Consider the following 243,726-nt stretch of genomic DNA (forward strand, 5'->3'; position numbering starts at 1 on the left):
GAGGATGCTCTGTGATGAGGGACTGTGTTGCACCAGGACACTGCTGGGAGCCTGTCCCCAGGGAGCCGGAGGAATTCTCCCCGTGGGTTTGTGCAGGAGGTGCTGGTTCCCCCTCCACTCTCCTCCCAGTTTAGGTTCAGCTCCCATGCGGTGCCAACGGGATCTGCGAGGCTTGGCAGTGCAGGGCCAGTGAGTGATAACTTAGTAAGTGGTAACTTAGAAGTTAGTGGCTGAGATGACAGTGGTTTTAATTACAAAACTAGTGGGGAAGGGAAACACACAGTGACTCGTGGAGAACGGTTGATGCAAGGTCTGCTCACAACGGTTAGCACGAAGTGTATATGGTCCTGTAACCACCTAAAAATTGTCCACAAAGAATTGTTCTCACAAGGCCAAGATGAATGCAAAAGATGCTGTTGTGATCTTTTATTGAATCAATGAAACTTAGATTAAGCAGTCACTAAATTCCTATTTACACAACAGACCTTAATGGCTCCAAAGGAAGCACTCAAATGCAGTCGACAAATAATCCCTATTTATGAAAGCCCCGTAATATGCATTTACATAATCCCCACTTTAAAAAGCTGTATCAGCTCTAAAGTTCCTCAGCTCAGAGATATGCCCCGGGGGATTAGAAGCACCAACCAAAACAAAGGCAAGCAGAACGCAGGATGCACACAGCCACACGAGCACCGAGAGCCCCGTGCCCAGCGGGGCACCGGGACAGCATCCCGGCCCCGTGCACACACCCAGGAGCGCACGCACGGCTCTGCGGGGGGCTCAGCATGATTTTGGGCACACACGATGAGTCCCTTTTGGCTTCTTGAGCTGTTATTTCCCCCCTAAATATCCCCTCGCTTAATCACGTGTGCCCGCTGCCCTAAAGAAACAGCTCGGCTGCATGAATGGCCTGGGAGGGCCGCGGCAGCTTTCGGAAGCGGTCGGCTTGGCGTGGAGCCAGCGGGCCCTGGGTTTTATTCATCCTCGAGAGGACCGGACGCTTGCTAATATTCCCACGTGATGGATGGGGCATTTTGCTGTCGGAGGTGCTGTCCTTGAGATAAGAAGTATGACAGGGCAGGGATCCGCACCGAGCATGTTAATGCCGCTGGAGGGTTTGAATAAAGAAGAGCCGTGCCTCGCTGTGGCAAACAAGCCGGCCCTGAAATGCTGATTGTCCAAAAGCAGTGCGGGTTTGGGATATTGATTTGTTACCTTCTTTAATTTTAGTCTGATGAGCAGCCGTCCGTTGTGTAGGAGTGAAATGCCACGGGGGTCGTTTGGTGACACGGGAACGTCACAGTCCTGGTGGCTGGTGAGGTACAGACCGGGTTCAGTCGGGCTAAAAAAGGGAAAAACACAGAGCAGAATTCATTCCCAGCTTCAGAGAGATGCGAGCACTGCCAGTACGTTAACCATGTGTGCGTGCCTTTTGTTTCAAACTCTGCCATTAGCATTTATAATACAAATAAAACTCAGGGAAATATTGGGATTTACCTGCAGCGAACGCCAGCGTGCCAGCAATGGGGTTTTATCTGCAAAAAACTCCCCCCTTCCCGAAGCTCCCAGCTTGTCAGCCAGCTCCTAAGGTGCTGCAAGCCCCGTGCCCAGAGCAATTGCCCAGGTCGCCCTCACCCATGCCCGGTCCTTCTCCAGTAGCCAAATGAGCTTCTCTGGGTTTGCCAGGGCAGGGCAGGTCCCGAGCTCCCCTTTCTCATTCAGCAGGGGTCGTTCCTGCCCTCCTGGCCCCGAAGCTGCCTGCACTCAGCCCTCGGGGAGCCTCCTGCAGGTAGTGGGGGTAACGGGAGGGCTCGGCACTGGACTGCAGGGCACCAAGCATTTCTCCTCTAAATAACACAAAATGCTTGCGGATTCTGCTCGGCGGGTCCCGAGCGCCGTTCCACCTTAATAATGGAGCTCGTGAGCGAAGGTTTCCATTTAATGAGGCTCTTTGCAGTTTACATAAAACAACCACATGAATAAATACTCAGTTTAGAAAAGATAAGACCTGGGGATGAGTTTGGCGGGGGTTCAGCGTGGAGGATTATGCATACAGCAGATAAAGGTGCCTACAGTCGTGCCGTCACTTGATCTTGTCAATCTGAAACCACCTCCAACTCGGAGCAGCAGCTCGTGCTTGCCGGTGTGCGACGGGTAACGGGAGCTGGGGAATGCCCACGCCTGGACCCCGCCAACCCCAGGAGCTCTCGTGTCCCCCTGCCTCCCCGGCAGCTGTGAGCACAGCCCCTGCAGCAACCTGCACACAGCCTGCCGAGGGAGGAGAATCGTACAGGGACCCCTCACTTGCCACCTTCCAGACAGATTCAGCGTCGGACTCGTGTCCCTTTTGTCTTCCCACCCTGTGCTGATTACCCCAACGCTGTGTGTTTCCACAGCTGGCCTTCCCGGGCTGGCTACCCAAACCGTGGTGTTTTTTAAAAACGCTCAGATGTTTTGAGAAATGCTCAGCTGCAGAGGAACGGGGAGGCAGATATTTTCTTTGTGGCGAGGCTGAGGTGTGAGGGTTGGGAGCTGAAGTGATGAAACCCTGCAATTTTGTTGTTACTACAAATTATGCCTTGTTTAAACCCTCCTCCTCAGGTTTTGATCTGTTGTACCGGTACTAATCCATATATTTATGCTGTGCCAGTCTGGATTCGAAGTGGTAGAAATTCAGCTCATTGCCAAGACCGCGAGCCCTCCCTCGCTGCTGCCGGCACCGCCACTCCGCCACCGTGTTGGTGCTCTCCGTGACCCATCGCTGGCCCTGTTTTGGTAACTGAGGAGGGGGACAAGGGTTCAGCAGGAAGGAAAGCATCCATTTTTAATGAAACTCAGTTCATGTGCCCCTGGAGAACAGCAGCCAGCCCTCAGACCACGCTTCCCCTGCCCAGCTCCTCGCTGGGCTCTCCCTCTCCAGAGGGAGGGAAATGGTGAGTGACTGAGGCAGGGGATCACACCCAGGGCAGCGTGGTGCTGAGCACAGGCTGTTTGGTAAGCAGGATGCCAGCACCAAATTTCATCGCTCCATGCTTCTTTTTGAGCCAAGCTCAACGGTGAAAGCACCAAAATCGGTCAGTTCCAAGGCTCATCCTCCAGTAACTCACCCAGACAACCTGCTTCAGTCCTCCCTTTGGCCTTTTCCTTACCCGTTTAAATTATTCTGTTAACCTCTATCTTCTTCACTCCTGTAGAGAGCCCTAATGAGATTACCAGGGGTTGCACCACGGGACCAACATAACACAGCCAGACATGCAAGGTCTCACCTGGCAAACAATGCAAGGAGGTTTCTTAAGCAAGCAGAGTATCGAACTGAGTGGGAAGAGCAGGTGCTGCAAGAGACAAACCTTCCTAGCCATGATGCTGGACCAATTCACACTATTATGTTTGGAGAGGAGGATCTGAGGATGAGGAGCTCGCTGGGTGCTTTGGCAGGATGCTCTATCGGTGAGTCACTGCTCTGCTGGAGCCGCACCAGCCCCTTGGCCAGACAAGCTCTGCTTTCATTAACTCTTTCCTGCAGGAGAAGCAGAAGCCAATTAATTACAACATAGACTTTATTCCATTAAACTCCTCCAAGCTCCAGGGGAAGAGCCTTAAGACTCCACTCTGATCCTGTTGCCACTGACGCCAGTAAAAAGCTCTCCACAGACGTGGATGGGAGGAGGCGTTAATTCCATGTCTGCGTTCAGCCTGGAGCACGGCCACACTCGGTGCTGGTGCCGGGGGGGAGCCCTCCAAACACGATCCCCCCGCCCCCAGCCCCGGGGCGATGTGCTGCCTGCGGAGCCACCGCTGCTGCTCCCAGTGACAAGGGGCCAAGCAGCCGTCCTCCCCACGGCCGTCACCAGCAAAACCCCGCTCCCGGATCTTATCGTAAGTGTTCCTCCTTCCCCATAAAGACAGAAATCAAAGCTCTCCACCTTCCAGTTTGAATGGGCTCTAATTAATTGGATTTTGAAAGAGGGATTACCAGATCCGCAATGACAGATCCCTGCTCGGTCCTGGCGCTCGCTGCTGTGTTCCCAGAAATCTCCCCGAGCAGGGACTGTCCCAGCTCCACAAGGCTGCCTGTAAGCGGGCAGATCTGAGGCAAGAACTGTTCCTCAACCTCCCCTTAAGGAACTATTTGCTTCAAAGAAGTCGGAGGACCGAAAGCAGGCTGGCCGTGTCGTGCGGGACTCCACAGCTGACAGGGCAGGAGCAGATCCTGCTTGTTTCCAGAACAAGTGAGATGCCATTAAATGGCATCAAATGAGGTCTGATGCCACAATGCCATGCACCCTACAGTGCACACACACCTGTTTTCTTAATTCACAGGTAGATAACCCAGGTATTTGGTGGGGAATAGGCACAGTGATACCAGCAGTGCATTATTTGTACAGCACACAAAAAAACGCAACAGTTCTCCTGGATATAGGACAGCCCAGTTCAAAGTCAAATTTCTCTTTGTTCCTCGTGTGTTGCAAGTAGCTCGCTGGCGAGGGCCCAGCACTCCTCAGACTGGTTACAGGACCGTCTCATCTGAGCTCCGATCTGTGCCACAGCTCGTATTTCTTGTATTTTGTTGAGCTGCACCGTGGGCCAACAAACTCCCACTGCAGTCAACAGGCCCTCGGGACCTGGCCTTTCTCCTGAGTCACGGCGCGGTGATGTGTCACCTCCTCACTCCGACTCCTGCTCCCAACACTTCTCGTCCCGTTCCTACTTATTAGGGTCACCGCTTCCCAGCGCCCTGCTGAAGCTGTTCCCAGCCACGTCGGTGCTTCCCAGCTGAAGGGCAGCAGGGTGGGAAGGGGGAGAGCCCGCAGCAGACGGTGCTCTGGTCACTTAGGGACACAAAACCAGAGAAGAGTTCTCATTAAGGGGCTGGTTAAAGAGCTCAGGATACGTGATGGGTATGGAAGTGAAGAAAAATAGGTTAGGCAGACATCACATTTCATCTCTACTCCTTTCTCTTTCAATCCCTTTCCTATTGTCTAGTAAATTCTCTTTCAGGGGATGGTGGTTTGGCGATTCAGAATTGGTTAAATCCCCTAGATGAATACGACCTCACACGGGGCTTGTTTAATATTCAGGGTCAGATTTTCAATGGCTTCAGTGCCTCAGCTCAGCTTCAGTTGTTTCTGCAAAGTTACAAGCTCACAGGAAAAAAAATATGCAAAAAAAAGCCCCATATCTATGCTCAATTCGTAGTTTTGCCATTTGTAGGTGCTTGAAGAAGAGCAGGCCATTTTTGCACGTGGCTTTTTGTGAGCAGATTTCTACATGAACAAAGGGAACCCACACTTTGCCAACGTGTCTCAGTGGAGCAGATTCTTACAGAACGGAGCTGAAGCCTGCATGAACTCAGATGGCCCCTGCGCTCCCCACCTTCCCAGGCTGAAGTCTCCCACCTTCTTTGATGGAGTCTTGCAGCATATCACAAGCTGTTTGTTCACAACTACACGATCACAAGCGCTGTTTCTTCCCTTGAGCTGTTACCAACAGCTCCATGCTTCTGAAGAAACAAATGTGAGTGAAGGCTGCCCATTTCTTCTAGATGTCCGTGGCACCTCACACCTGTACACAGCAAACACATCGACTTATTTAGATTGGACAGAGTATAAGGTTAAGATGCATTGAAACTAATCAAGAAAATACACACATTTAAATAACTGAAGGAGATCTTCAGCTAAAGAGCATTTTCTCTCTGTCCTCGTTTAGTCCACGTGATCATAAGTTATTATTTTAAATTCTCAATGCATCAGAATGGCAGAAGGTAACCTCGTAGGTAGCAGCATTAATGACAAGCTGGCAAGGTTGCAGCTGGCTGGTAAAACCAAAACCTTTGGGATCTTTCTGGACAGAGGGCCCAGAGGCAAGTACAGCAGCCAGGGCCAGCGTTCCCTCCTGACTGCCCCATGGCTGCGTGTGGCTCCAGGGGCGCACTGTGATGGCAGAGCCAGAAATGCAGAGTGAGGCTGGTCCCCAGCTGGGCTGCTGTTGGTGTGATGCACACAAAGACTCCAGGAAGGAATCAAGAGGAGACCCTCACCCCTGGGAAGTGTTATAAAGGTTGGTGGGCACCTGTGGATGATGTAAGTCCAGGGCTCTGCCCATCAGCGAGGACGCGGTGTGTACCCTTCCTGCAAGCCAGCGCTTCCCAGCCGCTGCCAACCACACACGTACAGGGCCATCGGCAGGCTGCAGGCACCTGCTAGGGGTTTTACCTGGGTAAACCAAGCCTAACAAAATGGTAACAGAGCTATCAACCACCTGAGACACAAGGCAGCTGCTTGCTCCTAGGGCAGCACTGCAGGTAGGAGAAGTGCTGATGACATTTACCAAAGAATTTTCTTTTCACACCAGGCAGTGAAACAAACTTTTGCTAGCACATGTTCTTTTCACTAGCTTTTTTTTTTTGTTGTTGTTGTTGTTTCAAATTCCTACCTGGAGATCTTGCTAAAGCTGTGTACAGAAATGAGGCAGGAGAGCTGTAGAAGCGCTGCCAGTTGGGAAGCTCGTGCCCCCCCTCTGCCTCCGCGTTCAGTAGTATTTTCATTAGATACCCGACCTCTGATTCTGATTAAATAACTTGTATAATTAGATTGAGACATCTGCCCATCCCTGGGGGAAGAAATCCTTTTCAGCACTGGACCAAGTCTGATTTGGTTAATTACCTTAGCAGTTCTGTATTAATACACGGTTTCTTGATGGCAAGAAGCTATGGTATTAGGTTTATTCCTCCTGGCTTTCACAATGCTGGAGTAAGACAGTTCAGGGATTAGGAACCAGGCACTGAGCCCAGGATTTCCCTCCTCTCTTCACTCGTCTCAGCATTCTTCCCCTCTGTTTTTGCTGATTAAAATATTCAGCTTTACTCGCCTGTTGAATGCAGCTTCCAGGCTCTTTGTTTGACGTGCGAGGGGAACGTACTCCCAGGGACTGCCGCACAGCAACGCGTCCTGGGATGCTTTGGAGCCATTATACTTTTCGGGGTTCTTTGGAGATGCGAACCTGTACCAATGGACAAATGAATTATTTTGGGGTCTGTGGGCTCCTCGGCTCATCCTCCGGAGGCAGAGCACCCACACACAGCCTGGGAAGTGGAACAGGCACCAAAGGAGAGCAAGGCAGCGGCGCGCTCTGCGCACCCCAAGTTGGAGCTGCTGCCACCAGCTGCAGCACAGAGCTCCGGCTGCAAGACAGACAGACAGACACCGGCCTTTGGGCGAGCACGGCCAGAACTGCACCAACTGGCATGTGCTCAACCAGGAGCGATGGAGATTTGCATCCAAGCCTGGAAAAAAAAAAACCCTGGGAGAAATGGGTGGCAGCAAGCCCAGTGGGCGCTGAGCCCCGAGGTGGGTGCTGAGCCCCGAGGTGGGTGCTGTCGGCTGACGCTGCCCCTGGGGCGCAGGCGGCTCCTCCACAGCCCTGGGTGCTGCCCCCCCAGCTCGCCCACGGGACCGAGCACCCCCGTGTGCCACCAGCACCGAGCCGGGGGCTGCAGAGCGCTGCTGGCAACGGTGAGAACTCGATCAGAGCAAAAGGAACATTGCGCAACGGAGCATTTTTCTATCAGCAGATGGAAACACCTAATAAGATGTAAATCATCCGTTTGATAGCCGAGCCGTTACAGAACTAGAGATTCAGGCTTCCCAGGGAAACTTCAACTCTCAGAGCCACGTATTTACTATTTATGTGACTTGCCAGCCTATCTGAGGGCTGTCTGAGGAACTCTTCCTTTCCAGAGCGCTGCGCGGGCAGCCAGAAGGCGCTTTCACATAGAATTGTCCGGACTCTTCTCAAAGCAAAAATATATTCAGTGCGGGACTTAATTGTAACGCGAAAGCTGTGAGTTTTAGATAAAAGTGATAGGGAGTGGAGATCACGGGGGAGGAGAGGCACAGGAGCAGAACAGCAAATGCCTATAGGAGGTCGGACCGGAGAGATCCTGTCCAGCCCAGGAAGACAGGGAGGGCAGCACAGCGCTGGCAGCGATGCCTCTGCACAGCACTCTGACAGCTTACAGAGATTTCCCATGGCAGAAGTGATGTTTGTTATTCAATAGCTGTTAGGGTGTTTTTTGTTTTCCTTCCACTGCTTCGTCCGGTTTATTTTTATTTTTCTAAATTCATGTAAACATCCGACACCCACAACGCTCTGCAGCAAAGGCTTCTGCAGATAAATGACACGTTGTGCAAAGAGCCACCTCTTTTGTTTGATGAACCAGAGCCAATGAGCAAATCACCTCTGGGTGACTTCCTCGTGCTACTCACAATTTCGGAGACTGCTGTCCTGCACCTCGTTCCTTCTCAGGAACCACCATCTATCGAGCTGTCCCTTGTATGGATGCTCTGCTACAGCCTAGACCAGCTTTGTTGTCCTTTCTGGATGTTTTCCAGGTATATAGGTTCTTCAACAGTGAGAACAAAGAGAGAATTAAACAATTTCACCTCATTTCTGACAGACGTTGCGCCCAAGAACACCGGATCAGCCATGGCAGTGAAGCGCCTTGCATGAGCCAGGACAGCTGTATGGCAAAAAAGAAACAGTTCAGAAAGATTTAAGGGCAGCAAAACTCAGGAATGGTTTGCGTTAATATCTAAAGCAGCCCTTTGCTGGGCAACCAGTGTAAAGAAGCTTTCTCACGTTCCTCCTCAAAACGCAGGGTTTCTTACAGCACCCCTCAGCACAGCGCTCCCCAGCACCTCGCCACCAACCGGTCCCAGTTTTAGCCCAGCAAAACTTCCCCTCTGCTCCATTTTTTTTTTTTTAGGTCAGAAGGTGACTAAAGATTGGCTTTTACCCTGGCTACTTTTCTTTCCTTGCAACTTTCACGCAGAAGCATGAAATACAACTGGAGACGTTTCGAGCACGACAATGGATCACCTCGCGCTGACGTGCTGGCCCAAGGTGTCTGTTATTTATAGCTCTCATTTTCTTGTAGCAAATCTGCATGGACCAAACTCCTGGTGGCTGACAGGCCCACAGCTGTGTGGCTCTCAAGTCAGCGTGGATTTGGGTGAGCAGGGAGAGAGGCAGCAGCCAGATTTCACCCCGTGTTACATCGCACCATATCTCACTGCGCTGTGCCACCCTGGCTGCAGACTGAACAGAGCAGGGGAGAGGAGGATGGTGCTAGAAAACAGAGCCTGCTTGGTGCTGGGAGTATTTTGTCAGTCCTCAGGGACCGATGCTGCTGAGCAGGTGCAAGGGGAGCAGTTGGAGCCATGAAGCAGCAGCACTCAGGGGAACGCAGCCCCTGGTGTCGGGGACCTGGCGGTGCTCACGCACGGGTGGTGTCTGGGAGCAGCTCCAAGCACGCCGTGTCGCTCAGCAGGAGAGAAAGCAGAGTGCTTTGGGACAAGCTAACTGCTCCTGAGCCTGATTTGAAACAGAGCTGCTGCCTGGTGTCAGCAGATGAACTGAAATATCGACCTGGCAGGAGCCACCATGTGCACTTACCGGGGACCCATCGTCTCCTTCACTGCTGACATCCAACAGTGGTCCTCGGGGCAGGAAGGTTCCTGGTGCACATGGCAGTAGAAGGGTACAGCGGCTCCCAGGCCTCAGCTCAGCCTCAAGAGCCAAATTTCCAGGTGCCACAACCTGAGACAAAAGGCAAGGTGCAACATACCCTTGGCAGAAGGTGCCACAGAAGCCACGCGAAGCTGGCAGCTCATCGGAAGCGGCTGGTGGTTTATCTTCAGGGAGCTTCTGTCAAGAGAAATGCTGAGTTACAAGAAGAAGCCAGCAGGAGGGACGGGACAAGATGCACCATGCTGTGTCTCCCAGGCATGCTGCAGCCCCCCGAGCCCCCGCAGCCCAGGAGCTGCTCCGCTCCCGAGCCCTCCCGCAGGGCTCCTCCGATCGCAGCCCACCCGCCAAGAGGGGCCCAAGCAAAGCGAGATCCAATTGCAGAAAGCTGGATCATGTATCATAAAGACAGCTTTGCTTAGTTAATCCTCTGATTGATTTTAAGGCCTCGCAGAGACTGAAAGACTATTAAGAGATTTGTGCTGGCAGCGCTCCCCAGCGCAGGCACCGTCTGCTGCGGCTCACCTGATGCTCACCCAGTCACGGCCTCAGCCCCTTCCGAGGACAGGGCAACCCTTGAACCCCCCACTTAAATTCTATCCCCTTTCACCACCTATTTGTTGAAACTCCCTCTGAAGGGCTAGAATTCCTACACAAAGCCCTGGGGGGTGCAGACCCCAGCACCACGTCCGGACACCCCACGGGACACCCCATGGCGCAGGGTGCTGCTCCGCAGACTCGGGGCCACCTTGGCTGCACCCCTGCTGCCACGCTCCTGGGACTCCCAGCACTTGGTTTGGGATTTTCTCCACGGTGCAGGAGGGGCTGTGCCTCCAGGCTCACCATCCCCACTCCCTCCCTGCGTCTCAGGGCAGTGTCCTTGCCTCGCTCCTGCCGCTCGGTTTGGCAGGAGCCCCGCAGCGCATCCCCAGTCGCTCCCAGCCTCGCTCCTTCCCCATCCCCAGCTCTGCCTGGCCGGGATGTAATGTGCTGAGTGTGCAGAGCTGGAACGCTCGCTCTCGCCTTTGACTGCAACTGCTCATGTGCCTGCCTGTTTGCTCCAGCACCTGCCTCCTCATGTCCAGATTCCAACTGCAGATAATGCAACCCCGCTAGCCTCCTGGGCAGGGTTGTGTATGCTGGGAGAAATGCTGGCCTCGAAAACTGGGCGTGAGTCTGTGGGATTCTTCAGAAAGTTTCTGCTGCTGGCTCGTCTGGCAGAGGCTGAAGCCTGACCCTCAGCTCCAGTTAGCTCCAGTCTCTGCCAGCAGCTCGTGCCCAGGTAACTGGCGGGCAGGCTCGGCTGCTTCTCCTCTTTCCACTGTCCTGGACCCTTTTTGTCAAACCAAAACCCAAGCAATGCTGTGTTCTCCTGATTAGGTAGGTGCCTCTGTTGTTGCAGCAGAAAGAAGCTCTCCAAGGAGCAGTTCTTGAAGCAGCAGCCCAAATTGTTCTTCCCCTTTTCAGACTTGGGCCAGGGCACTGGCACCCTGCTGAGCTGAGCCCTGCGGACACCCCCAGGCAGGGAGAGGTGCTCAGCACACACCACGGGCAGCACAGAGCCATGCAGGCCACAGATGCCACCGGGAAGGGTCTGGCCACGTTCAGCCACGGCAGCCTCATCCCATGGCACACAGAACAGGCTGCAGCCTGCTCCCTGGTGCTGGCACACCGCTGCGCTGCGGCTCGGGCCCTAGGCTGGCATCGAGAGCAGGCTGTGAGTGGTGCTGTTGTTCAGGGAGCTGCAGCCTCCTGGATTTCCTCCCTGGGTTACGTTATAACTACAGAGGTGAAAGTCTTGGGCTGTGCCCAGTCCAAGTTCGAGCAATACAAGACGTGCTCCCCAGCTCTCCTGCCCTGTCTGCTTCTCTGGAGAGCGATGCCAGGTGCTGCAGCTCCAACAGAGGCGGGCAGGGCAGGCTGCAGAGGTGGCACAAAGCTTTCCTCTTCCTCCTTGGGCCACTGCTGCCAGCTCTGCAGTGCCACGGGGCCGGCAGCTCCCCTGAGGCACACATTTGGTGATGCTCGGTCTGGGTCTCGGGGCGTGCACGGCGCAGGAGACCCACCACAGACAGCACCAGCGGAGCCAACTGCAAGAGAGGTTTATTGCAGCAGCTTGAAAGAGGATGAAAAACTCCGGGGAGGGCTCTTAATGTGCCAGGAGCCTTCAAATGGAAAGATCCCAAACCAACAAGGCCTGGTTTGTAAGCACCCAAATCCTTCCCCTGGCTCTGCCGCAGCTGCCTGGCTCTGCTCTGGGGCCGAGCAGGGGCACGGAGCTGGGGGCTCAAGGAGCAGCCCCTGTGCCAGAAAGGAGGGCACTGGGTGGGAATCAGCACGGGGTGTTGATTCCAGAGTGAGTTCTGGAGGGTCTGCAGGGAGCATACGAAGCGACTTTGCTGCTTGTCAGCATGACCAAGAAATGGAAAAGCCAGAAACTGGGAACTACCCGAGCTGATACACAGCACAGGGGAGCAACGGGGGCGAAACAGCTGAGAATGAGGCCCTACAACCACCATGGAATGGGGGCTTCTTCAAAGAGGTTGTGCCAAACACGTCCAAAAGATGTCTCAACTTGAGACACCAACATAACACTTGACACAATGCCACCAAAGAACTTCAAGAGAGAAGATGGAAGCAAACAAGGGAGCTTCCGTGGGTCTGGACTCGTGGGTGCTGGTGCCATGCCCTGCGTGTCCCCAGGGCTGGCTCTGCCGAGCCAGTGGCAGGGCATGAGCTGAGCCCACGGAGGATCCAGCTCCTGGATCTGCTCCTCTTAGGGAGCAGAGAGGGCAGCAGGACTTCACGAGCTGCTCACTTCAAAAGCTCAGCAGCCATGCCAGGGCGAGGAGCTGCCGGAGCTGCCTGGTTCCTGCCTTTTTTTAATAGGATGAGAATTTTGAAGCTGCAAGACAGGAATGCGGGCAGAGCCCTGGCGGCTCCATGTTGCTCAGCTGAGCAAAGCTCTGTTAATAACCCGCAACCCCCAGAGGGAGGGAGGGAGGGCCGGTTCTGTTTTTGCTTAACCAGGGTCTCCTGCCATTCCCCCATTATAATATCAAAGACCTGGGTGCTGAGAACTAGATACAAAAGCAAGAGCAGCCCCAAATGGACATGTGCCAAACCCGTGGATCTCAGTGGGGTTTGCTGCGGGAGGGCAGGATTTTAAGCCGTAGTCTGGAGAAGCAGAGGCTCAGGGGACAGGATCAGTCTCTAATTATCGTGCAGTTAATGTGAACGAGCAGCAGAGTGAGGAGAGGGAGGGGCAGCAGACACCAGCATGAGAAGCACTGACCTGGAGCTAAGGAAGGAAAAGTTTAGGCTAGACACAGAAGAAAAAATATATATTATAAAAAAACGACTGGCACAAACCAGACTCCTGCAGGGAGAAGCTGAAACGCTCGGCTGCAGGAAGTGCTTACAAGGAAACCAGAGGCAGCGTTAGCAGGAACGGTGCAAGAACGAGGGCAGCAAAAGCCGGGCAGGACCAAAGGGGCTCTGCCAGCCCTTCTGCTGTCAGCCATCAGCTGGCGACTTCAAAGGGACCCTGAGTGCTCAGCACCTCTACCTGGGACACGAGGGGATGCTGGAGATGTAACGGAGGCACCACTTTCGGCAAGAGCTGTTTGGACATCCAACGTGACAGTCTATTAAAACTGACCAGGATGCGTTCATTAGAAAACCCTCTAAGGGGGCACGAGGGCTGCTCCTAACAACCTCTTCTTCCAGGAAAACCAATCTGCAGCAAGCACCAGGTGCTGTCGCATTTTAATCTAAGTTAAGTGACTCCAGTTCCTACCCCAGTACTGAACACCCGATTACTCACCATAAATCATGCCCAGCCCCGCAGCCCCCCCATCCCATTAAGGCTCCCCCCGCAGTGCTCGCGGTTCGGCTGCCACCCCATCGATCCCACTCACACCAGTACTGCCAGCCCACCGCACACTGCCTGGTTCCCACTGCCCATGGAACACCCCAATTCCCAACCCCAACAGCCCCAAACCTCAAACAGAAGGCGGTTTCTGGATGGGAAGGCTTCTTCCACAGGAGGTTTTTCCAAGCGGGGCTTCCTACCTCCAACATTTTTCTCTTTTTGGGGCCAATTTCCTTCATCCACAAGGTGCTTGGTGTCCCCAGAGCGCAGGGTGATCGCGTGTGACCACCCCAATTTGGGGTCAGACAGTGTGGGGGCAGACCTGCGGAGAAGGAGCTGCTCTACCACGTTTCTGTGGCCCCGTGGCTCTACCCGAGCACATTTCAGGGTCTCCCCCCTTTCCAGGGGTCCCCCCTTCAATGCCTTTGGGCTGCTTTGGGTGCCAGCACCCTGCACAGCACCCAGAGGGACAAACCTGCACATCCCTGCTGTCCTCAACTGCCACCACGGCCAACAGCCCACGACTGGATGGGAACGCTGGAAATGGGCATTTTCTGGCAGAGCCTGCTGAGGGAAAAGAATGGTTTTGTCATTTTTTATTTATTTTTTTTTTCAGATTGTCATTCCGAGGGCTCAGAATTTCACTACAAATATTTTGACACTTCCAACCAAAAGAATATCAGCTCTTTGGCGTATGAATCGGCTGTACAGTAATTTTAATATTTTATATTTAGACATTCTGACAACATGAATGCAATCGTGTAGCGAAACAATCCACGCGACCTAAACCCCAACTAACGCAAAACGTGCTGGAATACAAATGTTAATCTGGGTCCTTGTGCGTAATTAGCAGGAACCTTGCTAACACTTTGAATATTGTCCAATGAATTGTCTGGCAGATCCCTCGTGGACTGAGCGAATACCTCCAAACAGCTGAGGATCAGAACTTGGCTGCACTCACTATGGATGGAGCCAGGCAGCAAAAACAAGTAAACCAAATGGTAACGGGAACTTCGACGAAAACATAATTCCACTGTTAGTTGACTAATGATTTTGGCTGGAAATGTACATTTACCAAACTGCCCCTTTGTATTGCAATGAGTCAAATCCAATTTCCTATCAAACTTGGAGGCGGCAGCCAAGAAAATCACGTTTAATGGAGTTGATAATGACTCCCACTTTGGACCTTGCTGGATGGGGACCATCTCACTGCCCAGGTTTCTCACCCAGCCCAACATTTCACTGCTGCCTTTCGGGAACGTGGTGCAAGGCAAATCCAGCAAACACGTTCCTTCCAGTGAGCCTAACCCGTAATCCCTAAACGAACTGGGACCTAGCATAAAATCTTCATGAGATTGGAGCCCGTTGGTCCTGGCAGGACCCCGGAGGCAGCGCTTCCACATTTATTTAAGTGAGAATACATCGGTTTGTCCAAAACCATGGGCGCCCGATTAATCCCCGGGTTACAGCACAGCTGTGGCAGACCGCTCAGCACCACCTCTCCCAGGAGATGAGCTGGTGGTTACAGCCACAGCAGCCCCACAACAGTTCCCACTAGCAATAACCATCTTATCTCCCACCTGACCTCCTACTTGGCCATTCCCTATCTTGGGTCAGGAGAATTCCTGCCCTGGACGCGCAGCTCGACCTTGGAGTTTCAGGAACGGGCCCGTCCACAGCCCAGGAGAGACTTTTGGTTTCTTCCCACCGAGAGCTTGTTTGTTGTAGCCTCAGATGAATCCTTCCTATAGCTGTGGTTAACCTCTTCCTATGGTTAGGCTCCTTATGATTCACCTATGCTAAGCATTTTGCAATTAAACTCCCCCATAGAGCAAAACAAGCCTTTATTATAGCTGCAGAAGGCCTCTGTCTCTGGCTGAACCGGGTCTTCTGCTTTTGTTCCCATGGCTTTTTCGTAACAGCTCTGCTAGTTCTCATCCTTGGCTTGTAAAGCAGTGTGACCATAGGCTTTCATGAGACGGTTTTAAAACATAGGCAGAAAAGGTGGTGGGGCTGGTGGGGTCTTTCAGCCGACTTCATAGAGGCCTCCATTCTTTGAGGCGAATCCTTTGTTCTTTCGTGGAAAAAAAATACATTTTTATGAGACAGGTGAATCAGCCGTTCCCCTCCAGCAAAGTGAGTCCCCAAAAGAGAGCGAGGCACATATCTTCGGATGCTCCTAAAATCACAAATATAAGCAACAGGCAAAAAAAGGGCATTGTCACACAGAAAAGAAAATCTGCATCAAGCAAACAGCTCCAAAAAATGCAAGAAAATAAGATCTATAACCTTACATCACAGTGAAAGCCGCTTTAGAATTAATAATAACACTGGCAATACCGAATTATTGGTGAAATCTGCTAGGAAAATCTCTTAGGTTCTGAAAGACTACGCTCAGGTCAATGCCAACCCTCCAGGATTTCTGTATGAGGATTTAGAAGTTTTTCAATAAATTCAGGGGGAGAAAAGAGAGCTTTAGTTCCAAGTCTGAGCCAAAGTTTGCTGTTAGTCAGAAAGAGCAAATGAACTTGTGGGTTTGACTCCTCTGTGTTCCCTTCTCACAGTGTCTTCTGCACTTGAACAACAGAGCACACAGCCTGAACACGAAGGCTTCATGTTTTATTAATGGTGTCCAATTCATTTCCTGTTTTCATGCTGATAACCTACCGAGGGAGAGGAAGGAATTCAGGTGGCAAGACCTCCGATCCGTTTTTCTTACACCCCTGAACAGTTCCCAAGTGGGTATTTCACCAGCAGCAGCTCCTCCTGCATGCATTACGCACCCTTCCCGCGATGGCTGGCTTCACGGCTGCTGGCGTGCACCTCGGAAAGCCTCCGTGTTTTGTGTTTTCAGGGCGAGTTCTCACCAAGGTGAGAGCTTTTAGAGATTTTGACTCAATCGAGTCTCAGCAGCTGTTCTCACTGCTGCCCCTTCTACAGGACTGGCCTCAGAATACATCCAACTACCACCCTGGCAAAAATCTCCTTGTTGAACAAAACCTGTGTTAGCACTACCATCCCCACCCGTAGAGCTCCCAGCTAATTCCCCGTTACAGACCACCCCACGTAGTGGTCAGCCCAGCAGCGATTCAGAGATCTTATTTTTTGACTGAAAGAAAGCTCCCAGCCCAAGGAAATGGGGCAGATTTTTGAAACCCCTAATGCTCTGTGCAGCCCCTTCCAGACAGTACCCTCTTGTCCTCTTTCCAGTGAGTTACCTGTACTTAGGGTATTCTACACAAGATCTACAGCACGGTGGCTCCTACTAGGAGGGGTCTGCCCCTGTGGGAGGTAAAATGTGTTAGGCAACAGAGGGAAGTTGCATCCTGGCACCTGGGGAAGCTTCAGGTGGTTCAGTAGCTGCCAAACCTTGTCTGTCATATGTGTATGGGTGTTTGAAACACAAACCTTGTGGGGCCACCTCTTGGAAAAGCAGACTGAGCCTTTGGTTGGGGCCAGCAGCAGCTTGGAGCAGCTCACTGGCTGCTTTCTTCTGGAGATATCAGAGAAGGTGAATACGCTGAGAACTGACATCCCAGAGCAGCAAGCTCTCAGTGAGATCACTGGGGCTGGAGCTGCTGGTGGGTTCTGGCAGACCCTATTATCATTTGGCCCCGTCTGTCCTGTGCTTGTTCACATCAGTGCTCAGAGAATCCCCATTTTCCTATTCCCTAGCTGGAGATACAATAAAGACCCGGGTCTCACGAAGCACTCCTGCAAACAACATAAAACAACTCCTGTAAAGATTTAAAAAAATGAAATTCCCCCCATGACTCCTGTAGTGGCCAGAGATGCCCCGGTCTGTCTCTCTGCTTCGCGTTCCCTTGAAGCAGCGAACACGTTAGCAGCAATTTCTTGCCTCCAGCTGCTTCTTCCTACAAAACCCACTGGGCACCTTCCCAACAAGCAAAGAGCGATTCCTTCTCCAGCCTGCACGCAGCTCGGTGTGGCCGTGCTCCGTGGCAGGGGTGAGGTTGTGCCACTGAGCTCTCGGGGTTTCTTTTAGGCCGTTTTCCTTTGAAAGATAACCAGAACTGCGATGAGATCGGTAACTCCTCTGTGTTGGCAGGCAGACATGCACGCCTGGGGGTGCAAGTGCGAGTGTGTGGTCTTGGGTGTGGGGAAGAAAGGAGAAGGGTGGTGACCTGAATGTTGGAACAGAGTTCAGAGTAGGCTCTTTTTTTTGTTGTTTTGTTTTGCCTTCCCTTGCATTGGGAACCCCAAGCACTAAAAAGCAGGAGTTCCCTGCCCCACCTGTGATATAATGGAAGCCCATCGGAGCTGTGTCGGCTGCAGCTTGCTGAGCCTCCCGGGTCACAGAATCACCGCCTGGATGGGGCTGGAAGGCACCTCTGGGTCCATCTGGTCCAATAAATATCCTGGCTCCAGCAGGGCCACCTGGACCATGCCTTCTGCTTCCTGAGCCTCTTGGTTGTGGACAGCCACGCTTTCAATGCCTTCCCCTGCAAGCAGGAGGATAAGAGACACTGTTATTGCTGCAAGTGAGAGTGGGGATTGTCAGGTAAGGCAGGACCTGTACAGATAGGACACGCAGGAACATCCCAAAGCCACAACAACAGTCATTAAATGCAGGACCCGGCCACCTCACTCCCTCACAATATATTTTGCACAAACATTGAGCTTGGACCTGAGACACACAGGCCCACATGTGCCGTCTGAGACTTAGTGCCTGGCTCCCTTCTGTCTCAATTATTTAGCCCCAGACTAGCAGGGAGACAGGACCGAGGTGCTCTTAAACTCATCCCTTACAGACAATATTTGTTTGACTTGTTGTTAATCTGCGGTGACAGAGCCTCCACAGCCCCCCAGCAATCTGCTCCAACTGTGACCTACCTCCGCCATCAGAAGGATTTCCTATTTTTTCCCCTGACTCTCTGGAGTCCAGTTTAAGCCATTATAAGAAACATAGGGGAGAGCAGAACGCTCCCTCCTCCTTGCCGCACCGCTGTAGGTATACGATGGCCGCTCTGCTGCAGCCTATTTGTCTTCTCTGGACTGAACACAAGGTGCTTTTGCCGGTCCCTCTTTGCACATCGTGTTTCCTAACTTTCTGTTTAGCCCTGCTTATTGTTCCCTTCCAGACGTGCATCAGCTGGATGAAGTCTCTGGTGAATTCCTCTTCAGGCCTTACCGCCGTTCGGCAGCGTGGAAGAATGGCTGCACATCCCCAAACGACACTCCCATGTCTCCTAGTTGGTATTTGACTATTTGACTTTTTTTTTTTTTTTTACAAAAAAAAAAAATAATGAGATCTTGGATTGTATTTTCAAGGACTGAAGTGTGATGCATTAAGGCAGCATGAGAAGAAGCCACGCTCCCACCCCTAGCACCCAGTGAAATAAATATTGCTGGTACCTCTGAGAACCATTTGATCCCGTTGCCCAGCTGGCATCGCTGACAGATCCCAGACTCTGCTTGCCTTTTTAAAAATAACTTTTATCTGATGATCACCGCCCCACAGGGGTGTACGGCACCTTACTGAAACATGCTGCAGATCTGCAGCCAGCAGCTCTCAGCAAATGCTGCAAATATTATCAGGGTATTTTTCTGCCCTTTGCTTTATCACCAAAAAAATGCAAAGTCCCGCTCGGACAATTTTTTTTCCTCTTTTATTGTCAATGCAATAATCAGCCCAAGAAGTTTTCCAACTGCAGGGGAAAATGAATTGATTTGAAATCACCGACTTTTTGTCTTTTTTTATGGTCTTTGGCCACTCCGAACGCCGGCTGTTCTGCGCTGGGCAGTGAGGGGAGGGACACTTCCCACGGAAAGGCGAACGGCTGCCGAGTGCCAAGGCATCGCCAAGCTCTGCAGACAGGTACTGTCACAGGGTGGCACGTTATGTAAGCGCTCCTCACATGCGAGTTACTCTGCATTCTTGGCAGCAGACCACATGAAATTTCCCTTCAGATGTTGACGGGATAAAAAAAAAAATTATATATATGAAAATCACCTTATCATTTACAATGCAAATCTTGGAAGGAAAGTTAGTAAATTAAGTTAGAGAATCGCCTAAATTAAGCTGGCATTCTCTTCCAGTGCTTCAAACTCTGAAAACATTGCTGGCTGACAAAACAAGCCCTGGAATGATTAGCAAAAACCCTCCTTCAGAGGCAGCAGACGAGCAATCCCTTTGAACCTTCGCAGCACATCATAAACGCTCAGCAGCCTTACAGTGTGGCAGTCCCAGTGCTATCAATTATTTACCCTTTTTCTGTTTACCTTCAGGCAGCAAGTAATTATTTTTAAATATTAATTTAGTTGTGTCATGTACAGTTTGTGGTTTAGCTCTGAGATCTGAGATACAGAAAAGCAAACTGCATCTCAAATCACATTTAGCTAGTGACGCATTGATAGTCGGATCCCCACTCCAGCTACTCAGCAGCTACAATCAACTGCTTCCATCATTAGAAACAAAACTCTGTTCATTGCAGGAATGTGAAAGCAATTTTCTTAATAGGAAAAGACACTTTTTTTTTTTAGCCTAGCAGTCCCAGAAATTGGAAAATCTAAATAGGAGAATATTATTTGGCTCCAAAAAGTTTCCTTTTTTTTTTTTTTCAGCTGAATACCTTTCCCCCTTTTTGTTTCCCTCAGAATTTTTCCCAGCGTGTTTTATTCTCTTCATCCTCAGCTAATTTAGGCTAAGAAGACGTTGGCTGTTGTTCCTGCAGCCCTGAGAGAAAGAGATCCTAGGGGACAAGGAGTGCCTTCCTGCACTGAGAACACCGCTTCTTAGAACCTCAAAAGAAAGGATGGCTCTTGTCAGCTCACATGAATGTCTTTCCACTAGAGACCAGCTCTTTCTTTTTAAAGGTTTATACCAGAAAAACAAACGCTCATTCTGATTTACTTGTACTAAGACACAATACCAAGTTCAGGGCAAACTGCTGGTTGCAGGGATGGCAGCAACACCGGCACCTTCCTGAACAGGATTTGGGATTTTGGAGAAGACTGCTGAGGTTCTCTTTGTGCACTGGGGATCTTCCAATTTTTTCTTACCATGAGCTCTGGGAATAAACCTTTGTTGTAGCTGTTTCTGAGACAGGATCAAGGAGAAACAGAACTCAGACGACAAAACTTGGGCAACTTTTTGGGTTGTTGCTGGTATCCCGGTGGCACTTAGGGACCCCAGCCATTGGTTTCCCACCCTGATAGGGCTGCACAGAACCCAGCAGCACCATGAGTGCATCCTCCTGACAAAGAGCATGCAGCCACAGTTTGAACTGAGTACAGCACGGGAAAACAAGTATGAGAAAGCACAAAAGCAGTACCAAATAACCAAAGGGTCAAGCCAAGGCACAACACCACTCCAGTGAAGGGATGTTTGCAAAATGACCCAGTGAACATCAGTGTTTCCTAACAAGAAAAAGCAATGGTGGCAATCAGTCAAATCCCATTCTTTCTGCTCCCTTCCACATCTTTGCCTCCTGAAATCTTGTTTGCTCCCACCCCATTGATCCTGCCCCATTACTGCTGCAACCTGGCTCATGTGCATCCATGATTTCTGACAGAGCGGCCATGTCATGCACCTTGTGTTAATCTAAGTGGCCCACAGCAGCCTCTGATTCCCCTCCTGCTCACCTCCTGCCCCCCAGTGTAAATCCAGACTGCAATTACAGCCCAGGACGTGGGCTGTGGGATGGCAGACCCGCTACAGCATGGGAACGTGACTTTTTGTAGCCCAGAAGAGCTCTGCTCTAACAGAACAGGTCCTTGGGAAAGCCAGCAGCTTTGCCTGAATTCCCACCAGTAATGTTATCCGTCATGATTTAGCGTAGAGCTTTAATATTAGCTGTAGGTGGCTGGGCGTTTTTGTTTGTTTTCACAAAAATTCCATTACAGAAACTTTTCTGGAACCGAGCAATCGAAGCCTCTCTCCCGCTTCCCATTCTGAACTGCCGCTTGACTCCAGGGTCAGACGCTGGCAGGCAAATTTCCAGATTCTGCATTACGAAGCCATAAAGCCTCCTTGCTCTGCAAATCTCACGGCACATGCTTACCTCTGACCCTAACACGGGAAGAAAGCACAAGGCCACCTGTCCAGCAAAGCAGTGAGACAATCAGAAAAACATTCCAGCAGCAAAGGAACAGCAGCAAAGGAGGAGCAGCACAAAAGCAAAGCTTTGTGAGGGCTCCAATCCTCTACCTCACTGTGACAGGAATAAAGCATCCACTCTCCTAAAGCAGGGAGGAAGGGAGAAGCCTGGTTCCAGGATGGAGGAACGTCTGAGGAGCAGGTACCTGAGCTGGACTTTTCATGGCTATCAGAGGCCCCATCAAAACAGAAGGGTCAAGAAAGAGGTCATGAAACCTGCAGCAAAAATTGGGAAAACAGAACCAGGGCTTCAGTGCCAGCCACTAAGGAAAACACAGTTGAAACTGTGAGATCAACTGCAGAGCTCAACCCTTCTGACCCAAGCGGCCTAACGGTGTGGGCTTGTTTCCACCCGCACTTTATCCTGCCTCTGTAGATGCCTCCCCAACAACATGACATAAAGCAAAGCAACCGAGTGGGCTTCTTGGCTTGTTATCAACACCAGCAAACTCCTGAAACTCCTGTCTGATCCACAGGCACTTTGTCAGGTGTTAGCAAGCAACTCTGGGCCTGGAAATAACCTCAGTTCTGCTGGCTTGGCTCCCATTTACCTTGGTAGCAACATTGACCAAATGCTGCCTGGGCATGTGCCAAGTTTCTCTTAACCTTGGCGAGCAGATTTAGATCACGTCGTTTCTCGAAGTCGTTTTGTCCAAGGTGAACGAGGATAACGGCTGAAGAACCACAAGAGTTGAGGATGAGGAGGGTGACTCCACGCTTCCCACCAGGAGCCGGGCCACACACCACAAGCAAGGAGGCAGAAAGCCCCAGGCCCCAGAGGTCACTCAGTTCTTTTTTCATGATTTGTTTTTTCAGGTTAAATCTGTCTCACCTTCTGATGCAGACTTCTACAGCCAACTGATTTCAAAACGGAGCCATGAGGTCCTGTTGTTGGCTTGCTTTTGCTCAGTAGATGCCTGATGATGGTTTCAGGCTGAACGTGGAGGCAGGGGAGCAGAATGAATCATAAGATGACAGAGAAGAAAGACCTCGGTCTTGAAGGAGATGGGAAGATAAAGGTTTCTCTTTCTTACAAATCCACATTAATTCACTGCATTAATGAGCAACACACTAGTATGACACAGCCTTTTCTTCACGGCCTCTGGTTCTTGCAAAGAAAAATTATTACCAGAGCCACAGAACTAACCAGTAGGGCACAAGTAACTGGAACTTCACATTCATTAGCTTTGGTCAGTACGAGTTAGAAACCAACCAAAAGTCTACCTTATCTACCACAGCACTGAGAAGCAGGTCCCTGTCTGAACAGAGACCAGAGATGATTTCAAGGGTAATAATTCCACTGCCTCACAGCTGAGCATCTCTACCATACGTGGCTAGGATTTGCTTTTTGAACACATCAAACAAATGAAGTTGAAACCTGTGGTATTGTCCAGGAGCTGAATGTGGGGAGAGGTGGGGTGGGAGCAAAGAGGGGCAAAAGAGCTGAGCGGAATAGTTTTTTAATGCCATTTCTGGCAATCCACACATACCTCTTGATAAAAGAAACTGATTCTGTTTGGTACACACAGCACAGAGACCCACATACCCACGAGCACCCTGTCTAACTGTTAGTCATGACTGAGTGAAAGAAGGAAGAGAAGACTTCGAGCAACTGGCCACGGAGGTGACTCACTGATACAAACTGGTTTTGTCAATTACATTGCTTTAAGAGAACAGGCAGTACTACTGAATCGCACGCTGTGGGTGTCACAACAGCAGGTTTTTCAGACAGAATTTAAATGAGAAAAAAAAGTATAATGCAAGGGGCCAGAAGGAAGTCTACCCCTCAAAGTAAAGTGGCACTGAATAACTTAATAGCGTGGAAAGCATAGAGGAGAGAAGACAACCTTGCCATGTTTGCAGCACTCCCAGCTGCTGCAGTGTGTGTCACTACAAGCTTCCAGGAGTTTGGTTGCTTCATGCAGTACCTAACCCTGCTGCTGGCCAGCCAGAAGATGAAAACTGCGTGGGTTTCTAATCCCAAGACAACACTTGCTGCACCAAGGCAATCTCCCTATCGGTCACAGCAGATGAAGAACGTTGTTGTCAACCTGTCGTCTAAGAAAGCACTATGGACCAGGGCTGGAACTGGCACAAAAAATGAAGTGCCACCTGTGTGTTGTTCCCGGGTGTAACACGGCACACCATGCTTCTGGGAACAGGGGGGCTACAGGCAAATTTCTGTGATGCCAGGAGGGAAACGGCTGCCTGTTATTGACCCCAGTCCTACAACAGCTCGTCCTACAGCCCAGGCTCCACCAGCACCCAGCTCCAGACTCCAGCCTTGCTCCTTGAACTCTCCACAGACACAAATCCCACCATCAGTGATGTTACTGTGAAGGGAACAGGAAGGTGTGATGTCTTATAACCTTTATAGGGATATTATTTTGGGGACAACGTTATTTTCAAGGACAACACAAGCGCATATTTCATCGAACCAGAACACAGTTTGGGCTGGAAGGGACCTCAAACCCCAAAATTCCAGCCCTGGCATTGCCGGGACCCCTCAAGCAGCCCAGGGGCCTCAGGCCTTGGGGTCTCCTCGGGGCCATGTCTGGCATTATCCCAACAAGCCCCGAGTGCTCCCAAAGAGGTCTTGAGCTCCGAGCGTTTCTGAGTGTCCCCGAGCCGTGCCCGGGCGCTGTCCGTGGTGCTGAAGCAGCCGCCCAGCGGCGGGCACAGGCTGCGGGGAGCAGCCCCGAGCCGCCCCCGTCCCCTCCCCACCTTTCTCAGGGACAATCCGGGCAGCCAAGAAAACAGTGACACGCCGAAACGGCTGATAAAACTGCAATGAAACGTCTGTTGACATTGATTTCGAGCCCGCGGCCAGAGATGAATGATTGAAACGCCAGGCTTGTTAAAGCTAGAATGCTTTTGATTTCTCTGCGCTGCGCCGAACAAGATTTAGCTGGAGGGAAGTTAACAATCAGCTAATTGACATTGAATTAACCATGAAATGCAGTATAACTACTTTTCTTCTGAAGTACTCTTCAGCAATGCTTTAACAAGGCTTTTAATTATTGATTATTGCTTATAACACACACCAGGTCTCCTTTTATTTGTTTTAAAACCTGGTGTCCTTCAAAAGGTGTCAACCCCCGTGCTTTCTGCCTTCACCTATCTGCTAATGGAAACCAAATAAAGGATCAAAATCAAAGCAGCACCTTCTCCCTCTTGCAAAGCATCCTAGCACAACGCATCAGTTTTTCTAGTCTGAACCAGGTTAAGAAAGAATAAGGGTCTAAAACCCATCACATCCTTAGGCAAAGGTGAGGAAATTGAGGGAGAAGGATGGCATGTTTTCAGCTAATCCACTGAATTTACAATTGCCTTTGGGACAATAATAGCAGTTGAAGAACTGTCACTTGCACGAGCAAAAAAAAAAAAAAAAAAAAAAGGAAAACGCTTGTTTGGTGCACATCTGAGAAGCTGGCACGGCACAGACAGCAGTGGGCACAATTACCATCAGTGCAGCTGCATATGCTGCATGTCAACTCCAACAGGGTCGCTGCGCCGCGCGCGCTGGGGAGATGGCGAAATCTGTGTGCTAATGGCTGCAGCAAGCAGAGAATAACGTGTGTGCATCGGAAAAACAACCAGAAAATATCGGTAAAAAAATCAAATACCAGACAGACCTCTGTGTGTTTAGAAGAGGTTATTATTACTGCAGTGGACATCACTCCTTAAGGTGACTGCTCCCACCTATGAGACCTTTTCTTACAGAGCTATAGGGACCTGGGGGAACAGCAGCTCATTCCCCACATCTGAGACCTCTGCCCTGGAAACAATTTTAACACAGTGTTCCTTCCATCCTGGTCTTGTTTTCTCCCCAAATCCTGTCCTGACCCTGAGAAATCATCCAAAGCAAAGGTGCATCACCACCAAAACTTTTTGCAAAAGGAACCGACCCTGAGAGCTGCCGGGATGGCAGCGAGGGAAGCACAAGCTGTCTGCAGAGGGGCCAGCACTGCAGGATAAAGCTGTTACACCCAGCACAGAGCATCAGGCAGGAAGCTGGTGAGAATTCCTCTCCCAGTTCACTACCAACTGGGCAATGAAAACTGCTCCAGTGGCTCACAACACCTCTGGCAGATGACACTGCCCCCAGATTTTAACCCTTCAGGTGGAAGTTTAGTGACTATGTTCCCCTTCTGTTCTCCAGTACCGCAGTGCTTTCCTTCTGCCCTCATCAACAGCCAGGAAACGAACTAAGTTTTTAGGGCTTTTTTTTTTTTTTTTTTTAAACGAAGTTGTACAGCACAATTTATCAAGCAAGCAACACTGCCTAGAGGGAGTGGAGTGCTGAAAAAGGGAGAGATACAGTATCACTTAGAGCTCTGAGTTCACACAAAGCATTCCCATTCAGCAGGTGTAGACATCAAAATAAATAGCCCTCTGGCAATCTTCCAGCCGGCCTAAATCTCCAGGCATATTCAGCCTGATTACCTTAGATTTTTTTTTATTTTTTTTTTCAGGCTTGCTGTCTCTGCATTTACTTGTTCTCCATCCCTTGCCAGCTACAGAGGAACAGCTGTGTCTGGCCTAGGGTGTGAACATCTGGTTCTGTCATATCCAGCTGTGAGTCTTCTGCAACACAGCCCCATTACATACTAGTAGAGACAAGTGCGAATAACCAACACGGGAAGAAAATTTCAAACTACTCACTCACAGGAGAGGGGGGTCGAAATAAGTTGGTGCTTCTCAGAAAAAGGGCTGAGGACAAACACACACGGCAGTGAGAATATCCAGCAGGTACTCCACGCTGCAGAGGCCAGAACAGCTGTCTGTGCTTAGGGTGCTTTATTCCTTTGTTAATTAACTGTTTTAATCTGTGAGCTGCTTCAGCCCACACTGCTCGGTGTCACCTGGGTGTACGTCCCAGCTTACAGTCACTGCTGTCACTAACACACCGCGGCACGCTGCCTCCCTGCATCCTGAGAGCAGGTTGAGGCTCCTGAATGCAAAAGCGAGTCTCCAGAAGGCTGCGAATGGAAGGAGGGGAGAGCTGGGGGATTGACTTCACCTCCTGTAGGTGCCAGCAAGGCTGGAGGAGGCAGAGGCTGAGCAGGTGAGAAGTGCTGCAACCCCCTGGGCCCTAAGGGATGCCCCTGGGTCCCGCTCGAGAGCGGTGCTTTTTGCCAGCCCCTGCTCAGCCCTTCCCAGTGAGGACAGGCAGGAATTTGGAAGGGAGAAGAGGCAAGAGAGACAAGGACTGTTAAGGCTTTCCTGTACCCCTCTGGCTCCAGGAAGGATGGGGCAGGCCTCAAGCACCCCCCATCAAACCATAGTATACTGTGGGCACGTGCAGCCCATGTTCGGCCACAGAACCTGCAAAATTTCCCTCTGAAAACACAAAACCAGAGCATTCGGTGCTCTCAGGATTAGCCTGCAAGCCTTGCAGAGCTCTGAGAAATAAAAGGAGCCAACGTTTACCAAAGCAGCAGCGTCAAGAAAAGGGACTGCGTGTGCCTCCTCTACCAGTACAGCACTAACCACTCAGCAGGACAGAGATAAAACTTCCATCAACATGCGCAACTTCATTACAGGAGCTTCATTTTATGCTAGACCTTCATTTTAGCTACTGGTCCTGTGCAGCTAGCAGCCTGTCTCCCCCCAGGGCACACCCCGATCCCTGTGAGCTGTGCTGTCTGGTGCTCCCCACCCACTGCTCAGGTGAACGCAGTCACCACGCACGTCGGGGGATGCTCAGCCCACGTTCCCATGCAAGGTGCAGATTTGCAGCGTGCTCAGACGGAGCTGGAGGCAGTGCTGCTTTCACCCCGTCCTGCCAGCTGCAGCACTACTTCCCTCCTGGGGGAAAATTACAGGTTCTTCTCCAAGAGGCTAAGTTCCCTGTTTCCCATACATTTCTTGGCTAGTCATCCAGGCTGCTGGGCTCCTGGAGAAAGCGTTCCCAATACTGCACTCCTCGGTGTTAGGCTTGGCTGGAGGAGCTCTGGGTTCCGCAGATTCCTCCATCCCCCATCCCATCCTGGATGCATTTACTTGTCAAGACCAGGGAGTGTAATTAGAGGGAACAGGTCCCAGGATGCCTCTCCCACTCTTGGCAGCTGACAGAAGGTGTGAGCTCAGCACTGCTGAATTCCACACCTCGGTCACACCCTTTGGAAAGGCTGCAGTGCATCAATCACACCAGATCACAACGCCAGCCGTGGTGACCACCTACAGCACCGGGGCACGGAGCAGAAAAGGCAGCAGCTCTTTTCGATCGTCCCCAAAGACGACCTCCATCACTCCGGTGCTGACACTTCCACCGCTCCCTGCCTATTGCTCCACTTCTGCTTTGCCCATGAGGATTCCCCCTCCTATTCCCCCCTGCCTTTTCTTTTGGATGAGTGCACTCTCTAACATTTGGCTGGCTGAAGGCTGCCACAAGCTTGGTTTGTTGGCTGCTTCTTTTATTTCTGAGAGCAGCTCCCAGGACCATGCTGAAATGGCCTCCCCTTCCCTAACCACTCTTGATAGCCCAACACAATCCCATTACGCTGGCTAATCTCCATATTAATAGTCGAAGACTTTTACATTTAATCCACAGAAATACGATTACGGACAGATTTCAGAGCCTACTACACCTTTCAGCAGGTTACCATGTTCCGAGTTGCTTTTGCTTTCATTCGTTTTCTGCCAATTGGGAATTTTCCCCCCAAGGAAGTTCCAAAAACCTTCTCAGCCTCTCGAAAACTATTTGTTTGGCACAGCTAACTTAGGATCTCTTCAAATTTTGTCAAACACATCAAACCAAATGGCCCCTAGGCAAAGATCTTGCACAGCAAGTTTCAACCCACACAAACTTCTAGCACTAGCTTGCGAACCCCTGGAAGCAGAGGCTTACAAAGGCCACTTTGTGTACAGAGGGGGACCTTCCACAGCTTTCATCCTCCACAGTAAAATGAGCATGAGCAGTTTCATTAATTTCACCAAATCTGGTGCATTGGTTGCATGGTACCCAGTGCATTCCTCTTTGTCCTATTTAACTGTAAGGTTTGGGTTGGCAGTCCAGCGTATAAAGCCCCTCGTGAAAGAGGAACCCACCCTGGCTGGAAGCAGCTGGAATACAATTAATCACCATAACGAGCCTCAAGGCCTAGCAGTCTGTCCTCTCCCCCTACTTCACAAAGAGGTGAGCTGTATTTCCCACGCCCCTTTCCAGAGCTGTGCCTCGTTGCGCGGCGTTTGCATGACAATCCCGTACGCCGCTCCCAACAGCGCCGTGTGGGAAGCTCCACGCAGACAACGGCCAATGCAAATGGCAAGGCAGACGGTGTTCAAAGGCTGCTGCTGGTTTCCTTTCCTTTCAAAGGCTCCTCGTGCACCTGGCCTCTGTACCACACCACATCAACCCCAACTAGCATACCGTGATCAGACCCGATAAAATGAATTTCTACGGATACTACCTACGATCCGAGCAGAGTGCCCACTTTTTATTGCATAGCAAAGCAACGCAAACGATAAATTATTCAAATAACAAATTTCTCCTTCTGTAGAACAGTGCTTTGCACGCTTACAGCTCTGTTTATCTTATTTATAATACAGCGTGAGTCCAGGTAAGCTGAAGGACAAGAATCGTGCGGAGATGCAGAGCACCATGTCGCAGCCTCTCCGATGTTCACATTTGTCTGTTCTGACTGTACTTAATAAAGCTGGAATGACAAAAGGTGACATACTGTATGTGTTTTATCTCATTAATAATTAAGCATATTTATCTCTTAAATCAGATGTGACTTGCACCACAACATCAGTAATTAAATTAAATATTGATGGGTGATGGTTGTGTGCCGGGGCTGCATGGGTAAGTGGAATTGCCATATCTAATTAACATCTTGCAGAAGTAGCCCCATTAGGGTTGTTAGTTAAACCTCCAAATGGTAATACTAGGAAAAGTGTAACTAGCATTTAACAACCCTAATTAATAGCAACCCCATCAGATTTGATGAATATCTTCACCTGTTTTGGGGTCTGTTGATGAGACTTTTGTTGTATCATTGCGAAATCACGAGACATTCAGAACTGAGAACACCACCACGCTGCAAGACGAGGCTGCTTATTTCTCTTTCGAACAAACCTAGCGGTTAAAGATCACAAAAGCACTCCAGATGACCCTTCCTGCCATTATTCCAGTGAGGGTTTGGATCTCCTTCTCTCACAAGCAGCACACTGCGCCTGCAGAGCTGACTCACCCTCTGCGACCACCACGTCTGGCTGGTGCCCTTGCTTTTGAACGTCACCTTCTGCCTTGCTAGATGCAGCGTTTTCTCCTTGGAGAAGCCTACGAGGATGTGTTTTTTTCCTGAAATGCTCATTACATTCTAGTGTCTTATAAGCAGCTCAGCGATGCTACGGCGGTTCTGATTCCTGCTCTGCTGTATGCTGAGCCGAGAATACAAAATTACTTCACTTGGGATTAGAAACAGATTCCAGCCAGGATTTCAGGATGAACTGCAACTGTACTGCTCCTCACAAAATATAATTCAGATAGTAGCTGTTACATGGTCTGGGCATGTTACATCATTTGAAGTGATTAATGCTCATGTTCATTTAACTACTACACGCTCTTCTCAGCTGCCGCTGAGCGAACAAAAATCAAGCGCATTACAGAGCTATTCCCCAATTTGTGCTTCAGAAACTGTTTCAAAGCTCGCCACCCTTCCCAAGAGCCAGGGAAATAATTCGCCACTGCAAAGACTCCTTCTGCTACCCTTAAAAGTAAATGATAACAGAGGGAATTGTGCCTGACCGACTGCCTCCGGGCTGCTGCAATTCCTCCTGGAGGTGCTGGCCATAAGAAGAGGGTCCAGTACCAATTTCCTTCCCATCTTTCTCATTACAGCTGATCTGGGCTGGGTTTAGGTTATTTATTGTTCTCTGCAATGAAAGGGTACAAACAGTATTTCTTATTCCGTTTTCACCATGTCTTGCTGCCCCCATGTTCTTTACTTTCCCCCTCACTCACGGAGTAAGTTCCTGTTCGGAATTTAAAATGCTGCAGCAGTTTGATTAGGAAAGGACTGGGTATTTTCACGTAACCAGGCTATTCCAACAGCACAAGTGGCAGCCGGATCACAGCCCAGATAGATTTTGTTTGCTAGGTGGAAAAGCACAAAAAAGAAGCAACACACACCTGCGTGTAGGCAGACTGACCATTTAAAAATGAGCAAATATTACCGGTAATAAGCTACGTCACATTCTGTCTTGAGCCTTATATCTTCAAAAAATGAGTAGGATCAGGTGGTTAAGCAACTCCTGAGCTCTGTAAGGAGCTGGTTAAGGCACCTGCATCTTGTGGGTCCCCAGGGAGAAGAGCTCAGTGCTCCGCCTCGAGCCTGCCCAGCACCCTGACCTGTCACCCAGTCCAGCAGACAGAAAGACACGGATCTTGTGTCACTGTGACACCACCAAAGAGCACCAGGGCAGAGGTGCCAGCACTGCACAAGGCTCTTTTCCTCCCCCAGGTACCAGCTGCCAGCGTGGCTCGGCAGTAATTGCTCAGTTAATCAAGGCAGGGCTGCTTCAGCCCTGAAAATAGCAGGGCTGCGTACAAAGGGCTTTGGTCCTTCCTAGAGCCTAGTTAGCAAGAAGAGTTTGAAGGGAAAGAGAAAATGCTAGAGCTCGTTTCAGCAGATACTGCTGTGCATGGAGCAGAGTATCTAGCCAGGGGGGAGAGACTTCTTTTGGTCAGACACGAACGCTACCTGTGCCTGTTCGGCAGGTAGAAGCAGGCTCCCGGGTTCTCACCACGCAGATACTACATGCAAATGGCAACTGCGACAAGTGCAAACACATTGCTCATGGTTTAGTGAAGCAGCAGAACGAGCTCCCTTCTTTTTTCTACAAAGCAAAATCATACCCGCTTACGGGACGAATCTCCCTGAGCGTTTTGGGAGGCAACGTGGGTAGCTCTTCTCCTACCCCACTGAGGGCCAAGCGCATTATCCCCCGTGCTACCCGACCAGACTGCCTGTCAGATTTACTGATACTCCAAGCAATGCATCAAATGCATTTTTAGAAGCATGTGCAGCAGCCGAGTGTTTAGCAAACTTTACCATCCTTTGGGTGTCAGTTTACATTGCTTGAGGAACTTGACGGTATCATTTTGCATTTAGCATTTTTTTCCTTCTTTTCTACTGAGCGGTCACATTCCTGGTTGAATAGGCAGTATTAAGACACTACAACATTTGAAAGCTACTGACAGTTTTGTGGCTACTTCTTCTTGAGGGACGTAATTTCCTTTATTAAGACCATGACAAATTACGAAATAGACAGATAAAGGTGCATCCATTTGAAATAGCCTGTTCCAAGCCAAATCCTCAAACACACAAAATGAAGGAACTTTCACTGTGCGTTTATGAAATCTCATTGTTGTTCACTGCTTCTCTCTCATCTGTCACCCAGGTTATATTTTTATAAACAAGATGTTAGATGTTTAGTTGTATTTTAAAGGTATGTTCTTTAATGTGTTCTGAGTTAATGCTGTTACCCTGCTCACAAATCTTTGCTTTCTGAGAAAAATAACAATCCTAACTCAACGAAGCTTGCTCCATGTGCAAACAGACATCTCCCATTTACCAAAGCTGCCTGTAAAGGGCTCTCATTTCACAACTGCTTTTGGCCAGCCACAAGACAGGATTGCCCTGTGCTGGTGGACAATCCTCTTTCTGGACCTGCTGTAGCACTGTCCCTGCTCACATTTGGTTTCTTTGACCCATGGCCAGGTGCTCAGGTTAACTGTGCCGTACATGAGGAGAAAGGTCCCACGTGGGCACACCCTCGTTCAACTATTCTGCATACCGTGCAAGGACCTGGCGTGGAATATGGATTTCTTTTGCAATGCCCCTGGTTGCAGTTGATGGTGTCTCTATTAGAGAAGGCACAACTAAAGAGCAGAGGTGCTGGAGACTACACGTGGTCTAGAGAGGAGGGGATTTCCAGGCCAAGGACCAGCAAGGATGAGAAAAATGATGTTGCTTGAAAAATCACTTGCCTTTCAGACTGGTTTTGGGACCCTGGCTTGTTGCTCATCACACAGCCTGCTCCCAAACACCACGCACTGCCTATACCTGCACCAGCATCAGCTTGGGCTGGCCAGGTGCTCCTCAGGCTCCTTTCTTTCCGTGCACATCGCCGCTCATTCCAGTAATGCTGAGCTCCCGCTTCCCTCTCCAAGCCCCACGAACTTTGATGGCAGTGGAACTATCCAGATTTCATGCTTTTAAATAGCACATGCTGTATTCAATGAATTTCAAAGACACGCTAAACCCAAATTACTGCTATCCATGGATCTTGAGAAGCTTTTATAAATGGCTGCATTACAGTGTAGTACAAAGCAGTGATTTCCATAATGCTTGTCTAATGTATAGAGCATTTTACATAGAACAGGCCCCGTTTCATCTTGAAATGCTTTTTAATTAATTCAATTCATTAATACTGCTTGTCATGGCTAAACTCTTGAGACTTAACAAAAACTTTACTTCAGCAGTTGTCAACACATTTCATTAAAACATATGTTTTTGAATGCTTTCTGATAACATCACTATCCTTCATATGCAGAGTGCAGTACTTAAATGTATTAAATAGAGAAGGAGAGGGCTAGCAAAAACCTTCACTCTATATTGACAATGCTGCATTTAGAGATTAGAAATGGGTGTGCCAGCCTGGGTGTCATTCTTCTCATGCCCCCTAAATTAACCAAAGCTAAACCTCACCTACTGGTTAGTATGGACGTCCCGTTCTCCCAGCACCTTGGGGCTTTTCAAGAGCTCCTCGCTTCTTCTGTCCCCATCACTTTCATGAAAGAAGGCAGAGACAGGGCGTAGGAAAGCTTGCAGTTGGAGAGGCCTTCCAGGTTTGGCAGATGACTATATATAAGACTATATATATAATAAATAAATAATACATATACGTTGTCGGGATGGAATTTGTACCCTTTTCTGACAAGAGAAAAGCCACAAAATCACCAAGGAACCTCAAATCTAGCAGCAACATCTGCAAATCTGCACAAGCTCAAGAAGGAGGGAGGACGGGTGGCCTAAAGATGATGGCTGCATTCCTTCATCACCACTTGGGTGACAAAGAGCTTCTCAGAGCATCCAGTGAAGAACACAAGCACATAATGCTTTTAGAGCAAATTATGCAGAAAGGTTCTTGAACTGCCACCGATGAGTCCCACCTGGACTTCTCGGATTTGCAGCGATCTCTAACAGCGCAGCCGAAGTCTTCCAACTCTTGCAACAAATTACAGAAGAGAAAATTGTCCAAGACGGGTGACATACACATTAATATGGAAGAGTTCAAAACATTTGACCTTTAAATTGAGTACCTGGTCAGAACGATGCCTCACTGCTCTGCTCACCATTAACCAGCACGTGGTGCTGAGCCACGGACCCAGAACACTCTGCCCTGCCTACGGCACTGAGGAAAAAGATCCTGCTGAACACTTGCACCTCCTGGGCTACCACAACGCATCCTTCAAATGCATCAAAGTAGAGGGGGAAGAGGAAAAAAACCAAACCTGCTTTCTGTCACCTCCCAGAGTCCCCCCTCCGGGGCTGCCCCGCATCAAGCAGGATGGGAACGACGATGAGGCAAGGCACCTTTTCCACACATACGGCTCACCACCAGCACGTTTGTCTTAAACAAAAGGAATGAAACATTTGTCTGGCTACCGGTGAATGGTTTTTTAAAAAGGCAAAATGCCATCCCAGGAGAGATTTGTTAAATGACTGAAGAATGTAAAATATTGAAAACGCTTTCTGTAATGTTTCCACTGATTATTTAGTGTGTCCTGCCCACATCCCAGGCCACGCTGTCAATCTGTATTTTAAGTCACCTTTCTGTCTTGCTGGCTATGGGCTCTAATGTTTTTTAATGTTGTCTCCTGTGTGTGTTTTGTGTAGTGGAATACTTTACAAATCAAAATGTTATTGGGGAATAAGCCCATGATCTCCAGTGTAACATTTCCTGGCTCTACTGCACACACATCTATTGTTCAAGATTGAATTGGTCCCAAGAAGCATCAGAGCATGTGAAAGCCGCTATGAATTTTGCAAAGTGGCTTCAGGGCAGTAAAGCACGTCAGAAGAATAAGGTGCAAAATCTGAAAGTCCAAATTTAGGAATCTCAGTCAATATTAAAGACTGAAAAAAATAAGTCAATGCCCTTGGTTATAGCTTATGCACTTTTATCTTGTGACATTCCTAATATAGTTGAAAACAGCACGCGTAGCCAGGGAACAAAATAAATCCAGTTATTAATAGGTTTATGTGCAATTAAACTGTTAGCCTTTATTAGTACTAACATGTGATTCACAAGGCTGATTTCACTAGTACTTTTTTATTATTATTTTGTAAATGTTACATTTCTCTTTTATTTAGTATATTTAACCTCTTGCAAAATGCCTTCTGTTTAGTCCTCATTAAATTAGGGTCTTCTACTTGAGCTAGCCAAGTTGAAATCACCCAAAATTCAACCTTGTGCAGCTTTCCTTCATACGGATAGCAACATAAGACCTGCCAAGAAAAGGCACATTCCTCTGAAAGGAGATTGAGAACATGCCTGTATCACAACTAAGCTTCAAGATTTCCCTTCCAAATTCCAGCAGAGCTCTCAATAAACCCCACATAGGTGCTTTGCCAGAGACTCTTCTGGTCATTAGGGTCCCCTGGGCAATCACTGCTCAGCACACGCACAGGGACGCGCGTGCCATTGTTCCTGCTGCTAACTACCTTTGTTACAAATGGGATTCACTTCATACCATCGCCAGCACTAGTATCCTTTCCTGCTTATTTTCCTTGTTTTCTTTTCCCTAAGATGCAGCTTACAATGAGATTAAACCGAAGGTTTGATTAAAGCGAATTGTACAGTTACAATAATTATTAAATATTTTAAAAATCAGAAAATTGTACTCTGGTGTATCTGTTTTGCTCAAGCCCTTTTGTGTGAGCAAATCACCTGTGTCATCCCAATTTGCTTGTTTAAGGTCTGTGCAAAACAGTAGCATATGAAACCAAAAAGTAACCAAAAAAATCTTTATTTAAAATTCCCTGAAATGAACTGAAGTTTCCATGTTTACTGAGACTGAATTCCTCAAGGACATGGTTCAGAGAATTACCCTGATAAAATAGATATGAATTATAGAGAGAAGCATATGTGAGGGGAAAAAGGAATATTTTATGTATAACTAAGCACAAGAAATGGTAAAAAATAAAAACTAGTAACAAGGAACTATTTCCAAATTTGCTATGCATACGACACACAGCCTAATGCAAAGTTATATGTTGCAGTTATTTAATATCTTTCTTCAAAGGTTTTGCTAATAAGTCAATGACTGAACATCTAAAGGGAAAAAATATTTCTTTATAGTTTTAGATAATTGTCCCTGAAAAAAATAACAAACCTTTAATTACAACTCAGATGAAGAAAGCTTGATTTGTGTGCTGTGCCCAAATGCTGAGGAGTCGGATGTAAAATATTTGTAATATTTAGGGAACCCTGAGTTTTACATAAAAGTAAACAGCATTGCCTGAAGGCACAATTTCCAGCAACACAATAAAATGTGCAGTGAATTTATGGCGGCCATCCATTAGCTCTTACCAAGGCAACGTCGCCCATATCTGTCGTCCATCATTATAATAGAGGGTTAATGCACCGAATTTACATAAAAAAGTCATATTGTCTGCATGAATTATTTACACTCTCAGCTGTTTTTACAGCTTGGTTTCAAGCTGGATTCTGGGAGAGATTCTGCCAGTAAATTACTCTGTGGAGACCTGACTGTATAACTACAAACAGAGCTCGCAATGAAAAGAAAGGAAAATGGGAAGGCACAAGCCAGTAGTTGGAAGGGGAGCACAAGCTGGGGGCTTCTCCTCTGCATGCAGGAGGACGAGGCAGGGCAGGCGAGTGGCAAGGAAGCTCACCGAGAAGTTCTGTACCTACAGTTCCTTTACGTTAATGGTACAATCGAAAACCAGCAGGAAAAATGTCTTGTCCTGCACAAAATACGGGCATGCACTCAACACGTGGAGTCCTCCTCCACCCCAGTACAAACACGGCATCTTCAGAGATTTCCGTGCCATTTTGTACCTTCACGGCCAGCTTGGCCTGAAAACCTCAAATCCCTTACTCTTCCCAGGTGTGCTGAGAAGCTGGGTCCCTGATGCAAGCCCTAGATCTGTGCCTGGAGTGGTGACAGCTCAGTGAAGGCTCTCTAGATGAGAAGAGGTTCTCCTCAGTTTTATCAGATGGTACAAATACGCACCTAGGAAAAAGAAGAAAATCCAAACCTAAAAGCCAAAAACCAATCCCCAAACTCTTTGAAAGCCCTTGGGAAATGCACATCACTTGAGGAAGAGTCCTCTTGGCCACGCAGTGACCAAGTCAAGAGACTGGTAGAGTTCTTGAAGACAATTCCATGGTGCTACAGACCTGGCTAAGAGCAGGAGTCTCCCATATACACATATAAACGTATATAATATGTTATATATATATATATAGGGATATACGTATTAAGCTCTCCTACTGAATTTATTGGCACAGACAAGTTATTCGTTCACAGCATGGAAGGATAACCAGACATTCCCACAGAAGCACAACCATTTGCTGTTTATTTCCTCAAGATTTTACCACTGAAACCTCTCCTCCCTACCACGCTGGGCACAGCCCATTTCCCATTAAACCCCACCACCTTGCTGAGCACACACATTCTGAGGCAACTGAAAGGTTCCATTGTTTGTAGGTTACATCACCACTTTCCTTCTTTTTTTAAGCAAAACACAGCACTCCCCATTCTCTCTCTGATGGGTGCCTTCCCCGTGGGGTGGTCAGGGCACTGCAGGGTCAGAGGATGGCCAGCAGCCCGCGCTGGGACAGCAGAGGACAAAAATCCTTTGGAGAAGCATGGACTGAAAAGCCCCAGACAGGTATGGGGTCTGAGGATCCACTTTTATTGCACAAAGAAACAAGTAAGGACAGTTCTAACACCAAAAGGCTTCCACGACCACCCAGTTCAGGAGTTTTGGGGTCCTGTCCCTGCCTCTGGGGCTTTCTCATGCTTGACCAACTTTACAGCTTGGACCTTTTTGCCTGCCCATGACAGTCAGCTCACTGTAGCTTTGGGCTGCAACTTGGTGCTTGCCTTGCCCTTCCCATTTGCTGTATCGGTCCCTTCTGTCTTTTTATCTCATAATTAACTTGACAACAGCTCTCTGATAGGGGTGCATTGAGACTCAGGTGTGCCTCCCTGGTCACAGCAGGTCGCCTCCTTGGAAAACAAAAGGATCCCAGGGCTCCGAGACTTCTCCTCGTTTACAGAAGACAGCGGACACACACTGCTAAAAACGAGGAGCATCTGTGCTGCTTTAGGGTATATTTTTGCTGAGCCAAGAGACCCCAGACTTGTGCTCGGGGTGAGAGGCAGCGTGCAGAGCAGAGGGGCAGCCCCAGGACATGGCAAGGCTGCAGGCTCACCGCAGGGCGATTGCTGGGACTCACCGGTTACTCGACAAAGCGCACGGTGGACGCGGCCCCGGCTAAGCAGCGACACCAGCGAGCTCCAGAGCACGGTTATTTTGATGCTGCAGTCAGCAAACGTCATCAGCAACCATTATAGCTACAGGGTCATGGAGTTTTTGTTCCTATCAATCCCTTTCTCCTTGAAAAATAGAACTTCAGATGTTATTTCAGGATTTTTTTTTTGAGCTGCCTTGTTTCCAGCTCATTCTACAGTTGGTCAAAACTGGGATTGTCCAACTCAGGCTTTCTAAGAATTTCCACAAGCTTTACCTGGCTTCTTGCTCTGCTATTCCATAATAATCAAGTCCTGTAGTTACCACGGCAACTGGCATTAACTGATGGAAGTGATTTTAGCCACAATTTTTCTGTTTTTTTCTATGGCATATCACCCATCTTGTACAGGTGTGTGACCTGGGCTCCTGCTGCCCCAGGTTGGGAATCACCCTCTGAACTCCCACAAGGGAGAGTCCAGCACCCCATGAAGAAGAAGGACCTCACACCCCCAGCCACGTCCCATAGGAGCTTCCCTGAGCTCCAAAAAGGGAACCAACACCAAACCCATAGCTCCAAAAGGCATTTTTTTTTCTCTACAGGACATTCAGAGATGGGATCTGTGGCCCAGCTGTGCTATCGAAGAGCTCTGCACAACAACTGCACGTGGCACCACCACGTTATGAGCAGACTGGACCAGTGTTGGGAATTCTTCCTCCTGATTGTTTACACACTTTAAATATTTGCAGACTTATCGCGCACCATCCTCAGCTGCAGGTAAGCCAAGCTATACATATTTATCTCACTTAATCTTCCCTCATAAATCAATCTCTCAAGTCAATCTCTCCACTCCCTAATTATTTTTGTTGCTCTTCTCTGAACTCCCTCCAATGTGTCAATCAATATCTTCCTGGTAATGAAGTGCTCGGTAAGGAGCCCGGTATTCTAGGGGCAGCTGTTCTGAAGCTGCATACAGTGCAGCAATGCAACCAATATGGATTTTCAGTCTGCCCAGGAAGGATGATCTCATGGTAAGGACACCAGCCGTGGGCTTTGGAGACCTGTGCTCAGGTTCCTGCTCTGACAGAGTCTTGGCGTGACCTTGGTCAAGTCACTTAGTTTGTCTGTGCTCCACTTAATCACCTTTAAACACTCCGGTGTTTGGTGCACACAAGCACTGAAATACAACGGGACACGGGCAGGGTGAGGAGCTGGCTGTGTAGGCAGGAGATGCTAGGACAGAACTGAACAGCTTTCTAGCCCAGCTTGTTCACTATCTAAAGATGCTTGCTGTTACTGTACCCATGAGTTATTTGCTTTATTTTGTCCAAAACCTTGTTTTGCGTTTTGCTAGTCTCACGTATTCCACATTCATTCAAACACCAAGACAGGCTTCACCTGCATCTGCCAGAAGGTTGTTGTTTGAAATCCCCAAACTTCTGTTTTCAATCGGAGCTGTACATTTCCTTCCCGTGGAGCAGTGGGATGCAAAATGCTAAGACCACAGCCTTAACCCAGCCATCGGTTCCCCAGCATCAGGTCCAGAGCAGGCTCTGGGGGGTGATCTGCTGCCTGCAGGCAGCACCCCAAGAGAGCAAGATCACACAGGAGTGCACAACTACATGTACCAAAGGCCCTCGGTCCCCACATTTCACACAACTGACTTCTGCAGAGCGGGCACACATCTACCTGATTTGATCACTGGGGTCTTGCAGCAGAATTTTTCTTCCCCAGTACGAGGCTCTATGAAATGGCTCCCACAAACCGCATAAACATTTCCTACCACCCAGTACATACAGGGACACGCAATTAACACTTGGTTAAAACTTCTTTAACTAAATTACTGCAAGTTTGTATTTTAAGGATATCTTGTTCTTTTCCTTTCTCTTTTAAAAGGGAAGGTTAGGAATACCGAAATAACTGAAGAAAGCAAGGAAATCTGAGGATTGCAGTTATTATTCATCAGGCTCCCAGAAATGCATTATAATGTACTATAGGCTGTAAGACTAAAAATTATTCCCCACTGAAATGGTATTCACACAGCTTCTGCTGTACTGAGGCGTACATCGTAATATAATCATAATAACTAAAGTAAGTTTCCCTTGGGGATTATACCTCTGTGTGATTTAATCCTTAAATTTGTTTTGCTTTCATCCCCAGGAGAAGAGAGATTTCAGTTATAAAGTATTCTTCCTCGAAATATCAGACACTGCACATGCATTCATAATCTGCACTTACATTTACAAAGCCCAGGCCAGGGGGTAAGCAGAACTGGAAGCCTAAGCGTTACCATTCTGTTTGAAGAAACAGAGCTTGCTTTTCAAAAAAAATAAAATAAAAATGAAGGGCAAAGCAGTGGGAGGAACCCTCCTCACCTGGGAAAGTTCCCCTGCTCCTCTCTCCTCTGGCAGCAGAGGAAATATTTGCCTTGGAGAGCGACGGCTGAGAGTGGCTGAGCAGGGAAGATCAGAGGGAAAGGGGTTTGCTGGATGACAAGAAGTGGGATGAAATGGAAACTCAGCGTAAAACTTCAAGTGTTTCCGTGTAATTCTGGGTCTTAGCTCCTAGTTTAAAATGGTGTAGGCACTTCAGAGGGTTCATCACCATGACTTTCAACATGACCCAGGTATCTGCGGCCCAGGTTTCCATTGAGTTTTGCAGCCAAAATTTGAGGTGGGCTTCCAGATCTTTAAACCTTAAGCCTCGACTAATTCAGAACAATGAAGCACGAGTTCCTAAATCCCTTAGCCTTTGCAGTACTGACTGGTACAACAGCGAAATATCCAGGAAAAATATCCCAAATTAAGTCTCTTAATGACTTAGGTACTTGGAAAAAGTTATCTTTAGTGATCTCACTTCAACTAATTGACTTCCTTATACCCGGATTACAAAACAAATACCACAATTTACCACTTACACGTACTGTCCCGTGACTACATGGCCCAAGAGCAGGCAGACACTTCCATGCTCCTCCTTGTCCTTGTAATGCACGAGAGACAAGGAGAGAAAAACTCTGTCAGACCAGAGGAACACCATTTTTGCCACTTGTGACGGTGAATGCTGACACAAGCTGCAGGCCTTGGGTTTTGATACATGAGCCATCCACTTCCTGATCTGTGCTTTCATCTGTAAAAGAACTCTGGGCTTTTGCCTTTAAAAAATAAGTTTGCTTTGTTCAAGGCAGTGCCTATGACATGGGATAGGTACCCAAGTGAGGCCCAGCGACATTTCCAGCTCGTATCTGCACATTCCCAGTATTTTCTGGCGTAACTACTCCTGGGCTTCTGGGCTCCACAATAAGCCATTAAAAACAAAGAGCCAAAAGTGACTCCAGCAGGTTTTGCCTTAACGCCTCAGCCATAAAACCCAAAGGCTGAACACCAAAAAAGCTCTAATGCTGCAGAAGCTGCCTATCAAAATCCACGCTACAGAAGCCATTTGGAAATAGCAGCTTAAGACGCACAATGGTCTAATAACAGTTATGTCTGGTGAATGATATCCTAGCCCCATACGTAGTAATTGTTATCACAAAGTAGGGAAAGGAAAGGAGCCAGCGGCATATTGATAAAGCAAGTCAACTATGATCTGTTTGTTCCACTGCTGAGGCTGTTATTAAACACAACAGTTCTTTACTGAGTGATTTTCCCCAATAACAGCGATTCTGTTAACAGATTAACCATTATTCAGTCACCAGCAAGCTTTGCTTTCCTTCTGTACACAAGTTTGTTCACACCACATTTCTGTATCACTGAAAAGGAATGTGCATTCTTCAGCCCAGATATGCTCACCTTTAAATAGTTTCCTCCAGAAGCCAATTGCACCGGGGCTCACAAACCAAAGGGAAACTTGGAACCAGGCATAGAAAAAAAACTCACCTGCATCATTCTGACCCTTAAATATTTAATTATTTTCAAAAAAAGGTGCTCATGAAACACCAACAATTAGATCATAAAATCAAGGCTTGCCTATCAACAGCTTTGGGAACTATAGGAAAAGTTTAGGTTCTGTTAAAGCTTTACGACTTTCTGAAAAAATTACTGGAATAGTTTTCTACCTGCACAAAGTCTTCAAGGAAACTGCTCCAAAAACTAATTTGAAAAATATAATTCTTAATTAGCCACTGCCAGTAGACTCTAAACCGCTACACTCCTTTTCCAAACATCTACTAGGGAACAAAAATGTAGTCATCTCATGGAAGTAATGAACGCCCTGCCATTTGAGCAATTTAAAAATAGCCTGAAAAAAAAAGACAGTTTGAATCATAAAAGTGCTATTAAAGGTGAATTACATGTGCGGCTGGTATGCATAGCTACATACAGTCATCAGTTGTGGCTGATACGAACACTGTTCAATGTAGAATGCGGTATGATGTTGTCTTGGCTGATGCTGGTGGATGGGGCAGCAGCAATATTCAGAGGATAAGCATCCCCTTGATCCTTAAGTGCTCTATTGCTCTTTATTCTACACTTTCAAGACCAATTATCGATTACCAAGATATTCCCAGCTCTACTAAAATGCTGCAGAAGGACAGACGAAACAGCTGGGCTAGCCCAGGCAAAACCACCCTCATAATCTCTGGAATCAGGACATAAAGGGACTTCCCCTTCACTTTCAGCATTTTTTTTTGGGGGGTAAATTAATTTGGCTGCATAACACCAACAGCACAGGCAAGCTCTGCAGTTGTTTTTGCCACACTCAGAAGCACCCCCTGACTCTTCAGGTTGGACCTCAAAGCTGTGCCAGAAGCTTGTGAGGCTCTGGAAGAGGTCACGGCAGGAAAATGGGTCCGAGCCGGTTTCTCCAAGGCAGATAATCAGATTGTACTTGCAGGAACATCAAACCAAGCATGTGCTTCTACTTCCTCATTGCGATGAGCTTGGAGTTAAGGAGACGGGGTGGGAGGGAGACCTTTCGACATGAAAATCACCTGGCAGGAAGTCAGAGCTGTGCACAAAGCTCCCCGGACTTCCCAGACCCCACCTTCGGGGTGCAGGGCTTTGCAGGGGAGCAGGTATCGGTTCAGCAACCTCCCACAGGGTGTCCAGCAGAGCTTAGCAGCTCAGATGTGCTGCTGCAGCTTTACGGGACTGCCTTCTGCAGGGACTCCAAGTAAAGGACAAATAAATGCCTTCCCTTTGCAGGGTTTTAAGCAAATCTCTTGCACAGATCACTCGGCAGCCTTTGCAGAAGGGATGCATATCCCTGCTGTTAGGACATTGCTCGTGGTAAACACTAACAGGACCACACCGATACACTACTAAACCCAGACAGTCTCAGCCATTGTGCAGCATTCAGAGTCATAAGAAACCTAAGAACCCTCTGGAAAATTCATACCAGTCACCTGGACAGCAGCTCTGTGCAATGGCACTGGTGAACCAGAACAGATGCTCCTGCTTTCACATTTGTCCTGCCTGTCCTAGGAGTCACTGCTCAGAAGATGTCATTTTGTGATACCATCTCAAGGTACACACGTACAGTAACACAGATATAACGTCACACTGAGATGGCCTTCGGCAGCTGCAAAAAACAACTTGAGACAAGATGACGTCGTGGTGGAGCTGCGCAGCACCAGCCTGCAACCACAGACCTGCCGTAGTGATGCTTTTAGCAGCCCAACACCTCTCCCAGCTGCTCCTTCTGGTGGCCAAGTGACAGCACAACCCTCACAGTTCTTGGTCATCCTTCTGCCCCACAGCCCACTGAGCTTGCCAGAGCCCACGTGTAACCCCCAGCACCCGCTGGACACACGAATGGCCAGGGCAGGACTCACGTACACTGGGGAAGAACATCACCACACGCACCCTATGTTCTAACACAGCACAGTAAGACTGTCACAAGCAGTTACTATGCTATTCATAGCCGGTTTTCTTCAGACAAGACCTGTGTAGGAAATTTTCCCTTCAATTGCTTTTGTTTTGAAGCTAACGTTGCTAATCACTCCTCATCTGACAGACACCGCAAAAGTCAGAAACGTGAGTCATGATTTCAAAGCGGAAAATTAGAAAGATTTTTAAATAAATTGAGATGCAATCTTGCTGTGATTGGGGGAGAAAGTATCCTCAGTTCTTGCATTCTTAAAGATCAAATCAATTTTGTCAGCACCATGCTCAGCCTGGTGTGTGGCTGGGGCCAGGACTCTGAGGCACTGGAAATCTTCAATGGAAAACTAAACCCCAGGTCTGCTTCCAGTTTTGAAGAAATTACTCTGTTTCTGTAATAGGCTATGGGACTACTCTAAGCTGATGTGCAGCACAAAGTTACTACACCGCGGATGTGTTATTTATTAATAGCACAGCTGTATTGATCCCATAAAGCTTTATTTAAGCACAGGGTGATTTGAATTAATAGCTTTTACCTCGTTGTGCTAGGGGCCACGCAGACACGCTATAAATCAGACAGTCCCTGCCCCAAAGTGCTCCCAAACCAGATTAGAACAAGATGCAGCAGGTGGAGGAGACGAACTGGAGGGGAGGGAGGAGGAGGAAGTGGAAGGCGAGCAGCATTATGCACAGCGAGCAGAACTCTCTGCTCAGCAACAGCCAGGCACTGCCAGCTGGCAGGGACTCGCAGGCATCAAAGATGAGTCTTCAGAGGGCCTTGAAGAAGGTTAAGGAAGTGACTGTTTTCGGGGAGTTTCCCTTATGTATGTATAAGAAATAGCCCGCGGGAGAAGCACATGGTGCTTGTGGGTGAAGCAGACTAGCAGACAGCTCCATCTTCCAGAGGGCTGGGTGCTTCTCGGCCTAATGGGTCAAGAAGAAAATTGCCCTGTGAAGTGTGCCTGATTTTCTTCCATTCACAGGTACTCTCCTGTCTCTGAATTTCTACCCAGAACATTTAGAAGATAGTGAAATAGACTTTAAAGGTGCTAATGATGTAATTATAAAAAACACACACAAAAGACATCTCAGCATTTCAAGACAAATTCAAACCAAGTGCACTGCCAACATGCCACACTCCGTGCTTCCCCTTTGAAAAAAAAAATGGCTTTCTGCACTTCAAAGAGGGCTTTGTTTCACTTGTTTAGCACAAGATGCAAATACATTGTCAGATAGAGCAGAAATAAAAATGCATTTTGCACCACAGGGAGCAAAAATACCCAAGCAGCCACTCAAATGAGAATGAACTCATGAGGCACAGTGGGCAGGGGAGGCATTAGGTTTCTTCTATCTAGTTTATTCCATTTTTAATTAAAACAATTTTTTAAAAATCAAATCTCCTTGCAACAAGAGAAGGAGAGAGATTTTACCAGACCAAAGCCAGGGTAAGAGAACTGAACGGAGAAATGGGAACATGGCCATGACACAATCCTCCCTTTAACTGTACACAAGCATATTTTTTTTTCCAGGGAGGGGAACAACTAACCCTTTTTGACCAGCTCACACATCTGAGGCACAGGGAAAGAATCTTCTAATATCCCCAGAAGCACCACCAGAGGCTTTTTCCCCTCTTTTGGGTGGTGGTGTACCAGGTAAGGGGATGTCTGGAGAAAAGCCAGGTCTGAGCAGGCCTGAGGACGAGCTCACTGCCGTACTGCTGCGGATGCACGGCCCAGGCCCCCATCTCTGGTAGAAATCCTCCTTCCACCCCCTGGCCCTACTCCTCAGCGTAGGATACAACCGAGGTGGATCACCACAAGCAAGTTCATGCCAGAGAGATCATTTTAGATCTCTTTTAGATCACAGGACTGTGCTAGGGCTGAGCAGCGGTGTTCAGCAGAGCCACCACAGTGCCTTAAAGGATGCGACACGCGGAGGCTGCTCTGCCCTGTGCCCACTTCACGGTGGGAGGGAAATGAAAACAGAATCCACCCTTTTATTTGTCCCAGTTCCTAAGCTTGAAATGATTCAGATTGTGGTCCTGTTTCAGCAGAACTCATCTCAGATGGGAATTACAGCAAAATCATAGAGCAGTGTGGAGACCCTTGAGAGGGGGATTTGACTTTCCAGCAGCAGCAGCTGAACCCAGGGCAGGGAAGTTTGGGCACGTTTGAGCAGGCTGCCCACCAACACAAAGAAAGAAGCCTTTCCATTTACTAGCCACTAATGCAGGGCACCCAAGGGCGACCCTGGAGGACCCCACACACACAGCAGTCATGCCGTCCTGCAGTCAGTTCACGATCCACTCCCTGCAGCCTGCTGCTGCCAGGGTCCCTTCACCTTGCAGCAGATATTTGAAAATCATATTAACTTCCCTGAGCAACGCAGAGTAGCTTGCAGGGTTCCGAAAAGTTTCATCTGGGGCTGTCTGAAGAGAGACTGGAAGGGGGTTGAGGCCTTTCATCTTAAATTTAATAAGGCAGCGGCTAGGGTTGGCACTGCCGATCCTCCCTGTGCTCTCCAGGCATTTCACTCCACACCTACAATTTACTGGAGTCTTTCCACAGGCTTTGCCTTTCCCAGGCACACAGGTGGTATAACTGAGAGGGCGAAAGGAAAAGAGCTTGGTATTGTTTTGGAAACGCTCCCAGAGCCAACACCAGTTTCATTCCCCGGCTGCCCTCCACATGAGGTAATGGCCGCCGCGTGCTCATGGCGCCCGCGTCCACAGCCAGCACCGCGCCTGGGCCGCGCTCTCCTCGCATGCCCTCGGCCTCAGGAATGTTTTGTGCCAGCAGGAACTTCCCTCCTTCCCTCCACCTGCTCCCGTTTGGCACCCCTGGCCTCCGGGCCGGAGCGGGACAGGGAAGCTCCCACGTATTTCTTCCCAGACGTGATCTGGCACAGCACGGCGATGACAGAACTGACTAAAGCTTCATTATGAAATATGGAAACATTTCAAACCTCCTGCTCCAGCTTTAATTTGTGCATTATAGCTGCTGCAAGTACTCCGTTTATCATAATAGAGTCCCTTATTTATCGGGCCATCCAAAAATAAAATTATGAAAATGGATTTAAAGAGAAAAATACGTTTAATGAGTCGAACTGCCTCTGCAGTCCTCCCCCTGTGCCCGGAGGAGCGGCCGAGGTTCTGGCACGAGATGGGAAGCTCAATAGCTGCACTTCAGCACAGCTGCCAGAAAGAATACAGTCAGACCAGAACAGAACCTCAGCATTAAACCTGGTTTCTTCCAGTCAGAAGCTTCCTGCGTGTAATTCTGCATGGCAGGTAAATGCTCCAAGTCAAGTTCCTGAAGCCGTATCTGGTGACTTGTGGAGACCCCACGGAAACTCCCATCTCCTCTTCACAATGCCCAGGAACGCGCTCCCAGCCTCAGAGGCTACCCCTGAGCAAAACGGGAGCTGAATCCTCCCCTGGGACAAAGCATCACTTGGCACACGATCTGGATGAAACCGAGCTTTTCCTCTTCGCTTCTTTTTATAAATTTTTAAGTCACTGTAATGGATGCTGAAAGGGGCCTGCCCGACAACCCTGCGTCTAGAAGGGCCTCTGTGCCTGCAGGAGAGGAGCAGCGGGGCAGCCAGCGTGGCCATGTCCTGCCCCAGAGGGCAGGGAGGAGTGATCTTACCCCAGCCTCATCCCTGGGAGGCTCTGCAGAGGCTGCTGGAGGCCAGCCCCATGTGTTGCCCCAAGCAGAGTGCTCCTGCAGTGCTATCTTCCAAGGCAGTGAAGCTACACCTCCACTGGAAATGAAATGCACACTAAATGAGCAAGCAAAAAATTATCCAGCCAAAAACAGAAGGTGTCCGGATGATTCGTCTGTGAGCACTGCTCTACCACTCAATATAATTTCCTTACTCGTTCCATACAGGCTTACAAGCTAAAAGCCCCAATCTCTGTGTCCATTCCTTCCACAGCTCTAGGAATTGCTTACTTGGGAGGAAAACCAAGAATGAAGAACTCTATTTTCTTTCTTCATTTAGGAAGTACCATACCTCATTTGATCTTAGAATACAATAGAATATAATACTCTCAATCTTAGCTTCTGTGAACTATTTCTCACAATTCATACTCTTATTTGCATTTCTACACACTTCCGATTTTGAAATTGTTCTGCAACCTATTCAATCAGCTTAAAGGGGAAAGGCTGAGACCTCAAAGTTCATAAATAAAGTAACAGCAGTTGTGAACCCGGCATGAAAATGGAGAAAGGTTAATGCTACTGCTTGCTTTCCCAAAGCCATCTCAAAAGGGTTTACACAAACAGCTGAAGCCTCTCTCGCTCTGCATTTCCTTTCACCTAGCCCAGAAAGTCAGCGGCATCTGCAAACAGGGGAGAACACAGATCCAGCGACTGCAGGGATCTTATTTACCAGTAGGTAATAGGATCATATTTACTGATAGGTAATTTATGAATGCTTTTGGCTCCCTGATCCACGTTTCCTGAATAAATAAGGCTGTGGCCTGGGTCACTGGGAATAAGAGAGAAAGTTCCTACAGTATGATTTTCTGAAAGACAGCATGACCTTGAGGACAATTTATTTCAATGGGAAAAGCACAGCAAGTCTTCTTACAGAGCGCTCGGAGAAGCAGACCCTGCTCATTCCCCAAATATATTCAGAACAGAGGCAAACACTTCGCTCTGCAATTCAAGGCTGTCTGAGTTTTCACCTGTAGATACGCAGATAAACTTATATCATCGGCTTCCAGGTTTCTGTGGGCTGGTATGTCAGCAACAGCTACAGTGATTTAGTGCAACAGCTCCAAATGGATTAAATCACACAGTCATTTGAATTTTACCCAGGCTTGTCACACAAATCTCAGAAACCACTGTCTTGCATAAAAACTTCCTCCCGATACTCCCGAGAAGTCATGGCAAAAACCAAAAGTTCAGTTGAAAATGAGAAACAAAGACTCCTAGCATTGAACACAGAGGCAGCACAAACAATGTGTCTGAAAAATCTTAATTGCATTAAAGAAGCAACGTCCTCTACTTTATTCAGCACAAATTTCCCATTTTTGACGTATTATCATGTATCTTATGTATTTTTTTAAATGAAGTCAGTTTTCACTTGATTTCCGTGATGTATACTCTTCACAAGGAATAATGCTGTATTTCAGCTTCTAGAATATTTTCATAAGCACAATACCACTAAAACGTTCCCCATGTGGTGTGCTGCACAACCAATGATATTTCCCATTTAACAGCCTCCTCAAAGAGGGGCACAGAAAAAAGAAATTTGCTATGAACTTCACTGAAGGTGGATTTCACTTTCTATCTTCAGTGATAGAAATGATTTGTGATCTCACAATGCCCCGAGTTTAACTACATCCTGTGTTTATTTCAACACTGCCTGCGCGAGGATATTTGAATCAACTCAGTGAAAGGCCAGTTGTCATTTCTTTAAGAATCTACTAAAAGGTCTCCTATCAACAATGCATCTGATGCACGCACCTTCCTTTATCTGTGTTTGTAACATTTATAAAGACACCTACCTCCATGCTGTTTAGTATTTATAGTGATGTTATGACACCCTCTGTGGATTATGTTTACTCTTTGGTCCGCAAGCAAAGTTGCCATTTAGATTACACGAGGTATGTGATGTTATTCCTGATCCCCAGGTCTCTGTATGTAACTATGAATCACAAGCTTCCAGAAGCCACATTTTACCTTCATTTTTGCAACTAAGTACTGAACATGAAATAAAGACTTTTTTCATGTAAGTATTCCCATTCAAAAACATCTTGCAAAAATTATGTAAATGTAAGTTAAATGCATCTAAGACTTTTTTTTTTCTCCACACGTATCTGTGATTCTTACCCTGTAGTATTTACTCAACGTTTTTGTTAACCTCCTAAAAATAATTTTGCTTTGCCAATTCTGCACTTAGCCCAAGGCCGGATTCACACCCAGCCCCTGCCACAGCAGCCACCTTTGAGAAAGGCACACGAGCCTCCAGGGACTCGGCTCCTTTGGCTTCCCCAGCAGGAACAACCAGACGAGAGGACTGCTCGCCACAAGCCCAGACTTTGCCCTTCAAAAGGCAGCACAGCAGCATGGTTCTGATGCCACGGCTCTCACGCATGCAGGAAAAGGACCACCTCTCTCTGACTTTCTGTAGGGACTGGAGAGAGCAGGAGCTGGCAGACCCCAAAACAACAACTATTTAAGTTTAACTGCACAACAAATCTGTTCCTTACTCGTGCTCTCTACATGCAGAGCCTCTTTAGCTCAGGTGTAATAGCACACAGCTCAGGTTATTTGCCCTAACAGGAGACATGGGATAAAACCTGATGGAGTACAATTTGTCAGAGGCTATTACAATTGCTCTACCCTATGCATGCAGACAAGGTCAACTCACGTACCATTGTATTCCAGGAATTCCTTCTGATTCCTATCATGTATCCCAAAAGGATTAGGAGAAGTTAACAGCTCACAGAACAGCTTAACCCATCCAAGGGCAAAGGATAGACTTGCTAAATGGTGCTCCTTTTATTCCAGACCCCAACTGGGGAGCAGAAACTCACATGCAGGCAACTTGACTTAATTTCACTGTGAAGACAAATCCTCAAAGAAATGATGCACAGGTGCAAGTATTTCCCTAATGTCACACCTTTCAGGAGGCCATTCAAAGGCTCTTCACACTTAAACTGAGTTTAGAAGATTAGCAACACACAAGCACACGAGATCAGATATTTGCTGATAGTGCACATACATTGGAATAATCATGTAATCTCTTTTCTTTGGTTTTTGAGGCAGATATGACCGTGCCTGAAGAAGATACCGATCTGTCTACCTAATAATCACAAATCCCTTATAAAATATGCCTGAAATGAATAAATTGTGAAGGTAAGAAGGGAAAACATAAATATCCTCATTAACTCATACATACATACACAAAACTTTACATAACATATGGAGGAGTTGGAAAGACGCCCGCAGACGTAATTGCATTTCTGTGTGAAGAGCATTTACACTCTCTCATCTCTGCTTTCCCCATTCATTTTAGTAATTACATGGAGAGAAGCAGCTAACATGCTTGTAATTAAAACCAGCAGTGAGGATTTCTAGGTGTTTTGATACAAGAGAACTGACACGGAAAGCAAGCAGAGCTGGCAGGAGGGGATTACTGCAGCCATACAAACAACTCAGGCCCGGATAGGGTTGGTGTGAGAGTGCCCACACGGTGCTCTGCAGAGCAGTTGCAGGCAATGGGAATAGCAGTCCCGATCACAAACTCTCTCCACATTCGGTGTGTGCTGAAGGATATTTGATCGCACGACCTAGAGAAGCTTTGTTGCTGCTGGAGACCTCTTGTTTCTGTCTGCTAAACTCAGGGAGCGGAAAACAGCCACTTGGCACCATCCACACGGCTTCATTTTCTATTCCTTTTCCTTGGCGTTTTATTGGCAAAGGCTGTAACAGTTATTTCAGTTCGGTGGGTGGAGCTGCTATGAAAACTCCAGGTCTCCTCATTTTCATGATGAATATTCATGATTTAAGCAATCTGTACTCAGCAGACTTTGTTGCCCTTTCTTTCTCTTCCCTGCTACCCAAGTAGTAGCTGTGCAGAATGTTATATTTCATGTGCGAGTACACTTCTGCTTCATTTTCAAATGAAAACTGGACAATGTCTGGGCTTAAACTGTAAGTCTGTGTGTACTGAACTGAAGTACGGCATGTTTGTGGCCCAAGTATTAAGAAAGCAGAAAGCAGGAATGGTAACTGAGGAGTCAAATCTTTCCCTGGGAGCTTCTGCCCAGAAACACAGCCTAGAAACTGGCTTTTGAAAATGCTCTCTATGGCAATTTACCAAAAAAAAAATAATAAAGTAAAATAAAAATCACAAAACTTTCCTCTAGGCTGTTCCTATGGTCATCCGAGCATCTTTGCAGCTTCCTGACAACTTAACAGTCAGGGAAAGACCCAAATCACATTAACGTTTGGTGTTCTTTTAGCAAGAAAGGAAGCACTAATTCCAGAAGACACACCCCTGGCCAAAACAAGCTGTCAGCAATATTATGCAGATGATAACAGAAATATTATTGTGTGGTAAGCCAAGACCAGAGTTTGAATCTCCTCATAGGTTGTTGAGTATTTTGGGGAAGTCTGTAAAATAACCTGTAAAATACTCAGCTGTATACAAAGCACTGACTAGACAGAGATCCCCATTCTGTGTTCAGATTTGCCAGCACAAAAGACACCCACATCACTTCCTCAAACATATTGCACCATTTTGGGGCTTGATTTTAGAGTTCAGATATATTCTACCTCTAAAGGAAGAAGCACTCGACAGTACAGCATCCCAACCAAATGTGGCATGGCACTTTGCACCCTAGAAAATGTTGGTCCTGCAAAATTAAGTGTTTAATATTCTTGTAGAGGAACCGTGCTCACCTACTAATATCTGTAAATAACCGAGATGTGGATCAGCAGATGCATGCCAGGACAGAGATGCTGGGAAGTTTTGTTTTTTTTAATCAAAACTGTTACTTTAAGAGGGATCTTTTTAAAGCTGAAACTGTAATTAATCGTTACTACTAACTTGATGATCTTTCAGTTACACTGACCTTGATGGCTTTGGGAACTTCAGCTTGGTCAGGTGCTGTGCTGGCTCAGGAGTGTCATCAACTGGCTGCGTGGCACCCAGCCAGGCTGCCGAAGTGCCAGCCACCCAAATCCCACTGCTGTTCGCTGGCACACTGCTCCGAACTCCACACTCCTCCTTTACAGATATGCAAATTTGTTTCTTTTATAATACGCAAAAAAAAAAAAAAAAAGGAAATTACCAACAGCTAATTAGGGTCAAAGGAATGCTTCATACCAATTAGTGAAACCAATACCCTTTTATTTTGAATAGTCATGCTCTCCTGGCTTCTGAGACAGGTCAATAAAGCTGCCTCCACTTCAATACAGCGATAACTCAACGGCATTCAATTGCTCATTTTTTCAGTGAGGTCTGGGTTCAGGCTTCTTGCAAAGTAGGAAGCTGCAGTGAAGCAGATGTCAGGATTGTTGATGCCATGATTTTTTTCAAAGAACATTTGTCAGTAGGGAAATACTGAAGAGCATGACCAAATCCTTACCTCAAGTAATTATTCTGAGACTCAGAAGCTGATAAACACACCCAGTTTACCTGGTCAGCACAGCCCAGGGCAGTGGTCTTGGCTACTATTCTTCCCACACCGCTTTGTCAGAATCCCTCTCCCTCCCTGAACTGTCGAGTACAACACGTTTCGTGCTTTGTACTGCAGAGCAATCAGATATCCTTCAGTGCTGGAAGGTTTTGGGGTGTGTATGGGGTGTGTACGGGTGCGGGGTGGGTTTTCTACAGATTCTTCTGAACAAAGGAAAGCATACCTTGCTACCAGCATCTACAGAGGCCGTCTCTTTTGATCCACAAGTGGTACCAAGACATCTGCAAGTGCACATATAGATTGCATCAGTACGCGGAGGACCAAAACCCATGGCTTGGATTTCAGCTGCCAGAAGTACCTAGCTGACCTGGATGCACTTCACCTGAATCTTCTTGGGGAGTGGGAATAAAAACCCTTTTAAAAGATCTGTTTTAGTTGCTCTCCACAGCCTGGCACTCTTTTCCATCTCAGCATGGCTTGTTGCACCCAGGACGTTCCAGCTGGCTTTGTCTTCTTCTCCCAGCTCTGGGTTGGCTGGGGCATGAGCAAAGCAACAATCACTAAGGAAACACTAAACAACAGGTTTTTCTTTCTATTAAAAGTGACTTTCCATAGCCAGTTTTATGTTGCATTGTTGCTTTGCAAAAAGTTGGAGTAACTGCCAAAGCAGAGCTAGGTAATTAAAACAGCTAATGATCCATTTGCCCATGTTTTTAAACATGAGCTCTCAGAAACAGGATTTCTATGGATACAGGGCCGTATCGCACTGATGAAGGACGAGATTTCGCTTTGCATAAGCTCCAAATTGCAGCAGAAAGGGAAGAGAAGCCCCTGTGGCTGCATCACGCCAAGACTGCTGAGGAGGTGCACCAGGCGCGTGCGCCGTCCCCAAACATCTTGACAATGGGCAGCACGGACCCGAGCGCCTACCTCAGCAGGCAAGCAGTCCACGCACACTGCAGGCAAATGACACAGATGGGTGGTATTTCAGCAGAGCAAGTCGGCTGAAGATGCAGCTCTTACGTGGCATCCAGCGGATTCAGTAAAAGGCCGCTTGGCCACAAAACTCCCACATTTGTTAAGTTGCTCTGTCAGAAAACTGAAGTGACAGCACCCGACCGACAAGCGCCGAGCTGGTTTTGGCACGAGCTTCCTCCAAGTTGTTCAGAGCTGGGGGTCACAAGAAGAGCAAGGTCCCAGCTCTTCTGAACTTCTCCGGGTTCCTTGCTCAGCTCCCTAATCCATTCCTCCCTCACCTCCTCATCTTCTTGGCTCCCCTGTCTGTTTTCTTAGCCCATCTTCTAGAACTAAGTACTGCTGATGGAGACCACAGAGAATACTTTGTGGCCAGAACCACAGCAAGAGCAACAAGGATGCTCTTCTAGCTTTTCTCGCTAGTTCTATAAGGTCAGAATCAATCCTGCTGCCAGCCCTGGCTCTCTGGCTACACAGCAGGGCACTGCTGTGTGCCTGAAGCAGCAGCACTTGGCAATTATTCCTTAGAGAGCAGCTAAAGAGGTGCGTTAGGAGGTCTGGCCAGATGAGAGGAACAAATTGAAGGCAGGGTAAGAACAAGGGAATTCCCACAGCTGCAGTCGGTATAGAAAACCCACAGAAAGGCCTGTGCACACCAGAGAGAGATAACAAAAGGTGAGGTTAATATGTGCTCCAGCAAATGTGGCTTCGCTCACCGTTTTCCTTCACCAGATTTGTGGCTTGTTTACCTCCAGTTCTTTCACTAAAAGATATAATTGGCAGTTCAATTAAAAAGACAAGAAAAGTGTACACTGCGGCACAGCCTCGGGGTACTCTAGCCTGTGCACTAACAAGGTCAGGGAGCATATTTATTGTGCTATTCAGTAGAGAAAAAGAGAGGGAAAGCTCCCCTGCCCCACACAGAGTGCAGCACGCGGCACAGTGCCTCCCCGCACGCACTGCGCAGGCACACGGCCCCAGCAGCAGCCCCAGCCGAGCTGTTCGTTCACCTCTCTGCAAATCCCCACTTTGGAAAGAAGGGGCTCTGGGACACTCACAGAGCACCGACAGCTTTCTAACTTCAGCTTTTTGGAAAGAACTGTGAAAATATTCCCCAAACAAAGGATTTTTATCCTTTGTTGTTCTGCTTAGTGCTCTGCTTAGAACAGGGCAAGTGTCTCTGGTGGTGGGGGTGGGAGAACAAACAGTCCCTGGTCAGCATGACTTTGTGGGATGATGAGAAAGCAGACTCACCGTATCCCAAATAAAGAACACAAATTTCTCCCTGGTATCAGCCAGGGAGATACAGAAGTTCGGTGTTGCTTTGACAGCAGTTTGTTTTGTTGCCTGCTCTGCTCCAAATCGGACACGCACCACGACTCAGGTAAGGGCCAAGCATTACGTTTTCAGTGCTATTTGTAGAAGTAGCTGCAGTGTGTGCCGAGGTCCTTAAGCACATCCTCACTCTCCCTCCGGCGTGGAAAGGAGAGGGTGGAAAAGCAGCGTGCAGCAGCAGCGATGAGCCTGCCTTCAGCAAGCCGAGGCGGCCAGCAGCAGGCACGGCTCCACTTGCTCCTCCAGCAGCTTTTCTCACCTGGAGCTGCAGCAGCATCACCCCTCCTCTGCGCACAGAGGCCAGAAACCCCTGTGGCTGTGCTAGGTCCCTGCAGACCCCCCAGTTTTGCCCCTTCAACTGCCTAGTGCCAGCGCTTCCCTTTGGTGGGGACAACCCCTCCTGCACCTCTCCAGCCTGATTCACCAGCACAGTTTGCACCCAGAGCTCTGAGGAAGAAAGGTCAGAGCATGGCTCACCATATCACCTCGCCTCTGAGATGAAAGAGAACAATTTTTTGTAGCAGAATCCTGCTGCACAGAATTACTGTGCTAATTTCTTTGGCTAATGCTGAAGTCAGGCTGCTACAAGCTTGTTTTGGCCTCTTGCCACCATGGAGTGTGAAGAGCGACTGAAACAAGCAGCACGTAAGTCAAGTGTGGGAAACACGGGGCAGACAGAAACCCTGCTTGTGTCACAGGCCAGTAGATGGACAGTAGGAAACACACAAGTCTTGAAATGAAGTCTTTTATCTGAAAGGAAGGAAGTGCCTTGGGACAATGCAAGTCACTGACCTTCCTGGCACACGCGCCCTGCAGACTCAGCTGAGGTGAGAGCAGTGCAGTCGTTGTGCACGTGAAATGCTGCTCCTGGTACTGAGAAAGCTGAAGGTACCGGGGGGAGGCTCGTGAGTTATATAATTAGGTGACAGGTAGCCTGCAGAGAACTCGGGGGCTTGGTTTGAAAGAGAACTATGAGAATGGAAGGATGCTCCCTGGGCTGTCTTTGCCAAACAAATTTGAAATCAGAAATTTGGTGTTTTTTTTTTGTTGTTCGTTTTTATTGTCTCCAACAAGGAGGAATAAAGTCTTTTTCATTCATTTTCACTCTCTCCCCAACCATTCTGTACTACAGTCTCCCTGATTATACAGCTGAATTTTTCCATTTTGAGGATTCTCCACGCAAGACTAGTGTTGAGTGTACAGCACATCATTATTTGCCTACTATTTGCCTGAATTTGAAGATCAGTTTCACAATAAGGTCATGTCTGTAGCTTTGGGGGTGTAGTTCCTCTCTGCAGACATCTGAGCCAAGACTTACAAAAGCAGGTTTTCATAGATTTTAAATGGGAATGCATGAGTAAGAGAATTGATTCACGTACTGTCACCCAGTCCTGAGCTGAGTATTTGGCAAGGATTTGGCATTTCCATTTCACATTGCGTTGCTGACTTGCACATCCCCGTCCAGTCATGGAACAGGAATGCTCCGCAAAAGTTAAATAATTAATTAATACAAAGTAAATTTCAAAACTTCACATAAAAAATTTACCACAAAGTATTCACAAACTGTTTTTACGACAGAAATACCGAGTGGGAATCTCATGAATAAATCTAAATAATGAGGGCATTTGAAATCTAACATTTACTTGGCAATATTCTTAAAGAAAAAAAAAAAAAAACGTGAGACAGAGAGAGGGAAAATATGGCAAAAAGTGACGGGCCATGATTACTTGTTTTGGTGCAGCGAAAGCAAGCGCTCCAGGACTGCGACGGGAGCCTTCCACGCAGCACAGCAGATTGGCACCTGCTCCGCACACACGCATTCGTACACGTAGAGGCAAGCATCGACATTTTTCAAAAGCCATTAATTCCCTGGAGTCAGCAGCCAGCTCTCCAGCAGATTCCCCGATAGCACGGTGCAAAACGCACACGCCGAAGCGGAGACTTCGCTGAGGCCTCGGCCTTGGCCTGCGCGAGCCGCCTCGGGCCTGCCCTCACGGCGGGCCCACCGGGCACCCTAGAGACGGTCCAAAACCCTCAAAGGACACGAAGGTGCTCAGAGCTGTTCAAGGCTGGCACTTCCCTGTAATTTCTGACACCTCTCGGGCAGCAGGTGCTGTGCCTGTGCTGCTGCAGCAATGCAGCACTTGGGCCTGAGGCTCCCCACGGCTCCCCGCGCTTCTAAACTTCTGCTGTTCTGTGGCAATGCAGCTGCTGTTAAAGGAGAAATAATGCGAGAGGAGAGGACGGGGAAGAGCTCTGCCCAAGGCAGCATGAAAATAAGCCATAGCAGGTCTCTCTGATGAGTTTCTCCAGTGTGCCCTGCCCCTCTCAGGAGACACATCAAAGGGAGACGGGGAAATCAGTCCACGGCAGCGAGCCTGCTGGAGCCCGCTTGCTCAGCACAGGCAAAATTAATTAAGAGGGAGGGAGAAAAAGAGCCAATATGAGCCTGATTCTGTCAGGGAGCAAAGCACCAACAAACAGCAAATGCTAATTCAGGAGTTTTCCATCTCTATTCACACCTGTCAGCGGGAACAAGGACCGCAATTCAGATTTGAAATGGAATAGATTTGGGTACCTCGGAGGCAGCACGGTGCTGCATCCACCGCTGCTTCCTGGAAGCTTACAGAAACCAAAGCTAGCTCAAGAAAAAAACAGCTCCTGCAACACAGGGCTGCAGGAAAACACATCAATGTGCTGCTTACTGCTGCTACAGAAAACAGAGTGAGGATGAGGCCTCACACACAGCAGGAGAAGCCACAAATAGGGAGCTCTTACCCTGGTACTAGCGAGCATCTTGTCAGAACCAGACCATCAAAACCAACACGTAATTCAGGAGAAATTAGTTCTATTTGACATAATAAGCAGGATCACTTATTAATATCGCTCTTCTGCATAGTAAACTCTAAAACATGAGGCCCACGGTAGCAGGAAGAAACAAAATATCAAATATGAAACTTAAAATGTGGGGTTTCCAGACATTGAGGTGCTGTAGTAGGGAGTCCCCTGGAAATGCTCATAAATTAATTAGATTAAAAATGTAAAGCCATCAGTCCAGGGGCATCATTGCTCTTCTATTTTTCCTTGCTCATAATTCAGAAAGGAGACGAAGCATCTGAGCCCAGTTTGGGACTAATAATTCCTAAATAAAAGATAAATATGTCAAGGCTTCATAAATAGAAAGGAGAGCACAGCACTATAAATAAGCTTTAATATTTGTTTTATTCTAAAGTATATCTGGTTGAGCTCCTGCCTTTTGCACAATGCTATTACTACTATGCATCTGGGTGCCCTAAAAAATTCCATGGGAAAAAGGCCTTGCTTTATGTCCCGAAGAATTCCTGAACCACTGCTTCTGCAGAAAGCTCTGCAGCCCTGCGACACAGCTCCACGGAGCTGACTGCCCAGGAACATTTAGCAAGCAGCCATTGTGCTGCATCTGTCTGAGCAGTTTTTTGGACTACGTGGCAGGTGTGTGATCAGTGCACGTTGCTTTTTTTTTTTTTCCTTTTTTTTTTTTTCCTGTTCATGAATATTACGACCTTAGCCCTCAAATTTATACAACGCAGTTAGTGTGAAGGGCTCCCGCGACACCTTCTAAACTCATGGCCAAAGATGTGTGAGAGGGATATCCTGGCAGTCCGTGACTACCAGGCACACGATGGCAGTGCCCAAGGAACGGGTCCGTTAGCACGACGCTTTCCAGGGGCAGCCCGGTGGCTATCGGGCTGCCATCAGCCCAGCAGTTAACCGAAGTAATGCTTGCTTCATCCAGAGCGTAAAAGGTGCTTTGTTCAAGTCAAATAGGATCCTATATCAGCAGCATACATTAATAACTGATAACACATAAAATATCCAGTGCATTTAATACTATCAGACTAATTAGGTGTTGGTTTGCCAGGAATAAAGGCGAGGTTTAAAAACCCAAGATGACACGATTACCACTGAGTAAGACATTCTTGCTCATCCTTGCACACAGGCTAAAAGCATAGGTGACTGAGACAAGTCACCAGGCTGGAAGCCAAACTTATTTCACACACTAAATTTGCAATGAAAATTCTAATGAAGCCATCCCGACAAGCTAAAACAGCGCTGCTCTGGCCAGAGGTCTCCAGCCAGCTCCCTCTGAGGTAGATGTGGAAGCATTAACTTGCTGGAGGGTCACTCGGTGCACGGAGCACGTTACTGCTAAAGCTAACACTGCAAAAGTGTCACGACTGCCATGAAAACTTGGCAGTCCACATGAAAAAAAAATATCACTTGCCATCCTTACTGTAATTGTGCTGAGGAAAGTGCTTATTAAAGACGTGTACCTGTCCCAGTCAAGCAGAGAAGGACTTGCAAAGCTGTTCTATGAGCCTGAAACCCTGCATGTACTAACCTCTCATCCTGTGTGAGAGAGCTGGTGTTAAATAGGGTCAGAACTACACTTGCTTTGGGGAGAAGAAAGGCTCACTTTGAAGACAAGCTGGTTACCCTGTTTTTCTTCCTACACCACAGCTTTCAGATTGCAGCTAGAACTTGAAGGGAGTTGTTCCCACAAGCTCTCCAGCCCAATGTCTCCACCCGAGAGGCTTGAGTAAATAGCAGAAGCTCTGGATATGAATCAGATGGAAAAGATTCAGCCCTCTCTGCTAGGTCTGAGTTCAAAGGCATCCATGGCTGAACAGCTAAATCAAGATCAGTATCTGCCTGTGAGGGCAGAATGGAGCATTCAGGAATAATGAACTGCTCACCCTTACGTGCTCCTTTCTAGATGGAGTAGAGCAGGTCAAAAGCGGAGTCCGGCTAAAGCAGTTCATGTTCATAACACTGAGGTTGGTGGGGAAGTTGGACTGTTTTCAGACCTTCTTTCCTCTGCTTCTTTTCTGTTCTTCAGCTGCCTCCAGCTGAAGTCCAAACCTCCCCTCTCAGTGTCAGGGCTCAGCCTCGCTGCTGGAGGAAGACCACAGATGCTGCACAACGTGTCACAAGCAGAGCTCAGCGCAGAGCTCTCAGCTCCATGACTGACCTCCTCCTCCTGCTCCAGAGCAACCTCTCATCACGAGCAGCCTGCAGGATTCATTCCCCGTGTGTACACCCCAGCCCTGAGTTTTGCTCCATGACATCGTGCTCCAGGTTACATCTACACATCAGCTGGCACCTAGGCAGGTACACTCATGTTAATATACCCATGTCACGGCACCGTGAGCTTAGGCATAAACGGGCAGAGTCAGGGACCAAGAGGATTTGGGAAGGGAAGGACGTGCCCATGGCCAACAAAGCAGCTTGGTGCCAGCGCTGGGCTGAGGACACCGGTGGCTTTGAAGACCTCATGCTCAGCAAGAAACCTGCTCACCTGTGCCACCTCTGCAGCTCCCCGTAGCCATGTGTGAGCTCCCTGTGCATGCAGACACAGCCCTGACTGCTCACCAGCACGGGTACCCCACTTGGGGTGCTGGAATACAGCCGGAGCCCACAGCTAGGGTGTGCCTGTACCTCCCTCTGTGAAGCTGCCTGGTTTATTATCTGTAGAACAGCACACCTGGGAAGATGAGCCAAATAAGTACTAGATATAATCAGATACTTTCTGTCTTCAGCTGCCACCCATGTGCACACCTTCCCTACAAGCTGTGGAGTGAACCTGCTAACGATTCTATTAATAACGAGCCGTGTAAGTAGGTGAACTGGATGAACTTGTGTGAAAGCAAAACCCCAGAGGTAGATCAGTTGCTCTGTTCAAAGCAAGCAGATAACTATCCCAGGCTGCAGGCAACTCCCCCTTTCCCACCTCCTCCTTTGGGACATCTCCAGGCATGTCCAGGGTGGTGCAGCCTGGCAAACAGACACGGAGTCAGTCATGCACGCATTTAAAAAATAAAGGGATCACAAAGCCACCGGTGACCCTGGGAAACGCTGAGCGCCAGGACGTCCGCTGAGGACTCTCCTTTGTGTTCATCTTCAAGGTTTGTGACGCTGTCAAGGCACAGAGTAAAACTGCTTGCTCCTCAGGGGTTGTGTCCCCCTGCTTGTCACCTGCTACCTGCAGCCCCGCTCTGCCTGCAGGATCACAGCAGCTGGTAGGGCACCGACTGCAGCATCACGCAGAGGGGACTGGCTTCAGCTGAGGACAGGGCAGCAGGGCTGGCGAGCAATGCCTGGGATGCATGTAGCCTACTTGCAGGCAAAGCCAGCCACGAAGCAAGAGAGGAGCAGCAGAGCACACTGCAGCGTATCCACCGTTCCCCAGGGCTCTTTCACTTCCAAGCAGAGCCTGAGTTTTGTTTTGGTGCAGCACAGAGCCAGGGACAGACTCGAGCGTGGGTTTGTTAGTGGAGAGCATGGCAGCTCTCCGGGAGCCCAAACTATTCTGCAGCCAGAAGAGGGCTGATGGCAGCCTCTCAGACAGGCATTTTTGTACCCTTGACAAGGATTAAAACCTGCTGCCTTGGGGGTTATGTTAAAGGACCACAGTCTTAGCATTATGGTGATCAGCAGGGCGATGCCAGAGGCAGAGCTGTGGAACCACGAGGGCTGGGGAAGTCTTGCTCTGCTCAGCAAGACTTCAGGTAGCTTCAGCTCCCGGCATGCTTCTGAGACAAATACGCCTTGCCTGACTCTCCTGCCTTCTTCAGACCTAAGGACAGGACTCAGAGAGCTGAATGGGGGAGAGACGGGGAGTAAAAGATCTCTCTGCAATAGAACAGGCTGAGTTAACACTGATGTTGATTGATGTTGTCCTGAGGGTCCCTCCCCTAGCAGAAAACTGTGGTTGGAGGCCCAGGAACCCACTTCCAGTCTTCATCCTTTCACAGCACAGCCCTGTCCTTACCTCCCCTGTCCTGGTGGGTACCGTGAGCAGTTTACACAGAAACACACACAGCTCTGCAGGCACCGAGGAAGGAAGGGCAGGCAGCAAGCCCCTGCCCACACAGCCTGAAAGCTGCAGGCACGGGCAGGGCTGCCTGAAGGACGTGGCATTAAACGTTCCTCGCAGTACCAGAGGTCACCATGAGGCACCTGGTGTGAAATTCATTTGCACAAAGACCCCGCAAACAGCCCTTTATGCAGGGACAAATCAAAGTGTTTGAAGACTAGAAGAAACAACTTTTTTTTTTTTTTTTTTTGTCCTGTAGTATTTAGAAGGCCTTTTTATGCATCCTTTTGCTTGGCTCCATCACAAGTCCAACCAGAGCAAAGTTCTGTAATATCCTAGAATTCTTTCAAAAGGACCAGGTCATTGGCAGGAGCTGGGCAAACACAATACTTGGGAACTGACAGAACATGAGAAAAGGTTTCAGAGGCAGCTGGCATGTAGTCCTCACTGAACATAAACAAGGATCCTGATTTCTCTTCCCTTTTGCCTAGAACAGGTGAAGATCTCCTTGCAGTTCTTCTTTGAAGTCCCCTTGAAATGCAGAGGCTACATCAGGGGCTCTGACTGAGATTCGTACGTAGAACACGCTAAAAAAGGACAAGCGTTACATATGGTGTGTAGAAGTACTTTAATAACACAGCTCTATTAATAATGTCAGTGACAGTAACCCCTCCAAGCTTCGGAGAATATTTTTCTTCCCAAGCAGGAGACAAAAAGTGCCACAAATGCAGAGGCTGAGGCTGGGGCACCGAAATGGTAAGGACAAATGACGCATCATCAGAGATGCTGTTCTATTAAAAGGTGTTTTCACTCTTCAAATGGAGCTGTGTATTAAAATTCCAGATTCACCTGGTAATAAATTATGTTGTTTAAAGACAAATATTACACCTTTTGCAAACTCTGAAGGGAAAGGAAGTAAAGCTGGACAGGCAGACCCCTGCTGAGTGCTGCTCTGGCTCTCTGCCATCCCCTGACTGACAGCTGATAATTATCTTTGATTTAATGTCACTTAATGTTCTCTCCCCCACCCCAAGCACCTTGGTTACTCTCTTCCTGTACTGACATATGCTAGGAAAAGGAGGGTTTGGGAAGAAAAGGCAAAAAGGAATACACTCCGTCAGTATATTCCAATTTTATTTACCTATGAAAAATGTTAAACGTTCTGCCAGATAAGAAAACTACAATTTAAACTTTAAATTTTAAAGAGTGTAAAGCATGGGTAAATGCCTTAGATATAAGTGGTTGTAGGCAGGGTTTTTTTTTGTTTGGTTGTTTTTTTACTTGATGGTCTACCAGCACTGAGCATTCCCAGCGCTCAGTGCTGGAATCTGGATACCACCACACAATGCAATGCATCCTATTATTGCTGGTTAGGACACAAATATTGGGGTAACCAGAGAGAAGAGAACAGAATTCATAGAAATGTAGCCTAAAAGTAAGTTCCTTTGCTTTGGAAACTCTCAGAGAGAGAGATTTCACCAAGAAAACTAATGTAAAGCCAGAGTTGTGTTTCCTTTGTGAGAAGGGACAGATGAAGGCACCATTCCAGTATTGACGCAGTACTAAATGCACTGGGGAAAAAAGCAGGAGAGACCTGCCCAGAGCCGTGCAGAGGGATCCCTTCATACTGCCATAAACCAAACCAGAATTTGGTTTGTCCCTTGGTGCTCCAATCTCCTTCTCCTTTCCCAGACCCTCAGCCTCAGCTGACAGCAGGCTCACTTGGGGACATGTCTGCTCCTGCAAGGAGGATGCTGAGCTCTCACCTCTTCATATAACCTCTTCAAATTTGTGTTTCTGCTCAGCACAGGGCTTAGCACTCCCCTCTTATCTGTGCGCTAGGACATGAGAGCTTCTGGCTCCTTTGCCAGTGTTCTCCTGATCTCAGCATTACACCACAACTCTGTCTTCTTTTGCCAAAGTCCATGAAGTGCCACGGTGCCGTTCTACGGCCCATTTACCTCTTATGGTATTACAAAAAGTCTCCAGGAAAAAAAAAAAAAAAACAACACAAAACTTTTGTAGCTGGGCATCAAAGAGAAGTGGAAGGCACGCCTGCTTCTTCCTTTGCATGAGGATCTGTGTTCACTGATGGCATCTTTTATAAACACATCATGTATTCCACCTAAAGGTGCTGTGCGCTCAGAAAGAGCCAAATATATTAGCATTCTTCAACCATAACTTTTGAAGTCGGCATTTGACTATTTTTGCATTTCTTCCAGGTTGTAGTTAGACAACTCCTAATTCTGTGGGGAGAGCAAAGACTATAAAATGCCAGAGCTTCACTCTGCTGAAATAACATTAGCGAAATATCAAGTCCTTTATGATGTCATGAGGGATTCCTTAATGTGACTATAGCCTCCTAATGACATCATAAAAAACAACTGCAACATCAGAAAACAGCCAAGGGTCATCAATCAGCCCATCCTCTCTCCTACCCACCAGGGGCAGCAGCCCAACTTGCTCCTATCTGCTTTTTACGATCGGTGCTGTCCGCTGAATAGCACACAGAGAAGAGACTAATAATCATACAAATATCAGGGAGAGCGGTCAATCATCACCTGAAATGTTCAGTGCACCTGAGGGAAATTCGGGTGCCGCAGCCTGAAGAGTCTGCAAGTTTAGCATGTCGAAGCGACGACGTTACTGCCTTAGAGGTGACCCGGAGCTCTCCGGGCAACAGGCAACACCAGTGAGCAATGCAGTCATTTTTAAAATGTGCAGAGAACGGGACTAAAAATGAATTCTTTGGTTGCTCTCCTCGTCCTCTAGCCCTCAGCAAAAGCTTTTTCCGTGCTGCCCAGACACCCATCTGCACATCCTATATTACAAAGAGCGGGCTGAAAGAAGCCTTTGTGCTGCCGAACTGAAATGGGTGACAGTCCCATCGAGATGCAACGGCTGCCAAATCCTCTGGCAAGAATGGAAACAGCCTTCTCCATTCGAAAACGCGATGCCTCAAAGCTAAAGCCTCATTATGCTCTCTTAGGAGTACTTGGAAGTTTTCCAGGGTTGGGGACCTCTTAAGGAGTTCCCCGGACTCTTAGGAAAAAAAAAAGAAGCGACAGATACTGTGGTGTGCTGTGGTCTCTACATGTTTCACAGTCTCTTCTGGAAGGTATTTTAAATGGAGCTTCTGCCAGCAGTGCTGACCACGGCAGAGGGTCCTTTTACTGGATGAAAAGGGAGAGGATCTGGATCCTCACTTTGCTCTTCACCATTTTACAAACGTTCATGCAGCCTGCTCCTGAGCAGTGGGCTACATCCATCCTACCCAGCCATCCAGCCCCCCGCCTTGCTCTGCACCCCCAACCTCTGCTCTGCAGTTGTCCAACAGGAGGCAGGAGGGGAACGAGCCCTCTGTACGTGCACGTGCAGCCAGCCTAGACCACATCTTCCCAGCTTCTTCTGCTGGGGATCAATGGCACACAGAGCTTCCTTCTCTTATATGGGCTCCTGAGGCTTGTTCTATACAAAGCAGAATTGCAACTCCCAGAGAAAAACGGTCAAGAAGTTTCTCATACTCTAAAAATCTGCCCAGACGATAACCTCACCGCATGGAAGCGTTCCTGAAGCATTAAGGAGGAGAACCCATTACTGCAGCGCTCAGTGCACGGCAGGCTTCTCTCCTCTAATCTCCTAGGCGATCTGTGAGATAGAAGCAGATCCTAAGCCACCAGAACAAGGCTGACTTACTTCCCTTTCCAGCACTGCCAAAGACTCAAATGCTTCAAAAAGAGTATGGCATCACGATCCTCCAAGTCATTAACAACTGCGTTAAATTTTCATTTCAGCTAGCTCAGCCCCCTGGGTAACATTGTAGGGTACTATTACTGCCTGCGTAGGGCCACGCTGATCATTTTCAACATCTCTCTGAAGCAATTCTGGATGAATTCCTTTCACGACATTGGTAAATTAGCGATACTTTCATACCGAGAATCTCTTCATGGGAGAGAGAAAGCAATAAACTAGGCAAAGCAGAGAAGTGCCTTCCTGCCATCGCGCGGGGCACAAAAGATGTTACAAACTCCCTTGGTTAAAAGCAGCACGTTATTTCACATTCAGTGCAATCACAACTATATCAAAGACTACTTTATCACTCATGTTCCCAAATAATCAGAATAAGTTAAACATTTTTCTGCATGCCTATGTTAGACAAAGTTATATAGTACAAATTAACCAGCTCGGGGGGCACTCTGCTGGTTGGAGCTGATCTGAGCCCATCTCTGCCGTAAGGGCATTCTGCAGTCCTCTAAAACTTCATGTAAGGAGACAGCCTCGGTGATGGGCTGATGCAGGCTAATGCATGCACAGAACAAGGCTGTTTCAGAACGTGCACTGATCAGTCTGATGCTGTGACGCAAGCCAGACTGACCTTCCTAAATCCAAAGTATAAGCCAGTGAGAAATCAGCTCTTTTCAGACAGTGCCTGACCCCTCCAGGCTCTTGAAGCTGCCCATTTGGGCTTGTGTTTTATTTTCCTACATTCAGCAGTTGGTCATGCTGATACCCAGAATTATTTCTTTCTTTTCTGCACTACGTGGCAGCTATTTCCAGAAAAGGACACGAACAACTTCTGTTTCAGAATAGAAAACCAAAATGTTATGTAGCTGTGTGAAACAGTAAAATACCTTGTCAGTACTCGTAACAGTGAACACCAGCCTCAGAAGTCACAGAACCTCTTCTTCATCAATCCCCACGTTTGGAAGCACTGGGAAGAGGAATTTGCTGCACCTCTGAAATTAGCTGAAGCTGGAGCTCGTCTCGTAGCTCAGCAGCCAGAGTGCCCTCGAGCTCTCTGCGACTGAGCCCTCTCAGAGGCGTGCAGGGCAGAGCCATCACCAGCTCTGTGTTTCACCTGCTCCATTGAGCAGCTGCAGGGAGAAGTCTGTTTTCACAGATGAATTCTTATTACAAGGTTGTGTTCTGACTTTATTTCAAGGTTCCTGCGTCTCAGCCCAGCCTTTGGAGGAGCACACAGCACCCTGCCCCTCTCCTCTGCGCATCCTTCAGTAGCTGCAGAGAGATCTTAGGGGCAAACGAGGCAACAGCCCAAAGACCGGCTCCTGTGGAGGTCAAGTCAATTAAATCAAGCAGAAATGAAAGTCATCCAATTACCGGGGGAGGGAGCAGCTCCTCCACTACCTTTTCCTGGGGCTCAGAAGAGCAGCTTGTATCACCTCCTTGCTCCTCGCAGAGCTCTGCTGCCTGCCACCTGGTGAGCCCTGTCCATGCCGATTCCCCACGGCCAACGCTTGCTGGGCCCGTCGTTTCTGCTCCCCCTTCAGCCAGCAGCGAGCAGAACTCCCTCCCTTTCCACTTGGCTGTTTCTCACCATGAGGTACAACCAATTTGGATGTATTTTAAGCACTGTTCTCAGCAGAAGCTGCATGCAGCAGAGCCAGCTGAACACGGGCTGAGCACTGATCAGCCAAGCCCAAGGGTCTGGCTGATCCCTGGCCGCACACCCTGTCCCTGGATTTCTTTATGCCTTGCCTTTTGCACTCTCTTAGATTCAGTCTTGTAGCACCAGTTGGTGACTGCCAACTCACCAAGCCTGAGGAGGTTGCACACTTCCAGTCCCGAAGCACAAGCTCTCTTCCTCAGGGTTTCTTTCAGCTTCTTTTGTTCCAAGCAGCAGTCCTGTGCTCAACGGTGCTCTCGGTTCCTTAATTTGAGGATACCAGAGCCCATGCAGATCGCTTACAAGTCAGCATGGAGTACAGAGAAAAGGAGGGGCAGTGCTGCTGGCATTCTGGATAAACAAGATATTCAATAATTTTAATCTCTGCTATTTCCAGATTACATAATCCCATTCTTGCAAGAGGGTTATTTGAGCAGACTGTCACATTAAATGAATGCATTTGCTGCATATGTTAATTGCAGTAGAAAGCTGTTAAGCAAATCAGCTTGTTGCACCAAAACGTTATTCTTTTAGCAGGTCTGTTCCTTTCGTAGATCTCCGACTCCCAGGCCATGCTCCTTCAGAATGCACATTTCAGTTTGAGGCACAGGAATGTGCTCACTGAACTGATCAATTTTTTTATCATGTTGACTCTCGGTTAAATTTTAAGGCATGCTGTGCCACAGAAGTCAATTCTTTTTAACAGGTTTATTCTACAGCACGATTTCAATGGAAATTTTTGAAACCATATGATGAGAAGGGCTAACAAAAATGTATTTTCTTAACAGATATAAGTATTAATAAATCGTGCAGCTTTTTGCCTGGCACATCCCACTCTGATGCTAGCCACTAAGATCTTTTTATCATTTACTTCAGAGTCTATTTCTGTGAAAAAGCAGCTGTGTTACAACCTTCACAATCTAAGCACTGCTAATAGGTACTGTTACTATTTATTATTACCCCTAAGCTGCATGCTTTTCTTAAAAAAAAATAAATCTGGGGTTTTGATCACCTATTTTTGATTCAGTTAAGAGTACATAGATACAGGGAAGTACTACTGGTATCGTGGTGCTTCTACAATTACACAGTTAGGTTTCCTTAGGCTAGTGAAGGAGGCTGAAATAAAGGAGCACCCTAAGCACATCTGAGCATACACAATCTTCTGACGCTCAGTCCCCAAGTCTGCTCTTCATTTTGTGAGATCCGGGAACAGCTGGTTCATTTCACATGCAAGATAGGAGCATCAGTGGGAGAAATAGCGAGCAGATTGTAAATGGACTGGTTTTAAAATGGTCATTGGCCTCTCTTCCTCCAGAGAGGTGCAGAATATCAGCTTTTCATGTGCAAAGCTAAACACTGATTAACAATTCCAGTCATGAATGTCCCAGCCAAGAGCCAGTCCAGGGTAGCTGAGGGCACTTTTCAAGGGGAAAAGGAAGTTTCTCTATTAATCTCTGACTTTTTAAAAGGACAAATCTGATCTTTGTAAGCCTGAATTTGCACATTCTAGCTTATGCCCAAAGTTTAAAAATAAAGCAGAAACGTGTCCGAAGGCATATTCCTGAGATTCTTCATGGGATCAGAAAAAAGCCACAGATGTATGTGCACCATGCATCAAGACATAAGAAACGACACGGCGTTCTTACCTGTAATAGCTTCCAAAGCATTCTCCGTCTGTATTGACAAAGTTTTGTTCCATCTGTCATCCCAGCAAAATTATGTTATTGCTGGTTTTGGGAAATTTCTGCATCCAGATCATTTCGCTTGCTTATCAGTATCTCAGTCACACCTGTGCAGTGCTGTCAACCATGTCCTGAAGGCACAGGAGAGCCTGAGGTATTCCTGCAATTAGAACTTGCAAAAAAATAAAAAAAAAAATCTCCTGATAAAATCCCAAACCGGCTTTGTTCCCTCGGGGAGCAGCCAGGAAGACCACTCCACCAGAAACCACCCCACTGACGCCAGCAGACCTGGCTCTCAGGGAGATCAACCAGGTCAAGTTCACGGAATTACCTCTCCGAGCAGAAACACATTGCAGAGAGCATTTGCAAGCAGTTTAATTTCTCCTTTTGACCATCTCTAGATACTGTCCATGTCCATCTGCACTTCGGGTAAAAGTCAAAGTAAACTGAATACAAAGAAATGAACCAAAGCAAGCTCCTTCTACAAGCAACCTGCAGGAAATTGTTTCCTTAAAGTCCCTCTAAACAAACCATGACAAAATTCAGAGCCCCACGATGTGCAGAGCTCTGTGCTTGCTGGCCATGTGCTGCTTAAGTAGTACGTACATGAAAGGGAAGCATAAAGGAAAAAACAGCTACAGGGAGTGCTGGAGCCACGATCTGGGGAATAAAAGTGGGCTAAACTGGCAAGTGAGGAAAACAGAGACTCGGGAAGGCGTATGAGATTCAGAACTCCAGCAAGGCCTCCCAGCAGGGCAGCTCCGTGTAGGCAACTTGTTGGTATCAGCCAAAGCACAAAACGAACCACGACTCAGCTCCATCAAGCGAGTCTCTCTGTAGCTGATCTTATCTCAGCACGAAGTCTTCCTCCTGCAGCAAACCTGGCTCACCAGACAGCTAATCCCACTAAGAGAGGATGAGAAAGACTGGGAGATTCTTATCCACGATGAGCACCATCCACCTCGGGCTACAGAGCTTCGCTGAAGTTCATCTTCTCACAGCTCCAAGCCTGGCCTCTGCACCAAAATCACGGGGCGGCTTCGCTCCCCCTGCTCCCTGCGGCATTACCTCAAGCAACCTGATCAAACTGCAGTTTGCTCTGAGTGGGGCTTAAACCAAACACTTCCAGAGGTCCCTTCCAAGCTGAATTAACCTGGTTTTCCATGGCTCTAAGGTGGCCGAAGAGGTCTCCGTAAAAAGGGTCAGGCCACTTAGTGATGCCATGTCCCTCCTCGAGGGGACGTTTCCTTGTGAGCCAAGCTGTCAGCTTCAATCCAAAGAGATCTGATCATCAATAGATTTTAATAATTTAACTGATGCAATTAGACGTGTGACTGCCGTGTGATCCCTTCAAAACCACTGCTGCTCCGCGAGTATGCTGTCTCCTCCACACAGCCCCACAGCTGTGATCACATTGAGCATCAAGTGAGGCCAGAATTTAACTGCAAAACCTGAGGTCATCCCCTCACATAATGTCCACGTTCCTGGTCAGAAAAAGCATCAAGTACAGGTTGGAATGACTCACTACTGCTCCCTAAATGCAAGGAAATCCAGAAGAACATTTCCACAATTCAAGGAAATAAAATCCCTCTGATATTACTATGGTTTATTGGAGTTCCTAAGACAAAGAGATGCCTGAAAAGACTAAAAGGACACGAACAAGGAGTAAAGCATATCCAGGAGAGAAGAAAAAACAGTGCTAAAATGTGGGAGAGCAACCGGATAGAATTCCTGGTGAGAAATACATTTTTATTTATAGGAATAATATGTTGCAAAATCTTCTTCGTTCTTGAGAGCTTGCTTCCAGAGCAGCACATGGGAAGCTGAGGATCATTAAAAGTTTCTGCCCACAATGGGGCATCTCCTGTTGAGGTGCAAAATATAAATTGGTCTGCGACAGTAGGAGAGGCAGCGGGAAACGAAATACCCACCGCTGGGTGTTTGGTATTCATGTGAATCGTGCCACCCCCATCTGTCCTTGACTTGTACCATCTTTTTAGGGTTTTTCCTCTGACTTCTCATTAGGTTAAACTGTTATTTGCGTTCAGAATCAGAGAAGGAAAACCAAACGATAGGAACAGAAAATATTTTATGTTACTCTGCATATGGAGGACTGCAGAGGGTGCCAAGTCCGAGCAGAATTGAAGCTGGACTGCAAATCCCCTCCGAGATCTTGCTGGCCGCTTCTGCTCTACCTACAAGCAAAAAGCACAATCCTCCACTGCACCAGAGATCAGAGAAACACAGCTGTATGTGGTTAGACAGGATTTAAGGTCTACAAGTATATGTTAGACAAATATGTATTTCAGGGAATTTTTCTCTCTGCTGCCACAAAAGGTTATTGCTGACAGCTGTGTATGAGAAATTATAGTGTGTGTAGCAATCTTAAGGACACCACATGAAATTGCATTACAGCTGTGATGGCAAAAAAAAAAAGTGACTATTTTTTTGATGGAGCCTATTACACAGGACTTCATGTCGTGTTAAAAAATACTGTCAGTCTCGGATTTTCCTATTGCTTCAACCGGCAAAAATCTAGCCAAACTGAGCGAACGAAGATGACAACTGCAGCAATCCTGAAAGCCTGTTCTCAGAGGGAAAGTTGCACGCTCTCCTAATGCCTACTCATATGCCCTAAACCCTTAGTTCAGCTCCTGCAGTAGGCAAAGCAAACGGGACGTGTGATTACTTCTGGTTTCCTTGCCTTTTAGTAAGTGAGCCTCTCGTGTGACTTGTTGACAGAAGTAAATGATACGATCAACAGGTAACACTCCCTCCACCTCAACTGGGAACGTCGTATTGTTTGGGAAATTCATTACATTAGGAAGGAAAGTGTGTTCTGCGGGTCAGGAGATGGATTGTACTCAGATATCTTTGCTTTGTTTCCAAACAAACAGATTCTCTCCATGCTGTTGAACGTCACTTGAGCTTCAGGTGTCTCCGTTTCCCATTCTTTGCTCACTGTCGAGCTCCCACTTCGGGCAAACACAGCACCCACTTGCCTTTGCCTCGAGGCACTACTGTAATATAAAATAAATATTAATAACAATTAAGAGTGCTTGGACACGCAAGGGTAACTGTGGCCTGCCTCTGGCTGTCATGAATATGAACTTTGCAAATTTGTCCACAGAACCTGGAGTTCTGTAAAGCTGCCATACCCAGCACACACTGAGGGAAGACACAGCCCGGGCAGCAGCAACGGCATCGCTCTTCCAGACTTGCATCCACTGTGCCAGCTTCGCAAGGTGATTTCTCTTCACGCACTTTGTTTTTGTTTGCTAAAGAAATGGCAAACCCTATGGTATAAAAGCTACCGGGAATGTCTCTGTCGACGTATCAGTTTCTGTCAAACTAAAAACTCTGAATCTGTGCCAAATACAAAGTCAAATGCCTTAATGGAGATATTCATAATCTGTGAATAAAAGTAAAAGCTAATGCCATTTTGCCTTTTATTGGTGTCAGTAATCAGCATTCTCTATATGCAGATGGCAAAAACCTGATAAGCCTTTATGTGATTATTAGTGAATCTAGATCGGATATGGGCATCTTATTCAAAGGAGTCTATAAAATTGTTGATACTGTCTGCCCTTTTCTCCTTATAAACATTTGTCAATTCACTCCCCATCTGCTGTTCTGTGTATACACATGCCCAGGCTAATGTTAGCTGAGGCTGCAATATAGCTATGTTAAATAATTTTATCTGATTTGTTGGATGATGGTATTTCTAATGGAAAACAACATGGTAATTTCAGAATGTTACTGATTAGATGAAAATGATATTGCATCAAAGTTACTTCCTTAATTTATTCTGAAAAAAACAAGAAGGATTTCTCTATTAAGATGCTTAATTAAAATCTATCTCTCTCCATACAAAATCTATACTTCAGGTCCTGCATGTCATGTCTGAAAAGAACAAAGGCTGATTAGCATCTTTTACACTCTGCTTTTCTTTATGTCACTTATACATTCATTACAGCAATTCCAGCCAGGTTTGGAAGGTCTGAGAGAAAGGGCGCTATTGTATGGACTGGCTGAGCAAAGGCAGAAGAACAAAAGAATGCAGCTGAGCTTTTTAGGCTTCCAGAGAAAATGGGGGGAGTGGTTGGAGTCCAGATGGGCCTGGGGGTGGGGTACGGTGGGGAGATTTTAGGGCAGCGAGCAGTTACTCCTTCCAGGGAATCCGAGAGGAACACAATGCATAAATAACATCACAGGAACTGAGGCTGAACTCCAGCTGCTCCGTCGCTCTCACGGATTTTCAGGATTCCCTCCTAAACTTAAAAGTGAAATAGGAAGGAGGCAGTCTGGGCATCAGCAGAGCGGCACACACAGACGTGCACGCACAGACACGCACATGGGCACACGCTCTCACAAAAGGGTAGGAAGAACTGCAAGAGCAAAAATGAAATTCCAGCTCTTTCAATGAAGGAATGAAATACACGTTGCTGACTTACAAAAAAAAAATAATCCTAGACTTTAGTGCCTCTTTCTTTTACATATTATGTACAGAGAACTTTGAGATGTCTGAGTATGGGAACTTTGCACCTTTCCTGCTCCTGAAAACTGAAGTTTGCATCAGCCCAAATATCTGCTTTATGGGATGTGTTTGCACCTTTCAGCTGCAAACCAAGATGTTGGTGTGAAAAGGCATATATTATAAGATTCTTAAAATATTATTTTATACCATATCCTAAACAAGACAATGAAGTCCTAGCAATTCTGTATGTGTTATTTGCATCAGTGGAAAGGAAATAACGAGGTAGTTAGCTGCATGTCGGGCAGAACATCTGGTGAAAACCCGACATTTGCTCTCATAGAAGACCTGATTCTGTTTTTGCTTATATATGTCTGCAGTGGGAAAAGCCTTCTGCAACCACTGCCATTTTCAGTGCCGCACAACGAGACTCACATCAGCTCCTCTCGGCTGCCTGGCTCTGGGAGCAGCACACACGAAGCCCCACTCCCCGTACTAACCCCTAGCAAATCTTCCAACAGGATGCCTCTCACAAGCCCCAGGGCATCATGAGACGTTAGAGTACCCCCGTCTCCCCACCTGAGAAGCACGTCTGCCAGCTCCCCAGCAGGAAATCTGGGGAGGATCTAGGGGAGAGCTAAAGGATGTGTATTCTGCTTGCCTGCCTGGGGTCCGCTGGCCTTCTCTCCTCAAGGCTGCTTCCAGCATTCCTGGGATCTCATGCAGAAGCCAGGAGAACAGAAGATTTTTACCTTGTGTTGCACGCGAGCAATAAAACACTGTCAAGGCACAGTGGACCCAGGGTTATCATCTTCTTTGGAGCTGGAGGAGACAGACCATTTCGTTTTCCTTTCCTCTCTGCCTGACCAAAAACCCAAGCCAACCCCTTTCCTCTGCTCTCCCCATCAAGAAGAGATAAGAGGAGTGTGAGAAATAGCAACAAAACACTGTGCCCCTTGCAGTGCCCATTCTCTTTAGGTTTACCACCATAAATGTGCCCCCTCAGCTGCCCTGAGACGCAGGGCTCAGCTCAGGCACAGCGCTGGATGCTGTCCCAAAGGCTCTCAGACAGCTGGAGAAGACCCAAAGGCAAAGAGCAGAGTGGGATTAGCTTTTGCTAATTCGTGTCAGTGTCATGTAGCCCCAGAACTGCCATCAGCAGCCAAGCTATTCATAAACACAGCCAATCTCCCTTTAGTAGCTTTCCAAAGGAGCTGAAAACACACTTGGTATCCAAGTCTGGGTGCACCACAGATTGTCCCCAGCCTCCATCAACTCGATTAAGCAACAGCATCAGACAACAGACTTCAATTCCCTTTTTAGATCCAACTAAAATAAACACACGAGACGTTGCGTTTAAAGTGTTACCTTGTGTTCTTCTCACTTAGCACTTGGGAGACGTGTGAAGAACAGGCGAGCAGGCTGCAGAGCTGTGCAGGTCCCAGGCTGTGCAGGGCACGGATCCTGCTCTGCTCCCCACCACACCGAGGGGAGCAGGGCCAGGAGCTGCCGGGGAACAGGCAGGTGAGAAAGTCCAGCACAGGGCCATGAAGCTGTTAAATGGAGGAGGAGAGGGTTTGGGTGCAGACAATTGCAGGGATGAGAACAAAACAGATGGCCGGAGGAGCAGCAGCAGAAGGACACAAAGAGATGGTTTTCGGAGGACCACTCCCCTGGAATGCCAGTTTTGAGACAAAACTGATACGCAGGAGAGCCCCACGTACACCCGAATGTGTAGGACCACCCAGTCTCAGCTCTGGAAAATGTATTCTACCAAGTCTCCTCAAAATACTTGCAAATAGACACTTAAAAAAACAAAACAGAAAGCCAAAGAGTCTGTGGCATGGAGTGCATTTGCTCACGTGTCCTACATTTTTCTGTTATATATAAAATAAAATTTTGCCACAATACAATGAGCTGCCAAGTGCTGATATCTCCCCAGCTACAGGCGTGCTGGACAGAGTTCCCTGCTTCAGAGACTCCAGATTAAGTAGGAAATACACTAATGAGACAGGAAACTTATCAATAGGAGACCATTATACCAAACTATTCAACCTGCTCCTGATGGCTCATTGTCCCACGCCACGCAGATTGTCTGCTTAAAGTGCTCCACATCATGCTGCTCTACGATTTTCTCTGAACACTGCCTGGGAATCCTTCCACAAAGACCCCTTTGTTCGGGAGCACCTACAAAAACAACTTATCATTCTGGATTTTGCTAAACAGTTCGGGTTTGGGAGTTAGAGGTTTTTTGCTTGTTTATTTTTGATCCTAGCCTTTATTAAGCCTCACAGCTCTGATAGGCTCAGCCTTCTCAGGAGAGACTGGCAACCAGCCCTAAATTACGTTAGGCAAGATATTTTTTTCTGAAATAAGCTAGAAATCATTGGTTATTTGGACACCGAGGATAATGCCAGCTCTGTCAAATCATCGGAGAGGTGTGCGGTTGTTTGGGGTTCCTTCTGGATGCATAAAGTGATTAGTGGCTTTGGCAGATATCATTTTGTCTGTCTTTCACCTTCGTCTGATCATCAGCTCTTCCATCTTGCCCTCGCTAATCAGTTTCTCTTTCACGTAGTATCTGTGCTTCTCATCCATCAGCTCACTGCTTGTAGTCCAGCTGAAGTTACCACCGTAGCTTCCAGAGAGGCGCCTTCATTTCAGCCTCACTCCCAAAGTCATTCCATCCCATGCCTAAAAAAAAAACAGGTGCCAAAACCTGCTGACTTTTTATCATTTTGCTCCAAACGAGAAAACGTACAAAAAGACAGGGAATTGCTCACTTTATGTAAGCATCACAGCGTTACAAGCTGGTTTTACGTTTTCTGCACTTACAAAAAGTGTTACAGTCTTGCTGGTAAATTCGTTTCCTCTGCTGAGGAGACTCTTTTAGCTACCTTGTGTGCACGCAGGCTGTTAGGCATTCAAACACGGTATTTGTTCCTGTGCTATCAGCTGGATGTCACGTCTACACCTGCTCTGGGGGCAATCACTGTCATCCAAGCAGCCTCTCTCCTGCTCTTTTGCACTAAAATAATTTCCTACAGCATCCAGCACCATTTGGGTTCCCAGGTCTCACCATAAAGGTGTGAAACAAATGTCTGCAGGGCTGGCTGCATGGCGGTGAGGAGGTATCACTGAACTGGAATTTAAAGTAAGCACCTAGAAAGCTCCAGCATTCAGCACCTCTGCTGTATTTCATTCATGTAGACACACGTCTCTTTTCAAAGAACTCTGGTACTGCTGGAACATGATGATGTCTACTTGCTGAACACTGAGGTTACCGCTTGCTGTGCTGTTCTGAAGCAGCTGATCATTCCTAGAACACCAGGGGCATAAACCCAAGTGCAGCTGCCCATCCCTGACCACGGTAATTAAGTGGTGTGGACTAGGACATTTGTACTACCCATGGTAGTACATTTAATGTACTACATTTAAGGTATCAAATAACTGCAATTATAGCAGCAGTAACATGTATATAACTTGCAGTTGTATTCATACTGCAAATACTACACTTGATAAAATAAAGTCACGAGACACAAAGCTATATACTACAGTCAGAATATTCCAGGTAATGTCTATCACAGGTGCACAGGCCCTATAGATACATCAATATCTAGAACATAACCCCCAGTGACTGTGCTGTGGGCATTCACAAGCAGCCACAAAGGTTCCAACACTTCCCCAGAAACCTCCCACTCCGACACAAACTGACTTTGGTGGGGATTACAGCGATGTTAACGTGGTTGCTATAGGCTAAAGACCTGCAAACTGCGATCTCTAAAGGTGTGACAGATCCAGCAGGTGATGTATCACTCCTGTTCTCTGAAAGTTAAGGTAGCCAACAAGAATAAAACGGTGTCAGCACGAAGACAGGCGAGTCCTTGGTCACATTCATGACCTTCGCAGTGCAACCCCATTACTACGTAACTCAGAACACAAAGCAAGGGAAGGAAAGAAGCCATCAGAGAAGGCAAGGAGGCAGTCACGGTACCGTTAGTGCCACCCTGCCCTTTCTGCTTCTCTAAGACTGGCATCTTCACAAGGAGCCTGACTCTCAGACCTCGCACTTTTCTAATTCGAAATCAGGAAAGTGTGGCCAACAGACACAGTGGAGACAGGCTGTTGAGTATTTTTTTCCTCATCACTGAAGGATTCCCTGCTGGTTGTAATCAAGATCCATAAACTCGCAACGTAAGGCAGTGTGAACACTGAGATCCCAGCCTCATTTATCGCTGCTAAATTCAACCAGATGTACAAACTTGCTTGTGTTCTGATCCGCTGTGCAAGCCTAAGAACGATACCCAAATCACTTGGTTAGCTTTCCAGGAGCACAATGCTATGAAACAAGGCAGGAGCCCGAACCCAACAGACATAAAAATCAGACTGGACAAAGCTCTGCACTGAACATACCGTGAAGAATGATCCTGATCTGGTCTGTGGGGATTAAGTTGAATCACTGAACAGGTCTCTTTTGTTTCAAATTACATGGCAAAACTTTCACTTAGCACTTGAACAAAGAATGACAACAGTCAGAGCCTTCCCCTGACAACCACGTACTCTAAAATTCAAGGAATTCACACAGCAACGTAAATGTCATTTCATTTTCCTTTTAAAAAGGCAGAGTGAAAACAAAAGTAAATGTGGTCAAATTTGAATAAATGTAACACCAAGTTTATCTGAAGGTACATTCCCTCACAGACAATAAATTAGCTTGCCTTACGGATATTAATTAAGTTTAGCCAAGGGACAGCTAATACTGTTGCACTGCTTTTTTTTTTTTTACACAAACACATGTAAAGATCAGAACATCTCCTGTTGTCCAATAACTCACTGCTCAATTAATTGGTTTGTGGTTAGCAAAGTAGCTGTTTCTCAGTGGGGACTAACTGCATACCAGCTACAAACTTGAAGTAAAGCCAATTATCAGCTAGCAGTAAGGAAACAATCTGTAAAACACCTCAAAGAATGCAAATCTTCACTGTCAGCTGCTGAATGGAAATGCTCAAATAGAAAGACCTCCCCTAAAAGCAGCTTATGATACAGGAGCAAGCGAAGTTAAACTCACACACACACCGTGTCTAAAAACAGGGCTGTAAGTCAAACAGACTTCCCTAGCTGCAAGCAGTCCGAACACCCTGCTTTTTACACGCAATACAATTCAGAATATAAAAGAGCAGAAGACATTAAGGCAGCAGGCGAAGTTTTCTCATATAGAGAAGAAAAATATGTAAAAACCTAGCCTTCCCTCCTCCTCCCAGCAGTAACACTACACCGAGGAGACAGACCTCCGAATATTTTCTGTCTCATCACCAACAGGATGCCCTGCTGGGTGCAATCAAGATCCACAAACTCGGGGATTCAGCCAGTGTGAATGCTGCGCTCCCAGGACTGCCGTGTGCAGTGATCCTCATTGCAGAGCCACACTTAGCATTCCACGCCAAGGCACTGCTTGTCACTCTGGGCTATGGATTCCTATTCCTAGTTTCACTTTTTTTGGTTTTATTTAATTCACATTGGTATAAAGTAGTGAAGCCTTCACCTCAGCTTAAGCCATTTATGTAAAGTTTCAGTAAATATGGAGTGGGTGACTTAAAGCTGCAAGGCGAAAGTGTTGCACAACCAAGCACTGAGAAAAGTACTCTCGTACCTCACAGCTTTCATTTGTCCTTATCCTCAGCTGCCAGAAATTAAGCTTGTCTGATAGAATTCCATAGCATCTGAAAATCTTTTTTTTTTTTTGTTATAAGCAATCAAGCTGAAATTTTCATGTTATTTGACAGTATTTTACCTGATAGAGCGCAGTTGCTTTCTTGGAGAATTCAAGTTTCCTTCTTTATGTGCCACATACCCATCACCGTGGTAATTCCTCTTCTGTATATCAATGATTTTCTTTTACACATTTGTTGTTCATACGTTATGTATATCAAAATGTCATTAAATGCCAGGGCAGGAGCAACAAGATAGCTGTATGTACTTACTCTCTGTGATTAATACTGAATGTAATCTTGCTCGTAATATACTTGTGTAATAATTTTACCTGTAAGTTATTACTAATGGTCTGAATATTTTCACTTCAAATTACCCTGAAGATGTCATAGCACTTGCTTACTTCTATTATAAGTCTTTCTATCTGTCATCATTTGTCACTGGTGTCGAGGCCAGAAAATATTTGTCCATATAAAGAAAATTCCACTTAAAATGGTAAATGCTTGTAAGTTGAAATGGTGCACTCAGTATGCTAACAGGAAGACCTGCAAATGTGGGACTCTCTCTGGAATTAGTGCCTACTTCTTGGTGTGGAAGCATCAGACGTGAGTCCAAACAAGAGTAAGAATAACATTTACAGTAAGTGCTGTATGGGAGCAACACCAAGGTGAAACTTGCACACACTTCCACGACAAAGCACTCACCGTACCCAATGCAAGGAGCACTGCAGCCTTTCCACCACGCTGTGACTGCAGAGAGCTCCTCCAGATCCCCTCCTGGCTCATCCCCTCCCATCTTCATACCAGCAGAGCTGCTCTCTTGATGGTTCTCTTTTACATGCACAGAGTAAGCTTGCCGAGGAAGGCACCATGTTTTCTTCTTTGCTTCCACACAATTTAGCATAATCTGGGTTCTGAGGGAATTAAAAGAAATAAAAATTTGCTTGAGTTTACAAGTGACAGTCCTTTCCATAATACAATACCCTACAGCAGTGCTTTTGGGAAATACCCTTAAGTTTTCATCTTTCTGCTTTTGCATTTCTGGCTGCCCGTAGTCAGATACATCCCCTCTTCAGATATATTAAGGCTGGTGACTCCTGCTGCCTTTGTGCTAATTTATGCTTGAGCATTCTGTGATTTATTTGCTCGTTTGAACAACACTGAACAACTGAAAAAAAATAACAATACCTAAAAATAATATTTTTATTTTTTTAAAGCAGAAATTGTACAAATTAATTCTACCTTGCTATTCGGCTGAAATGAAACCAAGAATTGCAGTTATGACACAGAATTTCTATGCCCTCGTAAGTCCTTCTCAATGCTCACATCATTTATGGGAGTTTGTAGTTTGTGAAGATGCGTTTAAAAACAAAACAACACAAAAAAAAACACACCAAACCCCAGAATATATCCACCACTGGGACCTCTTCAACGAGCCCAGCCTGACTCCTCCTGTTCTCTACGATCATAACTCTTAGGCTTTTGATTCCCTTAGTCCTGAAACTATAAAAATCTTCTTTCTATAAGGTCTTTTATTGTTATCCACATAGTCAATAGTGTCATTTTCATTCATATCATTCTGTAGGGAAGTTAGAGGAAATGAACCAGACGGAACAGAGCTATAAATAAGATTCAGCTACGCTGTTCCCAGTGCAGATTCAACAGCATTCTTTTAAAACCACAAAAGTACAGCTTGGGAATGATGGGAAGTTTTCTTCTCACTCGACTTCTCAGATTAGCTTTCATGCGGTGGCCGGTCTTTATTGTTGACTTATGTGAATAAAAGATGCATTTGCTTAAAACTAGCTCTGCAAGCACAAACACCACAGCAGGCACACATTGCGTGTACACATTAGCTCGTGCTTATGAGAAAAATCTCCAGAATCATAGAGTTCTTAAGCATAAAGGATTCCGCTTAGAATTATTTCCTAATGAAAAGAACCTTTAGGGTAAAGAGGCAAATCTCACAGCAAATGGATTACCATTGGTTTTCTTAGGGGCTTGGCGTGCAATACGATGGACTGTTTGCTTCACAGCAAGATCGCAATGTATAATGCTGGTACCTTTTTGTGTGAAATCCTGAAAAAAAGCAAGTGCAAAAATCCACAGGCAGTTCTGCTGTGCTGACAAAACACTGCAAATACCAGCTTTATGTAAATCCTTAGGAACAAAACAGGCCTATTGGTGCTCTGCCAGAGATGCAGGGGCAGTGGCTCTTAAGCCCCTCTCAAGCAGCCCAGCACGAGGGAGCAGGGCTGCCCCCCCTCTGCTGGGTGCCATTCAGCCTTTGCATTGGGGTAACCGGATAGGTCTTTTAAGTTCCAAGGAGCAGGCTGTGCATAAACAAAGCCTTAATGAAAAAGGGAATGTAATGATCTCGAGAGAAACCTGACAGCACAGCTAAAACCACAGGGGAGCAGCAACAGCAACCCCGAGCATCTCACCTGTAATTAAAGTGCCGAGGAGCCCAGGTACCGCTGCTCATTAATATTCACCTGTAGAAATGGAAGACAGAGAGGCAAACATGGAATGCTAATATTGGGTCCATCCTTTCTCCGTACACACTTGCTTCTTCCTTTCCACGTGGGCCAGCAGCGTCTCAGAGCTCAGCCAAACCAAACACGACGCGGCCAGCAGCCACAGGCGAGCCGAAGTAGCCGCGTGCTGTGGAAGTTTAAGGGAGTGGAAATTTCTGCTCTTGTTAATTTATTCTGTGCTAAGAACTTGGCATCCAAGGATGAGCCTTTTGTCATATCATGCAGCACCGAGAGACACTCGGGAGATGAACAATGTAAAACAAGAAAGCGCTGCTTGTTGCCCAAGGCATGTGGTAGTTTGTTGCCAGTTTATGTTTCACGCAGGTTGGCTCTATTAGCTCCAACAACCTACAAAGCTGAGCAGTGAAGCCCACAGTGGATACCTTTGGGAGCCTCACAATGCTTCAGGAAGGGACCTTTTGAAGACTCGAGTCTTAACTCCAGAAGCCAGCAGGAGCAGCCGCCTGGGCCAAGAGCAGAGAGGTTCCCATCACCAAGCTTCCTGCAGGTTAGGAGAAAGGGAAAATCAGGTGAGGAGAAAGGGATCTGAAGGATATGGCTCCGCACATTCATCCGCTTCTGATCAGAGAAGGAAAGCTCACCTCAACACGAAGGATATTCAGCAAAGATTTTGTCACCTTCTGTCTGTATAAACAACTCCCCGGTTGCTTTATTTTTTGACAGAAAAACCGTGAGGGATGATGCTATGACTGGAAATCCAGAACGCCTTTTGAGTTCAAGGATTCTGAATTTTAGTTTTTCTCCTATTACCTCTTTTATGGGAACTATTAACTGTAATTTAAGCCCAAAATGTTAAAAGCAGTATACAGATTTAAGGATTCTTTCATACCAATTAGAAATAATTTCTAGCTGCACTTCAATGAATAGGCTTTTATCTTTTGTTAGAGTGGAAAATCACTTATCCACTGTAGCACAGGGCATCTGCATAGATTTGTTTCTTATTATCTTTAATGGTATTGGCAAATACGGAGTTAACACTTTTCTGCTAAATATATTTGCAGTTGTCGGAATACCAGGCTTCTAAGAAAATTACAAGTTTAAATATTCAGTTAAACCAAAGTTACAACTTAATTAACATACTAGTAGAATATTCAAGGCTGATGTCACCTCGTCGCTCACAACGCACTTGGGGGCATAGAGGAAGATCCTCTGACTCGACTCACAAGCAACCTGGAAATACCATGACTACAATTCCTACCTTGCTGGAAAATGCTAACATATGAAAGGCCAATCCAAGATTTAAAGAGTTTTGTTTCTACTTCTTTTTTTTTTTTTTCCTTTTTTTTTTTAAGCTTTAAGCTCTGTTTGCACCCCCATCCTGAATGCGTAACTGCACAAACATCAAAAATATAAAACATGATTGATAAAAAAGGCTTAATTATGTAATAGCCAAATTTTAACTGCCTGTACAGGATTCATGAAAAACAATGTAAAGTATTCACTATCAGGCTATTTCATTGGTGGTCTCTGTCAAACACCAAGTTTAACCTGAAATGGAGAGTTAAATGATGGATTTTTCCCTGTGATTTCTCCGCGCTGTCTCCCTGAATTGTCTAGGCAAGGCAGTTTGTGTGGGCTGTGACCTCGCAGCTCTCTGCAGGCCACAAGATCACGACCTTATGAAAATTGTTTCTCTTTTCTCTGTCACTCTGAATCATATTCTTAGGTTAACAGAGAAGAGATTTTAAAGAGAGTGATCACCATTTTTCGAAAAACGGTTCAGCTATCGGATCAGAACAGGAAAGGCAATTTGCCTGGCATTAGCTTCAACGTATGTATCGTAAAGATCTTTATCTGCTCTAAATGGCAAACTAAAAAAAAGGCTAAATAGTGGCTTGCTTTTACCAGACATTTCTGTACGGCAGCTCCCACGGCAGCTTTGGATTCCAGCACTCAGAAGAAGACTTCTACTGACAGAGAAGACTAAATCACTGAGAAAAAGTGGTTTTAGCATGTGGGAAACTTGTGGGTTTAAGCTTCTTTGCAAGTGTCAGCCCACTCACCTGCCTGTGGTCACTGCCCTGTGCGTGTTGCTCCTGGCCCAACGCTGCTTCACGTCCATGGATGGCACAAAGGTCTGCAGTGACCAACACCGTGCAGGTTTGGATCCTGGTCTCTTTCATCCCTCTCTTTCTAAATACCAGCAGAAATATGGAAAAAAAGATATTAATAATCACAAAAGCTATCCATAATTGGTGCAGTTCTCAAGGTGTCAAACAACAAAATCAATGTTTTACACGCAACAGCTCTTTGGAAAAATAAAATACAATTTAAAAAAAAAAAAAAGATAAGAAAAACGTTGGGACACTCCATTAATGTTAATGTAGCTATATTAACAGGATTCGCCCCAAAACCTTTGACTGTTTTCTGAAGGGAAAACTTGTATTATCAAGTACTGTTTCTATCTTTATTAGCTTTTTTCTTTATTAGCTCTACTCTTTTTTTTTTTTTTCCAGCTCCACTTCAGTGACTACATATAGTCACAGAAATTTATTTTACATTCAGCCTTTATATTGTTCCCTGGCCATCCCTTTGGGCTGCTTCTAGTATCTCCCTACTTGCTGCTGCAGAATATATTATAGAAGCAATTTTGGCCAACTGCTCCCACAAGAGTGGGCTCTTGTCAATGCGCTGCGTTGATCCAGCCGAGTGAAGGAAGGGGACTCTGTTCGCTTCTCCCTCATGCCTGCTGCACGATGCCACCGCAGAGAAATTACTTTGAAATGCTGCATTTTGACTGTAGCAACATGACTTTTTAGTTTTGTTGCTTTGTTTGCCTTGCAGAATTACAGAGATTTCCTTTGGAAGATTAAAACACGAAGCCTGAAAGAACTGAATCGACTGGAGCTGGCTCTCAAATGATCCGGTAAGGACCGGGAAGGACAACAGATGCACCTGCAAGCTCTGCAATGCTTTTGCAAAACTTGAAGCCAATTAGGCTCATCCACACTACTTACATGCACGAGGAAGCTACCGACTGAACTGGCTTTGCTCGCTGCTACACGCAGACTAACGGGCCGGCAACGCTGCTGCTTCCTAACTGCTCCAACGCGGCAGCATCCCGAGTCTGGCTGCGTGGGCTGGGACTCCTGTTCTGCAGCAGAAACCAGGAAATCGGCAGAAACCAAGAATCTGGTAGGACTGGAAAAAAGGCTGAACTATGTGCAAATGGGCTGGTATCTGATCAAGAGCCTTATGAACCGTGACAGCAGTTTATTAAACGCTAAACCCAGCGGCAGTCATTTGTTTGTTTTTTTCCCCCATTTTTTGTTTCAAGGTGCATCACCGTTTTGTCCAAAACCGGTTTCCTTTCAGCCATACCAACTGTATAGAGTGGGTTAGTCTCAATCTGGCCCACAAACCTGGTCCACAAAATATTTCATCATTTTACCCCTTTTTTGGTGTTTTTCCCCCCATACTTTAATGGGGCTTTAATGCCACTGCCTCCACCTGGCAGAAACCAAGTGACTTCCTCAGATTCCTCGGAGGGCTGTGATAGCAAACTGCACAAAAGGCAGGCTCCTATCAAAACTGGATTGTAAAATATAACGCAGACAGGTTAGAAACATGCAGCTTGCTGTTATAGGTAAAGCAATAAATAACTTACAATGGATACTGCAGAATACACAGGAATCACAGATAATAATCAAGAGATTACCCTCATATGGGAAATCACATTGAATGGGTCTTTCCTTGTCCCCAAAACTATTCTGAGCTGAAAATGTTCTTAATAAGAAATATGGGATGTTGGTTCAGAGTGTTGCAGTACCATGACTGGGTGCAGAAGCCTCCTAGTTTTGTTTCTCGTTTTCATTAAGTGGTTGGTGTTTGTTCTCATTCTGGGTTACTTTCTGCAGCCTTCATTCCAAGCTATGACAAACCTCATCACTGGTGGGCCAAGTGGCTATTGCAGCTGCACAGAAGACAGGAGGCACTTTGTGATGCGCAGCATGCTGCCTTACCTCCCCGCTGCCTCGTCTCCAGGAAGGGCAGAGGTGAGCCCGCAGCGCAGAACTCAGCGAGGACGCTGCCTCTGGCACATTCAACAGGAGGCAGCGAAGCCAAGGCAGGATTAGTCCAGCAGGACAGGCTCATCTGGCTCCCTTCTCCAACAGGACAAGCAAACGGAGAACCTGCATCATGAGTTTGGTGTTACTTTTATAGAGCTATCCTCCAGAGGCCCGCTGAAACTGAGAAGTCTATGGTCAAGATTTTACACGAGATTCCCAAATTCCCTCTTTTGGCATTTGGGAGCAGGAGAGAAGGCAGCAGCAAAGCGGCCTTCAGATGCCAGCAGAAGGATCCTGGGGAGGAGACATAAATACTTGTCCTGGGACAACTCCTCAGAGCTCCATATTTCTTTTCAATAACAACAAGGGAATTTTTTCTTATTGATTGCTTTTTGCAATCGAGCTTACCAAATAGAACTTCCCTCAAATGATTCTTCCAGCTAACCTGATAGAAAACTAACCTTGTTATATTTATTGACAGAACATTGAAATAAATATTATAGGTCTAGAGGGAATGTTTCAGTCCATTGATTTTCTTTATTTTTTTTAAGGAAATAACAAATGCACCATATTCCCCTTGGCATATTATGCTGGGAATAATCTGAAAAAATGCTTACCTTGTTCAAAATATGTCTTAAAAACTCCTTCCGTTTCCAAAGAGCAGGCACAATTGTGAATAAATCTTATCTCGGGCAAACAAGCAATTTGCAATCTTAACTGTTTGCAAAATTCTCCTTCTGTGATTGTTCAGGAAATTAAAAGAAACCAGTTCATACTTTTATCTGAAGCTGTGAGAAGAAGTCAAGTTTTGGGGAATGTAATTTTTTTTCTCCAGGAATAGGTAGGGCTGAGAATCAGCTGCTGATAGTTTAATACACCTCATTGAATCTTTCGGTATCGTTCACTACTTGCTCCTCTTATACTGCTTCTTCCAAGGCTTGTGGCCAGCATCCCCAGTGCTTGTTGTTTCCTCCCTGGAGCATTTTAATGGCAGGATCATTCAATTGGCAGGGTGGGAGCTGGATGGTAAATCGGGTAAGAGAATTTGGGAGATAAGGAGGAGAAGGGTGCAATGGAAAAATGCTGAGATCCACTGAAGACGGGGGAAGAAACTTTAAAAATCTGTGTGAAGAACTATAGGTCTGAAGAAAAACACATGAAGCTAAGCAGAATTTTGCTAAATTTTACTTAACAGTTGTATTTGGTATGAAAAAGCAAATAATGCAACACCCAGATGCTTAGTGAGACTGTCCCTCTTCTACAGCATGAAGCAAGGAGCAACTACACACAAACAGCCACGTGGCTTCTCCTGCAGGATTCACAGGCAGCACGCCGGGCTTCAGTCAAGAAACCTCCTAGGGCAGGTTCTCTGACTTCCTAAAGACAATCATCTGAAATAATCTGAGATGATAAATGCAAATGTATTACAGTGCAATGCCACAGAGCTCCCCAAACACTGTCACTTCCATTAGCCACGCAGCCTGACGGTACCTATTTCACTAAGAGGACCAAAAAAGACACTAATTTTTTTGGAGGTTTTCAAACCTGAAACTAGACCTTGAAACTGGAACAAACCGAAAATAAGGGATTCTGCAGCCAAAGTCGAAACGTGAAGGCACACTACAGAAACGCTACAAGCTGCATCTCAATTTTATTTACCTAGAGGGTCCTTCGCCGAGTCAAAATCATTGCTAAAATTGTGAGGAAGCTTTCTGTGATTAGAAGAGCAATGCCCAGTCTGAGCACAAACAGCATACCATTATCCTGCTCCCACAGGACCACCACGAACCTCGTGTGTACGTGGCTGCCAGCTAAAGATTGCTGCTACTGAGAGTAACTTACATCTTGCCAGGGGTTACATCCAGCCTCTCTTATGTGGACATTCTGCAGAGCTGATTCGTATGCCAGTGAAAGAAAGAGACGTGAAGCCTTCTGGACAGCATCTGCTCATGAAAAAATAAGGGAATCTTCTTGGCTCTGTTCATTGGAGAACGGCAATGTCGCTGCTTCTAAAACCCTTTTTGTCTCCTCCCATAAAGGATTAGAGTCCTTATGGACAGTAGTCACACTTAGTGCATCCAATTTTTGAGCACAAACTACCGGTATATAAGAGTATGAGAAAGTCTTTGTGAAAACAGAAGACCTTCGGCACTTGTGTGTGGTCTTTTAACAGCTCTATTTCCTGGACAACATGATAAGGTGAAGTGGTGTAACCAACACATCCTCCGGACCTTGCACACTGCCACCTCGTGGTAATTCAGACCCACACTGTGGAACCACCCAAGCCCCAAACACGAAACATCCTATTAAAATTTGAATACGAAGAGGCAGCAGTATTTCCTGGCATCACCTCCTGGAAACGTCACTGAGCCAAAATAAACATGTAAGTTATACAAACCCCGGTGTTGGTTTCTCCTTTAAAGGAACTGCTCCTGTTGCGTCACGTAGCAGCTGGCTCGAAAGACCAACTCACAAATTCCAGGCTCTTCCATTCACCGACAGCATCTGTTGCACTGAGGGCCTGTGAATTGCTCCAGCACCACTCACAACAGACTTGTTCTGTACACTGAAAGGTAGGCCGCCAGGTAAAATGCTGTTTTAGTTAAAGCTACATTGAAGCAAGGCAGTCGAATGACTTTTCCAAGCTCCCACCTGTGTAGAAATGGAAATAAGGAACGCAGGAGCTGACTGTGGTAAGGTTTACACCAGACCAAACCTGTATTAACCATGCTGCATCTGAAGTCTTCTCAGTGGAGTACAGGCAAAGCACTTGTAAGAAAAGGAGGGGAAAAATGAGCAGGGGTACCTCTAGGAAAGTGAAAACTGAACATTGCTACATCTCCCTACACACAGTCCTTCCAAGGCTGTGCCAGCACCCGGTGCTTGCTGTGCTTGCAGAGCAGTGGCACTGTGATGCTGGTGATGCTCCTGGAAAAGGGGGGCAGGCAGCACGTTTTATCTGCACGATGCTGTGCCCTGTGTCACGCTAAGCCAGGTACCTCTGGACGTGGATGTCACTCTGCTTGGCTCCTCAGACCATGTTCTGCCCCGCCATATCACATGGACCCATCGATGCAGTCCCTTTGTACGTAAAGAACAGCTGCTGGTGACATTGTGCTGACATCTTAACACCTGTGAAACTGTGAAATACCAGGACTAAAAGTCATGCAGCAGACTGGAGAGCTGTCCCAAAGCGGTCTGTCCCAATACCAGTGCCAGTAGCCACAACAGCAAAATCAGAAAGTATGTGAGAGGGAACTCAGCAAGCCAAGCTGAAGCTGTGTACGCTACATGTCTAACAGTAATAGCACCCACTCAAGAATGACCACAAAACCCACAGAAACATTGTTTTGCCCAGATGTTTCCCCATCTCCAGCAACCAGTGCGAGAACCTCCTACATCAGAGGCAGCGTCTTTTTGCTCAACAGCATTCCGTGGATTTCTCCTACAGGAATGTGTCCACTCATTTCTGAAAACACACGGACTTCGAAGTGAGGCAGATGAGGTCCTCAGCTGGCATCAACTGGCATAATCCCACTGACTCCACCAAAGATTCCCAGCTCTGCAGCTGGTGAGGAGCTGAGCCACTGTGTTAAACAATGAGAATTTGCACTCTGTGTTAAAGAAAGACGAGAGCTGTGTGACAACACCACTTTTGGTATGTATTTAGCTAAGTTTTTCCATAGTGTACTATTCCTCTGCATCTCAAAGGTAATTCACAAAGTTGTTCAAATGATAAAAATAAAAAGATGATCACACTTTTATTTTATATTTTGAAAACGTAGGGCGAGGACGAGTCAAATATTCTTTGCAATACTTTCCTAACAGGAGTTTTGGGGTTATGCAAATTTGGACTTGCACACGGACTTAATCACACTGCCGTACAGCTTGCTGTCCAGAGCCTTGGGTAATTGGCAGCACAAGGCAACCCTGTGCAACACAAAACCTTCTGCTGGGCCACCATACTGTGAGACCACGGAGCTGATAACTCACCTACCCAGGAGCTGACAGACTACACTGAAAATTGGAAAGAAAAAAAAAAAAAGAAAAAAAAAAGGGGGAGGGAGACAGAGAGAGAGAAATACATTTTTAAAGATAACCTGGAGGCAAATATAATATTTATACTTATTTATCCTCACAGCACAATCATAAGCCCCAAAACATGTCTAATGAGGTGGAATTGCAAAATGGCCATGAGTCCTACTTACTTGGCTTCTCAGTGGTCTCTTAGCAGTCACATGGATCCGTATTTTTCAACTATGTGACTGCTGCAGGCAAAACTCCTCTAAGTAAGAGTGAGAGTCACAGCAAGTCCTTAACTCCCAGTGGTATTCATCCACAAAAATGCCAACCTAGGAAAAATGAGAAGACAGGGGAAAAAAAGTTGCAGGGGCAATTAAACAGAGCAGCCTGCTGCACTTGGTTCGCACTGGTGGGGTGCTCTCTGCTCAGATGAACCTTCATTCACAGCCTTCCAGCTGGAATGGCCTCAACCCATCCAGCCTTCAGGACAAACCATGAACGTGGAAGAAGTGAAAACAAGGCAGGACGTGCTCCAGTGTCATTGGAGAGGAGCGAGCCCAGCCAGGTCACTGCTGCGTCTCCCACCTCTCATTTAGCAGGTTCCAACCCTGCTTCAGTCCCTTTTTGATAGTATCTGGGACTTCTTACAAGTTCGATTTTTCCACTGCTGTACTCTAACCTGCACACAAGTCGGTTGCTGAGCCACAACTGCCGGATGTCCTAGGGTGATCAGCTAACCCTCAGGGTTCCCAAAAGATGGTTCCAGCTTCCCAACATGCTCAGAACATTTCCTTTTGTCTAAACATCCTGACACTTTTTTTCAGACACTTAAATATCCATTTGTAGTCTGCTTTTCCAGTACTTTAGAACCCAAATCAAACTACACACGAAGAAATCAGGCTACCTGTAGGTACCATGATCTTTGGCCCCACAGAAGTATGGGGATCTGAGAGCTGAGCACCACCTATGTGACACCAAAATAGTTTGCTGTGGTTCTCAGCAGCTGTGGCTTCTAAGCAAGAGACAAGAACATCGCTGCTGTTCCAGAGCATTTGGAGGTAGTCACTGACAGGTCCAGCTGCCTCGACACAGGCACTGGAACTGGGGAAATATGGCTCAAAGATTAGATGTGTAGATTAAATTAGCTCTGTATGATTAGATCTTCCCTCTCTGAACTAGGAAATTCTCAGAATTCTCACCTATTTTTAAATGAGTTTTCGGGCAGGTTTAGCTCTGCAGTTCTGATGCTCTACGTACAGGCACCACCCAGCTCGCAGGTGATGCACTGTGGGTATGTCCGTGTGTTCCCAAACCAAACTTTCAAACGAGGAACCAGAGTCAGAAAGAAGGGGGATTAACTTTCAGAACCTGGCCACAGCAGTAACTCCCTTACAACCCACACAAGTCCACTTTGCAGGCTGAAAGTAGAAGCACAAAGGAAAAAATCCAAACCTGCAGCTAGCGAAGTTACTGACAGCTTCGGCTGTTATTGTTTGAGGATCTTCAGAAACGACTCTCAAGTCTGATCCTGCCGTGACATCTGGGAAGTCCCCAGGGGCTGCAGTTCTGACAAACTGTCAGTGCGGCGGACACCCCAATTCCAGCTGCAGCACCGCAGGTGCTGAGCGGCGGCGGCAGGGGCTGCGCTGCTCTCGGCATCCCGCACCACGGGCTGCATGTCACGTTCTCTTCTGGTGCTGCAAGCTTTGTTCCGGGTTCACCTATTAAAAAAAAAAAAAAAGAGGGTAAGAGCCTGAGATGATGGAAGGAGATCCCCAGGAGGTTCCATGGCACAGAGCCGGGCACCAAAAAGCTGCAGCCTCATCTCCATTTCCACGCAGCGTCACAATTAGGTTTTGGAATCAGTAAGCTTAATACCTTTTAAACTTTCTCTGATATTGCAGATTTCTGTTTCCTAACCAACTGATGAGCCTTTCTTGTGAGACACCAAGAATAAACATTACCCTTTCTCTTTGGAAAACAACAAAAATGTTCTCCTCTCTGAACATCTTTTACAAATATCTATTTAACTGAACAGTAAAGCTAGCAGAGAACTTGCACCATTCTGATACAAAGCTGATTTGGTGCTGGCTTGGATGCCTGTGAGGTGTGAGATGCCCTCCCACTGCTAACCCATCCAGAAATCAGGTGCAGTTCAGTGATATTTGTAATTAATTAAAGAAATGTTGAACTGTTTTGCGGGCTATGACAAACCAACCTCTTCCATTTATTTGTGATCTCCTGTAGCAAACAGAGTAACTACAAGGCTGGAGCCAATAATTCAGCTTAATCTTCTTGATTCATTCACTGTGTCTTTCACTTCTAAGACATAATTTCAAATCTAGCCCAGACCAAAGTGACAGAAAATCTTTGTGATCTGAGTCACGGGAAAGGTCACGGTTACAAAGAATTTCCTAAGCTTTAGTCTGATTTGAACCACAGCAGCCCATAACGCGGAGTAACAGAGCCACAGCATCGACATCGTGAAGCCTCCCGGTGTCCTTGATCTCCCCGTGCAGCTCAAGGTTACTCCCTGGGATCCCGAGCATCTTGTTGGGAGGAAATCATGCACAGCCCCGCTGCAGACACAAACCCACTTGGTTCTCAGGCACCTCCTCAGCTGGCCTCGTGACAACTGGCTGCTTCGGTGGGGCTGGACGCTGGCTGCACGCACTCGCCTGCTGCTTCCCAGGCACTTTAGAGGCCCTCGTGCACTTAACTTGTGACATTACCACCTGTGTCTGGGGAGCTGACCTTTTCAAGCCAGCGTGGCTGGCAGCTGCGACACAGGTTACATCTCCTCGGTGCAGAGCCCGTGACAGTCACTTGACCCTCCTTAGCGGCAAGCGAACGCATTGTCTGCGGGCAGAAAGGGGAAAATGAAGTCTGCTCTGCGGATTCCTCACCCTCCGCACACCGAGCCATTTATCTTCGCCTCTGTGCCCCACGTACAGTCATATTTATGTACCTGTGGGGGCCGTAAGGAGCTTGTTTATTATTTGTTTTCATTTAATGATCTCTGTCATTCTCCCCCAGGAATACCCATATGCACTATGCAAATCATATTAAGCCCTTGGCAATAGTGAGAATGCCTTGAGCAGTAATATCTCGTACATTAGCTCTTTGAATGGAGGCAACTTGGTTACTGAACCAAGCCCTCGCTGTGCTCCCCCCGGCCAGCTCCATTTGCTGATGGTGTCGTTCCCCCCCACTCAGCCCCTTCCAGCAGCTCACTGGGGCTTGCTCCAGGCTCCTTGCCCCCAGCACTGAGGCTGCTGGGTCCCAAACCGGGGTCTGAGACACCCCGTTGCTGCAGAAGGGAGGCTGCTTTGCTTGCTACCTGCTCTCAGAGTCACCCCAGGAGAAAAACGAACCGAACACTTCTGGCAACCATCTTCAATTTAGGCAAGGACTTTGTTTGGGTGATGTGGATGCTGTACGGTCACGTATCAGGAGCAAGAAGGTAGAAGGAGAGGTCAGCAAACCGTAATTAACCCCTATGATAAAAGAGCATCCACACTATGGGGAGAAGGCGTGAGAATCGACGAGAATTCCTGTTCTCTGACTGCAGCACTGCAGAAACTTAGGGGTTAGGTGATTGACCCCGAGACTAGAAATCCGTGTTTCCTGGTAATGACTCCTCTCTAACCTCTGCCAGTCCACTTAACCTTCCGAGACCACATTTTCATATCTGTGATACGAGGATGAAATTCTTGAGTCACCGCCGTACAAATCTGGGAGGTCTGAATTGCAAACAAAAACATGATCGTAATAAGAATCACGGCTTTTGTTAAGGGAAAAATGCGATGTTTCTCATAACCCCTTGTCACAAGCTTTAGAATCCCCAGAGTCTGAGTGCCTTGCTAGAAGTCAGGTCTAACGAGTCAAACAGAGCTTTCAAATGCATTATTTTGAAAATATATATTACATTTCAACTTATCCTTCATTATCCTTATCCCTCTCTCCTTTTAGCTCGCTGTATTGCTGCTTTGCTATTCTAGTCCACATGATCTGCACTTTGATTAATTAATTTATTCTGATTATTTAACTCCTTTTTCATTTTTCCATATTCTTCTTCCTTGATTTTTCTTTGCTTATCTCCCTGTCAGTCTTTTCTTTGTATCTCTTTCTATTTCTGCTCTCAAGTAATTGTTTTTCTTTTCATCTCCGCTTCTTCCATTTATTATCTTCATATATGGAAAAATATACACTAATACCTCCAGGGAAAATAATCCACAATGCAGACACTCAGTGAGAGAGGGGAGATCCAAAGGAGCTGCAGCGCTGAAAGAGATCTAGCCGAGACAGCAAACCGAAGATTAGATATGGTTTTGCAAGAAGATACGGCTACAGAAAAGGCTAATGAAATCTTGTCAACATATGCAGAGGCATCACCTTGTGTTACAGACCAGAGGGACTTAAATCCGACCTTACAGGGATTTCTTGTTAGCTCATACGGAATGCTGCATTAGTTTGTGTGTAATGCATTGCCTCAGTAATACACCTGTCTGTCCAGGTATTTCTGTAGACCAAGTCGCCAATTCTCACTGCTGCACCGACAGGGAATGCAGAGGATCAGCAGAAAAACGAGCTGAAAGGACAACCACAAAAAAATCATGGGAAATGCAGAACGACACTTTTAGCTTAGCCAGGAAGTGGTTAAAGAGCTGACAAATAAGTGGCAAATAAAGGACGTATCTGATTATCAAGGAGGAGAAATGAATTTTCACACCATGAAAGAAGAGATAAAATGAAACCAGGGTATCCTAGGTTAAATTTAATGAAAAACTTGAGGCTGTGGACTAGGTGCTCTGATGAGGGGGTTGTAAGATGCATCACTTGGGGCTTTAATGGTAAAAAACAGACATACAGTTTCGTGTTTTTGTTTTAATTGTCCCCAGTCAGGTGCTGAGATGCTGTACTTCAACACATCTGCCTGCCCGCACAAATTACAGAAAGGAGCTATGTTCTAAGTGCCATGAAATGAGGGAGAGAGTTTTCCGCATGCTCCTATTAGAAATGTTAATTTTTAGTTTAAAACGCACACAAATATCAGAATCTCTCTCCAAAACAATCACGTCAACAAGTGCCTGATTCCAGAGAGCTTCTTCCAGATTCACTCTCACAGAAAGCAAACAGTGAGACCACGAAAGTATCAGCATTATCTTCTACTCAGCAGCAGTAAGGTTTGGGGAGATGCATGCTTTTGCATGTTCAACACTGGAACATAATGAGCTTGATCTGCTATTTGGCCACGCTGCAAGTCAGTGTTAATAAAAATATACTATAAATAATTAACAATAATTTAAATATTCATATGTTGTTGGGGGCAAGGCTTTTTATCAGGCAGTTGAGGATACATTAGCGAACCGTGATATATTTCACCGAGGTTAACTTTACCCTAAAAATGCTACCCTAGTGCATAGAGCAATAAGGTATCAGAAAGGCCAGCAGACAGTTTGCTAATATATAACTACAATATTCCTACTTGATGAGCTACAGTTTCATAAATGGTTGATGCATATAAGTAAGCTTTGAAACATATTGGAAGCATTAATTTCATTTGACTAATGCTGATACTATGCATGTATACCTTGCTTTTATATAGCATTCTTTTTTTTTTTTTTATCCAGGAAAGCGATTTTTCTTCCACAGTATCTGAAATGTCACCTCAAATTGTCACTCGAAGGTAGAATTGCTCCTGAGCCAAATGATCCTGTATATAACTGCAAACACCGTCTCCCCCAGGTGAGTTTAGGAGCTCTGGTTTCCTTTTCTGTAAGTGCTCAGAGATGTGGCTTTGCCTCTGGAGCTGAACAGAAAGTCAGCTTTGAGTGCATGCTCTCCTATCCATATGCACATGTAACTTGATATTAACATGATCCGTACCCACACGGTGATAAAACTAAGCAAAAAGGCCTTTGTCTAAATATAGAAGTGATGCTGGAAAAGCTCTCCAGCCCTCCCTCCGCACGCAGCCGTGCGACGAGCCTCCTCTCCCCAGGCGAGTTTGCAATGCCGACAACGGGCTGGATTCAGCGCTGCTATTAACCCCCCACTACAGCGGAATAAGAAAATGTTCCTAAGTACTCTGAAAAAAAAAAAAGAAGAAAAAAAAACAACACAGAATGAGGTAACAGTTAAATTGAAAAAGAAAGTACAGTTGTATAAACAGGAAAAGTCCCTGTTCTGATAGCATCAGAGGTTCACCTGCATTTCTCAGCTCAGATACTGACTACTCGAGCTTTTCTTGTTAAACGGACAGGCTGCTGCTCAGTTTATGTGAAGCTTATTGAGTAGAGCACACAGGACAGACTTAGTGCGTAGGGAAAGGAGGCACGGTCAGCGAGGCCACCCCGTGATACCACCCAACAGCTGGCTTCTGAAAAAGCGAAACAACAAAAATTCAGTTCCTGAAATCATTTCTCATACTGAAAAAAAAATAAATCTTTATAGTACTCTTGCAGAAAGGGTGAGCAGCAATAGATGCAATCAGGTTTCCAACAAGGAGATTAATCACAAATGCCCTATTTAATTGATTTGGCAGGAGTGGTCTGGTGCCATTCAGCACCACCACTCAAGCCCCTGACATCTGGCAGCTGCGTGCTCCTGTCCTCATCCTGCAGACGAGACTTACGGCCAAATTAAAAAGTTTGCAGCTCTCGCTTCACTTCAGGAGGGACTTCACTCACCTCTTTAAAGCACATCCTACTTGCTTTAGTATGAAATTAAATACCTGCTCTTCATGCAAATGGTGCCAGTGTCCAAGAGGAGCTAAAATGTGATTGGAATTCGTTCAGCTATTGGATGCCTTCAAACCGAAGGGCTCGAGCTGACCTTTCCAGAACAGCTCGTACCAGGAATACAGATTCAGGGAGACCTGGGTTTCTTTTCCCCTCCCAGTTTATTCCATGGTAAGACCCAAGGGCTTTGACCCCCCGCACAGCACACAAAACATTGTTTTTGCAGTTAAGTTGCAAACGAGCAACATTTAGAAGCAGCATTCAAAGCATCCTTCAGGAACTGGGTCATTTTTCCCCCTTATCCTGTGAGGAAAGCAGCAGAAGAGCTCACACAGAGCAGGCAGAAGGAAGAGCTCGCTGCAGAACAGATGCCTCCACTGCCACGTACCTGGGGTCATCGCGACAACTTGGCACCGCTCCGCAAAACCCGACTGGGGACATCAGCTCCCGTCCAGGATCGGACACAAGTCTTCTCCCCTCTTCATTCCTGCTCACACATTTCCATTGATTTTAGTTGTTCTGAATTAAATCCCAGCTAATCAACAACTGAACAAAGGAGTAGCACACCAGACAGCAGGTTTTGTGCTTCCTTCCTAACCTCATTCTGTGCCCCAGCATGGACAATCAGCGTGTTCCCATTCCATGCCTGGAGCAGGAGAGTGCTCCAAGCTTTGCACAAAGGAGAAAGAAAATCTAGATTTCATTCCTGAGATTGCCACTCTACTGGGGCAAAGCAGTGTCTGCCCCAAACAGACCGTCCTTATAATGGGAATAACTAAACCAGCCTCTGACAATGTCAGTTTGTGTTTTCAGATCGCTGAATGACCAGTGCTACAAAAGAACACAGCACACACTACTGCAAGGTGGCAAATCCCAGCCATGTGGATAGAGAAAAGTCATGTTTGTAGAAGCAAGAAAGGAGGAGCGTGTTGCTTCTCTTGCCTGGCTACCAGATGCTTGTTCCAGGTGCCAGAATGCTCCAGCCAACACCGAGGTGGGTTGCCTTTCACTGAATTCCAAGTTTTTACAAAGTAAGTGGGTTCAGGAATCTTTAAAATCACGTACAGAGCATTTCCAAGTTCATCTCCTGAACCTGGGACACACCCTAGAAGTCACCTTCCTTGTACTAAGAACCTCTGCTCGGTCTGCCCCGTTGTAATTACCGGGCAGTCGCTGCCTCGGGATAAATCTAATAGACTTTTTGGCACTGTCAGATTAAAACTTACCTATCAACTCGCTGCAGTGCTTTAGCTCTCCCTAAATCTGTACTTGGGAGAGAATTTATGACCAGGAATTGCATTTTGCAAAATGATTAAAGTTACCAAACATCCATAAAAAGTTGCAGTAGTAGATATCATTTTTTTGAAAGTCTGCTTAATTTATGAGAGGTGGAAGGTTTATTGTCATTTAGAGTCCACGGTGATACAGCAATTTAGCATTTTGCTGAAGCTGTACACAGTTGCTTTCTCATTTATGATTTTTACATGTTTTTAAATTGCCATGTTTGCATCTGGGGGCGTCAGCAGGCTGGGAAGGGGGCAGGGAGAGCAGACGGTGCTTGGTGTTCCCACCCTGCCCCGACAGGCGAAGCGGTCTCATTCCTCCACCAGGACTGAGAGCTATGCAGGGAGCTTCAGCGCTCGCTGAATGAGCTGCACGGGATGTAAAACCCACATCGTGGGTTCTCTGTGCAGGGGAACTGCAGGTTTCCAAGAGGATGACTGTTTTACGAGCTCTTTACGAGCTCTGGTACAGCATCAGAAACCTTATGCAAGTTGAACTGCGTTCCTCCAGTCATCCCGACAAGCTACCTCATGGCTTAAGACTTCACCCCCTTCGATCCCTTCCCGTGTTCTTGCCCATGATCTCCCATCACAGAACTCTCAGGCCACACCAGGTGCAAACGCTTTGAAGCCTGCCGGGGGGAAGCATCCCACCAGCCCCTCAGAGGTGCCTGGCTGGGGGCACCTCTGGGTCCCTCCAGAAACTTAACTTAGTTCTGCATGGAGAGCGGCTCCTTCTCCACTGTAAGGCAAATCCATCCTGAGCCCTCAGTGAACTCTGACAGAGACTTGGGGAGTTTTGATTAAACACCAATTAAAGCCCCCAGCACGGTGTTAAAAGAAGAAAACAACAACTGGAACAGTCAGAGTGAATGCTAACCTTGAGAACTTGCCTGTGCCTGTTTGGATGATGCTGCTTTGCTCTCTGCTGCTCTCCAGCCTTTACTCCCATTTGCAAACTGAGCCAGCTGCAGACCTGAGATCGGCCACAAGACCTCGACCTCGTTACCACGTGCTCCCAGCTGCTCCCCACACAGTTTGCAGCCTGCTAACAGTCGAGGCTCTGACAAGCACCTGCACCATGTGCTCAGCAACACCGCACCACTGAGATTTCTGAGGTCAACCCAACACGACACACGGATCTCTGTGCTGGGAGGGGTGCACAGAGGACAGGGATGCTTCACGTCTCTCTAGCCTGCTGTTATCAATAATTCCTTTACCTTTTTCTTTGTTGGTGGGTTGTTGGCTTTTTCTTTTAATTTTGTTTTTCATTTTACAAAGCCAGCCTTCTGTTTGTAAGTGAAAACTAATTAAAGACATTTTGATTTATCTTTGTAAGAAAGCCAGTCTCTCCCCCCTTGAGCGTTATAATTTTCCAGCTTAATTGAATTCTACACTGTGTTTATGATGTAATTTTAAGAATCCCTAAAAACAAACTCGAAAGGCTCTTTTCATTAATTTTGAATTTCTTCTGCAACAGGCAGCGTTTTTATCTACGGAGAGGGCTGGAGTTCCTGTCAATTGTAATAAAATCCAAATGCTTCTTAATAACTGGAGTGAAGTCAAAAGGAGCCACAACAATGAGGAATTAGAGATTAGCAGCTGTAATCATGGACTAATTGAAACAATAACCTATTAACTGGTGTCTTGGCGATCCTTGCAGACACAGGAAGCTGTATGTAACCGGAGTTGGCATTACTAAGCACAGAGACTTGTCCTTCTTAATGAAATCCTTGTCTTGCCAGGAAGAGACCTCGCACTTTCCCTTTCGGTGAGAATACTCAGAGTAATGAGGACTTCCTAAGTGCGTATGAAAATATTAAATGCTAATCATTGGCATTTAGTTAAGTTTCACAATTAGCAGCACATTTCGTGCTAAAGAACTACAAATTCAGCTTTTTAATATTATTTAATACAGCTTAGCTCTGCAGCTTTACCATTAACACTCACAGAGATGCGAACTCCTGCTCTGTAAACAAATTATTTTGTTGTCCGAGTTTGTTTCCAAAGTAAGTAGGCATCATATCGTGAAGATGTGGCATGTTTAAATAACTAAATCAATATTAATAGAGTGAATATTAACATGTCAGCTTCAGCACAGGGAGCCCTTGGGAAGGTCACCCCTTTCGAGGGTGCCCAACACCACCAGTCCCTCCCAGGCGGCAGCACGGGGCCGTCGGTGGTGTGAGGGAGCTGCTGCCTTTGTGGAGCATCCGCTGCAATGCAGGGAACGTTTGGCACCTCGCAGAAACCGGGCACATGCCCTCCCTTCGTTCAGCCCAGCAGCGAGGCAGATGTTTGCTGAATATACCTAGTTTTTGTCCTGACCCGTGGCAGCACTCTGCAGCCACACAAGGCACTGCAAAACTTTACCTTGATCTCAAAATTATAAATACTACCTGGGCAAAATTCAGTATTTGTTGGCTAACGCAGCTAGCGCTGCTAGCCTCCAAAAATAAACAACCCTTGGAAACAAAAAGGGGGGAAAACTGTAAACGTTTACCTCGATTATATGAGAAAGGAAGGCAGCAGCAGCACCAGCAGTCCTGCGAGCACCCGTGCCGTAGTTGACAGGCTGGCGGCCTGAAATCTGTAGAGCAGAGCAGTATGTGATGTAAATGTTGTCCATCATAAAAATCAATGGGTCCTTTGCTAAGTGGTCAATATTTATTTAGCTTTAGCATTGTTTAATTCAATGCATCAATTAAAGATAGTGTAATGTCTGATTTGGTCCCAAGCTGCTGTTTCTGTTTGTCGTTACCTCATCTGTTTGATATCACTCATGTCTTTAAGTCCCTGCTCTTTTGTCCCCTTGCATAACTCAAGGACAGGAGTAATTGACGTGAAACTTTTAAAAATTAATTTCACCGCATATGCCACTAACAGAGAGTGCAAGTCCTCAGAATCATTTATAACTTCATGGTGATTGGCCCTGACAAAACAATACCTTAAAAACTCACGAAAGTAAATTATGGTCCGGGCAAATGGCTGAACGCGAGCTGGGCCCAGGGCTTGGAACGCAGCCAGGCAAAAACAAAGTAATGCGCTTTTGATATTAATAACAGAGATGATATTGATCCGCAAGCCAGTGTCACTTCTACGCTCAGGCAAGGAGATTGCTTCAGGCATTTAGACCACTGAAAGCCACTTTCCATATAGGCCATTTAATTCTGGGAGTCTTTAATTATGTGAAATGGAGCCCAGTTAAAGGGCCAGATACCTATTTACTCATCTTAGATATAGGCTGTGATTCAGGAAGCTGTCAAAAAGGTATATAACTCAATTCTTAGATTTCAAAATGCAGTCATCTTTTTAAATGTTTATTTCATCTGTGGATTTCTTTGGCTCGGAGCCTGTTGGGAATTTGTAGGTACATGGACTCAAATTATAGGATGTTATTTTTCAAAAGACCTGAAGCTAATTTTCCTTTTTTTTATTTTTTTTTAAACCCAACAAAAGAAGCAACTCAGTTTGAGAATCAACTTCTCTTACTGAAACATGGGGTGCGATGGGAAAGCAACAGGACAGCCCTGCAGCTTGAAATGCCCTCTGTCACACGTGTGTACACACGACATCGCACTTGCTATCCTCAACTAAAAACGATGGGATTTGCATAAATATCTTTGCTTGCTTTCCAAGAGAGACGCACCATACTCACAAAGGTGGATTTCCCAGGCCAAGGTGCTTGTGCTCCAGGCCCGCTGACCCTTTGCATCGGCCTCCCCCTCTGGAAGGCACTGGGGTGCCCACCTGCCATAGGGGGGCTGCCCTCCAGCAGGCTCCTGGTGCACACTCAAAGTTAACAGAGGAGCTAACAGACCCCCTCGGCCAGCATAAACCTCCAATTCTGAGAACATCTGCAGCCACTGCTGCTGCCAAAATGCCATTTGTGTAGTGCATCAGCCCTAGGTGAAACTGAGGAACGCAGCAGTTGGTGTCATCAGGGGAGAGACTGCTCCAGCCGCTGCTTCAGGAATAGCCAGGTACGTAACAGTAAAAATCAACTAAACTATCACTTAGTACAGGTAATCTGACAGAGCACAGTGCTTTCCAGAAAGCTCTTTAAATCTCTTCTTGCAGCGCCTAACACGTGTCTGCTACAAACCTTGCTGGGGTCAGGGCTCACCAGGCAGCATGGCGGCTGCTCAGCGCCTCCTCAGCCCGGCTTGGCTGGGCCTTTCCCTGCTCGCAGGGCAGAGAGCTGCCCGTGTTCTGCTCCCCTCTCCATTCCCACACTGCTCCCCACCACTGAAACTCACCCGCGCAAAGCCCGGCTTCCTGGGCTTTCATTCAGCAGAAACGAGGAAGTGAAATCCCTCGCCCCAGCCCACGTGCGGCCTGCGCCCAGGCCCTGCTGCTCCAGCGGTGCCTTGCCCTACTGCCACAGCAGAATATTAGCTTTAATTAAAGGCACCATTTACACGGCTAACCTCAGAAGGCTCAAGGTTTGTGCTCCTATTAAGACAGTTATTTCCAGCCTTAAACAGATGCTGAGCTCTGAGCTTGACGGCAGCTCCGATTTGGGTGTTACGGAGCAGGCCGCCGGCAGTGCTCATGCCTGGGCCCCTGGAACCTCTTCCAGGAGGGTGAAAGAGCTCCTGAGCTCGATGCCAAAGCAGCTGAGCAGTTTGTCTGCTTCTGTACAACGTATGTAGCTGCCATATAGCCCTTTGGAAAAAGTTGTTGGGTTTTCTTGTGGATGTGAAGTGAGCTGAGTCCTAAACACAGCCATAGCATGTAACAGCAAGAAGTACCCTCCGCTGTTCTTGTGTTTCTCGCTGCCGATGTTCATACAAGAGGGCTTCAATACACGGGCACTTCATCCTCATCATTTCTGAGTCAGCTTTTAAGTAATCATGAGTCGCAAAGCAGCTTAAAATTAGGGGAAAAAGTAAGTGAGGACATGGGATCCCCAGAAATCACTAATTGCTTTTGTTGGTAATATTAGGGTGGCTGCAAGAACAGGAGAGTCCTGTGTTGTGTGAGGAGTCCCAGTGCTGCCTCCCTCTCATGGGTTTCTTGTTACAGAATGAGCAGAACACCCAAAGACAAAATGTGCCTGAAAACAATGAACAAAACCACCACGTCTCCGGTGCTACCAGCCAGGCAGCCGCACACAGCCTCGCTGCAGTCAACATTCATTCAATTTAATAAGACTAGTTGGGAGGGAGGAAGGTAGAAGGGGCTTGGTGCTATGTCAGCATGCATTTTTCCTCTGTAATCCGTCAGGTTTCGCTTTTAATTTCTGTAAATAAACAAGCCTGGCCATCTGCCGACTTCGGGTGAGGTATTTGTGTCCCCTCTTACATTCTCTTCTGGTTTTTGACTGGAAACCTCCCAAATGAAAGAGTTAACTCACTTCCTGTATTAAATATTTACATAAAAATGTTAAGGAAGGTGTGTGTAAATTATAAATAATGTAAGGCAGGACTGGTCTCGGTTAGAGCTAAGAGACCCAAATTGTATCATCATAATACATTATTCACATATAATGCATCTATTCTCCTCCATTAGTGTTACTAGAAAAAGCCCCTGAGTGCTTAAGTTGAATTTGGAAGAGTGTAATAAATGTGAGATAAACAAATAGCAGTGGGGATGCATCTGTAGTTAAACAAGTGTAAATTAGAGCTCAGCCTAATTCCTCCAAACTACACCTAGGACAAACACGACGCTTTCCAGAAACAAGAGATCAGTTACAAATTGCAAAAAAAGACACAATAAATCCAAATTATCGGATATCGTTCCCCTAAAAAAAAAAAAAAAAAAAAGGAAGGAGAAAAAGGGGGTTTCCATGGAGAACAGCATTCTGCTGAATATTCTCTGGTGGAGTTACACTTAAATAACCTTCATGTTGTGACAGAAAATGACAAATGTAAAAATGCAGAGTTAAAATCATGCCTGCTCCTAATGCCCAGCGTGTGTGCACCTTCCAGTGACACCGAACAGGAACAGGCTCCAACTCCTCTCCTACAAATGCATTTTCAGGTCCATGACTTCCAGATGCTGTTGGCTCTCCTTCTTAATGTGAAGTACAATGAGTGGGTACAGTATTTACTAAGGACTGTGTCTGCTCGTGCCTGCTTAAAAACCTTTTATCTTTGTACCTTTATTTCCTGTGAGCTTTCATGGTTCTTGTAGGCCATTCCTCCTCCCAGCCTGGAGCTGGACAGCAGTTGCACTCCCCTGCACGGGTGGCTCAGTTCCTGCAGTTCCTTCCATTTCACATCTGCAGAATTACCTGCTGTCTGCTCACAACCTTGTCTGGTGTCAGGGAGAGGCGTCCTAAAAGAGCTCTATTGAAATGAAATGGAACTGAGTGCGTGTCCTCTGACAATCAGCTGGCTGCAAGGTCTGAGGCACCAAGTTCGGGGGCTCCTGGCACAAACCAGCCCTGGGCAGAAACCCAAGCCCTAAAACAGGCTCCCTGAGACCTGGTCAAACCCTGACAACCTCCGAACTGGTCCTGAATCACTACAAATACTGGTCAAACCCTTCCCTCCCTGGACCCCAGCAGCAGTGCCAGCAGCAGCGAAGGCAGGACAAGGGACCAGGCTCTTGTGCCAGCCCCAGGGGAAGAGGAACGGCAAATCCTGGCGCAGCTCCTGGCAGCAGGACGTGGCCGTGACAAGCTCTGCAGGCACGCTTCGTCTCCTGCCAGCTCAGGAAAGCTATCCCAGTTGCTGTCCCACATTTTCTTTTCAACTAGAGAGCTTCTTTTCCCCAGGCCCAGAGAAATATCATCAGCTGCTGATTACTGAGAGCTCGAGAAGTGATTTATTAATTTCCCACTCGCTTTCAGGTTGGGAACATGACTGCACTCAAGAGCAGTCACCTGATTCCTTGGGCTACTTCTGCCAGGTGTCTCCCGGTGCCTCGAGCCTCTCTCTTTCTTTTTTTTCCACATGGCTTTACATTACTGCAATACACAGAATTGTTTCAGGATTTCTTGGGGCTATTTTTTTGCTTTTTTAAATATTTTCCTGGAAGTGAAATGCATCAACGTCCCCTTCCCCTCACCAACGCAAATATTTCTGCTTGCTTGGAGTTGTGACTCCTTTCTGCTCGCCAACGCTGACATATCCTATAGGGGAATTAACTCTGAATGGGGAGCCAGGCAGGCACAGGGGAGCACTTGTGGATAAGCTGAGGGCTCCTGTGGCCCGCTGAACAAGCCACAGGCTATCCACAAAGTGAGGATGGCAAGGCACTGCTCCCGATGGTCATTTTCTGACTCCCAGAATACATTTTTTATGTACTCTCCATTTTTAATGTATTCTCCTACAATATCCATCTCCTCCACCGAGCCAATGCAGGACAGCACAATTTAGAGAGACATCATTCCAGGTGTCCTGGTGGCATCCTTGGTTCCTTTCACCATCTTTTACAAATCAAGCACGTCTCTCTTCATCGGAGTAGGCTGGGAGAAAGAAGCAGGGTTCTGATAGACTAAGTAAGATTTTTCTCATACTCTGCAAAATCCCACTGGGCTACCAGCAGGGCAGCTGCCTGGTGGCATGCTCGTGTGTTACAAATGGTGACTGAAGCAGCTAACCTGAAAAATTAGTATGCATAGTGCTGGTGAAAAACAAATGATATGTCACAGCCGGAACAGTCACAGTGCTAGAGGAAAAAAATTGTTGCTTTAGGGCAGCGTCTTGATTTGCTATAGGTTGAAGAGCTGGAAAAAAAAACACCTGTTGCAAGTGCAGCACAAAGAACATGGGGTCAGCAAACACTACTAGGGCAGCAACATTACCCAGCGACTACAAAAGTCTATCCTGGTGTCAGAAACAGTGATTCTGCTTCTGCCACTGCCCCACTGAAGAACCTCAGATTTCCTCTACTGCCCTAGAGCTGTACCACCATTTTCTCAGCTGTGAAGAATGAGAGTTTCCCAGGGCTGCAAAGGGTTTAGAGATCTTCAGGTGAAAGTGCTACTGTAAGCACAAGGAATATTCTCGTTCCTAATTACCAGCACACATTAGAGGAATTACAGTGCAGCATGTTCAGTCCAGCAGGTCCTAGAACACCACACTGTGGTGCACAGATGTAAAGTTAACATTTAGGCTTAAGTGCTTCTCAGAAAGGCTTCATAAATGAATCTCGTTGAAATGAAAATGCCAAGCATATGTGAGTAGTGTTAGTGCTGTTCTGATTTATTTATTTATTTTACTATTTATTCCTGCTAACCATGGATGTTCAAGTTCAAGGACCAAGCACCTTCTCTGAACTGCAACTCAATTACACTTTGAATGACTTCTGTTTGGCAACTCATTTTGCTGCTGTGCAGATGAGACTTACGGCAACAGTGCAGTCCTTTTGCCTCCTTTCTGCAGAGCTCAGAGACCTTTGCTAAAATAATCAAATTTATTATCTGCGCAAGTAAAACAGGAGTAAAATAGTTGTCTGGTTTGTGGAATGCCTGGAACAAATAACATTTCCAGCACATGGGAATTTTCACTTTCTGGAGACCAAGGAAGGGGAATACTTATGTAATAAAGAATCCTTAGTCTAAATTCTTAATGGCATTTATAAGTTGCACTGTGAGCAACACCTTGTGCTGACAAACTGTGCACTGATGAACGTGCAGTTGATAAACAGGAATTTCCCAGGACATCATAGAAGCAGAAAAAGGATGCAAGGAACACTCTGAAATCATACCCTGAATGCAGGAGACCTCTAAGCCTTAAAGTCTGCACCCATACAATTGGGAGGGTTGGACTAACTGATCCACTTTAGCTTACACTTAATAAGTGTAAGCTACACTCGATCAATTCTGTTGATGGGAAGCCCATGAAAACTTCTTCAACCTGTACGAACTTATGCCAAGAAGTTCTGGCTCTAGCATAGCTTGTCCAAGGCACCAGAAAACAATGAGTTACAACAACACAATAGGAAATAATAAAAAACGTGTACAAACATCCATGCCTTTAGGTGAGACAGCACAAGTCACAGTCTGAAGTTACCTCCCAAGGTGGTAATACTGTCTGATTAGCACAACTGTCCAGAGAACTCAGAATCATGTACAAATTCAAGGTCATGGCCCTTGGGACCAGAACAAGTAAGACAACCACCACAGGATACAGCCAAAAAGGACAGAAAAGAATTGCAGTGGAAGAGGAGAATCATGAATGAGCCAACCTCAGGAACACTGCACTCCAGAATGGAAGCCAGAGAAGTTTCTAGTCCCAAACCACACAAGAGCTGACTGTGCAGGCACCTGAGAAGTGATGATTACAAGTGCAAATCTCAAGACAAAGGTCACAAACTTTTAAGGATGCCAAGAAAAGCAAATACTCCAACAAAACTACAAGAGAGTGCCAAGCAATTCTGACTTGTGGTAGAAGGTCAGAGAACAACATGACTGCAATCTGCATCTGGAAATGAGGATTACGATGTAATTTTAGCTAATATTTGAAACCTGCCTCTGTCATTGAAGCATAGGAGGGTAAGCTTTCTGCTATAATATGCAAATACTGTAGGGGTGCAAAGTACCAACCAGGATTCCAATAACAGAACCTGCAGCATTCCTTGGAGATCAAAGGTGAAGACCTAGCTGGTTGCTCACGCCAGGAGGAATGAGCTTCCCAGAAGCTGCAGGATTGTTGCTACCGTCAAACAAGCAAGAAAAGTCTTATGGAGCCCAAATCCTCACCTGGTAAAGTGAACCAGTGATCAAAAAGATTTTTGACTGTGCGTTTGTGACATGCAGCTCTTACTTTCATATTGACCTTCTGCGGTGTCTAGCAGCACACGTTTGGAGGACGGAGAACAGGAGGTAGATGAGGAACTTCTTGTGGGTATACAGGAGATTCCCCGTGCGTCACTGTCTCCTTGCCTTTCTCACCATCTGTTGGATGTTGCATCAAGAGGCTTTACACGACACAGAAAATCCTCAGAGCTAAGAAATGTAACTACAATTCCTCAGCTGAGTTTAAAAATGCTAAGGTCATCCCAACAAATGAGCAATAAAGATAAGGAAAAAATGCTCATAAAGCTTACCACAAAAGTACTGCAGAACTCTAGGAAGGCGTCAGCCTCACCACTTGTTTTTTTAGACACCATTAGGCTGTATGCTCCTTAGGTCAAGGGAGTCAGACACACACACGCCCCTTAGTAAAATGTCCAGCACAACAAGACCCAAATTTCAAGTGGGCAATGTGTATGTTAATGTAAATAATAGGTAACAACTTCAGGGTTTTCTAAAATATACACCAGGAAAAACCTACTGGAATACATCCCAGAATCACAAGGGAGTAGGACACTTTTTTTTTTCCCCTAGTAAGGCATTTGTCCTCCGTTTATTAGCATCCAATTACCTCTTGGGTTCTTTCCCCAATGCTGGGGGTTTCTTTTCAACAAAACAAAACAATATTACAAAACAACAACAAGAACCCTAACTCCAAACGATGCCCTTAGTGTAATTAACTAAGAATCAGATTCAGGGAAAAGCTCGAAGCACAGGAACAGCACCAGAGAAATCCCCGTGCAAGCTGCTGAGACTCACAGGAGCTGCTGCACGCTGAGATCTGCAGCCTCCTAGCACGCCACTGCCCAGAGCAGAGTACTTTATGTGGTGGTGATGGCGATCACACAGATGTATTTGGCAGTACAGAAATCTGGAGGATCCGCTGTCAGTTTCTCCTACTATTCCAGATGATGCCTCCAACATTTTATGTGCTGATTGAAAAGTGTGCATGAAATTAATGCGCGCACGCACGCCAACATTTGAGTGCTGGGGAGGGGAGGGAACTGCAGAAACATCACCAAAACCTCATTTACAAAAATAGTTTAAACAGTGAGCTAACAAATTAGGCAGTATTTTCTCTACCAGCGTGTTTACTTAGCTAGCATTATCACTGCTAAATATGCAGCTCTGTGCCATTTTCTTCAGTCTTTATCTTGAGATGTCAGTCTGTCTAAGAATTCCACAAACAAATAACTGGGAATCACTTATAAATAGCTGGCTTTAATAACAGTAGACACTAGGATGACTATAAAAACACTCCAGTTCCATTAACTCAGTAAAATCAGCTGAATTATACAACAAAGATAATTACGTTGAGCAAATTTATAAAGTTACATAAAATAAAAAGGAGCGGAAGAAGGAGGTAGAGCTGAGGATGTCCTATTTTAAAAGAAATTTCTGCTGGAAAAGACTAGGTCAATTGCATAAAAATGTTCAGATTTGTTTATGTTCTTTAACTTACAATCCTGATCATTAGCAAATATGCTTTTTTGGCTTCTTTCCATAAGCAATTCGCTAGAAATAGAACCGTCTGTTTTAAGCCTGAGCGCTCCCTTAAAATATTTGCATCCCAGCCTCCCACTGGGGCAGCACACAATATTCAGATCCCGAATGCTGACTAAAAACAAACGGTAAAATAACTGACCTGTTTTCCTAGCTTCTGAAAAGCGCTGGGTAAAGAAACAGCCTGAAGTGTGAAAAATGACACGACTTTCACAATTACCGCGTTGCTAGCAGACGAGGGTGTTAACTAACTGAACCGAGGAAAACATTTTTCTTCCAAAATTTCCAGAGGAATGATATTATTTGTAGATATATTTATACAGTTATTTAATGCGATAGTGTCCCTTTAAGTAAACTTGTCACAGAAGATTTATTTTTTTCCCCATTGTCTAAGAGTACAGTGCAGGGAGTACAAAAGGTCCACTGGCCAGGACACAAACCCCAGAGGCTGAGGCTAACAAAGCGGCTGACAAGGAGCGACTGGGTGACACAATGGATGAAGTGTTCACAAGATCCTGCTGTTACAGATAGGAGAAACATAAAAATAAGCAATATTTGATTCAAAGGAATTAGGAATAATGTTAGCATCAGAAATAAAAAAACTGCAGTGTTCAAGAACTGGAAAAGGTTGTGGATATCAACTATTTAATTATTTCCAAATACTTTATCATATATCTAGATGTAATAACTCAATTTTATGCCACTTTCATGGAAATCTGTTTCATTCTTTTCTTACATTTTTTAGCTTTTCCATCATTCTGTTCCATTTAATGAATACACGGATTTTGAATATTAGGTGAATAGTCCTTGCAACTGAACACAAAAGGGAAATGATGCAGATAGCATTATGGTCCCGCTTCTTCTCCTTGCATTAGGTTGGAAATGATATGCAGTAGGGATTATGCTTTGTTTAAAGCTGAGCCTCTGCCTCTAAAAGAATACATTATACAAATCTTCTAATGTTGTTGAAATTCCCCAAAACTTGATTGTGTCAGACATAATGTGGCAATGAGGTTCTTATCCCTACCTTATGCCGAATAAATATCTAATATCAGAGAGTATAACCTTGGAAAAGTATACACCAGGGAACATCCCTCGTGTCAATAATTCATAGGGCTGTTGGTGGGAAGGTACATGCAGCTAGCCCCTAACATTATACGGAATACATTAGTGCCCACGCAGCCACAGCTCCCCGGGAAGGCGGTGGGGGAAGGGGAGAGGCAGGAACAGACGGACGGATGGACGGACAGACTCCCCGCCAGCCTGATTAAAAAAAAAAAAGAAGAAGAATTATTCAAAGTAGCACTTTCTCTGCCAAAACAAACAAGACCCCACCTCAGACTTGTGCGAGGGACGGAGCATGTGGAGCGTGCATTGTGACACACGCACGTGCTCCCGGATTTGCTTTGCGTTTCCTAATTGCCAGCAGCGAGGGTTCCTGCCCCGGCTGCAGGACCGCTGGGAGCCGGAGCACGCACCCACGAGAGAGGCTCCCACGAGCCCACGGATTAATTGGACCGCCGTTAATCCTAAAATCAATACATTTGGGCTCAGTGGTATTTCTATAGGCAGAAATGCAGTTGCCATTCAAATGAGCTGAAATAAATAAGAAAAAATTCAGCTAGCACGTATCTGCCTTAAAGACGATTGAGATTTTAATTAAAGGCAAAAATGAGAGGGGATTTGAATACAGTTTGAGGTCTTCTGCATTCCCATTTGCTCTTTAACAGTTACAGTTTTAATGATTTAGGAACCAGAAGAATAACTAAGAAACCCAACAGTCATTATCTCAAATAATGAGACTTTTTAATGCAAAATCAATGTTTGTTATAATGAAAATAGATTCCTCAGCTCCTGCAGGGTGATATGTACAATTCTTTTTCGCCATTAAATAGAATGTGATTGCTTATTTTCACCAACATGATGAACATTTTTATTCAGGAGTAAAAATAAAATGTCAGAATTTATTTACTGTTATTAAGCACATGTATTTAACCAGAAGCTCCCACCATATGACTGAAGCTGAGGAAATTGGGAATAATTTTCTGTGAACTTTCCAAAGCTTGGGGAATAAATGCAAAATTTCCAGCAAGTAATGAAAAAGCTCGCTCTGGGAAAAAATTGTCAGGTTGCATTCTGGCTCCTGTTCAGATGGTTGGCCAAACTCTTTGTTATGTCAAACGAACCGAACTCAAAAGCTAATGAAAAATATCTAAAGCACATTTAATGATGTAAAAGAAAACACTTCTTCCATAACAAGATATCAAAACTGTTATCAATGCAGAGCAATTTTTTTTTTAATGCTGATGAATGTATTTATAGTGATTTTTCATCTCTGAACATTAGGAAAAGCGTTCGTAATAATACTCCAGAGCTATTTCCTCTTAAGAGTCCAGATCTAAAACAAAGCATAAAAACTCTGGGGCTAAATGCTTCATTGTGAAACACTTTGTATAGTTCTGAATGCTCATATTTGGCTTGTTTATGCATGCAATACCCAAAAGGTATAAAATCAGAACATGAACAAGACGACAGAGTTTGCAGCAGAGCTGCCAATATCCTCTAACATGTTTTCTTGGGTTCTTGTACAGGTATCAGGGGAAGAACAAGTCCTCACTGGAAGAGAACTACAACTGGGAGCAGATCTGCACAGGAATCTCCAGGAAAAACATGGGGCTGGGCAGCTGCAATCTCTGAAAGGTGCCTTCTGCAGGAACGACACCGCTGACAAGTATCATTCACTCACCCGTGTATGGGAGGAATTTCCTGGAGTGATGCAAACATTTAGGAAAAACGTACTCTGTCTTGACTGGGAGCCCCTCGAGAGCATCTACAGCAAATAGAGGCAAAGCAGGGCTAACTATAGCAGGTTGCTGCGGGCTGTGTCCAGTCAGCCAGGGTTACTGGCTGCTTTTGGGTAATGTGTTATAATCTGCTCACGCTGTACAGCACTGTATGAAACACTCTGTGTATATACTAGTAGCTTCCAAAGTTTTCACTGAGGAATTTTAAAGCATTATTGGTGTCAAAAGAGTACAAACACTACTTTTCAGTAATCATAAACATAAAGAAAAGATTAGCACCTCTTTCTAAATAAACCAGGCAATGGAAATCATGGTGTTTACTGAACTGCACTCATCTATTGTGCAGACCTCTGCATGGCTGTCATTTCTCCATGCATATTTATTCCAACTTGTTAGCTGAGGCTACATCCACATGCAGAACAGTGCTTCTGGACTTGCAGAAACTCCTGAAGCAGTAATACTTATTAACCAGTTCAGCTTGGCTCCACAGCAGTTGCTTAATGGGGAAGACTCAGCAACTGGAATTATAGAAAAGTTTCCACAAAGATATTTTATTTTATATAGTGTTTATTTTTATCAATGTTCATTTTTCATGAATACTGGAAAAATGGAACTTTCAGAAGATCATTTATTAATGAAAAGCAAATTACAATCCACACAGAGGCATCTGTGAAAATCAACAGAGGATTTCCATGAGCAAGAAACATTTAAAGGAAACTATTTTGTGCTCATTCAGTAAAGTACAGCAATAACTTTATGACAGATAACTTCAGTCTCAACTAAACTTTACAGGTCAAATTTGATGGTTTATTCTCACGGTTGTTAAAAATGTTATCAAAATAAATTCAAGGAGCATTAGTTATGAAACATTATGAGGAAATCATGATCTGCTCATGACTATGATGCAGGCAGAAGTAAGGCCTAAATTCTTTGAGTAAATTACTCATTGTGACATATTTTTTATCTTCAAACTAACCATGCTTGACACTACATAGAGGACAGTCATTATAGTCTACAGTGTCAGAATTCAGACCATTAAACACGACACAACTAACCAAGAAATGCAGTTTATGTAGGAACTTTCCCTAACGAACATGTGCTTTGTAACAAAACATACAAAGCCTCACATCATGGAATCTGTGTGCATTCATACAGGCTGCTCCACTGTGGTGCCCATGCAGATGTGCCTTTCTGAAACAACTTTCAGAACTAAAAAAATATTTTATTTACAGAGTATCTGTTGCCTGTGTTGCCCTGCATTTAACTTATTTATTACTTATTACTAATACTTAAATACTTCAATGTATCTATGCCATAGAGCTGATTTGTTAGGAAACTACATATAGGAAAGAATTAACACCATTCAAGCTTTTATAACAGCACAAGATGTTCCAGACAGCGTCACAGACTAATGCAGTAACTCTGAAGACTGTTATCTCTGAGATCTTACAGCAACTACACCTAACGGCTAGCTCCTTCCTGGCAGAATATTTAAAATACCTAAGAAAAGTATTTCTAAGAAAGATGAACAGCGTTAAAGTTTCAGGATTGGGCTACTTTCAGTGACGGAATTTTCCTAATGGGATTCATCTTCAATATTGAAATCACATTCTTCAGTAAGAAATGGGACAGACCAAGAGCTATAACCAAGAGTCGTATTTACAAGACATGTTTTTGGTATACGAATACATTCACTTCAGAGGTAATAGTGAGGCAGCTTTCAACAGAGCTTGGAATAAACATATACATGTATATGAAAAACTGAGCGCTGGCCTTTCTTGGAACCTTGACTGTCATGGAACAGCTTTCCTTCTTTTCCTCCTTTCTCCCTTCTCCTTAGCATTTAGGAGTTTGAAAATCTGAAATGCATCTTTTTCAACATGCAGGTGTATTCACTATCAGCTAAACTGAAGGCCCAATCAGCATACATAAACTCTGCCCCTAAGCAGTCTGTACTGGTTTATACAGAGATTAGGATTGCTTTGAATTACACATGCAATCAGGACATTTCATACAGCAAATTGTGGTCATTTTGACAACTATACAGCAAGCTTAATTTCAGGCCCGAGTATATATGATATTCAGAGATACAATGAGGTAATTTAACATTTAAAAAGGGGAATATGTAGTACAAATTAGTAGAAAAATCATGACACTTACAAACCTGTTCTAAAGATGTATTGTTCCTTTTTCTTCAGAAAAAAAAATCAGTTTCTATTAAGAATAAATTAACCACTAAAGAATTCCATTGATGGTCAATTCATACTGGAAATCTATTTTAACCTTGGAAAAGAAAGGAAGGAAAAAGAGGGAAGGAAAGAAGGAGGGAGAGAGGGAAGAATGCAGATACAAAGATGCATGCAGAAACACAGCACTTCTAACATGCAGCCTGCAGAACAGCAGCCCCCGTGACTGCAAACTCCTCATCAGAGGATGTCAGCTGTTCTCACAACAGCTACATTTTCAGAGGAAGCAGTCTTCATCGTAACATATAGAGATATACGTGTATATATAAATATACAGACCTCTGACTGAAGAAACCTGCTTTCTCTTCTGAGGTGCGGGAATCCTAAGCACGGAGGAGATCTCACACGACGGGCTTGCTCCTGCTCTGTAAACCAGGGTATGAAACCTGCAGTGATGAACAGAATATTGACCAGATGTATCTAGAGATCTAGATGCTGCTTACGCCTGTTATCCCCAAGCATCCTGCTTTGTAAAAACAAAGATCTGGCATGCATTTGAACCCTGATCTCTTTGAAACAACTTTGAAACAACTTTTCCTCTCTGTAAACTCTGCTACCTCCTTTATATGCTTTCAGTGCTCTCTTTATATACATTGCCAACTCCTTCAAAATAAAAACACTTCCTGTTCAGTTAGAGTCCATAAAAACTCTTGAAGTTAGTGTGCATGTGTGTACCCAGTCAGGTATCCCGAAGGGAAGTGGCAAAAAGCTGAATTTACATAATCTGAATTCCTTAGATAATACAGGAAAAATTTCAGTTCTAATACATTCCTAAGGTTGAAAGATTTTTTTCGCCATTTTTCTCCTCCAATTAAGTGAAGACCTGTTATAGTTCAAATGTATACTACACAAGTGAAATTTTTAGGCTTGTATGTAAGAACAGGACTGCACGGGTGCAGCAGGTCATCGTGTTCTTACACTTTACAGATCTGCATAGCCCCACTTCAGCTCCCAGTTACATGTACTACAGAAGCTCTTCTTGGTCAAAATATACTTTGGGTTGAAGTTACATGCTACCAGCTGGTGCACTCTGGAGGTACAATTTTTGCCTTCAAAAAGCTGGAAGATCTCAGAGTATTTGCCTAGTACCATAAATACTGCAACAGTGAGAGAGCAAAAGCCAAAAACAGAACATGTAAGGTACCCACCATAGTCTTTAGCAAAGATACCACTGCTAACAACAAGAAAACAAGAAACAAGAAAACTTTCATATTAATAGCATCAGTGTTTTTTTTTCCCTATTTTCTGGTCTGTCAAGCAGTATGCCATCTCTTTTCAATCAAAAGTTAGATTTTGTGCCCTCCAACACAAAACTTGTTTTATAATACATCTGTTACTTGGAATTATGAGGTTTGGTCACATTTTGATTGATAGCAGCATCATAATTTTAGTCCAATTTATCACTCAACGCTTTATACTCCTGCCAAAAAGGGTTAAACGCCCTCCCCCTTTCCAAACATTTCGTACCTGACCTTTACATGGCTAATTTTATTACTCTGACAGAATTTTTAGACTTCTGTTTTCTTTCAAATGCACCATGATAGTAACTGGAATCTTCTAATTTCTTCAAACTGTCTTCCCAATTATTTATTTAAAAGCTGTGAAGATAAGCTCTCCATTCTCACCTAGATCAGTGATAAGAGAAGAAATGGCCTTTTTAAAGTGTCTCTGCTTTTTAAAGCAGATAGAAATAATAAGGTTGACAAAGGAAAAAGGAAAATTGAGCATTATGAGGGTAATAACTTAGAAAGTGTCAGATTCAGAATAATTGAATTCAATGACATTTAATGCTATGGAAAACAATAGCAGCAGCCCAGCCGCCCATCTGATTCATGTCTAGTTCATGTTTAACAAAACAAGGCTAAGGGTCATGCAGTCATGAGTCCCATAAATAACCTGTTAATGGGATTTCCAAACAAGCTGTCCTCAAAATGGTTTTTCGTCTCACAGAAAGAATATTAAAATGCAAATGGATTCGGGCTGTGTCCTCATAAACAACCATGTTCATTTAACCTCTGACCTCAACGTTTAACTGCCCATTCCAGCAATTTGTATGGTATTAGCCACAGCATGCCACTCCAAAGTGCTAACTTTGAGAAGAGAGCACTAAATGAATGGGTTACTATCTGTGATGCTCAGTTAATCATGTCAAAATGATTTTATAGGCAGAAAACTGTCCTTTTAAAACTTCCCTTCATTCAGCTGACATTTTTGCTAAGGGAAGAAAAAGACCAAACAACAAAACCAAAACGAGCGAGTGCCAGGGAAGGCGTTTTGGGAGCAGCCCTGACCAGCACAGCCCAAGGGCTTTGCTCGAGCCCGGCCCTCACTTCCACAGCGCTCAGCCCGGCCTGCCTTGCTCCTTTTCTGTTTTAGGAGATTCCAGGCATTTCCTGAAGCACTTTCAGTCACATATTTTTATTACATTATCACAGAAAGTCCCCCCGACTGCCATGTAAACCTCTCTTTGTCCAAATCCAGCCACATCTCACTGCTCCTCCTCACAAGCAGAGCTCCTCCAAGGGCCTACAGGAGCTCGTTGGCCAGGCCCAACATAAAAGTAAAGCAGCAACAAGCAAGGTATCTGGTAACTGTTCCCAGTTAGAAGCGTCATGAAAATTAAATACTCACTGAAGGCTGCTCTTAACAGCTTGGTTTTAAAGGAATTAAATAAAATAAATGGCTTTTCTGAGAAAGGGCAGGGTAAGAGGCCTTACCAACAAACCAGCAGCCACTGGGATGCCAGAGCAGCATAAAGCAAGCCCTCTCGTCTGACTGCTGCAGAGCTTTTTCATTCAGGAATACTATGCCAAGTTCTTCACAGCATATTAGAGGTGATCAAATATTTTTAACCTCCAGAGAAAGCAGCCACAGCTGGGACTGGATCTCAAAGGTCTTTCAAAGTCTGCTAAGCAAGCCAGTGAGGAGGAAACGAAGGGAACTTGGCATGTTTCGGAAGGACACGTTATTTTCCTGTTTCCAGTGCTGGACCATGCCTGTACTCTCCACTGATTATTCAAGTGGGCTCATTTTTCTTGTCAGTTTTGGATTTATACCTTTCCTCGATAAGTAGATTCCTTCCCGTAACAGCTCTTTAGGGGCACAATTTCAGGCGTTGCTCATTGCACAGAGCTGATTTGTCTAATTTTGCTTACACTGATTGGCAGCAAAGTCTCTGAGTATTTGGTCCCCAGAGTTTCACTTTTCTGGAACGTGTTTACTTTCTTGTCCAAGAAAACTCCAAGTGAAGACTTCCCTCCCAGACGAGGCAGCAACAAGTCTGACTTCTAACAACGGCAGGAGTCAGGAAACAGTTCAATGACTCACTCAAAAATTAAGGAAAATTTACCTTCTCCAGATAAAACAAATATGCAGCCACTGTGCAAGAATTACGGGTATTTCTTACCCGCATATAGAGTAAAATAATACCTGAAGTTGGAATAAATATTTCATTTTGAATCTAAAAGAGTTCAGCTCTACCAAATTCCCTTCTTTGCTCCCCCAAAGGACAAGCAATGCTTTCAGAGCCCTCTCCCTTCCCGCACACACACACCTGATCAGCCGGACAGCTCCTCTCCGGGTGCAGGAGAATGAAGCCATGCCATTCAAAATCATTGCCTTCTTTAGCCTACTGTATTCCAGACCTTTTGACCTAACAAAAATAACCATTTTGTCACAGTCAGTAACACAGAATTCTGGCATTTGGGAATTCCATAGAAAACAGGAAAATCCTGGTATTTTGAAATTGAATGAATCTACATGTATTCCGTTGTGAGATGACAAACTTTTCTCAGTACACACTGCACTAACACAGTAACTCTACACACTAGCTGAAAGATTCAAACTGTGTTAACAAACTCCAGGACACAAAGAGTACTGTACCACGGTAAAAAGAACAGGGAATTTCTTGTCTGATTTTCTGTGACACCCCACATTACAGGTAGAATGGAGTCTACTCCCCTGAGCAGGCTGAAATTACGACAACATACGTTATTCTGATAAACAAGAATCACAATAAGTTACTGCTTGAATTTAGTATTTATCCTATATTATTCTCTATTTTGTGAAAGCTTACTGTAAGTTGTCAGAGGCAAACACCTTCAGAGAGGCTCACAGCACTTTACCTTTCAGCTGACTCGTATTTCAAAAGCTGTTTTCCCACTGTACGTATGCAGCCACCATGAAGTTCTGGTACCTTATTCCGGAGTTCATTTCACAGATGGCTAGAAATTAATTTGGATGACAGATTCAAGAAGGACACAACTGCCCATACCATGGCAGAATTAGGTAAGGTAAAGTAGGACAAAGTGATCATCAGAGACACTGGGCACATTTCTTGTAAGGAGGGACTAAACAGACAAACCTCTTCAGGTTGGAACGGAGGCACCAGAGGAGAAATACATTATTAAAGGTATACAAAGTCATGAATGACGTACAAAGTCAGTAGATAAAGATTATTCAGCAGTTCTTCTGAAACAAGACATAGGAAGTATAGATAAACACATTACAATCCTCACATAGTTAAAAGGTATTTCTGCTGCTCAGACTATCACATTTCTAACAAGGTTTACTACAGCAGGTTCCTTGTGTGTTTTTTTGGTTGGTTGATTGTGTTTTTTTTGTTTTGTTTTTGTCAAGCCGCATTACTCCTATCTCAATGATTCTTTCCACCCCATATTTCTCTGCTTTTAGATCTGCTGTCTTTCACATTCTTATTTCTTCTTCTCTCTCTCCTCTTTAATAAAATTTTATTAATGGGTCTAGAGGTTCCCGCTGACTTGACTGGTTCTGAACCTACCTCTTCAGCTGCCTTTCTGCTTTCTATCTTCTCTCTTATTAACCTGCAATTTCCTTTTTCTGTATTAAGCTCTGAAGGAAAAAGGAAAGAAATGTGAGGGAGGGAGAAAATTTGTAAAAGCAATAAACTGAGGTAACTCCTTCACATACCTCAGAGAAGCACCCGAGTGCATTATATGTCCTACTCTCAGAGCACATTTTGGAGAGATTATTTTAAATTACCAGAGTTTTTACTCTGATCGATCACTTTGCACTTGAAGATGCCTTTCATTGTAAGGGAAAATAATACTGAATTCATTGTTCTGCCAATAGACCTTTGGTTAAATAATTTAAATACTGTGGAAGAACATTCCTGGGAAAATATCTTCAGAAAAAGTTTTTAATCTGTATTTCAGTTGTATTCCATGCTTTAAATACATCCCAATTAGAGAAAAGCAATGTGGTAAAAATGCAAAGATAATGATAGATTAATTACTGTTGTGGCAAAACAAGAACAAATTTTTGAAGTATTAAGTCATGTCATTATTAAAAGGAACATTTTTATATCAAGGAGAATGGAAAAATGAAAAAAATATTTTGATATCAAAACAGGATACATCCATCTGTTTTCCTTTGTCTGTTATTTGTGTCTGTTAGATACACCTTCACTTACAGTTACAGAAGAGTAATTAATGTTCAATTACTGGCAATTTGAAGTTTCAAGAATGGATTTTTTACATCGCCCTTTGATAGGAACAGATCAGAATACATTTTTGCAAGAAACCCAAAGTACTCTTTCCCAACAGAAGTCTCCAGCTTTATTTAGATGTCAAGCCATTCTGGCTCAAACAGAAGGAAACGTATTTTGCACACCATTTTTTCTTGCAATACACTGTATTGCAAGCTTTTAAGTTAAAGGGATGAAAAAATATACTTCATGTAGCTGTGTGTGGTGATTTTTACTTTCTAAATTGAGGGATGGATTTATATTGCTGAGATAGGTGTAACAGTACTTGGCTGCAAGGCGTTTGAGCTGTTACCATCAACACCTGAGCAACTTAGAATGAAACTCAGTGGCTCATGGTGAGGTAGAGCTGAATCCGTATCCTGAAAATGCATATGAATCCTCAAAGCTTAAGTCTAAAACTATTTTTGGTTTGCTCTGTTTTAGAAAAAAAGTGACAAGATTTAGCAGAACGTCCCTCAGCTTCCAGGCTGTCTGAAGGACCTGACCTTTGGCAGAGCTGACAAACTGACGCTGTCTGTCAGGAATCCTGTTTCATCCCCCTCCCCAGCTGCCACGCTCACTGTCACTGATTTCCGACCCTCCTCCTGCCCCCTGAGGTTTCCCTGCAGGTATGACTCTCAACACATTCTCTCCACCACCAAGACCTCACTGTGCACAGCTCAGGTTAGGTCTGCACTCTGCAAAGCCACAGCTGGAAAAGGCAAAACCGAACTCTGTGGAACAAGGCAGTCCTGGAAAAGCAACAGCAATGCCATTGTGGCTATGAGCAACAGCACAGAGCTCATAACTTACAGGTGGTGGAAAGCAGATTTGCCCCACTCGCTCAGTGCTGGGCTTTTGGCAAAAAGAGGTTGCAGAAAATCTGATTCTGGCCATCAGAGTCACTACAGAGGTCCTGGACCACTCAGAGACTCCAGAGACACAGCGTGTGCCAAAACTGGTGTTCAGCTAGGCACAGCACTGGCTTGTCCAAGTCCGTTCCCTAAAGCCGAATCTGAGCCCCCAAAAGTTAGAGCTGGAAACTTTTTTTCCTGTAACGGGCTGAAAGCAGAGTCATTAATGCTGCGATCGGTCTAATCCAGAGCATTTGTCGCTGCTAATTATTACGGACAAGCCTCTTTATTGAACCACATCCTCTTATCGACATTAGGATGCATGAGCCGAGGCTGTTGTTTTAAACGCACTCATTAACCACACAAATCAGCCCTGTTGACAGAGCGCTTTTGAATTAAGCTTCAGACTGTAGTCATTGGACAAGGAGCAATTTATAATGCCATTAGCAACACTTGCGAAGGTTACAGGCATCAAAAATTGTTCAGCCGTAATTATTCTTAATGGATACAAGGAATAAACTGACGCAGGACAGCTTTTTCATTAGCTTTCAATCAAGGCTGATGGCTTTGAGAAATGTACAGTAAGTGCGTTTTGGGGAGAAATAATGATGTTGCAGCACCTTTCATCGGAAAATGCTCTCAGTTCAGAACTTAACTTTTAATAACCTTAATTTGATATAATTAAAAAATCTGATTTGCTTTGAAGATCTTGCAATGAATTGTTTTGGCTGCTGTTTAACCCTTTGCCAAGTATTCATCCCAAAGATGCTAAAAAAAATCTTCAGGTACTTTGAGTTCTAACCGAAAGCATTAAACTTCTGATTTCCTACACCCCTACCAGCTGCTACAGATTTTTACACTGAATTCAGAGCAGTTAGGGAATGAGGGGATTTTTACAAGGCATACCTGCTTCTGAAAAAGTACCTGCACGTGCACAACACTCTCCATAGAATTCAGCTGTGGCTTTGCAGACAGGTGATCTAGCACTGTTCTTCACCTACAAAGCAATAAAGCCTGAAACCCTGTGCTCACTCCTCTTCCAGAGGCACGAGGGCAGCCATATACACACATACCCCGTTCTAACCTTCTCCCCCATTAGACCAGTTTCTGAACCACACAGACCTCTGGCACGATGTGGTGTCTGCTCTTAGGTTTTCTGTCTAGTGTCCCCTTACTATAATGTAAACTTCTAGGAGAGACGATGTCTCTCTGAGTTGTACAACTCAGAATCCTTACACGTCTGGTGAAGAGCATGGCAACAGTGCTGCTCTCTCTGAGAAGCAATACCAGCAAGAACAATCATTTTCCTTTTCTAGTACAGCAGAGTACCTATTGACTAACAGCTTCTGGTGAAAATATTTCTAATGGCATCTAATAAATCAGTTTGGTGCCTTACAGATGAAGAATAACACTTAAATGATAAGGGTTGTGGAACAAGCTCTGGGGCTTCAATGGAGCGTGCCTTCTGTATTGGGACATTTTAATCTCACTGTTCCAGCTGACTTCTTGTCGCTCAGCCCCGTGGCTCTCTGGACACCAACAGGATGAGGACTGAGACTCGGGAGGGCAATAAGCTTTGCTTCGATCAAGAGATGCTACTGCACCGTACAGAGTGATGGAAAGGAGACTTGAAAAAAGCCCAAGACAGTAGGTTGGAGAAAATGTACAGCTGGTGCCTACGCTGCCTTGCTGCTTTAGGGGAGAATGCTGTGAAGAGGCAGAAAATAAAAGGAAGGGTGTGCATCTAGGTACCTTTCAGTCCAGCTCTGCTGTTTCTGAAGACAGCACATAAGGAATAGTGAAGTTCCATCTCTTGAATACGTGCTCTGCCTACCAGAGTCCAATGCAACCAGGCAGTCATCCACTGCATGCCACCGTTAGCCACACTGTCCCATTTAGCTGTTCCCCAGTGACCAGCATTTCAACTTGAAAAGAAGCAGACACACTAATTACTAATGTTACAAAAGTCTACACTGACATTCTGTAAAGAAACCAACTCTGAAATCTTATCAGTGAAAATGTTAGTGAAATTTATTCAATTGTAATTAGTAGAAAGTTAACATGAATAATGTTTGACTTTTCCCAACCAAGGAACTGCTACTTACAGCTAACATTCTGGTGGCAACGCCACACATAAACAAGGATATACAAGAAAATACACAGAAACACTCATCCTCACTCCCTTAAGCACTAGTGAAACGGGAAGCCAAAAGAAAAGAAAACAAACAAAAAAAAACCTCTAGGCTGGAGACTGAATTTGCTACAGTTAAAATCACATTATTTTTGAAAAGCAAACCTATGTAAACTGGTCCTCATTTCATAGAACAGTCATAGAACCATTCAGGTTGGAAAAGGCCTCTAAGATTATCTCATCCAACAGTTATTTCAGTTATCCAGCTGGTGGTGAGAGCCCAGGTCTCTATCAGGAATCCCTTCCGTGTGATCCTGACAGACAGACGGACACATTTGCTTGGCAGCCGAGCTGCCCCATGGCCTGCTAGGCACACCTGGCTCAAGCCCAAAAAGCAACCAGAAGTTTTGGCCCTTAGCCCTACATGTGTGTTTAGCTCCTGTTTCCATATTTACAGTGTAAGAGAGCTCTTCCTATTCTCCCCTTGTACTTACCCAGTTCAAACAAAGAGAGAACTGCCACCAGGAGAACGAGCAAGGAACAACAGGCCTCCAAAGTGACCAGGGGTTGGGTCTTCACAGAATCACAGAATTTCTAGGTTGGAAGAGACCTCAAGATCATCGAGTCCAACCTCTAACCTAACACTAACAGTCCCCCCTAAACCATATCCCTAAGCTCTACAACATGCACTTTGACTGGGAAATATATATATTAAAAAATGTATGTATATTTTATCTGCTTTTTTTTTTTTACCCCAAAATAAGCTAAAATTGACATGTAAGCATGCATGTCAGCTACCAGCTGAAATCCTACAAGTATCAGCCATCAATCCCTCCTTTCTGTTTTAAAACTCTTAATGTTTTGAAGCACAAATGCCATTAAAGTATCTTAAAAAACAGTAAGGTCACTACATAAGTGTGACGAGTTATGCAAGAGTTCTCCCCTGGACTCCAGTGGTAACATTCAGCCCATCCAGGGATGAGGAAAGCTGGAGAGATGTCTCAGTTGGGAAGAACATAAATATCTTTCCTGCTCTTTTGATGATTAAGGTGCCATAGGTCATGCTTCTCTCAAACAAATGAACCAAGAGGTGAGATTTGAGCCATTAATAGTAAATTTGACCAACGCTGCAGACACTTCAAGAGAGCTCAGCAGAGGACAAGCAATGTCAAAAGCAGACAGAATAAGACAAAATTGGTTATTTTAGCATTAAAACAAAGCATATCATGTGGCCTCCATGAAATAAAAGGGTTGAGAATAGAGGTAGCAGCTCTTAGAATTTCTGAGTCACAGAGGTTTCAGCAGAAGGACACAAATTTGAGTAAAAAATACACAATTCCTTTGAGATGCTGTTTTTAGGATGCGGAAAGTCTAAGGACCTGTCCTTTCTAAGACAATAAGCAGTACTTAAAGATATGGAAATTCCCTGGCAAAACAGAGGAAGAGCATTCTCATATGCAAGCAAGGAAGCTGCAGAGAAAGGGTGTAATCTGTAACATTCAAAAGAATTTAGATGACAAAGGCAGAATTTTTAACCTAACCTCGCAGCCTCTGCCAAAGCAGTAGCGAAGTGAGCGGAATCGGGAAGCAGGGTGGTGGTGTCAGGTAGGAAAGCAAGGAAAGCTCTTTCAACTGATCTTGGGAGGGAAGGAGAATTCAAGGCTCACGTAAACACCTCACGGAATTTACAGAACACCACAGACCTCACTCTGATGCTGGTCTGTCTTACCTGCACCAACCCAGCCACCAGTGCAAAACACATGCTGCCTTTCCTCCCTTCTGACCATTTCCATAAAGTAGCTCAGAAATCTTTCATTCCCTGAACACGTACCAATGCACAGACACTTGGTAACTACATTGCAGCAGCCTACGTTGTAGGAAACTAAAGCACATGGTGCAGCAGATGACAAAATCCTACCCCCGAAGAGCCCACCTGAAGACACACAGTCAGACTGTTTACCTCTTCACTGTGAAGACTGTACCGTTTTGCAGCGAGTGGAAGGAATATTTAATAAGCAACCCTGGTCTTGTAGACATTAAAAGCTTATTATGCAGCCCTGTGGCTCACATACCTGTTGACTGGCTTGCATGAATTATAGCTACGTCCCTGGTATAAGGATGCAAAGCTATGTTCAGCAGTTTTAACTTGATGAGATTGCTTTCTGCTCCTCTCAGTCCAGCATGGAATTAATGAAAGCTTTCTTTTGCTTTCCATTTCGAGAACCGTGCTCCTGTACTTATCTTTGAGGTTATTCCCCACAGCCTTCCTTCCAACCTAGATGAAGTCACATCCCTCTGCAGGGCACCAAAAACCTCCCACTGACCTGCACATCACAGGCCTGTGAATTACTCTCCTGTTCTCTGTTAACCTTTGTGGCAGCAGGAATCCTGGTACTTGCATACTCCAGCGAGTCATGCTTCTAACGCCTCGCACAAAAACCACACCTGCCACACCACAGAATGGTTTGCATTCTGCAGCCTACCTGAAGTTCCACAGCACAGATTCCTTCCCGAGTGTATTGGCAAGGAGGCACCACTGAACAGTTCCCTGTTACTGACAACACATTTCATTAATTATAATCGCTATTGACGATTCTATTATTGGCTTGTATATTATTCAAAATCCCTTCTGTGTAGGCTTAAGAGCTTATTAAGACTAGTAACTGTTGTCTTGTCATCATGCCAACCTAGCCAAGGATATCACCCAACCAGAACAGCTTTGTCAAGCTTACTATGCTCAGAGTAACTTTCAATTACCGAGCAATACAAAATTTGTCTAGTATTGAGGCAAAAATGCTTTTAAGATAGCAGCTCCCCTAATATCAGCCCATGCACTAAAGAGGACAAGCCTGGCTGGTTAGTCTACTGCAAAACCGAAGGCCACAAGAGAGGAAAGAAATGCCATCCACTTGCCCTTGGGATATCAGAGGTCCTGTGCTGAAGTCTTAAACACATTGTCAGGCCTTGAACTTTCTGAAGACAACCATGGGTCATTTGGTGGGAGACTCCTCTAGCGTGTTGTCTTTGTTGCTGATTATCAGGCACGAGGAATGTCATTTTCTTAGAAACTTGGTGTGCCTGTAAAATCAGGTGTAGAAAGAGCACTGAGTATAATCTACAGAATCAAGAGCTGTATCTGTCAGCATAACTAGGTCCTACAAAGATGTACCCACATTAAACTCTCAGCTGCATAATCAACTTTTTTTTTTATTAAAAAAGTACATTCCAAAGACAGATTCAAACTTTTTAAACTCATTTTTATACTGATTAAAATGGTCAAGTATACAGAACTCATCCATTTATCATCCTCCCTTCACATTAGCTAGTCTGTTTTCTTTCACCTACCCTTTTCTCCATCCTTTCTTCTGCACATTAATTAAAAGACAAGCATTGAACATGCAGCAACAGGATTGCTACGAATCATTGTCGTGGTTGGGATGATCTGGTAAAGTGAAGATGATCCTCGGTGGAAGAGACAAATAGCGGGGTTTTAATTTAGGGAGCTTTTTTCAGGTTTATGCTATGAGTTTTAAAATATTTCTTGTTTTAACAAAATAAATTCTGAAGTCGAGTTACAATAACAACATCATGTCTGATTCTAATGCTGTACTCAGCTCCCAACAATGGATGGGAGAAAGGTCCTGCTCCAGTCTATTAGAAGAATTTAATGACCATTAAAAGGCAAGCAGAGATTTGTATCACTCAGTTGTTCGGTGTCATTGTTCCAGTCTTCACAGTAGAGAAGCAGCACATTTCTTTTAAGTAAAATATTGCTGGGAACTCATTGCTTCAGCAATTACCTCTGAAACACATTGTTTTCTCAAAGCCATTAACATGTCAGATCATGGCAGTGCTTGACATCCAAACACGCCTTGGAGGGCTGCAATTCAATTTAAGGATCACCTCCTCTGAACAGGCCAACCTGCAAATTTCACAAAATCAGAGAGAAATTCTCAGGGCACACTTTGATCATGCTGCTTCCTAAATTAAAAACAAAACTGTAAGTGTTAAACATCTTTAACAAGACATTAAACCTCAGCCATAATCCAGGAAGGGTCCCTTAATGAGTAATGACATATGTTGTGAAGGCAGTTATCTCCTAATGTTCGCTGCTGAAACACTACGATGGAATGGCACAGTGTTCAAAAGGGATGTATCATCACTAATGAGAGGATAATTTGAAGCTGCTCTTCTGAGGACCCCAGAGGAGACTTTCTAATGCTGCAGGATGGTGAAGGATGCAGTCCTCCACCTTACCACGCACTTGCAAGAGGACTGGGAGGTGACAGAACAAAGCCAGGACAGACACAGAAGAAGGGCAAGGTCATTTGGAGGGTCCCTAAAAGGGCTCCTACCTTGTTGGCTCCCCAAAGCAGGTCTTGACGCAGATCAGCCACCTCTCTGCTGACCACTAATGGTACGGGAGATGCCTCCAGAAGCGCAGCGTTGGCACAGGCCTGCTGTGGAGCATGCAGAAGCCTACAAAAAAGATGGGGTGGAGAAGAGTCACGGAGCTGAGGGCCATGCTCAGCAGAAAAGGGATCTGACTCCTCTTTTACTAAAAAGAACACGAGATCTCTTCCAAACTTCGTTTTTTTAAGTTCTTCCCTTCATTTCCTAGCACTATTTTCTTCCTAATTTGGACTAATATGAGAGTAAATCTCCCCTAAATTATCTTCCAGCTCACCCTATTGAATTTCATCACCAGTTTAAATACCAAGCCGTGGGATTTTATTTAGAACAACAGCTTTCCTTATTTCCATCTGCAGGTAACCTGATAACCAGAGGATGGTGTGTTCCAAACGGGGCCATGGCTTGAGCAACTGAGGGCCATAAAACAAACCTCCAAAACTGGGAGCAAAAACAGGGCATGAACGGAGAATAAACAAGGATAGTGGGCAAAGGTGGTAAGAACACAGAAAGAGAAAACTTCAACTGTTTATTAGGAAAAATAATACAAAATATTCCATGTTCTCCCTTTCAGTTTAAAGTATTGGTGGGGAATAGCATGAGAGCAGATGCTCTTGCACAAGCTCATCTCCTCTCTGCTCCACATCACCAGCTCCAGAATTTAAGCAATACTCCGGTTGTGCCGAAGATGTGCTGCTGTGAAAATGAAAACAAACAGCCCCAGGAACAAAGGACAAAACGTCCAACTCCACACTTCCCAACTGCTGCCAGTTAGGTGCAAGTGGAACAGCACAAGCACGGAGCTGAGCAGGAGGCAGGGAGGTGGTTTCAGAGCCGTATCTTGCAGAGTAAATTAAGCAGCTGGTGAAGACCAAGTAATTATGAAATAATAAGAAATTCTAAGAATTCCATACGAAATAAGCATCTACTGAGATGTCTGAATATGTGCAATAGGTTTGGTTCTGGCTCACACGTGGCTTACATGTTGCACATAACAGGGCTTGCCATGTATGATTTAGAGAGAGTCACTCTTATTGGGCAGAACTAACAAGGAGAAAGACGAGGGGCCAGATAATTTTGCACACATATTTTTCTATGTGAAAAGCTGTTAGTCAAAGTCCACAGAATCAATTAATCCCCACCCATTCTCTTAGGAGAGTTTTTACAGAATTCTAATGAGTTTCTCTGCCGATCGACGGCACCGGCGCTCCCTAACGCTGCTGGCATCCCTTTGGTGACTAATTCCTTGCTCTGCGAGACAGCTCGGCCTGCAGAGGAGAGGTGTCAGAACGGGCTCTCTGCTCTCGCTACCTGATTTAAGGCAGCAGAGCCAGCTGCGCTCCTCTAACAGGGGGAACACCAGGCTGGCAAGGGCTGGGGATCCAGCCACACACAAGGGAAGCGGCGTTCGAAGCTTGCCTGCAATTTTATTGGTACTCACACAAAATTGTCAGTCCCTGTCCGGCACCTTTGTAACTTGTATAGCTATTTTTTTGGGTATTTCTTCAGAGATTTAAAGGGGAAGCCACTAGACAGCAAGCAAAAATGCTTCGTGCTCTAGTGAAAAAGCCCTGATGCAGTGACAGAGTAGTATTTAATCCTCATCGATATGAAACGCGTAACTCAGCCCTCCCCCCTTGACCCTTCCCCTCGTGTAATGACATATGCAAATTAAGTGAATAACAATCAATTAGACAAGTTGCCATATGCTGAAGCAGGCATTACTGCTTTCCACTTGCTCACTCCTGCTTCGAAATGAAGGAACTGCTGCCAGAGACAAGAAGAGGCCACCACGCTGCAGAAGTTACAACAAGCACTGGAGCCAGACAGAGCTGAGCTGCACCTGCCCCATATTTACTAAATCACTTTTGTTCCTTCTGCAGCACCCCTGAGCTCTGCAGAAGCTTTTAGATGAAGACCCAGCCTGCCTAATAGCCTGTCCCTGGCAGTGGTCAATAACTTCTGCCTGAGGCACAGCCTAACAACAGGCAAAGCGTGTAGCAATTTTTTTTCCCCCAAGTTCTTTCCCACCTTCTAGTGTTTTGTAGCTTGGGGATTTCTGGAGCCCCAGGCTGCGTGTCCTGATGCAGGAAGTTCTACAGCCACCTCTTCCAGTTAATTTTGTACGTGGTGAGTAACAGCTTCATCTGATGCCCTCCGGATCATTCACTGAAAGAAACAGCACAGACTAAAAAAAATTTAGAGTATCTGTGCCACTCTATCATGTCTTTCCCCATTTGTCTTTTCCAGGCTCTAAGTCCTAACTTACTCTGTCATTTCTCATGCAGAAGCAGTGCCATGCCTTTATCTATTGCTGGTGTCACTTGCTGGTTCATTTCCAGTTCTTTTACGTCCTTTTCAGGCAGCAGGACTGCACGGTATTTACAGTGCGGGAGGCCGCAGACTTGCACACTGTCATAACAACACTTCTCCACTTTGCTGTCTGTTCCTTTCCCATCACTTTCTAGCATTTGGATTCCTTTTTTTGGCTCCTGTTGTGTGCTGATTTGACATTTTCACAGATGTATCTATGCTAGCTTCAACAACTCATTCCTCAGCAATAGCCAGCAGCTCGGAGCACAGCATTTTGTGTGGCACTAGGATTGTTTTTTTCCTCACATGCATCACTTCATATTTATTTACATTGAATTGCATTTGCTGTTTAAATGCCTACTTCATCTCATAAGGACTGTCTGCAATTCTTCATGGTCATTCACTTCCCTTTGCCATGAGTAACTTGGGAGCTGAGAGGAATGTTTTCCATGAGTGGTTGAGGGGAATCTGGTTGCCAAAGACAAAACCTCCTTCCTCCACCCTTTCAGTCGTCTTTCCTGAATTTTCTGGTCTGCATTCATCTCCTATTCTCTTCAAAATAAAATGAAATCCACACCCAAATTGCCTAATCTAATAAGAACACAGAGATGAACATGTAAGCCATCAGCATCCTTAATTCAGAAGCTACTTCCTCAAAGATCATGCCAGAAGGCCAGGCTGAGCATTTTCCTCTGAGAAGGGACACAAGCACATGGTCAGTGCTATCACTGCCATCTCAGGAACCTCTGATGCAGGATTCACACTTTTCCTATCAAATTCCTGGCTTGTCACGTGCAGATTCCTAACCACCAGGTAACAGCCACAGCTCACTTCCATCTTCAACCCCTGGTGTTCTCTCTCGTATGAGAAGAAAAAGGTCTGTGGTTGTGTGTGGCAAGCCAGTGCCAGCATCTGGAATAGAATCTAGGCCAGCAAATGTCCAGCCCCACTTTCTGATTTCTCCAAACCTGCCAAGACAGGTAAATCGGAGACTGTGTCCATGCCTAGCGCATCGCCTCCACCATCCACCCCGAAACACCTGAGCAGACAGCAGCGATTCCAGCTTACCTTCAAAGATTAGTTGATGAAGGAAGTACTGAGAAAGCAAATACGAAGGACGCCCATTTCCATCCTAGGAGGAATTACAGAAAGCATGTCAGGCTCTCCTTGTGTGACAGGTCAGGCAGGCGGCTGACTGAGAGCCTCATTAATTTGCAGTCTTCCAAAGCTCTGCATGCAAAAAGTGCAAAAGGTGGGATTTTTCAGTATCTTTTGACACGGCTCTCTAAAATTAAACTGGAAGCAAATCTGGGAGATGATCTCCAATTAAACATTTCAGGTGAAACTTGATTTTTGTGTGAGCAGGTGAGAACATTAACCATCATGAAGAACTTACCAGGAAATGCAAAACTGCAGAAAAATAAGTAAGACAAGGTTAGTTTAATTGAACAGGACTTGATTCCCTCCTCCCATTATAGTGTAAGCCCTCATCTAAGTTTTCTTACTGAAGTCTGGCATGGTGCAAAATCCAGACACCTTGTTTACTGTGCATCATCACTCAAATCATTTATTGTGCATTTCTAATTAAAGCTGAGAGAGACCAGAATATAAGCACGAGACTCTACTCGAGCCAGAGGTCCCCCTCTCTCTCCATCAGACTCACGTGCATTCAAGCTTCCCAGGGTTGCGTTAATCTAGCTGGCATTTTTCTAGGATAACATGAGAAGGGCTGGAAGAGGAGTAAATACGAGTGAGTGGAGATGGTAGTATCTAGCATATGGGATGATGATGTGAAATTTGCAAACTCCCAACTCAATTATTGACCTAAAGGTCCCCACCTCTTGTTTAGTTGTTTTTTTTTTCCTGTTGCCTGATTTCCCACTTTCCTAGCTGACTGCCCTACTTTAGGCAGGGGAGAGCAACCTCTTTTTTCTCTGCTTGTGTGCAGCGTTCCCCCCCTCCCTAAGTGGAGTAACAGCAGGGGGGCTTAAACACTCACAGGGGCAGAAAAAAGGACAAGAAAACCGTCTTTGTTCCAGGCAGACAGTACAAGGTCACGTTACTATGGCAGCGTGAACCATTTCCCCTCATTCTAGCTAGTAGTTCAACTTTGCCCATAGTTTATTCCCTGGGAAGCCTAATCCAGAGTTCAGGTTTGTATATGTGGGGGCAGAGGTCAACAGCAATATGACAATGGCCTAGTCAAAAGAAAAGCAAGCTATGATATAGCAGAATCAAAGAGTCGGCTCACCAAGCACCGGGGGCCGGCTCGGCCGGCGGAGCTGGAATTCATCCTCTCACTTCAGCCTCAGGTTCTTGATTCAGCTGTTTTGTTGGCAGCCTTCAGAAAGGCTGAGCGGTGAACAATGAGGATGACACTGGAGCAAACAGGGAAGGATGAGAAGGCAGCGCTGACCGAAAAACCGGGGCTCATGTGCCCAGTGCTGTACTTCCCAGCTCAACGACTAAACCACATTTCAGGCACCTCTGACACAGCTGGTTTTTCCTTTAGAACTGTGAATAATTTAATAGTGGGGTATAAATTCTCTACACAGGCTGCTGGAAGAGAAGACGGTGTCTGAACAAACACGTGTAGGTGTGCGTGCGTAAAGCTTCAACAGCAAGGTACAAGTGGAGACTCTCCAACATCTTTAGGTGAGCAGGAGCTAAAACGTCCATGGGAGTTAAAACGCTCATTTCATGAACCTTGAAGGAAAATACAGAATTGGGATTGATTTCCTTTCACTCAGTAGGCCCCAGCTCTCAGCTTCCATTCAGTTTACAATATTCTTATATAATTTCCCATATAATTTCTCTTCTGTTTTAGAAATCAGAAGTTATCTCATGTCCCACAGGAGAGTTTTCTGGAAAGAAAAAAAAAAAAAAAAGCCCCTAATTAATGTTTCTTCAGGCAGGCAACTGAGAAAAGAAGAAAAATTCCACTGAGCTCAATGGACACCCGACAGGCAGCTGTGTCCTTTTTGTTCCTGTTCCCAAGGTCCTCCCCTGGTAGGGGTGGCAGAAGTCCTCCTCTGCACTTGGGTATCCACGCTGGCAGCCTGTGCACAGCTCCTTGCTCGACTAGAATTGCTTTCTTAAAATGCCCTTTCATAAAACTCAGTATTGGAGGGTTTCTTTATGGATTATTTTCATTTAAATATGAAAATAACTGTTTTGTTCTGAAAAATCACATCTTTTTCAGGAGAGAAGTGGCTTAAATTTAAAAGCCACTTACAAGTAAATTATGCTGCCGCTTTTTAATTGAAAATGTTTTAGTAAACCTACAAGAGCTTCGTGGGGAATTTGCTGAGGCCCTCCCGTGAAAACCAAATGTCATTTTAACAACTGAGATCAACAGAAGAGCTAGGCAGAAGGATTTGAGCTCTTAGGTCTCCACGAGGTTCTACACATCCAGCATCTTTGCTGAGCATTCACATACTACAAGGGGAATACAACACAAAAAAGGGGAACATGAGAACGAGCCCCAAAAGGCTGCTCATTCAGTCCCTGGGATGAATTCTTTTATCTCCCAGAGTTGTTTCACTGTCAGAATGAAAACACAGTCTATGGGAGCTGTCTGCTGCTGTGGTTTATTATTTATATTGTACTTTTTTTTTTTTTTTTTTTTTTTTTTTAGTTTTTTCTGCATCTTCACCCCATTGCCAATGCGTGCCCTCCACTCGCTCCATTCCATTCCTGTTTCCCACCTCCAGGTGGCACTTTGGAAATTCATAGAATCACTGAATGGTTTGGATGGCAAGGGTTGTAATTCTCAACTGGAAGAAATAATTTCCGTTTCTCAAGTAGAAAAATACTTGAAGTTAACTTCTTAAGGCTCTTCTACCAATTTCTGTCGTTACTAAATGCATAACAGAACTTTTAAATGGTTGAAACACTGTCTAATAACTAAGGTTTAAATCTCTCTCTTGTCAAGTCATAAAACAGATAACTGAAGTAGGTCTGGGGCCAAATTCTCTTCAGAAGGCTGGGATTTACTTACTGAACATGCCAGATGCACAGAGGTCAGCAGGAAGCATTTATTGATTAGCCACTGACAGCACTGTGTCACCCACGTGTGCCATATTATTGATTAGGTGTAACGACAGTTTACTTGGTCGTTGTGCTTCTCCGAGCTTTTGTCTCCTACAAGCCAAGAGCACAATGGCTTTTGGGGAGAAGGAGGACTGGAGAATACCAAAGACATAAAAAGTCTCCATGACAAAGAGCCCAGGGCAGCTGTGCTTAATTCCTAGACTGAGGGAAGCAGAGATAATCCACTAATCCTGGACGGAGCGGGATGGAGCATGCGTGCCACCCAAGCTGAGCTCCAGAAAGATCTCTGCACAAATAAAGCAGCACCTTTCCCTTTGACATCAGAGGTCGTGGTGTTGTTTTTTTCTGGCACTGGCTGGGAGTAGATCTTTTTATCAGGACCATTCTTTTCCATTGGAGGATGTATCTGCTGCTTTCAGAGCACTGTCTGAGGAAGATACACCTTCCACTTCTCCCTAATGTTGAGAAATACAGGATTTGGAGGAAATTAAGGAATTTGGTACTTGGAATTTGGTAAGATAAGCAATGCGTGCCCTTTACCTGAAGGTTTGTTAAGTGATTCACTCAACAGAACCTGTTTTAGGTGTTGCTACAAGTCCAACAAACTCCTCAAATTCTCCGCTAGCTGTGACATAATTAAGAAATCTCCTTTATTCTGGTGAGCGCTTCTCACTCCCCTTGTTGTGCTACAGTCCCCCAGAGACAGACTGAGGCACACAACTATTAACAGTCCCACATCAGAAGCTAGCTGCATCACACCTGCATGACTGCTAGGTCTGAAGGTCTGTGATACCACCCTTACCTTACTGGTGTCTGTGGCTCACTGAAGTCCTTCCATTTCTCAAATTCTGAATGAGAATGTGAGGAGTTCCCAAGAAAAAAATTGCCCAGGCAGTCGTCATCTCCATAACAAGTGTCGTCAGGTGGTAAATAAGGCAGCCAAGTTGTCTTTTCCGGCATACCCAATGGCTCTGGCCCCTACTGCAAGCTCCAACTCTACCAGCCCAAAGAAACCATTTGTCCCATTAAGTGAAGCAGGCACAAGTCCAGGTTCTGGCCCCTCAACTCAATTAAATCATTTAGTATTTTCTGAGCTAAATGATGTTCCAAGCCCCTCTGGCTTCTCTGTCCCACAACTTCTACTCATTCCTCCTACCTGGAATGCCCATCACCCTCCAAATTTTTGCAGTCTGAGGCAATTATCTGCATCTCTCAGGTGGCCTGACTCATTAGCCACCTGTAAAAGCTGTGTATCAGGTGTATTCAATTTAAAGAATTAGCACTTAAGCAGGACTGTCAGTGGGGAAGCTCAAAGACCTATAAAAAATTTTATTAGCAGTAAGAACCTTTTCCTAATAAAATAAAAAAGCTTTTTTTTTTTTTTAAACTGTTACCCTGTTATCCATGCTTTCCCCACCTGCAGGTTGTCCTGGCAAGTGACCAAGAGTCTGAGGGCTGTATTTAATTTGCATAAATCAGAGCTGATTACAGTTACTTTCCTCATTAATACACTGAGTACTGATTAATAATTGGTAATACACAGAATGTACTGATGCATTTGTACAGCACCGTATGCATGCCTGATGCCAAAAATGAAAACAAAACTCCTGCTCCAAAGTGCTCATTCTCGACACAAAGGACAACAAATCCCCATCAGAATGCAATCTTTGCTCCAAATAGAGGAGGTGATAGTTTCTGTATTTCATGTAGGACATGTCTTTGAGCAATGAGGGAGGATGGAGAGATGTGAGCCACTTTCCTGTCTGTTTGGATCCCTAATAATGCCCCAGTAAAACTCTTGAGGCCCCTTCCCGCTGTACTCACTCGTCCTGTGACCTGGACCTTCTGCACTGAAAGCTGGGACTAACACGTTGTCAAGCGTAAGAGCAGCAAAGAGTTTTCTTCCGCCTGTACAGGACAGATGCAAAAAGCTTAATCACCGCAGCACATCTCTCATTTCAATATGACAATATATATTATCTACCAGCATATTTATTGCTTACATAGATGTGAGTTATTTACATGGAAAATTGATTTATCTATCAGATAATTAGTAAACTTCAATAATTGCAAAAAACCTCTTAGCAATCAGTTGACATTTAATTAACATACAATAACTGTCTTATTAAATCTGCATTAAATACCTATTGAAGTGAATTAAAACCCATGTATAGGATTCCACAACTCCTGGAGAAACCTCATTATAGTTCAACAACAAAAAGCCCGGAGCTGTGCTGCTTGTTTGTTTTTATGGCACAAAGCTGCCCGGCTTTCAGGGAAGGACAGTGTCCTGTTTCAGACAAACACTTCATGATTAGGTAAAAACGTGACATGAAAAACACGAATGAAAAACAATGAAATGCTCCAAGACTGATACCTGGGCTCCAACCCACCTGATGCCACCCGGATCTGCCTGGGCACGATGAAGACGTGGGCAGTGAGTGAGTCTGTGTTGAAGTCCAGGCACAAGACCTCTCGCTGGGTCTTGCCTGCACCCATGGAAACCAACGCTGCCCGATGCAAAGCTGCTGCTGTCGTGGTCCAGCACAGGAGCATCTTGGATTTTGGTGGCGGATGGAAAACATTGATGATGCTTTCTGTATACATGGGTCCAAAGATACTGAATGCAGGATTAACCCCGGGAGCATCGTGTAATTCTGGAATTAGAACTGGTGGTTTGTTGCTGCTGTTGCTGTGTGAGGAGACAGGTAAGCATATTTGGTTAAGATCTATAAAATAACCCAATCCTCAGATTTCACAGACCACAAAACTGATAGCCCTGGTTGCACAGGAGAGAAGAGAAACTGCATACAAGCAAGACATGCTGCCTTCTGGCCTCAGAAGACTCTTAATACTGCTCTTGACAACTTGCTCGTGTACGTCAAAGAGATCAGAGACCATGCAGTAACTTCTGCAACAAGCCTGTAACATGGTGCTTCTGTTACACCAGATCTTTAAAAACGATCCTCAATTTTCATGTAAGGGAACAAATGGTGAACAGCCCACCAGTGTTTGTGTCACTGCAGTGAGTTTATTTGGAACTTGCAATGGTTTGGTCTCAATTTGTCCCCTTAGTCACCAAGACTTACTTTGCAGTCTCCTGCTAAGTGAGAAGCGTCAACTTCTGTATGATCAGGTAGACACAAGACGGCTACGGAGACCTTCCAAATACTGGGAACAATAAATTATACACAGGGTTTGCTTCTAACCCAGCCTCCTCATCAACAATGCTCATAAAATTAAAATGAAAATAAATATTCAGCCTTCTCCTCTCGCAAAAGGGACAAAATTGCAGACGTTTAACACCACTGTTTCTTCTGCAGTACATGAACAACTCCGAGCAAGAACCGGGTCTGCTAAAATGGAAATCAGCTGGGGAATGATTCATAGATTTGTGCACGCTGCTGCTTACCCTGAAGCAAGTCAAAGTCAGAATAAAGTCAGATCCCAGGAAACGTCCACGGTAAGAATTTGGAAAGCCACCTCCTTGCCGTTGACCTAGCCTTATAGTATTCAGGACTTCTCTTCTACATACAGGAATTTTCTGAACACCTAAGCATATGTATAAAAGCAAAATCAAATGACTGCCTCAGACTTGACAGAACTGCTGAACTAAGAACCGTGCTTCGTCCTCTGCTGAAGGGCATCACCTTGAGAAGATAAAGCTTTGTGGATGTTGCTCTAAAAGTTGGTATTCTCTGCTATTGGCTATTATTTGTATTGAGAGAGGAATTAATAACGATCTGCACAGAATGCTGCTGCCTCACCCCATTTTATGCGAGCTTCACAAAAGCCAGAAATCACGAGTCATTTAGCAGAAACGCGGCTTTAGCCCTATCAAAGTACTAATGTGCAGCTGAAAAGGGACCTTGTTTTTGAAAAAAGCCAAATAGATACTAAAAAGGAAAACAAACCTCTAATCAGACAGCAAATACTGGTCTTAGAGCGAGGGGCGATACTCGCAGTAATTTAGCACCGCTCAGGTTATAATGAGAGCACATGACGCATTATTTGTGACTTAACTTATTTTAGTCTGAGGTCCCTGAATAATTAACCTGCTTTGTTTCAATTCATTTAGATGTCCATATCCTCCTGCTTAGGAAATGCGTTCCACAAAATAAACAGCCCCGCTGCTTCCTGAGCGATTCACAGCGCAGGCTGTGCAGAGACTGGTGTAAAACACGTTTGCATGAGGATTCTTCGGATTCAAGCATTTAGATATTTCATGCTCAAAAATTAACATTGCTTTGTTAAAAATAAACTACTTTTGAGAGCAGGTATTTTATCCTAATTACAAAAGAATATAATTTGATGTTTTTATACCGATGTTATATCCAGTTTATTACGTATAAAATCCCAAATAAAACAGATTAAGTTACTTTATAAAACGATCTCCATTTAGAAACTGAGTAAGTGGCTTACAATGAATAAATTAGTGTGCAATGGCAAACCGCAACTGTAGAAAGATTTGAGCAGAGCTAATAACCCGGTAATTCGCGGTCCCTGATAAGCACAGGACCCTTTTAGTCACACGTTATGTAAGCAGCGACTACAGGAAAGGCTCATGTTTACACAAGCAGCCTCGCTGCTGAAAATTTCTAGCATTTCACTCGACATTACTATCCCATTCCATTTAAAACCATGCCCTTCTAATTCTCCTATTTTTCTTCCTGGCTGCCTCTCTGCAATACCAACCTGTTTCGCTAACTATTAGGAGATATTATTGTTGCTGGAAATTCATCTGTCATTTTACAAGTCTCTTTCAAAGAAAGAAATAACAGGTTGTCTCGGTGAAAGGAAATAGCAGAGAAACAAAAATAGTGTGCTCTTTGCTCCCACAGAGACAAACCAAGTAATATTTACCTCTGACATGATAAACAAAAGATCAAAAAGGATTAGAACTAATGGCTCTGTAAATAGTATATTCATAAGAGAGGGATCCTGCTCGAATCACAAGAAAATTGTATCCACTTTCAGCTGCCAATTTCTGAGGAACATCCTGATTTTTTAACTCTGTATTTATGGAACAGCCTATGATGGTTGCGGCTCTGCTATCACCACCACCCTCATCTTCTTCATACATTATTGCTGGGATTTTTCCCGAAGAATTACAAAGCCTTCTGTGCAGAAGCAACCCTGGCATGTTCCACAGAGGTCACTTTCAATGACAGTTACCTTTCTGAGTAAAAGCACACCCGGCAGAGCAGCCTGCCTGCCCGAGGGGCACCCAAGTGTCTCCAGGCAGTACTCAAGCAAAAGGGACACTGCACAAGGCAGCCTCAGCACCCTGGATTGCCATTTCTCTGTGGTAGAGGCAGGACAGGAAGAGTCAGGGCACAGCACAGCAAGCCGACACTCCCCAGAAGCCCATGAATGCTCGAGAACTGAAGTCACACCCCTGCTGGGTCTGCCCTGCACACCTGAGTATGACATTTTCAAGGGGAACCCACCACAGGCTACTCCAAAGTACCTTCTGTCTGCAAACAGCTCGTCGCTCGCAGAGCTCAGCATCGATGCAGCTTTACCCCGCTGCTTTCCATTGCTAATATATTCATCGACAGCTTGGCTAGCTCATGTCGGTGCAGTGGCTGCAGGAGCGTTGTGGGCAGTCACAGGAGCTGCCTGACACCTTGTTTCTGCCCCATCTCCTTCCATCAGGCAGGCTGCTGGCTCCTGGTGCTGTCCTGGCCTCGTGAACACGCAGCCTGCACACCGTGCACGTCCTGGCGGCTGCCAAGGATTGCTCTTCAAGGCAAACATGCTCGGAAGAAACAAGGCACAACAATATTTGCATATGCACTGGTGTATTTGTACAAATGGCTCGTAATTAGCAGTACTGAGAACAATCAGAGCAATACCAGATTAAGAAGTTAACAGGGAAGTTCTGTGCGCTCAGAGAAAGGACATAAATTGCTGGGGAAAAAACTTTACAGAGCTTGTACAAAGGGACAGGGATGAAACTTCTTATTTCTGTTCTGCTGTTTTAAAAACACTTGGGTATTCCCCTCCATGAACCTCTTACCTGCCACTACCACTTTTTGTTTCATGATGCACAAAGCTGAAGAGTTACAGTGAGATCTACCGAGCATTTGCCTGGACTCCTCCAGCAGCCCATCCCTGATACCGACACGTTCCTGTATCAGTGTGTTAGGCTTCCCTACTTTTTAGCTTATTTAACTTCTGCAATGCAACACCATATTATAGCCAATTTACTCAGCCAAAAAAAATCCAGACAGACTTCAAAATACATCTAAAAACAAAAAGCTAACAAAATTCAGGACAGAAAATATTTGAAGTATAAAAACCCTAAATTAACCTTATAACACAGTAAAAAAATAGTCTGAAGTCTACCTAACTAAGTCTGGGTTGGCTAAAAATAAACCAGGGAGGTCAAGACTAAAATACTTTAAACACTTGCAAATTATATTCAACGAGAAGTGGAACTGAACTTCTCTTTATTTGAAGATAAACTCACAGCAACAAATCCATGAATATTTTGTCCTCAGACAATCTCTCCAGCAGGCATTCCCCACGAACTGTATTACTTTTGTGTTCCAAACATGTACGATTTCTGACAACTGCACTGGTGCTACAAAGGGCACACAAAATGCAGAACTCCCCGTAGTGTGCCCGTGCCCCCCGTACATAATCGGTTCTAGCAGGGAACAACGCGTTGCATTTTTCTCCAGTTAGTGTCTGATAATAAATGTAAGCTGAGAGGAGTCTTCATTTCTTTCTTTCCTGCCCTAGCAGCTGATTAACAAACATGCTCAAAGCCAAATGAAAGCGTGCAGTTGTGGGAAGCCTTGCGACGCAGTTGTGCATCCATCACAGGTGGACACGAGGTCTGCTCGCTGCACTTGCAATATAATTAGAATTCAATACTGAAAAAAAAAGGTCCAGAATAAAGGATGCCAAGATTACCATCTAAATACAACGTTGCTCGTTGAAAGAAATGAATGTAGAGTATTGAATGTTCAAAATTGTGTTGAATTAGATAAGCAAATCCCATGTAGACTTTGTTAATGATTCATAATCAGCTAATAAGCTCATCTCCAGTAGAATAATGATCCATGGACCTGTTAGCTCATTTATCACTATGTTTTACAACACCAGCAAAGAAACTAATTAAATCCCAGCATCATTACACAGAATTCCTTTTAATAGAGATACAATGATGCACTAGAGGCTACAGATTACACTGCAAATTGTACCAAGAGATTCCGGACAGCAAGTTTTAATTAACATGTTAGCGAGAAGCTGCTCACTTAAATAATAACTAACCAGGAAACATCTGCACACTCCAAAACATGGGAGCAAGAAGAACACGGGAAGCAGTGTTACACGAGGTACTGCAGGCTGCTAAGCTCAGCCCGAAGCTGCTGCTGCTCACTCGCTGCCCTCGCTACCTGGCACGGCTCCGATGGTTCAGCTTGGCTCCAGGTCAGCGCTGAGATGCCAGCAGGGCCACAAGCATCAGGTGAAAGGGCTGGGCAGAGCCACTGCTGGGCCACAAACGGTGCCAGGACAAGGCTGGGGCTCGGCAGGCAGAGCTGGAGGCTCACTTTGCTCGTTTCATGCAGGTAACTGCCCCCAGAACTGCTCCCTGGTCTGCAAGCAAGAGGAAAAGGAAGAGAAGAGTTCTTTTCTGCTGAAACAAAGGCAGAATTTGGAGAAAGCACAGGTTGAAGGAACAGCGGAGTGACGGAGCAGTGCACAGATACTGGCATTCAAAAAGATGACTGCCTAGCAGGAAAGCAGCAGAAAGCAATCCCTGGTATTCCCTTTTCATTTGAACATCCCAGCCAGAGCAAGAAGCACAATTTCTGCAATTTATCTGGGACAAGCAATGCTGTTTGCATCCATCTTTCAAAGGCATGTGTAAAGGAACAAACACACAGCCCCCAGCTCACCAGCAGACACTACGACTACAGAGAAAGTAACGGAAAAGGCACAGATCTCTAGCAAAATATCCAAGCCTCTTGCTTTTGTGTCTTTTTTTCTCTGAGAACAGTGATAAACGAGGAGTATGGAGATGTAACTGAGTGTTTAACAGGTCATGTGAAGTCAGCCAACATTGTGAGAGTTTGTAACACGGGACAGCGAGTCCCTGAAAACAGCTCTCTGCCAGAAACAACGATTGGAGAACAACAGCCAGGCACAGCAATCCCATCCCATGGCTGCATCGGCCACTTGACAGGCTGCAGGTGGTGAGTGTGGCTGCCCAGTGCTGCAGAGAGCCCGTACTTTCTTAAAAAAGCTCGAAATAAAAACTGCATCAGCTTCCCAAGGGATAGGAGCACCTTAGGAGTGTGTTGCTGGTGTGTACACACAAACCTCACCTCACCTTTGTTTCTGCAGCTCCTGAGCCCTTCCCCTGCCCTGAAACCCGCCGGTGTCCTGCTGCCTGCCCCGAGCAGCCTGCACCTCCCCGGACAGCATCAGCCCCTTCAGCTCACACATTTATTTATCCTCAGCCTCAGACCCAGACTTGTTAGGGCAAGACAGAGACCAGCAGCCTCATCCTTCCTTACCGTAACGAAGAGGGATTCTGTCAAGGCTCAGTCTCCAGTCCTCCACCCTCCTAAATCGTGCTGTGGTTCAAGCACCTCGTGTGGTCTGCTTCCAGCACCCCCCAAATTCCTTCGGTATCAGCCAACGTAATTTAAAACCACAAGCAAAAGTAATGCGTTTGTCGGTAACTGAGCATAAATTCAACTATTTTGCTATAAAAGTGGTTGTTCTGACTTCAAAACAGGAATAAATTCTTGTTAATTTAACCATAAACTACTCTTCATAGTCAGCAAAAGGAGACTGCTTGGGCAACTACAAAATCCGTGTGGATTTCATCTGCTGCACAGATTATTCTGAGCGTTATAATTCAGAAAACCTTTGAAACAAATTTAGTGAAATCCCTAAAAGAATAATAATAAACTGTTAGGAAATAATCCCAGCTGGCTTCATGGAAAGTGATATACTGCTCGAATTGAGCATGATCTACATAATTCTTACATTTATGACCCAGAGTTTTTCAAAGTAAAAATATATGTGACAGTATACTAGGAACTGAAGGAATAAACATTTTCTCCAGATTAAATCTAGACATTTAGTGGAGTTAAATCAAATGCTTCCTCTTAATTAATTACTATCTTCATTGAAATGAAAATCAGCAGGAAACGTACACTTAGACTTGGGCTGGTGCTCTGCTACAGAAGCCCCAACGACCAGGCTCAGGTTTTGAAGTCACACACTGCTTGTATGGCCACCTCCACGTTTGCTTTTGGTATGGAAGTTTAGGTAATGGGAAACACAGAGCAAATAGGAAAAAGTCTTGAGTTTGAACCAGGTCTGTTTCAAAATCAGTTCTTGGAGGATTCTGACAGCAATCTATTACTTAGGATTGCAGCATCCAAAGGAAGTGTCCCTTAGAGCAACCGGTCACTCCAGCAGGATCATCAGCTTCTCCCCATCGATTCCTCTGAGATTTTTATTGTCTGATGAAATGTAATTAAAGACATTGATGGTGCCAATTAAAGTTTTGAAGGGAATGAAGTTGGTGTTCACATTATCACATGGCGAAATGCAGCGGTGCTGTAAACATCCATTAGCCATTACAGTTCTCATTAGTCCCTGAAAACAACTCATTAGCGTCCTTAGCCATGACAGATCAGTACAATAAATGAGATAAATCTATCAATATATTCATTGTGTGCAAAATCAGGGCTTCTGTCCCCGTACCACACGGTGCCAATCAGAAGGGTAAAGGCATCTTCTGCGAGGAGCAAACCCTGGCTGCAGAGCATCCAGACCAAATGCAGAAAGATGGAACCAGAGGAACCTACAAAGCTGTTTAAATCTCCCGTAATTTCCGAATTGAGGGCTCTGCCAATCTGTGGGATTTGAGGCAGGCTTCTGGTTACCTGCAGGAACCCCCAGGGGATCGGTGAGGAGCCAGCTGTACCCCCAGACATTCACACTGACCCTAGTAATGCTGCACACGGCTGGAGGTGCCAGTGTCAGGCGAAGGACCACGTTCCAAAGCTTGATGTTGAAGCTCTGACCACTTCTAATCCCATTCGGAATACAGACACATCCCTGCTCCTCCGAGTACCTTTCCGTACCAGCTATTTCTCATTCTTCTTTCTCTCAGCCTCGCTGGACCCGTGCTGCCTTTATGAACTCTTTGGACAAAAGCCTGTAATTAGATCCCTTTCTTGCGTATCTTACCACCGGTTTCTGTCTTTTTAGCATTCCACACTCACCTTTTCGTAGCTTCCCTTCTAACTTTAGTGCAACAGCTTTGCACGTCACTGTGGGAAAACTCTACAAAGTCTTCTGCTGAAGTGCAGCACCATCAGAAAAGCAGAGCAATTGCTGGGATGCATACAAAATGAGACAGAAAACAACTCTGCTAATATTAACAGCACTGTTCAATAGTATGGCTTTGCCCAGATACTGGTTTTTGCTTTGGTTTGCTTTATCCCACAGAGAAAATAGCAAAAAGAGAAGGAACTCCAAAGCAGACCAGAAAGATGGTTCCAAGCCAGCAGGAACTAAGCATGAAGAATTTTAAACTTGGTCTCCTTAGCTCAGAAGGGAAAGGCTTTCATGCAGTTCTACAAAACAGCCACACAGAGAGTAAACCAAGAGTTCCCGCTTACTGGTTCTGTGAATACACGAACATGGTAAATCTGGAAAGCAAATTATAGCTTTAGGGCAATTTTTTAAAAAGGTTGGGGGGTGGAACGAATGACAAAATCGCACATAAAATTCAGCAGGGCATTAGACAAAAGATATCCCTACAGGTAAAGGGAACACCTGCAGCAGATGGGTTTCAGGGATGCTGGTAGCACCAGCCACTTTTTCTAGGACCAAGACAGCGATCTCCACAGACCTGGCACATCAGGCTGGTACCAAGGCACGGACAAGTCCTTTCCTCCAGGCTCCTGGGAGTGCAAGAAAGCCAGGTGCTGGGTTCCTGCATCCAGCACAGCTTCTTCTGTGTTCAGGTGGGGAAGCAGAAACTTGGGTTTTGCCATTCTCTGTACAGGAGGATCTATTTTAACTGGATACCATGGCTTATGAGACATTGCAGAAGTGCCACCCGCATTTCAGGACAGCCTTACTTTATGTGTGAGCAGACAATTTCAACAGCTTGTCCACCACTAAGCCACTCACAGAATGTTTCTAGCAAGAGTCAGCTCACCATGCTATGAGAGGTACAGCCTGGTTCCAAAGCGACGATGGAGTCATTCTAACCCATGTTAACACCACGTATTCCATCAGTAATAGAACAAAAAGTGCTCAAGGAATGCTGTGACCTCGCTGCCCCCTATTCTGAAGCTTAGAAAATTACAGCTTTCCATGAAGTGTACGTTCGGAACAGCTGGGGAGACAGAAAGAACTCCTCTGAAGAGGAGATGACAGCGGGGATCTGCCTGCTCTTGGTTCCCCAGGACCTGTCATTCCTGCGAGCGATCTGCACTCCCTGATGTCGATGCTCGTGGGCACTTAATGCAGAAAGCACTGTGGGGAAAGAGCTCATTTGTATCCTGAACAAGTCTTTGTAACTCTTTGGAAAAATAGATGAACATCAACCCAAACCAAGTAAACAGACCCAAGATGCACAGGGCATATCACCCAAACACTGGGCTATTTTTCCTTTTCTCAATGCACAGAACGTATCACACATCCATTCATGCAATAAGGACCTCAGAAGAAGCCCAAGGAGCTACCAGAGGAGAAGCATCTCACTTTTATTAAAGATACCCACTGGGGTTTGCTGGTGGGCTAGGGTTTTTTGGCCCATGTTTCATCAAATAGCTGGGACAAGAAGAATCACCCAGCCTAAAGCAACCAAAAGCATCTGACCCCAGTGTCCACCTCTTGTATTTGTCCATAACAGAGAATGTGGTAAGAGAATCCTCAAGCTCTGAACTGTGAATGTGAACTAAATGAAGGCTTCCACACTGCTCAGCACCAGCTGCACCCGCACCAGGACCAGGGAAATGCAGCTGCTGCTTCTTACAGGTCTTGATGTTGGAAGCAATCAGAATAACCCTGGCTTTACAGGATTATTTGTAAGTGCATTGTGTTCAGAGTAGCACCAAAGGCTGCTACTTGACTCACATTACCGGCTTTAATTCCACTGCAAATTTCCTTGCTTTGCCTTTTCTTCCTCCCTTGGAGGCGTCTCCAACTCCAGCCGGGCAGTTCTTCACCCCTCCTTTTCTTCCTCTTCCTGGCCAAGTCACAGGAGCAGGGACATCAACATTGCTGATTTTACAGCCAGCTCCCTGACACAGCACTTCCCATCGCTCCCAGAGATCACGGTATCAGCACCTGACACTGAATTGTTTCTTGTTTTAAAATAAGAATTACCCTTTGAGTCAAATATGAAGTTCTTTTTACCCTCATTATACACAATAGTCATAAATTTTAAATACAATTCATATCAGACACAATACTAGTGCAGAGACTTAATTCACCATTAAGTGAATTAATGCAAAGTTGATTAGGATGACTGTAAGAACATGTAATTTTGAGGATGAGCAATCATGGATTACTTTCTTCGTTAGATAGTAAATATTAAACTACACTTCCTATAGAAATTTGCCTTGTTTTCTGTTTTATTACATTTTTCCTCCTCACGCCAGTATCCCCTTCCCTGCTCCCAGTCTCACAGCTTGTGCCTACATTCATTACATGCAAAATTTTCTATGCCAGTTATCCCAGGAGGAAGAACTTTCCAAATAAAATAAAGCGTGAACAAATGACTTTTCTTATATCAAAACAGACAGGGCAAACCTCGCAGCCTCTTTGTTGGATTTTGAAGGGGATTCTGGCTGAAGAATGAAGCTTAGGTTTTGAGCAAAGGTAATTTCTGAAGGTGGAATCACAGCTTAAGGAAGTCTCCGGAGAATTTTCCTGATGCAAAGCTAACAAGACTTTGTGATAATTTCTCAGAAACTGGCCTCATTCCAAGTTGGATTTTAAACACAGATTATAAAGCAAACACCATCCCCCACAAGTATTAAGAAAGAAGAAAATAACAGAACGGGGGCTGCAGAAATGGTCTCTATTGTGGGACCAAAACCCGTCAATCATGCGGGTTGACAGGCATCAGAGATTGACAGACAGGCCCTCTCTCTTGACTTCAGTTATCTGGGGGAATGGGAAAAGTGTCTGCAAGAACATGTTAAATTGCCAAAGTCATTACCAGTCACCAATTACCAAAGAAAAGATAACAAGGTGTATTTTAGAAAAATCGATGCAACAACATGCATTTCAATAAAGCGAGTTTTTCAGAACTTTAGAAAACAAAATGAACTATTTAGGGAATACATGATGGTTTTTTCATGGAATACCAAGCACTTCGCTGTGCCAGCAGGCTTTGGAGATTCATCACTATTCTCTCTATATTTTGTACTGGGGCCAGAGGTCAACCAACAAATATTTTCCTTTGTCTCTTCTTAAGCTTAACCTAAAAAAAAGAGCAAGCTCCGTGTCCCAGTGATTGTATTTAGGTTCTATGCCGGGCGAAACAGAGCCCAAAAGCCATTTTGGTTCCCAACTGCATTTAATCTAGGTGCAGGAGCAAATGCTAATATGTAAATAAGTTACCAAAAAAAGACCAAAGAACCTTGGTATTTAGTGCCAGATTTGATTTTTGATTCACCCAGGCTGCCACACTTCCCTCGCCTCACTCGGTTCAGAACTTCTCCTAAGTCAACTGAAACCAAATTTCTTCTGACAACAAAATTAAGAAGCCTACAACTCAGGCTGTGAGGAAATTAAGCCTTTGCTGCCACGGAGAAAGGCGTCCCCCTTGTTTCTGTCACCTTCCTTGTGCCAGCACAGTGGAGAGAAAAGCACGTCAACCCCTTTTCACCACTAACAAAAGTGTTCACTTCAGCTGTATTGCAGTGTACTTGCCTTCAGATTTTCCAAGCTCTCCTAAGAGTAATTAAATATCATCACAAACATGTTGAACATGTAAAATTAATTATTTTTCTTCCTAGATTGCTGCCCACTTATTGTTCACTGAATTATTCTAAGTGCTTTCCTTCTTTTAATTCAGCAGGCATTATGTGGTTCACTTTGGGAAGCTGCCTGCACTTTCAGCAGAAACAAAAAAAAGCTTTTCTATCACCAGTGCTCGAGCTCTGAGCTGCGAGAACATGACCAGTGTACGGAGGATGCACAGACAACGCTGAATTCAAAGTGGATCAGGAATGGTATCTCCTGAAGCTGTGTCCAGCACCACGCCAGGTCCAACATCAGCTTCTGATCCCCCGTGGTGGTCTGTGGTGGTCTCTGGAGGGGAGCGGCTTCTCCAAGCTGTGTGCACCTACCTCCTGGATACCTCTTCAGGCCTGTGGGGGCTTCCACTCATCTCTCTGACTTACGATCCCCCTCACGAACCTTACACTCCATCGTGTTGATTCTTGTAGTTCACAGCTCTCTCAGAATCTTCTGTTGGACAACAAACAATAAGGAACTTAACACTTCAAGTCAGGAGCCACTTGGATCCATGTGTTTAACATACCAGAGCACAGCTCTGTGCTTTCACGGAATCACACAAGTGTAAATTAAGTTAGGTTGGAAGGGAAAGGACCTCTGGAGGTCCCTTCAGACCATCAGGCTGCTCAGGGATCCAGCTGGTCGAGTCTCCTGAACACCTCTCCAAGGACAGAGATTTACTCACAAAATAAAAAAATAAATAAAATTTACTACATCTAAGTGAAACGTCCCCTGTTCCAACTTGCATTTGTTGCCTCTTGTCCTATTGCTGTGCACCTCTGAGAAGAGTCTGGCTCTGCTTTCTTTGTATCTTCTGACCAGCCAGCTGTAGACAACAGCAAGGTTTTCTTTTTGCCTTCTTCTCTTAGAATAGTTCTTTAAATACTTAATAATAAAATAAAATAAAATAAAATAAAATAAAATAAAATAAAATAAAATAAAATAAAATAAAATAAAATAAAATAAAATAAAATAAAGCACTGAAGTTCTCAGCTCTTGACTCACCAGCACCAGGACAAAAATATTCAGAACACTTTTACAGCGAAGGGGAAAAAAATCCAAGTCAACTGCAAATAGCTTGCAAAATTGCTTGTAAAGACCTCTCAGGATCATTCAACTCAAGCTAAAGAAAAATGAATTAACCTGCTGAATTAATCAGCTGAATCACAGACAAGAAACCATACATGCTCCCACATTTCTAGCAGTAACCTCGGGTGGATGCACATTCAGAATAACACGCTATCAGTTCTTCTGTGCACCATGAAAAGGCCTAGATGGGGAGCATCTAAATCCTGCTTAAGTTCTGTTCCGTGGGCTTTTTTTTCATACAGGTTATCTCTAGCAGAAAGATGTCCCCCCAGCTTTACCTCGGAGTTGACAAGCTCCTTTTGACATGCGTGACCCGATGTTTGGCAGGGAAGCCATCCCTGACAGCGAGAATTAAAGCTGAACAAATGCCAGCACCAGCACCCGCTTCATCGCAGCGCGGGAGGAATAAAATAAAAGAACTTCTGAAAACGCTTTCTATGGACATTTTCTTAACTTCCCTGACACCTTTATTTTGGGAGGAATTTCGGTGGAGTAGAGACTGACTTCGCCACGTGCCATTTCCAGCATTCAGCAGCAGGCACCAGGGAATCCAGCCGCAGGTTCTGCTTCTTGGGGTTGCCTCAGCTCTGCCCTGGCACCAAGCCTCACAAGACACTTGTGAGCCAGCCTCACTGAGAGAAACACAGAAAGCTGAGTGCCCTCCTCCATCTCCTCAAACCTGCTCTCCGCCTGCCTGTTAGGATTTTCAGCCCTGCTGCCCATAAATGCAACAAGTGGGACCCCAATTCCTTCTGCTTTCGTCTTGGCGCACCTTGGAGCACTTGGATCTTTCACTCTTGACATTAAAGATTAAATTTGTATCCTGAGGAAAGTAACAGTTTTTGCAGCCTGCATTTTTAACTAAAAAAGGCGCTTCTTTCCCTCTAATTTATACATTCGGATATAAAGAAATGCATCCATCCTCAACCATCAATAACACGAGCAGGACCTGGCAATTATCTCTGTATAAAAATTACCGAGCAGTAAGAGAAACTAAATGACTATTAGAAAGTCAGTCCAAGCTCCAAGAATAATTCGCATAAAAGGGCTAATTAGGACTCGTAATTCACACCCCAGAAGTCAGACTGGCCCTGCGGATAGGAACAGGACCGGTTTGCATTTCCTAATGGCCACGTCCCATGAGGCTGGCTGCAGTGTCAAGCACCCATAGCGGCAGCAACGCGACCCTCTGGGAAACGAGGCATTTTTCTGGAATAAGAAGCATCAATGGAAGCACTCACAGAACCACACTCCCTTTAAAACACGAGCCAACAGGCAGCGTACCACGAGCAATGCTCCGTGCCTCGCTGCCACCAGCACTGCTCTCACCACCCACGGGGTCACTGCGCCCATGCACTGCCCAGCCCGGGCACTCGGTTCCGGGTGCCCAAACTGAATTTAATTGCAGGAAACCCCAAGATGAACCTCAACCAGTGCCAGACAGCCCGATACACAACTGGAGGAGAGCAGCAGTGGGAACCTCAGCGCTTACTGGGTACAAACCTGCGCTTACTGGGCTCCATCGCTTCTACCACACCAAGAGCACAAACTTGGACAAAACCTCCACAGTCAAGCGGCACGCCTGGCACACGTGTAGACACAGTGGCTTCATTTCATACATGGGGCTGCTCTCTGATTTGGCACCGATTTAATCCAGTAACTCCATCCTATTCTGCACCAGTTTCCATCGGGGTAGAGCCAGCCCAAAGCAGCTTCAGCTTAAAGCATTCGCCAGCTCCCAGCTCTGTAAGAACTGCTCGGCAGCACACTCCAGGCTGGTGGCACGACCGTCTCCAGCACTTCAAAGACTTACTCGGAAGATCTGAATTTACACTCTTGATCCTCTGCAGCCTCCGCAGCAGGCAGGCTGACATTTGATTTATGTACCTCTGCCTTCCAGCAGAACCCTCACACCAGATAATGTGATCAAATCAAAACTACTTTCCATACAATTATAAAACATAACAGGCTACAGCAAAAAATGTAAAACCTCCAAAGCAGCTCAAAGCTAATTAATTTCTATTACTAGTGAAAGAAGAACCACTTAACGTGTCTTTTCTTATTTAAATTACCATTGACGGCACCTGCTTTTTTATTTATTTTTTTATTCTTGGGAAATCCTCCTACAATACTAGTTAAATTATGTAAGACTGTAGAATTTATGAAGATAAGGCAATTAGCATTACAAAAACAATTCCAGGTTACAATTTATGGTGAAAAGAAAAGAGTTATGATGCTCTGTTAAATCATTCAGCGATGCATTACATACTTAGTTAATCCTTCTAGTTGAGAAAATTTAGGGCTAAATGGTGTCACTGTGTTCAGTAATTAATTATTTTGTTTCATTTAGTGGATACTTCATCTCTATTGTTAAGGCACAACACGAGTCAAGGAACAGCAAATGCCCAAGTCCATGTGGCAGCCACGCAGCATCCCCAAGTAACCCAACAGGGGGCAGGAGGAAAGGACCAAACCGGGTTTGTTTTTGAGGTTCTGGCTCCTCCCGGCACCCAGGCGACCTCACCTTGCCAAAACAATGTTGCTTTGGAATTTCCTTCATGTAAAACAACATCTCTTTGGGATTTCCTTCATGTTCTCTTCTTCCAGCACACCCAAACACCTCGGTTGGCCTGCCTGTATGCGCAGGAGATGCCGATCCACCAACGCACCCAGTGTGTGCAGCAGGCTACCAAGTTAAACAACCATGGAGTTGAGCAGGCCACGTTTTCGGGTTTCTTCGGGAGAGAACAGACTTTCCAGAGATGGATGGACGACAGAACACACAGCTCCGTACAATTTTCATGTCCTCTCACAGGAACAACAGAGAAGTCAATGAAAATGGGAATCATTTTCAGACTTAACTTTTAAAATCTAGATTAATTCAGTTTTTTAAAATCGTTCCTAAGCAATGTTAGATAGGACAGTAAAAAAGGCTATTGAGCAACGTCCTCACCATCTCTCTGATATAACGGGATAAAACAGCTGGGGAGAGGTTCCCTAATTTCCCCCTTCCCTACGTCCAGAGAAGCACCAAGCACTTACTTTTTAAAATTCTGCCATTTTCTGCACAAACTATGCGCTTCCCTCCATGCTTTGTACTTCCACAGCTCTGCCTGCAGTCACAAATTGGTGGTGATCAGAATCCTTAAAATAACAAAAGTAGGGCAAGGCGAGAGCCCGTGTGACCTGCAGACCTATTTATTAACCTTTCCGAGTGAATACAAGACAACAATGACTTTCATGTCTTTCAGCACTCTACATCTGTGTGTTTTTTTTTTTCTTTTGGTGTTGTTCCCCCACCACCTGTTACTCTTTCCGTGAATTCCATCTGAAGTCCACTTCAGAAATGAAAGAATTTCTTCCTTGTCGGTGCTCATTAAAATACACGTAGGGCTTCTGCCTCGAGTCTGAGCAGCCTCGGCACTGAACTCAGCTAAGTATGGAAATAGCAGCCACAGCACGACAACCTAGGTGTTGTTTAAATCACTTCCTAAATTTCTAGCTTTTATTTGTAAACAAGGACGTTCCTGTAAATAGGCCTGTGGCTTTCAGATCCAATAGCTCCGCTTCCATCAGTAACCAGTGTCACCATTTTCAGACCTTTCAAGGAACAGAATGCCTGCTCTGTAATGGAATTACGGGATAATGCGATGTTTAACAGGGAGTCTTTTGCCCTCAAAAGGCTTGCCTGAATTTTGCTGAGATCATTTCACAGGAGACCTCACAGAGATCAGTTATGACTTTTATTAAAGTCAAACCAATACCTGTTTCCATATGAGCCTAAAGGAAATTTCTTTCTGTAACTCTGATTGAAGTTTAATGGGTACTGCACAAAGAAAATGTACTTAACCTCCTCACCTAGCTCTTCCACAGAGGAAGTCTACTCAACACGTGTGCCAGTCTCCTGAGACAAAATCAAAGCTAGAGCTTCTCAATTTATAATATTTTTCAGAGTAAAACATAGAAGACAGCTTCATAAACTGTCACTACACGAGAATCTCGCATATATTTGATTTCTGTAACCTTAATAAACCAGTCACTACTGAAAAAGAATGCAAACAAATATGGAACACATTAAAAGAGAATAAAACGGATCTTAGTGATAGATTTGCTTAAACATTTATATGCACACGTGCAATGCAAACATCTTAGAACTTCATATAATGTGATTTACCCTACTAGGATAGAATTTCCACATTAGTATGTTAAATAGACTGACTGAGAAGCAGAACTTGCGACAGAATAACTATTCCCTAGCACTAACCAGCAGTTGCACATCTTTTTTCTGGTCAAAGGAAATTAATTTTATTTTCTCTTATCTAGTATGTAGCGGTCACTCCACCACTCCTTCTTTTGTTTAGAAGTCACAGCCAACTAGTGTACAGTACCTGGCTGCTGTTTCCTTCCTTGCTGCTACACTGCAGACTGGTGGAGGACTGACCAACTTTTTAATCCAACAGTGATGAATGCACGTTTGATTTTGTTTTAACACTTCCTGAAATCGGTGTTAACAAGAGATCAAAAATCCACATAAATTTAAGGATGCCTTTCATATACGTTGGATATTGCCAGTTTTGCAAGACTCCAGGTGGCTGAAAGAGGAATTTGTTCTTTTTATCTAGAACTGGCCCACCTCACTGCTATTGCAAAAGCAGGGACAAGAGAAGCAATCTCCAGTATGAAAAGGTCTGTCTTAAACTGATTACATGAAGTGGCAAGAGACAACAGCTGTCTCCTTCCCATCTGCAGTGTGTTCCCCATCCTTCTGCATTCCACTTCAGGAATCTCATTTAAATTCCTCAAATCTAATTGAAATAGCAGTTTAAACAAATCCACAGAAAATGGTAAGAAGGCATTTTGAAGAAAGAAGCCTTGTTCAGTGGACCATTTGCATGGAAATTCTGTAAGCAAGCAGAAGGAAACATCGTTCTATGCAAAAAATGCAGGAATGGTCTTTCCTGGAGCGGGTACCTTCGTCCTTCCTGGAACTGCTTTCTACTAGAATTCACTTGAAAACACACTGGGAGCCAAAGGGGTTTTGGTTGACAATTTAATGAATACTTCATAAACAGCTGCAAGGAAAAAAAAAAATCCTAAGCAGAATGCCAGAAAGGTATTCAAGCAACAGCTGGGACAAGAGGCTGCAGAGGAGAGTGACTGTGAAGAAAATGCACAGGTTGAAATCCTCAGTCATACTGGTGTTAGAAATGAGATTCTTTTGCATGCACATTGATTTGGAAGTACGAACTTACCTTTAAGGATTAGCTAAATGTTTTTCAATAAAGAACCTGAGCCACTTTTTATAGCAGGAGACTGATAAACATGACCATGAAAAAATAAGCAGCCCCATTGTAGCTCTTCAGAAGCTAAAGATCATTTTCTGATGTCCATAGCAGTGCAAATCTACTTGAAGCACCTTACTTCATTAGTGTACAGTTTTATATCCCCTTTACTTAAATACATGGATTTGCCTCCTCTACCAGGCACTTCTCAAATTTATGGCAAACGTCGATTATATTGAAGATTCAGATGTTAAGAAAAACTTCATTAAATGTCTTCATGTTGTCTTGTGTTCTTCAGAAATTTCCTCCAGCTGATTACCTTCTACTGGCCTGAAGCCCCATGGTTCACCCTCACAGCCCACAGCTGCCCGACGTCTCCACAATCAAGATCTGATCTCTCTGTAGGATATCTTGGTGAGTATTTATCAACAGGATTGGAAGAAGCAGCCTCTGTATTAATCTTCTTCTGTCAAAACGAGAAGGCCTGCAAGCAACCTGTGGAGCAGTCAATAGATTTGCCTTTCTTAATTCATTTAGGAAGGTTTAAGTCAACTTTCCCCAGCAGTAATTAATAAGAAACTTGTCTGCTGCTCTCGGTGGCAGCAGTGTTCTTTGCATCTTTATAGGTTTGAAACAAATATTGAGAAATGGCATTTTTTTCTAGGAAATGATTCCGTTGTCTCACATTGAGTATGCAGCCTGCAATTATTTCAAGTCATTCTGAACTAAAGAGAAAAGCAAAGCCTTGAAAACAAACAGGCAATTTTCAGTTTTTTTTCCATCTGAAAGCAACTCTGAAATTGGTGAAATCTGAAATTGCCCCATCTGGTAGATTAAGAAAAAGCTATTTTTAAGATAATTTTTGAAAAACTAAGATCTTGGGGAAAATGTAGTCCAGAACTAAATTTCAGGAAAATGTAGTAAGAAAGAAAATAAACATCCTCTAGAAATAAACCACGATAATAATCTGTGAACCTAAAAGCAATTTAAAAATATTAATTAATTTGGAAATAAGAACATTTTCTACCTTTTTTAAAAATATTATAACTGCTCATGACCAAGGGGGACTGACACTATCATCTGAAATTGGTTTGTGCGTACCAAAGACCTTTCCTTAATGCTTAATCTCAAGACCCAGCTGCAGCCCCTCTTTAAATGACAACAACCTCTTACAAAGATTTTGTAGATGTAGTACGGAAGCACAGGGAGCTCTGTGAAGTTGCATACACATAATGAGAGTTGGGAGGAAAAAAAGATAGGCTCTTTTGACTCAGCTAGAGGCGCAAGCTCACAGGTAGTCTTCTTCAGACCTCCCTGAATGGCAGAATTCATTTGATTTGGGAAAACTTGACTCTCAGAAGAGGAGAAACAGATCACAGTCACTTCTGCTAACACAGGGTGATATTGAGCCTCAGAGCCAGGCAATACACAAAGATCATGGAAATTTAAAAAAAAATAACGCAGAGAAGCAAGACAGGGCTAGAAGGAGGAAAGCAACATGCTTGAAAAAATACCTGAATTCCCACTCACGCTGTAGCAGATGAGTTCATGGTGTGTGCAAAGGACGCACATCTCATGTCCAGCATCCCCACGAGAATACAGATGCAGCAATTCTGAAGCACCACGACACCTCTGGAATGCCTACCCCTGCTCGTACCAGCTCGGTGAATTTTTGGGGAAAAAAAAATGGAAGAAAAAAAAAGGTGTGGACAAGTGAGCACAAGTCAGAACTTCCTTTAAATGAGTCCTGCCAACTCGGAACATTTTTCCGAAGAGACGAGGATTAGCAGGTTAATCCTTCTCTCTGAACACTTTTCTTAAACCCTTGGTGTTATTTTAATGCAGCTTTTGTGCTACGAATAAATATGTTACAGAACAATAGACTTTAAGGATCTATTCTCTGAAGTTTTATGAACATTTATGCTAAGAAACATCAAAGACATTTCAGTAATTTTCACTAGAACGGAGCAAAAAAGCGCTTTCTATCTTGTTTCTATTCCCCAGCCTCAAAGTAAGACTCTCTTAGCAATTTAGATAGAGCAGGCCGAAGGAAAGGGAAATTTGAACGATTTTTGAAGATTTTATTTAAATATTTATTTAAAATAGCAATGTTCTGAACTCCACTTGGGCACCTGCCGCTTCATGAAAAAAAATAGCTATCTTCCCATTTGCTGTTCCTCCCAACAGAAACACCCCCTCTGCAGCGGAAAAATGGGGCAGATTCAGCAATATGCCCAAGCACTCACATCCTGTCCCATTCCCCAACCACTCCACGTGCATCTCACACCAGCTCTCGCTGAGTACCCTGGCCTGCTGCTCGCCCACCAGTATGAAACTGGCCGCAGCCATCTGCCCGCGTACACGTCCTCTTAGGAACTGCTCACCAGACCTGGCCAAGCTCAGGCTGCAGTAACTTGTCAGACAAGGGGACAAGAGAACAAGCAGCCAAAGCAGAGCAATCCATACAATACAATATTTGGTAAATTAAGGAAAATTGCGCTGACGCACAAAACCCTCCCTAGTTATTGTACTTGCTCACAGAAAGATGAGTGGACGCAAGGCGAGCTCTACCCGGGCTCAGGGCAGCCTGTACGTCCTGCACACCTTGCAGAACTGCTCCTCGCTGTAGGCTGAAAGCACCACTTTCAAATTTACTCTCCAACTCTTTAGCTTTAAGCTTTGCTGATGTAACCAAAATGTGGGGAACGGCACGACTGGGCAGATGTTTCCTTCCTATCAAGGCATTAGGGCGAGCACACCACGCTGCCCGGGCAGGCACTGCTCACATCTAGGACACCTGGAACAGAAGAGAAGGGGCAGAGGCAATGAAGTACACGAAGCAAATGAAGCAGTAGGTTTCATTTGAAGGCTAATAGCCAAGCTTCCTGTTTTGATCCCTTTGGCTGCAACTGGTCAGCCCCTAACAATGCAGCCCAACTGTAAGCTGGCTTTCAAGGGAAACAAGGAGGCTGCTATTTCCCAGCGGGAGGAAGAAACTACAGCCTGCTGTGCTGGCATGACTTTTACTTGAAGATATTAATAACATGTCAGATGACGGGATGTGCTGAATCCTAAATACTCACTTCTCCTCTGTGAATGTGCACCAGCCCCGTTTAGCGAAGCACAGACCTGCTGCTGCACTGAATCCTCCTGCAGCAGCTGATCAAACAGAAGTGGCATCTTTTCCCAGGAAGGTGACTAAGCTCATCCACAGGAAAAATAATGAGGTGCTGCTTTACACGGGTTTTCATTAGCCTATTTATTACCATTTTTAAATTAATTATTTTTCAGCGGTACTTGTCTCTAAATTCTAGCCATAAACTAGACGACAGCCCATTGTGTACTCTCCAGCTTGTATGGCCAAAACACTGCAAACAGATTTTTCCTGAAAGATCACACATTTTGCACACTATATGGCACTACAGGCAGTGTTCTCAGATTCAGTTTCTAATGCGAACAAGATATTTCTAAACACAAAAAACATTTTTCTGTACTTTGAGTTATACGTGATGTTCTTTAATTCAAAAATTCAAATCAGAAAAAAGAAGTCTAAACCAAAGTAGCACGTGCCTATCTCATATCCTTAGATAACTAAGGCTAAAATGAGTAATATTCCACGATTCTTATGGATTTACAACTTATCTTAGAAAATAAAATGGTCCAGAACATGGCAAATACTGTGTGCTCTGCAAACGCAGATGGGAAGTGCAGGAGGATAACTGGGGAAAACAAACAAAACACCGCACAACAAACAAAAGATCACCAACCGATTAATTCTCCAAGATGAGTCTCACAGGGCAGAGGAAGTTAATGTTGGAATTTCAGATTTAATCCATTCCTGAGCAGGAAGAGCAATCACTTTGGCCTTAACCTTAGCTTTGAAAACACTGTTTTGCATACCTGCTGTTTCAACATTTCTGGGTTGCAATTCAGCATCAAATAATCAATATTCAAGCCTGTTCCCCTTGCAGCCTCTCTGACACACCAGACCGAATTCCACCTTCTGCAAGAGCACTGACACTATTTGAAATTGCAGAACACATTCTCCAGCAGCCTGAGCGGATAAACATTATCTCCATGTTTTAAAGAGCATTTTTGTGCAATACAAACTACGTGTTTCCCAAAGAAGAACTGGGACCTAGTACAGTAAACGTTATATACACATGAAAATTTAGACAGCAGTAAGAAAAAATGGTAAAGAGACATTCACATGATAAAAGCAACATTCTCTGTAATTTTTAGCAGGCTTTTTGAAAAGATTTTCTCAAACTTCAGTGCAGCAAAACTGCTCTGATCAGAAATCCCAAGATTTTCTGCAGTTTTAAAACCAATTTCTCATACTGTGCTGGGTATACCATTTTTTACAGCTGGCATTCACTGGAGGCAATCTGCAAATGTAATTCCACGAGAAATTACTTTATCTTCATTCAGCTGAGCTCTTTGCTACCTAGAACATTGCCATAATGCCTGAGCCTCAACTGGGAGTTCATTAGCAAGATTTCTGCTTAACAGGAACATACCTGAAAATATATTTAGACAGGTGTAAACCAGACAGAAATTATCAGCTCTATTTTTCCAATAAAAACTTCTCAAACACAGACAGAATATAGCCCAGAATGGAGTAAGATTTATTCTACTTTACTGCAAAACTCTAATGTAAAAAATGCCAGGTTTCTGTCCTCAATTTGTGATGTGAGTGCATTTAACTGATACCAGGTTTTATCAGATTTTATCTGCTTTACCAATCATGCCAGTTACAGCCTGGATGTCCTAATTAAGAAAGAACAAACTCCAGGTTTACAGTGGGAATCTAGAAATAGAGGTGCAGTGGGAATTACATTTTCTGTGGTCACTGAGCACAAAGAGAGCTTAGAAAACCAACAAGACAAGGCTCTGCCGTGGCTTTTTCCAGAGCTGTACCCATGTTGCAGTTTTTCCCACCTATTTTTGTTTTTTCTGGTGGTACTGAAGGTCCTGGGACTGCTCTGAACTGCATTACAGATTTAAGAAGAATCTTTTAAGCAAAGCACAGACGGTGTGATCAGCTCCTAGAACGAAAAGGAACAAAATCCAACCTGGAGTCTAACAGGGGCAAGGCAAGAGCAGAGCTGAACCAAAGCTGTTCCCTGTCAGGTATCTCTGTATCCGAGCTCTTTGTACGCCTTCAGTTCAAAGGGCACTGAAAGGCCTTAGAGGAGTTACAGCAGATCACAAGTGGAAGGCAGTCCACACCACGAAATGTGCTGTGTCACAAAAAAATGTATTAATCAGAGGATTTGATTTAACCTCCGCTTCTTGACTTTGTAAAACTCACCACTCTCTCAGTAAGTCCTTTCTTACCATGGCCAGCGTTTTAGGTTCATCATTGATGAAAGGAATTGCTTCAGCTTTACACACTGTATCACACTAGTCACACAGCCAGGCACAGTTATGAATGAGACTGGTGCCTCCGCCTCTGCTACTTTCAGTTCCAGCGTGCGACCCTCTTGTAAGTGACTCTGTACTGCAAATGAGAAAACGTGATACAGGATGCTTTACTTCTGTATCCACATGGCAAAAGAAAGAAAAGAGAAGCTATTTTGACATGAAATCCCTGTAAAGCTTTGGAAAATCCACAGAGGACAAGCATACACAAATTGAGCACATGGCCAAAAGCTCGGTGCCCAGACTGCAGGCAGCAGTGCACAACCTGCAGGAGGACCCAGATGGTTTCTGTGCCCTGGGTGCGTGCCTGCAGCACAGCCCAGCCCAGGAGCACGTTAGCACCCATCAGATCTTCCCATCGCCCCAAAACTTGGTCAACGCCAGTTAACTATTCCTGGGGTGTCTGCAGGAATATTCAACTTAGCATTCACCATTTTCTAAAATCCCCACGTGTCCTTACGGACCAGCAGGGAGCTCCCAACTCATTCCGCACGCTGGCTCCGAGCAGAGGGTGCCCGTGCATCCCACTTCAGCTCGGTTGCAGCAGCTCCGGCGCCGCTGCCCCGCGCCTCCCCTCGGCAGCACTGCAATGGTTAAGGTCACAACGCAGCGGTGCTATGTAAAGGAGAAATTTCCCTGTCCTTGCCTAAGTGAATGGCTGGGATTAAACTGACAGCCCACCTTAGTGATGGTGGAATAATTGGTTGTTCAGCTCTGTCCTTGTCAGAGCTGTGACAGTTCTGCAGATGTCCTGCTCGGCTCTCCAAAGGTTAGCCTCAGCTGGAGCCGGTGTTCATTAATCATTCCTCGCTGACAGGCCTCAGAGCAGCCCACATCTGCCACTCTGTCCCCCTCAGTCCCTGCTGCACCCAGCTTGTGTGTAATCACTGCTGGTTTTCTTAAGAGGCTACTTGATAAGGGAATATGCATTTAGCTACAAGACACATGGCGCTGCCGTCTCTCCTGGCGATTCTTTTAGCAGAGGCCTGATAATATGAATTTAGTGTCTTTGTCCAAGACAGCCTGGTACAAACAGCAAACTGCGGGCTGGATGTACGAGTCGCACAGAGCACCGCTGCCTTCTTAGTGTCTGCAATGCCCTCATGGAACAGGGAGTTTCAGGCGAGGCTGGTACTCACACCAGAGAGGTGCCAAGCAGCATCACAGCCGCCTCACGAGGGTACGTGGCAGCCGTAAAGTGCCACCTGATTCAAAGGGAATGGAAAAAAAAATGCAGCTCTTGCTGGGCAAGAAAAGCTTCAAGGCAGCTTTCTCTCCTGGTCATTTCTTATTTCCCAGTCACTGGACCTCTTTGCACCTTAACAGCTGCTTCACTGCCCGACTGTGCACGCACCGACCGACAAACCCCACGGCCAGCACTGCCGTAGCCTGGGCGCACCCAGGTAACTTCAAGGAGTTTTCACACAACTCATTTCTCCAGGTTATTCTGGCTGCTTTTATCGGGAGCTGTTAGATTCACCCATAATTAGTAGGCAGCTTAGGACAAACAGGAGAGTTCCCAGCAACTGGAACTGGTACCTGGTAGCACAGGACCAACGCACGACAACCTCCGCAGTGAACATTTGGGCAGCGCAGGACTTCTCCGAGTTGCACTGCAAAGAAACAAAAGCAGCTGTGACACATGGTCTTAAAACAGTTTCTCAAGTCCCTTAGCCATACATGTACAGGTTTTAAAAAGAAAAATAAAAGCTGGATTGTGGCTCTGTAGCTCACACCCTCCCAGCCCCAAGAAAACCTAAGTGGGTTCTGAAGCAGAAAGCCGAATGAAAATGAGAACTTGGGTAAGGAATGCAAAAGAATTTTCTCAGAAAATCAGAAAAAGTAAGGAACAAAAGTCTTAGCTACCCTCCCCTAGAGATTCTGTGGATGCTTGTTGTTGCTGATGGTTGTTTGAGGGGGGAGATGGAGGAGGGGAGGGGAGGGAAGTGTTTTTTTCAGTTTCACAATTAATTAATGTGTGCCTGAATAAACGACACATCCTACAGTTAGACAAAAATACAAATATATTACTTATGAACCTTAATTAAAATAAGCATCAGCACACAGACTGCCAGTGTATTATAGTTGGCAGGACCGTGCAAGAAATTAAATTATTACCCACTTCACAATCTTATTACAAGATTGCCCACTGACTCCTCTTAGGGTGCTGCCGTTAATATGTGAGCAATGCAGGAATCATCATTTCAAATAATTGATTAACTGTCTAGTCCACAAAGTTTAAAAAGGAACAAACAAGGACACTAAGTGATTAGCATTCTTCTTTTAATTTGCAAATCCTGTCTTCACAGCTAAAAAGCCAAATGCCTCAGGCTCCAGCCCAGGCACACAGATCCCAACAAGCTTGACAGTAGAAAGGAGGTGCTGCAGCCGCACAGAGCTGACACGCTGGATTAAAGCAATCAACACATTGACCATTAATCACAACTGAAGGCTTTACAGTGCACTTACAGAATGGCAGTGGGCATGTTCCCGAGGCCAGCACCAGTGATGCTGAATTTCAAAGTGCTGAGCCAACCCACCGCTGCGATTCGGTGCTTGCACACAGTTGTGGCCACGCACCTCCAGTTAGCTCAGGTAAGTTCTGGATTCTGGTGTGAAGAGAAAATTCCAGGTCAGGGACTGCCTCTTGATTTGATTTCCCCAACAGGGACTTCCTAAGGAAACTTCAGCAAGCACACACCCCCCCAAATGACACGTGGACACCCAGAGACCCATCAGGTCATGCTGACCCAGCGGGTACAGGCTCCTGCATCTCCCAGGGGATGCAAGAAAATTGTAAAACTGCAGAATGGAGAGCGAGTGGCTGCCAGCCACAACCAGAGGCATCCCCAGAGCTGGCTGGCACATTTACATCACAAAAACTATGAGCAGTGTCCATATAGCCCCACTGCCAGGGACTGCACAAGGACACACAAAGAAGGCCCTCAGTGTAAGAGACTGCACCAGAAGAGCAAAGCTGAAAGAGAAGAAGACCAAGCCACTGCTTCATTCAGTATTTTCTCATTATTGTTATTATTCCTATGCATTGTGGTAGGGCCCAGCTTATTGAGTCACTCAAATGCAGCACAAAACATCGGGCAGAGCTTTCCTAAGCCGTGTGTGTAACGGGAAGAGCTCCTAACAAAGCTCCTCCTAACAAAGGATGCCCACGCTGTCTCTGATTTCTCTTGAACCTACTAGGAGCCCCACAAAAAGATTAAATGAGTAAGGCGTGTTTTTAAGTCAGTAGGAATTGAGTTCATCATGCCTTAACAAGGATCCTAGGGGCTACTGAAATATTTCAGCAGCTGCATTAGATTATCTAGTGTCTAATACATAAAATATTGTTTATTTATGTATTCTCAATGGCAACCTCAGGAAGCAAGTGCTATTTTTTTTTGTTCCAAAATTCAGCTGTGTCACTGCTTTTCTGCTTGCTGTACTTCTGCCTCCGCACCTCGCTGCACGCCGCGTGGGTCACTAAAATGGGAGTTGTGCTGACATAACTGAAGGACACTCTCAGCTTCTTAGGCTACAGACGAGTAGAAAGATCTGTAGGATCAATTACTTTTACTATTGTGCTCCCTCTGCTGGTCCTAAAAAAATCACCATTGGAAAAAAATTAGCAGCAGAAGTGTGCTGACGTCTGCTTACCAACACAAAAAGCTGGACACTGAAAATGTCCCCAAAATCTCAGCTTAAACTTCTTCAGATTCAGAGGAAGAGACGTCGGGGTTTTTCCCAAGACAGGAAACAACAGTCCTGAGAGCAAGATGCTACACGAGGTCTAGGAAAACACAGCAAAGAGCTGGGGAAATAAAAGTGCTCTCCAAAAAGCCTGCTCCACAGAGGCCACAGTAATAAAACCACCCAGCATGCCAGAGAGACTCCTCTGGCACTTGTGATCTCTGCCTGGATGGAGCTGTAGGGATGGAGATTCCAGGCAGTGAAAAGTGAAGAAAAGGTACAGGCAAGAAGTTCTCTATTTTGCAAATGTTATGAAAGATGATACGGTTTTTATAGCTTCTAATACGAAAACTACAGTTAGCTCCTTTCTGTGAAAATAAACCTGAGGTGGCACTCAGTGAGGGCTCAGGCATAATCCAGATTACAAGTTTTTGGGTGGCTATCTAACATCTTGTCTGTGCAAAAGTGTCTAAGTTAAATGGCTTGGAAACCATGACAACACCGCCTGTCTGGAGCTCACACAAGCTCAATCAAGCCATAATCAAGGATTTTCTTACGTGATTGTCCATTATCTCCTCCTCAGCCACGGATGCACATTATAGGAGTAAAAGGATCAGAGTGGAATCACCAGCATTAATTACATGCTAGACTAGATCCGTCTTCCTTAAGCATCTGTCAAAAAGAATTTGGAGTACCTCTAGGACATTGAGGAGCCGTGTACCAATCCTGCACAGGCTGTAACCAAAATACGAAGTGTTAACACAGCTCAGCATTACGGAACATATACAAAGCTCTTCGTAGCTGATTGAAGAGAATACCTGTTCTACTCTAGGAGCACAGACACATTCCATAACAACATCTCTGCCCATCTAATGAGGAGAGGGTATCTGAAAAAATAGCACGGGTATTTGCTGGGAAGATCCAAGTTTATGCAGTACGAGGGCTGTTAATAGCAGCACGGGCATTTGAAGCCTGTGCTGAAGGGACACAACTGTAGGGGTGGGAGGTAAGCTTGTGTTGTAAGACAACCTCCTCCAGCCTTACTCTTCAGGTAAGCTTCCTGAAGTAATTGTGGAAGCTCCAAACAAGTTAAAAAAAAAAAAAAAAGAAAAAAAAAGTTAAGAAACAGCCTTACAAAGAACTATTATTTCTGTGTCAAAAGAGATCAATTCATGTACTTATTTGTTTTTAAATAGACAACAAAAACATGGACTGAACAGGTAAACTTGGAATCCTCAACACCCTGAAGTTCAGTAATGCAGAAATGCAGGCTTTGAGGTCAAAACTGTGCAATCTGTTGTCAGGAATGAGGTAAAACAAATCATGACTCAGCTACGTGCCTTCCTTTGCAGAAGTTTTAAGTATCTAATCCCCCTGTTGCCTGAAAAAAAAATAAATTAAGATTATCCTACAGCAGGAAAAACAAACAAACAGGCAGAGCTCCTCAGAACCAGAGCTAAACCTCATTAACTAGAGTGCCTCGACAGAGTACCTGGATGGAAACAGCAACAAGGTCAGTGAGTGCACTGCCCCACGAGGAGATCAGACACAGCCACCAAGACCTACAAGGAGAAATGCACGCACACAGAGGGGCATCCCAAAATTATATCCTAAAACCGCTGCAACTGGCAAGAGCTGTTCAAGAAACAGACCCCCAGGTGCTCAGAATTGAGGATGAATGTACAACTAGGCTCAAAAAATTGAAGTGAAAAGAGGAGAAAAACTGGAGCAAATCATACCATGTGACTTATACACCCAATAAAAGCTGGGCAAGAACAAATAAATATGAACAACAAACAAATGAGAAGAGTTTGTGAACTGCTCATGGATTTTGCATGAGAGGAAAAAGAAATTTGTCAAATTATTTGCTCTGAAGTATTTGCTCAGCTGTAATTATAGCCATTGGCAGACAGGGAAACCAGTAACATGCAAACAGACTGATGGTTTCTGAGCTTTTCAGCAAATCCTTCTTCAAAATAAAACATGATCTCAAGAGAAAAAAAGTCTTTTTGCTGAACGTGTGAAGTCGCACAGTTTTGTTCAAGCCAGAGCCACTGCTCCAGGATGAGACTTTGCTCTTGGTGAGCCCACATCCAACGTGCTCATCAACTAGGGAAAGAAACAGCTGTCACCAGAAAATTCTGCCCCAAATTAGACCATGTGGATGCAGGCTGGGCACAATAATTAACAGAAAATGCGAGCTTTAGAATAATGAATTATGTTCATTAAGACATAACCTGCAAAGTGTTTTAAATAAAGAAAAAGAAACAGAGCAGGCAGAGATGCAGGGAGCTGCTTTTCTTTCTGCTAGCTGCCCACAGCTCACAGCTCAGCCTTGCCAAAGAAATTCATTCAGAATTCGTTCAGAGTTGGGAGGATAAAAAATTCTGCAAGTCTAAAAGGATTTTTAAATACTTCAAAAATCAGTAAATAGGCGTGGTTCTGTTCAGTAGGAACATACTGGTATTAAGTGACACTTTTTTTCCTTTAATTTTAATGGAGCCTTGAAGTTTTGTCTCGTTAGATGATCATCTAGCCAAGAGAAGTGTTAACAAGAAAATCTTCCAAAAATCTAACTGAAAGAAACCAAGAAAACGGTCACTTTGGGGGAAAAAACCTGACTGACACCGTGAGGGTGTTATAATGATTAATTGGATACATTTCAAAGCATCATACAGATAAAGCGTTACATAAATGTCCAGAGCTGTATTTCTCACCCTGATCTGCTTGTGAAAATGCCCCAAAGAAACTTCTCATTGTCTACTTCAAGCTGTTTCTCCGGCAGTTCATCGCGTGTCTTGTCAATTTTTTAATGGCACTGTCAGGGCTTCAAACTGACAGGAATCTTCCCGAGTCAGAGGCTGCATTCATAAACCTGAGCAAAAAGCAGCAATTTCAGGCGGCGTTTGATTTCTCCCAGAATGGCGTGACACGGTGCAGTGCTGGATCACAGAGCTTTTGTCTAGCCAGGCAGGCAGTCTCTGGGCATTTACCTGCGTGCTTCAAAGAGTGCAACAGGACTGCAGGGAAGTAGCAAAGCTGGTGGCACTGTTAGGAAAACAAACTCACTGTGGTTAAAATGAATAATCCGACAACAACAGCATAAAAACTTCAGGTTTGGGAATAAAAAATTTGAATTAAAATATGACTTTGCAGGAAATCCGAGACATACATATTTGCACTAGGCACATTTAGGTTTATTCATCTACAAAAAAGAGTAAGTGCAGCCGTCACATCAGCACGATATCACCCCAGGTGACACTCCCAGCTAGGAATCAGAGCTCCTGTGTTTTCTGCAGTATCCCACCACCACAGCAGCTCCGAAGTTGAAACGCCTCCACCTCTGTCATCCCTTAGCTTTAAAGTGCAAACCTCGACACACTGGGACACCTAAGCTCTCTGCGTATTGTTTTATAAATTATGCACATTATTTATTATTCTTGTATCATTCCGCAGCACAAAGCCTTAGCCACAGACTAAATTTGCAGAAAAAGTGTTGTGAAGAGCCCTTGCTGAGCCACAAGCGAGACTGCGGCATCCTTGAGCTCCACATTCCTTCAGGACGTCTTCTGGAGCCAGCTGCCAAGCACCGAAGGCTGTTTGTGAGCACCACGAACTTCTCAGGTTTGTAAATCTCTGCAAGAGCACAAATTGCAAAACCTGCAGATATCAAACACCCTGAAACTTCCCAGAGCTTCAAAAAAATCTCTCAATTTGTCACGATTTTATCTGCTGCATCTCCCAGTTACACAACATAACAGATGACGGGTCCCTCCTTTCCCTCCAAGGAAACAGAAAAAGAAATATTCGGTGATGAAAACTCAAAGGGTATAAAATAAATATTTTAACCAACTCTCGTGACAATGCGATGAATTTATACATTTGATCTCCATTATCATAAGGAGGTCTTCTCCAACCTTAGTGATTCTGTGATTATTCATTAGTTCCTAATTCAGAATTGTTGCTCTGATGAACTCTGCTCCCTTCCTTTAATGGCCTGCTCCCCGATCTGTTAGAAGTACAACCTCTTGTTATTACAGAGCAATGTCTTCACTGTGTGGCCACTTGGTTCAACCCATGGTGAGCTGCAGCTCTGGCAGGCACACACCACCTACACTCCCTGCTACAACTGCCACGGGTAGGAGCATGGGAAAGGTGCCTTACAAGTGCAAACCCCACTGAAGGACCTTCATCAACACCTTGACGTGCACCACGACTGAGGGCACTAGGACGGTGACACCACCATTAGATCCTCCTCTGCTCAAGACCATAAGAGGAGCAGATCTGCTTATGTTAGGAAGTCCAGACTAAGTAAGCAAAAGCTTCTTGATTGTTGTGCTCAGTACTGGACGTGCTGCCAAAAGGCAAGCACTGACCAACGTCTACCGTACCTTTGTCTTCAGATATCAGCGGAGCACACATTGGCTGTTCAGTACTGACCAACTTTCAATTCACATCACAATTTCTTGCTGATTATGCCACAGAACACATCACTTTCCTTCAGAGTGGGAAATGGTTAGGAACTTTTTCTCAGGACACAGGCAGCAGACTGCGCAGCAGCTGTAGGATTATTGCTGCTGTGTGTATTTTTCCCAACAATACAAAGAATTGTGGCTTTGATGCTTGATATTTATCAAATGAAGAATTCACCTCAACGCTTAAGGGTTTGGTTTCCCAAAGAGAGTGCCTGAGACAAGCACCAGGTCCCTAACGAAACCCGAGGGAGGCTAAATATAGAGAAAAAGATTCAGTAGGTTTCCACTAAATTCCGTTCAAATGGGATGACAGATTTAGAAATATCAGTAGATTCATTAACTGCATGGGTGTAATCTTCAGAGATGTATCCCCTTCAGTTTGTGTTAGATCTCCTGCACCTCTGGGATGATGGAGCAGTGCCACAGCCCCTCTCCTCGTGACACAGCTACCACCAGCGGTGTCACCTCTGCCAGGCAGCTCCCTGGCCGCATCCTCAGACAAACGCTTCCCAGGGGAGGCCAGACCTCGGTTGGAGTCTTGGGTGCATGAATGACAAGTGTGCTGTAAGCTAGGTAAAGACAATCCCCAAAACATTCCTGCCAGCCTTCCACGCTACGCTGCCTTCCCAGCACCCCCTTGTTCGTGCGAGCTGTTAGAGCGGCCAGAGCTGGCAGTAATTGCTGTTGACATTGTTCGGAGCCTTGCCTCACTGCCAGAGACAAATCTTTCATTCATGAAGAAGTGCTTGTTAGGCCAGCTCCGGCCTCCAAACCCACTTAATTAAATTGTAAAAAAAAAAAAAAAAGAAAAAAAAAAAGAAAAAAAAAGTTGCTTAGCTCTGGTGGGAAATTTGCACACAAAGGCCCGGTGTCTGGCTCTTTCCTCCACTATTGTGCATCCCAACCCGTGTGACAATGCAGCAGCATCTCCCCCCTTCCCCTTCCTCGCAGCCGCTGCGGAGGCAGCAGTGACCCTCATTAGGGCCCGGTGGCTGCGGGATGTTTTCCCAGCGATTCACTCACCCGGCTTTTCTGCTTCACAATCAAGGGCACTAAGTGCTGCGTAAGGGCTCTCCACAGGCTGATTGCTTAAAGAATTTCAGAAGTAAAGAGTGTAAACAGGTACAGGGAACAAGCCTCTTTGGAGCAGTTATGCAAACATTCCCAATGCAGTTTAAAAACCTCTGTGCTGAAGCTGTCAAGTCCGAGCCTTTCTCTCATTATATTCACACACCCCGTGCTGCGGCCGTCCACCCACCCACCCGCTCGGATGTGCTGCAAATCCAGGGCCAACACACACGGCCCAGCTCCAGACGAGTGCTCGGATTGAAAAACAAACACCCCCAGCCACACACTCTCCAGAACACGGCATATTTGAGCAGCAGCAAACGCAGCCGTACTCTCCTCACCGCTTTCCAGAAGTTTGACAAAGAGTCAGGGCCCTGCTCTGCTTCAGCAATTCCTGGTCCTGGCTTGGCTTTCAAATTTCTGTAACAAAATCCATTTAACTGAAAGCCTTTTGGGGCAGTGGTCACAGCTCTGAATGCTCCACAAAAGAAAGCAGATTGTCAGTGTCAATAATGGACTGCAGCCACATTTCAGAGAGAAGTACATGGAAGCTATCACTAATATTTAATAACCATAAATGTTTTTTCTCTGCTAGTAATATTCCTTTCTGTATGAATAACAACAACTGTTCTATACTAACAAATCATCACTGAATAATTTTTCTATTATACAGTAAGTAATGTTCGGAGTAAAATTACCTAATTCTGCATGACAGCTACATTCAGCTGTTTCTACATACTTCTCTACCGTAATTGAATAGTGATTTACATAAAAGAAAATGTTTATGTCTTTATGTGAAACACAATAAATTCATAGGAACAATACTGTCTTATTTTTTGAGATTCTGTGCAATCAATATGAAATTCCAACGCTAAAATATTAAGAAAAGTTAATTAAGAAGGTGGAGCCAGGAGTCAAAAGAAAACATCAAACTGTCCCGTGATTTACATCAGCATCACCCCAGATGAGTTTATCTTGTCACTTCTATCCTTACAAAATCTTTAATCATTTCTACAGAAAACCAAGAGAAATACCTTCTCTTTTGTCATACCACTTGAGTTCTCACTAAGTAAAACACAGAAGTGATACGAGCACAAACGCCTTCAGTGTGGAAGCATTTTGCTGCTGTCTGCTGTCCTGCAGCTTACCTGCTGAACCCACTCTGCTGTCCTACACGAGTGATCTCTGCTTGGCACAGGGAGGCAGGGCTCTATTTGCGTTATCAGCTTGTAAGATTTCAAAATACAGATCTTTCAGAGTCTCTGAAATTATCCAGTTATAAAGCTTCCTTCTTAACTGATCAATGAAAACCTAACGCCAAGTAGTCAGTTCTCTTTTCACGGTTTTCTTACACACGTCCACAAAGAAAGAGGAACAGCACTGGGAAATTATCAGGGCAGTACGTCTGCTGTTGGCTTTAGTGACAGATCAAACTACCTGAGGCTCTCAGGAATTCAGGTATACACCTCCCAGACCGTCCGTGGTACTTCCATTTAGTCATGCTTGCATGAGAAACATTACTTAATATAGTCAAAAGGCAACAAACCTACAACAGATGGTCTAATGTTATACAAAATCTGAAATAAACATGGTAATTAACTGCCTGCTCTTGAAGTTAACAATAGAAAGCAGTACTCAGGACTTGCACTTCTCCATGGGAAGTTTAAAGCTGCTCCACAATTTGTGCTTGCTGCTCCATGCATGCTGCCAACAGCTAAGCTTTAGGCATGGCTTCAGAAGAAGTTGCTATGTATTCGATAAAACTTTCAGCTGGCAAGTATCCTGCTCTGGGTGTCCTGAGCTCCTCTACAGACACTTGTAACACAACCTACAAGTCTACAGACACAGTAACACCAGGAACTATTTTAAAAGATGATGAACTAAGAATCATACAGGTTCTAAAGTGCCTTATGGACTTGGGGCGTATTTTATGAGAGGAATAAAAGAAAAAACAAACGTGCTACAACAACACACCCAACAATGTCTGATTGATATTATGGCAAATCAAAGATTGAGAAGCAGTTCTTCCAAATGTAAGCCACTTTCACTTAACTTTGCAAAGCAATTCTCTCAAATTCAGCACTTTACGTCACCTGGCCTACAGTCCCTCTGATCACACCGTGGCCATGGGACATCACAAAGTCGTCTCTCGGTGAACAATCTTCATTTCAGTGAATGCATTCAGCCCAAACTATTGGGTATTGCATGTCGCTAAGAGGAAATGCATGTAAATATGGTTTATGTGACTCCTCTCCAGAATTAAATCCAAAAAAAAGGATTCATGTTCTCACTCTCCTTCAACTTTTAATTAAACCAATTACTTTCTTACTTTATCTGTATTTTTCTGTCCTCTCTGCCTGGCCATATATCCTTCCATGAGTTTGGCTACGTTACTATTTTGATTTGTTTTCCTTACTAGTAGCTTTTTAGCAATGGAATTGAGTTACAATTATTATAGTTTATACCATGCCTTTGGTACCTGTAATTCACGTACTTTGAGCAGAAGCTGAAAGCATTAATTTGTCAATCATCCTGCCCTGTATCTAGTCTCACTTGAAACAGACTACGCACACACAAAAAATGATCACTATATATTTCCCAAAGGTAAAGGAACTTGTAAACACTCAGGTATATTACAATTTACTGAGCCTATTAGCTGCAATTCTGAAGCACATTGCGCCAGTGGTTTATTACAAAACCAAGGAGGTTTCAGTATCGAAACCTCCCTTCAGTCTAGATAGGAACGTGAAGATTTGCTTCATACTCCAAGTTATGTTTTCAATTCACAGAGCAGACACAAGAGTTTAAACTAGGCGTTGTAAAAGGTTTTTTGGAAACCCTTTGGAAACCTGTGAAGAATTGCAGACCCTATCTGACACTTGAGGTTTTGTTTGGTATTTTAGCAAATCTCACACAGGGTGCAGATGCCAATATGCAACAGCACGGGAGGGACCTGCAGCCCCCAAAAAGGCAGAACACACAGAAACGGCGAACTCTATTAAAAACCTACTGTATTTCAATAAACAAGGCCTGGACAACACCAGCCCTGATGACAAAATGAGAGTCCAGAAAACATCAATTCCAACCCACTTACTGAGACCAACTTTTTCTAAAATGTGAATGGGATTTGAAATTTTTCCATTCCTCGTTTGCTTCACGGAGAATCGTGGATAGGGCTGAGTATCCCAGAGAGCAAATTCTTTGTGTAGGCGAAAGAGGAGGGTGGAAAAGAAAAGCTGTTTTGGCAAGAACAACTTTTGTCATAAAAATAACCTTGTGTGTGTGTGCAAACTAAGTGTTCATTTTAGAAGTATGTATATAAAGTATACATATATATATATTTCATCTCTGTGCATGTCTGTCTGCCCACACGGGGAGAAGCACTTCCCCACAACAAGTCAGAGAAAGACAAACAGCCCCAAGCCCTCTCTTGACTACATCCTTCAAATGCCTGAGGAACAATTACAAAAATCAGCCTGAAATCTTCCCCCTTAAATGGAAAAAAATAAAATATTTAAAAAACATATATAAAAGAAGGACATAATTAAAAACTTGAATGAAAAATAAAATTTTAGAGATAATTTACCTTACCTTTTGTGAAATTGTCTGTGTATTCTGGAAACGCACCTCCAGTGAGATAGAAGAAATATCAAACATGAGATGTTTCCCCATGCTTCAGGTTTGCCTGGAAGCAGAGAAGCCAGATCTGTCTTTCGCACACAGTCATACCAATTCTACACGCCAGTGTATTTTATGCCATAAGCACAAGCTGCAGAAAAACAGGCTCCATTCTCTTTGTAGAGTTCATTTCTTTTATTGATGTTCATCTGATGACACATTTGTTTTCAGTTACGCTGAGCATAAACATATTTTTATTTTATTTTATTCATTTCTTACTGTTATTTATATAGCTGGATGCCTAATGTGATCACTGACATAACAATCCCCTGCCAACATATTCACTGGGACTTTTTCCCACAGCTCTTTCAGGAAAACACATCTATTTTGGTGGTTCCTAGAAGCTGCCTTCCCTTTGGATTCCCTTCCACAGGCCATGAGCAACCTGCACACACGGGACAGGGAGGAGACCTGGACAGCAGGTCTGAAATTTGGGAGCGGAGACGTGTTTATTTTCATGTAGGGGTATGGCTTGGTTCCTCGGGACATCTCCCTTCCCCTTCAGCACAGTGCAGCACCCTGGAGTGCCCACGCTGTCCCCTCAGCAGCAGCATGAGGAAAATGCTGGACTCAGCCAGCCTGAACTTACACGGGCCCCTCACTTGCCACACAAGCCACTGATTTGCCAAAATTACCTGGAGGAAGCACCACTGAAGGCTACCAGGAAACACCAGCAGAGACCAACAAAACCCAAACTTACGTACTTCCATCACACCTGCTTAAAATGGCATTTCCTTGTAAAAATGGCATCTTACCTACACACAGCACACAGGATTCCCACCAACCAGGTAAGACAACGCAATCAGATTTTGAAGCGGTTGGCTGGTGATTTGATATGCAAGTACTGCTGTCCTTAAAGCAAACCCCACCCCCAGCACATTACTAATAAAAAGCTTTTGCCAATGGCCCTTAACAATATGATAATTTATTTAAAACAGATACAGTCCTGAAAGTGACCCACTTAAAATTATTAAAAAGATATGGTGTTTGTTTTTGCTGTCCATAAAACAGGCAACGGCTTATGAATATGCAAACTGATCAGATGTAATTAACATGATTGGCTCCTACTGAAATACAATCTTCTGCGTTTAAGGGAGCTGGATGCAAAAACTAATGAGGTCAAGTTAATATGCTTGTGAAGAAAGCATCAGCTGTCAATGCAACTGACAAGAATGCCTGTACTAATCCTCTTTTCCCAGAAAATAATTTAAAAAGCGGATATACGTACAGCAGAATTTTCCTTAATAAACTAGGAAATCACAAGAGCACGGAGTCAAGCAGCACTGATAAATGTGAGATGATTAATAAAGAAGAAATAAGAGCTTGTGTCCATTTATAGCAACACAATAAACATGGCATTTAATTAACTAGAAGGTCTTCAACAAGTGTTACGGGCAATTAGTTTACCATCACAGCATTGGCCTCATCCATCCTTTCCAAAACGCGCAATTCCAGAAGGTGGCCTGCAAGTATCTTGTTCCACTGACCTTAAGGTAGAATTTATCGAAATGTTCTGTGACATCAGCAATTAAACTAAGGAGGATTCACCTCTTAGCACAACAAGCAGGAACAGGAAACTGCTGAATGTTTAAATGTTTACCTTTTTTTTTTCTAGTGGTTTCCAGTCATCTCCAAATACCATTCCTGTCCTTTCTTTGAAAAAATAAATGAATAAAATAAAAAATCCTGCTTCTACATTTTAAAATAAGGCAGGAAATTCTAAAATCCCAGGCTGCAATAATAAGGACTCAAAATCAATTATTGTTGTACTGCCAGCTTAAAGAATTTGTCATTGTGAGACGGGATGGGCTCATTTCCCAATTATGAAATAATTGAGAAATTTCTGTTAGGGGTGCTGGAAGCATTTCTTTAGTTCCTGTTGGTGTGTATTACATGGGCAGTATACTGAAACTTGGATCCAGACTGGAATTGAACGTTTCTCATTACAGGACAGGAGAAAAGCAGAGCAGACCCGTTTTCAATCTCCTTCCAATTACAGCCAGAGATTTCTGGGCTTATTTCTGAGATTTACACGGGCTGGGCTGTGGCACCAAGCTCGGACAGCAGGCACCCCACGCCAGCTCAGCAGCTAGGAGCAGCAAGGCAGAAAGCAGCCTGCGAGCCTTTTGCTATTTATGATGCCCTAACTATTCCGGGGGTGTTTATCACCATCCTTCGGAAGTTAAAGTTTTACAGCTTTCCTCCCCTTTCACGACAGAAATCTGGCTTGCCACTTTTTATCTGCCCAAATCCCCTCAACAAAAGGAGTTGTAAATCTGGATCTTGCCCTCAGGCAATAAACACTTGGTGAAATTACCGCTCAGCAGCCAGTTTGAAACTCACATTTAACCTTGCTTGCTTGGATGACCTGGGTGAGCTGTTCTTTTCTGAGCAGGTTACAGGCGATCTGCAGACACAGGCTGGTGGTCCCCCTTCACAGAGCTTCAGCCTTTCTGTGCTATCGACTTCAAAACTGAGGCCTTAGCTGCCAGAGCCTAGGGGACTGGGAGCAATGAATGGCTCTCTCAGCAGAAGTAAATCTGGGAAACTCATCGATGCAGCAGGAACTGAGTATCTGACCAGTCAGCCTGCCACAGACCTAAATTAATTGACACTAAAAGGAGCTGCTGTTAATTTTCATCACATCAAGAAAAATGTATCTGAACAGGAAGCACTTCAGGAAAGGGCACTGAAGCGATCACAAGCTGGAGACAAGTCATAAAAATTTGGAAGGGACCAAATGTTTCTCTAGCTTGGCTCTGATACCTCAGGTGGGTGCTGCTAACAAACGCACGACAAGCCCACATGGTTTTGTCAAAAACATGGGTTTTGTACATAAAGTACTGGAAGAGCCCACCAAGAACATTGGCAATCAGCGTCCGTTTTAATAACCTGTTAGTCAGGGACAGTTTAAGACACATCTGGCCTCACAGATTGGATGTAATGTTCAAAGTGAGACTGAAAAGCATTGTTAGAGAACAAGTCAAATGCTGCTTATATTCTTCTGAATACCACCACGCACAAAGGAGAGGGAGCAGCTCTCCACCACCCCCTGCTCTGTGAAACTGAGAAAGAAAACTTCTCTTCAATCCCAGAGCTAAATGTGGGCTCATCAGGAAACACCGTGGAGTTTATACACACTGCTGGCAGACCAGCAAATACCCCTCACTGTATTCTTTACATCTAACAGCTTCCAAAGTCAGCCCAGCACTGGACATCTCTGCCCCTGGTGCCTTACAGACCTCTGTAATTCCAGGCCGGAGAAGCCCACTTTCCCCCAGACTCCCGCAGTGTAACAGTGACACCCAGTGACAAGTTTTACACTAACCTTCTCAAGCACTCCTCTGGTTAAAGGTAAGAGGCAAAATTAATTTGCCTATCAGTTACATGTTTGCTCCGCGTGCTTCCTGTGAAAGCCTGGGTGGGAAATTGGCCTGGAAAGGGAAAGCAGCTCCGTGCTGCAACCTTGGCATCAAATTTGTGCACCATGGAGAGCTCAGCAGCCACCCCCCTCCTGCGACACTACGGCTGCGTGCCCACTGAGCTGCAATAGCCGAGCAAGAAGGAATACAAATGCAGAGCACATTTATCGCCCATTCCAAGATAAGTTCATACACTTTACATAAATAATTTGAATGAGGCTCGGTAAGTTGGAGGCATTTCTATAAAAAGCTCGAGTAAACACAGTCCTGCGCTCCACACACGTCACACAGCAGCTAAGTACACCCAGACAAAGCAGCAGCACTCAGACCTGTCCAACTCTACATTTGGTACTGCCTTTGCTCACCCAAGCATGGCAGCAGCATGACTCCCCACCCTCACGGTGCTGCCAGATGCTAACTGGACACGCATCCCTGGCTGTTACAACCACGTGCTTTTCCTGTTATACACCAGCAACCTTTTCCAAGCTCAAACATCTCATTTAAGGACAATTTCTGTGGAAGAATCCTGAGACTGTTAACAAAAGGTTGCCTTTACTCCCTGTTAACAAGGAGATGGACTGTCATCCTCCAATTCCTTCTTTATTTTGAATCAACAGCTACATGGGAAATAAGAGGATAAGAACAGAGATGCTGGTTCAATTTCATCCTCATGCAGTTGGCTCATGACAAGGTTGGTCTGAAAATTCGTGGTCCTTTCTGTAATTTGTTTTCACGTGGAAGGTTGGACCAGGACACTGTTACCTACTGGGTCAGAGAGAACCGGTGACTTGAAGGGAGAAGTCATTCATGTGCGTATCCCGCAGTATGAGCAGAATATCCCCGGTGTCTCAGAGAAGAGCAAAAACCTCCCGGGGAGTGGCAGGCACTGACCATGCCCATGAGGCTGCAGTGAGCCTCCAGGTCTGGGGTAAAACACCTCGGGTGGTCAGCTGCTGGTGGGAAAGGGAAGTCCCAGAGCACTGGAAGCTCCCAGAATGATGACTGAGCTCAAGCAGGGATGACTGGGAAGCGAACTAGGCAAAAAACAAGAAATGGAATGAACTTGTCTCTGATAATAAAACAAAGGCACCGTGAGACGGGTCATTTTCTCAAAAGCAGCCCCCTGTTTGACAAAGCAGCATCACTAAGCCAAGAGCTGCAAGGAGTTTGGCACTGCGTCAACGTGCTCAGACAGAGAGGCTGCAGACACCCTCGCAGTGAGCTCAGAAATGCAGGGGGAATGAATGTAACAGCAACCGAAGGCTAGAGCACTGCCCTGCACAGGGAGGAGGCGCAGTAATTGCCATGTAAACACGGCCATGGTGGCTGAAGGAAGTACTCACCAGACAAATCAAGCAAAATGAGTTGGCTCCAGAAAGCATGCTTTGCATTAATAAAACACGATTATTGCATGCTTTGGAAATTAAAGGCCTTCTTCACTCATAGTAGTGCAAAAGCTATTTATAGGTACTGGAGACATTTGCTATTTACTCATAATAAGCACCTCGATGCAGCGTAATTAAAACGACTGCCAGCTCACTGGTGTTGACACGCATTAGTGCAAACAATTTCCAGCTCTGTGCACCTTGTGAAAGCACAGCAGAGCTGACCCAGCCGAGCAGGCTGCCCTCCTGCGTGCCAGACATGCTGAACTCCTGCTGCTTCCACCACCACAACGAGAAGGACGCTTCCTTACTAAGTGCCAGCACAGAAAGCATCCGCTGACCCTTGGGCCAAGCAGTATTTTGGGACCACACACAGTGACCCAGCAGAGGCAGCAGCTCTGAGCCCCAGCTCTGTTGCAAGCCGGCCACCAAGCCCCTGATTTTTCTGGCCTCATTAAATATTAGGCTTTCACAATTATTTGGTCAACACTAGCAGAGAACGGCCATCAACTTGAACTCTTTAATCATGGTCGTAACAGTTACTCATGCAAGATTCTAAGATGAAAGTAAAATGAAGGCGCAGACCATCCTTTTGCCTGGTCTGCAAGTGTTCCTAATCTGTAGGAAAGCCATTATGAATTCTCCCTCCCTCTTTTCTCTTTATGTGTATTAAATAAAATCATAAATCCCCACAGACATATGCACTGGAGTCGCAGTAAAGTTCCCTTCCAGAAGATCAAGAATTTTAATAAAAGACATAAATTCTGTTTCAGCCTTGAATCACAGTGGCAGCTTCTCAGTGCCCAGATCACTGCATGGGTAAAATGGAAAAACGCTCTACTGCAAACCTGCCGAGAGTTCACATGAAATAGCCAGCTGTTGCTTCAATTTTGAAGGTAGGTTTATTGCATTCTTCAATAGTTTTTAGCAACTTAGGAATTCTGCTAAACCGAAAGGTATGGTGCTTTTGGAAAGGAGTTCAGCTGTCATTCCTAGAGCCATAAGCAGCATGCCATAGGAACACTCAGGTAAAAGTCTGCCTCAGGTCAGACTGCAAAAGTTTGCATTACATATTGAAAACTAACGCAGGAGTTTTTCCACTTAGAATCAGTCATTAATCAGGTTTTTTCACGACACTGTACACACTCACTCTCTCAAGTGTGTGCACGGGAGGAATGAAGAAAAAACAGCTGGAACGTGATTGTTGGAAAGGATCACCTGAAGTGTTAAAATGAATCCACAACTGGTTTCTTTCATCTTTTAAACTCATGGATGTTCTCACGTAACCATGTGCTTCTCTTCCTCTGGCATCACATGCCCTGTCAACTGTAGAAAGTAAGAACACTTCTTAACATAGTTCTACGTCCACTCAGTAAACGACACAATGGTGTTTTATCAAGTTATTCAGTTGCACATGTAGTTTTAGTGGTTCATCTATTTAGAATTCACTACAGGTAGATGAACCACCACGCCTCTTCCATCAGCTCACCACACCAAGTGCTGCTGCTCTCTCAGCGAGGAGGAAGGATCTTCAAGTATTTAAGACCTCCTAAAAGCAGCTTTCTCCTCTCGGAACTGTTTTATTATTGCCCTATCATTGCTTCATGGATAGTGATTCAGTGCAGCACGAAGCTTCACTTTACCCTTGTGGAACATGGCATCTATTTCACTAGACATGTTCAGCACACCTAAATGTTACAACCTGAAAACGAAGTTGTGATGACAGAGGGGTCTATTTTCAAATCCTGACAACTAATAAAACAACAGTCATTAGAACATCTTTATCAGGAGTTTGGCGTTTTCTAATATTGCTTCCAACCTTCTCACTATGCCTGTGCTCTAATGAAATCCATCGGGGAGCAGCAGCACAAAAAGCCCAGCACAAGCTATTCTCCTGAACTGCAGCCGATCGCCCCATGGATACAGCAGGTTGCTTTTCCAGGGCAGGTTCCTCACTTTCATTTTGTTATTCTATGCCAGGGGCAACTGCCCCGAAGTGATAAAGCTGCCCGGAGGTTTCTGTGGCGTGATTCAGAGTGACAGTGCTCAATTCATTTGCCACCTTTAACTGAATAGATGGCAGCGAGGATCAAACTGCAATCTCCTGAAAGCAAGGGAATCATGAAATTAAACCTGGAGCTTGTTGAGCCACTTGGGTCCTTTAATATATGAGCTATCTTCAAATTGCCTTTACTCCGTGCACTTAGTAAAGTGTGAGAGAAGCTACCTCTGAGAAATTACCTCTGAGGGTAATTTTAACTCTATAAAAACACTGTAATACATAATTAAAAGCACTGGCACAAACAACTCATCATTCATTTTGTGTTTCCCTTTGACAGTATATCTAATTCTTTCGGTTTGGTGGGTGGGGTGGGAACTTTTCAATGTGATTAACACCTCCACATTGCTTTAAGCAAGGTACAGGGCTGCAGCACATTATTCAGCACCACACATGCCTAACTTTCAGACTAATGTTGTTTTTTTTTTAACAGTTTACGTTCCGTTCTAATTGAGACACAAATTCCCTGACAGAGGCAGCACACTGCATGAGTACCTGTAACGTACACCCTAAACCAGAGTCTGGTTTACAAACAGACCAACCAGGAGGTTAAAATAAAGATCTAATTCACTGTAAATAACCAAAATGCTGGTAGCACTTCTAGAGTGCATTTTGAATAGAAGTTACTACATGAATTCTTGAGACCCAGTTGCAATTAGGCAATGCGTGACAGCAACATGGAGTTTCAGAAAGACCTCATTTGGGATCAGAGGCACAAAAGACAAAATTTCGTGCTGTGCATTCCCCAAATGGTGAACAGTCGTGTCTTCATCTGGTCAGAACGGACCAGGACAGCAAAGAGAACAGGGCACATCGGTGACATGCATTGTAAGTGTGACATTACTTCTGCTAAACCTGATTGTTCTGCTGCTATCACAGGCATCAAAGCGTGGAAAGATCCTAAGTCCACGGACAAATTGAGGCTAAGTAGTCCAAAAAGCGCTGTACCTTTGCTTTGTCTGACCTGTTGGATAGAGCTACGTTCATGCAGCTCCCATCTCTGGTGGCTCCAGTCTGTGTTTAAAAATTAGAGCTGATTAACTATGTGATCATCCATGAACAACCAGAACTTTCCCGGTAGGAGCAGGGAACGTTCTTTGAAAATGGAATGGCTCTGGCCCTTCACAGCTATCCACAAAGAACAGATTAATTGGAAACATATACAGACCTTTATCCTTGATCTACTTTTTTTCCTGGACTGAGATGCTTAAATTCTGGGTAATAGTGGTTTATTATAGCTGCAAATTAGAAGAGTATTAAAATTAAGAGTATTTCACCTCTGCAAACACAGACACTAAATAATGATAAAACAATTTGACATAAAAGGCCTCGTGTAAGTTCAAAGTTTTTCCACAGACATTAATTAGAGACTCAACAGCAATCCAGCTTAGGTATTATCTCCTTTTTGCACCTAGACAAGTGGTTTTTGTTTTAGGAGATCGAGCTTTGCTGGGACAGGATCATTTATGACACACTGCTCTACATTCAGGTCTCACTTGAGGGGGTAATTCAAGGTTTACTTCTCAGGCAGTAAGATGAAAGCAAGAAATGGTAATGAGGAGCCTACTCCAATCCATTTTCTGTGCTTGGAAGTAAAGTCAAATGGAACTAAGACCCAAAGAAAGTTCCCAATAAAGCCAAATTAGAGTGCTCTCTGTGGGATCTTACCAAATTAAACAGCTCAGCACTTCCATATAAGAAAATCATGACTTTAGAGGCACAAATTAGCATTCCATAATACTACTGCTGGACATGCTGCAACATTTTTGATAGAGAGATCATCACAATCATGGCATCCTTCATTTTTACCATTTTAGGTGACAAGTCTACGGGGATAAATACATGACTGGTCTGTACTTATGTTTTCAATGACAATCTAGGGAATTAAAACACAAAAACATAAAGCTGGGGAGACAAATACATAGTGCAGAATAGGTTCTGCACCCAAAAGCACCCAGGGAGTACTGTTTCACCTAAAGAAAAGCCAAGAATACTTCCAAGTTAAGCATTCTCGTTACTCATCATTTCAAGTTGTATGGATCAATTTTACCTAACATGGAAATTATGTCCTATGACCTCATAGAATCTCCTCTCAGGCTGAAGTGCACAGAAATGACAATACAGGAAAACCAAAAATACACTGAATAGCAGCAACTCTCCAGTGCCAGGTGTTACTGACCTAAGAGTTCAAAAGGAACAGAAGCACAGAACAGACGTACAATTACCTGTTGTGTACCATCTCCCACTTCCACAGAAATGCACGATGGAAAGGGCTATACACTATTTTAGGCTTTGGGAGGCGATAAAAGTGCCCACAGATTAGGATGTGTGACATGAATAACCACTCAGCTGCTAGGTAAGCAATGACACCCCATTCCAGTTGCTAGGAATTAATTCTTTCTAAGAGGTACACTCACATTGTGGACTTGCTGGCAGGACACTTAACTCTAACGGGATGTACACAGACAAAAAACAGCACCTGGAAGAATTCATGGAAAGAAGAAATTTTGTCTGTCCTCAGACTCTTTCCTAGGCTTCCACTATTGGCCTCTGTTGGAGACACAATGCTGAACTAAACGGCGCTTGAGCCTACTTCAGTCTTTATCTTCTGCTCCTGAAAAATGCCAGCCACAGCTGAGTATGCAGATTCCTGCCACTAGAAAGACTTATGACCACGTTTTCTCTTCCTTTGATGACTGGCTGCATACTTACGATCCCTCCCACAATGACCCGCAAGCACCTGCATAAGACTTTCTTGCAGAAAGATGTGATAAATGAGTCTCAACAGCAACAAATCAGTCTTAGGGAACAGCCTTCGCCTCCCTAATACCTGCTCTCACCACACACACAGAATATAAACCACGGCTACGTGGCGCCACTGCCTCTGCACCAATGCTCCACGTAGAGCAGCGCACGGGGAGCCGTCTGCCAGGCCCCCCCCAGCCCGTCTGCGGTGAACCTGGGCCAGGTTCCAGCACTTGCTCACGCTGCTAAAGCTCTGATTCAGATTCAGATCTCTCCTACTTACAGGACTCAGTGTCCACGCAGACTCGGAGATGACTACAGCTTCAATCAATTCAGCCACCACACTTCAGAAGAAATTTAACAGCTGTAAAAAGCCAACGGCTGGCAGGAAGGATCAGCTCTGAGGCAGTGCTGCTTCATACAAGTCTGGGTTTGAGATGCACGGCGTAAAATGAGACTGGCTGAGCAGGCAAGCCACATTTGTGGAGTACTCATAATGTGCACCAGTGTGCTGCTGTGCGTTAGGGCACCACGAGCTGGAAGCACTGAAGGGTCACGTTTGGCAACAAGCCACTTTAAGACATCTCACCCAACACGGGAATCCAGAGCACTGAATTTTACAACCAATTCACTAAGAAAATCAGCATCCCAGAATAGAGCCAACAACTGAACAAAGCATCACTAAAGTGAAGCAGCTGAACTCACCAGGAGCGAGGCTGGGTTAACCTCTGAGGCTCTGCCTCTCTCAGAGAATCTGAGATATCCCGCCTGGAGGGAGGCACAAGTCAAATATCTCTTGAATCTGAGAGCACTCTTCAGCCAGTCCCGGGGCCTTTGAGCAGCAAAAGGAATATCAAGGTGCCCTATTCTTGCATTACACAACTGGTTACTATTTTGCTTTCCAAAGCGAAGACCTAATATCTGCATGCATCTCAGGAGGGAGATAAAGTATTTTCTTCTTTAGCTCAGTAAGACTTCTGCTCCTCCCTCTCATTTACCGAAGTCTATGTGGCTAAAAGTTCATGGACAATTTTTGTATTACAGTCTGACATTATTTCCACAGCAGAGCGCTCACAATGTTTCATCTCAGTCACTTGGGGTTGGTTTTGTTTTTGGTGGTGATGGCGATGGTGTTGTGTGTTTTTTTTCCCCCCTGTAATAATTCTTCCCCCAGTTACTGGAAGCAGCATAAGAGAATCCAGACTGTCGATTCTATTTGCAACATAAAAATGAGATCCTTGTAATTTACTTCTTTTGATACTTGATAAGGTGTCTGCTTGACAGATGGCTTCTCCACTCAGATACACCTGGGCAAGCCCATAACTCCAACACCAGTACTACGAGGCACAGGCTTCCCTGTAATTTACTTCGGAGCACCAACAGAATGGTTTTCAAGATGCTGCAGTTCCTTTCCTCCAAAGGAAATGTCTTCAAAACCCCCGAAGCATTTGTCACTGCTCTTTGCTGTTCCTTCTTCTGAGGGCACGATCTTCGTGCATCTACATTGTTTAAGGTACCCAGAGGGTTCACAACGTTTTCTTTCACAACACCATGGTCTCTGCTGGCACCCCAAAAGCAGCGTCTGTTTCCAGCATCCATCTTCCACTTGTCAGCAGGTTATCTGCTAAGGCAGTAATCCCCTCCCTTCACTTCCCTCCTTTTTCTTTTTAAACTAAAAAGTTTTTATCAGGTTTAAGCAAGATATGTCCAGCAGGTCACTTATCTGTCAAAAAAAGTACCTTCACCTTTTACAGAAAGGCTTTTCAGCATCAAATCTAAAAAGGCTTCGCTTTTGCTGATCCAAACTCCTTACGCCCATTTATTTGAGATTTATGTAGCAGCTTTCTGTGCCCTTTGGCACCACTGGTACAGTCTCACACAGCAAAAGTCACTACTGCCTTTCACTAACATTTATGATATTGAAAGAACTCTTCTACAAAATGTCCCATGAATGAGCCGGACCAGCCTCTAGTAAAAGGAAACTGCATAAATATTTCATTGTTCGGTAGAGGAGAGACTGCATGTAAGATGCAAGACCCTCTGAAGTTTTGTTTTGTTTGTTTTTAAATTTAATCCAAAATAAATGCCTACTACTGACAATGTAAGAAGAAAAAAATTCCTTTGTCTGTTTTTACAACTCTTAAATCATCCTACTTTTGGTGAAATGAATGCAAGCAATACAGACTGCCTATTTCCTGATTTAACGAGGTCGAAACACCACTTTAAAGAATGCAAAGTTCATTTTTGTGCCTTGAGGCAGAATAAACTATTGTTATGACATTCTTAACACGTATTTGCCTATCATGTTATAGGGAACTGCAGGGGTGCAAACTCCACAGACCATCTTTTCTAGCACTTTGCTATCTGTGATACTAGAAAGCTTTCCTCCTGCCTAAAACTAACGCTTCCTTTTTGCAATTTTAACCCGTTATTTCTAGTCTAGTCTGCCAGGACGTGGAAAAGAGATTAATTCCTCCATTTCTTGCAGAGAATTTTATATACAAATACTGTATTTCTCCCATTTATTCTAATTATGCTATCATAGAGCACTGTTAAATCAAGGCTGTGCTTTAATCTAGAAAGATGGTAAAAGCGTACAGACTCAAAGGGCAGTTGGATAAACTAATAATGAAAGAGTCCATCTTCAGTAATAAATACAAATGAACGTCTTAGCTCAAGAAATGCCTGCACAGCAATCTGCTGTAAGCTGGGCAAGTAATCGGGGAGAGCATCACTTCATGCCTCTTATGCTCATCTCTGGGCACCTGCTACTCCCTTTTGGCACAAAGAAGGCACGCAGTTACATAGAGCTTTGGCTAGAAGCCTGAAGCTTTATCACCTGGTATATTCCTCCGACAAACCGTAGGCAAAGAGGGGATTTTTTGGCTGTGAGATGGTTTCCTCAACAGTATAAAACATTATAAAACCTTTAAGATTCCAGTCTCAGTACTGGACAGATACACAGCGAGTCAGACATCACAAACCTCAAGCCTCTGCTCTGAAAAAAGCTGCAATGAAGTGATTCCACGTGAATATCCCCTGCCTTCTCCACCGTGCGTAACGCACCTGCCACCAGTTACACCTCTAACAACCGAAGTTCGTCTGAAGGAGGAGTAAAAATAAATAAAACCTTGAGTTCTGGCAACGCTGGTGGGGTAACAATCTCAGCACAACCATAAGCAAATGAAACTATAATAATATGACAGGCTTTATGATGCCTTGGCCTGCATCCACAATCCCCCTGCTGAGCCCTTGCGGCTGTCAAGTGCTCCCGAGCATGCCCCAGTGATCCCAAAGCTCTCCAGCTCAGCGGGCGCAAGACCCGAGCGGCGCTCAGCAGATGTCTGGCACGGAGTCAGCAGAAGGAGCCAGCCCCACCTCATTAGCACCGACAGCGTCGGCACAGAAGGCAGCGAGCACAGCTCCGGCCAGCACCGCGCTACAAAAAGCAGCGGGATCCTGTGAAGGCAGGCTTGACATCCTTGCTACGAGAGGAAATGCTGGAGTTCTAACTAAAGGGGCATCCCTAACACTTGCTGCAGTGGGAACCCAAAACACAGCATTCACCTCCAGCTGCACAATCGAGTAAATTAACTAAGATTCACAGAACAGGAGGCTTTCTGGGGGTTGCAGGGACGTTACTGTTTCCAAGAAGAAAGCTGCAATCTACATGATTTCCAGAGCAAATACAGAGTCCATCAGACCAAAGCAAACTAACCTCATTATCTTTAACCCCTGTTTACGTTCCCTGTTTCTCCTGCATCTTCCCTGCTCTCCATCTAGCCTTGTCCACCAGCAAGCACAGTTGCAGAGAAGAAGGGAAACGTCCCTATGGTTTGGCTGAAGAGGACATTCAGATCCATCTGGATCACCCCCTGACAAACCACTTTGTGGATCACACCACGAAGCAGAGATACCCTACTGCCACAGCTCAGTGACAACACCCTGGCGCTCTGGGTTCTTCTGTTCTGCAACCAGAACTCCATCAAGTTCTTCATGCTTTGCCTTCACGTGGTGAATGACTTCTGAAGATTCCCTGACACAGCTGCCACATCTCCACGTCTGCAGCGAGCACGCAGTCCTGCACACAGACCTGGCACTGGAAATCACATGGAATAGGAGCTGCACAGCAGCTGCAAAATGACACACAGTTTGCCGAGCCCACAGAACACAAGGAAATCTTCAGACACATCACACAGCGAGACACTAGTAGTGGCTTAAGTCCACCTTCCTGAAGTCTACCTACCAGTTGCCTCAACCATCCCATTTTCTAAACGGGTAACTTTACAGCCAGCCACTACATCCTCCCGTGGCTACAGCTTTCTGCTTGTTGCTCTCCCCTTCCACCGCAATTCTCCCTTTCATCTACACTCTCTAAGATCCTCTGGCCTTCTCCCAGAGCATATGCAGAAAAAAACCCTGTTGGAACTGGAGTTCTGCCAAATCTAAATTCACTGACACTTAAAGGAACTCCAACTGTCCTCAAATCAGACTGAAAAGAATCTCTAATGATGGCTTATTTTTAATTCTTCTTAAGTAGAGGACTCTAATGAATTTTCTTGAGATACTGGGGGAGTAAGGCAGATCTAGGTTTTCACAGATTCCTTCATGAATATTTCTCACTACATACTGGATGTCATTATTCTACTGAGAATCAATTAGCCCAAATGTTGTTATGACAGTTACAGAAAAATTGTATTTTTAGCAACAATTTATAGTGTTCTGTCTCTTCCCAAGCAATCTTCACAGAAATTCTGAGAACTTCAAACCTAATCAGGTGGCGAAAAAAAACTCTTTGATGAGAAAGAAATATGTGATTGGGAGGGTTTCTGAAAGAAAACAGAAGCTTTTTACTCCTAAATGTAGTCTTACTTTACGGGAATCCAGCTGAGAGTATAAGCAAGCCAAGAAAGGCGGCAAAAGAGGGATTTAATTTATTTTCTGTTTCATTTGACTCAACTGTAGAAATTCAGCAGACCTCTCACAATTGACGAAGAAGCAATGCCCTCTTTGGCCATTTAAAGCAACAAATGCTGAACGATCATTGTCTGTATGCTGTAGCATCACAAAGCATCACACTTAAAGCACTTTCACTGGCAATTCCCCCAGCTCTGTCCTGTACCTTGACAGCTACCACCACCATCAGGAGAAACACAGCACCCTGGAGGATGGCTTACAAGGTAGAAGTCCTGCACGCATTCCTACAGAAACTGCTCCCACATGGTATCATCATCAACTGATGAACAATGGTGATAAGAAAGCAAGAAAAGCTCCTCCAGTGGCAGTGGAGGACTTCCCTCAAAAGATATAAGCAAAAGGCTACCTCTGTTTAGCAGTGAAGTCACAAAGCAGCAACAACCACGCTGTTTGTAATAGAACCACACCACTTCAATAATTGGAATGTGAAAGCAGATCAGTAAAAACATCAAAGGTCTGTCCTGGATCGTACGCTGGAGCAGACTACCACCTGATTTGCTAGTCTCTGTGACCAGCAGTGTGAGAGGGAGGCTTGTTTTATTCTCAGTCTCCTCTCCATAACACAGCTCTGTTCTTTGCCTGCCACTGACAGATGCCCTTCTGGTGTTCTGGAAAATGGTGAAAGCCATTTGGTTTCCCAGACAAAGCCTCTGTACTTCACCAAGAACTGTGAACAGCCCATTGTTGCTCACCCTGAAGGCGGTTCCCACACCAGAGGGCTTCCCTTGTCCTGCCTCACTCCTGTCTTCTTCAGTTTAAAGCGACTGACTCTTACCATGAACCCTTGAACTCTCATTTAATTTAACTTTCACACTCAACATTCACAATACCATGCACACCACTTGGAAAGGTGACGTTCTAGCAGACAAGAAGATATTCAGACGTTACATCAGGTAATACACTGACTTCCCTCCTACCAGTCACGAAAGTGTTACAGTTAAAAATAAGCAGCTGCAGCCCTGTCTCTACTAAGTGAACAAAACCAACCAGCACCAGCTTAGCTTGTATGATGGCCATGAAATCACTGTGCAGTTACAACAAATGGAGCTGAAAATGTGTCTGCTCTCCCCCTAATGCACAGCGATAGCCCACCACAAATATATTTTCAAGGGTGTTGTTGTGAGCACTGCAAGGAAAATCTCTGTGTTCAGACAGATCCAATTATCTGACATTAAATGTTTCTTTAGCTTCATCCACGGTAACAATTAACAAGTTCACAGGGCTTAGTGATTGCTAGTCTGTTACCATCCAGGCCAACAGAGGAAGCACATTCCCTACTTCCACTACATTGTCAAAGAGCAAAAAACAAGGCAAAGAAATGTCCAAACATTAGATGCAAAAAAATCCACTGTTGGTAACAAGCCTAAGAACTGTGTATGGAAGTGATTTACCTTTGCACTTGTGCTCCTTTACTACTTTTGGACACCCTTACTATGGTGCTTTTGCTTTATATTTTACACCTAAGTCTCCCAAGCTTTCATTTACAGGGAAACTGCTAAATTAACATTGTTCATCAGCCTGCAATGCATCCTCTGTTCCTTGATACAGAGGGATTAACTCTGCTAGATGGCAGCTACTGGCACTTTCTTGTTTACCTGGAAAAATCAGATGCTTGGTCAGTAGCTCTGCTGCAGGCTGTCTTGTGTGCCCATATCCTCTACCTCCACACCTACCCCTAAACCTTCACATCAAAGCACATTCCTGTTTGGATTTTGAGCTCTCTCAACACCCACACACCCCTCGTGACACTGGCAGACAAGAAAATGAGAGAAGAAAAAATTGGTTTGGGTTGCAGTGCAACAAGGAGCTGACAGCTAGTTTGTCATGACTCAAACGACAGCCACCATGCACTGAGCATGACTTAAGGCAGTTGTTGGGGTGGAACTAGGTTCGGTTTGAACAGATGTCTTTTTTTTTTTTTTTTTGCTGAGAAAGAATGCTGAATTACCTGCCTGCTTCAGTCCCAACATGCCATGCTGAGATTCCCTCTCCTTTTTCTTTGGATGCAAAATTGAGGTGGACTTAATAAAGAGGTAGGACTACTTCAGCACAAAGGCCCTGGAACATACAAGACAATCATTCATCTGTTTCCTCTACCACAGTCTGGCTTGAAACTCTGAGGGTAATCCAGAATTCCAGAATTTTCAACCCTAGCTCCCCTTCTGTAAGGACAAACAACATCTTCTCAGTTTTTTATATGGTCCTTTACACCAGCCTCCAATCTTTTAACTGTTTAAACTGTTGACGGATTTTGCACCTAGAAGACCTATGGAAGCCAGGAACTTACTAGCTCCATTCTGGTGGTACAGCAGCCATGGAACATGGAGTGGCCTCGTGTCCCAGTTCAGGTCCCTGTCAACATACACCTTGTATCTCACCCCTGCCCTTCCTCACTCACCTCCTACTCTAAGCACATGACAGTGAAAGCACAGGCAGTGAGCACAGATCACAGTTCCCAGACTTGTTTAACCGCTGCAAACCTCTGCTAAGGAACAGCAAAACAGGCAGGCACGCTGTCAATGGAAGGAAGCTTTAAAGCCATCAGCCTGGTCAGGTTAAAAACACGTATTAAGACTGTTGGGCATTTCAGTATTTATTACCTTTCAGCAGAACCACCCCTTCCAGGACAGAACTAAGGAAGACATCTAAAATCAGGGTGCAAGGATGTGCACCTAACACCAGAACTGTACTGGGCTGTCATCCAAACTACAATTCTTCCATAGAAAAGCCAAAAACAATCAAGATCCCCAAGTCCTGGAACTGTAATTATTTTCCATGTGATTGCACCAAGTTCTCTGCACTGCTCTTGCTTTCTGGGGAAGCATATGCTGCTTTACATTTGAATCAAATCTGGAGCCTGATTCAGGGACAAGGACATACTAATGAGTCCTAGATAACAAAACCAGATATATGCCAAAGCATATATAAAGCAACTCTCATGTAAGCTTTTGCAAACCCAATGATGATAACATTTTTAAGGCTTTTCCATCTATTTTTCCCCCAAATCATAGTTTTTCTTACATATTTTCTTACTACTGCATTACTGTAAATAATAACAGTAGAACACTAATACTTACTAAATTATTAAAGAGAGAAAGAAGCTTTACTGTATTTTCCACTGACTTCATGGGAGACATGACAGCAACTGGTAGCCTTATGTTTTGTATTTCAGCTCAGACATGATGGCCAGATTTCCTTCCCAGGAAGATTTCACAGAGCAAAAATTCTGCCTTGTGGATCATATCAGTGGCTTTTGTAAAGCCATTTGTTGTGACATACGGCTGCATGCATGACATGCCGAGCCCTGCCCCATGCTATTACTTACTGCTGCACCACAGTGCCAAAAGCAGCAGCATGAGAAAATGCAGGGCAGAATTTATGCCTGGAGACACGAGCAGTCCCTGGAACACACAGGGTAATCAATCTCATGCTGAACCGGAGAAAAGGGTTCTGTCACAGCATACTGCTCACTGGAAACTGAGCAGACAGCAAGTAATCTATGAAGGAAAATCATATACGGATGTGAAAACAGTCATGAAAAACCCTTTCCATTCAAAACAGCAAGCCCTTTGGTTACCAAATGCAGAAGGAGCTATTCCGTGCATTTATTACTTTAAAATTATTAATTTACAATCATTAATTTGCAATAATTTTCAGAAATTTTCTCATTTCATTAAATGGGGATCGAGTTAAAAGTGACACAAATTGAACTTTTATCATCGGCCACATACAAAATCCATCAGTTCTGTCACTAGTGTTACCAATGTTACTACACAACAAAAATGAAAACGTGTTTGTTGGAAAAAAAATCAGAATGTCCTCTAGAAACATTTTAAAACCAAACATAGTTTGATTTCAAGGCCAGCATTTTAGGAAATACCGTGTCTCTTTTTTTTTTAGTCCTATTTGTAAAAGAAGTAGCAAGAATACTTAACTAGATGTTAAAATAACCTTGGAAATGTACCTCCAAGGGCTTGAAGATTCTTGTGGCTAGTTTTTCTTCGTGTTGAACAGTATCACTCACGTCAGGCAGTACATTCCAACTCAGAAATAACCTAGGGGAGGACAGATAATCTGTGGAAATTAAGCACGAGGACTTCTCACTGTAACAGGTGTCTCTCTACAGGTGGCAAACTACGGAAAAACCACAGGTTGGGGCTGAAAATATTTAAGCACATGATTGGAATGGTGAGGAAGTTGGATTTTAATCCACTTAAAAATATAAAGTAAAGATGTACTAAAGTGCATCATTTCAGAATTTAAATACATTGAGGAGCTATGACAAACAAAAGCATTAACAATTTTATCTGCCCACACACATCTGTATGCCTGGATGTTGAGTTACCCATGGCAGACAAGATGAGAAGCAGCTTATATTTATGAACATCCCCACAAAAAGAATAACTGGGTTTATACCTACACAGAGGGAAACACTGACACAGCTGCAATGACAGGACCAAGAAAAGGGAGACCAAAGGGGACATTAAAGCATAAGACAACAACAAATTCTCGAAGAGAGTAGCAGAAAAATAAGTGGCCAGAAAGGTGCAAGCAGAAAACAAGACTGGTCCTCAAAGGGCCATCCTAAAACATTCACCTAGGGAGCACTGCAGGAAGGTAGGCTTGGTGAGCAATCTCAGTGTATGGCACAAACTCCATTCATTCTGAAACCTAGCTGATTCTCCAAAAATAGTGAAGCTGGTTACTTTACTTTAATCAAACTTTCACCATGCATAATAAAACAAAAAAAGACCTTCACAGTATATCTTCGTCTACTAGGAATCAATTAAAAAAAAAAAAAAGACAGTAAATAAATGCTCTTAAGAACCTTTGCTAAATACCAGTTCTCACAGAGGCTTAAAAGATTGCTTTTCCTGTGGAAAGTTCACAGAACTGGTACAATTTGTTATGTTCCTTTAAGTCTTTGTTGTTTAAATAGGAGTTACAATTCAAAGCTAATTTGAATAACTGAATCGCAGGAAAAATACCCTCCAACCATGAAAAATGAATATTCAACATTCCCACCGTATCTTATATTCTTTGTAGTTCTGTTTCTCCACTGCATATTAAACGGGCCCCATCACATGAAACTAATATTGCGTTAGCTCTGCAAGAGGGGGGGGGGAAAAAGTTGTCAGCGATCTGGAAGGTGCCAGCTGCGGAACTGAAACCCTCTTTGATAGGCTAATTCCAGACTTACATATGAGGTTTTCTTCAATTCCAGAAGAAAAGGACAAAACCATTAACTTTCCACCAATTGCTGTGCAGTTCAAGTTCAAGTTCAATTATTAACCGTCTGGGTAGCCACTGGTAACTCAGGTCCTGAGAAAGCTGACCTTAAAAACCTATTGAAACGCAGCAGATATAGCAGCATCTGATGTCTTCAGGTTTTTTTATCCATTAAAAAAAAAGGTTTTTTTTTTATCCATAGTCTATGTCAGCAAAACATTTTGTCCCTCAGCATTTAAATACAAATTGCATTGTCTTTCTCACCTACAGAACCCACCAACTTCTCCAAAAACACCTGATACTCGAAAGACTCCAAGTTGGCACTGAAGGGCTGGGAGAAAAAGGGAAGGCTGAAAATCAGGTGGAAAACAACATACAGGGAATAAAGGAGAAACCACCACCACTACTGCCAGATACTTGCTATTACCTTTTAGGGGAGAAAGAACTTGAACAAAATGATGAAGCCTGACCATCTTTAACATCCTACAAAAGCACCACCTTCACCTGTAAATGGTTTCTAATACAGATTTAAAGAAATGAAAGATGATTCGATATTACATGACAAACAGCAGTTATTTTAACAACCAAAGAAAAAGAAGCAACTTCGTTATTTGCAGTTGTGATAGAACACAGATCTTGGCACAGGAATGTCATGGCGATTTGTACACAGCATCTGGAATAATAAAACAAATGGGCACCTGACAGCAGTTTTAAAAAGAATGAGATCTTAAATAATATCAGGACACTGCAGCAACCCAAAGACACGTCTAGAATTGTAAAGAAATTGTCAAGTTGTTCATTAATCACCTTATGAACAGGGCGCTGAGATCCCTTGGAAACAGGAATAACAACTCTGTGGAAAAAAATGAAGTTAAATTGCTTCTTGTACTAACCACTGAAGGACAATTAAGAAAGGAAATGAAGAACTGAAAAAAAAGAAGGAAAAAAACACAACTAGTTGGTCTAAAAGCTAGAGTTCAGAATTTTGTAAAATTATGGCAAGAAATTCAACATTTTTTGTAAGATGCAATGCAAAAGGAGCAGCCCGTATGACAAGTCATCCAATACCAGAGTATCAGCACGCACGTCATGTTCGTGAAAAGCTGATGAGAAACATCACAGGTATCTGAAGAAAAGAAACAAGCGCAGACAGAGAATTGGAAAAGAAGTGCTGAAATGACCAGAACTCGAATAGCTGATCTGATGTAAGATTAACGTGAAGATGACAACGAAGCAGATACAACATATACTCACAACAACCAAATAGAGCCCAGTGAATTCTGGGGTACAATTTTACAAATTAGTGTTACAGTGTCAAACATTTCAATTATGTGTACTGTGAAGTACTCTACATTTCAATAGATAAGGTTAAATGAGAGGCTTTTTCACTTTTTTTCCTTAATGTGGAAGAGGCTTGCATAATGACCCAATCTTCTCACTGACACCAAATGTATCCTAACCAGACACCTGAGAAGAAATAGAGGAAGCTCTCTGCAGTGATGGTCACTGCATCCTGAGTGCGAACGCTACTGCAGACTTCAGGAAGTGTCTGTCACAACTCATCTATTTTGATGTCCATTATGAAACCCTCCTGGGGTTAAATAATACACAGATACAAGACAGTTTCACCTCCACTGGAAGGGTTTTAAAAATGAAATTAGACATGTTTTTGAGGCAAAATCTTTTGCAGCGAACTCCCCAGTTCTGCACATATTCCTATAGAATCTGTGGCCAAAGGAACCTCCTCTAAACCATTTCCCATCACCTCCTCTGATCTGTCAACTTCAATCGGGCTTTTCCTGTAGCGCTGCTTGTCCTATATTGAGAGGATAACAAACAAACAACTCAACTTATCCTTCTAAATTTGTAACTGTGATCTACAGTCTGCATTTCTTCTGCTGCCTTAAAAGTCTGAACTGTTTCAACATACAGGATTCACTACTGCGTCCTCCAGACTCCTGTGCTTTAAATATTTCCATCCTTTGTTTCTGCTCTCCTCGTAGCTGTGGTACAGAAATATTACGAGAGTCATTTTTACACTTTGAGGTTTCCCTCCCTAATAAAGTACTTGAGCAAGGGAGAAAAAAGGAACGTGCAGATATATCTATTAGCACACTTTACCGATCAGACAATTTAAAAATAAAGCTCACACTAAAAAGTAAATTATCTTATACTGAGAAAACATAAAATAAATTGAATTCTTCTGAATAGAATTGTCCAACTATTCTCTCTCCTCTGGGGGCATTTTAGGAGGAAAATTGTATTCTAAATCAGATCAACTGGAAAGCTACAATACTGTCTTACTACTTTGACATGTAAAGCATGAAAAGAAGTCCATGAGGCCATACAACCAACATGCAAAAACCTTGCTAGAAAATATTTAAAATAGAGCTAAATGGAAATGAAGTATACCAAAATTAGAAATATTCAAAAGTTAACTTGAAGTCTCTTTAATTGCTTTCAGTTTACAGGGGTCAACCAACAACCCAGAGCAAATGGCACTATCTAGGAGATTGGGCTAAATCTTACCAATTAGAGATTTCCAGCAAGATGTTACCATTGCCCAGGTAAGGCAACATGATTTCCAACACTCATTATTTATTTGCCATTTCCCAAAGGCACGTTACTCTTGACTGGAAGGGAGGACACTGCTACAGACGTAAGACTTGTGCCAAATGTTCTGACTGAGGAAATAGTCTCTGATTTTTATTTGATTCATAACTGGAACTGAAGTCTTCATACTTCGTACTATATCACTACTTTCTACTTGACCTTTACAGAACAACAAGGCAAAGCCCACTCTGTCCAGCACTAAGCAGAGGTAAAGTCATGACATTGTTTTTTCAAAGGCACTCCCTTGTTGCTCTTATCCAGCGTTAGCAGCTCTTCCTCAGTTTGCATCACTCACTTTGCACCAGCATCATTTAAGAGTTTAAAAGAATGATGACTGTCCCTTTTTATTTTTTTTTTTTTTAATTTTTGAAGGGGCTTCAGACTCAGAGCAACTTGTCCACAATTTGCTCTGGCTTCTAGAGACTTCCCAGATAAGTTTCATGGCCGAAGCTCTTATTTACCCATTCTAAATATTCCAGGTTACCATGGATTGCTTTCTGTACCTTCTGTAGAATTTTTTCAACGATCAGCCAATGCCTCAGCAAGGGAAGTACTCCAGATTTCTCATCTCTCTGTACCCCATCCACTCAACAGCAATTGACAAATATACTGCAAACAAGCTCTAAGAGAAGATGAATAATTTTCTGCTAAATGCTTCTTCTTACAAACCAAACCTTTATAAATGAGCAACAGAGCATCAGAATTGATGGTAGAAAGGAATAGGCAATTGCTGTCAAGTCATATCTACATTCAGCACTCAGTAGCCAAAAATAGTAACTTTTCAATTCTCTCTTATTTTGACTAGCAAACACTGGTGCAGGTAATAGAAGAAATGATGAAGATTCCTTTATAATGGTCACTATTACAGCTACTTCCTTCAGAAGTATTTTTATTTCTTATCCACTGAATTTCTTATTCATGGTATGCTAGTAAAGGAGTATTCAGAGAATTACATAAGCATAAGTTAAGCAGACAGCATTTGTGTATACTGACTGCAGACAAATAAGCTTCCTACACCACTGCTTTTATTATTTTTTTTCTGAATGAAAAAGAACTCCTAGAATGAAACAAAACTGTTCAGTCATTCCTAACACTTAACCGAAATATTCCCTAAGTATTAATGTATCACAAGACACAATGGACAGATATTAGAAAAGCAGGATCATAAATACTCAGTTGAATTAAGAAAAGCAAGCTTGCTTGAGCTGTGTTCAACTCCGCTGTGTTTCTGTTCCATTAGTGTATTAGCAATTAAGTTGTAATTAATAATTATACAAACAATTAAACTTAGGTAAGCAGGTGAATATCAGTAACATGAGCACCTTGCATGAACAGGGGCCAAACAATTCCAAATGATACCCTGCTTGTGACAGTTAAGTAACATAAACCGATTTTAAACTTCAGACCAAAAGTTGTTTAAGAAATTAGACAAACAAACCTAAGAAAACGTTGTCTGCTTATGGATGCTAAATGAGTTATATGCAAACATCTATGTTTATGCAGTGGCAGTATGATTAATGTTAATTTCACTATTAAAAGATCAACACTGAACCACTAGAAGCTCATTCCTTATACACTGACTACATCCCGAAGTGATTTCCTCTGTACTGTATTGCCTGGTGTAAAAATAAACCCATGAAAGGTAGTCAGGGGGCTAAGAGTTTAAAAGCTGGAACAACAGAAAACTGGATCAGACACGGAAGAGCAAGAGCATGGAAACAGACAGACAGACTGGATTCAATAGGTTTGAACCTCTCTGCTCTGACTTTTCCACTCTTGCGGTTCCCCTAAGCTTTCCACCTGGCTGTATCTTTTCAGAGCTCCATTTGCACTGCTTGCTCTCTTTAGGGCAAGGAAGCTTATGTGAGTAGATTGCACCTTGTGCTGGGGACCTTCATATTCCAACCATCCTTGCAAAAAAGGGAACCTACTGACAGTCCCTGTCAAACAAAATACCAAATCAAATCCTGACAATAAAAGGCAAACATCCTCACGTGGTGCCAGCAACCCACAGCTAGACAGCTGTACTCTCCCCATATTGATCAAAAAGCAACAAATCCATACACACACTTTTATGACTTCATCTCTCTTTCACTGTACATATAGTTTGGCCCGTGGAATGACAGATACGCCTTCTACACTTCTATACACCTCAGACACACCATTAGCAAGGTATTTCTTTCAAAGTAAGAAAATGATTTTTCTGGTCATGGAAGAAAAGAAATCTTCATTGTGAAAGTATCTGGTTTGATAGACACATACAATATTAAAGGCAAGGACGAAGACAAAGAAAGAAGCAGTATTTCAACTTCATCAGCTTGGCAAATTGAAGCATCAGAAAACCACTTGAAATGGAATCACGAAGCAGCCTTTACGAGGCACTCCAAAAACAGATGACAACTTGGTAAGGAAAAATGCCTGCAGGCACTGTGGTGCTGCTTATCTCAACATCGACAGCTACGGTCCAGTGGCAAGACCAGAACTTCCAAACGGGCAGATTAAAGAACTGATTTGTGGCCCAGCACCAACACAGAAGAAACAGACCCTCAGAAGCTCTCTTAGGAAATTGCCTGCGTTTAGATTAACTAGCAGTATTTTGGTTTCCGTGTGGCCATTGGCTGCCAGGACATTTCAAATACCTTGATAGATCAGATGTGTGTTCTACAAGCAGACTGAATTCCTCCTCCCATAAAGAAAGGGGGGACCAACATGTTCAGGACCAATTTGTGTCCTGTTCACTTAATCTATGCTGGACTTGGAGTGAAATATGGAACACAGATGGAGCAGTGGTGAATATAAAAATTAGTGAAACAGAGGAAAAAGCATTAGCAGCACTACAGAAAACAGAAGGGAAGCAAAGATGACTACTGCTGAAGGAAACTGGGTTTGTATGTTGGATGCGGTCATTACAACGGGGAAATAAGTGACATAAATGATAAAGGGACACATGCACAGGGAGAGGTACAACGGGAAATCATGAGATAGTAGGTCATGCTGAACAAATCTGATTAACTTCTACGAAAAAGTCACAATAAGAACTGATGGAAAAGACGAACAGACATAATGTATTTGGACTTCAAGATGGCTTATAATACTTCACAGCATAAAAAGCTAGGGTAAAAGGTCAGTAAATACAGTGCAGATAAATGTGAAAATTCCAAACTGAATACAAACCAAGGTCAGAAAGAAGCAGCTAACAGGTAAAGACCATAGAGAACACTGACAGCTGTGCAAGTGGCTAAGGGTTTGACTCCATCATACTTAGATGAGGTATCAACAAAAAACAGGGACTTTCGAAAATAAAGCTGTGGCCATAAAACATCCAACTGGAAGGAAGGTTTGGTAACAAGGGTGATATATTTAGAGTCCAAGTGACCCCGCTTAAAGCTCAAAACTCCATGATTTGCTTGCTGCTAACTAAACTCTTCCTTTATTAGGAGACATTCAGTAAGTATTCCTATGTTTACAGTCATAATGAACCTTTTCCTTTTTAAGAAGCACTGTGCCATTCACTTCCTCTGCTTCCCTAGCAGTTTGCTTTATAAACCTGCCATCAATCACATCCCTTTTATATTGTAAAAGCTGTATGAGACTAGAACTGACTTCTTAATTTTGGTTTAGAATCTTATTTATAGAGCTTTTAGTATAGTGGGATTCTGACCACAGACTTTAAACTGGAGATATAAACACACGATCTTTAGGAAGCTCACCAAACACCCCCATACACCTTTGGATCAGATGGCTCTGCCACACAAAACCAAACAGAAGGTAAATTTTTGAGGGTCAAATCATGAAGGTATATAAGCATGTGTACATTGTGAAACAATGGACTGTGAAGATGACAGAGGGTGGTGACGATGGCAGAAGGCAGGCAGGTAACCATTCTACCACCTTGAAGCTGGTAAAAGAACACTTCCAGTGTTAAAACAGAAAAAGGTTTTCTTCGTGACGTTTTAAATGTAGACCTTAACATTTGATTAATATATTCCACTGAAATCTTCAACAGATTGTATTGAAATGACAAACAGTGACATAAGATAATTGTAGATAAAACCTCCAAATGCCTAATTAGTTTAGTTATTCTTTCATAATGCTCCAAGACATTAACACAGCCCCTTCCTTGCATTTTTCAGCACTTGACATTCTTCATTTTCAAAGTGCTCTCGTGAACTGCAGAAGTGCCAGACATTTGCCCCAAGCTTAATTCAGACTGTATTGTGCATTACTCCACTTGTGGGTATGGATCTTTCTACAATTCAAAAAAGGCATCTTCTTTACAATAGACATGTTCAATACTATTTACTTACAAAGCTACTTATCTTCTAAACCTATTTCTCAGCATTGTCCTCTTAACAGAGTCGTGTTTTGCAAAGTATGTTAAAAGATGTTATCGGTCCAAAATGTAAGGGGCCAAATTATCAGCAGAGAAACCCATCAAGGACTTTTAGGTTGAACAACTGAACTTCTGGCTCAGGAAGTCCCGTAACTACAAAACACTGAAGACTGAAAAAGAAGGGAAAAGAATAAAAGAAAGGAAAACAGTACACTCCATAGAACAGACACACACAGGGAGCTCTAAGAAAAATATAGCTCTTGAGAAGTTCCCTAGCAATGCTCATAATCCTGACATGAGATATTTAGGCTTATCAAGATGTGCCCTGACATAATTTATCAGCCCACCAGGGCCAGCACAACTTCTGTGCCACACACTGTGCTGCCCCACAGGTACTGCAGAGATCCTACCTGGATTAATGCCCAGTCTCTGACCCCAAACTGCTGCCTCCCTGCTCCATCCACAGTACAACTACCTACATGATAACCCTAACAAAGTCTCTTTGAGATTTAATAAAGATATTATCAGCGTTTTTGAGCCCAATGGTTTTAATTTCAGATTATATGTAAGCAGACAGTCATAACAGCAACCAAGAGCGTCTAAAAATCTACCCTTAGAACTAATACTTTAGAACAATATTGTAAGCCTCTTCACAATCTAGTCAGATTTTGAAGATCAGAATGAATACAGCATTACAAAGAAGTTCCTGTGTTTTTGGAACTGGTCTGAGCAGGTGCTGCCACCACAGTCCTCTGAAAGAACAGTCGGGCTAGTGAGCAGACAGCAGGAGCTGCAAGTGGGAGACTGACTCCAACGTCCTGTCAGCCACGGCACAGAGGTGAGTGATGGATAACTGGCAACTGATCTTCCTTTAACAGCTGAAATAAGCCAAAATGAGATCACTTAACACCACTCACCTCTGACTCCTTAGCAAGAACAAGGCGTATAGGAGCACTAAGAAGCCATCTACCCAATTCTTCTCCTGTAAGAAAATTCCCTCCAAGTTTCACACAAACACTAACACAAGATCCTAAACCTCTTGATTCCAGTGCTTAGGACATTCTCCTTCTTGTCCCCATATACACAGGAATTCAATTATGCTGTTTTCATCACCTAAGACCATTCAACTACCTCAAGCCTGTTGCTTCCAGCACCGTAGGGACGAGGCAGCTTCCTCAGATGATTGCTGTTTCGTGACCCCTTGTCAGACTGAATCAAAAGGCAGCTTTAAACCAGGCAGACACGCAGAAATCCCCCATCCTGTAAGCACATGTGTATTCTGAACACCTCCTATCTTGATAGTGTGAAAGTAGTAACAGAAAGAACTGTGCACAGCACAGTTGCATGTAAACAAAGGCAGTTTATCAAGCCCTAAGCCCTGCTGTCTCTGCAAATTTTTAGTCTCAACCTCAGCCTCTCTAGACTGTCAAACATCCACTGTTCAAAGTTTAGCCCTCCCAAACACGTTTACTATTTGCAAGAAACAAGCTCTACATTTTGCAGTTAGATTACAGCAAATTCCGTCATTCTAAGACTCGACACTCAAAAGCTGAACATCTGATGCTTAGAGCTGCTGTGAATCGGTACTACACTTTACAACAGCTTATCCTCCGTGGCATTTATTTGAGGGCAGAGATCCAAAGAAAAGACATCAGCCATACAAAGTCCCTTTCAATCTTCTGCAAGTATTGATCACATATCATTTATTTACATAAGACCCAAATTACTTACTGCCAAGATCTTCCAGACTGCTGTAACAAATCAATGAACAGGCTCACCTTCAGGCTAGGCTGATTAGCAAAATCAGAACTTCTGCATTAGGTCACTCCCTGGCCCAGCTGTTAGTGAACTTTCCAGTTCTTTCCACAATAATACAGGTATTTTTTGGCTTTTGGTAGCAGAGGTACAGAAACTTTCAGATATCTGGAAGTCCACAGACAAGGATAAAAGACTACAGAATTCAGCCATGTGACCTAGAGAATAGAGAGGTCACCACAGGTAGGAATGAGACCAGAGGTACGGGTAGCGTAATACATTCAGTTATCCTTGTAGGCACTATTAGATCTGACAGAGCCCACATAGAAACCTGGACTATAGCTAAAAGGCAAAGTCAGATCAAGATGCCAGCATAGCAACTACAAGTACACGTACACGGTGACCCATATTATCACTATTAACTCTCCCTTTTTGCTTTAGAATGTAACCGATGAACTCCCTGCCAGCTTCTCAAATGAAACGGAACAGGTTTAGTATTTTAGCTACACCGAAAGGAAGCACGCCAGATAGAGAAGACTATTAGAGAGATGAAAACACGATCACTGTGAATCCACGCTGCTATTTGTTGTATTAGATCATTTTCCAGGTCTGATCAGTGAGAAAGCAGCCTGTTTACAAAGAAAAACACACGACTGTCAGCAATAGCAAGCTTTCTGCTTGCTGTATTTGCTCCTCTAAAGCTGCATCCTTCTGAAGTGGTTAAAAAATGAAAAAGATTTGGAACAAATGGCTGTGTTGGGAGTAAGCATGGCCTTCACTTAAACAGACCTATAAATCAGGAGCCTGACACTGGATGCGAACGACTGCTGGCAGGGCTAGCGCTGCTCCAGGCAAACTCCACAAGGACACACAGTGCATCTGTAATGAAACAGCACCCAAATGACTATTAACCCTGTGCTCTCTTCCCAAGGAAGTTTCTGTTTGCAAGGTGGAGCAGAATCATCCTCAACGGTTGTCCCTTTTTATACAAAGCACCAAAGTAAACTTAGGAAATCGAGTCAGCAGGACCTTTGTTTTAATTAGAGCAGAAACTTCTGGAACATTTACAAATCATACCTTTCTTCATTTATATTTTCTTGCAAGTGCTTTTTTTTCTTTTCTTTTTTAATTCATGAGAACACGATAGGGTTTTCCTTTTCCTTCTTTGACCTTCTTAGATAAGGGGTAGAAGACAAGGCTGAAGAAAGACAAACTAAAAAGATGAACTTTTTCACTGAAAAACAAAACATTCATGCGTGTGAGTATTTCCCCTGAAATTCTGTCTTCTAACAGCTCTTCTTTGACCAAAACAAAATATTCCTACTGCACATCTGAAGTGCTCATCACATTAGTCAAATGCAGGTTTTTAAACCATTACTAGTGTGCACATGGCACGCCTATTATTTTTCCTTTTCTTGTTAATATTCCTAACAGGATGCTAGTAGCCTTGTTCTAATACCAGGTACTGCCTCACATAAAATACATAAGCAGTTCAGGAAACAAAGACCTGAACTCAGGACTCATATTTCACACAACTTCCCCAGCCACATCTAATCCATGATCTGGAATTTCTTTGCTGCTTCAACAGGAGTCACAAGACATCCTTACTCCGGATTGCTCATAGCCTCCATGCAGTTTCACAGAACAGACTGGGCACCTGAACCTTCTCAGGCTAACCTTGAACTTCATTTGGAGCACATGTTACTGTCCTGACAATGCTTCCACTGAAGTGCACGACCCTTTCAGCATAAAGAATTAAGTGCCTAACCTGGATGATCCGGAGAATTTTCCTGAGTCCCAATGCCTATGTCTTAGAACATGTAATGCTTATAATAGAAAAACAAGGTTTTTTTTATTGTCCTCTTTTTCTTCTGAATGGGATTCATTCACATTTAAGTACACTACAATATTTGTTGTGAGCTTCTGCTGTTTAATTCCTATAAAAATCACCATAACAAGTTAATGTCAGAGCAGTCTCTTCCCTAAAATAGAGATGAATGTTTGAAAGGACAAACACATATAACCAAATTATCTAATTTGAATACCAAAAAAAAGAGGTCTGAGGTGCCTCTTGACATAATCAAGGGAGTCCCCATTGTCAGAGTAAGAATGAGAGCGCTCATTCTTCCTAGCGGTGTCGACGAAGAAATGGCTGGTTGTGGTTGTCTCTCTGATACAGCTGACAGTTCCAGGCAGTGCATCAGCACGTAGCTTCACACTTGATCCCACCTACCATTTACTGACCTTTCTTCATCAATTCTCTATTCCCACTCCTTTTCTGGGACATTCATGACAGTATTTCCATATTTTCATGAACACTCCCTTATTATGTCCAGTCTTATCAATACAGAGCATCAAGTCACCTTTCTTCTGAGGGCTTTCCCACCATAACCAATTCTGAGCCTGCTTCTGACACCAAGGTGACTGTAAGATCTCAGGCTTCACAGGTGCAAGGGTTTAGAAGACAACCTCACGTCTGTGCGTGTTCATCTGACACACTGTGCTGTACACTCACGTACAGGCTGTGGGTGGCAACAGGGGGTACAGAAACAAACTTAATTTTCCAGGTAATTAATTCAGTCTGCGAATAAAAACATTTTTTCCTTGTATCTCTGTGCATGGGGAAAAAAAAAGTTCACAAACATCTTTCATTCTTCTCTTTTCCTCTAATGATTCTGCATTTCCAAAAGGCCTGAATTTGTAATACTATTTCCTTCCTCACCTGAGGCTTTGTCTTGCCCTTGGTCATTTCCCTGTTGGCTGCAAAGATGGGCAAGCACTGCCTCCAGAGTGAACGCAGCTTTTGCTCTACCAGGCTCTGACAGCTGTGTACATCGTCTGGCTCCATCCTCCCTGAAAGCTGTTACTGTCACTTCTGCAATAAGTCTCCACCAGCCAAAGGACCAAATATGCCAATTACAATCCTGAGCTGTGGTGAACTAGCTCGCAGCACTGTAAGAGAAGGAACAGACATGTTTTCATAAAAGCTAACACATTAGCCTTTCACCTTAGAACTCTCAAATAACTTTAATATGAAGTGGACTTCTGCGAGGCCTGAGTTGCTGGGTAAGGATTTGGCTGGATGGTTTTACTCGGAGAGCTGTGCTCAATGGCTCTGCGTCCAGGTGGAGATCAGTGACGAGTGGAGTTCCTCAGGGGCTGGTGCTGTTTAATATTGTTGTTGGCAGGACTGACAGCAGGACTGAGCGCACCCTCCACAGGTTTGCTGATGACACCGAGCTGTGTGCTGCGGTCGGCACACCGGAGGGAAGGGAGGGCATCCAGAGGGACCTGGACAGGCCTGCGAGGTGGCCCTGTGCAAACCTCGTGATGTCTAATAAGGCCAAGCACAAGGTCCTGCACCTCGGTCAGGGCAAGCCCCACCACCAAATACAACCTGCTGAGCCCCATCTAAACCACATCCCTTCCTGCCTCCAGGCATCGGGACTCCACTGCTTCCCTGGGCAACTCATTCCCATGCTTGGCCCCCCTCTCCATCATAAATTCTTCCTAATATTCAATCTAAACCTCCCGTGGCACAATGTGAGACCAGTCCTACCACTTGTCACCTGAGAAAAGAGACCAGCTCCTCGCTGCAGCCTCCTTCCAGGCAGTGCAGGGAGCGATGGGGTCTCCCCTCAGGCTCCTCTCCTGTGGACTGAACAGCCCCAGTTCCCTCAGCCGCTCCTCCTCACTCATTTTCCAGTCCTTTCACCAGCTTTCATTGCTCTTCTCTGCACATGCTCAAGCAACAAAATGCTGTTCTTGTAGGGAAGAGCCTGAGACTGAACACAGTGCTCAAGGAGCGGGCTCACCAGCGCCAATCACTTGTGCCCACGCCACTTCTGACCCAGCCCAGGATGCCTGTACCCTCTACACCATCTCCAGTGCCCATGCTAATGTATTTTTGAAGCATTTTGGATAATGCCAAGCTTTACCTATAAAGATAGACAGCAGTCCAAGTTTCCTGTAAAGATCACAGTGCTGAACCGTCCCTTGCTGCTCAAACAACTGCTTGCCTATCTCTAACAGAGAGGCAGAGAGCCAGAAAGAAACGTTGTGTACACCTAGATGTTTCAGTTCCTACTCCTATGTACCTCTTGGGATTGGTATTTCATTACAGCACCGCATCCTAAAGACTGTCTCCCTCTAGTGTGAGCTGTCAATAATCTAATACTGTAATTTGAAACACCATGATTCAATTAGTTTTCTTGAATTAGGCATTCTCAGATACTCGCCTGGTATTTCAGTAGTTGGTAAATCTTGCACTGAATAAAACATCAGTGATCTGCTTTAGTGGTTAATGTAATAAATACATATTATGTTCAATTAAATAATTTCTGCTTCTCAGTAGGGATTTGATTTCTCTCACTTCCAACTAGAAAGTTCCCAGTATTTTAATAGGAATACACCTACATACAACCGCAGCAGCTGCCCACTGTTAGCAGACTGCAAATAAGGCACTGAATTGACAGAATCTGCAGTCTCAGGATTCTCTTGATCAAATTCCAGCCCTAGTAACCCCGCATACCAAAGAACACACATAAAATGGCAAGCTCTGATAAGCCCTGCATTAGTACAGTAGCCTACAATTAAAGACTGCACAGAGAATGCTTAAATACTCGAGATTTAAACACAGCTCCTGGATTCCACACTCACAAGGCTTCAACAAGAACCAGTTGTGCCCTTGCAGGGGCTGACTCCATCCCGGTGCCTCCTCTACAACACTCAAGCACAGTTTAGAGCAGGAAACCCATTTTCTCATGACAAGTACAATATCCAGCTCCTCCTCTCCCCAAACACCTGCCTATTCCATCCCCAAGCTTCCGTTACCTGTTACATTTATTAGATTTGCTTTACCCTCCTACCCTCCACATTATCTAAATCTCCAAGGACAAAAATTCTCAAGAATAAGAGTTTCTGGACAGTCTATGCCTGCATCCTCTTGCTCTCTCTTTATAGGGAACTTACCCTTTACATAATAAAGTATTACATAATAGAGTATTACTTAGAGTATTACTTCTATCAGAATAACTTCAATGTCATTAACACCAATTCTTAGATACCTCCGTAACACGTTTCAGTGCTTAAACTTTGCCTACTTGCACTTCACACAAGTTTATGGATACCGAAGAATGAAAATAACAAGGAAGTCTGTATTAAAACTACAGCTCTCAGCCTGTCTATACAACCATTAATAAGCATATGTAACAATAATTTGTAAAAATAACAGAAATAACTAATGAAAAGTTATCTGTAAGGAATTAGCGTGTCCTTTGCCAAACATCCATTGAAATACCTCTTGAAAAATGGCCTCTCTCAGAAAGAAATTAGGAAAAAATGAGAGAATATCCCTCATTGCTATGCACTCCGTGGCAGAGTAACTTCCATCAATGCAATCAATGGAATAGAGAACCGTCATTCCCCCAGGCATACTTTTATGACTTTGCACAGGTATAAACAACTCCAAAAGAAGCACAGAAATGGGAAATTAAGTTCCAAAGTTTTCCTGTTTAAGTCTGGCTTTGGCAGCACTGCATATCAGAACCTACTGTAAGCCAATTAAATTACTAAAATCTGTTGGATAAAGTGCATTTAACTTTCTCTTTTATTTTAGGAACTAATTCTGTAAGATGATGCACTTAAGAGTTTAAACCCAAGCACGCTTTCTGTTAGCAACGTCGAAGAAGTGACTAGATTTCCAATTCATGAGCTGTACAGATTTTAACTTTACCCATACCTCTAGCGGAGCACGCTGCACAAACCACAAGTGACAGATTTATTCAGCTGTGAACAGAATTACTCCCATTTCCTTCGGAGGACAACACTGGGGAAAAAAAGGGTGGGGTGGGCTGGGGTAAGGCTGGCCTGCAGCAAAGCAACTGCTGTCTCCTTCACCAAGAGCTTCAGAGATGGCTCTCAGGGGGCAGGGAGGTCAGCTCCTGTCCCAACAGCGCACGGGAGGAAGGAGCCCTGCACTAAACACTGGCAAAACTAGAGGCTGCAGTAAGGCTGAAGCACCCATGTTATTTAGCAGTGCATCTGGTGAAGAAATCGTGGAAGTTCCCGGTGTATTTAGCACTGTGCACTTCTTTAGGTCTCTTGGTGTGTCTATATTCAGAGCATCTTGGTGCCCAGAGCGCTTGTTCTCTGCAACTGTTAAAACTGAATTTGATCAGAGACTGCTTTGGCTAGAAGCCATTTACTTCAGAGTCAAGGATTTGTTGACAAGTCCTAGAGAACAGGAGAAGACAGGCAGTTTGAAAGTTAAAAATAAGCAGGCCGTTCGTTATTTGTAATATTTACATCTTTACTCTATGTGCCCATCTTTGCTCTTTTGAAAGCGACTTATGTGAATTTTCAAAAGTGAACTGCAAGTAAATGCACACTGGTGGACTACTTCGTTTGACCTTGAACGACAGTTTAAGTTCAGTGACATCTGAGCTACCAACTGATACGAGTGCAAAAGGGCTACCAAGTCAAAGAAATACTTCAAAAAGTTCTGCTGCGAGAAAAGGCTGAAATGAAGTGAGGGTTTTGTAGTCAAATAACAAGAAAGCTGAGAAAGCTGATCAGATCAAAGACAACTTGCTTTAAAATAAAAAATAATCAATACTGAAAGGTTTTTGTTTTTGTTTTTGTTTAAATCCTACCAGAGGAACACATTTCTGAATAGTAACCAACCCAGGAAACATATTTGTGTGTTGGTTTGTTTGTTTCTGAAAAAGGAGATCACCAAATTCAGTATGGGATTAGATGACATAGCTGCCTGCCATATCAGGATACTGGATAATGAAACTGAAGTCTTTAAAAATAAAACAATAAAATGGATCTTGGCAGATATGCTTGCAGTAAGGATCTCATTTAGCTGTGCCAGTATCTTGGTCTAACTTGCAAGGCTATCTAACTTTTCTGTGACAAAAGAAGTCTCAGGATACCACCTACAACCAGGCCATCCCTGCTCCCAGCATTAAAGGGGATCGAAATGTTGCACCCACGTGGAGTACTTGCTTCATTTCCAGCTCACATTGGAAGGCTCTCCTTTCCTTCCCTTCTCTGCCTGATACCTGTCCACGCAACCCATGCCTGAGAACTCGGCTGTCAAAGCAAGATTTCCTTCCTTTCTTCCTAAGGTCTCCTGATTATCACTTCAGGTGTAAGGTATACCATAATTGGCACGGTTCTGGCTTTACAGACCTTTCCCATATTACAGTATCACAGTAATTAAAGAAAAGTCAACCCTGTGAACACCTAAAGCAAAGTTTCCTATGTAGCAATCCAGGGGATGAAAGAGAAGCTCTTTCTGCATCACAGAAGCTAGGAAATACACTTCAGATTCTCTCATAAATCTCAAATTACATTCCCCCATGCTGCCAAATATAGTGGTGCCTTTTTTTTTTTTTTTAAGGCCCCTTTAGTTTCATAAGTTTCCATGTGTCTTTGGGTTACAAGCACTAGGCCTTCAAACTCTCCAACAATTAAATTTTCCATGGGTCCCAAGTCTATTCACACCTGGTATCTGTCTCGGCCCCAATTTGGGGACAAAATGCCAGCTTTCAAAGGGCTGGTGCAAAACTTAAAGTTTCCTGTGTCAGAAATGACCCTGCTTTACTATTTCCATTTATATGGAGTACAAAAACACCAGAATTACTGAAAATAATTTTTGAATTGATTGCTGGGCTACACGGGGAGTTACACCCATGACTAAATCCTGGAGCACCACGGCACGCACACACGGTTCTGCCTTTCTTATTCATTTCCTACAAGCAGCAAGCAGTTAGTCCCTCGTGCAGTTATATGATGAGAAATCTTAACGTGCTAGACCGAGAGTGACTGTAAGCAGCTCTCAGCATCAGAGGTTCAAGTTTCTATGTAATTAGCCAGTTCCAAATGCATTTAAAAAACCCCAAAGCCCACAACATTTTACACACGCGCACAGACACACACACAGACACACCATCTGCCAGCACATACTGGAAGCTGATACAACTCCAGGCCAGCTCTGAAGCTCAGCACTGCTGCTCCTGCTTCGGTTCGCAGAACCGATAGGCAACCTTGAATTATGCGTTTGTTCAACAGCACCACCTCCAGGAGCTTTGTACAACCACAGCAAAAGGGAAATGCTCTGGTTGTCCCTTCTGCTGAACTAGTTAGGGAACACATTCTGTAGAGACTTAAAATCCTCTATTAAACTTCCTTGTTTATCTTTGACAAAACCTGCAGATTATTTTTTGATTAACCTTGCCATGTAGCAGTAACACCCTGCACTTCCTCACAAGGAAGGAAATGCTCCAGCTAGCTATCACGAGCACATCTGAAAACTGCCAGCATCCAAGGCAACAAGCACGTGTAATCCAGCAGGGACAGCATGCAGACAGGCAGAGGTGTGAAAACGCATCAACACTGACCATCATCTGCATCCCTACTAAACACAAATACCCCAGCACTGTAACGCATGCCCGTCAGTCATCAGACTGGTTAAAGCACCAAATGTGGTGTAAGCCAGGGCCTTGAACTCCTTGAAGTTCTGACAAGCAGTGTCATTGCAAAGCTTACCCAAGTCTGCAAAGGTATTATTGCAGTTCTGCTGGCAATGCCTGGCTCTTTCACACCTAAAAAGAAATAGAATCATGGCCACAATGCCTTGAGATGCCTTAAATGAGCTTAATCCTGTTCAGGTACAGCTGGAATTTAATTGAGGACTAACATAGTATCTTCTCTGTTGGAGCGGTATGTAAGCATATATTCTTTAAAAAAATAAATAAAAAGTATGAATAAATATGATTACTTTGCTTTTATGATATATTAACCCACTCTACAATTTTAGAATCAGTAATCAAAATAGTTTTGAAAATGAATAGCTGTAATTCCAATTGTAGTGGATGCTGAACCAGAAACTATTTTTAGACTGGGGAATACACACTGGTAATATGAAAATGTATGTTCTGAAGGCTTCCTTTTCCCAGCCACTAAATCACATTTCAGACAACTTTAAAAATACAGACGGTTAAATCCTTTCATTATATTTATTTACTATAGAAGAAATTACAGCAGAGAACACTGGAATATTACAGGATGGCAAATGGCAGAGATGACGACCTCACAAAACATCCCTCAAGATGCACCACTCTATATATATATATAAGCCTTGAGAATATCTGCAACCAGCTACCCGACTTGTAGCAATTGCAGTAATGCATACTGATGAAGTATTGTGTTCCTATGAGAAAAAATGACAACTCAGCATTGGGAAAAATGCTTAACAAAGAGCAAGCAAGTAGTGCAGATTTTTGTGGCAGTTGGTCACTTCAGTGACTCAGGTACAACTACAGATAAGACAGTGGGAATTCTTGCTGAAGAGAAAGGATTTGACTTGATGCTTTGGGGTAGAGTGTTTTTTTCTGTTTCTTTTTGCTATTGTGCCTTTTCTAGCACATTCTATTATATATTTGTATTTACTATAGCCTAGCAAGCCATTTTTGTGCTGTCAATAAAAAAAGCTTACTTTAAAAATTGTTTAATTTATGCCTTATAAATGTGGTGTTTAGTGCGTTACAGCTTAAAAGAGAGCCTGGATTTAATTTAATGACTGGAGTAATAGAGATGCCACAGGAACAAAATCAGCATGAGTTGATAGCGTGGCTTCCCAGCAGAAACATATGCCTGCCACCACCGACATACCGGTGGAAAAAACTGCCAACTGTTGCTTTCCAACAAGTGCAAGAGAAGCAAACCTCTTAGAAATGCAGTCAGGAAGTCAGGAACCAGCACATCTCAGATGTTTAAGCAGCTTTGACCTTTTTTCTAGGTGCATCTGGGCTGTTAAACAAGAAAGTGAGAGCTGAACCGGCAGGATTTGTTCTTGAGGTCTGAGCTATCCAACCAAGCCAGTTTATTGAGGCACAGGTATTTTAACATGTCTTCCCCAACAGCTGATCTCTACATAATCATAATGTGAAAAAAGGAATATTCAAGGTAAAGATATTTGAATCCTCAAAGTCCTAAACAGATTAGGTGCTCCAAGGCTTCTTTGTAAGTGGAAGTATTATAAACACACACTGAAAAGAGAGGACAGAGGAGAGTGAGATTTTAACTGCAGTCCCATGACTTCAAACCCTTCGTGTTTCTTAGTTCCGTCATGTCAGTATTTGTAACAAGTAAACAGAATGATTTAAGCAGTAAGATTTGTCTACCCCTCACCAGTAGCACAGAACAGTACATATATTTTAATAAATGTACTGCTTGAGTTTAATGTGCCAAATGTATCAGTCATCCCTACAAGGTTATAGATCTTTCTCATTAATAACTAGATTGCAATTAAAATACCACAGCACTTCTGCAGACAACCATAAAATATGTCAGCAGTCCCACTTTATGCTGGACATAATGGGGTCTCCAGCACAGATCACGAACGCTGAAATACAAAATGGATTCAACCACATGCTAACTTATTCGGTAACAGAGAAAAAAGAAAAGGACAATTGGATGAGCAAAAGAGAAGAACTGACAGATAAGGACACCTTGGAAATAAACTATTAATCGACTACCTTATGATTAGAAATGCAAAGAAATTCAGAATGTAATTAAACCTTTCTTACTACTTCCATTACATGGCTGTAAAATTCTTTCAACCTTTGTACAGATGCAATTAAATAAATTTAAAGGCAACATAAAATAAATTCCAATTAAAGATGCCATTTGCAAGTCACTTCACAAATGTAAAGGCAGACCACTTACGTAAATTACCAAAGAAAAGTAAAATTAAATGCCATTGTCCAAACACACATCTGAGTATAACGAAATAGCAGAGAAAAGCCAGAAAAGAGATTTTGCTCGTAGTAAACAGCACACCGATAAGCAGCTACGTACAAATGCTTTCCTGAGCTGTTAGAGCGGGGCAGCAGAAAGCACGGGGAAAAGCAAGGCAATCTCAACTGCACTTCTTATTTACTCTGATGAGAAACACAGCTTGTGGTTCACACTATGCATACATTTCGTTTTCTTTCTCTTTGGGAAACTCTTCCAGCAGTCAGCGTCCCGTCCTTAGCAGTGGCTTCTCTCTCACTACCTGAGCTCTGCTTTGCTGCCTCTCTCCTTCCCTTCGGCAGCTCACTGGGGGTGATTTATTGCCTCCTGGGCACTCACCATTACTCACACGGATGCGCACTTCTCCCTGCACGTTCTGCTCCTGACCTATCTTTGCTGTCTGAAACCCATAAGCACTTTACTTCTACCTGTGCCTCCTTCTGCCACTGAAAGCTGTAGCTGTTTAACATGTGCTTACGTGGAGTGGCTCCATACCCGTTCCCTGTGATGGGCAAAACTTTCCCTGTGATGCCCTAAGAGTTATATGTGTGCAGGGATCGCAGCAGCTGTTCTACCTGGGCACGTTTGCTTCTACAAAGCAATGCCCTGATCTCACTCTTCATACCGTGCTGTCAGTTTGCATTGTAACTCATACTTAGTCTGCAGTAATACTTTTTTCATTCATCAGTCTTTTAATGTACTGATAGATTGCATCTTAGCAAAAGAAAATAAAATCTTTAGAACTTTCTCTTAGGTAGTTTTTGAAATCAGAAACTTCTGTTTCAAGGAACTACTGCCACTGGAGGTCACCATCTCCTGGAGCAACACAGGAGTATGGTCCAAAATACACCTCCAACCCTAAACAAAGCCACTTTTAAGAACCAGGTATTTCCTATAAATCTGGCCAATAGAGAGAGATCCAGTAGTTCACATAATAGGAGCCACAGTGCAGCCAAAGTACAGGCTGCTTAGCAGAGCCAATATTGACTTTGGAGCAGTTAGATTTAGCTGCATTTTGTACAGACCCTGTGCAAGATGCTAGCAGAGAGATTATGTCTCCCCCTAAATTTGAATCACTGAGCCTAAATATGTCTAGGTCAATATAATGTGATAAACCTTAAACTCACCTACTTACCTACCAGCCAGGGCTTGAGCTGGTATAACTGACAGCATTTGTGTTTCCTGGTTACTTACAATGCCAGAAAAAAACCTCAAATGTGAATGTAAACATGTCCAAAAAGTCTGGGGAGCTGAGCCAAGTATAAGAGGACCAAGAGACTTGACTGCCTTTCACCCTTCAGCTGAAGGTCACAGCTCTACCTGTGCAGTAAGATGTGGATTGTTCAGCTGCTTCACTTACAGAACTCACAACTTGGGTCACTTTACGCATATATTTAGATTATATGACCACAAAGATTCCCAGTCAAAACATGAGATCTGGAAATCTCTTAATCAATCAATCCTTACTTTTCTTGTCTAGAAAGATCCTACTTCACTAGATGAAAATGGGAAAAGAAATTAATGGGCTTGTCATTACTTTGGTGGTTTCTTACCCCATGGAGTGATATTTCTATAAGGCGAAACATATCACGTTTAGTAAATTGAATTCCTAAATCATTTTAATTAATCTGAATAGGCTGACATGGCCCACACTCTACGAAAAAAAATAATAAATAAATGTGAAATTTGCAAGTCATTTATCAGAAACTGAAAAAGCTCCTCAAAACATACAGCTCAAGTATTTAAATACAAACAGCACACTGTTTTGCGGGTTGGTATATTACGCACAGTTTAAATATATTAGGTATTATTTTAACATTAGAAATCCCAATTTAGGTACACTTCCTGATAACAGTACTATATGCATGAAGCTTCAAATATGTATCAAGCGTTGCAGAGACCTTACGGTATATGCCCTATTTCAAAGGCTTCTTGGAGAGTGGCGTTTCTTATAGACAACAAAATTAGCATTCTTGGTTTGTGGCAAAGAACAGAGACACTATATAAAAAGTGGTGCTGATGGCTTGTAACTACAGGGAAATGTTCACTGAATTGCTAATGTGGCTGCTCCGTGTTTTAAGGAAGGACTGCTGTAAAGCTTCTTTGCAGCACATGAATGACAGACACAAACTTCTTTCATTCTGATTGTTTCTAATGGAGTGTAAAGCAAGGAAGTTTCCCACTGTTTAACATTTTTGGGCATCACATAATGATGAGTTATGCATCTTCAGTCTCATACCCAATGAAAAGCTGAAGCACGTTGTACCCATTACAAAAGAAACACAAAGCAGACAATCAGCCATTTGTGTCCATGACAACGAAAGAAAAATGTATTTTGAAATATAAGTGAACCAAGATTTATCTATATATTTTAGTCTTTGGTGGGTTTTGTACAAAATATTTCCGAGCTCTATCAAAGGCTTTACGTTGTTTTTGCACTAAAGTGTGAGAATTGCTTAGGCTGAGGTAAGAGAAGTAACTGTACCTCATCTAGAACTGCACTTTGCACGTGCACTGATACAAGCACACTACAAGCTTTCATTTTTCACCTTTCAGCAGATGAATTAAGCACCACATGAGGAAAGAGCACACGTTCTTTGCAGCACAATCCCACACTAGTTGAAAGTGGTTGGTCTTCTCTTTGCAAAAAATAAATAAATAAATGGATACCAAGCCTAAACTGTCATGCAAGCTCTGTTAGGTAAAGCCTTACCCTGTAAATTGAGGCTGTTTATTTCAGGCACACAACAGTCTTAGTACTAAGTAATCCTGAGCTGATTTACCCTGCTTTATGTTGAGAGAACTTATCTCAGGCAAACTTTCACAGCTTCAGAAGCAAAGTTGCTTGTGTCCAGAGAACTAAATGTAGGCAGCAGGATGTGCATCTGCTGACAGCCACTCCTTCAAACATGCCCTAAGACCCTAGGTGCCTGAGCACCCAACTCTGCTTGGTCTACTATTCTTTGTAACACCTGCGCTGTGCTAGCACCCAGACAGTTGTTTAGGCACCCACAGCATTTGGCAAAGATAAAGGCAAAGACAGGCCCATAGCTATGCCTCTTCGCAAAGCATTTGTGAGAGTAGAGAGCAGCCCATTAGAAAATCTGCAAAATACTTCTCTGACTGTGTACTGGTCATAGCTGGGGTAGAGTTAATTTTCTTCCACACCACCAGGTCATTTAGGGAATTAAGTAAACACAATGGCCAGGAGCAGCCAGACCCAGCTCTGGAACTGTACCATGCCATGTCCCAAATTCTTTGTACGAGGAATAATGTTTGAAACACACATCGCTAAGTAGCAGCGTTAGATACAGGACACTTATTTTAGCTTTCAGGAAACAGTTCCGTCAGACAGACACTGCAAGATCTCCCTCTCTATATTATCTTCAAACACATCTGAGTGAAAGGGCAAACAGAAATTTGAAAGAGATGATTGCTTCCTTTGTGGGGGATACGGTTACCCACTGAGACAGGAACATATATGAATTCCGATTTGCAATCATTTCCACTATTTATGAGGTCACTGGACTTGCTCCTGCTGAGCTCAATTTAGCAAGAGCTTTGGCTAGATCAGTGAAGAGAATATTACAATCACATTGACTTGGTGATGTCCAAACTACCACAGATAACATAACTCAAAAATATCAATAGGCTGAAAGATAGAGGCATATCAGGAGACAGACAGCTTTTAAAACTTGAGATGTAAATGCAGACGTTTTTGTTTTTAAACAAGACTTGGAGCTGCATCACGCAAAATTTAATTATGGGCTTAAAGACTTCATTAATTATGAGCCAGGAATAAAAAGGATGGATCTCAAGCACTGAGGTAGGCATACTGGAGCCAACCAGAACTTTCAAGCCACCAAGGACAAGCTTGGGTGTCTAACCCCAGCTGTATTACTGCACTAAGCACTTACCGAGTCCTTCTCTGGATCTTGCCCCATATTTTAGAAGTAATCTACAATGTAAGTGAAGATTACGAATATACCTCTTAACCAACAAAGTTCAAATTGTAAATGGAATTCAGCAAACCTGTAATACTCAGACTTGCACGCACAATTTTGGAGACTATTAAAACTAGAAAAAGAACAACATATGTCAAAACGTTTCAGCTATTTAAAATCTTATAAAAATTTATGCTTAATTTCTAACTAATAACTATAAGCTTTCTACTTATTTTTGTTGTCCTATTCCTTAAAAAGCAGAAAGATAAAAATTAGAAATATTGGGCAATGACTTAACTGAAACAGCATTCCACATTTTAAACTACAAAGGCAAGATGATATAAATACAAGTTCAATGGATCCAAGGAAGAAAGTTAAAATACAGAGGACAACATACGGAGAGTATAATAATCAGGTCATCCTCTTTAAGTTTATTACAATCTTTTCCGTTTCTATTTATTTCACCAAAAAACTGTAACAGTAAAACCTACAGATCTTGCTGGAATGCCACGAGGAAAATCAGGAATATTTTGTTGTTGTTGTTGTTTTTTCTTCTTTTAAACCCATTCATTCCAAGCTCCATCCTATTGGCTCGAGATACATTCATCACGCTTCCCCTCACTAGCTGCAAAATGGCTCTAGAGCAGAACCACCACGTGTAACAGGACAACCTGGTGGCTGCAGCTGAACAAGGCACGTTACAGCCCTTCAGTGTAACAGTGAGGGCACTGAGGTACAGAATCTCTTCTTTTAACTCAACAATCAATCTTCCCAAAGCACAGAGGAATGCAGCATGTTTAAAGGTACTGAGTTACACAGTTCCCATACAGATGTCAGAGCAAAAGCTGCATTCCTCCAGAGGCACTTAAAAACTTTTTAAACATGCCTATAATGACAGCTTCGGTCAAGAAGATCTTGCAAACTAGGAGAACTGGACATTTCTCAAATATTTCTTTTCCTACATAACTGTCAACCAATGATCATTCAGTTGAAGCTAGTATTTCAATTTGCAAAGAGCCTTTAAGACTTAAACAAAGTTAGGTTTTATGATCCCAGCTGTGTAGTTTAGAAACACAGGGAAACTTAGTTTAGAAGTGGCCTCTGGGGATCATCCACTTTAATTACATCCACTAACTAATCCACTTCAGCAACAAGCACAGGAAACTAAGGTGTGAACAGGTTGCTCAGGACTTTGCTTGGTCACCTTCTGAAGAAATCCCCAAAGGTGGTGGGGCATACAGCAACCTCAAAAAACATTTTTATACCTATCTGTCTTGTAAGAAAACCAGGCAGCTTTCCCACAGCACGTTTGACTCCTGGAATGAACGAAGAAAGAAGGCTTCACATCTCCCACTGGTCTTTCATTTCACATGGCTTACAGTACACTTACACATGCTGCTCAGCAGGTAAGCTCTGCGTTATAAAGGGAAGTGACAGATCATCTACTGGATCTGAGAAGTCATGAAAACAGACCTCATTCTTGCAATTTCATTCAGCATAAAAATTCCATACCATAAAATTGCAGAGAATAATTTACCTGATTGGATGCAGTCCCCTGCTTTACCATAGAACTGCTTTTTTGGTCTTCATAAATGACTAGTGATTTGTTAGCTTGTACAGTTTGCAGAACCTGAGAAGTACATAAATACCTGAAGCAAACATCAAGGCATTGCATCCTTATGAAAGCAGTGATCTCTAACAAGATACTGATTTCTTTTCAAGAGTCCAGCAATCCAAGCTATTTTGCTAAGGTATCCTAAGGACAGAGGATATGCTCCAATTAAACTGCACGGGGCAGCTGCTAACAGGGAAGCTCTGAGACTGAGGTACCTTCTTTGACCAGTATTAGCCACTACAGCTTATTTTTATGCAGCATTAACAATGCAGAGAGTGCCTGAACCCAAGGGAGCACAAAACAGAACTGTAGGCTTGAGGACAGTGTACGAAAAATCTCTGAAATGTTTTTGCATAAACTAATGGACAAAATAGGCTGTGAAGGTATAAAAGAACCAACACTTCCACAAAAATCTACAGAGAAGCAGTGAGGGCAGAACAGAGGTGAAAAGAGAAATTCATTAAAAGGAATGTACAGTGACATACTATTAGCATAGTTTTAAACCTGAACAATAGCTAGTGTATAAATTTGCTCATTAGGAAAGTTAGTGCTGGAGGCATCAAAATGTATTTTTTTCTCTGCAACTGCATTACATCATTTTTCTGAAAAAAAATATTACTAGAATACATAAACCAATAGTTTAAAGGAATTTCAAAATACTACACAAAACAAAAAATGAAACTTGTTTGTAAGTCATCTGAATGTATGGAACATAAAAGAATATTAACTCCGACCTTTAGTAAAAAAGTTTACATTTCTACACACATTCCACTGTGTTAAAAAATCAAACTGGAGAACAAGTTTCTTTGGTAGTCAAGTTACAATCATGAACGAAAAATCAAGTATTTTAAGTGATACCATACCTAAATTAATAAATTACATATGCCTCTTGCTGGCAAGATCACTTTTACAGAGTAGAAATTTGCTATCTGCTAAATTTAACAAAACAATACAGTATTGGGGTTGAAAAATCTGTAGTGTACATTTTACATTTCCCCTTTTTCACAATAAGAAAAATCCCCTAGCTCTTATAGACATCTTCATGTCCCAGGCTTTTGTAGAAACCTGTCTATCAAAACAGCGATAGCAATGGAAATTGAATCAAAATGTTTCATCTAGAGATGTTGGCTTATTCTTTTTTTTAAGTGCAATCTTCGGTTTCATTATGCTCAAGTATTTTCTATTGGTGTTTGCACAGAAAAGAAGCAATGTGCATTTTAAAAGAACCGTGAAGACTGCTATAGACAAAGTTGAGAATAATGTGCCTTTTCTCCCTGGAAAACCAGGCTCTAGGAAAAAAACACATTCCAGTAATTTAGTTTATCCCTAAGTATAAAATAACTGAAGTCAAGGTGCCTGCGCTGTTATTATTTTTTCTGATGTTTTTGACACCAACGTGCTGAGTTTTATGGCATTCACAGTTTCAAAAGCAGCGAGTTCCCACTTGGTATAGTCGTAATACTCCTTAATATTTTCATTTTGATGTAATTTGCGGCCCCAGCTTTTTAAATATCCGCTCTGTAATAATGTTTAATTTCAGGGGTCACTCCGCCAAGGAGTATATTAAAGCTTATAAAACTCATTTCCAAAGCTCAAATATCAAGCTGTGATCAGGTTAGGAGGGCAGCATCTGTGAATATTTCATCTTTTATCATGCTGATAATAAGGAGATGACAGAGGCACATTATTACAATGAGAGAATTGCTCATTTCAGCCCTGGCTGCTGGAAGCTAGGGTCTGCAGTGTGTGTTACTCAATAAAAGCAATTCTGATATGAAAAGCAAGTTTACTGAGCCACCACTGTGTCTTATTTGATTGTAATGAATAATATATGGGCCCAAGAGCTCATGCATCTGGTAGGGAGAAGGAAAGGAAAAGGTTTAAGTTTGGAGGGGCACTTGAGTATAGACAATAATTTATCAAACCTGTATTTTATTGTTTAGAAATAAAGTTATGAGACGACCATTTGTTAGACTTATTATTTTGGTAACAAATCTTAAAGGTCCACTAACAAAAAGCCAGGATGTTAGCCTATAATGGCAGAACAAGTTCCATCTTCCACTCATCTAGTTACGCTCAACAAATAATGACCAACTAGTGTGCTGATGTAAGGATGACAACAGGTCCTGCTGCAGTCTCTTGCATCCTCACTCTTGTTTGGCCACATTTCACACTAATCACTACCTAAAGAAGAAACACTCGAGGAAAAGTTTGTCCATCACCTTGTGTAAAAAAGGCAAAACACTCTTCCATTTAAGAGTCTTATCGTCATGCCTGTTTTGAGAGGGACATAAGAAAAATAAAAGATTCTCTCATCTCTTGGGTTATTTAGTAATACTAGCTTTGCTGAAAAATACTTGCATCATTTGAAAATTGTAGAAGACAGAAATCTTGGTTCATTTCACAAAGCAACACAAACTTTTTACTGAATCTGTTAAATTTAACTGCTGATACCATCATACCTTCCCTGAGCCTCTTTTCTTGAAACTTCACTTGTTTCATGATTAAGATGTCTCATTCAAATAGGTTTATATCCTTCAAGCTACGAACAACAAAAAAATGATAGCAAGCAGTCTTGTGCATATCCACGTATAGAAGTTTGTATGTTCTTCATAATCTGAGGTATTACATTCCCTGTTATTATGGGCATTTTCTGTCAACTTATTTTAGAATATAATGGTACATGTAAAAACTAATTTGCAGGTAGTTTTTTGATTATACATTTAAATATTCTCATCATGAAAACAGCTGAACTGTCAACTAAATTATCAGAACAAGCACCATTTCAATGCAGAAATGCGTAACAGCTTTCATTGCAGAAATTGATAAATATTCTAGTTTTCAGGACTATCACATCATAGCATCAAACCCTTTACATCACTGGGTATCATAAGTGTGCCATATAATATGCTGGGTTTAGAAAAAAAAAATATGATTTTTCTGGGTTTTTCACTTAGTAACATTGCTAAAGTGTTCACATGCTTTTTTGCCCCTTTTCCAACTATTTTAAATAGGACAAAAGTTCCTGGATTCATATTTTCCATGCTTGCAAATGTGGCAGGCTTACCTCTGCCACCATTACACACTGACCTCTGTCACGAATCACAAGTTAGGAATCAGAACTAGAGAAAAAGGATTTTACAGGCAAGTTCTGGCTTTCGGGAAATGTCGAAAGATGTTATGTTACTGCTTCCTTTCTTCCTTTTTTAAAGCATCTCCATAATAAACTTGCACAATCCCACTACATGTGAGACATACTGTGAACTACAGCTTTAAATCAACTGCCTTATAGCCAAATAAGTCGGATTATATTTCTCAAAAATCTATTATTTATTATTAGCAGCAGCATTAAACAAGGCCATTTCTTTTCTGAACTTCTGGGAACAAATGGCCCTGATCACAAAGATAATACAACTTTAGATTGTCATTATCACCATGCTGTGATAATGACAGATCATTTTGGCACTTATAACTCTGTCTGTTCCAATCCCTTGTTGTAAAACATATTCAACTCATCTATGTCTAAATATTTATTCTGTCCACCTTCATTTCTTTCCCTCTGCTTATAACCCATCAGGTTCAGCAGTGTTGGTTTTGTCGCTTTGGTTTTAATTTCAAGTTTTTTAGACTTTTTTCATTCTTTTAGGGCTGTAGTTGCTGAGATAACATTCCCACCTTTTCAGAAAGAGAAGGTAACAATTGAGTATGAGTGCCAGGAATATAAGAAAGCTTCCCAAATTTACACACACATACCCGATGTCAATAAATGCAGACTATGAACATATGATCACAGAAAAATTTAGGAACTCCAGGGAGGTCCTCTTTTCAAAACTTCTGCTTTGTGCAGGGCTAACTTCAAGTTAAATCACGCTGCTCAGGAGTTTTCCAGATGGGTTTTGATAATAACCATTGATGGAGTTGCCACAGTCTCTCCGGAGTTTTCCCTTACCGCACCTTGTGGCCATGGCCCTTTGTCCTTTCACTGAGTCCCCATGAAGAGTTGGTCTCCCTCTTCTCTATAACCTACTTTAGATAGTGTAATAACCCACTTTAGGTAGCATAATAAGACTTAAATTCTGCTCCCTTAGTCTCTCTTTATGTGTCATTTGATTTTAGAGTGGAACAATCCAAATTCTGGAGCATCTATTATTGTCTTTCTATTACAAAGAAATTCCCCCAGACAATTTAGTTTAAAAGGGGCTGGAAAATGTTTTAGAATAGTTTTTTCTTTAAGTGAGAGATCAGTTGTGGGTAGTCTTTTTTTTTTTTTTTTTTTTTTCTCTGAGGGGAACCAGAGAGAGAACCGTGTGCCTGTTGTATCAGAATGGGTTAAAACAGGTCTCTGCTCCAAGTACATGAGATAACACACACATTAAACTACTCCTCTGGGCTGCAGGTATTAGCATGTCTTTACTGGAAGATGTCACCTCTTAAAATAAAAGCCTTTCTACTTTACTTTTTTATGGCTTTACATCATGCCCATTACACAAAGTATTTTTTTTGCTGCTTGAATGCCAGAATCACACGGTGATCAACTTCACATCTTCAATAACATTTAAAAGTACAAGCACTAATCTGAACTTTCCTGACATTACTTGGCTGTTGATAATACTAACGTATGAAGTAGTCCATGATATCCATAATATAACACCAGGGAAAAAAATCCATCTTCTGAGTTAAATTTCCACAAAGAATAGGATTCAAAACACACTATCCCCTAGATGCAAAACTTGATGATTTTAACATTGAAATAGATGTGTTGTTCTGACATACATTTAAATAATAAGTGAAATGAAACTCAAAGGAGTATTTTTTTGTAAATAAAAACCACACATATCAGCCCTTACAGCATAGGTTTTAGAGTGGATGCTTTAGGATTTCTTGTCCGCTATAACAGACCGCAATTTCCCACTGTTCCCCCCTATCCTTTCAGCCTTAAAGCGCTAACAATAAATAATCTGACTGCATAACCGTACATACATAATCTCATGTCTATTTTATTAGAAAGGTCATTTTATTTCAATTAACACCAGATAAATCCTCACACTGAGTAACTTCCCAACACTGCAGAGGGTCACTTACACTGGAACACAAACCTCAGCAGCAGTTTTCTTCCCACCCCCAACCTCTCCCAAAACACAGCTCCTCTGAGCAGACAAAAATCATTTCTCACCACCTCGCTCCCACTCTTCTTCCTCATAACATAGCATTAGGGGGCATTTAATTGCCATGGCCCCCGCTTATGATCAAAACAATAAAAAAGAAAGAAAAAAAAATGTATCTCCACATTGATTCAACTTTAATAACTTGGCCTACCAAACAGTTTAATTAGCCATTTAAAATTATCTTCTTACTTTTACCTTACAGCACAGAATTAGATTCACTATTAATGGACAAAGCAGCACTTATTAGTGAGTCTATAACCTTAAATACTTGATAAAAAAGTGCTATTTCCATTTACAGAAGGTATTACTGTACTCAGTAGCTTTTAAATGGTTTGTTAATGGCTTATGCTTTTCATTCATCATCAAAATTAAAGTATTACTAATAAATGTGGTTTATGAACTTAAGTCAAGAAATATGCTTATTCAGCTGTAACAGCTCACTTGTAAGTGATATTTGCTCCTTAAAATAAATTTCCACTATTCGGTGGTTGTAATGGTCCTATTAATGGAATAATAACTATGTGGATGTTATTAGCACACCTCGGGTGATGGGATGTCCATTACACTCGTCACAAAGCAGAATGCACAAAGTCAGAATGCAGAAAGTTCACCCAGATGCAGTCACGGAGAAAGTCCATCCAACTTGCTGTTACATGAATGCAGTCCTGCTAGTACTGAACCTCTGGGCTAGGATCTGCTTTTATTTACACTGCAGTCTCATTGCCATTTTGGTGTATAAAATACACCCATCAAAAACCTGGACACATAAGAGCTCATGTGTTGTATGACACACATGAGAGAACCATAACATAACAGAACTGAGTTGGAAGGAACCTTAAAGATCACCTTGTTCCAATCTCCCTGCAATGGGCAGAGAATCCTCATTTGAACAGGACAGTGTGAAAGCATCTTCAGTGTGCTACAGAACAGAAACGTCAGAAAATAGTACGTGTGTATAAATATTTATTTATTTTTCTTTTGCAGGCGTAATTATGGAAATAAAAGACAAAGCAAGAAACAGCAGTGGGAAACAGAGCTGCTGCAGAACACTTCCAGGGAAGCACCACTTGGAAATTGTCCTGCTAGAAAATTTCAAGCATTTAATTATGCTAAGGACACTAGACGGGGATCATACTCACACATTCCCAACATCATCGGCACTCCCCGGAATCTACACAGACACTCCCCAGAATCACACCCTAACACAAGACTATTATTCTCAAAAAGGAGAGCAATTTCATTGCTGCATCCAAGAGGCTCAAAACTAGGACAAACCAGTAGCGATTGCAGAGGACACACCCTCCTTCCATCGTCTTCCTCCAACACCAGAATAGGGAAAAAAGAAAAATCAGAGACAAGTCCATAGCGGTTCTGGTGCTGCTGTCTTTTGAGATTTTGGGGGGATACAATCTCCCTACCTTACTGCACGTTTGAATAAATGAAATCTAAGACAGGTCTTTTCCACAAGGAAAAGTCTATGCAAAAAAAGGTCACCATACCTGCTGAGAATGCCTAGCTGATATTTCTTCCTCTTTCACAGTTAAGTAGTGGACATTGAAGTACCAGGGTCAATTCATTAAGAGGTGTCTCAAACAAATGCTAATTCAGTAGAAGCTGGTACACAAAGCAGAAGAGTAGAACTGTGTTTTCAGGTATCTGACAAGAGGTGCAGGGCCAAGAATGATTGCTGCTAGAGAACACTGAAAATTAGATACCAATTCTAAGGGGAACAGTAACTAAAATCTTGTTTAGGGCTCTAGCAGGTGTGGTTTAATTTTGCATTCTCATACAGTTGCTAAGGTTTGGGCCAAAGCCCACACCCCTTACGGAGTAAAGTTTTCTCTCTCCTTCACTTTCCTGGTCAGTAAATATTACATAAGCCAGTATTACAGAGTGCACTGCAGAGCAAAGAACTATAGATTAGAATGATAGAGAGATAGTCTTTACCTCTGAAACACAAACCTTCCAGGCAAGGAGAGTTCATTCTGCATACATTACAACCATATAGTTTTTAGAGGGGTGGGGAAAGGTAGGGAAAAAAAAAAAAAAAAAAAAAAAGAAACATTACAACCCTCATCTTTTCACTTGGTAGCATTATTTGCATTTCCCCTAATATATGCAAGCTCCTGCTGAATAGCTAGGTGTTATTATTCATTACAATTTTCTATTACACTGTGATAAATGACACCCCCAGGGGTAGAGCTGCTCTGCGAATGCTTATTACAGTCATTTAAGTAGGAGTTGATTTAGCTTAAATAGGTTGTTTCATATAGCTGTATGCCATAGCTATACAGGCCTGCCACTGCTATTCCTTTCAGCTCTGGAATAACTAGGGTTTAATTGAATTATAACTGTTCTGTGCATGTATTACACTGTATCCCGTTCATTGTACCTTGCAAAATATGACAGCACTGACTAATTCCACATGTTGCAGAGCTAGAATCATTTTATTCTGTTCAGATATTTAACTTTTATTTATTTTTACTTCAAGTTTAGCAAGGAATATTGATTAAAAGGACAATCTTCCTCTCTACAGACAATTTTACAGAGGACCACCTGCAAGTGGTACCAGTCTGTTTCTTCTATATCAAAAGCACGCTCCTTTCACCTATGCATTTCAGAACACCTGGAAGTGCATATATAATGCCCTTTTGCTTCAATACGTCAATATGGCAGATATTGGAGCCTATCAACAGTCCAAATACGGGCATTGTAGTTCATTGCCTGAAGCTCCAAGTTTAACTCAGAGAATACATTTTATCAGGCAAATGAAATTATGGAAGCTCCATTAAATGTGAATAGAAGGTAAACGTTAACAAAAATGTACAAAATAATACAAATTCTCCCTCTATTGGGTGTATTTTTTGTACAAGTAGCCCATTTCTACACTCTGTTCTTAAAATTCTTGAGGCTGAAAGACTTCAGCAATGGCCACAGATTTAAAATCAAGCTAAATCTCAGTGCTGGTTTGCCACCACAGCTAGCAAAACTTGTCACATAAATTTAACAAAAGTTTTTAATTTAGTTTAGTTCCTTTGATATCATTATTATTCAGAAAATATAGAAAAGCATTTGCACTAGGTATGGCCTATATAGTTCTGACTATGAAAGAGCTTTCACTCAGGTGCTCCTCACAATCTAAAGAACAAATCTCACACAGATCACTCTTAGTTAACCATATAACCACAACACATAATGTAGCACATTAAAGTTTACAATTTCATTATGCATACTACAGACACAACAATATTTTCTCATTTATTTTCATTATAAGTAACATTTCTTCACCTATTAAAGACCATGTAACGATCAGGTGTAGACTGGTACAAGATGCATGAGTAACCATTTAAGATACCCTAACATTTCTCATCTTTATATTCTACAGATGCATGCAGTTTTGGTGTTTTTTGTTGTTGTTGTTGTTTGTTTGTTTGTATTTGTGTGTTTTGTTTTTTTTTTTTTTTTTGCATAACACAGACACAAAATTGAAGATGGTGTTGTTCTAAGAGTACAGATATAGCCCTGAAGACAGGAATGGCGTAAACAGCAGTTCTAATCACAAATACTGTTGTTTCCATTGCCAAGTCTCTGAATGTGTGAAGCTAAGTAAGAAGAGTAGGAAACAGCTGGGAAGTTACCTCATCCCTTTTCACAATATGAGGTATTCTCAAGGAATCCCTACAAGTACTTCCTTTAAAAGTGCTATCTCATACATGCTTTTAGGTAGTCTTGGTGTCTTAAAGACGTCAGCTGGCCCCTTAAAGTGTCAGCTATTTTTTATTTGGGATGGAATTCAATTTTCTTTTTCAATCTGTTTTCATTCCTCGTATGTCCAGCTGAGTCCCTCTGCTGTCCCTTCAGTTCCCAAAGTAAAGCTTCTTACAGGTGTTGTCCACAGTTATATGTGATCTTTACTGACCACTCGGTTCATGCTACACAGAACATGCAATGCTGTAAGCTAGGCATCAGACATCAATTTATAACACAACAAATTCCAGCTCTAGAACGACAGACTGAAGAGAGTAATTGATAGATATGGATTGGTTAAAGTGAGGGAGCTTTATTAAAAAAATACTGCAGACTGAGGATGCATTAAACACTTTTTTGGCAGAAGAAAGAACAACAACAGGAGACAATACGCTGTTCAAAGCTGGCACTGTGGCATTAGTAGTGGTTAACTAGGAGACACACGTACAAGAGCATGCAAGTGGTCAGAAAAATAATTTTGAAAGGACTAGCGAAAGATGAGAGACTGAAAAAAAGAACAGCAAGTGAAAATGCAGAGCAAATAACACGTTAAATATAGCATTCCCTACTAAAGCAGTAGTTTCTCTAGCCAGAAATCCTACTCCCATATAAACTCCAGATGAGACAAACAAGTGGGGAAATGGCTTCATATATTATTATCTTGCCTGATATAAGATAAAGCTTTCTTCTTTTGGATCTTTAGCACCCAAATGCAAGAGCCATCAGACTCAGCACCAGGGCTAATGAAACCATCTCAGGGTACCAGAAACCTCTGTACTACTGGACACTGGCAAAAAGCCTCACATGGACATCGTAATGCAGACAGTACATAACACTTCTCAACTGATCCTGTAAAACAAAAATTCTACCAATAAGCAGGAGTAGCATGCAATAGAAAACAAACTAAGGCTCAACTTTTTTCAAAGATACCTGAATTACCTATTGGCTGCATAGCTCTGTGTATTCCACCTCCCATGACAATGTAAAATCATCAACATAAATGAGGATTCTGTAATTATATCCCTACATACGTGCTCCATAACAGTAAAAATGTTGATAAATAAGCAATTTCAAATAGAAAAGTAAATTTATTTAATGACAATAGAAAAGAGTGACCTTCGCATTCATCTGCCACTTACATTATTCTTCAAATAATCTTCAGCATCAATTCACAGACCCAGTTATAGTAGAGGAGTTTTTACACCAACTTTGTCCAGAGATTAAATAAGTATTTTAAATGGAACACAGTAATGAATTAAACACTAGCTATCTAAGGAAAACGGTAAGCCAACAGCCAAAAAATATTCTGATGAGAATATGTAAAGCAATTAAACTTTAACTACTTTTAAAACAAATTCTTTTAAATGCTAATGGCCATTGTTTTCTCACTTGGTAAGTAAAATTGTGTCACAGAAGGTTAGATGATTGCCAAGATTTAATTGAATGTCTAAAAGAAAAGGAAATGTTTCTTTAAAAAGCTAAGATGGACCTCTTACCACATTCCTACAGCAAAATGTCCTATAACAATAGAACTGTGATTTGCTGAAATTAAAATGCTATTATGGTGGAATTAGGGCTTCAATATTTTTAGCAGCTTAAATAGGCCTTGCATTTTTAAAGGACATCTGATAATAGATAATTACATTTCATCTTAAAGAAACTGAGTTGTTTTCTTAAGGAAAATACTTTTCTTTCTTCCATAGAGGTTAAAGCATAGCCATCATTAGTAGCAGCAATAGGCTTTAGGTGCCTACTTCAGCTTGGGGGATGTATATTAGCATATAAATAGCCGTTGGTGGCTGCTTGATTCTACCTATTTTATGTTTCAATGTGGCATCAGAATGCACTTAGCAAGAAACGGGGAGGGCTGCGTGTGTGGAGCACTTGAGGGAGGAGTTCTGTAACATGGTGGTTTTATAGAGTGGGCATCTTTCACTATAAAGAAAATCCCCCATTTCTATGTTATTAAGTTTGGTGGTGAATTTGTTTTTGTTGTTGTCTTGGCTTTGTGCATGCATGTGTGTTTTGTATAATTTCAATAGCCTAAGAGTTCTGAAGAGCAATCTGCTACAGTGTTAGAGGAAGGTGCACTGGTTTAAGCAGCAGTTCTAAGAATAGGGGAATACGTCAAAGTGGCACAGTTTTTAATAAGATAAATATAGCTGTTTATTTTATATTTAAATGAAATATCTCTAAAATAATTTCTATCCTTTTTATTATTGGAAAACAATGGAAAAGCAGGGGTTGTTATTACCCTGCCAGCACTACTCACATGTAATACATTTCTTCGTGGAAAGCAGGCAGGGAAAGAAAGCCATGAGCATTCCCCGTCCTCCATTTCAGACTGACCTTCAAGATTTACTGCTTTAAAATGTTAATCATCATGAGTGACATTTCTTGTGTCACTAAGTGGATTGTAACAGCAGAGGGAGAAACAGTCTTTTTAACAAGACTTTCCTCACAGCCAAAGAGGGGTGACTGAAGCTGCAGCAGAGGTGAGGAGTGGGCTCCTCTAGGAGAGCCGTAAGGGCAAGCGTGCTTCAGTCGGTGCATTCTTATTAGGGAGGTGATGGAGTGAAACAAGGCTGCCCAGCTGCATACAAAGACCTTTTACAGAATCACAGCTTTCCAGCACTGTGTGTAACCAGACCAAGGCACCTCTACCTCACACTGAACTGCTCTCACCGCACAAGAACTCTAGGCAAGATGATATAAGCAATCGGAAATCAGAAGCACAGCTGCACCCGGAACTGCCACGCTGTTCCTTAACATTCATTCCAAGTACCTAACAGGGAAGCACAACAGATCCGTTAGGCAATTCCAGAGAAATTAATGCATTAGTCAAGAAACATCATTAGTGTACATCAGCTTTAGCAGTCAACCGCATAAAATATTACACAGCCACCACTCAAAAAATCAGCCAACTTCTGACACTACACATTCTAAGCTCTGAACTTTTCAGCCACCGTGAGTAACCATTCATGATTTGAAAATAAAATACCAGACTGTGAGGAGAACTGTACCCTTCTGGAGAGGTAACTGCTGGTGGCAGCACCCAAAACTCTGTTAGAGACCAGCATGTAGGTTCAGAACAGCTGTTCGTGTCTATTCATTGTGAAAACTGGAGCAGTATCTTAGCTGATGGCGATACATTCTCACGCCTAACTACAACAAACCTTTCAGAACCCCACAGATGCACTGTTGCAACTACAAAGCAGCCCACTAGGGTTTGATGAATGCCACTTTTGAACATTCTGCCAACACTAAGCCCTTCCAATTGAAGCTTCAAACCTTCTTCCCTTTGCCTTGCACCTTACTTTTCTGGAAGACAGGTCTTAAGACAAAGTCTCGGTTAAGTCAACAAAAACATTGCTAAAAGTGGTAAAGCAAACTATACATTTTCTCGTGCCACAATTACCGATACTTGAAATGCTGGCTGAAATAGTACAGCAAGGGATTTTAGATGGGACTGATTAAAATGACCATTAAAATGTTACTCTTTAATTATAAATAAAGTATTAGAAGAAATTATCAGTCCCATCAGTTTTGAAATTGCCATCTCACTTTCAGCTAATCAAGTCAAAGAAAGGTCGAAGACCTCCATCTTCTAAAACAGTTCTTGATTTTCTTGCATTAGTCAAAAATTTTAGATTGCAAAAATGTGAAATAAGCCTTCCATTTTATCTGCATCATTATCATTTTTAAATACATTATTTAATCTCCATGACCTCTGCATTAGTTTATACCAACTGAAGCAGGACCAACAATCTGCAAATTAAACAGGAAGCATAGCTAAGCACTTCAGATGCCTCTTCTTTAGTTTTCAGTTTAGTTTTAGTTTCCATCTTTAGTTTTTCAATTGTTTTCTGGTAACAGGGTAGAATTCCAAGCTGGATTGTTTGAAAACATCATTTGTTAAGCTTACGCAACCATAAAATTTACTAAAGTACACTATCATTAGAAAATTCCACAAGAGAAAGTTGTTCTGCTAGCCTGTTCCTTTTCATTCCTTCTTTCTACTTCTTTATTGATGACATAACTTCATTACATCGTGTTGCCTTTTCATCTCGAGGACAGGTTCCCCTCTTATACCCTTCACCCCACAGCAGTCCTTTTCAAAACATTCCTGATGGCCTCATCGTTAAGAGTCTGATGTTATCATCAACCATGGGGGCTTGCCAACCCCCATGGCCACACTCCCACATCTCCCCCTTCTTTATTAATATCAACCATCTTCTTGGCACAAATTATTACTCCATATAGCACAAAAATAACCACAGATTCTATAAAACATGTAAAAATCCAAAAGAAAATTATGGAGATAAGTTAGGAAGCCACTCTTCCAACAGGCTTTGTACAAGCAGCAAACCTTGTTAGACAAAGTTCAGGACGGTGAGAGACTGGGAGTGTGACAACAGCCTGCTCTCAGCAGGCTTCAGTGGTCGCCATGGGCACCTTGATTCTCATTAAAATGCAGGATACAAACCCCACTCATCAGACAAAAATGATACTGCTCGTGCAAGGTCAGCAGCTGAAGCATGCAGGAACAGCATACAACCTACAGATCAAATTACTTCTTAAAGTATCACCTTAACACCCCGATATTACCAGGGTCCTACAAGCATGCCGAAAATATTTTCTGCCAAACACCACAAGGCTTGTGTGTTACAAACATCACAGTGGTGATATTTTTGTCTTCAAGAGGCTTGTGAACTCATTAACAACCGGTCAGTTCACATAGCTAAGTGATTCTAATTGGGAACATCACTGTTGATGGTACGAACCACCACAGAACAGAATGAAATTCCAGGTAAAGTCAAATTTCAAATCTTCCTAAAGCATGTTGAAGTTATCACACAGAAGCAACATGAACGGCAACAAAAGAATTGAAGATCATCTATATATGGGAAACAATCCATCTGAACGTAATTATTTCCCATGTATTTGATGTATACTATACGTTGTGATTTGTATTGTATGTACTCAACACAGTATTAAGTACTCATTTCTATATGGCTGTAGTACTTGAGCTTTCAGTTCTGATAATATATTGTGAAAAACACACAAAAGCAGTTTGGCTGTCTAGCTCCAAATTTCTAGCCAGCGTTGACATACTAATGAAGAACAATAGAGCTGTGCACTTCCCTTTGACAGCTGCACCCAGGAGAGTTTAAGGGACAAAAGCAACCAACCAGAAACACAACAACAACAATCATGGGGGGGGAAAAAAAAACATCGGATGTAATTTAGATTTGTATTTCCAAGACCAGGAATATTTTTCATGCATTAACATCCTGCCTTTTCAGAAAACCTCACAATAATGATAGCGTTCTGTAAAACTGTATGATAATTATTTTGATCTGGTTGCTGTACAAATATCCCTAGCAGTTAAGCAAACATTGGCCTAATGACCAAAGTATGAAGGTCCCACAAGAACGAGGATTTAAGTGTAGTATGACAATGTTTCCAACACTATGCAGCTTAATCAAGGTAATTGTGAACCTAATTTTGCAGACATAGTTCTGTTGTTTTACATTTCAACTTACTAGATACTGCTCTATCTGTAACAACCTAATTAGTGAAGAGTAGAAACTGAACAGGGGCGATTGCGGGCATCCATTTTCAAGGGAGCACACCTTCAAAGGAGCCATCGCATGATAGCTGAAGTGCTCTCCTGTGGCAGAAGAGCTCAAGGTGGTGTAAATATGGCAGCCCTTGTATGCTGTAAATCAGGCTCACCTTATGTAAACAGTGTGCTTTTCCTGCTTTTAATGAGACAATTTTCCCCTGCACAGGAGAAGCTAACAATAGCAGAAGTGTCTTTGATGTGATTCATGTGAAGCTTTATTTTCAATTGGAGCAGCTTTGTTCTAGGCCCTGGCTCTTTCATCTCAGAGAAAAATCTACCATCTCGTACCTGAAAGGGTGGGGGGTTTTAATAGGCATCCCTGATTCATCTGTCTAGATAAACAAATGGTTCTGCTTCTACTCATCCTGATCAAATACAAAACATTACTCTGAAAGCAATCTTTATTTCCCTTCCTCAGATAGTTGAGAGGTTACAGATTTCACAACTGATTATATTACGCAGACACGCACTTTGTGCAAACAAACACTGTAGGAAAATATTGGTGGGATCAGAAACATTTTTATTGTAAATGTAGAGAGTTACCAAAAACCCCCACAAGTTATTTAAAAATAAATTAAGCATACTTGTAGAGTGCAGCATCTGTCCTATTTAATTACTATCCGTTCCCCAGCTATAAGCAAAAGCACTAACAGCTAGGATATTTCTGTTTCTGAATTACCTTTTGAGATCCCCTAAGTAAAACTAAATGACACTTTGTACACTATTTCTTTTGACTTCCAAATATATTCTTTAAAAATACACAATCAGAAAGCAAAACCCAATAGCTATGAATTTCTCCTCAATTTGTGAAGAGCCAACACATCGACTACAAAAGCAAAAATGAAGATTTTTGTGTAAGTCGCATGCCAGTCAGCTATCTTTAGAAATTGAAGGTATTTTCATTAAAACTTTTGTAAACATACATAATCAACAGCTATGAAGTATTTCATTTTCATGCCAATGTGTTTAAGAATATGCCTACATTCTTTTCAGACCGTTTACTTTACTGTAAACATTCATGTTCTCTTACTGCTTCCTAATCAGGAGAGTGAAAAAGAAAAAGGAATTACTTCATCTTTTCTCAGAGCCTACGTGAGAAAACCTACCTACAACAAATAGCAGGAGCTAAATCCAAGCTGCAGGCTTAATCAATTACCAACTGCAAAAATCTTCTCAAGAAGTCACATTATTTTTGGAGACAGCAGCACAGGGTTACTAGAAACAGGGTTGTTTTCCACAGCACTAACTCCTCAACCAGCAGAACAAGAGCAAAGGCAAAACGTCTGCAGACCCCACTGAGGGAAGAATTAAGCTACCGTAGAGGGGTGTTTTAAGCTGTACTTCTTATCTCATTTGAAAAAACAAAGATGTCACCAACTGGTAAAAGTTCAGTAAAAGATGTAAAATAGGATGGTTACAGGGTTTTGTGAGTTTTTGTTGTTGTTGTTTTCTTAGAAGTTAAACAAAACTGTTAGCAACTTCTTTAGACAATACACAGGGAAAAAGTTATTCATTTGCATACAGTTGTCTTCGCTCTGATGCTTTAGCTATTTAAAAGGACTAATATCCTTGAAAATTTTACTTTAAAAAACGGGATTATCAATAATACCAGCCTTAGCTCTCCTAAAAGGCCAAAATTCCTTATAAATTTGTTAAATATTTAGGAACTACCAGTGTACACAAAACCCACACTAGCAGTCCAAGTATCTACAAGGACTGCACGCAAGCAAACCATTCTCACGATACATTTTGCAGAATCACTTCTTCCATGAAGGACTGTTGGTAAAGCTTTCTCAGTTACACAATGCATACAGATTCTTAATATAGCACTTGGGAAATGTTTCGGCATTGCAAATATCCACACATTAATTTCTTCAAGGTCTGGTCTGCTTCATTCCAGTTTACAGTGCCATCTATTTTCTGCTGGGAGATAACGAGGAAAAGCAACCCAGAACCCTATCGCTAACTCTGCTCAATGAATGGGTGGGAAGCGTACTGCCAAGAAGAGAAGTCTCCAGAGTACAGAAATATCTGTAATCATAATTAAGCAATGAAGTGCTAGTAACATCTGTTTCCTCATATCCCCGCAGAGCTTATGTATAACACTTGAAGTGATCTCAGTATACTGGTCAAAAGGGTTAATTATTCTACAATGGGAAGTAGAAAAAAGCAACAGTGAGGGGAAAATGTCACCGAGGAAATGTATATTACTGAGTCAATGGCCAGCAACTGAAGAAGATTCACAGCAGGCTGCTAATGATGAGGCAAAGATTAAAGCTAGACATGTCTTGATGGTAAGCCCATCAACTCAGCAATAATAATGCTGAGGTAGCACACACTGGAATGGATGGTGTAAACCCGAAAGGAGAAGGGAAAAAAAAAATGAAGATTAGGGGAGGAGAGCTCTCACCCGATACGTTTTCATTCTACTAATTATTTTAAGTTCTGTGAGTTAACCATAAGCAGAATGTTCTTCTTTCTAACACTTTAGCAGATGAAGGAGGTTTTCTTTACTTAAAAACCATCTCTAAAAGATCTGTGTTTCAAAGCAGTGTGTAAAACTTAAGGGTTTTTAAAAGGGTCATGTTCACGGGGCCAGAAACATGCATTCAGTTATGACTGCTGAACCTATAAAAATGTGTCATTTTGAATTGCAGAGATGAAGTATAACACAGTGAGATCTGTTCAGTTTCCTAATGCCTTAAGAATATTTTGTTCGCTGTATAGTTATCACACACTCATTTCTGCAAGGCATGCTGCTTCTTGTACATGTCAGCTGAAACGACAGCAGCCCTATTCAAAGACAGATGATGTACCTCCTGCTGTGCTAGCAAACAGACACTCAACAAGACTTGACTTTCACTGCTAACAGGCATGGACATTGAACTTTGCAAATGAAGCCTCAGACTGAAAGAATGTGTCCAAAAAGCCCAGAGCTTCAGACTCCAAGTTGTAGTCTCTGCCTCTTAGCTTGATCGAAGCAGCTCTCTCAGTTGGCCTTGTTCTTTAATTCAAATTGTGAGTCAAGGAAAGATTTGAAATAGGAAAAGACATGAGACCTGACTATTAACAGCCAAAAATATAACATTCTGGAAAACCAATATCATTCTCATTAAACAGAAGAGGAGTTTGATTCCCCCTTAAGAAGGGACAACAAATTTGCTTTACATTTTCAACATAATGCTATCATATTGCATAAGAGCTTTTTGCATGTAGACTTTGGAATAAGTGAAATAAGTTTGTGTGTCGATTCCTTTATAGTAACTGGATTCCTTTATAGCAGACCTAGGAGGCAAGTAGGGAAACAGAACTGGAAGGATGACAATGACTGTACACTTCTACCTACCACTACTTCAGCTACCTGGAGGCTGTGACAAGGCATTCTTAAAAAGCAAAAACACCCCTCCCACCACCAATAACAAAAAAAAAAAAAAACACCAAAAAGCCATCTAAAATCACACCCACAATGCCAGAGCAAGTGGGATCAGGGAAGCAATTCTCATCCTCTGGCTACAAATCTACACGCGCTTTGCGTGGTCACTATACTGCACCACCCCAGCCCCACTGGCAGTTAGGGAAGAGGAGGTGAAGGTACAGGAAGGAAGAGCTCAGGGCATGTGAGAAGCCCTGGTGATAACCAGCTGAGCTTACAGTACCTGAACATGTAAGAAACACAAATTAAAACTATTTACTCATAGAATGACTTGCTAGAAACATACTTTAACCGTAGTTACTCCTGGGTCTAAGTCTTTTCCTGTAGGATTCAAACAAAAATGAACATCCACACATGCTGCCAACTCAGGCTTCTTAAAATTAAGGATTCTGAAAAAGAGCACAGTAGCCCCTGGGTTCTTTCACACAAACAATAAAAAACATCTTATTTGTATAAGCTTTTGTATCTTCTTTTAGGCATAACAGAAGCACACCTTAAAAAAAAAATAAACAGCTGCATAGCACAAGACAAGCAACACATGATGATGTGTTTTTATAAACAATGCAACTTTAAAAAAAAAAAAACAACAAAGAAATATTTTATTTAATTTTTCTTCTCCTTGACAACCTGATTGGCCTGCTTTCCTCTGACATATCATTAGGAAGTACAACGCGTTTACTGACTGAGGTATTACAAAACTAACATAAATGAAGAAAACAGAAATAAAGCTGAGCTTTTTTCCATTTGCTATTCAAAATACGTGGCTTGCTGGAATGCTGCCATTAGGATCATGTTCAATATTGCAAAATGAAGTTATTTTACAGTCTCAATTAGTATCCATTTATTCTTTGACTGTATGGGATTGCTAAGAATGGAACATGCTATAAGGGCAATCCAGGTGAGATTTATTTGTTTCTAAATTTTAGGGTTAACACCTGAAAGTGACTCCAAAAAACTACATAAACAAAAGACAGTTGTTACTTAACATACCATGGTACAGTCATGAACATGTACATCTGCGGGGTAAAAAAAGGCCTCTGCCATTCTCCAGATCAGTCTACCTTCTAACTGTATCTCCATGATTAATCACGAGGCCTCTTCTTTCTCTTGCAGAAAGAGAATACTACCATCTCCTGCAACAAAACAGGCAGGCAACAATACCCTTTTTCCATATCAATTTTTTTTCTAAGATTTACAGGCCTCCAAGACTGAAGACCAAGCTGCAGTTTCAAACAAACCAAGGGAAGTTTATATCCTCATGTAAAGGATGGGGCAGACTGTTGTTATTCTGAGTTAGATATTCACTCTGTTCCTGTGTTCTGGTGCTACTAACAAAAAGGTAACGATTTAGTATCACTCTCCACTTTTCCTTTCTTGGGGTTCCTGTAGTACAAGTGCTTGACACCTACAGACTTATTCTTTGAGCAGTTTAAGTCTGAAACTATGACATTTTAGTTTGCATAGACATCCTATTTGTTAACTTTGTGACATTTTATGCTTTGTTTCTTGTTGCCAAGTATCAGCTGAAATCTTCCTTTATAATGCAGTATTATCATGCCCACATCTATTTCAAATGCAAATGCAACCTCAGGAAAGCAAGTCCAACAGTAACGACACATTTAGACAAAAAAATTAATGGGTGATTTAATGTTAAAGTGAAAACTTAAGCCAAACATCCAGGCTGAAGAAAGAAAAAAAATGATCGAGTCAATTATCAAAAAAGAACAGCTTGAAAATTATTTACCTTCTGAAGATGTGCCTGCTTAACATTCTGAAGACTTCACGTTACTGCATTCCTCTAAAATGTATGCATTTGACTGAATCAGACATACACAACAGGTTTTAGATTTAGCTTGAAGCAGAAGAACAGCAAAACAACTAAAAAACCCTTTGGGCTACAGAAATAGTACACAAGTAAACACTTCCTGCATGCTGGGAATATCTGGAATTAGGGAAGAGATAACACAAACACTTTGGACACTAACCCCCATCATAGCTAATCCTCCATTTGTAATTATTCCCTTCCTATTGCCATAGGTCAGAAAATGAAAAATCTACATGATATATATCTACATAATTTTCAAAGTTAAGGATAGATCTCATCTGTTAAGGTTAATAGCAGAAAAACATGAATAAAATTTTTCAAAATACTTCCAGAATCGGATAAAAAAGTTATAGAAGTTTGGTGAATTATTTAATTTGGCCTTTGATTCATTTGCACTTTACCTACAGAAGCAGCTTCATTAGCTTTCTGTTGTTACAGACTAAATACATGTCGTTGTATAACAGAATACTTCCATAAGTATGTGGAACAGTCAGAAAGTTACACTCCATGAAACTCTTTAATTTATACACACTTAATTCAAAAGCCATTTTAGCTTGGCACCTTTGGAAAATTTAATTCAAAACCAAGTCAAATTAAGCTGCAACTTGAAGTACTAACACTTGTGTCCCCCCCAAAAGCTTACTCTTCCTTTGCAGTAATTGTCATCTGCATGCCAAACATGAATTTCCTAACCTTCAGCTTTAAAGAACCACACTCTAAAGAGGTTAGTTAAAGCTACAGTGCATTTTGTGAAGAGCAATCAGAACTAGAGGAATTGGAGAGAGAATACTTTTTAAGAGGGAAATTATGACCCAAAAAATCAGGTATAAACAGCTTTCCTTGTTATAAACATTATTTAACTGTACTGTTAACTTATTATAATAATTATATTAATATTTATACCCCTATTTATAATTTAAGATTATTCTGTAATAGAATTTGAAGATGCTTATCTCTAAAGCATCCTAATACCTACTAACCATGAGCACAGTGGTCCTGGAACCACTCATCTCTTAAACTTTACCATGTGGTAGCTCTTCTATATAGAACTGCTTCGCCAAACCTAGTACTTATTTTTAGCATACTCCTGTATTTCCTCCTGGCCTGACAGGAAAATCAGCAGAGATTTTAGCACTAGGATACAGCAAGAGAGTAGCAACAGGAAGATGGAAGAACAGGCCTCTCTACAAACAAATTTTCCATTCTGACTGGATCCAGTTAACTTTTATCAGCCATCACAATATGCAACCCATTCATGAGGATTAGCTAATCCTTTAAAACAACACTGAAATTTAAAAAAAATAAAAAATAAAAATAAACAAGCAAACTTGAGATTTGAGCATTGTATCTATCATTACACACTAAAAGAAAGGTTATCATGAAAATAAGCGAGAGAAGCATCTCCCAGTGTTTTGTTTTACTTTTGTTAGCCGTTTATCTAGTCAGTCAATCCCAATTACGTAGCTACAGAAAAACAGGGGAAGGGTTCAATACAAGAAAATGGGAACAAAATCCAATGTAGATCTCCTCTAATTAGTACATAGTATTTGACTAACAAAACAAGACCTCACCTTAGAGCTTCACAAAGCAGTAAAAAAATAACATCCTCCAAGTACAAGTGATACACACTGCGAAGAACAGAACACCATTGCAGGATCTGTGGGAATTTGTTGAAGTAACAACTCTATTCTTCTCTGTGGTCCCAACCGCCAGAAGGAAGAAAGCCGGTAATTACAGGGCACAGGGTTCCTTTTTAAAAGGGTGATAGAGTCCAACCTGCTTCCCACTAAATGGGAACAGCTTGGTAGCCGGTGTTTGACAACTGCAATTTCACCTATGGGTTGGTAAAACTTAGTCTGCTAACATAACTAAAAAACCAACAACAATGCATTCTGAAAAACCGAACTCCTAGATTTTTCCAGCTGCTGACAGCTGGTAGCATTATGCTTGGGAATGAGACCTACTGGAGTTTAATGCTGTTTGCACTTATTTTCACAGAGCAAGTGATCTATAATTAGGTAAAGTGATGAAACATATTCTGAGCATGCTACAATACCTTTTCCTATGCTTCTCTCTTACAGAATTCAGAATAAATTTGGTTTGACTATTAAGAATGATTTTACATTACAAATCATAGTTATTAGTTTACTGCATGTGTTTTTAAGCTGTAGTTCCTAGACTTTAGTATCTCAGTAAAAAATCATCTTTATTTCTACTATAATATTGCACATACGAAGGAATAATGCTACATGACTTAAGTTAAATTGCAAATTCCTTCTAAATATTTTTTGAAAATATTCAAAGTGTAAAATTTTGTTACATGAACATTCAAAATATCAATATACAGAGGAAGTAATGCAAGACTTCTTTGCCAACAGACAGACAGATTAATTAGCTATAGCTATGTCAGTATGGCAGTGCCTAGTACTTAATTCAGCTAGAGCTAGGTGAAGTCATCTCACTGTATGGATTTTTACCACTGAAAAAACCTGTGGTTAAGAACACGGCTAGCGAGTAATATATTTAAAACCACACCTGACATGATAAATGAAAGAGAATAAATGTATACAGCTAGTGAGACTTCTAGGGAACAGGGGGAGACTTCAACACTTTTGCTGACAGTGACTTTACTGTCAGTGGCCTGTCTCTCTCGGAGGCAGCTGTCAATCACAGAGCAGCTTTCTCTCCCAGAGGAGTTCATTGTGCCTGCAGACAGTTGTGGAATAACTGCTCCTAGGCGTCAGAGCGGCAGATGGAGTGTATCTGTCAATCATTGTCACTAATTATTAACTTCTGTCACTCAGAGCAAGGCAACATATCTCTGCCTGATCCTCTGTGATTTGATCTGCTACGCCACCTCAGAGACAGACAGTTCAACCTTTCATTATGTGTCACACACACAGCGCTCTGCTGGGTCAGCCCTCGTGACTCAGTGTTCCAGCAGAATTCTATTTTAGCCACATAGCATTGCAGAGAGGAGCTGGCACGAAGGACACGCTCTGTGTTCAAATGCAGTGGTCACTCATTTTCTGCAAGCGTTTTGGAGCTAGGAAAGCATGGAAAAACCTGTCTGCTAGGTTTTAGGCAAGGGGAAGGGAAAGAATCTCAATACACGCGAAGTAACTTTGCACATGATTAGCTGCCCCTTTTAAGTTACTAAAATGTCAATTATCTCAAAAAACTAATTCTGAAGAAAGACAATTTCTTTTAATGGCAATTATTTACAACAGTTCATGAGGTCAAGGGGAGCAGACCAGACACGAAGCATCATCCCATCCTTTTGCATAGGCCAGAAAAATGACTAGAAATTATCATCAGTGATTTCTGATGATCTTATGCTTGCCTGGATTTTCTATCTTGGATTTATGAGTACAGTTATTAAAATTCTGTGCAACAACATTGGCTGTGCTCACTAAAGAGAAGAATCAACAACTGCAACATACTGCTAGAGAAAAAGCATCTATTTTCTCCATCTCTTTATATTTTCAAATAAAGAACTGATATCCCTATATTGATATCCCTTGAAAGCCCACTTAGCCAAACTCAAAGCAGTATCCCAAGGTTGATCAAGAGCATTTATTATACAGTCTATGATATAAAAAAAAAAGTCATAATGCCTTCAGTACTTAAAATTGTGTAAATCCACAAGGTCCCAGACGCTTTATATAAAACCAGAAAAATTATCCTCTGCTTTGGGAAAAGTCTTACACACAGACCTATTTAAACAAATACACACCTCTGCAGGCTTAAGTCCTCTCTCTCCATCCTTTTTGGGATTGGCAAAGTTATTAATGATGGAATTTGTTCATGCTGTGGATTTTTGACTACTACTACTATATTCTAATACATTCTGTTCTGCTATACTCTAACACAACCAGATGCAAAAGAGAGGATATAGAAAAGGGATTAGAGCCACAGTTACAGAACAGGAAAATCATAGAATGGTTTTAGTTGGAAGGGACCTTGAAGATCCAACCCTGTTGCCCAAATCCCATCCAGCCTGGCCCAACCTCAGCTCTCTCAGGCTGTCTTCAGTGGAGAAGGGCCCCAGCCTCTGAGCATCCTCATGGCCTCCCCTGGCCTCGCTCTAAGAAGACCTTGGGAGAACACCACTGCTGAGAAGGATCCAGGGAAGCACTCCAATCTGAGCTTCCACTGGGATGCTGTGGAAAAATGGATGAAAGCACTATCTGGATGAATGTAGGTATAGAGAAGACAAGGGGAAATTACCCCAGTACTGTAGTTTGAACCCATCAACCTAAGTGTATTACAGGTTTTAATGGTGTTCCTGTTTAAAAGGAACAACAGAGACTTACAGACAGAACCTCACCATTACAAGAGACTTCCAGAACTCAGCCTCTTAAACAAGAAATACCAACAACTAACTTCATCATCAGGTATATGGATCTCCAGGGAAAGAGAATGTCAAATACTATGCACGCTTCTGAATAGCAGTCTGAAAAGAGCTAAATACATACAAATTTGACAGAGTTTAAAAAAAAAAAAAACCAAACACACCCTAAACCACCACTTTTTAATAGCAGAGGCAATCCAATTAAAACAGTGCATTGTCCACAGTTTCCCAATACCTTCAACCATCTTTCTCTCCAGAAAACCAAATATAGCTCCGGACATTGCGTTTTAGAAGTTAATGGAATCAAGAAGGAATTAACAGTTCACATACACTATTAGGTTGTCCCATTTCCATTATTTTAGGAAACAGAAAAACTGAGAATGTTATTAAATTTTAAGTTTTTTTTTTTAAAGTAGTTCAGATTTGGTAAGCTTCTGCTCTGACCTTATAATCTATTAGCTTTTATCCAATACCACTTAGTCTGACTGTAATGCCTCAATAGCAAATTACAGCATTTTATTTCCTTTGCTTCATTTCCAAGAAAAAAGCAATCGATAAAGTTCAAATCCTAAAAACGCATGCTAGACTTGAAGATTCATGATCAAATGTGTCATTACACACTTATAAGTTTAAACAGGAAATTATTCATTCATCATCTTCCTCTCTGAATACTGGAAGACTTGATTCTGAAGGACAGAGATCCCAACCAGCCACAAGTTCAGTACTCCCCCACGCCCCCCTCAAAAAATTTTTTTTTATTTTTTTTTTTTTTTATAAAAAAGTGACATTTTTCCATAAAAAGGGATCTATTCAAGATCCCTACTCACTTCTCTCACTTCTGACTCAAACCTAAATCAAATTTCAAATCGACCAAAAAAAAAAGAAATAAAAGGAAAACATAGCCCAAAAGGGAAACTGTTACTGGAAATTGCATAGCAAATTGATACTCCAAATCTTGGAAAAAATTTATTTACTTCCCCAGCTCTCACACACGCCCATTTATATGAAGATGCATTTCTTTGCCTCTTGTTATTAAGATTTTTGTTAGCGTACAGCTTTTAATGGAAAATAGGAAGAAAAAGAGACCATTTCTATGTCCTCTGACCATTTGTTGTCATTACAGCTCAGAGTACATTTAATTTCCTTTCATAACTTTCGGCAAGAAACTTTTATAAAATATTACAATCAAATCAATTGCATTAACACATTTGAACCCTTAAGTTGAACACAGTGGAAAACACAATACTTCTTTATTATATCAGCTGTCTGGTCATATATACATCATCTATAACTAAAACCAAAAGTGTTGAGAGTCCTATTTATCCAGAGTTAGCAAAAGGAATTATCTGACAGTTCAAAATGAAAAACCACTAATAAGCATTAGAGTGTATTGAAAAGTTTAAACAATGCGATTAAGGAAACTTTTGCAATAATAAGGAATGTATGTGATTCTATTTTACCTTGCTAACAAAATTCCTCTGGGATTTCTTATTCTGTTAGACAATAACTAAACTGGAATATTATGTTAAACAATTCTCACATTCTACCTGTATTCAGAATATATTTAAAATTAAGAGATAATGTTCTCTCAGCATACTGCACTTCACTAAAATGTTCGTATTTTCAACCAAATTATTTGCCCAAAGCAATAAACAGAAGGAAAGTCAAAAGGCTCTCACTGGTGCTTTAGCCATTTAGAGCTCTGAAACATGCACTTTACAGACTTCTAAGCCATCTTTTTTAAAGTTTATTTTTAAGAAGTGAAACAAGGAATTCTTTAGAAAGAGACTGCTAAGGGGGAAATTGAGTGAGGGGATACTGTGAAGAGGAGACAGAAAATGGTATGTTTACCATAACTCCTGCTATAAAAGCCAGTAACAAAGAAAGGCGCCCAATGAACTGCTTCAGGTAACAAACACCATTGAAAAGGAAAACTGGGAACCAACTTAAACAGAAAAGCTCAACAAATTTAGGAAGGAAGATGGAAGGGGCAGATACCTGTCCACACAATCCATATCATAACAGCCCATCACACAGAACTCCTATGCTATTCTCACTGAAAATGAAAATGAAATAAAATGAATCAAGATCCATCTTGGAATTATGTGCAGATAAGAAAGCACAGAATCTGTCACATATTATTTGTTGTGGTCACCAGTATCAGACCCTACTGAGTAACTGAAACGTTATCAGTATACAGAAATTAAACCAGGTAATTGTCACTGCACTTCAAGGTCTTACAGCAACCCCAGATCATTTCCTTAAAAACCACCATGCTTGATGATACTGTAATCCCAAATTCCACAGAAATACAGTTTCTTTTTATTTCCATTA

General features: G+C 43.6%; 1 protein-coding gene across 5 annotated transcripts; it reads right to left on the reverse strand.

Annotated features, from left to right (window-relative positions):
- Window positions 1-214: 214 nt before the first annotated feature.
- LOC106017370 (uncharacterized) lies at window positions 215-148,527 on the reverse strand. 5 transcript variants are annotated; one of them, XM_072027396.1, is made up of 33 exons: window positions 136,025-148,527; window positions 135,456-135,539; window positions 134,434-134,627; window positions 131,830-132,442; window positions 130,647-130,808; window positions 129,297-130,130; window positions 127,211-127,334; window positions 126,201-126,777; window positions 123,350-125,933; window positions 118,492-122,649; window positions 117,921-118,019; window positions 115,835-115,992; window positions 114,647-114,753; window positions 91,493-91,761; window positions 88,416-90,369; window positions 87,860-87,960; window positions 85,970-86,140; window positions 84,965-85,101; window positions 84,011-84,140; window positions 82,370-82,488; window positions 81,894-81,944; window positions 81,432-81,528; window positions 80,160-80,363; window positions 69,232-76,435; window positions 67,734-67,936; window positions 17,654-17,862; window positions 13,875-13,963; window positions 13,529-13,721; window positions 9,454-9,705; window positions 8,442-8,518; window positions 3,974-6,999; window positions 1,498-3,517; window positions 215-1,342 (listed from the first exon to the last, which is right to left on the reverse strand). In XM_072027396.1, exons 27-31 carry the CDS (start codon window positions 13,880-13,882, stop codon window positions 6,816-6,818), a joined length of 714 nt encoding a protein of 237 aa, XP_071883497.1. In that variant the 5' UTR covers window positions 13,883-13,963; window positions 17,654-17,862; window positions 67,734-67,936; window positions 69,232-76,435; window positions 80,160-80,363; window positions 81,432-81,528; window positions 81,894-81,944; window positions 82,370-82,488; window positions 84,011-84,140; window positions 84,965-85,101; window positions 85,970-86,140; window positions 87,860-87,960; window positions 88,416-90,369; window positions 91,493-91,761; window positions 114,647-114,753; window positions 115,835-115,992; window positions 117,921-118,019; window positions 118,492-122,649; window positions 123,350-125,933; window positions 126,201-126,777; window positions 127,211-127,334; window positions 129,297-130,130; window positions 130,647-130,808; window positions 131,830-132,442; window positions 134,434-134,627; window positions 135,456-135,539; window positions 136,025-148,527; the 3' UTR covers window positions 215-1,342; window positions 1,498-3,517; window positions 3,974-6,815. The 5 variants fall into 5 exon arrangements, 3 of the variants coding, with proteins under 3 accessions (XP_071883497.1, XP_071883499.1, XP_071883498.1); XR_011804789.1 differs by lacking the exons at window positions 215-1,342; window positions 1,498-3,517; window positions 3,974-6,999; ... (15 more) ...; window positions 88,416-90,369; window positions 91,493-91,761 and adding an exon at window positions 105,936-110,580 and having other exon boundaries at window positions 117,921-122,649; window positions 136,025-148,522; XR_011804788.1 differs by lacking the exons at window positions 215-1,342; window positions 1,498-3,517; window positions 3,974-6,999; ... (16 more) ...; window positions 91,493-91,761; window positions 115,835-115,992 and adding an exon at window positions 105,939-110,580 and having other exon boundaries at window positions 117,921-122,649; window positions 136,025-148,521.
- Window positions 148,528-243,726: the final 95,199 nt, after the last annotated feature.

Source organism: Anas platyrhynchos, chromosome 24 (genome assembly GCF_047663525.1).
Source record: "Anas platyrhynchos isolate ZD024472 breed Pekin duck chromosome 24, IASCAAS_PekinDuck_T2T, whole genome shotgun sequence".
In the NCBI taxonomy this organism is placed as follows: domain Eukaryota; kingdom Metazoa; phylum Chordata; class Aves; order Anseriformes; family Anatidae; genus Anas; species Anas platyrhynchos.

Excerpts from the sequence above, each read along its gene's own strand:
- LOC106017370 (XM_072027396.1), bottom strand. Across the intron at positions 8,519-9,453 it reads AAGGAGACGATGGGTCCCCG|CTGTCCTGGCTCATGCAAGG; the intron begins GTAAGTGCACAT and ends TTTGCCATACAG. Across the intron at positions 7,000-8,441 it reads CAACGTCTGTCAGAAATGAG|GTTCGCATCTCCAAAGAACC; the intron begins GTGAAATTGTTT and ends CCATTGGTACAG.